Consider the following 288,358-nt stretch of genomic DNA (forward strand, 5'->3'; position numbering starts at 1 on the left):
TGGAAATAAGGAAGAGCATGTCTGGAATACAGAAGACCTCTTAGAGTGTCTCATTATTATCATGCCCTGTAATTAATCCCATAATTAATGTCAATGGAAAACCACAACAACACAATCTAGGCAAGACCACTAATAGCCCAGACCCTTCAGGAATGAAGGTTTGAGTAACCTCATCAGATTAAACAAACAAACAAACAAAAACATAAGTAGTGAGGTGCTTGCTGAGAGCAAAAAATATATGGAATGAGTAGTGGAAAAAGGTAGTCATAAATACCAGCTACAACCATGTGACCAACTACAGAAATCAGTACTGCAATTGCCATAAGTGTATCTTTCTTCTTTTATTATGAATATGTTTGTGTGCATGTATAGCAAACCTTGTTTTCTGACTTCTCTGATCCCCTTTTCATGTAACATAAGATGTACTGACTTTATATCATAGTATTTAAGTATAATTCACTATGTAAACATCAAAATATTTCAGTTATTGGATTCAAGAAGAGTACATGTCTCCCAAGGACTTTGCATTCTTTTCTGGAGAAATGGTTAATGTGTTTTTGATTGTACACAGGATAGTTGTATCAGGTTAGGCCAGAAGTATGACCTTGTTACTGTCTTTAATTGGAGATTAGAAGTGGTTTAAGGAGATGCACAGAGGTGCCATGTTGACAAGGAGTGGACTTGTTCATCTGGCTGGGCCACAGTGCCCAGATATTTGGTCAAATGTTTTCCTAAATGTTTCTGTGAGGGTATTTTTGGCTTTGAGTAAAGCATATTGACTTCCATAATGTGAATGGGCCATATCCAGTCAACTGAAGGTCTGATAGAATAAAAAGACTAACCTCCTCCAGGTAAAAAAGTACTTCTGCAAGCAGATGACCTTCAGACTTGAACAGTACCATTGGCACTCCTCCCTGAGTCTCCAGCCTGCCAGATCACCCAGAAGACTTTGGGTTTGCCAGGCTTCATAATTGTACGAGCCAACTCCTCACAACAAATTTTTCTCTGCATATATATTTATCCAATTTGTTATTTTTCTCTGGAGAACTCTAACTAATAGGTATGACTATAATTGAATTTAGGTACCCCTTAATTTATTTCACATTAAATCCTACATTCCGCTATGTTCAGTCTCTCTAAATACTTTTACATAAAGATTCTAATTTGCATTTAAAATATTTTTAAATGCTCTCTGAATAGAGTCCAAGAAAATTTATACCAAGGTCAAAGTCTAATTCAAGAAACAAGTCATGTAATATAATACAAATTAATTCAATTGTATTCTTGTTTTATTTTCCTACTTTTGAATTGAAAAAAATGTACTTGAGAGTTTGGCTCAACCTAGAGAATTCTAAGCCCTCAGAAAAAAAGAAAAAATACATAATCTTTATTTCTTCCTTCTAGCTTTGTTATTCTATGTTGAAATTGATGCTGTCTTTGAGCTTTGCCGGGAGAAACCTGGTATATTCCATTATCTATGCTCTTCCTAAAACACTGCCCACTCTCTCCCCTCACTCCAGGTTCCAAGCATATGCCTCTATCTACTATTACTAAGGACAGTGCTCTTTCTCTTGTGAAAGAGAACACATTTCAGAATCATATACTAAACATCATGAAAAATTTTTATATTACGTCACTGAAAATACAAGAAAAAAATAGACACATTATATTTAAATTGCTAAAAACAGAGATAAAGAGAAAATTTTGAAGGCACCCAGAATAAATAAAGATACACTACATACAGAAAAGCAAAGATAAGAATTATAGCAGACCTCTTAGAGAAAACAGCGAAAGTCAGAAGACCACGATAGGACAATCATGTGCCACATTATGGTGTTTTGGTCAATGACAGATTCCATAAATGATAGTGGTACCATAAGATTATAAAAGAAAGCTAAAGGCCAGGCGCAGTGACTCACGCCTATAATTCCAGCTTTTTGGGAGGCCGAGGCGGGCAGATTACCTGAGGTGAGAAGTTCGAAACCAGCCTGGCCAACATGGTGAAACCCTGTCTCTACTAAAAATACAAAAATTAGCCGGGTGTGGTGTATTAAAAAATGAAATTATACTATTGCAGAAAAATCAATAAATTTATTTTAACTAGCTGAGTTTTAGCTATAATTCAGAAAAGGTTTTTATCTCCTAGGATTTGTGTTTAAGAATGGTTTGCAATGAAACACCTCACTGTACAAAATAATGAGTAATATCTGGATATCAAACAGGGGACCTTACAATCGACTGAGAAAAAAATAGGTTAGTTGTAACTTCCTCTTTGGTTGGCAAGTTTTGACTAAGTGACTAAAATACAAAAAAATATAGAGCAAAGAAAAAACAGCTTTATTTTTTCCCTTTCATTTACCACAGCAGGGCAAAGTGCCCAGGTAATAAAAAAATAAAAATAGAAAGTAAAACAAAATGACATGAATACCACACTGAGGGTGAACCAGAAATGTTAGGGCATCTATAGTTAACGATAAGTTATTGTACATTTCAAAATAACTAAAAGGGTGGAATTGAAATGTTGTTAACACAAATAAGTGATACATGCTTGAGGTGATGGATACCCCAATTACCCTAATTGGGTCATTACAGACTGTATGCTTGTATCAAAATATTACCTGTGTCCCATAAATATATACAACTATTACATATCCATAATAATTACAACTTAAAATTCTAAAAAATGTAGCAAACAGAAGATTGTTTATAAAATATCTGGAAACAATTCCTTTATTCGTTTCTCTCCTTTCTGAGTCCTATAGGGTAGGACCTTCTGGGCAGCCTTTTTGGCCATTGACTGGAGAGAAGCCCTGAGACCTAATGGCCAGCATGGTAAAACTCAGTCTTTAATTGTGCAAGTGTCAAAAGTGGCTCCCAGGTGAGGATGGTAACCAGTACATTTCTGAAAGGGAAATCTACTGGTATCCCTAGGCTGTTCTTTGAACTAATAGGAGAAAATAGAACATCGTGGTCATCTGACATACAATAGTCCCTATAGGCAGCTTTGAATAATTGGGGTTCAGTGTAACAGTTCACTTAGAGACAATCATTCTATCCATCAATTGTATCAAAGCATCAAAGGATATTTGGAAGTTTAGATAAAGAGTAGCAACAACTTCTGATTGGGTATATGTAGCTTTTAATAAAAGTTGGAGCTACAACTGAATCAGTTGTAAACATGTCAGAATCTGTACTGTCCACAATCACTTTAAGAAGAGTAAATAAAGATCTACTTCTGGCCACAGTGAAAGGACAGGGATCAGATATATGCTTCCACTTTGAACAGCCAGAAAACAGACAGAATATATGAAACAACCATTTTCAAACATGTGAAATAGTCAATACAGGACAATAAAACAAACTGAGAGAAGGTAGAAAAACAAAATAAGCCCACGGTTGCATCAATGTATTTTCTAGAGTCAGTTTACCAGCCCAGAGCATACAGAGGGAGCCCTAACAAAGCCAAACAATACTGCTGAGTGGAGGAGACAGAGGTCAGAATCCAGAGTGCTCAGGGCAGCTAGAATTTGCGGACAATGTGCCAAAGAGGAGGGAGCTACAGAGAAAGAGATCTGAAAGTCTGCAGAGAGTTTTCTTCCTGAATTGTGTATGCTTAAGAAGAAACTAGCTAAAGCCAGAGAAAGAAGCACCAGAAAAGAAGATGAAGAATATTTCTTGGAGACCATATGGGACCAGACAGAATGAACACATCTGTAATAACATGACACACTGGGTGTAGTCCTCAAAATGATACAGCTTTAGCAATGAGGCTACTAAGGCCATGCTGAGCTCTTCTCTCTCCTTTCAGTATATTCCTTCAATCCTAGGAAGAAGGCTTCTCTGGACCTACCCTATCAAGGCTTAAAAGCAAGTCTTGAGAAGCTCTAGCTGATTCTTACTTAAACTCATGCCAGAAAACAAACAAACAAACAAAAAAAGAACAATATTTAGAGAAATACAGCAATCAATACCTTAAAATTCACAATGAACCTTCAATAAAAACATTTTATCAGACAGGAAAATATGACCCACAAACATAGGGAAAATCAATCAATAGACATATATCCAGAAATTATAGCAATTATGAAACTAGCCAAAAGGGACATTAAATGAGCTATTTAATGAGTATGTTCCATCGCTTCAAAATAGTTCAGGAAAAGATCAGCGTGATGAGCAGAGAAATGACAGGGCCCAAAGATAAGTTCAAAATATGAGAAAAAATACCTAAAATGAAAAATACACTGGATAGAATTAATAGCATATTAGGAACCGCAAGTGAAAAAAATCAGTGAACTTGAAACCATATTGAGGAATTCTCCAGAATAAAATACAGAGAAAAAAGATTGAAAAAATTATACAGAGGCTCAGTGACCTATGGGACAACACCAGTAATTTAACATATGTTAATTTAATGTATGCTCCAGTAGTAGGAGTCCCACTTAGAGTAAAGGGACAGACAAATATTTGAAGAAAGAATGCTGGAATTTTTCCAAATTTGATGACAATTAGAAGCCCACAGATCCAAAAAGCCAAAGTATCCAAGGCAAATTATATCTAAATAAAACCACATCAAGTCATATCACAATTCATTGCTGAAAAGCAGTTTCAAAGAGAAAACCTCAATTACTACTAGAGGAGAAAAAAGATACATTATAAGAGGAACAAAGTTGAAAATAATAGCACACCTCTGGTTAGAAACCATGCAACCCAGAATACATTGGAGATATCATTGTTGACAAAATGAAAGGGAAAAAAGTCAATCTAGAATTTTTTACTCAGTAAAAATATTTTTCAAAAATGAAGGCAAAATGAAGTATTTTCCAGACAACAAAAACCAGGCAAATTCCTTGCCAGCAGACCTGCACTACAAGACATGTTAAAAAAACACCGTGCTTTAAGCAGAAGGAAAATGATAGCAGGTGGAAATTCAGATCTACACAAATAAATGAAAAGCTCTGGAAATGGTATAACTACGTGGATAATTAGAAACACGTTCTTATACTTTAATGTCTTTGGAAGATAGTTTTATACTTAACAAATACAAACCCTAATTGGAAAAGTATAGTCTACATGCTTAAAAAGAAATGGATATGTGATGCTTATTTTGTTTTTTGGGCTGTGGGAAAGTTATTTTAAATGAAAAGAAAGTATAGTATATGGTCTGAGTGTTTCCAGAGACATCATACACTTATGGATAAATGTAGGTATCTTCCCTGCTTCCTACAAATGTTTTCTCTCTCATTGAATCAGAACCCCTAATATTGCATGGTCGGAGTACCAGAAGAAATGTTTCCAGAGAGTGGTTGGCATAAATTCGGCTCCTAAGTCTCGGTGCCCACGGAAGCAGGCCCAGATGAGGTTCTCATTACTATCAGTGGAGACCCAGCAATTTGAAGGACCTGGGGCAGGAAGAGTAGTACTAGTAGGAAAATAGGGATCGTGCAAACAAACTTATCTGTCACAAATGCACCTAACTGAATTAATCTAATGAATTCTTTGTTATGTTTATTGGCAATATTTTAACAACACTTTTAGAATAAATTCTATCAGGACACAAGAAAGTAGAGGAATTGCATCTTGCTAGGATGGATACAGATAACAGGCACTAGACTTAATCGGCATCCAGTAGTGAGCTGGAGCTATATTTTCTGGAGTTCTGGAAAGCCAGTGTCCCTAGATTTGGAGGAGATATACTGAAAGGAGAGAGAAGAGCTCAGCTGAAGTATGATTTGCTAAAAAATTTGAGCTTAGAACTCATACTCATTGTCTAGTTGGGTATGCAGGGAAAAAAAATCAGAAGTTTATTTCCCAGGAAGAGACCTTAGTTCATCACCACAAGTAGTCCACTAATTAACAAGTATTGCTCTCTGTCAGCAAGATTTCTAATAATAATGTAACTAAATGAAAGAAACATATATCTTAGCTTCATCTCAGTTGCTTTTAGACAGAAGACCCAATTAAATGATCAATTTATATACATTTTCATATCAAGTCATATTGTTATGTATCTATGGCATTCATATTTCTGAACCAAAACTTAGATCAATGCATTACTGAAGTCTTATTATTCCTTGATATTCAAAGTGTAGTCCATGGACCAGCAGTGTTAGCATCACTTCAGAGCTTGTTAGAACTGCAGAGTCTCTGGTCCAACTCCAAGACATTATAAATCAGAAGCTATATTTTAACAAGATTCTCATGTGACATCAAAGTTTTAGAAGTGCCAATATAACTCCTATTATGATTATGATAGTGAACAAAAGAAAAATTCCATGGTTACCAAAATGTGAAGTCTATATTATAGGTAAAGTTTCTATCAACTTTATTTTCATACTACTACCTGTATTATCAATGTAACTGCAGCTTTTAAAGTAAATTAAACATTATGAAAACATTTGTTTTAAGTTCCTTTCACAAATCCAGTTATTATGATAATATTCATTGAAGGAAAATAAAATATATACATGTTCGTTACCATAGTTATATAAGAACATAAAATTTCTGACTGCATTTACACAGTATTTAATTTCTGTTTGTTCACTAAATTCAGAGAAAAAATGATAAATAGAAATTTTTATTGTGTTTATTCTTAATTAGTTGTGATATCATCTTTTCATTTCTTCCTATAAATAGTTTAAGATTTTGAGAAATATCAGGCTTTGTGGACTGTTATTAATGTTTATTACATCATGAAATCTGTTGAAATGATATTGAAAAATAGCAAAGTTGGCCAGGAAAATGGGATGGTCTAGCAGGCCTGCAACAGCTGCTGAAGCACTGTCACTGAGGTTGGAAACCTAAGTGAAGTATCTACACTGAAACTGGAAGGTCAGATGGTTCTCTGTATTTTCCAGCCACTGGTAAATAATAAAAATTCAAATCGCCAACATAGTCTCGAAATATTTTGTCCTAGCTTGAGTTGCTGTAACAAACTACCTTTAATCTGGTGGCTTAAAAAACAGAAATTTATTTCTGTTCAGAAATCAGTATGCCAGCATGATGAGTAAGGACCCTCTTCTTGGTTACAAACTACTGACTTCTCCCTGTATACACACATGGCAATTAGAAAGTCAGGAATTTCCATGTGGTGGCTTCACCCACATGACCTAATCTAACCTTAATTACCTCCCAAAAGTGCCACCTCCAAACACCATCATGTTGGGAATTTGGGGTTCAACTTATTAATTTGGGGGTAGAAAGGGAGACAAAAATTTAGTTCATAGCATCTTTATACAATTTTCTAGTCCTGGATGATGATCAAGACCCTAAACTTGATTTAAAGTTAATATCTCTTTTCTAGTTTCTCTTTCCTCATCTTGCTGGCCATGGTTTCTAACCCATGGTCTTAGTCATGGCTACTGCCTGGGAACAGAGAAAATGTAGCAAGAAAGTTCTCACTTTATTAGAAATGTAGGAAGGCTTTGTGTTTACTGGGCATCCTGTCTAAATGCTGATGCTTGTTCTCTGGGATGATTTATCTGACTGGAATTCCTGTAAAGTTGTTAATGTACTCTGTTCTTCCTTCTCATCTGTCAGTCCCCAGGTTTGTAGTGGTCCACCCCATGGGGACTCTCTCTACAGGAGTTTTATTGCTCATCCTTTACCCAAACACCCTGAGAGAGCAGCAACTCTCCTTTGCTCAGTTTCTTGCACCAGGCACAAATCAGGCAACATCCAAGGAACCCTGATGAACAAAGGATTGCTGAAGGGGGATCACACATTAAACCCTACAGTGTTCCCAGTGAAGCCTCCCTCATTAGACTTGACTTTCAGGTTGGACATTCTCTACTTCACTATCAGTGAAGTCCTTTCCAAAAGAATTATTTTCAAATCTCTTAAACTCTGACATCCCAAACATTTGATTCACTTTCCAAACTAAGTTTTAAACACATCTACTTGAAATATAATATATGCATGTGTGTTACTGTAGCTATATAAGAACATAAAATTCCTGACTGCATTTACACAGTATTTTAATTTCTGTTTGTTCACTAAATTCAGAGAAAAAATAGTGATAAATAGAAATTTTTATTTTGTTCATCCTTATTGCATCATCACCTATCTCTCAAATCATTTGGACTCTGATATGTAGCATATCTTGATATCACACTTAAAACTTTCAATTTAACATGTGTTGGAGTTAAAATTTTTTTATTACAAAACTGAAACATATTTTCCATGCCAAAAAAGCAGTCCAAAGTTGTATAGGGAAATTTTGCCTCATATTTAGTCATCAGGCTGATCCCACCCTCAATTATCATCCCCATGGAGTAATTCATGTTAGGTATGTCCTTCTTTGTATTTCTTTATTTTTTTGTATGTTGGAAATAATAAGACTTAGTTATTTTTTCCACTTTATATTTTAACTTTTGAATTTGTGGAATCTATTGCCTGGAAAATATTCATTTTATATAATCATTAATGTCCATATTTTCCCAAATAGTTTTCTTTATTGACTCTTGCAAAAAGATATTTTGCAAATAATTTTTAATAATCAAGAATTTAACCTACAAAAAGGAAAAAAAGAATTAACTGAAAAAGCATTGTAGATTACTTTCTCAAAAAATTGGCAATATCAAGAAAATTATAACTATTTTTCCATTAATTTGAACAGAAATATAACACTAAGAAGGTTGTTCCTAAATTGTGAAATACTCTAACAAACAATTGTGGAAATTCTTTTTTACACACAAGAATATGATTATCTATTCAGAAAATATTACCTTGTCGAGAAACAGGAGTATGTATGGACTCAAAGAAATTACCTTATAGTTTCTTCCATGAGTGTTGGGTAATAGCATATAAAGAGAAAGCTACAAGAATCATAGCCAAATTGGTGCATCAGGTATACCAGAAGCTGAGTGTTAAGCAGTTAAAACCTCTCCTATCCAGTGGTTTATTAATAGGAATCACAGAACACCCTGGAAGTAGAGCCTCTCCCATCAGCTGCATCATATATATATGGTTCTATTAGTCTGTTTTCACACTGCTGATAAAGAGATATCCGAGACTGGGAAGAAAAATAGATTTAATGGACTCACAGTTCCACTTGGCTGAGGAGGCCTCACAATCATGGTGGAAGGTGAAAGACACTTCTTACATGGTGGCAACAAGACAGAATGAAACAGAAGCGAAAGCAGAAACTCCTTATAAAATCATTCACTACCATAAGAACAGTATGGGGGAAACCACCCACAGGATTCAATTATCTCCCACTGAGTCCCTCCCACAATAAGTGGGAATTATGGGAGCTACAAGATGAAATTTGTGTGTGGACACAGAGCAAAACCATATCATTCGACACCTCATCCCTCCCAAATCCCATGTCCTCACATTTCAAAACCAATCATGCCTTCCCAGTAGTCCCCCAAATCTCAACTAATTTCAGTATTAACTCAAAAGTTCACAGTTCGAAGCCTTATCCAAGACAAAGCAAGTCCTTTTCACCTATGAGCCTTTAAAATCAAAAACAAGTTAATTACATCCTAAATACAATGGGAGTACAGGCATTGGGTAAGCCATTCCAAATGGGAGAAATTGACAAAAGCAAAAGGTCTCAGGGTGCATACAAGTCTGAAATCCAGCAGGGCAGTCAAATCCTAAAGCACCAAATGATCTGTTTTGACTCCAGGTCTCACATCCAGGTCACAGTGGTGCAAGAGTTGAGTTCCCGTGGTCTTGGGCAGCTCCGCCCCTGTGACTTTGCAGGGTGCAACCTCCTTCCTGACTGCTTTCACGGACTAGTGTTGAGTGTCTGCAGCCTTTCCAGGTGTATGGTGCAAGCTGTCAGTGGATCTACCATTCTGAGATCTGGAGGACAGCGGCCCTCTTCTCACAGCTCCAGTAGGCAGTGCCCCAGTAGGAACTCTGTGGGGTCTCCGATCACACATTTCCTTTCCACACTGTCCTAGCAGAGGTTCTCCATGAGTGCGCTGCCCCTGTAGCAAACTTCTGCTTGGGCATCCAGGCATTTCCATACATCTTCTGAAATCTAGGCAGAACTTCCCAAACCCCAATTCTTGACTTCTGTGCACTCTCAGGCTCATCACTACCTAGAAGCTGCCAAGACTTGAGGTTTGCACCCTCTGAAGTTGTACTCTGAAGTTGAAGCTGTACCTTGGCCTCTTTCAGCCACAGCTGGAGCTGCTGGGACGCAGGGCACCAAGTCCCTAGGCTCCACTCAGCACAGGGACCCCGAGCCTGGCCCACAAAACTAATTTTTCTCCTAGGCCTCGGAGCCTGTGATGGGAGAGGCTGCCATGAAGACCACTGACATGCACTGGAGACATTTTCTCTATGGTCTTGGTGATTACCATTTGGCTCCTCATTACTTAGGCAAATCTCTGTAACCAGCTTGAATTTTTCCTGAGAAAATGGGATTTTCTTTTCTTTTTTTTCTTTTTTTTTTTTTTTTTAAAGGGATTTGGGCAAAAGTGACTGCCCTGCTATATTAGGATTCCATTTATGTTTGGCCAAAATTTTTTTTTTTAATTTATTTATTATTATTATACTTTAAGTTGTAGGGTACATTTGCATAACGTGCAGGTTTGTTACATATGTATACTTGTGCCATGTTGGCCTGCTGCACCCATCAACTCGTCATTTGCATCAGGTATAACTCCCACGCATCCCTCCCCCTCCCCCTCCCCATGATAGGGCCCCTCGATGTGTGATGTTCCCCTTCCTGAGTCCAAGTGATTCATTGTTCAGTTCCCACCTAAGTGAGTGAGAACATGTGGTGCCTTTGGTTTTCTGTTCTTGTGATAGTTTGCTAAGAATGATGGTTTCCAGCTGCATCCATGTCCCTACAAAGGACTTAAACTCATCCTTTTTATGGCTGCATAGTATTCCATGGTGTATATGTGCCACATTTTCTAATCCAATCTGTCACTGATGGACATTTGCCGATTCCAAGTCTTTTGCTATTAGAATAGTGCTGCAATAAACATACGGTGCATGTAACTTTATAGCAGCATAATTTATAATCCTTTTGGGTATATCCCCAGTAATGGGATGGCTGGGTCATATGGTACATCTAGTTCTAGATCCTGAGGAATCGCCCATACTTCCATAATGGTTGAACTAGTTTACAATCCCAACCTCACAGTGTAAGTGTTCCTATTTCTCCACATCCTCTCCAGCACCTGCTGTTGTTTCCCTGGACTTTTAATGATCAGCCATTCTAACTGGTGTGATAACCATTGTGGTTTTGATTTGCATTTCTGATGGCCAGTGATGAGCATTTTCATATGTCCGCATGCATGAATGTCTCTTTGAGAAGTGTCTGTTCATATCCTTTGCCCACTTTTTGATGGGGTTGTTTGTTTTTCTGTAAATTTGTTGGAGTTCTTTGTAGGTTCTGGATATTAGCCCTTTGTCAGATGAGTAGATTGCAAAAATGTTCTCCCATTCTGTAGGTTGCCTGTTCACTCTGGATGGTAGTTTCTTTTGTTGCGCAGAAGCTCTTAGTTTAATGAGATCCCATTTTGTCATCAATTTTTGGCTTTTGCTGTCGCTGCTTTTGGTGTTTTAGACATGAAGCTCCTTGCCCATGCCTATGTCCTGAATGGTACTACCTAGGTTTCTCTAGGATTTTTTATGGTATTAGGTCTAACATTTAAGTCTCTAATCCATCTTGGAATTAATTTCGTATAAGGAGTAAGGAAAGGATCCAGTTTCAGCTTACTGATGGCTAGCCAATTTTCCCAGCACCATTTATTAAATAGGGAATCCTTTCCCCATTTTGTTTCTCTCAGGTTTGTCAAAGATCAAATGGCTCTAGATGTGTGGTATTATTATTTCTGAGGACTCTGTTCTGTTCCATTGGTCTATATCTCTGTTTTGGTACCAGTACCATGCTGTTTTGGTTACTGTAGCCTGTAGTATAGTTTGTCAGGTAGCGGATGCCTCCAGCTTTGTTCTTTTGACTTAGGATTGTCTGGATATGGGCTCTTTTGGTTCCATATGAACTTTAAAGCAGTTTTTTCCCACCCTGTGAAGAAACTCATTGGTGTTTGATGGGGATGGCATTGAATCTATAAATTACCTTTGGCAGTATGGCCATTTTCATGATATTGATTCTTTTCCTATCCATGAGCATGGTATGTTCTTCCATTTGTTTGTGTCCTCTTTATTTCACTGAGCAGTGGCTTGTAGTTCTCCTTGAAGAGGTCCTTTACATCCCTTGTGTTGGATTCTAGGTATTTTATCTTCTTGAAGCAATTCAGAATGGAAGTTCATTCATGATTTGGCTCCAGGTTTGTCTGTTATTGGTGTATAAGAATGCTTGTGGATTTTGTACATTAATTTTGTATCCTGAGACTTTGTTAGTTAAGCTATCAGCTTAAGGGAGATTTTGGGCCGAGACAATGGGTTTTCTAATATACAATCATGTCATCTGCAAACAGGGACAATTTGACTTCTTCTTTTCCTAACTGAATACCCCTGATTTCTTTCTCTTGATTGCTCCTAGCCAGAACTTCCACTCTGCAAGTTGAATAGGAGTGGTGAGAGGGCATCCCCTGTCTTGTGCCAGTTTTCAAAGGAATTTTTCCAGTTTTGCCCATTCAGTATGATATTGGCTAGTTTGTCATAAATAGCCTTTATTATTTTGAGGCACGTCTATCAATACCGAATTTATTGAGTTGCTTTATACGAAGGCTGTTGAATTTTGTCGTTTCTGCATCTATTGAAATAATCATATGGTTCTTGTCTTTGGTTCTGCTTATATGCTGGATTATGTTTATTGATTTGCTACGTTGGAATCCAGCTCTTTTGCATCCTCAGGGATGTGAAGTTTACTTTGGATTGCGGTATGGTCAAACCCACGCCACCACGGGCTTAATCTCAACCCAACGCCACGTGAGTTATTTCTCTACAGGCTTTTGTATTGATGATGTTACCCCACAAAATGAGTTAGGAGGATTCCCTCTTTTCTAGCTGATTGAATAGTTTCTGTGAAGGAATGGTACCAACCTCCTTGTACCTCTGTAGAATTCAGCTGTGAATCCATCTGGTCCTGGACTTTTTTTGGTTGGTAGGCTATTAATTATTGCCTCAATTTCAGAGCCTGCTATTGGTCTATTCAGGGATTCAACTTCTTCCTGGTTTAGTCTTGGAAGAGTGTAAGTGTCCAGGAAATTATCCATTCTTCTAGATTTTCCAGTTTATTTGGCGTAGAGGTGTTTATAGTATTCTCTGATGGTGTTTGTATTTCTGTGGGTCGTGGTGATATCCCTTTTATCATTTCTTCTTTTAATTATACATTTGATTCTCTTTTCTTCTTATTAGTCTTGCTAGTGGTCTATCAATTTTGTTGATCTTTTTCAAAACCAACTCCTGGATTCATTGATTTTTTGAGGGTTTTTGTGTCTCTATCTCCTTCAGTTCTGCTCTGATCTTAAGTTATTTCTGCCTTCTGCTAGCTTTCTAATGTGTTTGCTCTTGCTTCTTAGTTCTTTTAATCTCATGCATGTTAGAGTGTCAAATTTTAGATCTTTCCTGTTTCTCTCTTGTGGGCATTTCTAGTGCTATAAATCTCCCCACACACTGCTTTTAAATGTGTCCCAGAGATTCTGGTATGTTGTATCTTTGTTCTCATTGGTTTCAAAGAACATCTTTTATTTCTGCCTTCATTTCGTGATGTACCCAGTCATTCAGAGCAGGTTGTTCAGTTTCCATGTAGTTGAGCAGTTTTGATTAGCTTTGGTCCTGAGTTCTTAGTTTGATTGCATCTGTGGTCTGAGGAGACAGTTTGTTATAATTTCTGTTCTTGTACATTTGCTGAGTGAGTGCTTACTCCAATTATATGGTCAATTTTGGAGGCACGATGTGGTGCTGAGAAGAATGGCATTCTGTTGATTTGGGGTGGAGAGTTCTATAGATGTTCATTAGGTTCGCTTGCTGCAGAGATGAGTTCAATTCTTGGATATCCTTTGTTAACTTTCTGTCTGGTTGATCTGTCTAATGTTGACAGTGGAGTGCTGTCTCCCATTATTATTGCATGGGAAGTCTCTTGTCAGTCTCTAAGGACTTGCTTATGAATTTGGGTGCTCCTGTATTGGGTGCATATATATTTGTAGGATAGTTAGCTCTTCCTGTTGAATTGATCCCTTGCCATTATGTAATGGCCTTCTTTGTCTTTTGGATCTTTGGATGGTTTAAAGTCTGTTTTATCAGAGACTAGATTGCAACCCCTGCTTTTTTGTTCTCCATTTGCTTGGTGTAAATCTTCCTCCATCCCTTTTATTTTGAGCCTATGTACATGTCTCTCATGGTGAGATGGGTCTCCTTCTGAATACAGCAGACTGATGGGTCTTTGACTTCTTTATCCAGTTTGCCACCTGTGTCTTTTCATTGGAGCATTTAGTCCTCATTTACATTTAAGGTTAAGATTGTTATGTGTGAACTTGATCCTGCCATTATGATATTAACTGGTTATTTTGCTCGTTAGTTGATGCAGTTTCTTCCCACTGATGGTCTTTACATTTTGGCATGTTTTGCACTGGCTGGTACCGGTTGTTCCTTTCCATGTTGAGTGCTTCCTTCAGGGTCTCTTGTAAGGCAGGCCTGGTGGTGACAAAATCTCTAAGCATTTGCTTATCTGTAAAGGATTTCCATTTCTCCTTCACTTATGAAACTTAGTTTTGGCTGTATATGAAATTTGGGTTTAAAATTTTTTCTTTAAGAATGTTGAATATTGGCCCCTACTCTCTTCTGGCTTGTAGAGTTTCTGCTGAGAGATTCACAGAGTCTGATGGGCTTCCCTTTGTGGGTAACCTGACCTTTCTCTGGCTGCCCTTTATGATGTTTTCCTCATTTCAACTTTGTGAATCTGGCAATTATGTGTCTTGAGTTGCTCTCGAGGGAGTATTTTGTGGTGTTCTCTGTATTTCCTGGATTTGAATGTTTCACCCGCCCTACCAGGGAAGTTCTCCTGGATGATGTCCTGAAGAGTGTTTTCCAACCTGTTTCCATTTTCCCCTCACTTTCAGGCACCCTTAATCAGACGATTTGGTCTTTTACATAATCCCATACTCTTGCAGGCTTTTGTCTATTTCTTTTTCTTCTTTTTTCTTTTTGTTTCTCTTTCTCGCTCATTCTCATCTTTATCTGATCCTCAATCGCTGATACTCTTTTCTTCCAGTTGATCGAAGTCGTTACTGAAGCTTGTGTGCATTTGTCACTACGATTTCTCGTGGTCATGGTTTTCATCTCTTTCATTTCATGAGGACCTTCTCTTGTCTAATACTTCAGCCGTCAATTCTTCCACTTTTTTTTTCAAGATTTTTAGTTTCTTTATGCTTGGCACGTAATTCTCCTTAGCTCTGAGAAATTTGATGGACTGGAAGCCTCTTCTCTCATCTCACAAAAGTCATTCTCTCCATCCAGCTTGATCCGTTGCTGGCCATGAGCTGCTTCCTTTGCCGGGGAGATGCCTATTTTGGAATTTCCAGCTTTTCTGCCCTGCTTTTCCCCATCTTGTGGTTTTATCTGCCTCTGGTCTTTGATGATGGTGATGTACTGATGGGGTTTTGTGTAGGTGTCCTTCCTGTTTGATAGTTTTCCTTCAACAGTCAGGACCCTCAGCTGTAGGTCTGTTATCGCTTGAGGTCCACACTCCAGACCCTGTTTGCCTGGGTATCAGCAGCAGAGGCTGCTGCAGAAGATAGAATATTTCTGAACAGCCAGTGTACCTGTCTGATTCTTGCTTGAAGCTTCCTCTCTCAGGGTGTACTCCACCCTCTGGATGGGCAGTCAGACTGCCCCTAGTGGGGGATGTCTCCCAGTTAGGCTACTCAGGGGTCAGGGACCCACTTACAGGCAGTCTGTCCCTTCTCAGATCTCAACCTCCGTGTTGGGAGAGATCCACTGCTCTCTTTCAAAGCTGTCAGACAGAGTTTCATGCCTGCAGAGGTTTCTGCTTTTTGTTGTTATTAAGTTAAGTTGTTGTTGTTGTGTAGCTGTGCCCTGTCCCCAGAGGTGGAGCTCACAGTGAGACAGGCAGGTTTCCTTGAGTCAGCTGTGAGCTCCACCCAGCTGGAGCTTCCCAGCAGCTTTGTTTACCTACTCTCTAAGCCTCAGCAATGGCGGCGCCTCCCCCAGCCTCGCTGCTGCCTTGCCGCGGTAGATCACAGACTGCTGTGCTAGCAATGAGGGAGGCCCGCATGCGGGACCCTCCCGCCAGGTGGGATATGATTCCTGGTGTGCTCTGTTTGCTTGCAAGCGCAATATTAGTGGGAGTTACCCACTTTCCAGGTGTTGTGTGTTCAGTTCCTGGCTAGAAAAAAGGGATTCCTTCCCCTTGCACTTCCAGGTGAGTATGCTCTGCTTCAGCTCTGGTCGGGCTGCAGCTGACCGTTCCATCGGCCCGCACCCCCAGTGAGATGAACCCAGTACCCTCAGTTGAAAAAAAATGCAGAAATCACCGGGTTCTGGTGTCGCCACGCTGGGAGTTGGAGACTGAGCTGTTCCTATTCGACCATCTTGACTTCCTCTTTTTTAAGCCTGAATAATATTCTTTTATATGTATGTGTCACATTTTTTTAAGTCCATTGATACATCAACAGACAGATAGGTTGTTCTCATATCTTGGCTATTGTGACTTGAATAATGCTGCCATTAACATAAGAATGCAGATATCTCTTCAAGATAGTAAAGTCAGTACCTTGGAAGTGAAATCACCCATATCTTCTTTGGATACATTAATATACCCAGAAGCAGGATTGCTGGATCATATAATAGTTCTATTTTTAATGTTTTCAGGAATTGCCCCGCTGCTTTCCAAAATGGCTATATCAATTTACATTCTAATCAACAGTGTACAAAATTCCCTTTTCTTTAGAAAAAGTGATAGATGATAGATAGATAGATAGATAGATAGATAGATAGATAGATAGATTAGATAGATATCCTATCAACAGTGTACAAAGGACATATTGATATATTTAGACTCCTTTGTAATAGCCATCCTAACAAGTATGAAATAATGTGCTATTGTGTTTCTGATTTGAATTTTTCCAATTAATGATGTTGAACACTTTTTCATATACATGTTGCCTGTTATTTCTCTTCCTTGGGAAAGTGTCTATTCAAGTTTTTTTTCCTCACTTTTTAAATTTGATTGTTTATTTTTTTGCTACTGAGTTGTAAGCATTCCTTATATATTTTGGATATTAACTCCTTATCAGATATATGGCTTGCAAATATTTTCTTCCAACCTGTGGGTTGTGTTTTCATTTTATTGACTGTTTGCTTTGCTGAACATATGTTTTTTAGTTTGATGTAGTCACGTTGTTTATTTTTGCTTTTGTTATCTATGCTTTTGGTGTTCTGTACAAAAAAATCATTGACAGAATCAAGTCATGAAGGATTCCCCTATGATTTGTCCTAGGGGATCAATGGTGCCAGCCTTACATATAAGCCTTTAAGCAATTTCTAGTTTATTTTGTGTGGTGTACGAGTTCCCTTCCTTTTTGTATGAATATTCCATTTTCCCAACAACATTTATTGAAGATATTATCCTTTCCCATTGTGTCTTCTTGGTGGCCTTGTCAAAAATTTGTTGACTGTATAATCTTTGGCTTATTTCTGGACTATCTGTTCTGTTTATTGGTCTATGTGTCTGTTTTTAGGCTGGTACTGTGCTATGTTGATTACTGTAGCTTTGTGGTTTAATTTGAAATCAGAAAGTATGTTGAAGTTTTGTTCTTCCTGCTGAAGATTTCTTTAGCTATTTAGGATCTTTTGTAGTTCCATACAAATTTTAAAATTGTGCTTCTATTTCTGTAAAAACAAATGTCATAAGAATTTTAATAAACATTGCATTGAATCTGTAGATCAGTTTGGGTGGTATGAATATTTTGATCATATTAATTCTTCCATTTTACTTATTTGTGTCTTTAATTCTTTCATCAATGTTTTATAGTGTTCAGTGGAGAGGTCTTTCTCCTCATTGGGTAAATTTATTTCTAAGTAGTTTATTCTTTTTGATGCTGTTATAAATAGGATTAGTTTTAGTTTTTTAATTTCTTCTTTTATATTGTTCATTGTTAATAATAAGAAATTCTACCTATATGTTGATATTGTATTTTGTGACTTTACTGAATTAATTAATTAGTTCTATGTATGTTTTTTTAAATCTCTAGGGTTTGCTATCTCTATGATCATGTCATCTACAGAGACAATTTTATGTTTTCTTTTCCAATTTTTGTGTCTTTTTTTCCTTTTTCTTGCCTAATTGCTCTGGCTACAACTTCCAGTAACAGCTTGACTAGAAGTCAGCATTCCTCTTGCACAAGAGTCAACATTCTTCTCTTGCTACTAATTTTATAGAAAAAGATTCCAGCTTTTCATCATTGAATATGCTGTTAGCTGTAGGCATCTCATAAATGGCTTTTATTGTGTTGATGTAAGTTCTTTCTATATACCCAGTTTGTTAACAGTCTTTATCATGAAAGGATGTTAAATTCCAGCACATGCATTTTCTGCATCTATTTAGGTTATATAATTTTATCCTTCATCCTACTAATGTGATGTATCACATTTATTGATCTGCATATGTTGAACCCGTCTAATATCCTTCAGATAAATTACATTTGATCATAATGTATGATCTTTTAAAGTTGCTGTTAAATTAAATTTGCTAGCATTTTGTTGAGAATTTTTGCTTCTATGTTCATTGAGGATGAAGTGTTACTTTCTGTAGTGTTGTTCTCTCATTTTGGTATTAGGGTAATGCTGCCCTTGATAAATGGGTTTGGATATGTTCCCTCATCTACAATATTTTGGACCAGGTTGAAAGAGATTTATATTATTTATTCTTCTTTTTTTTTCTTTTTCTTTTTTTAATTTATTTTTTATTATTATTATACTTTAAGTTCTAGGGTACATGTGCATAACGTGCAGGTTTGTTACATATGTATACCTGTGCCATGTTGCTTTGCTGCACCCATCAACTCATCAGAATCCATCAACTCGTCATTTACATCACGTATCAGGTATAACTCCCAATGCAATCCCTCCCTCCTCCCCCTCCCCCCTCCCCATGATAGGCCCCGGTGTGTGATGTCCTCCTTCCCGAGTCCAAGTGATCTCATTGTTCAGTTCCTACCTATGAGTGAGAACATGCGGTGTTTGGTTTTGTGTTCTTGTGAAAGTTTGCTAAGAATGATGGTTTCCAGCTGCATCCATGTCCCTACAAAGGACACAAACTCATCGTTTTTTATGGCTGCATAGTATTCCATGGTGTATATGTGCCACTATTTCTTAATCCAGTCTGTCACTGATGGACATTTGGGTTGATTCCAAGTCTTTGCTTACGGTGAATAGTGCCGCACAAACATATGTGTGCATGTCTTTATAGCAGCATGATTTATAATCCTTGGGTATATCCCCAGTAATGGTATTTACGGGGTCATGGTACATCTAGTTCTAGATCTTTGAGGAATCGCCATAATGTTTTCCATAATGGTTGAACTAGTTTACAATCCCACCAACAGTGTAAAAGTGTTCCTATTTCTCCACATCCTCTCCAGCACCCGTTGCTTCCTCTCGACTTTTTAATGATCGCCATTCTAACTGGTGTGAGATGGCATCTCATTGTACTTTGATTTGCATTTCTCTGATGGCCAGTGATGATGAGCATTTTTCTCATATGTCCGTTGGCTTATGAATGTCTTCTTTGAGAAATGTCTGTTCATATACTTTGCCCACTTTTGATGGGGTTGTTTGTTTTTTTCTTGTAAATTTGTTTGAGTTCTGTAGGTTCTGGATATTAGCCCTTTGTCAGATGAGATTGCAAAATGTTCTCCCATTCTTATGAAGGCCTGTTCACTCTGATGGTTGTTTCTTTTGCTGTGCAGAAGCCTTTTAGTTTAATGAGATCCCATTTGTCAATTTTGGCTTGCTGCCGTTGCTTTTTGGGTGCTTGCACATGAAGCTCCTTGCCCATGCCTATGTCCTGAATGGTACTACCTAGGTTTTCCTCTCTAGGGATTTTTATGGTATTAGGTCTAACATTTAAGTCTCTAATCCATCTTGAATTAATTTTCATATAAGGAGAAGGAAAGAATCCAGTTTCAGCTTTCTACTTATGGCTAGCCAATTATCCCAGCACCATTTATTAAATAGGGAATCCTTTTCCCCATTTCTTGTTTCTCTAGGTTTGTCAAAGATCAGATGGCTGTAGATGTGTGGTATTATTTCTGAGGCCTCTGTTCTGTCTCCATTGGTCTACATCTCTGTTTTGGTACCAGTACCATGCTGTTTTGGCTACTGTAGCCTAGGTATAGTTTGAAGTCAGGTAGCTGATGCTCTCCAGCTTTGTTCTTTTGACTTAGATTGTCTTGAGATGTGGCTCTTTTTTGGTTCCATATGAACTTTAAAGCAGTTTTTTCCAATTCTGTGAAGAAACTTGTTGGTAGCTTGATGGGGATGGCATTTGAATCTATAAATTACCTTGGGCAGTATGGCCATTTTCAATATATTGATTCTTCCTATCCATGAGCATGGTATGTTCTCCATTTGTTTGTGTCCTCTTTATTTCAATTGAGCAGTGGCTTGTGTTCTCCTTGAAGAGGTCCTTTACATCCCTTTGTAAGTTGGATTCCTAGGTATTTTTATTCTCTTTGGTAAGCAATTTTGAATGGAAGTTCATTCATGATTTGGCTTGCTTGTCTGTTACTGGTGTATAAGAATGCTTTGTGATTTTTTAAAATACAATTTTGTATCCTGAGACTTTGCTGAAGTTGCTTATCAGCTTAAGGAGATTTTGGGCTGAGACAATGGGTTTTCTAAATATACAATCATCATCTGCAAAGAGGGACAATTTGACTTCTTTTCTTTTCCTAAACTAAATACACTTATTTCTTTCTCTCTGGACTGATTGCCCTAGCCAGAACTTCCAACACTATGTTGAATAGGAGGGTGAGAGAGGGCATCCCTGTCTTGTGCCCGTTTTCAAAGGGAATTTTTCCAGTTTTGCCCATTCAGTATGATATTGGCTGTGGTTTGTCAAATAGCTCTTATTATTTTGGAGGCACGCTCCAAACACACCGAATTTATTGAGCTTTATTTTAGCATGAAGGGCTGTTGAATTTGTCAAAAGCCTTTTCTTGCATCTATTGAGATAATCCTGTGGTTCTGTCTTGGTTCTGTTTATGTTGATTATGTTTATTACTGGTATGTTGAACCAGCTTTGCATCCCAGGGATGAAGCCCACTTTGATCATGGTGGATAAGCTTTTTGATGTGCTGCTGAACTGGCTTGCCAGTATTTTATTGAGGATTTTGCATCGATGTTCATCAGGGATATTGGTCTAAAATTTTTTGTTGTGTTCTGCCAGGCTTTGGTATCAGGATGTTGCTGGCCTCATAAAATGAGTTAGGGAGGACTCTTTCTATTGATTGGAATAATAGTTTGCATGAATGGTACCAGTTCTCCTTGTAAATTCCTCTCAGGAATTAGCTGTGAATCCATCTGTCCTGACTTTTTGGTTGGCTACACTATTGCCTCACTCCCCTCTTTGTGAGCCTATTGGTCTATTCAGGGATCTGAACTCTTCCTGGTTTGCTTCTTGAAGAGTGTATGTCCAGGAAATTATCCATTTCTTCCAGATTTTCTGTGAAGGATTTGTGTAGAGGTGTTTATAGTATTCTCTGATGGTAGTTTGTATTTCTGTGGGGCTAGGTGGTATCCCTTTTATCATTTTTATTATGCCTATCTGACTTTTCTCTTCTTCTTTATTAGTCTTATAGGTCTGTCAATTTTTGTTGATCTTTCAAAAAAACTAACCCTGATTCATTTCGATTTTTTTTTTGAGGGTTGTTTGTGTTCTATCTCCTTCAGTTCTTGCTCTTGATCTTAAGTTATTTCTTGCCTTCTGCTAGCTTTTTGAATGGGTTTTGTTTTTTTCTCTAGTTCTTTTAATTGTGGGATGTTAGGATGTCAATTTTAGATCTTTCCTGCTTTCTCTTGTAAGCATTTAGTGCCATAAATTTCACACACTGCTTTAAATGTGTCCCAGATTCTGGTATGTTGTAATCTTTGTTCTCATTGGTTTCCAAAGAACATCTTTATTTCTGCCTTCATTTCATTATGTACCCAGTAGTCATTCAGGAGCAAGTTGTTCAGCTTCCATGTAGTTGAGCAGTTTTTGATTGAGTTTCTTAGTCTTGAGTTCTAGTTTGATTGCACTGTGGTCTGAGAGACAGTCATTACACTTCTGTTCTTGTACATTTGCTGAGGAGTGCTTTATCTAATTATGTGGTCAATTTTGAATAAGTGTGATGTGGTGCTGAGAAGGAATGTATATTCTGTTGCTTCTTTGTCATATTGTATAGATGTCTATTAGGTCTGCTTGCTGCGTGAGATGAGTCTCACCTTGGATATCCTTGTTAACTTTCTGTCTCGCTGATCTGTCTAATGTTGACAGTGGAGTGTTGGTCTCCCATTATTATTGTGCATGGGAGTCTAAGTCTCTTTGTAAGTCTCTATGACTTGCTTTATGAATCAGGGTGCTCCTGTATGGTGTGCATATATATTTAGGATAGTTAGTCCTTCCTGCTGAATTGATCCCTTTAACATTATGTAATGGCCTTCTTTGTCTCTTTTTGATCTTTTGATGGCTTTTAAAGTCTGTTTTATCAGAGACTAGGATTGCAAACCCTGCTTTTTTGTTCTCCATTTGCTTGGTATATCTTCCTCATCCCTTTATTTCAGCCTATGTTTGTCTCTGTGTGTGAGATGGGTCTCCTGAATACAGTAGACTGATGGGTCTTGACTCTTTTTATCCAGTTTGCCAGTGTGTGTCTTTTAATTGGAGCATTTAGTCCATTTACATTTAAGGTTAATATTGTTATGTGAACGTGATCCAGCCATTATGATATTAACTGGTTATTTTGCTCTGTTAGTTGATGCAGTTTCTTCCTAGCCTCGGGATGGTCTTACATTTGGCGTGTTTTGCACTGGCTGGTACCGTTCTCCATGTTGAGCTCCTTCAGGGTCTCTGTGGCAGGCCTAGTGATGACAAAATCTCTAAGCATTTGCTTATCTGTAGCAAGGATTTTATTTCTCCTTCACTTATGAAACTTAGGCTTGGCTATTAAATCTTTGAGGTTGAAAATTTCTTTTTCTTTAAGAATGTTGAATATTGGTCCCCACTTCGGTTTCTGCTAAGATCTGCTGAGTCGGATGGCTTCCTTTTGTGGTAACCCGACTTCTCTATTGCCCTAATGCCTCTTCATTTCAACTTCTTTTGTGAATCTGTAATTATGTGTCTTGAGTTGTTCTTCAAGGAGTATCTTTTGTATGCTCTCTGTATTTCCTGATTTTAAACGTTGGCTCCGTCTGCTTGAAGTTCTACGATATCCTGAAGAGGTTTTCCTTTAACTTTGGTTCCCTCTTTTTCCCCTACTTTCAGTGCAATTCTAATGAGACATAGATTTGTCTTTTACATAATCCCATACTTCTTGTGGCTTTTGTTCATTTCTTTTTCTTTTGTTTTCTTCTTTCTCGTTTATTTCGTTTCATTTGATCCTTTCAATCGCTGATACTCTTTTCTTCCAGTTGATCGAAGCCGGGTTACTGAAGCTTGCATTTGCCGCGTATTTCTCGTGTTATGAGCCATCTCTTTCATTTCGTTTATGACCTTCTCTGCATTAATTACTCTGGCCATCAATTCTCCCCTTTTTTTCAAGATTTTTAGTTTCTTTGTTCTGGCAATGCACTGTTCTTTTTAGCTCTTGAGAAATTTGATGGACTGAAGCCTTCTTCTCTCATCTCATCAAAGTCATTCTCTGTCAAGCTTTGATCCATGGGCGCATGAGCTGCACTCCTTTGCCGGGGACAGCGCCTTATTTGGTTGAATTTCCAGCTTTTCTGTCCTGCTTTTTCCCCCATCTTGTGGTTTTATCTGCCCTGGTCTTTTGCTGATGATGATACGCATCGATGGTTTTGTGTCTCCTGTTTGATAGTTTTCCTTCTAATAACAGTCAGGACCCTCAGCTGTAGGTCTGTTGGGATTGCTTGAGGTCCACTCCAGACTTGTTTGCTCATCAGCAGCAGAGGCTGCAGAAGATAGAATATTTCTGAACAGCTGAAAACACCTGATTCTTGCTTTGGAGGCTTCCCTCTCAGGGGTGTACCACCCTGTGAGAGGTGTGGGATGCCTGGGACTGCCCGTGGGGATGTTCTGAAGAAGCCACCAGGTCAGGGACCCACTTACAGGCAGTCTGTCCCCTTCTGAGATATCAACCTCCGTTTTGGGATCCACTGCTCTTTCAAAGCTGTCATCAGACAGAGTCGTTTAAGTGCCTGCAGAGAGGTTTCCTGCTGCTTTGTGGTTGTTTACTATGCCCTGTCCTCAGAGGTGGAGTCTACAGAGACAGGCAGGTTTCCTTGAGCTGCTGTGAGCCCCACCCCAGTTCGAGCTTCCCAGCCGCTTTGTTTACCTACTTAAGCCTCAGCAATGGCGGGCGCCTCTCTCTCCCAGCCTGGCTGCTGCCTTGCAGGGAGATCGCAGACTGCTGTGCTAGCACGAGGAGGCCTGCGGGCTGGGACCCCTCCCGCCAGGTGTGGGATATAATCTCCTGGTGTGCCTGCTTGCTTTAAGCGACATTGGGTGGAGTTACCCACTTTCCAGGTATTGTGTGTCTCAGTTCCCCTGGCTAGGAAAAAGGGATTCACTTTCCCTTGCGCTTCCCAGGTGAGGCGATGCTCACCCTGCTTGTGCCTCGCTGGTCGGGCTGCAGCAGCTGACTACACCGGTTGTTGCACTCCCCAGTGAGATGAACCCAGTACCCTCAGTTGAAAATGCAGAAATCACCGGTCTTCTGTGTTTCCGCTGGGAGTTGGAGACTGGAGCTGTTCCTATTTGGCCATCTTGCTCTGCCCCCCCATACATACCTATTCTTTAAATGTTTGTGACCTTACACCAGTGAAGCCATCAGGGTCCTGAGATTTTTTTAGTGTTTTTTGTTTTGTTTTGTTTTGTTTCGTTGTTTGTTTTTTTGTGACTTCTTTTGATTTACTTCTATTCAATCTCCTCTTTTGCTCATTATTGGTCTTTTTTGTCTAGACTTTCTATCACTTAATTATTCAGTCTCCATAGGTTGTATATTTCTAAGACCTATCCGCTTTTCTCCTTTGTTATTCAATTTGTTGCATTGTTCATAGTAATCTCTTATGAACCATTTTTTATTTCTGTGACAGACTGTAATGTCTCTTCATTTATAATTGTGTTTCTCCTTTGTTTCTCACTTTAGCTAAAAAGTTTATCACTTTTGTTTATAAATTAAAATTAATTTTTCCTTTTCAAAAGCTGATATTGATTTTCCTAGAAAAAAGTAGTGTTTTCCTAGTTTTGTTTATTCATATCTGCTCTGACCTTTATTTTCTTGTGTCTATTAACCTTTAAGATTACTTTATCCTCCTTTAGATCCTTGTTGTAAAGTTGCTGTTTTTGACATCATTTTTTTTTCCTTCATCTTTTTTTTTCTTGTCTCTATTAACCTTAAGATTACTTTGATCTTCCGTTTTGGTTCCTTTTTGTGTAAAGTTAAATTGTTTTTGACATCTTTTTTTCTCCCTTCATGTAAGTATTCCTGTTAAAACTGTTTTTGCTACATTCCATGTTTTGCATTTTGTCGAGTTCTCAAATATGTAATTTGTTCTGTCCCCCACCCCAGTCTCATCCTGCCCCATAACCCCACTTGCTATGGCAGGACCCGATGGAGATGATTTTAATCAAGGGAGTGGGTTTTTCCCATGCTGTTCCCTCATTATAGCAATTCTTCCAATTTTCTTCCTCTACTGATCTTAGTTTCACATCATTGTTATCAGAAAATATTACTTCAATCTTCTTAAATTTGTTAAGACTTGTTTTGTGGCCTAACATATCATCTATCCTGGAGAATTCTCCATGTACTTGAGAAGACCAAAATTGCTACTATTGGTTGAAATGTTCTGTATATGTCTTTGGGTTTATTTTGTCTTCAGTGTAGTTTAAGTATGATGTTTGTTTATTGATTTTCTGTCTAGATAGTTTATCCATTGTTGAAAGTGGTAACAAGTCTCCTAAGCATTTGTCGGTAAAGGATTTGTTTCTCCTTTCATTATGAAACTTAGTTTGGCTGGATATGAAATTTGGGTTTAAAATTCTTTTCTTTAAGAATGTTGAATATTGGCCCCACTCTTCTGGTTTGGAGAGTTTCTGCTGAGAGATCTGCTGTTAGTCTGATGGGCTTCCCTTTGTGGGGTAACCTGACCTTTCTCTGGCTGCCCTTTAACATTTTTCCTTTCCATTTCTAACTTCTTTTGGGTGAATCTGACAATTGTGTGTCTGAGTTGCTCTTCTTGAGGAGGCATCTTTGTGGCATTCTCTGTATTTCCTGAATTTGAATGTTGGCCTCGCCTTTACTAGGGTTGCAGTTCTCCTGATGATATCCTGAAGAGTGTTTTCCAACTTGGTTCCATTTTCCCTCACTTTCAGGGCACCCCAATCAGATGTAGATTTAGTCTTTTCACATAACTTTCACAATTTCCTCTTGGCTTTGTTCATTTCTTTTTCCCTCTCTTTTTCTTTAGACTTCTCTTTCACTTCATTTCATTCATTTGGTCCTCAATCACTGATACTCTTTCTTCCAGTTGATCGAAATGGTTACTGAAGCTTATGCATTTGTCACGATTGTCATGGTTTCTTTATCTCTATCAGTTCGCTTATGGCCCCTCTCAGCATTGATTATTCTAGTTATCCATTCTTTTCCATTCTTTTTTCAAGATTTTTAGTTTTGTTCTGGGTATGTAATTCCTCCCTTTAGCTCTGAGAATTTTGATGACTGAAGCCTTCTTCTCTCAACTCGTCAAAGTCATTCTCCGGCCCTGCTTAATCCATTGCTTTGGCTGGTATGAGCTGTAGTTCCTTTGGAGGGAAGAGGCTCATTTTGAATTTCCAGATTTTCTGCCCTACTTTTCCCCATCTTGTGGTTTTATCTGCCTTGGTCTTTGGATGATGGTAACGAGCTGATGGGGTTTTGGTGGGTATCCTTTCTGTTTGTTAGTTTTCCTTCTAACAGTCAGGATCCTCAGCTGTAGGTCTGTTGGACACGGAGGTCCACCCAGACCCTGTTTGTGTAACAGCAGCGGAGGCTGCAGAAGATAGAATATTGCTGAACAGCGAAAGTGTTCCTGTCTGATTCTTGCTCTGAAGCTTCGCCTCAGGGTGAACCCTGTCCTGTGAGTTGTGGGCAGGTCCGCTCTGCACCTAGTGGGGATGTCTCCCAGTTAGGGACTACTCAGGGTCAGGGACCCACTCTGTGCAGGCAGTCTCTGTTCTCAGATCTCAACCTCCATGTTGGGAGATCCACTGCTCTCTTCAAAGCTGTCAGACAGGGTCATTTGCATCTGCTGAGGTTTCTGCTTTTTGTTTAGCTGTGTGCTGTCCCCAGAGGTGGAGTCTACAAAGACAGGCTGGCGCCCTGAGCTGTGGTGGGCTCCACCCAGTTTGAGCTTCTCCTGGTGGCTTTGTTTACCTACTTAAGCCTCTAGCAATGGTGGGCGCCCCTCCCCAGCCTCCTTACACTGCTGCCTTTCAGTTAGATCACAGACTGCTGTGCTAGCAATGAGGGAGGCTCTGTGGGCGTGGGACCCTCCTGGCCAGGTGTGGGATATAATCTCCTTGGTGTGCCATTTGCTAAGACCCTGGTAAAGCGCAGTATTAGGTGAGTTACCCGACATTTTCCAGGTGTTGTGTGTCTCAGCTCCCCTGGTTAGAAAAGGGATTATCTTCCCCTCACGCTTCCCAGAGCATGCCTCCCTAAGTCAGATCTCACTGGTCGGGCTGCACCACCTGACCAGCACTGATTGTCCTGGCACTCCCAGTGAGATGAACCGTACCCCTGTTGAAAATGCAGAAATCACCCATCTTCTGTGTCGCCATGCTGAGCTGAGACTGGAGCTGTTCCTATTCTCGCCATCTTGCTCCAGGACTCTACAGTTATTTTGTCACTTTTTGTCTTCCAGTTCCTTTTTACTAGAACTTGTTATCTACACACCACCTTTTACAGTATTAGAATATTCTTGAGGTGGGGTGTGGTGGCTCATACTTGGAATCCCAGAACTTTGGGAAGCTGGTGGGCTGAGGATCACTTGAGCCCAGGAGTTTGAGACCAGTCTGTGCAATGGTAAGACCTTGTCTCTACAATTATAATAATAACAGTGGGCAAGGTGTGTGGCACCCCATCAGCCTAGCTACTTTGGGGGCTGAGAGGGGGTGATCTCTTGAGTCTAGGAAGTCAAGGCTTTCAGGGAGCTATGATGGTGCTGCCACTCACCCAGTCTGGGTGATATAAGACACTGTCAATACACAAAAAAAAAGAATATTCTGAATTTGATGGGGGTAATTACCTTTATTGGTGAGTTTTAGACTTTTTATGTTTTCATTTACTAATTAGTGTCCTTTGGTTTCATATTGAAGAACTCCCTTGGAATTTTGTTGGAAGGCAGATCTAATGGCATGAAGTCCTCAACTTTGCTCTTGTCTTGAAAAGTCCTTATCTTACTTTCATATCTGAAGGCCAGCTTTGCTAAGCAAAATATTCTTGGTTGAGAGTTTTTTTTTTCTTTTCAGAACTTTGAATATAATATCCTTTCTCCTCTAGTCTTTGCAAGGTTTCTGCTGAGAAATTCCGTTGATAGCCTCAGGAAGTTTTCCCCTGTAGGTGGCAAACCTCTTTTCTGTTGCTGCTTTCAAAATTCTATTTTCACGTTTGATTTTTTTTCAGTGTGGGATTATAATCTGTCTCAGTGTAGCTTCCTTTGAGTTGAACTGTATGAAGACCTTTGAGTTTCATTAATCTGATGTTCATATCTCTCCAGACCTGGGGAGTTTTCAGCTACTGTTTTCTTAAATATTCATACATACAATAAAACACCTGCCACACCTCTTCTACTCTTATAGGAATTCTTAAGATTGTATTCTCTCACTCCTGGGTAGTAAAGCCAGGCCAGGTGCTGAGAACCACCTGTTTGACTTCTCCAGGAGCAGGTCCCTAAAATACCTCAAGACTTCTGTGCCTTCTCCCAATTTCAGAGTTGAGCCATTGTCGGCATGAGACACTTGTACTTGTCATCCATAACGGCCACCAGAGAGCTGTCCCATGTGGAGATGAAGCACACAGAGTATTTGGGGTGCCCATGGGTCAGCTAGGAGGAGGTCCACAGATGAGGTATCCTGAGAAGCTCATGGCAGGCTTCCTGACAGTCCACAGAGAGGATTCTCCCTACCCATCTTCTCCCCATCATTCAGCTGGGCTGATCACCCAAGAGTTATAGGGAAAGGTAAGAAAAGTACATCTCTTTGGACAGTATCCAACCATGGCTAGAGAACTCTAGGTGCTCAAATCTTACTACACTCTACTCTTTTCCTTTTGGGAGAAATCATGGGCTGAGGAGGTTCTCTGGCACTAACCTGTGCCAACTTGGGTGGGTGGGACGACACAAGGTAGAAACTGTTTTCTTACCTTCATGCATCTTGGACTTTTGCTGTTTTTCTTACCCTTCATGCATCTTGACTTTTGCCCACAGTGTGTAGCAACTTCTGCTGAACTCCCAGACTCCACAAAATTACTCTCATCCATGGGTAGTTGACAAAAATTGATTCTTTGCAGGAGAGATGCTAGAAAACTCCTATTCTGGCCATCTTGCTCTAGTGAAGGAATTTGTGGCTCAAAATGTGAACTTATGGGCTCCATCCTTGCTCCCTCAACACTACCACTTAGATAAAATTATCAGAGTGAAAAATTAATAAAATAAAGTCATAACAATAAACAGGAGGCAGATTTCCAACATTTCTGAGGAAAAAAAAAAGAAGACAGATATAAGTTGTCTTCATGGAGGTGAAAACTCTTCCCAGAGTTTCTTCTGAATAATAACAAATCTATGCATTGAAACCTGTAGGGGATCTACTAGAGTTAGTAGTAGGTTTGAGGGAAGGCAGGAATGAGAAAGGCAACTCAACACAATGCTTTTGGCGATCTGCATTTGGAGCAGCTGAACCAATGAAGTCTTCCATCCCCTTCCTCTTTTCACAGAAGTACAACAACAGGTATTTGTACTCAAGCAGTGTGGAAAATCTCTCTTAAATAATTAAAAGAACTCTGGGGAAAGCAAAGATTCCTATTCTGCATAATAAAAGCCCTCTTCCTCTGGTATTTGGAGCTCTTTATTCTAAAAATTCTCTTCCCACCTACTGTTCTTAAAGTGAAATCTATATGGTGATGTGTTTCTCCCTCCGCATGGTTCCTGCACCCATGTCAGAAATCCTCCATTTACACAGTAGAGGAAACCACATCAGCTTCTTTTCTTTCATTCTTTTTAGGATCCTACTGCATAGAACCAATAGGAGAATGTGAGGAAAATGTACAACATATAAAAACAAAGGCAAAACAAACAGAAAACTGATGTTGAATAAAGCAGATAATTCAGGGAATAGAAGAAATCTTCCAAACATTTGAGAGAAAAAAGAGAAAAAAGTCATTCTATAACTATAATAAGAAAATGCTTCTATAAAAAATGGACAATGAGAGAACAAGAAAGCTTCCCCTGCAGTGAAAAAATACTGCTGCCATTTTGCCAAAATAGAACATTCAAAAGAAAGACTGAAAAATGTAAGTGTAAAAAATTTTCCAAAGAAGTAGCAAATGAGAAAGTGACAAGTAATATGAAGAAACAGATACAGGATTTGGCAAGAAGACCCAAACACTGACTAAGGAAGCCCCAGAAGAGAGACCTGCCCAGCAGAGACCATGGCACCTGCAGCAAGTCTTAGGCACCCTGAGGCATAGCTCAAAGGGCAAGCATAAGTGTGTGGCTCCACACAGTCCTGCTTTCTTTTTCTCCTATGGAAACAGGTCACCTACTCAAATTGAGACTTCTCTCCTGTTTTCTCCAGGGCCCCAACCCAAGCCCTGAGGCCCCAGCCTCCTGAGATCTGCCATCTGGGATTTGGGCCTAGCCTCTTCCCATGTTTATAGGGCAGGTCACTGATGGCACTGATAAGCCCTATTTATTACAATTTTAAAAGTGAGAACAACAAAGTGAAGAGGGGGACATTTTTAGAAAAGAGTATGAAATACTCCAGAGCTAAAGAATACCACCTTCTTCACACATTAAAATAGACTCTGAATAGAAAGGAAGACTATAGATACATTTTAAAGGTATTTTAAAGCATCAAGGATAAAGTGAATACTTTAAAAAGAAAAAATAATTTTTTCCAAAGTGTCAAGAACTAGGTAGGAATTATATTTTGTCAGGATAAAATATGCCAAAAGAAAGTGCGAAATATTTTCAAAATTCTGAGAAAAATGTTCAGCTAAATTCTATAGCAAGTCAATTCAGTATCATGGCATGGCACTTGATTGCCATGGTTAGGAATTGACTCAGAAAGCTTATTTACTATCCACCTTTTGTAAAAGGTACTTGAGAATTTACTGTAGACAAACAAGAAAATACAGCAGAAATGAAAAGATATATTATGCAAGGAAACTAGAATTAAAATGGGAAGGCTAAGGAAGGAAAACACTCAAGACAGGAGACCAGTCTATTCTGGAAGAGGAAGCAAGAAGACTCTGAGAAAGAGGACACTAGGAAAAGAAAAAAAAAAAAAAAAAAGACGATGTTACAAAATATGACTGAGTCTGGAAAAAATTAAACATATAACAAAGGTAAATATGCAAGAAAAAAATAAACATTAGTGTATTACTCTGCACACTACTGATAAAGACATACCTGAGACTGGGCACTTACAAAAAGAAAGAGGTTTAATTGATTCACAGTTCCACGTGGCTGAGAAGGCGTCACAATCATGGCAGAAGGCAAGGAGGAGCAAGTCACATCTACAAGGATAGTGGCAGGCAAAGAGACCCAGTAGAATACTCCCCCTTGTAATACCATCAAATCTCATGATTTATTCACTCATCATGAGAACAGCATGGAAAGACTGATCTCTGTAATTCAATCATCTCCCCACCAGATCCCTCCCACAACACATGGGAATTATGGAAGCCAGCATGAGATTTCCTGGTGAGGACACAGAGCTAAACCATAATAATTAGAAACACCAGGAGAAAATAAAAATAAAATAATACTTACAAGATACTACTACTAAAAAGTCACAGTCCAAATGTGAAATAAAATTAAAGTGCAGCATTATTTTAAATAATTAGATCATATCTGTGATGGTTAATTTTTTTAAATTAATTTATTATTAGCTACTTTGCTATGTGTTACGTGCATAACGTGCAGGTTTGTTACATATGTATACTTGTGCCATGTTGGTCTGCTGCACCCATCAACTCGTCATTTACATCAGTATAACTCCCAATGCAATCCTCCCTCCCCCTCCCTCCCCTCCTCCCATGATAGGCCCCGATGATGTTCCCTTCCTGAGTCCAAGTGATCTCATATATTCAGTTCCCACCTAAGTGAGTGAGAACATGTGTGTTTGGTTTTCTGTTCTTAAGATAGTTTTACAAGAATGATGGTTTCCAGCTGCATCCATGTCCCTACAAAGGACACAAACTCATCCCTTTTTATGGCTGCATAGTATTCCATGGTGTATATGTGCCACATTTCTTAATCCAATCTGTCACTGATGGACATTTGGGTTGATTCCCAAGTCTTGCTATTGTGAATAGTGCTGCAATAAACATACGTGTGCATGTGTCTTTAGAGCAGCATGACTTAAAATCCTTTTGGGTATATCCCCAGTAATGGGATGTCAGTCATATGGTACATCTAATGAAACTTGAGGAATCGCCATACTGTTTTCCATAATGTTGAACTAGCTTACAATCCCACCCAACAGTGTAAAAGTGTTCCTATTTCTCCACATCCTCCAGCACCTGTTGTTTCCTTGACTTTTAATGATTGCCATTCTAACTGGTGTGAGATGGTATCTCATTGTGGTTTTGATTTGCATTTCTCTGATGGCCAGTGATGATGAGAGCATTTTTTCACATGTAAATCTGTTGGCTGTATAATGTCTTCTTTTGAGAAATGTCTATTGTTCAGGTCCTGCCCACTTTTTGATGGGGGTTGTTTGTTTTTTCTTGTAAATTTGTTGGAGTTCTTGTAGGTTCTGGATATTAGCCCCTTTTGTCAGATGAGAGTAGATTGCAAAAATGCTCTCCCATTCTGTAGGTTGCCTGTTCACTCTGATGGTAGTTTCTTTTGCTGTGCAGAAGCTCTTTTTAGTTTAATTTAGATCCCATTTGTCAATTTTAGCTTTGCTGCTTGCTTTTTGGTGTTTAGACATGAAGTCTTTTGCCCATGCTCTATGTCCTGAATGGTACTACCTAGGTTTTCTAGATTTTTATGGTGGTTAGGGTCTAATATTTAAGTCTCTAATCCATCTTAAATTAATTTTTGTATATGAGCAAGAAAGGATCCAGTTTCAGCTTTCTACTGATGGCTAGCCAATTTTCCCAGCACTTATTAAATAGGGAATCCTTTCCCCATTTCTTTTTGTTTCCTCTCAGGTTTGTCAAAGATCGATGGCTGTAGATGTGGTGGCTATTTCTGAGGACTCTGTTCTGTTCCATTGCCCTATCTCTGTTTCTTTGGCACCAGCAATTCATGCTGTTTTGGTTACTGTAGCCTTGTAGTGTGCTAGTTCGAAGTCAGGTAGCGGATGCCTCCAGCTTGTTCTTTGACTTAGGGATTGTCTTGTGGAGATGTGGGCTCTTTTTGGTTCCATAGCGAACTTTGTAAAGCAGTTTTTTCCAATTCCTGTGAAGAAAGCCAGCTGCAGCTTTGGATGGGATGGCATTGAATCTATAAATTACCTTGGGCAGTGCCATTTTCAATGATATTGATTCTTCCTATCCATGAGCATGGTATGTTCTTCCATTTGTTTGTGTCCTCTTGATTTCACTGGAGCAGTTTGTAGTTCTCCTTGAAGAGGTCTCATATCCTTGTAAGTTGGATCTAGGTATTTTATTCTCTTTGAAGCAAATTGTGAAATGTGCCCATTCATGATTTGGCACTGTGTTCATACAATGCTTGTGATTTTTGCACATTAATTTTGTATCCTGAGACTTTGCCAGTTGCTTATCAGCTTAAGGACTTGGGCTGAGACAATGGGGTTTCTAAATATTACAACTATGTCATCTGCAAATGGTATAATTTTATCTCTCTTCTTTCTCCTAACTGAATACCCTGATTTCTCTTGCCTGATTTCCGTTCTGTTTTGAACTTCCAAACACCATGTTGAATAGGGAAGGTGAGAGGGCATCCCTGTCTTGTGCTAGTGCCTTCGTGCTGAATTTTTTCCAGTTTTTGCCCATTCAGTGCCATACTATTGGGAATGTCATAAATAGCTCTTATTATTTTATAAGTAATGCCTCCAACAATACCCAAATTTATTTACGCTTTTTAGCATGAAGGGCTGCTGTTCGTCAAGTTTCTTTCTATCTATTGAGATAAATCATGTGGTTCTTGTCTTGTCTGTTTATATGCTGACGGTGCTTTATAATGTTGGAAACTAGCCTTGCATCCCAGGGATGTAGCTTTCTCCACTTAATCGCGGTGGATAAGCTTTTTGATGCTGTTGAACTGGGTTTGCCAGTATTTTATTGAGGATTTTTGCATCGATGTTCATCAGGATGGGTCTAAAATTCTTTTTTTTGTTGTGTGTCTCTCTGCCCAGTTTTGTGGTATCAGGATGATGTTGGCCTCATAAAATGAGAGCTAGGAGGGACTCTTTTCTATTGATTGGAATGTCGGGGCTGAATGCACCAACCTCCTTACACCTCCAGCAGAATTCAGTTGTGAATCCATCTGGTCCTGGACTTTTTTGGCTGGTAGGCTATTAATTGCCTCAATTTCTTGTTTTTCCTACTATTGGGCCTTACAGACTAGGACTACAACTTCTTCCTGGTTTGGTCTTGGAAGTGTAAGTGTCCAGGAATTTATCCATTCTCTAGGTTTCTAGCTTCATTTGCATAGAGGTGCCATAGTATTCTCTGATGGTAGTTTGTATTTCTGTGGGGTTTGCAGATATCCCTGTCATTTTTAAATTAAGGCCGACGATTCTTCTCTTTCTTCTTTATTAGTCTTGCTAGTGGTCTGTCAATTTTGTTGATTCTCTTCAAAACCAAGTCCTGATCTACTTGATTTTTGGAGGGTTTTTGTGTCTCTATCTCCTCCTCTCTTCTACGTAGTTCTGCTCTGACCTGCTGGCTTTCGCCTTCTGCTAGTCCTTGAATTTTGTGTTTGCTCTTGCTTAGTTCTTTTAATTAAGTGATGTTAGAGTGTCAATTTTAGATCTTTCCTGCTTTCTCTTTGTGGGCATTTAGTGCCATAACTTCCCCACACTGTTTTTTCTGAGTCCCAGAGATTCTGGTATGTTGTATCTTTGTTCTCATTGCTTTCAAAGAATACTCCTCCTTTATTTCTGCCTTCATTTTGTGATGTTCCAGTAGTCATTCAGGAGCAGGTTGTTCAGTCGTAGTTGAGTGGTTTTGATTGAGTTTCTTAGTCTTGAGTTCTAGTTTGATTGTAATCTGTGGTCTGAGAAACAGTTTGTTATAATTTCTGTTCTGTACATTTGCTGAGGAGTGCTTTTACTTCCCAATTATATGGCCTCTGGCCTGGAGTAAGTACGATGTGGTGCTGAGAAGAATGTGCGGTTCTGGTTTGATTTGGGGTGAGAGTTCTAGATGCCTCATTAGGTCTGCTTGCTTGGCAGAGATTTATTCAATCCTGGATATCCTTGTTAACTTTCTGTCTTGTTGATCTGTCTAATGCTGACAGTGGAGGTTGGAAGTCCCATTGCCATTGTAAGGGAGTCTAAGTCTCTTTGTAAGTCTCTAAGGACTTGCTTTATGGAAATCTGGGTGCTCCTGTATTGGGTGCATATATATTTTGCATAGTTAGCCTTTCCCGTTGAATTGACCTTTACCATGGTCTCTTTGATCTTTGATGGTTTAAAGTCTGTTTACCGGGAGACTAGACTAAACCCTGCTTTTTTGTTCTCCATTTGTCAGGTAACCTTCCTCCATCCCTTTATTTTGCTCTATGTATGTCTCTTCTGCGTGTGAGATGGGTCTCTGAATACAGCAGACCATGTGGGTCTTGACTCTTATCCAGTTTCATGGGGTCTGTGTCTTTTTAATTGCTACTTAGTCCGTTTACATTTAAGGTTAAGATTGTTTTGTGTGAACTTGATCCTGCCATTATGATATTAACTGTCATTTTGCTCGTTAGTTTGGATGCAGTTTCTCCTAGCCTCGATGGTCTTTACATTTTGGGCATGTTTTTGCACTGGCTGGCACCGGTTGTTCCTTTCTTCCATGTTGAGTGCTTCCTTCCAGGGTCTCTCTTGTAAGGCAGGCCCAGTGGTGAATAAAATCTCTCTAAGAATTGCCATTCAAAGGATTCTATTTCTCCTTCACTTATGAAACTTAGTTAGTTTATTGGATATGAATTCTGGTTTAAAAATTCTTTTTCTTTAAGAATGCTGAATATGGGCCCCCACTCTTCTGCCCTCTAGAGCTTACGAGAGATCTGCTTTTCGTGAGTCTGATGGGCTTCCCTTGTGGGGTAAACTCAATCTTTTCTCTGCTGCCCTGCAGATGCTGTTTTCCTTCATTTCAACTTTGTGAACCCAGAATATGTGGTCTTGAGCTGCCCTCTCGAGGTGCCCTCAGCGTTTTCAGCTTCCTGGATTTGAATGTTGGCCTGTCTTAATTAGCATAAGCCCTGATGATGTCCTGAAGAGGTTTTCCAACTTGTTTCCATTTTCCCCTCAGTTTGTTAACTTTAATCAGATGATTTGGTCTTTCTTTTTTCAATCCCATTAGCCATTTCTTTTCTTCTTTTTTCTTTTATTATTCTCTCTCTTCTCAAATCTCTGCATTGCCAATTCTTCCACTTTTTTTTTCTAAGATTTTAGTTTCTTTTATGAGGGTAATGACCTCCTTTAAAGCTCTGTTGAGAAATTTGATGGACTGCCTCTTCTCTCATCTCACAAAGCTCACCCCTCCCATTCAGCTTTGATCCATTGCTGGCTTATGAGCCCTTTGTCAGAGATGTGCCTTTCTGAATCTCCAGCTTTTTCTGCCATAAGCCTCATCCCTTGTGGTTTATTCGTCTCTGGTCTTTGATGATGGTGATATAACTGATGGGGTTTTGTGTATGTCCTTCCCAGTTTCATAGTTTCCTCTAAATATCAGACCCTCACCTGTAGGTCTAGCTGGAGAATGCTTGAGGTCCACTCCAAACCCTGTTTGCCTGGGTATCAGCAGGCAGGCTGCAGTAGATAGAATATTTCTGGAACAGCGAGTGTGTACCTGCCCCATCTGTTGAAGTTCTCCTGTGGGTACTCCACCTCGTGAGGGGTGTCAGCACGCCCCTAGTGGGGATGTCTCCCAGCTAGGCTACTTCCAGGGTCAGGGACCCACTTGAGCAGGCAGTCTGTCCCTTCTCAGATCTCAAACCTGCCGGGAGATCCACTGCCTCAAAGCTGTCAGATGAGTCGCTATGTCACGAGTTCTGCTGCTGCTCAGCTGCCGCTGCAGCGCCCTGTCCCAGAGGTGGGAGTCTACAGAGACAGGTGGTAGCTCTCAGCCAAAGCGAGCTCCACCCAGTTGGGAGCCTCCCAGCAGCTTTGTTTTACCTACTTAAGCCTCAGCATGTAGCCTCCCCCAGCCGCCTCAAGCTGCCTCGCCGGTAGATCAGACTGCTGTGCTAGCAATGAGGGAGAGGCCCTGGGCGTGGGACCCTCCCAGGTGTGGGATGGAGACTCTGTGCCTGTTTGCTTAAAGGCAATATTGGGGTGGAGTTCTTCCAGGTGTTGTGTGTGTCTCAGTTCCCTGGCTAGGCATCTCTGCCTTTGTGTGAGCATGCTCACTTCTGCTTCCCAGCTCTGCTGGTTTCCTGGCCAGCAGCTGACTAGCAATCACCGCCTCGCACTCCCTATGAGATGGAACCCGCACTCAGCTTTGAAATGCAGAAATCACCGGGTTCTGTGTCCCTCGCTACTGGGAGCTTGGAGACTGAGCTGTCCTTTATTCGCCATCTTGCTCCCAAGAACGTGATGGTTAATTTTATGTGTCAACTTGACTGCACCATCGGATGCCCAGATATTTGATCAAACGCTGTGGGTATATCTGTGAGGGTGTTTATGGGTTAGATTAACATTTGAACCGGAAGACTGAGTACAGCAGTTTTCTCTTCCTCATAAGAGTGGACATTCAATCAGTTGAAGGCCTGAATTAGAACAAGAAGTCTGGCCCTCCCATTAATAAGAGGAAACTCCTCTCACCTGGCTGGCTGAACTTGGACATTGGTCTTTACCAGCCCTGAGACTTGAATTGAGACATTGGCTCTTCTTGTGTCTCAAGCTTGCCAGATCTTAAGACTAGAACTTAAACTACCAGTGCTCCTGGGTCTCCAGTTTGTTGATCACAGATCTTGGAACTTTTCAGCTCTCATAATCATATGAGCCAATTCCTTACAGTTAATACACATATATAGACATATATAACATATGCACACAGATTTATATGTATATTATATAAGTGTGTACATATATGCACATTTATATGTATATTGTGTATATATATATACACACACAAATGTGTATGTATATATATATACCTATCCACACAGAGAGAGATAGATAGATATGTATGTATATACATATACATACAAATATATATACACATATATATACATATATACACACACACATATACACACATCTTGTTGGTTCTGTTACTCTGGAGAACCTGGCTAATGCAATATCTTTGCAATAGAAAAGAAATGAAATCTTAACATCCCCTAGTTACAATCAAAATTTTATTGAAATTGTGATAATATTATTTTATATATCGTGTTCCAGCATTAGAATTAATGCATGGACAAAGTATGGAAGAATTGGGTGTGGTTTTTGAACAGATTGCAAGTTTTAATAACCTCGATAACATAAAACCAAAACTCTAATTGAAATAAGTAGATCATAAAGAGAGGAGATCTACAAATTTTGTAGTAATTGCACAAAACTACAATTCTGAAGTCCGGTTTTCTACCTTTTATTTATTTTCTTCTTTCTTTGGAAAAAAGACATGCTGATTGTTACTCAGAGACTGAATTTTAGCTTGTGTTCTCCTCTATTCGTTGGAGAGACAAATGAAAGAGGAATATTGATATTTTTATTTTACATAGTGGGCAGTCAAGTCCAGTCACACTGTTGCAAGTAAATAGAAAAAAAAAAAAAAGGAATTAAGGTTACTTTTGCAAATTACAAAGTTAAGGAATTGAGGAACTAAAATTAGTATGACTATCAGACATGGGTGGGAGAACAGAGGCAAGGAAATATGAGATTAGTGAAGCCAAAACCTCATCTTTCTTAATGGAAATCCAATAGATATGATCTATTTTGTACTTTTACCTAAGTTGATAATTATCTACTGATGAACATAAAAATAGAGAGACCATCATATCTTCTGGTTCATTGAGGTAAATGTCACAAGATGAAAGCAGACACTATAAGAAGAGTTTTCCTCTAAGGTGTATGTTAGGAGAATAGGCAGGAATAGGCAAGAGTTTATTGCCTTTCATTATATGAAGAACTAAATAAGAAATCAACATTTTTGAAAATTTAAAAATCAGTCAAGAGGAGAAAAGAAAATGAAAATGAACTGAAGAAATGAAAGAGCAAACCAAGAGTAAATGCACTTAAAAAAATCATTGTTTCCTATGGGGTGGATGACACAGAGATTTTGTATTTTAATGACAATTTCTTTAAGAGTTGGGTTTCCTGCTGATTTCTAGTGATTGTTAGAAATGTCAGTCCAAAATAGGAAAAGGTGGCAGTGAAAATAAACTTTGCTTGCTTCAGTTTCAAGATATTTTAGGAACAAAGGTACAGGTTCCTTTTTAACCTGAAAGAACAAAATCCTTCTACTCTATAGGATTATTGACAGCCTTTCTTCTACCATATGGGCTTTATTTTATGCAGCAGCATGAAACTACAATTCTGAGGTCTAGTTTTCTACCTTTTATTTATTTTCTTCTTTCTTTCTTTGGGGAAAAAACAAACACATGCTGATTCTTAGTCAGAGACTGAATTTCTACTTGTGTTCCCCTCTACTCTTTGAAGAGCAGGTTTTTTATTTTCTTTGAGGGATGTAATGGATTTCTATTATCTAGAGCCATATTATCAAGCAGTACAGCACAGTACACACAGATGGGGATTTAGATATATCAAAAAAGTAAAAGAACAAACAAAAAAGATAAAAGTCAATTAAACTCTGCAATGAAAATTTCATAGATCGCAAAACTAGTCTGGTCTTGTTTTGTTACGCACCATGATATTTCAGGGTTTAGAAAATGACTTTTAATGACCAACATTGGCCAAAAGAAAATTATACTCTGGCACAAGAGATTGAAAAGAGCAGTTGTTAGTAAGCAATGGATTTTTTAAAATTAGGTTTTTAGTCAACCCAAGTGAAGTCGTTCAATTCAACAAAGAAAAAATTCACTTAAAAGTCTTGACCAGGCCGGGCGCAGTGGCTCACACCTGTAATCCCAGCACTTTGGGATGCCGAGGTGGGTGGATCACTGGAGGTCAGTAGTTCGAGACCAGTCTGGCCAACATGGTGAAACCCCTGTCTCTACTAAAAATGCAAAAATTAGCAGGGTGTGGTGGCAGGCACCTGTAATCCCAGCTACTTGGGAGACTAAGATAGGAGAATCGCTTGAATCCAGAAAGCAGAGGTTGCAGTTGGGCCAAGATTGCCCTATTGCACTCTAGCCCTGGTGACAGAGAGAGACTCTGTCTCAAAAAAAAAAAAAAAAAAAAAAAAAAAAAGTCTTGACTAAGGAAAACATCTAACAAGCATCAGAAAGAGTTCAAGGGGCTAACACATTATTGAGAAGATGTTATTTATATGCTGGTAAAACTGAAGGACAATCAAAGACTAAAATACTAAATCAAACACAATCAAATCTCAAAATTTCTGGGATGTGCAAATATATTTCTGGAATATATGACAACAGATGAACCGACATGGGCTCTGAAAGCACTGCCCCTTGCTACAGGCACAAAGTTGGAGAATGTGAGCAATTATAAAATTCCACACAATTAAAGTGGAAAGATCACATCTTAGTAACATGTAGGAAATACTAAGGCCTTTTCAAGCCTGTAGTGTTCTCTTGTTCTACTCAGCAACTCTAGCTATTGTCCTAAATCCCAAGTTTGATTCACAAAAAAGACCTGCACGTTTCATCTCTACTACTTCACCTCTCTTCAAGATTCAGTTCATCATTGTACTCTAACAACCTCCACCCTCTCTCTTCTATGCTGCCTCTCACTGGCCAAATCCAACAATCATATTTCAGCCCTTCTCTTTCTTGACATTTTTGTTCCTTTGAGGTTTTTAGACATTATGTCCTTAAAACTGTCCTTCAAACAGTTGCTCTTTCACTGGCCCCCTGGACCAAGGAATCATTTTTACTTTCAAGTCTTATTATTTTAGAAACACATTTCTTTAGGCTACAGCTGCCATCAGTAGTGATTCCTCTGATAGATCTGGGCAAAATAAATTGAAAACTTTCTGGAAAAGATTCACCATTTTAGATGCCATTAAGTGCATTCTCGATTCCTGGGAAAAGGTCAAAATAGCAACATGAACACGAGGTTGGAAAATGTTAATTCCAACCCCTATGGATGATTTTGAGGGCTTCAAGACTTCAGTAAAGAAAGGAACTGCAGATGTGGTGAAATAGCAAGAGAACTAGAATTAGAAGTGGAGCCTGGAGATGTGACTGAACTGCTGAAATTCCATGATCAAACTGTAACAGATTAGGAATTGCTTCTTATGGATGAGCAAAGAAAGCAGTTGCTTCTTATGGAATCCGCTCCTTGTGAAGACATTGTGAACATCCCTGAAATCACAACAAAAGATTTAGATTACATAAATTTAGTTGATAAAGTAGTGGCAGGCTTTGAGAGGACTGACTCCCATTCTGAAAGAAGTTCTACTGTAGGCAAAATGTTATGAAACAGCATCACATGCTACAGAGAAATATTTTGTTAAAGGAAGAGTCAGTTGTTAAGGTAAACTTCATTATTGTCTTATTTTAAGAAGTTGCCACAGTCCCCCACCTTCAGCAATCACCACCCTGATCAGTCAACAGCCATCAACATTGAGGCAAGACCTTCCACAACCGAAGAGATTACAATTCACTGAAGGCTCAGATGATTGCTAGCATTTTTAGCAATGAGGTATTTTTAATTAACAGTTTACTTTTTTTTAGATATAATGCTATTGCACGCTTAATAGACTACTATAGTCTATTACACTATACTATTAATAGTAATGCTAATAAGTTCATAATGCTATTGCAACTTAATAGACTCATGTTGTAAGTGTGCATAATGCTATTGCACACCTAATAAACTAGTGTTAATTAGTCTATTACACTATACTATTAATAGGCGAGTGTAAACATAAGTTTTGTATGCACTGGGAAAACTCAAAAGCTTTGTGTGACTCACTTTATTGTGATATTCACTTTATTGCAATGGTCTGGAACCAACCCCATGATATCTCCAAGTTATGCTTGTCTAGCAGTTATCACAATTTGTATTTATTGTATTTGTGTGCCTTCTTGTTACTATCTGCCTGCTTCCATATATTGCAAGTTTCATGAGCCTGGAGACCAGCTGCATCATGAGCCATTTGTATTCCCAGGAACAAGAACAGAGCCTCGCATATGAAAGAAAAATATTTGTGTTTGTTGAAAAAAAAATGAATAGGAACCATTTGCAGATGACTCCCTAGTACATAATCCTAATGTGACTTCTTCTCTGAGCTATCAAATTCATCAAACTGGCTCTGAGGTTTTAAATTGAATTTTCCACAGATACTCAAACTCAATGTATGGAAGAACTCCCAATATTGGTTGAGAAGCCAGCACTGCCTCCTCATTTACTATTTCAGTGACTCAAAAGATCACTCACCTAGTCTTCCAAATCAGAAAAGTAAATGTCACTCGAAACCCCTTTGTCTTCAGTATCTATATTCCAGTGGTACAAAATCTTGTCGATTCTTCTCTTAAATGCCCCTCAGCTTTATCCTTGTTGCCTTTACTTTAATTCAGCTTCTTGATTTTTATTTCAAAAGCTTCAAATTACTCTTCTTGACTCTATCCTATCTCCTCCAATCTATTCTGGAAATTGTTTCCAAAATAATCCTTCTAAAAAGCAAAACTGACCCCATCAGTCACCATTTTAAGATCTCATATGGTCCCTTTCATCTCCTATGGGGATTGGAAACCAATGCACTCTATGTTTACCTTGGCCCATACATTTGTTAAGTAAATTTAAATTTATTTCCAACATTAAAATTTGGAATATTTTGTGCATAAACCCATATTTCCAGCTCTACCTAAAAAATCCAAAGTTCTGGTGACACTGGACACAAACTTCCACAGAGCAACAAGATGGAGCTGAATACCACCTACTTCCATCACCTAGTTCCCGTGAACTGGGAATGCCTGAAGCTGCATTTTACGACACGCCACCCAGCTCGCATTTCATTTGGGCTATATGACTGGATCCACTTGCCTGGAGGGAAAGCTGCAAACACCAAAACATGGCCTATCAAGTCTTCTGCACGTGCTTCTGCCAGGCAGCCTTTTTGGAATCCTGCCCTTCTACACAGCCCCTCACTTTCCAATGCCCATTCCCCTCTGGCCTCACACAGTATACTTTAGTCAGGTCAAAATATTCGCACTTTCCCAATCACACCACAATCTCCAGTTTTCCTCCAGTTACACATGCTATCCCTCTATCAGGAATGCCCCTGAGTCCCCTTAAACTCTCCCTCATGCATCCAAGGAAAGACAGATCTTGATGGGCCAACAGGCTCACTTCCTCCCTTTTGGGAAGACTAGCAGAGACCTGGCTCAGCAGGTGTCTTGACAACCCTCAACAAAACGGGGGTTCCAGTAGCAGAGCATCTAGCAATCCTGCCCTAAAAGGAAATGATGGGGAGCTAGATATGGGTGTTTACAGTGTGCCTTCCATAGGGATACTTCTTTTACCTGGTGGATGGCCTAATGCCTCCTTGTCCAACCCATGACCAGGAGCTCCTTTCCTTGGGAAATTTGATTATAATAGCAGACACCCCTTTGGGTCTTATCTGACCCTTGCCTGACCATGGTTCAGGCTCTTGCACTGCAAGCCCAACCCTGTGTTTCCCCCACCCACACTCCATCGCTCATCCTAGAGAAAAGCTAGCTGGGGCAGTCCCTCGTTCTTCAGATGGAAGGTGCAAATTTAATACGCCACTCCAGCAGGAGACAAGATCAATGATTTCGCTTACAGCTCCTGGGTGAAGAGAACATAGTGAGTCTGGAGGGCAGTTCTCTTTCTCCAGTTCATGTGAGGCGGCAATGAAGTCAGGCAAACAGAGTGAGAGAGAGAGGCAACCAGCAGCATATATAAAAGAAATATAAAGGAATAGAGTGTGAGTCACTGTGAGTTAATGGGCAGATACCTAAAAGGGGCACTTAAATGGCAGGAAATTTGGCAGCCCCATCTGCTAGACAGGAGAGATACCTTGAATTTCTTATCTCTGATCACCCTTCTGGAGCCATGTAGGTTTGGTGCAAACTGGAAATGGTGTCAAGGGTGACAGACTCCTGCCTCTGATATGATAAAGTTAAATTAATATTCAAAATGGATGCTAAGACAACATAAAATTATAAGAATTCTCTATAGCAAGTGAGAGTTAGCTCAAAACAAATGGAACAAATGGGATGATACCAGCAACTAGGCTTTGGAGGTTCCCCCTTTCTAACAATGTCATTTCCCCACTCATTGTTATACAGTCACAGGTATATCTTTCATTTCTCTGATCCTATAAATATGTAGAGAGTTACAGGGTTGGAGCTGCTTTCAACTGAAACATTCACAATTGTGTATCCAGCCTAAAATTGGCTTAAACTGTAGAACAATGAGAAAGTAGGGAATTGCATCACTCTATTAATGTTCTGTTTGTAACTCTTCCCCCAATATACCCTTTAAAACATCTGCTCCATGCAGTGCTAGAGTGTGTGTCATGCCTTCAGTTTCCTGTCTAAACCTTCTTTGGTTTATAGAGTCTTTCCTGACTTCCCCAGCAAGACTCAGATCTTTGTTCCTCCCCCAACTTCAGCACCTTGCTCATTCTCTTAGAGTTAGCCCTAACACATAAAGGATTTATCAACTCTATTGTAATTCCTCCTGTGAGTTTATATTTTATTCATCTTTCTAACACTACACCAGGTACAGAGTAAAAGCACAATAAATATTCATATGAATTAACTGAATAATATCAATGGGGTCATTCTGGTAGTTTTCTTATGGTAGTTATTCATGAGACAAAACAGTACATCTTCCCATCTAATTCAATAAGATCTGAAATAAATAACATTAAGTTTTATTTTTCTGCCTTCCTTAGAATCTTTTTTTTTTTATTGTTTTCGTGTAACAATTTTATGGAATAGTTTTGAAAACTAATTTCAGTAAGATGCCCATAAGGTGCTTACTATAGTGCTTAGCAACAAGTGAGTATGCAAGAAAAGGTCAGTGTACCAGGGAAGCATGGTTGAAAACAAAGGTTTTGGAATTAAACAATATTTCAATCCTGTAGCCAAAATAGCATGTCACACAGTGTTGGCACTGAATAAGTATCTGTTGAATGAATGAATAAATTAATAAGCAAATCCTGGCCCTGCCCATTATTCCTGGGTTGTCTCCAAGCCCTTGAAATTGCAGTTCTCTCCACCTAAAACAACCTTCCCCAGATATCTGCCTAGTTCTGTCTCTTCTCTAGGTCTCTGCTCAAATGTTCTCTTATTGAGAGGCCTTCTCTGAAGTACACAGATGAAATGGAACTCTAGCAATCCCTTTTCCCCTTATCCTACCTTCCCTCTTTAATATATTATCATCTATAATGCTACACAGTTAGTTCTCTTTTGGCTGCAACATTAGCTCAAGAGAGCAGAAACTTTGCTTTGTTTGCTTCTGCACATTCACCCAGAAAAACATCTGGATAAATGAATCTTGAAGAATCTTGGCCTATTGCCTCTTCCTCATTTGTAAAATAATGGGGTAGAAATGATATGTTAATGCATTTCTAGATGAAACCTTATATGATCCCTTTCTCTCAATTTTTTGCCCACTGTATACACTAATAAAACTCCTTCTTTTATAAATACATTCAAATTCTGTGCTGCCAGGTAAAATTGGTCTTGCTGAAAAACTTTTTTTGTCCACAGTTACTTGGCACTGTCTAGATGGCAGCTAAGTGGTAATGGATCTGTATTTTTATAAAATTTAGAATATCATAGTTGTGATGGATCCAAAAGCTCACCTGGATCAACCGATTCATTTCACAGATATAAACTTTGAAGACCAGAGGGGCCAAGTGATTTAGTCAAGATTCCTCAAAGTTAGTGGCAGAGCCAGGATAAAAACCCAGATTGGAGGGTCCTAATCAACACCCATTACAGTAAGCCATGGTTCTACTGTCATTAAAATGTCGGCACCAGGATTCAAATACCTTCTCCTAACCCTGAGTCCATTCCTTTTTCTACCAAAAGCCCTGCTCCTCTAGTCCTGCTAAGAGCCATGCGTATTAAACTTACCCAGCGGAAACACAATTATATTCTTCCAGCAGCCAAATCTCTTCTGACAAGCTAAGGTGGAATTAGCGACAAGAAGACAGAGCCTGAACTCATTAAGGGTCTGAGCTCTTCAAAAGCAATACTCTATCCCTTGTCATCTGTTCTGCAGAATTTGCTCCTATGGTTTCATGGGGCACATAATTCTTGGCAAATCAAATTCCTTGAACCTCCTAAGGCTGCTGGACAGGAGCTTCAAGAATTATGAGTTTTCAGAGTTTGAAGATAGCCATTCAATTTAACCAACGGTAGCAACTGATTTAATTAAGTAATCACTGGTTTAAGACTGCACTTCTTCAGATGCTGTTTAACGATTCTGTCTTCCGCTTGAATTTGACTCCAAATCCACCCTAATATTCATAGGCAGTTAGAATTAATCAATGCTTCCCACTCAAACCCACTTCAAGTCCAAAAGAAAAAAAAAAAATGATAAATTTGTCTATGTGCAGTCACCAACGTTGTAGAGGACATCACTGCCCCCTGGTGGAAATACTAAAAACTGTTCTGGGAATGTTCCCAGAAAGATCAAAATCTTCAGAATGTTCCTCAGTTTATACAGAAAAAACTAACTTGTTAGTAATCTGCACACTGAAAGGTCATGACGTCCCAGTGACCATGTTATTATCCTACTCTCTTTTCCCCTCCTTAATTTCTCAGTTCTTAGCTGAAGCTGCTTCAGGCATCTACAATGTATCATCAGCTGGTCTGGCAGTGACACTGGAATGTAAAATCTCCTCAGTGGATATGCATTACCAAAGCACCAGTGACCACTTCAAGTCAAATCAAAAGGTTGTCTTCATAAGCTAAAATGATTACATTGTTCAAATTTAGGAGAGCTCTTGTTCATTCAGCTACGGAAAAATCTGGCTTCTGTGCATACTTGGCAAATTTGCAAATCACCTCTTAATTCTTCCCCAATTTTTCTTTTTTGTGGGTGGGGGAGGATTTCCCAAAATTTAGGGAAAAAAGCCTAGGTTTTTTTTCTGTTGAAAAAGTTGAATGAATGAGGTGAGTGAGCCTCAGGGTCTTTTATTTTCCTCTGCCAGTGTAAGGCAGAGAAAACAGGGTAGAAGCTGCTATCATAAAAAAGCTTTCCCCAATGACTCCTGTTTACTCTTTGGAACTCCAAGAGTTTATTTTCTAAAATCATGGATGCTAATCCTGGATGCTCATCAAAATCATCTGAAAAGTTTGTCATTTTGTTCTTACTGCTATTGTGTTATATTATTGTTTGATACAGATTCTTAATTACTGAATTGTTATTTCAGAGAACGGGGAACCAAATTGTTTTCATGAATGAATGAAGTCTCTAAGTAAACCCTAATCTTCTTAGAAAAATATTTCTTTCATAACTGACTTTATACAAATAATTATTTTCTCTTTCCCAATTGCCACCACTTTAATTCATACATCAGCATCATCCATGAACTATTGCAATGGGCATAATATATTATGGCACATAGGAGATTGCCTTCCCATCCATTCTCAAAACCACTTTCAGGGTCATATTTTTAGACACCAAATAGATCCTATTATTTCCCTAAATAAAACCTTTCAATGGCTCTTCATTAAACATAGATAAAATTCATATTCCTTAGCATAACTTACTAAAGCTATGTTTCAATACCTACAACTAATACATCAATCAAAAAACGTGTTTTAAGTCTATGCTTCGACCATGACCAAAAACTTATAGTTCCCCCAAATATACCATACCATTTCAAGCCTGTTAACCTTTGCTTAAAGTCCTGCTTAGACTGCCGTTTCCCCATCTCAACCCTTTTCTACCCATTTCTGCAGGAAAAACATTTATGTTTCCAGATTCGCAAGTTCCCTCTTTTATAAAGCACTTTCCTAACCTCTTTCTTCTTCCCATATAGAACTGACCATAGCACTTATAACACTTTACTGTATTTGCTGGTCCACCTCCCTCTGATAATTAGAATGGCCATGAGGGTGAGAGAATTATGCCTGAATGATTTTTGTATCTAGAACAAATTACTGTTGAATGAAAGAGTGAAGGAATGAATAGAAATGCCCACTTAGGGAGGCCAAGACGGGTGGATCACGAGGTCAGGAGATGGAGACCATCCTGGCTAACACGGTGAAACCCCGTCTCTACTAAAAATACAAAAAATTAGCCGGGCGTGGTGGCGGCGCCTGTAGTCCCAGCTACTCCGGAGGCTGAGGCAGGAGAATGGCGTCAACCTGGGAGGCGGAGCTTGCAGGGAGCCGAGATAGCGCCACTGCACTCCAGCCTGGGCGACCTGCGAGACTCTGTCTCAAAAATTAAAAATAAAAATAAAAAAAAGAAACGTCGGCCGGGCACGGTGACTCACGCCTGTAATCCTAGCACTTTGGGAGGCCGAGGCGGGTGGATCACGAGGTCAGGCAATCGAGACCATCCTGGCTAACACGGTGAAACGCCTTCTCTACTAAAAGTACAAAAAAATTAGCCGGGCGTGGTGGTGGGCGCCTGTAGTCCCAGCTATTCGGGAGGCTGAGGCAGGAGAGTGGCCTGGACCCAGGAGCTTGCGGTGAGCCGAGATCGCGCCACTGCACTCCAGCCTGGGCGACAGAGCAAGACTCCGTCTCAAAAAAAAAAAAAAAAAAAAGAAAAAGAAAAGAAATGTCCAATACATACACAAGATATTAGACTCAGTTTACATTTCTCCATTGCCAAACTGATGGAAAAGAAAAACAGTGTAAAGTCATATGATTGAGCAGACGTGATTAAAAACTCAACATCCAAGAGCCCTTCCTCAGGCAGAAGGTGAAATGAGTAGCTTCATCTGACAGGTCACAATAGCCCCACGCACAGCTGGGAGAAATCAGCTCACATTGAAGGAGCTAGGTCCTGGAGTAGCCACTGTCCCTTTCCCCTGGATTCTGTAAGAACTTGATGCGCCCATATGATAATATATATTTAATTATATTAGTTAATAAATCATCAGCATTTACTTTATTTGAATCAAATTTTACTTACATGAGTACATCACTTGATATGTAAGCCTATACTTCTCTAATACAAATTAGTTAAGAATCAAAACAAATGTTTTTGAGTACTCAATGTAATGTAAAACAATAATAAATAAACATTGCCCTTCCAGGTTTTTAAACCCATGGAAACATAATGCATCTATATTAATGTGCAACTGCATACATGTATAATCATTATTAAATAAATACATTCAGTTTTCATCCTTTAGACAGTCTTTAGCAGTGTAGTATATGACAATAAATGAAAAGTGTATCAATCAAAGTTTCATAGTCCTCTCTCTGCATAAAGAAATATGAGGGAGGAAAATGAAAACTAAATGGATTGGCAGGCAGAAAATGCAGATACTGTCCTTCATCTACATTTGGAATAGTTCTCTGGTCTCTCTCTTCCTAAAATAACCTATGCGGTAAGTCAAATAATTTCTTCCTTCTGTGGTAAAACTAGACCTAAATTTCAGTTTACAAAGAAAGAAAAGTGAAAATAGGGAAGGAAGAAGAGAAAGATGCCCAATTGCCTGACTTTGAATTAAGTGCAATCCCTTTAAAATTAAAAAATTAAAAAATAAAGCTATTCCATCTTGACCACATCTTCTGTCAAACTGCATAACTACCCAGAGAGGTAGGAACATTCATACAGCTACGGAAATGGGACTCTAGGCCTGCACAGATCCATTGACTAATTGCCCTAAGGGCTCAAGTCAGACCTAATTTCCCCTAAATCCAGTACTTTCCTCATTTCAAAAAAGTTTTATGTCTCATCTTTTTCGGTTAGTTTCTGAGAGAGTATTCCATAAAAATATTCTCAATTCTGACTTTATAATTGAGGAGTCAACTCTTGGAGGAAATAATTTAAGATTACCACTGCTTACAACTGTGCTGTCCAAGACAGTAGCCTCTAACCACGTGTGGCTGTTGAGCACTTAAAATGTGGTTAGTGCAACTGAGGAATTTAGTTTCAGATTTTTTAAAAATTTGAATTAAACTAAATTTCAGCTGTAAAACTGATGCTAAGCTTCATCAATGGAAAACTTTTAAGTGTGTTTGGATCAACTTGTGCATATGAATTTTTCCACTGTAAATTTTATGAACTCTGAATTCAGATAAAAATAAATCTAATGAAAAGCTAACATCTGAATTGAGATGAGATGTGCTGTCAGTATAAATACATGCTAGATTTAGAAGACTTAGTACAAAAAAGAATGCAAAAAATCTCATGGATAATTTTTTTGTTGTTGATTACATGCTGAAATAATATTTTGGAAACAGTGTGTTAAGTAAAATGTATTAAAATTGATTTTACTATTTCATTTTACCTTTTTCAATGTAGCTACTCAAAAATCTTTTATTTTTTATGTGGCTCATATCATATTACTATTGGACAGTATTGGTTTAGAAGGAATCTCTATAAGGTGAATGAGTTGAACCAGATCTCTCTCTCTCTTCACCTCCCTCCCTACCTGACCCCACCTAGCAAGTAACAGCTTAAAAGAGCTGGCCATTCAGAGATCTATCTGACTTCTATAATTAGCCTGTTTAGCTTTCTCATGCCTCAGTTTCCTCATTAGCATCAGATTTTCTTGAGGCATATTTACATATACAGTTAAGGTAATTATCTAAGTATTAGAGCTACAAGAGGAAAAGAAGTAAGATGTCTAAATTAAAACAGCCAGCTCTGATAAAGGAAAAAAAATAATAGGTTTTCAAAATTCAAAACTTAAAGGTATCTCTTGCTATATTTCCCCACAGATACAATTATACAATGGCTAAACCAGTTTTAGCAGCAGGACAAAACAGGTACTCTCAGATATTAATATGAATAAGGTCTTTTCTGAAAGATTTTATGTGAAAAACCCTACATATACATGAGACTATAAAACCTCAAATTAATAAGAGTTTAGCTTACATGCCATTTTATCACTCCAGTAATCTTATGTCATAATATTTGTTAAACAGCAAAATACTGGCATTCTTTATTTCCTTAAAAAACAAAAATACTACAAAATAAGCATAATTGATAGATGTCCCTATGGGTCTATTTGGTTTCGATAAGAAGAAAAAAATGATAGGAATATATGTTTTTCTTTTAGTGCTGGCCAACTCTCAAAAGTATTGAATTTTACAAATGAATGTCAAGTACATTCTTTAAGCAATATTAATCAAATTATATAACTGATAATTCCTGGCATGTTGGCATTGTGATGATTTCATAAATCAAAGTTTTATTGCTTTAGATTCCAAATATGTTCCTGTTGTGTAAGATGAGATTGTAAAGTAACAACCCATTTTTAAATTGTGGATTAGTGAGAGTATTCTCATTTATGCAGAATGGTAGAGATATTGCATCATTTTGTGGTCATATCCTTGTTGGTATTACTTACAGTAGGAAATCCAGGAAGAAAAGGTAGTATTAGTTCAGCACCCCATGGGTATAGAGATGACTTGCGCCTGGTTTTCTAAGGCCCTAAGCCAGAGAGCTGTGGTTCCTCTTTTCCCCAGATACATCGTCAGCAATTTCTCTGTTGAGGTTTCTTCCCCCAGTTGGTCTGATTACCTGTCCTTGGCTCAAATCACAGTATCCTCTCTTAGGGTAAATGTTTTGACCATGACCCACTGTAAGATATATATTTTATATATCAATTTTACCCAGACACAGACACACAAATATAAAACACATGCCTCACCCCTGCCTCAAAAAACTTACTCTTACTCAGAAAGATGCTGTTGGATATTTTCTATACTATTTTATAATATCAAATTTTCTACTATATATATAGAAACAGGGGCTTCTGGCTTTCAATACAGCATGTCAGGAGAAAATGAACAGCTCTTCTTAGATCTGTCAGAGAAATGAGGTCGCAGGACAAACTGTTGTCTTCAAAACTGTAGAAACAAAAGGAGAATACAGAGAATTACAACTTACTAAAGCAGAAACTCATAGGCAGAAACCTCCTTGCGAACCAGTGGTAAAGTAGAAAAACCGAAGCCATATATTAGTGAATATCTGGAGGCTAGGTGTGGACGAGTCAGAGAGCTAAAAACTCCAAGGGGGCCCAGTCTTAAGGCCTCATACTTTTGTGAATTTTACCTCCAAGAGCTCTAACAGATTCTCACAGTGAGATCAGAGAAAGTTCTCAGGCTTCCAACAGTGGGAGAAGAAAAGCAGCCATTTTGAAATGGTCCAGAGGGCCGGGCGCGGTGGCTCAAGCCTGTAATCCCAGCACTTTGGGAGGCCGAGATGGGCGGATCACGAGGTCAGGAGATCGAGACCATCCTGGCTAACATGGTGAAACCCCGTCTCTACTAAGAAATACAAAAAATAGCCGGGCGAGGTGGCGGGCGCCTGTAGTCCCAGCTACTCGGGAGGCTGAGGCCGGAGAATGGCGTGAACCCGGGAGGCGGAGCTTGCAGTGAGCTGAGATCCGGCCACTGCACTCCAGCCTGGGCTACAGAGCGAGACTCCGTCTCAAAAAAAAAAAAAAAAAAAGAAATGCTCCAGAGCATTCTATTGTTCTTAACAAGGTTTGCCCTCAAGAGATACCACAGTCTAACCTATTGAGGTTTTATCAGACTCAACTGACCTTAGGAAAGGGAGACACCCAACTCAAACCCACTGGTACCTTTCATGTGGAGGAAGAGAAATACCCAATTCCAGCTTTCTCTAGTCATTCTGTCATGCTAAGCTGGCAGCAGGCTCCCTAAAGACTGAGACTGAATCATAGGACTGTAGAACACTTCCCTTCCCCAAACATCTTACTACCACATTAGCAAAGCCGTATTTATTGCAGATCCTTTCACCCAATACAAAATGTCCTAAAACTGCAGGGCATACTAAAAGGCAAAAAACACAGTTTGAAGAAACTAAGTAAGCCTCAGAAAGACAGTGAGACATGGCAGGCATGCTGGAATTATCAGACAGGGAATTTAAAACAACTATGATTAATACGCTAAGAGCTCTAATGGAAAAAGTAGATTACATGCAAGAACATATGGGTAATGTGAACAGAGGTATGTAAATTCTAAGAAGGAATGAAAAAGAAATACCAGAGATCAAAAACATGATCATAGAAATGAAGAACATTTTTAATAGGCTCATTAGACAAAGAATCTTTAAGTTTGAGGACATGTCAATAGAAACTATTAAAATGGAAATGCAAAGAGAAAAAAGACTGAAAATAACCCCACAAAATATCCAACTACAATGGAATAACTATAAATGGTGTAACATCCATGTAATGGGAATATCAGAAGGAGAAGAGAGAGAAATATTTGAACAATAATATCTGAGAATCTTCTCTAAATTAATGTCAGATACCCAACCACGGATCCATAAAGTTCAGAGTACACCAAGCCGGATAAAATCCCAAAACAACACTATACCTAGACATATCATATTCAAACTGAAGAAAATCTTAGACAAAAAAAAAAAAACTTGAAGAATCCAAAGGAAAAGAAGAGCTTACTTATAGAAAGACAAAGATTAGAATTATACTTAACTTCTCAGAAACCATGCGAGTAATAACAGTGAAGAGAAATATTTTAAGTATTGATAGAAAAACGACCAAGCTTATATTCTATATCCTCCGCGAGGGTCCTTCAAAAGTGAAAGAGAAATACTTTCTCCAACAAAAATTGAAGGATTTTTTCTTTACCAGTACACTTGCCTTGAGAGCAATGTTAAAAATTCTTCAGAGAAAAGGAAAATAAGCTAGGTTAGAAACTTGGATCTACATAAAGGAAGATCATTAGAGAAGGAATAAGTGAAAGTAAAATAAAAACCCTTATTTTTGTCCGAGCATGGTGGCTCACGCCTGTAATCCCATAACTTTGGGAGGCCAAGGTGGGCAGATCACAAGGTCAAGATATCAAGACCATCCTGGCCAACATGGTGAAACCCATCTCTACTAAAAATACAAAAATTAGCTGGGCATGGTGGTTTGCACCCGTAGTCCCAGCTACTCAGGAAGCTGAGGCAGGAAAATCACTTGAACCTGGGAGATGGAGCTTGCAGTGAGCCAAGATCATGCCACTGAACTCCAGCCTGGATGACAGAGTGAGACTCCGTCTCAAAAAAAAAAAAAAGAAAAGAAAAAAACCTCTTTTTTAACATGGTTAATTCATCTAACAGATGATAGTTTGTTCAAAATAATAGTAACAAAGACATATTGATGAGGCTGGGCATGGTGGCTCATACCTATAATCCTAGCACTTTGAGAGGCAAAGGTGGATGGATCAATTGAGGCCAGGAGTTCAAGACCATCCTGGCCAAAATGGCGAAATTCAATCTCTACAAAAAATATAAAAAATTAGCATGGCACAGTGGTTCACACCTGTAATCCCAGTTACTCAGGAGGCTGAGGCATAAGAATCACTTGAGCCTGTAAGGTTGCAGTCAGCCAAGATCATGCCACTGCACTCCAGCCTGGGCAACAGAGCAAGACCTTGCCTCAAAAAAAAAAAAAAAAAAGAAAAGAAAAGAAAAAGAAAAAGTGGCTGGGTGCGGTGGCTCACGCCTGTAATCCCAGCACTTTGGGAGACTGAGACGCGGGACTCATGAGGTCAGGAGATCGAGATCATTCTGGCTAACATGGTGATGTTAAAATACATCACCTGTCTCTGCTAAAAATACAAAAAAATTAGCCAGGTCTGGTGGTGGGTGCCTGTAGTCCCAGCTACTTGAGAGGCTGAGGCAGAAGAATGGCGTGAACCTGGGAGGCAGAGCTTGCAGTGAGCCGAGATCGCACCACCACACTTCAGCTTGAGTGACAGAACAAGACTCCATCTCAAAATAAATAAATAAATAAATAAAAATTTAAAAAAAATATTGATAGATTCTGTGTAGTAAAATGAATGACTGAAATGATACAAAGATAGTAGGGAGAAATTAGGAATACCTTGTTGTTTCATTTGAAACCAAACTTGGCTTCTCTGTAAATGTATATTTACAAACTCTAAGGCAACCACAGAAAAAAAGTAAAAAAATAATAATAATGGATATGCTAATAAAGGGGAAAAAATGAAATCATATAAAATGCTCAATTAAAACCAAAAACGACAGAAAAAGAGCAACAGAGAAAAAATAAGAACAAATAGCAAGGGCAATGAATAGAAAATGGTAACAAATATGGTAGATACTAATCCAACTATATCAATAATCACATTAAACATCAATGGTTAAAATTAGATCAAAATACCTACTTATATATTGCTATAAAAACCTTCTTTAAATGTAAAACATATAATAAAAGTAAAAAAATTGACAAAGACATTCCTTGTTATTACTCATCAAAAGAAAGTGTAAGTAATTATACTAATTTCAGTGAAGTCTTCAGAGCAAGGAAAATTATCAAGGATAAAGATAGGCATTACATTTTTAATGATAAAGAGGTCAATACTCCAAAAAGACATAGCAATCCTTAATGTACCTGCACCTAGCAGCAAAGTGTCAAAATATGTAAGGCAAAACTGATAGATCTTCAGAAAGAAACAGATTAATACATTATTATTGCTGGAGACTTAAACACCCTTCTATCAGAAATGGACAGATCCAGCACCAGATAATCAGTAAGGGCATTGTTGAACTCAACAACACAATTGATCAAATAGATATAATTTACATGTATAAACTACTCTATTAAACAGGGGCAGGTTGCACATTCTTCTCAAGCTTACATGGAATATTTACCATGATGGACCACATCATGGAGCATAAAATACAACTTAACAAACTTCAAAGAATCAAAAACATACAGTATCTTCTCTCCAACCACAGTGGAATTAAACTAGAAATCAATAACAGAAAGACAACTGGAAAATCACAAAACACTTAGAGGTTAAACAACCCACTTCTAAATAACATATGGAGCAGAGAAGAAATCTCCAAGGAAGTTCTGAAATATTTTTAATTAAATGAAAATAAAAATACAACTTATCAAAAATTGTAAGATGCAGGAAAAGTACTGGTTAGAGGGAAGTTTGTAGCATTGAATGCATATATTAGAAAAGAAGAAAGATCCAAATTCAATAATATAAGCACCAACCTTAAAAACTAGAAAAATAAGAGCAATTAAATCCAGAATAAGCAGAAGAAAATAATAAAATATTAGCAGAAATCAATGACATTGAAAACAGGAAATCAATAGGAAAAAAAAATCACAAAACTAAAAGCTGATTCTTTGTAAAGATTATTGAAACAATAGGCCTCTAGCCAGGCTAACTAAGGGAAAAACAGAAAAGACAAAATTACTAATATAAGAAATGAAAGAGAGATATCACTGCAGATTTCATGGACATTAAAGGGATAATAAAAGAATACCATGAACAGTCATATGCCCACAGATTTTATAACCTAGGAAAAAATAGATCAATTCCTTGAAAGACACAATATTCCAAAACTCACATGAGAAGAAACTGACCATCTGAATAGGCCTATATAGATGAAATAAACTGAATCGATAATTAACAACCTTCCAAAACAGAAAACACAGGGTCAAAATAGATTCACCGGTGAATTCTACCAAGTATTTAAGGAAAGGATTATACCAACTGCTGTGGAGTTTGCAGCTTTTCCCTTAGGTCCTTCTATATTGTTAACATTTCTAATTAATTGTGGGAAATGGACTATAAAGTATATGTCTGAATCAACACTACTTTCTTGCTATATTGTTATCATTCCCTTGTTTGGGGGACTTTTCTAAAAAAAAATACAACTTAAATGAGTTAACAGGAAAGTGTCCTTTTCTTGATGCTTTTATCCTCTTGTGGTAAGCAGTCTCTTGATTTTTGACATTCTTGTTATCTGATTTACTCTTCTCAAACCATATCATAACTTAATGGAATAAAGAAATTAATTCATTTGAAATTCTTAACATTATTCACTAATAACTTCCAGTATAGAGGATTAGGTTAAATTTTTTCTTCCTTGGTGTTCAGCTTATCAGATTTTGCAATCATTTGTGCACTTTTTTTGAAACACAGCATCTCCCTTCAGATCATATTTTTTAAACATTTCAGTGACAGGATTACCATGTTTAAACTTTCCCATTAAATTTCAGAAGTATAAAATCTCTGCCAGCTTATTAGTATGCTTCTTTGTAAAGTATTCAATTAATCTTGACATTTTCTTTGCTTCAGTTTAAAAAAACTCTTGTTGGCAGATTAAGCTAATATTAGTAACTGCTTATTTTCAAGTAAAGTTATGAAACCCTATTTCAAATATTCAACTAACTATTTCAACCTTTTTTTCATTTTTGACATTTTGAAGCTGCCTTCTTATAAAACTGGCTACTAGATACTTCTTTGGGTTCCCTACAAGCATCTCAGTCCCTGACATACAAAAAAAAAAAAAAAAAAACCCTCATAATCTTGCCCCTAAAATAAGTTCATCCTACAAATATTTATTAAGCTCCTGTTACATGGCAGGCACTGTGTCAGATGCAAGGGAAACAGGGTGAACAAAATCAGACAGACTTTTTCCTCAAGAAGTTGGAAGTCGAATGAGGAAGGCACACAGATAAAACAAACTTGATAATGAATTACAAACTGATATAAGTTGTGTGAAGGAAAGGGACCCAGCTCTTTGTTGTAAAGGAATTTACTTTTTATTGGAGGATCATGGTTTCCTAAGAGTCATACTTGAAATAAGATCTAACAGGTTACAGTTAACTGAACAAATAGAAGACATACCATATGCAAAGATTCTGTGAATCTGAACAAAAGTGCATGCGGGACTTGGGCATAGAGATCCCCTAAAGCCATTTGTCTTTGTTGGGAGAACCATGAAAATCCTCCGGATTGTTCTAAGCAGGTGATTGGAATACAATTTTACTTGGAAAATGTCACTCTGGGGAACAGTTTGGAAGAGAGAGAGAGGAGATAAGAGAAAATCAAAGGGTGGATTATGACAGAAGCCCAGGTCAGAGATGATGGTATGTAGTAGCAGTAGAGATGAAGGAAGCTAGAGAAAAGTGAGATATTCTAGACTTTTTCTTCTTCCTCCTCCCTATCCTGGCACTACGTGCATCCAATTAACCAGGCACAAATCCACGATATTCTTCTTCTTCACTCCCACATCTCAACAGTCATTTAAAGAGTCTTTTCTGTCTCACATCCACGAGTTTCCTCTTCATTTTCGGGGTTGCTGCCCTACTTCATACCCTTAAAACATCCAACCTAGACTATTCTTGCAGCGTCCTATAAGCATTCCTGTGTACAATATCTGTCTGTTTCAATCCATTACCACCAGAGTAACTTGTCACAGCCGTCTTTAGAAGTCTTTCTTGACTTCACCATGGAGAAACAAAGTTCAAATTCCTTAACTCAGCAGACAGGTTTATTATTATCTGGCTCCTGATTGATTGCTCATTCCTCTGTCTGGAATTCTCTTTCTCTCTCTGTCCTTCATATTTTTATTCCTTACTACTACCTCTCTAAACTGAAATCTAAACATCACTCCCCCAGACAGAAAGAAAGAGAACAACTTTTAGTTTTCTGTTTTTCTAAGATAAAGGTAGATGAAAGCAAGTCTAGGATTTTCAACCAAAGTACTTGCAAGAAAACTACTATTTTACCCACTCCTCACATTTCTTCAAACTGTCTCTTATTGAACTGCACATATAGGCACATCTCTCCTGGGTAACTGAGTCCATTAGAGGGCTTTCGAGGGCTGGGAAAGAAACCCCAGCCTAGACATGCTTACCAAGAAGAGTATCTATCATCTCACATAATGAGGCATCCCAAGTTTGGGCAGACTTGGGGTTAACCTGCTCTGACATCCCTACCATTGTAATCATTCCAAAGATGGATTCCTTTGTGGTCAAAGATGACTTCCAGTAGCAGCTGGAACTATAGGCTTGCTAAATCGGTCCAGTGGGAGTGTGCAGTGGGCTTCTCCTGGTCATAGTATAATAACACTTCCTCTCATACAGGCCAAGAGCTAGGTCAGGATTCCAAACCTAGACAAATAACCATTGCCAGGGAGATGTTGGATTTCAATTGATCAAAACCTCTGTTCCTTAACCAGGTTCCTGAACCATTACAAAAGGGAATAGAATCAACTTAGACCAGTGGTTCTCAAAGCGTTCTCAAATGTTGCCCCAGTGTCATCTGGGAACTTGTTTGAAATGCAAATTCTTGTGAACCAGAAACTCTGAAGTTAGGACCAGGTGATCTGTGTTGTAAGAACCCCGCTAGGTAACTCTGATTGGTGCGTTCTAAAATGAGAACCACTGGCTTAGACTAATCAGGACTAGTTATGGGGTTTCTTTGAATCACATGGACTATGTAGGGTAGAATGAACTCCTAAACTGGAGTTTGAGAAAAATAGAATGTGTGTTTGTGTCTGAGGGTCTTCCCAATTTGAGACTACTCCTTCTCTTCAGGTTAAATTGTACTTTAATTTTTTATTGTATAAGAAACTTTTCAGGATACCAAGAGATAGAGACCAGCCAAACAGTTCTTACATGTTGGTTATTCCATATCAAATGCAATGCATAATAGTTACTAGATATTACCCACTCTTTTTTCAGCCTTCTACCTGAAGGTGGGAATCTTTAATTATTCAAGACGTTAATGCTCACTTGGTGATGGGGGTGGTTGGCCATTTCTCATTCCCACTCTGCAGCCAGCTCCTGCAGAGACTAACAGATCATACTCCAGTAAACAGAGGGAGTGCTCCCATCCTATATAATACTTTCCTTAAGGCAGAAATGATGGGCTCAGAGAAATCCAATTACAACCTTTGCCTTATTTGGAATACAAAAGGACACGTTTTTCCTAACCTATTTATAGAAAACTGAATATCAAATAGAGGAAAAAAGCAACAATACTAAGTAAAGGCAGTTTAAGCAAAGGATTGCAGATGCAATTATTTTCAGTTCAAGCAGCTGGTCATCAAAGAGGAACACAATAACACTGAAATGCCTTGCCTAAGGAAAATCGTCATATTAATAATCCATGAGATAAAAGAATATTATGTAAGGACCTGGAATCTCAGACCCCTTCTGGAGATTCTTCTGTGGTCCTTTAATAGAAGCGTGAAATAGAGAAATCTGCTTTAATCTAGGGAGATGTTTAAAGTGAAAGTGTCAGAAATAGGAGAATGATCTATTAGAGTCATTTGTTTACAATGCTGATATCTGTGCCACTTCCAGGAAGTGGTAACTCAGTTTCCAGCAGATCCTCATCCTTTGACATAGCTACAAATAACAGTAACCAACTCCACTGGTTCAATCAGAAAAGGAATTTACTGGAGGTTGTTAGTTAACGTGTACAGTTCCTGAATGGCCAGAGAAAGCTTTGGAGGGGGTAGACAACCAGGAACAATGTCCAAAATCATACCACATAACTGGTTGCTTCTTCCTCCACTAGGCACAGACTCCATGGTTTGCAGCATGGATCCTGACACTCAAACTGCCACTGCTTCCATGAAGAAATAGGCCTTAGCTCTTACCATCCCCATCAAAGGGATTCAGTGAGGTGCCAATGTTTGTGTCACTAGCTTCCAATTCAAAGTCTGTTGCCTGTAGTTTTAATGGGCTGAGTCACCTGCCATCCTGGCCACAAGGGAAGGTGGGGAAATGAGCAAAACGGACATCTGGAGTGAGACGCGGAATTCATAAGGTGAACGTACCCCTAACACAGAAAGCTGTTCAAAGGTGCTAAGAAATCCAAAAAGTTGGCAAATAGCTACTAGATCCAGATTTGTGTCCTTTATGCCTTTTATACTTGGATTTCATTCAATTTTTTGCAATGAAGTGTGAGTGGAGAAGGCATCAAGAGCAGCCATTACACATTATCCAGGTACACACTTGTAGAGGGTCTCTTATTGTCCTAGTGTAAATGACTAAGGCCACGCCTTTACAGTGCCCTACCTGGATGGCTGCCTTTGCCACCCACTAGAACCGCAGAGATAACATAGGAAAATCTCTATTAAGCAACATTCTTATCAGAAATTTCTATTATTCATGGAATAATGGGTGATCAGTCCCAGAGAAACTGTTAGTATATCTTGTCCACATTGTTCATTTTAAATAACTAGTTTTTAAAATAGCTTATTTTTATTTTTATTTATTTTTATTTTTTAGAGACAAGGTCTCATCATGTAAATTTATTTTTAGAGAGGCATCTGTGATACAAAATATTGTGGCATTTAAAATTTGGAATTTCTAATTAAAAAATTACATGAAGCTGGAGTTTCCTAAGCAACTTATATTTTTAAGGGAAGAAATTCATTATTTTTTAACTAACCTTACTTAATGGGGACTGTTTTAACCTTAGGCAATGGAGATCAAAGAGTTCACTATCAGAGACTACTGTTCAGAAAAACCACTTTCTGAATACACTGTTTACTTCCATAGGCTGAAAATCTGTCATTGTGTTTTTTATATCTTTCAGTACAAGATGATTTACTGCCATCTGCCTTAAACTTGTAACAGATGTATAAATGTACAATGTTTGAAAGGTGAGTGGTACCTTATTGAGTTGTGCAGTACATGACAGCTCTGAAGACGAGGGATGTTTTATATGTCTGGGTTTTGCCGTCCAGGAGAGATCCACTCCCTCTCTGTGGAAAATCTTTCCTAGAATATATTTTGTTATAAATCATTAACTGCATGGCTATATGCCATATTTGTTAGAGTGCTGAAACAAAGGATCTTACAATTCAGTGGCTCAGAACAGATAGATGTTATCTCTCTCCCATGTAACATTATCCACAGCAGGAGTCAACAAAATTGTAACCTGTGAGCCAAATTTGGTGCCAGACTTTCTGTACAGTCCTCAGGGTGAGAATGATTTTTACATACTGAAATGGTTGTAAAAACAAGGATGTATGACGGGGACAATATGTGACCTACGAAGCCTGAATTATTTATTATTTGGCCCTTTACATAAAAAAACTTTGCTGACCTTCAAGTTTGATTCCTCCAGGACAGGGAGGAATTTCTGTTTCACCAGGCCACACAGGGTCTCGGGTTCCTTCTATCATGTTGTTCTAACATCAGCCAGATGTTGTCCTCATCGGCATTGTGATGGCTGGTTCATCATCACCACTTCCATATCCCAGTCAGTGCAAAGGGGAAAGAGAAAGTAAAGGCCAAGCACTTTTTTTTTTTTTAAAGTAGGACCAGAGATTGCATACATTACTTCCACATCAATCTCATGGCCAGAACAATAGCACACAGTCGTGGTCAACTACGAGATGGGGGGAAAATGTCATCTCTGGCTAGGCAGCAAGTGCTCAGCTAGAATCCACAGGCTTCTATTACTAAAAGGAAAAGGAGGACTGGTAGAGGGAGAAATTAGACATCTTTGCCACATATACTACAGAGTCCTCCTGATTCCTTGTTTGGTGCTGAGCTGTCTCAAACAATTAAAATCTCCTCCACCCATGTGGCAGGATAATTCTCATGGAGTTTTTTTTTGTCTGTGGGGGATTCCCTGACAACAATCAACACAAATCTTTCCAAAAGTAAAAGAAAGAAAGAAAGAAAAAAAAGATAGGAAAAGAAGGTATAGGGAAAAGGATGTAGGAATAGACTGGGATATGGCTCTCCTCAGATAAGAAGTGAAGTATTAGGTGAGTGCAAAAGCAATTGTGGTTTTTTTGTATTGTTGGAATGTGCCATTTGATATTGGAATACATTCTTAAATAAATGTGGTTATGTTATACATCATTTTAATGTGCATTTCTCACTTTATGTTTTTTTTTTTTTTTTTTTTTGCTAATGACTTATTACTTGCTATTTACCTTATGCTTATTTTAAACTATGGAAATGATGTCAGACAAAAAGTAAACTCGATTGATTTTCTTATTTGATTTCAAAATGGATTGTAAAACAGCAGAGACAACTCACAACATCAACCATGCTTTTGGCCCAGGAACTGCTAACAAACATACAGTGCAGCGGTGGTTCAAGAAGTTTTGCAAAGGAAACGAGAGCCTTGAAGATGAGGTATGTAGTGGCCAGCTATCAGAAGTTGACAATGACCAACTGAGAGCAATCATGGAAGCCCATCCTCTTAATAACTACAGGAGAAGTTGCCGAAGAACTCAACATCGACCATTCTACAGTCATTCGGCATTTGAAGCATGCTGGAAAGGTGAAAAAGCTCAATAAGTGGGTGCCTCATGAGCTTAGCAAAAATTAAAAAATTATTGTTTTGAAATGCAGTCTTCTTACTCTACGCAAGAACAATGAACAATTTCTCAATCAGATTGTGATGTGCGTCAAAAAGTGGATTTTATATGACAACTGGCGATGACCAGCCCAGTATTGAACTGAGAAGCTCCAAAGCACTTTCCAAAGCCAAACTTGCACCAAAAAAAGTTCATGGTCGCTGTTTGGTAGTCTGCTGCCAGTCTGATCCTCTACAGCTTTCTGAATTCTGGTGAAACCATTCAGCAAATCAATGAGACACACCGAAAACTGTAGTGCCTGCAGCCAGCATTGGTCAATAGAAAGGGCCCAATTCTTCTCCACAGCAATGCCCAACCACATATCACACAACCAATGCTTCAAAAGTTGAACAAATTGGGCTGTGAAGTTTTGCCTCATCTGCCGTATTCACCTGACCTCTCACCAACCAACTACCGCTCTTCAAGCATCTCGATAAGTTTTTGCAGGGAAAACCCTTCCACAACGAGCAGAATGTAGAAAATTCTTTCCAAGAGTTTGAAGAATACTGAAGCACAGATTTTTATGCTACAGGAATAAATGAACTTATTTCTCATTGGCAAACAATGTGTTTATTGTAATGGTTCCTATTTTTTGTAATTAATAAATGCGTTTGAGTTTAGTTATCATGATTTAAAAGAACTCAAAGAAATTTACAAGAAAAAAACAACCCCATCAAAAAGTGGGCAAAGGATATGAACAGACACTTCTCAAAAGAAGACATTCATACAGCCAACAGACACATGAAAAAATGCTCATCATCACTGGCCATCAGAGAAATGCAAATCAAAACCACAATGAGATACCATCTCACACCAGTTAGAATGGCGATCATTCAAAAGTCAGGAAACAACAGGTGCTGGAGAGGATGTGGAGAAATAGGAACACTTTTACACTGTTGGTGGGATTGTAAACTGTTCAACCATTATGGAAAACAGTATGGCGATTCCTCAAGGATCTAGAACTAGATGCACTGCATGGACCCAGCCATCTCATTACTGGGTATATACCCAAAGGATTATAAATCATGCTGCTATAAAAGACACATGCACACGCATGTTTATTGGCGGCACTATTCACAATAGCAAAGACTTGGAATCAACCCAAATGTCCATCAGTGACAGACTGATTAAGAAAATGGCACATATACACCATGGAATACTATGCAGCCATAAAAGGGGATGAGTTTGTGTCCTTGTAGGGACACATGGATGCAGCTGGAAACCATCATTCTAGCAAACTTTCACAAGAACAGAAAACCAAACACCGCATGCCTCACCAGGTGGGAACTGAAACAATGAGACTGGACTCGGGAAGGGGAACATCACACACCAGGGCCTATCATAGGAGGGGGAGGGAGGGGGAGGGATCGCATTGGGATATACCTGATACCTGGGATGTAAAATGACGAGTTGATGGGTGCTGATGAGTTGATGGCTGCAGCAATAGCAACATGGCACAAGTATACATATGTAACAAACCTGCACGTTATGCACATGTACCCTAGACCTTAAAGTATAATAATAATAATAAATAAATATTTAAAAAAATAATAATAAAATAAAATAAAATTTATTGTCCAAAAACTGCAATTACTTTTGCACCAACCCTGTTTTAGGATCCTTCAGTTAACAGCCAAAGCAGATTAAAATTACATTACTAAATTTCTCAGCCACTTCCTGTCTTTCTGGAGGCTTGTAGAAGACACCCCTAGTTGCCTACCTCTGGTAGAGACTCCTAATTATAAAAACTGCCTAAAATCCAGTCAGAGGATAACACACACCCTAATCAGGTTCCTGGTACATGCAGGTGAATGCAGTCCTAACTGAAATTAGGTTTCTTATCACTCAGCTTTTATTTGTTGAATATTTTCCAGTGATGGTGTTAAATGGTTGCCATGAGTGAGGAAGCATTAAAATGTTATCTATGATCTCTGCACTCCAACTCTCCTGAATAAAACACTGGACAGGGCCAAAAACCCGAGGAGCCTGTCTAATAGGGTGGTCAGAGACAGCAGCACTGTGGATACCTTTAAGAAACAGTGGCATCTCTGAATGCCTGCTGTCCTGAGAGGGTGTGCGAAGTCTTGCAGGCCCAGCAGAACTCTGAGGCAGCTGCACGTACTGGAGAAAGCTGACACCTACAGATTGGGAGACAAGAAAGAGCAGAAGGGATTTCCTGGGGCATCAATAGAGAACTGACAATTTGCTGTAAATTGCAGACCTATCAGAGTAGAGTACTATATGCTCCTAGCACCAGCCAGCCCCAACCACTCAGGGTAAACAGAACTATAAGTAGGGGAAAAACAAAACAAAACAAACAAACAAACAAACAAAACCCACACAGCACACCTATGAAGAACTGAGCAACTGGAGGATGAAGGACAAAGCAGAATAATTCCTGGGGGCTCTGGAACATAGACCTGCCAGAGAAGAGTGAAGACAATGACTTTCATAAAGAATCATAGTACTTAACGAGATTCTATTCTAACATAGGAAGACTCCAGACGACTGAAAAGTATTGATTTCCAAGTGAAAACAACTACATAGATTAATGAGAAAAGAGGATGGTCATTTTTGAGAACTAACTTAGAGTCTGGAAAAAATAAATGGAAGACATATCTTAAAACATAGGTTACAAATAAAAAGGGATAGTAGATCTTTTACAATTCAATTGCAAACACAGAAAAAACTGCAGTTGGTTTAAGCAGGAAGGAATTTAGCATAGGAAAATGGGTGCTTACAAAATGTTTAGAACTAGAGAAGCAAGTGCTAGGTTATCTCCCAGAATTAGTCTATCAAATAAGTGCTTCCACCACAGTCAGGATGATGGGGAACTAGGGAGCCACTGCCCCTCTCCCCTGTTGACTCCAAGACCAGCAGCTCAGCTGAGTGCCAACAAAAAGACCTACTTATGCCTGGTCTCGCAGCACCCACAGCTACTAGCCAGCTGGGACACTGTCACTGTTGCCACTGGAAAAAAAAAGCTTCTAAAATTGTGCTGCAAAAACACTGGTTCCTCCTCACTCTACCTCTTGCCTGGATTTATATGTTTGGTGTAAGGCAGGTTAAATGTGGGACACAGTTGGAAGCAAGTCTGGGAAATGTGGTCTTTGCTTTTCCTAAATCTAACATACACTAAAGCATATTAGAAGTAGTTTGGAATCATGTTATCTACCATATATGATATAGACAACATTTGTCACTATTTTTATCTGTTTGGCAGAAACCCCCGCACTATGTAGTACTATATTTCATCAATTATAGGATGCATACTATTTATTCACAATTAAACATCTCCAAACTTGGGAGAAGGCATTTTAGATTCCCCTACTTTAGGGGATGTCCAGTCAAACAAAAGTGGAAAGTAAATGCCCAATAAATGTTGGCTATTATAACTATTATCCTCATCAAAATATTAAAAAATAAAAGGAGAGATTAATGGCAGCATATTTTAAAAGTGGTTAAGCATCTTGCTATAGTTAAAAACTGAAAGGATAGACAACTCTTATTTTTGTATACTGATGCTCATACACAGCAATCTGTAGATTTTATATTTATATATAATATAAATACAAAATCCCAGCCATTAGCATCTGCACAGTAGTTGGCAAATAAAGTCCCCAATAACAAAGCAGAAAAATAACCTATTATGAGGTTGAAAACAGAATTTGAAACCATTTTGAGTTAAGGTATGGGAAACACTTGGGAAAAGTAGCAAATAGCAGCATGAAACAAGTTGTTGGCTTGTTGATTATTTTAATGTAAATTTTTATGAAAGACTCCACGTCACCTGAGAGTTAAATAATAAATGTGAGCCTGTAAGGTAGAGTTGAATTAATATGCAAAATCTTGTAATTATTTCTTGCTAACTTTTAGAGATTTGAATTTAAAACCAGAAACATATCTTCTAAAAAAAAAAAAAAAAAAAAAAAAAAAAGGCTATTCTGTGTGGGGGGGGAACAAACATATATTTAATACATAGTGTGGAGTAATCCATTTTAAATCTTACAGGCACTATCTCACTGCTTTAATACTTATTTTAACATTTCTGAATGGGATCTTTAGGGGTTAACACGTTTCAATATGTAAATTTTTTAAAGGCTGCCTCCTTTACATATGCTTTTGAATTTCTTAAATCAGATCCACACTAGCTGAGCCTCCAGCATTTTAAAAGGTAGAATTAGACACTGAACTTTGTATTTTGCACAACCAAACACAGTGCTCAGGACCTCTCATTGGATTTGCAGTGAAGTTTGGATACCTCTAATAGGTGCTAAAGCACCCTGGACTTTATCCGAGCACTTACCAAGCTATTATGTAAATACTGGTTTTATTATCTCACTCTACTCAGAGGGCAAGTGTCTCTCAGTTTTTTTATTTTTTCACCCCCAATACTTGGCAATGTGTATGCTCACTAAACATCCATTGAATAAGTCAATGATCAAACTAATGAATTATTGAGCAATAGTCCTGCAAAAAAGAAACACTGCAAGAGACTTGAAATTAAAATAGTCTTGAAGTCTCTTTCAGATCTTGGCATGGTACCTTCTTTCAGGGAAGGAGGCAAAATTACAAAGGAGCGGAGTTTTGTCCTTATAGGAAAATATATTCCTTAAAACTTTTTTCAAAAATTATTTTGCTATGAAACTTAGAACATATACACATACATAAAATACGATAGAGAAATATACTTACAGTTTAACATGTATGTAGAAAGTGAATGCTTATGTTTAGGACCCAGGTCAAAAATTACAACATTGCTAGGACCCCAGAAGCACTCTCCCTACCCTCCCAACTCACTTGCTGTGACACCTGCTAGTCACCAGCCACCCCTTCTCTCCTCTAGAAAACAAGGTTACCACTATCTTAATGTTTACAGGATTTTTTTTGTTTTGTTTTATCATGCATGTTCAAATTCCTAAATTACATAGTTGAACTTAATTGCTTTAAATAGTGAGGTTCCACGGTTCATCAAGATTAGGTTACTGTTTAAAATTCTCAAGAATATTTCACATCTAGTAAGCAAACAAAGGAATGCATACAGATTGCCAGATAACCAAAAACATGCCTTTTCTTCTATCACACAAAGATAAAACAAAGTTTTACAAAGACTGGCCATTCTCTTGAAATTTGGAAAAAGAACAATACAGTAAAAATAATTTCATAGCAACATGTTTATTTAAGCCCTAGCTAAGTTTTCATTTACAAGCAAATATTTTCAGGGGAAAAAAATCATGTAAGACAATATTTTCAAATGTTATACCATCCACATAAAAATTAAACTTGCAGAATTTACAAATTAATATTCTAGGCAGACGGAAATATTATACATCCTTTTGCAAAATCCAATCAACAGCTTTTAAAAATTCATACAGGCACAACACAAGATAGTCTCTCTATACAATCTACCTATTTACATAGCTTTTCCCACCACAGATGATAATAGTTCTCACCATAGCTACCAAGGTTTGCAAACATAGTGTATTTAAAATATATTTAGCAGCATATAAAAAAATTAGATAAAAGGGAAGGAAATACTACTATTAAATAAAAACAAAATTAAATGGTGATAATAGAAACAACTCCATAGGAAAATAGATCAAAATATATTTCTGTTAGGACATCAACAACGTTTCCCATCACAGAATATATGCACAGCACTGAAAACAAAAAAGAAAAGAAAAAAAAAAAAAACCCAACAATTTAACAGCATTTTAGTCCTGAGCACAGAATATAGTAGAGCTGCAAAACTTTGGTCAATACAAGTAAATGCCAACATTTAACACAAACTGTTTACCCTTCTCTATTAGTAGATTAAGATCAATTCCACCTTATGAAAATTCATCAATAATATTCTCATATCTTATTTTTGTCCATTACATTAAAAGAGCTTTGAAATTTGGGAACTCTCTACAGACTGATAAAAATACCTGACAAGCAAACCACAATTTGACTAACATTTTCAATATGTTTAAATACATAAATCACTTGAATAAACTATATGAATGAGTTAACAGTGGGTTGCATTGTATGCCAGGTGTGTTTTCTGACTGTCACAAAAGCAGATGTCTTGTAATTCAAATAATTTGAAGGTGTGTTTTATAGATAGGCACAAAAATTCAGCTACAATAAAAGTGCGAATAAAGCAATATATCAATTGTAGGATATATATCTATTGGTTGATCTTAAAACTAAGCACACAAGATAGTACACAATTTTATTAGAATATAATTTATAGTCAGCAGTTGAATTCAGATATATTTTCCAGTTAATCCCATTCATACGCTTTGCCTAATAAGTGCAGGAAATTTTCCATAAAGAATACAGAGTATTATCACAGCATTGTTTACAACTTATCTTCACTCATGTTTAATTACTGGCAGTATCTTCCCCCAGATCTCCTGTGTCAGAGATCTGACCATCTTGCAAATTGCGAGCCTTCCAAATTCTCACAGTTCGATCACTACAAAAAAATAAATAACATGGATATATGAACAAATGCAGAAAGATAAAGAAATAGCTCTTATAATTACTTATCATGGAAATATTTTCTACATAGGTCTTCAAGAAATGCAAGTACAAATATGCATTGTCTCATTTATATAGCAAACACATACCTTAATAATGATAACAGCTTATATTATCAAGGACTTACTATGAACCAGGCATTGTTACCAGGTGCCCTTTACCTATGTTAACATACATTTAATTCCCTTTAATTACCATTAGCAATAGCTACTGCTATAATCCCCTTTTTATTGAAGAGCTAATTGAGGCCCAGAACACAAGTAAGTGACACAGCTGAGATGTGAATCCAGGCAGTCTGGCTCCAGAGTCTTATCTCTTTAACACTGGATCTGCACTCATTATTTCAAAGAACAGCATGTGATCTGACATAGTGTCAGAAGTCTTCAGGCAAAACAGCCTGCAGGTCACAGTGAGGCTTCTAGGCAGGGAGAAAGCAGGGGCAGGATTTCTAGGGAGTTAGTGAATATGGCAAAGTCACGAAGAAATATCTTTAGGTAAACTCAGCAAACAAGCCTACAGAAAAAGCAACAGGCTATTGAGAAGTGAACTAATACTCCACCTGGCACAGAATGTAGAAGATTAAAAGGAATTCTGATGCCCCGTAAATATACACAGTTATTATTAATTGAAATTTAAATTTTTTATGAAAAGTATTTCTGAGAAAACATGTTTCTGTTGCCCTCACAGGTGAATACTGTCATTAGACAATCACATTTCTTAACATATCTCTCATGGCTTACAGAAATGTTTCTTTTTCCAATTTCCTGATTAACCCAAAGTAAAAATAATAATAATAAGAGTTTCAATGGAATTTAATAGTTTAAATGCACTTCAGAGATTATGTATTCCATCCCAAGGGAAAAAGGTTTAGTGCAGTGCCAATGTAACACAGCAAAGGTTTTCTAGAACCCAGGCTTTCTAGATTTTAATCAGTTATCTTCTCACCATCCCACACAGCACACATACATTGATAACAGCAATGGAATATTTTCATTTATCCACCCATTCAAGCATTGCATTTATTCATTTAACCATTTACTCAACAAATGTTTACTGAGAACCTGCTACATTCCAAGTATGCTTGGGATATTCTTTCCTTCCTTCCTTCCTTCCTTCCTTTCTTCCTTCCTTCCTTCCTTCTTCTTTTTCTCCTTCCTTCCTTCCTTCCTTCCTTCCTTCCTTCCTTCCTTCCTTCCTTCCTTCCTCTCTCTCTCTCTCTCTCTCTCTTTCTTTCTTTCTTTCTTTCTTTCTTTCTTTCTTTCTTTTCTTGACAAAATCTCACTCTGTTGCCAGGTTGGAATGCAGTGGCACGATCTCAGCTCCTCTGCGCAACCTCCGCCTCCTGGGTTCAAGCGATTATCCTGCCTCAGCCTCCTGAGCAGCTGGGACTACAGGCATATGCCACTATGCCTAGCTAATTTTTTTGCATTTTTAGTACAGACGGGGTTTCACCATGTTGGCCAGTCTTGATCTCTTGACCTCCTGATCCACCTGCCTCAGCCTCCCAAAAGTGCTGGGATTACAGGCATGAGCAACTGCACCCACCCTGGGATATGATTTTTTTTTTTTTAAAGCATTCTAAGTGCTTGGGATATGCCTTTTTTTTTTTTTAAACAGAGTCTTGTTCTGTCACCTAGGCTGGAGTGCAGTGACTCGATCTCTGCTCACTGCAAGCTCTGCCTCCCGGGTTCACACCATTCTCCGGCCTCAGCCTCTCGAGTAACTGGGACTACAGGTGCCTGCCACCACGCCCAGCTAATTTTTTTGTATTTTTAGCAGAGACGTGTTAGCCAGGATGGTCTCGATCTCCTGACCTCGTGATCCGCCCGCCTCGCCCTCCCAAAGTGCTGGGATTACAGGCGTGAACCACTGCGCCTTGCCAGGATATACTGCTTTAAAAAAACAAAAATAAAATTTAAAAGCTCAAACCTTTTGCCTTTGTAGATCATGTATTCTAGCAAAAGGAGACAGACAATAAACCATAATAAATGATTAAACTATAGAGTATATTAGAAGGTGATTAGTGCCACAGGGGTAAAAAAAAAGGAGAAAACAGCCAAGGGGACCAGGAGTGCTAGGCGATAGGAGAGATTACAATTTTAAATAAAATGGCCAGGATACTTTTACTGAGGAAGAAAGACTTGCAGGGTCAGGACATTTGAGAGAAAAACATTCCAGGCCAAAAGAGCAGCTAGGGCAAATGCCCTCAGGCAGGAGTGGCTTTGGAATGTTCAAGGACCAGCAAAGAGGTTATTGGGGTTGCAAGAAAAGGATAAGCCAGAGGGTACCAGATTATATGGCAAGGGTGAAAACAGATGTTCAGAGGGCAAGATCAAGTATGGACTCAACTCTAAGTGAAATGGAGGACGACTGTAGGGTTTTGAATAGAGAAGGAATATGATCTAACTTATGCTTTTAAAGGATCATTCTAGATTTTGTGTTGAGTGTAGACTACATATGAGCAAAGGACTTTGTTTAGAAGGCTATTATAGTAATCCAAGAGCTCATGGTGATTAAGTCTGGTGAAGAAGTAGAGGATGTGGTAAGAAGTGGTTAGATTCTAGACATAATTTAAAGGTAGAACTAACAGGACTTGGTGATGGATTAGATATGAAGTACAAAAGAAGGGGAGGAATGAAAGGTTCTGTCCTGAGCACAGAAATGTCAGGGAAGCCATCAACTGTGATGGAGAAGGTTGTAGAATGAGTAGGTTTCTTGAAAAGGTTAGGAGTTCAATTTTGGATATGTTAAGTTTGAGATGATTAAATTTCCACTACTAGCCATGGTTAACCCCCCTATTGTAAACAAAGAGAAAACTTGACAAAATTTATGGAGCAGCTGTTTTCAGACATTGGGCAACAGGCAATGCGAGGCTGTGATCCTGGAGAAAAGGGAAACAAAGAAGATACTGTGTGATAGCCCCGGCTGTCTGCCTGGAAGCATTTTGCATACCACAGCAAAGGGAGAGGAAACCCAAGCAGAGAATCACAGGAGCACTTAGTTGAAGAGACAGAAAACAAAATCCAGGAAGTAGAGAAGAGGAGAGATCTATGCAGAGAAAGAACTCTACAAATCTACATGGGGTCTCCTAAAGTCTTTGACTGAATGTTAAGTTGCACATGAGTAGAGTGCAACGATAAGGTCAGACGACAAACAGCTACCAGGGAGCTATATATTGAAAACCTCCCAGAGTTCATAGAGGGCTATGAGATGTTCAATTTCTGACCAGGTATAGTAGAGAGATACCACTGAACACCTGGTATCTTCAGTAGAATTGCAGGAAGAGTTAAACTTTCATAGGACAGCCAACTAACCCCAGAGTAATGGCTACTCTAGACCTACCTAACAAAGGTTAAAAACAAGTGTTAAAAACTTAAAACTGAACCACAAGCAATCCAATTGCCTGATAAACAAAGCCTGATACTCCTTAAAGGAATACAAAGTACAACAAAATTGAGATACTCAAAATATTACAATGTCTAACATTTAATAAAATATTACTTGACATGAAAAGCAGCAGAAGACAATGACACCAGTAATTAAGAGAAAAATCAATGATATCAGATCCATAAATGACAGGTATGATGAAATTATCTATGTAAGTTATAAAGTGCCTCAGTTTTCCTACTTGTAAAATAGAGATTATAATAATAATACTTAACTTCTAGAGTTATTCTAAGGACTAAATGAGTTAATGTCTGCAAAGCACTTAGAACAATGCCTCGCACATAGTAAGCACTATATAAATATTTGTTAAATAACAAATAAGTAGAACTAATTTTTTAAAAGTCCTTCTGATTTTCTTGGTTATTTTCCTGTGATTTTGAAAACATGTAGTAGACATATTTGCATGTGATATACACTGAGTAAGCTGAGAAAAAGTTTAGCTCTTCATCTGCACAGCAAAAGAAACTATCAATAGAGTAAACAGAGAACTTACAGAATGGGAGACAATATTTGCAAACTATGAATCTGACAAAGATCTAATATCCAGCATCTTAAGAACTTAAACAAATTTACAAGGAAAAAAACAATCAACCCATTTAAAAGTGGGAAAGGGACATGAACAGACCCTTTTCTAAGGAATACATAGATGCTGCTAACTAGAATATGAAAAAAAGCTCAACATTATTAGAGAAATGCAAATCAAAACCACAATGATACACCATCTCACACCAGTCAAAAAGGCTACTATTAAAAAGTCAAAAATAACAGATGTCGACAAGGTTGTAGAAAAAGGGAACACTTATATACTGGTTAGTGGGCGTATAAATCAGTTCAACCATTGTGGAAAGCAGTGTGGCAATTCCTGAAAGAGCTAAAAACAGAACTACAATTTGACTCAGCAATCTCATTACTGGGTGTATACCAGAGAAATATAAATCATTCTACCATAAAGATACATGTACACAAATGTTCATAACAGCACTATTCACAATAGCAAAGACATGGAATCAACCTAAACGCCCATCAATGACAGATTGGATAAAGAAAATGTGGTACATATATACCATGGAATACTATGCAGCCATAAAAATAAATGAGATCACATATTTTGTGGGTACATGGATGGAGCTGGAGACCATTATCCTTAGCAAACAAATGAAGAAACAGAGAACCAAATATCACATGTTCTCTCTTATAAATGGAAGCTAAATGATGAGAACTCATAGACACAAAAAAGGCAACAACAGACACTGGGGCCTACTTGAGGGTGAAGGGTGGCAGGAGGGAGAGGAGTAGAAAAAAATAACTATTGGGTACTGGGCTTAGCACATGGGTGATGAAATAATCTGAACCACAAACACTGGTGACACAAGTTTACCCATATAAAAAACCTGCACATGTACCCCTGAACCTAAAATAAAAGTTAAAAAAAAAAAAAGTTTAGCTCTTCAAAACTGAGACCATATCCTGGAAGATAAGTAAGTATAATTATATTACATGCTGATCCCCAGGACTCACTGATACACAATAGTAAGTTTTGTATTGGGTGTCCCACAGTCAATGTGAGATACAGCCGGTAAATTTTCAAGGACACAAAAAGTTTCCAAGGAAGTAAGCAAAAGTGGTGACTTTTCAGAAAGTAATGCATCTTGGAAATAGCATCGATGAAGCATCAAAGGTAAGCACTTTAGAAAAACAAAATAAATCGGCTCTGATGCACCTTCAAGATGAAAGTAAATCTAAATGAAAAGAGAAATTCAATGGAAACTGCACAAATGCAAAGAAATGACACAGAAATAAAGGCTTCAAAATAAAATCAGGGTATTCATGCATTTGGGACACCTTGAATAAAGTCAGTGCTCAAATTAAATAGATATAAATGGTACACAAACAAAATTGGGAGGTGTTTTAGATAGCTATTCACAAGAAATTACATTTTATTTGAATGAGACCTATACTTCACATTATATAATACATACACTTTTCCTTTTCAAAGTACATATATGTGTACTATATATAATGTCATTTATATATATAAACTGTCATTTTACGGTCACAACATCTTTCTACCTCCTTCAAGTATCTTAAATGTCACTTTTTCCATGAGGCCTTCACTGACCACCCTATTTTGTAACCCTGCCCTAGGAAAATCCCATCCCCTTTCTCTCTTTTATTTTTCACCATTGCACTTGTCACCATCTAACACATGCTACTTAATGTATTTTTCATTTCTTCTCATAAGAATATAGACTGGGTTTGGAATCTGTTTTGCTCACTGCTCTGTTTCCAGGAGTCTGGAACAATTCCCAGCACTTAGGAGATTCACTGTGAATGAACAAATGAGTCAATCAATCCAGTCATCCACAAGTGGGTGGAAGCAGATGTTATTACTACGTACTTATACTTTAAAGGGAGGAGGAAGCAGAGAGAGTTTTTAAATAATTTGTTCCAAATATGAAGAATGGCAAATTTGTTGCCTTTCTGAAAATAAAAATCTTTAGAAATTAGTCATTATTTTCTAAAAGTCAAAACCATCAAGGAAACATGTGACAGCTCACTTCCTAAAATAAACAGAGTGCTATACAGGAGTAACAGTATTGTCATGTAACCTGGGGTGCCTAAATTCAGTGCCCACAGTGTACATCAGAAAATATAAGTAAGACATCTTAAAACAGACATTAGAATGATTATAAGGATTTTGCATATTCAATGTTTCTAGATATTTACAACATATGTATTAAATCCGAACAAAAGCAACCAATATAGAGAAAAATCATATAAGAAAACTTACTCAGCTGCAGTAAAAATGTGGGTGGAATTAACACATATGGCATTGATAGGACTATCATGACCTTTCATCTCTCCAACTGGCATAAAAGTATCCATGTTCCAGACTTTCAAAATGCCCCCTCTGCAGCCACTGAGCAAAACTGGGTGGTCTGGCACTACTCCCAGGGCACAGACCCAATCCTTATGTGCATTTGGAACTTGCTAAAAGAAAAAAAATGAAATCAGTAGCTTAAGGAGAGCTTCCAAACTGACATTTTCACATGAAAATAAACTGAAAAACATTTTATTGCAAAACTTAATATTCAGAATTGCCTGAATAAAGTTTACTTTCTATGCAATCACTCTTAGTGATTTAAAGAAATAAATGGGTAATTTGCTTCCCAACTTGCCTCACTAATTTTCATCATTGTTATCAGCATTTAAGGGCTATAATCTACAGAATGTAAAAGATCCTGAAAGTATATAGAATTTTCGAGCATCATATCCTCTTCATGGGCAGTAAATATCTTACCTTTATCCAAAATGTATTAAATAAAGCAAGTTTGAAAACTGCAACCTGATATGTGGATTATAAGGACTGGCTCATAATATCACTAGTTTAAACTTTCAATAGAGAATATAGAGGCCTGAAGATTTCTGCAGAAGACCAGAGGTAATCTATATATTTTATGATGAGTAAACAATAATTACAAGATTAGACTATATGACTATACTTCATGCATAAATGTATTTATATGCAAAATATAAAATTATAATCATGACTGTATGTTTATTTTTAAAAAGCTTTTTAATGTAACACTGTATATGCATCTATTGCCAAGTTTTTCCTATTAATATTTATGTTTGTTTGTTTGGTTTTCATCTGCTGATTACAAGCAGGAAAGTGGAAGCAACTACTACATATACATACCCACATATACGTATATATAAGGAAAAACTTGAAATTGAAAAGAATTTAATCTGTTAACTACTTTCTTTTCCAGAGAATTAGGAAAAGACACCAATATTTGAATTTATTCAACCCAATTATCACTTTGTAGGAAATGAGAGAACCACCACCCTTAGATGCATGAAAATGCTCTTATAGATAAGGAATTATTTATATCACTCTTGACTTTAGCTAAAATTGGAACTCTTTGGAATATGTGTACATAAAACAAAAGCAAAACAAAATGACAAACTGCAACTGCACTACTCCCAGGCTGATTTTATTTAATAAACACATGCATGGAGCAACCCTAGATCTTTCAACTCTTATCAGCATCTCTTCTCTTATCTAGCAGGTATTATTCAATGTTGAATGTTTCCCTTCTCCTAATGAAGAACTCTGGGGAGGATGAAACATTCTTTAAGAAAAAGGCCTGATTAATATTATCCATAAATGATAAAAATCAACATAGAACCTCTTCAAGTTCTTCTACAGGCTACAGGATTATGTTGAAATGCCCACTCTAAACCATGAAAAGGTTCTGCATTACCTGAAGAAGGTCTTTTTGAGTTAAGTCCCATTTCTTGATTCCATTATCTCTAGACCCGCTAAATAGGTTATCCCCTTGAATGGTTAGTGCTTCTATGCCATCATAATGAGGGGGTTCAAAATTGTGGGTGGGACTCACAGTACCAAGAGCTCCTTCTGTAACATCAAACATCTAGAAAGGTAGAAACAAAGCAGTTATCCTATTTAACTTGCAAACAAACGCAAATATTTGTACAGTCCTAGAAACACATACACATGTATGTTAATCAGATATGACTTGTTTTGTTACCTACTGTTTCTGGTTTGTTAAATTTTTTCTTTTTACTTATTTTATTTATTATTTTGAGATGAGGTCTCACTATGTTTCCCAGGCTGGAGTATAGTGCTTATTCACAGGTGCAATCATACTGCACAGCTGCTTTAACTTCAGGCTCAAGTGATCCTCTTACCTCAACCTCCCAAGTAGCTGGGATTACAGGCATGCATCATGGCCCCAGATCTTAATTATTGTTTTGTTTTGTTATTTGTTGTTATGGAAGTTTTATTAAGTTAATTAAGTTAACCTGACAGGAATGACAACTGAGGATAAACCTGTGCCCTTTTTTTAACACTACTTTCGCTTGCATGTTACATGCTTTGTGTCTGTAGGCTTTTAAGAGAGGAAACCAGGGAGGGCACCCAAGAGGGCTGAATAGGAACAGCTCCAGCCTCCAGCTCCCAGTGTGAGTGACACAGAAGATGGGTGATTCCTGCATTTTCAACTGAGGTACCAGGTTCATCTCACTGGGGCGTGTCGGACAGTTGGTGCTGGTCCGTGGGTGCAGCCCGACCAGCGAGAGCTGAAGCAGGGTGAGGTATCGCCTCACCTGTGAAGCACAAGGGGGAAGGGAATTCCTTTTCCTAGCCAAACGAAATTGAGACACACAACACCTGGAAAATCGGGTAACTCCCACCCTAATACTGTGCTTTACCAAGGGTCTTAGCAAATGGCACACCAGGAGATTATATCCCACACCTGGCCCAGAGGGTTCCACACCCACGGAGCCTCCCTCATTGCTTGCACAGCAGTCTGAGATCTAACTGCAAGGTGGCAGCCAGGCTGGGGGAGGGGCGCTCGCCATTGCTGAGGCTTAAGTAGGTAAACAAAGCCACCTGGAAGCTCGAATTGGGTGGAGCCCACCACAGCTCAAGGAGGCTGGCCTGCCTCTGTAGACTCCTCCTCTGGGGACAGGGCATAGCTAAACAAAAAGCAGCAGAAACCTCGGCAGAGGTAAATACCCCTGTCTGACAGCTTTGAAGAGAGCAGTGGATCTCCCAGCATGGAGGTTGAGATCTGAGAACAGACAGACTGCCTGCTCAAGTGGGTCCCTGACCCCTGAGTAGCCTAACTGAGAAGACATCCCCCACTAGGAGCAGATCAACACCTCACATCTCACACGGCAGGGTACACCCCTGAGACGAAGCTTCCAGAGAAAGAATCAGACAGCAACATTCACTATTCAGCAATATTCTATCTTCTGCAGCCTCTGCTGCTGATACCCACGCAAACAGGGTCTGGAGTGGACCTCAAGCAAACTCCAACAGACCTCCAGCTGAGGGTCCTGACTGTTAGAAGGAAAACTAAAAAACAGAAAGGACATCCACACAAAAACCCCATCAGTACGTCACCATCATCAAAAACCAAAGGCAGATAAAGCCACAAAGATGGGGAAAAAGCAGTGTAGAAAAGATGGAAATTCAAAAAATAAGAGCGCATCTACCTCTCCAAAGGAACGCAGCTCATCACCAGCAATGGAACAAAGCGGGAGAGTGAATGACTTTGACGAGTTGAGAGAAGAAGGCTTCAGTTGATCAAACTTCTCAGAGCTAAAGGAGGAACTACGTAACCAGTGCAAAGAAACTAAAAACCTTGAAAAAAGAACGGATGAATGAATAACTGGATAATCGATATAGAGAAGACCTTAAAAGAACTGATAGAGATGAAAACCATAACATGAGAACTACGTGACAAATGGACAAGCTTCAATAACCGACTCAATCAACTGGAAGAAAGAGTATCAGCGACTGAAGATCAAATGAATGAAATGAAGTGAGAAGATAAGACTAAAGAAAAAAGAGGATAAAGAAATGAACAAAGTCTCCAAGAAATATAGGATTATGTGAAAAGACCAAATCTACGTCTGATTGGTGTGCCTGAAAGTGATGGGGAAAATGAAACCAAGTGGGAAAACACTCTGCAGGATATCATCCAGCAGAACTTCCTCAACCTAGTAAGGCAGGCCAACATTCAAATTCAGGAAATACAGAGAATGCCACAAAGATACTCCTCGAGGAGAGCAACTCCAAGACAAACAATTGTCAGATTCACCAAAGTTGAAATGAAGGAAAAAATCTTAAGGGCAGCCAGAGAGAAAGGTCGGGTTACCCACAAAGGGAAACCTATCAGACTAACAGCAGATTTCTCAGTAGAAACTCTACAAGCCAGAAGAGAGTGGGGGCCAATATTCAACATTCTTAAAGAAAAGAATTTTCAACCCAGAATTTAATATTCAGCCAAACTAAGTTTCATAACTGAAGGAGAAATAAAATCCTTTACAGATAAGCAAATGCTTAGAGATTTTGTCACCACCAGGCCTGCCCTACAAGAGATCCTGAAGGAAGCACTAAACACGGAAAGGAACAACAGGTACCAGCCATTGCAAAAACATGTCAAAATGTAAAGTCCATTGATGCTAGGAAGAAACTGCATCAACTAGCGAGCAAAATAACCAGCTAACATCATAACGACAGGATCAAGTTCACATATAACAATATTAACCTTAAATGTGAATGGACCAAATGATCCAAATAAAAGACACAGACTGGCAAACTGGATAAAGAGTCAAGACCCATCAGTTGGCTGTATTCAGGAGACCCATCTCACATGCAGAGACACACATAGACTCAAAATAAATGGATGGAGGAAGATCTACCAAGCAAATGGAAAACAAAAAAAAGCAGGGGTTGCAATCCTAGTCTCTGATAAAACAGACTTTAAACCATCAAAGATCAAAAGAGACAAAGAAGGCCATCATATAATGGTAAAGGGATCAATTCATCAGGAAGAGCTAACTATCCTAAATATATATGCACCCAATACAGGAGCACCCAGATTCATAAAGCAAGTCCTTAGAGACTTACAAAGAGACTTAGACTCCCATACAATAATAATGGGAGACTTTAACTCCCCACTGTCAACATCAGACAGATCAATGAGACAGAAAGTTAACAAGGATATCCAGGAATTGAACTCATCTCTGCAGCAAGCAGACCTAATAGACATCTATACAACTCTCCAACCCAAAGCAACAGAATATACATTCTTCTCAGCACCACATCGCACTTATTCCAAAATTGACCACATAGTTGGAAGTAAAGCACTCCTCAGCAAATGTACAAGAACAGAAATTATAACAAACTATCTCTCAGACCACAGTGCAATCAAACTAGAACTCAGGATTAAGAAACTCAATCAAAACCGCTCAACTACACAGAAACTGAACAACCTGCTCCTGAATGACTACTGGGTACATAATGAAATGAAGGCAGAAATAAAGATGTTCTTTGTAACCAATGAGAACAAAGATACAACATACCAGAATCTCTGGGACACATTTAAAGTAGTGTGTAGAGAGAAATTTATAGCACTAAATGCCCACAAGAGAAAGCAGGAAAGATCTAAAATTGACATCCTAACATCACAATTAAAAGAACTAGAGAAGCAAGAGCAAACACATTCAAAAGCTAGCAGAAGGCAAGAAATAACTAAGATCAGAGCAGAACTGAAGGAGATAGAGACACAAAAAACCCTCCAAAAAATCAATGAATCCAGGAGCTGGTTTTTTGAAAAGATCAACAAAATTGATAGACCGCTAGCAAGACTAATAAAGAAGAAAAGAGAGAAGAATCAAATAGACGCAATAAAAAATGATAAAGGGGATATCACCACCGACCCCACAGAAATACAAACTGCCATCAGAGAATACTATAAACACCTCTACGCAAATAAACTGGAAAACCTAGAAGAAATGGATAATTTCCAGGACACTTACACTCTTCCAAGACTAAACCAGGAAGAAGTTGAATCCCTGAATAGACCAATAGCAGGCTCTGAAATTGAGGCAATAATTAATAGCCTACTAACCAAAAAAAGTCCAAGACCAGAAGGATTCACAACCGAATTCTACCAGAGGTACAAGGAGGATTTGGTACCATTCCTTCTGAAACTATTCCAATCAATAGAAAAAGAGGGAATCCTCCCTAACTCATTTTATGAGGCCAACATCACCTGATACCAAAGCTTGACAGAGATACAACAAAAAAAGAGAATTTTAGACCAATATCCCTGATGAACATCGATGCAAAAATCCTCGTTAAAATACTGGCAAACCGAATCCAGCAGCACATCAAAAAGCTTATCCACCATAATCAAGTGGGCTTCATCCCTGGGATGCAAGGCTGGTTCAACATTTGCAAATCAATAAACATAATCCAACATATAAACAGAACCAAAGACAAAAACCACAGGATTATCTCAATAGATGCAGAAAAGGCCTTTCACAAAATTCAACAGCCCTTCATGCTAAAAACTCTCAATAAATTCGGTATTGATGGAACGTACCTCAAAATAATAAGAGCTATTTATGACAAACCCATACCCAATATCATACTGAATGGGCAAAAACTGGAAGCATTCCCTTTGAAAACTGGCACAAGACAGGGATGCCCTCTCTCACCACTCGTATTCAACATAGTGTTGGAAGTTCTGGCTAGGGCAATCAGTCAAGAGAAAGAAATCAAGGGTACTCAGATAGCAAAAGAAGAAGTCAAATTGTCCCTCTTTGCAGATGACATGATTGTATATTTAGAAAACCCCATTGTCTCAGCCCAAAATCTCCTTAAGCTGATAAGCAACTTCAGCAAAGTCTCAGGATACAAAATTAATGTGCAAAAATCACAAGCATTCTTATACACCAGTAACAGACAAACAGAGAGCCAAATCATGAATGAACTCCCATTCACAATAGCTTCAAAGAGAATAAAATACCTAGGAATCCAACTTACAAGGGATGTAAAGAACCCCTTCAAGGAGAACTACAAACCACTGCTCAGTGAAATAAAAGAGGACACAAAGAAATGGAAGAACATACCACGCTCATGGATAGGAAGAATCAATATTGTGAAAATGGCCATACTGCCCAAGGTAATTTACAGATTCAATGCCATCCCCATTAAGCTTCCAATGACTTTCTTCACAGATTTGGAAAAAACTGCTTTAAAGTTCATAAGGAACCAAAAAAGATCCTGCATTGCCAAGGCAATCCTAAGCCAAAAGAACAAAGCTGGAGGCATCATGCTACCTGACTTCAAACTACACTACAAGGCTACAGTAACCAAAACAGCATGGTACTGGTACCAAAACAGAGATATAGACCAATGGAACAGAACAGAGTCCTCAGAAATAATACCACACATCTACAGCCATCTGATCTTTGACAAATCTGACAAAAACAAGAAATTGGGAAAGGATTCCCTATTTAATAAATGGTGCTGGGAAAAGTGGCTAACCGTAAGTAGAAAGCTGAAACTGGATCCTTTCCTTACTCCTTATATGAAAATTAATTCAAGATGGATTAGAGACTTAAATGTTAGACCTAAAACCATAAAACCCCTAGAAGAAAACCTAGGTAATACCATTCAGGACATAGGCATGGGCAAGGACTTCATGTCTAAAACACCAAAAGCAATGGCAACAAAAGCCAAAATTGACAAATGGGATCTAATTAAACTAAAGAGCTTCTGCACAGCAAAAGAAACTACCATCAGAGTGAACAGGCAACCTACAGAACGGGAGAAAATTTTTGCAGTCTACTCATCTGACAAAGGGCTAATATCCAGAACCTACAAAGAACTCAATCAAATTTACAAGAAAAAACCACCCCATCAAAACGTGGGCAAAGGATATGAACAGACACTTCTCAAAAGAAGACATTCATACAGCCAACAGACACATGAAAATATGCTCATCATCACTGGCCATGAGAGAAATGCAAATCCAAACCACAATGAGATACCATCTCACACCAGTTAGAATGGCAATCATTAAAAAATCAGGAAACAACAGGTACTTGAGAGAATGTGGAGAAATAGGAACACTTTTACACTGTTGGTAGGATTGTAAACTAGTTCAACCATTGTGGAAAACAGTGTGGCGATTCCTCAAGGATCTAGAACTAGATGTACCATTTGACCCAGCCATCCCATTACTGGGGATATACCCAAAGGATTATAAGTCATGCTGCTATAAAGACACATATACACGTATATTTATTGTGGCACTATTCACAATAGCAAAGACTTGGAATCAACCCAAATGTCCATCAGTGACAGACTGGATTAAGAAAATGTGGCACATATACACCATGGAATACTATGCAGCCATAAAAAAGGATGAGTTCGTGTCCTTTGTAGAGACATAGATGCAGCTGGAAACTGTCATTCTCAGCAAACTATCGCAGGAATAGAAAACCAAATACCGCATGTTCTCACTCATAGGTGGGAATTGAACAATGAGATCACCTGGACACAGGAAGGGGATCATCACACACCGGGTCCTATTGTGGGGAGCGGGTAGGGGGAGGGATAGCATTAGGAGATATACCTAATGTAAATGACGAGTTAACGGTGCAGCACACCAACATGGCACATGTATACATATGTAACAAACCTGCATGTTGCGCACATGTACCCTAGAACATAAAGAATAATAATAATAATAAAATGCCCTTGGTGGCTTCTTGGCTTGCACCAAGTCTAATTTAAAAACAGCACAAACATGAAGAGACTGTCTTATATAATGCTCTGTAATGCCTCACACCACCATGAAGAAGTTGTTACAAATGGTACACACAGCTATAAAATACTCCACATATGCCTGCTTGGGACACATAGCTAAGAATATGACTCACTTCAGAGTACAATGGAGGGAGGCAGTTTAGTATTGTTAAACATCTGAATGGAATTTCAAATAGATCTGAGTTCAAGTCCTGGGCAAGTTGCTTAAATGCTTTGGACTTCAGTTTTCTTTTTACAAAATGGGCTCATGGATCCTACCTACCCAATAGTTGCTGGAGATGCTGATAAGCTTAAGTGATGAGATGCATGAAAAGTACTTGGCACATAGTAAATGCTCAATAAATAAAGAATGTTCTCTATGAAAAAAAAAAGAAAGGAAACCATATTTTTTTATGTATAACTGCACAAATGATATGTTTAATAATAAAAATATTACATATAAATCCAGGTGAAATTCAATAAAAAATATGGTTATTATTTAATGACTATTAGGTAACTTTGCAGTCCCAGAGGTCATCTCCAATTCCCCAAAGCTGCTGTTCAAAACCTTTTCACCTTCCTCAGTTGCCCTCATCTCTCTTGGCCCATAATCTTGTGCCTTCCTGAAAAGGCTAGTGTAATAAAAAATAAACTTTTTAGACACTCTCTTCCATTCTAAAGGTTTCTTTTTATCTTCAAACTTCTTCTTACCCTTCCCTTCTTTATCAGAAGCTAAAGTATACTTACTTATCTTCAATGTTCACATCTATGATCTAACTCCCCCTACCACCTTCATCAATTGCCACCACTTCAGTTTTCTCCTCACTCATTCCCTCTCCACTAAGCCCAATTCCTAAGTACATAAATATGTTCATGTCTCTAGGATATAAAATCTTCCTTTCTTAACTATTCTATTTTCAAGTCATTAACCCATTTCTCATATCTTAATCAAAGTTTCTAGAATGAGTACTTACATTCTTCCTACCTCTCTTTCTTACCTTCTTCCTATTGGTTCTCACAGATATTCCCCAAGGCTGAGTTCCCAGTCAACTTCTCTCCACCTTGGCCACATCATCAACTCTTGACTCCTCGAACATCTGGTTCTCTTTGAATGGCTCCCAAACCTACATCTCTAGTCACAACTTAAACTCTAGACTTGAATTTCTAATGGCCTTCTAGCCATGTGAATTTCCTTTATTAGTATTTCATTTAGCATTTAAATTTAACATTTTTAGAATCAAACTATGCATCTTTCCTTACCTTACCTGCTAATTTCAAAAAATTCTGAAGATCGTAATATTTTCAAGATAAAAGATCTTGACAATAAGACTCATGTATGAGTTGGAAGACTGAGCTAAAAGAGCTTTAAAATTGTTTCCAACCTTTCTTCTATGAAAAATGAGAACGCATGATTGAATAATAAGATGATAAAACCACTAACTATGACTGAGGAAAAGATTAAAAAGAAAAAGCAAAGACTAGAAAGGAAAAAAGAAAATTAAGAGAAAGAGGACCTAGATGAATCTGAATACTTCAAAATTATCACTTAATAGACAAATATAATTCAGAAAGTCTCTTATACATACTTTGATGTAATGATCCTTGGAGCCAGTGATGATTAGATCTTGTCCATTGGAAATCTGATCCACAGTAAGGCACATAACAGGGCCTAGGTGTCCTGTTAACTTTCCTGTAGACTGAAACCTTTAAAAATAAAGAAAAATGGTCTTATTTAAAAATATTTCTTATGGGACTAAGCCTCAACATAGACAATCTACATTCTTTTATAAAATAGTTCACTTTTTTTTCTTTTTATATGTTTAGAGATGGGGTCTTGGGCTGGGTGCAGTGGCTTATGCCTGTAATCCCAGCACTTTGGGAGGCCAAGGCGGGCAGACCACCTGAGGCCAGGAGTTTGAGACCAGCCTGGCCAACATGGTGAAACCCTGTCTCTACTAAAAATACAAAAATTAGCTGATGTGGTGGCGGGTGCCTGTAATCCCAACTACTTAGGAGGCTGAGGCAGGAGAATCGCTTGAACCTGGGAGGGGGAGGTTGCAGTGAGCTGAGATTGCGCCACTGCACTCCAGCCTGGGTGACAGAGCAAGAATCCATCTCAAGGAAAAAAAAAAAAAAAAAGATGGGGTTCCGTTATGTTGCCAGGCTGAAGTGCGGTGGCTATTCACAGGCATGATCATGGCGCACTGCAGTCTCAATCTCCTGGCCTCAAGCAATCCTCCTCCCACCTCAGCTTCCCCAGTAGCTGGGACTTACAGGTGTGCATCACCAGCTTTTTTTTTCTTTCTTTCTTTCTTTTTTTTGTTTATTGTACTTTCAGTTCTAGGGTACATGTGCACAATGTGCACGTTTCTTACATATGTATACATGTGTCATGTTGGTGTGCTGCATCCATTAACTTGACATTTACATTAGGTGTATCTCCTAATGCTATCCCTCCCCCTACCCCCTACCCCTCAACAGGCCCCAGTGTGTGATGTTCCCCTTCCTGTGTCCAAGTGTTCTCATTGCTCAGTTCCCACTTATGAGTGAGAACATGTGGTGTTTGGTTTTCTGTCCTTGCAATAGTTTGTTGAGAATGATGGTTTCCAGCTTCATCCATGTCCCTACAAAGGACATGAATCCATCCTCTTTTATGGCTGCATGGTATTCCATAGTGTATATGTGCCACATTTTCTTAATCCAGTCTATCACTGATGGACATTTGGGTTGATTCCAAGTCTTTGCTATTGTGAATAGTGCTGCAATAAACATACAGCATCACCAGCTTTTTTAATTTTAGCTCCACATCTACGAAACTCTGTTCAAATTAGTCAAAACTAATATAATCTATGATGCAAATGGGAGAGTCATAAATAAGTTATTCTAAAGCTGACTAATGTCATTTAGGCAAGCAAAAAAGCAGCAGAAGTCTAAAAAATGATTAATTTTAACTCCAACCTAAATCCACCTAAACATTAATCTGCTAAATGTCTGAATAGGACTGATTAGGTCCAATTTGAATTTCAAATAAAATGATAATATCACTGATGTAATTACAAAATCAGTAACAATACTGAGAAAGTAAAATTATTTTATTACACACACATTTTCACAAATACACGTAAGTGCATGTACATCATATATGCACATATATACATACATATATCTATATACACACATATATGTGTGGATGTGTACATCAGAAAATAAGTGGTCAAAATAATTTCATCAATTATTATAAAGATATGAAAATGACCAGCTATGTGGCTGGTAGAAAACTGGGTAATGTCAGTTGTCAGAGGGTAAGAATGAACCTTTGTTTCACAGTCCTACCTCAAATCAAGCTGCTGGAATAAAGACATGTATCTAGCTTTTAAGATATTACAGTTTCTTGAAAAATATTCTTGTAGTTCCTTTGTTAAGATCTACATTTAATTAGTAATATCTTACTGAAATCAACCAGCAAATTAAAAAGTGCAAAGATTTTGAAAAGCTGGTATCTTTTCTGCCTTGTGTCATAATTTTGACTATTTCTTCTATGGTGCTCTTACTATGAGTCAAATTCAGTATCTTCAAGAATAAGCCAAGTCCTCACCTCTTTTCTTATTTTCTTAAAAAAGTACTGTTTTCAATTTTCTACATTTTATTTATAATATAGTATTTAGGACCATGGTTTTTCTCTTATCTATTTATCTATAAATTATGTTTATCATACTTTGTCAGTCATACTGTAACATGCCTTAAATGTTATAAATTATAACACTAGTTTTTCTCAAAGTTTTTCAAAAAAACATCCATTTGATTTACCATTGGCAAATCCCTTCTGGATGAGAGGCACCCCATGTTACCTGAATCGGAAATGTTACTAAGAATCCTGTAATAGCCTGTTTAATGGCCTTTGTCCTCCATTATAAGATGAGCTCTAAGAAGGTAGATCAAGGCTGGGCACAGTGGCTCCTGCCTGTAATCCCAGCACTTTGGGAGGCTTAGGTGTCAGAAACATTTGAGCCCAGGAGTTCACAACCAGCCACATTTGTCTTGCTCTATCTTTACTGTCAGTACTCACCACACTATTGGTGCAATGCCTGACATATTTGGGTTGAATAAGTATTTGTTAACTAATAAGTGAATGTTCCCTTGCTGCCAAAATTTTAAGAACTAGAAAACAAGCTAACATAAATACTCAAGTAAAGGAAAAAAACTCACATTTCATAGGAAATAAAAATCGAATGAAAGATGTAATGCCTTAAATTTTAATTTATCATTTTTTTCTTTTTAACTATTTTATCTTCTTAATACTTCATAGTTTACATATATTTTATTTTATATTCACAAAAATTCTGTGAGGACTTTATGCTCAAGTTGTTAATTTAATTTTATCAATGAAAACATTTAAGATATATTATATTTAAGTGATGTTGCAAAAATAACTCTATCAAGAGTACTGGTGAAACTAGGATGAGAATCTTGGCCTCCTTCTAGTATACAACATGACTTGTAGGCAAATATTAAGAAATTGTAATGTTTTAATTTTATTTTTCTCCCATACTTATTTTCCAAGCAATGGAGATTAAAAAAAGAGAAAATTGTCAGTTTGTTAATAAGGACACAAGAGACATTTAGAGGTATATGCTGAAAAAAAAAAGCCTATGCTTTTACATTGACTTCTGGGGTCATAAAAATTGGACTTCACATGCACTAATGTTATTAATATCTGAAGTTGTATTTGCCATAGGCAAGAGGTATGTTTTCTTAAAAATATCTACCTTTTAAGATCCCACATCCTGACAGCATTTCCAGAAGCAGCATAGAGGAAGGTGCCAGTTGGGTTTAGGGCAATTTGATTGATCTGGTTCTCTCCAGAAGGAATAGCTACTGTTCGACTGGTACTTGCAGAACAAGCATCTCCAAGAGTAACTTGACCTGAAGACCTTAAGAGATACAAACAAAGCAAAAAAGTCACATTCCTGGACTTGGGTTTGGCTTAGAATTCCTTGAATTCCCGGGAAACTGGCTGTAGGCAACAAGAACAGTGTCCTTTTGTCACTGTACGCATAGTACCTAGCACAGCACCTAACACAGAGTTGGCACATATAAATAAATATTTGGTAAGTGAAGAGATGAATGAATAAAATAAGATTACATGATTTAAAATTCTTACTTGGTATACTAGTAATTCCAGGCCCTAAGTTAGGAAGCACTAAAACATCTTTCAGAAAAGATAAAAAAAAAAAAAAAAATCAACAAATGGCTGGGTGTAGTGGCTCACGCCTGTAATCTCAGCACTTGGAGGCCAAGGCAGGTGGATCACCTAAGGTCAGGAGTTTGAGACCAGCCTGGCCAACATGATGAAACCCCGTCTATACTAAAAATACAAAAAATTAGCTGGGGGTGGTGGTGCATGCCTGTAGTTCCAGCTACTCGGGAGGCTGAGGCAGGAGAATCACTTGAACCTGGGAGGTGGGAGTGGCAGTGAGCCAAGAATGCACCACTGCACTCCACCTTGGATGACAGAGCAAGACTCCATCTCAAAAAAAAAAAAAAAAAAAAAAAAATCAACAAATGATACGTTGCCACAAAAGTAATTTATTTTCCTACAGCTTCCAGAAGTACCACCCCCCTCCACCTGAGGGCCAGGCTTACCAATACTCTTTTGTGAATAAGAATTGCCTTTCTGGATTAAAGACAATGGAGACCTTTTGAATCATTTGCAGTTTTCATTTACTTTAACTGAATCACAGATGGAGTATCTAAAGCCTTAAATATAGCGCATGCCTGTTTCTTCAGATAAATTCTAGGTGAAATTTTTTTTAAATTTTGAAACATTTTTTTAGCTAACTTCTAGAATATTAAGCCATAATCAATCTTTTCAAATTTGACTTTAGTGAGTCAATTGAATTGGTAAATTTCTACCATAAGATATGTTATATCTTAATATACGATATAATAGTAATATTTTTCTACAAGATTTTCAAGACTTGCATTCAGTACAAAGAATAATGTTCTCAAATTACAAAACAGCACTATAAATAGTCTCTACTATCTCTACAAATTAGTAAAAATTAACCTTTCTTATGCTCTCTTCTCTCATTTAAATGATTACCGAGTTTACATCAATTTTGATTATTAAAATAATTCATCAATATCACAGCAAAAAGAATCACTTGTTCTACACTTCTAAAGACAAATACGATAATGAGCACAGAAAAAACAAATTCATCCTCCAATTATCCAACATCACCTAGAGTTATGAAATTTGCACTCACACCAAAGCAGTCTCAGTCCTTAAAAAACACTCTCAGCTTTTCAATCTCTGTTAATTAAAGGTTATAAGTAGTTCTTCACTACCTACCATGGTGATTTCTGCCGTTTCCCAAGGAATGGTAGTTATTTGAAGCAAGTAATATAAAACATTGAACTCTATCAAATAAGAAATAGTATTAAAATGTAATACCTTATATTTGGGAGGGAGAAAACATGAAATGTATACTTAGTCACCGATCAAATATGGCTTATCCCTTTCTGTTTAATACCAGGCTCTTATACTTCATTTGTCAAAATTTTCCCCCTCTTATTTTATCTGTGCTTTTCATTGTGAACACTTTTAATATCCTCTAGGAAGTGAACAGGTATACAAAAATTAAAATACATTTATACTCCTCTCTTTTCTTATATTTTGTAAAAAAAAAAAAGAAGAAGAGATATTCCTCCTTTATGCTATTTGTCTTCAAGTTACTTACGTCAGTGTCCGAATGCACTTTGCTGAATCTCTGATATCCCACACCTTAATATAAGATGTTGAAACAGTGAAGACCAAACTGGTATAATTACAGTATTTTACAGACACAACATTGTTGGGATGACCCCCTAGTGACATTATTTCCTGCCCAGTCACCAGATTCCATACTTTGCAAGTACGATCTAAAACAAACAAACAATAATAATAAAAAAACACTGTTAATATGAACTACTTTAGGTTCTATTAATAATAAAAATTATTTAAACAATTTCTCTTCTATGGGAAGGAAACGAAAATAGTAATTAACATACAACAAGGATCCTAACGTCATCCTTGACCCTCTGCAACAGGCTCAAAGACAAGGTATGTATAAAGGATCAGATAAAAGTCTGGGATGTCTGGTGTATGTATCATGTGGTATTGAAAAAATATTTATGAAAAATTTTGAAATGGTCATAACAAGAGTCTTGCTTCAAATTGCCCCTGAATTTAGAGCGGCAGTCTCAGATCAGCCTCTTCAAAACATTCTGCTCTGATCATATACCCACTTCCTCACAACATTCTACACTAGTAAATATACACACATTTTTCCCCCCAAGGGTCAATGACTATATAAATTTTATGTTTGACCCAAAAACATAATCACAAAACTATTCTTGTTCTTTTTCTGATATGTTGAATATCTAGTTATACTGGAGAGATACATTTAATTTGAATCATTAGAAAAATACAGTATTTTCAAAGAACTTTTTTTTTTAAATTAGGGAATTTCTTTTACCTTAAATTCATAAGTTCTAGCTGGGATCTTATACTTCCCTCATAGACAATGAGAAATAAATATTTGTTGATTAAAGTGAATCTTGGACTATCCCTAAATGCTAAAAACTTTTATGAGCTCCCTGAATTCCTGTATATGCTTGCTTTTCACCTTTCTAGCCTCAATGACCAGCACTTCTCTTATACACATTCTATTTTTCAACCCAAGTAGAATTAGTTTCCAAACATGCTCCACTTTGATCTTCATGTCTCTGCTTATGTTATTCTGTAATCTTGATTATTCATTTCTGTCAATATCCAAACCATCCTATAAAGTACATCCTAAATGATTCCTTGTCAAAGCCTTCCTTGTTTCTCATAGCTGGGCATAATTTCTTCCTTTTCCAGAACCCCAAAACTCTTAGTCTAGAATTCTTCAAAGCATTTATAGCTGGTTTCCAGTTACTTGCAATTGTACCAAAGGGGTTAAGAGTGCAGGATTGGAGAAGGGTATACTGAGGTTTCTAATCCTGGTTCTTCCACTTACTAGCTAAATTTACCTGAGAAAAGTATTTATTCACTTGAAGCCTGAGTTTCTTTGTCTACAAAATGATGATGCAATATGTATCTCATTGAGATTGTTGTGAGAATTAAGTGAGATATATTAGTATTAGCATACTGCCTAGCATAGCCCCTGATATGTAGTAAGTGTTGCAGAAATAGTGGTTGCTACGCATCTTGTTCTCTTTCTCATATTGTACATTTAAATAGCCTTTTATAGATTTTTATATAACCTGCATTTCAAAATTCAGGACCCTATATGCAGTACATGCCCAAATACTGTAGAGAGATGTATTCTGTCACCAGTGTATTTACAAAACTTCAACAGAGGTTTTACTTGCTGCTCAACTATGCAATAATTTTACATGTTTTACATTCAGGAGTTGAACCAGATTATCTGATTCTTTCTGGTCTTAAATAGACAGCTTTCTAGAGCATGTTAAAAATGTAATTTTTTTAAAGCTATTAAATATCTACATTAGATAATTACTGGCACCTTTCGATCCAGTGAAGAGGAGATCATCAGTAGAATCCACACAGAGCACAGCTTTTGTATGTCCTTCAGCTATGTGAATACACTGAAGTGGAAAAGCTCTGATTCCTTTTGAAGCTGGAAATGGGTTGATTATGCCCCTAAGGTGGGGAAAAAACAAACAAACCAAGACTCACTTAAATATCATGAGACTATATCATGAGACTAGTTTTGTTTTTTTTCCCCTAACTTTAAGAAGTCTTTATAAGTAAGTAGTAATAAAATCCAGACTGCTGTCTTTTAAGCAAAAGGACAAAGTGTGAAATAGTAACAGTGATGGAGTATATCAACTAATCAGGCATCTGCTAACAGCTACATTCTGCAAAGAGCAAAAACTATAATACATCTAGATTTTCTTATTAACAATTTCATCTCTCCAAGGTTTAATGAAACCACATTTGGGAATTATTTGAGTGTACTGAATTCTGACAAATAAGGAAGAAGCAGAAATGTCAAATAACAGGAAAACATAATTCTATGTCAAGCTGGGGTGTAAAGGAACATGCTGGAGAAAGTGTAACTTGTATGCCACCTAAAATACTAAGAAAGCAGATTTCAAACAAAAATCGAAGATAAGAATAATTGAATGAACAGAAATTCTAAAGGGACAATGGGTCAAAAATATCAAAAACTTAAAGAAAAAACTGACAATCTCAAAGAAAATTTTAAAAGAATGAGAACTTAACAGTGAATGGATAAAGAAAATGTGGTACATACACACAATGGAGTACTATTCAACCATAAAAAAAGAATGAGATCATATCATTTGCAACAACATAGATAGAACTGGAGACCATTATGTTAAGTAAAATAAGCCAGGCACAGAAAGAGGATATCATTGGATATTCTCACTTATTTATAGGATCTAAAAATCAAACAATTGAATTCATGGACATAGAGAGTAGAAGGATGGTTACCAGAGGCTGGGTAGGGTAGTCGGGGTTGGGAGAGGTGGGGATGTTTAAGGGGTACAAAAATAATAGAAAGAATAAGTAAGACCTACTATTTGATAGCCCACAAGGTGACTATAGTTGATAATAATTGTACATTTTAAAACTACTCAAAGAGTGTAATTGGATTGTTTGTAACACAAAGGATAATTGCTTGAGGGGATGGCTACCCCATTCTCCACGATATGATTATTGTGCATTGTATGCCTGTACCCAAATGTCTCATGTACCCCATAAATATATATCTACTATGTACCTGCAAAAATTAAAAATTAAAAATTAAAAACAATGAAGCTCTTTAGGGAGCTTTCTCATAAATTAGATATTTCTGTAGTTTCTGCTTTATGGCACTGGGCTATGTACTATGGAAATATAAAGATTATCAAAACATTGTCCCTCTCCCAAAGGAGTTTAAGATAGGGTCTGAATTAAAATAATGGTGTTGGGGAGGCTAAAGATGATTTAAGACATGACAAACAGTCTAACGTACCTTCGCTCAAAGCATTATATGTTTCAAATTATGCTGAATTATGTCCATTATGTAAGACAAATGGCATAATATTAGGACAAATACAGGGATAAAGGAAAACTGTTTTGTTTCCATCTTCTTAATGAAAGAGAAGAATCTTCGAGATGCAAGAGGGCAGAAATGATTAAGAAACATGAGCCCAAGATAAGTTAGAGCTGACGATGGAGATTTATTCAATAAATTCAGGTATTTCTGTTTTTAAATCATTATATCACAGGATTTTGAAAGTATATGCCATTGTGTAGGCAAAATCCTTGTCAGTACTCTAAGAAATCACAAAGATCAAAAAAGGGGACAAAACATGTAGACCTGATCTTCCAAAAAGCAGGAAAAACGTGGAATTCAGAAACTCAACTTCTTGTTGCGTCTCACAGAGGAATACATTAAGCAAATCACTATCCACTTAAAAATAAATGCTCACCAACAAAAGATAACATGGGCTCATCAATCTCATGGGGAAAGTTTTTTGTAGGGTTAATAGATACCAATTTAAGGGAATGTCATATTCACAATATATGTTGACTTGTGGACAGTGTGAATAAGTATGGAACTGTCAGAGTAAAGTATTTCTACAGGTAGTTGAAGAGTCACACCTAACGAGTCAAAGTCACAGCTGATCTGGAAGATCTTTAGTATCTAGTCAATCTTTCCCTAGCCCTAGGGAGAAGTGGCACGCTTATTAAAGGGACATATTAAAGAGCTGGACATTATATTGCCTGAACAAAATCACTGAAACAAAATTCATTTATTTTATATGCCTACTCACTATCAATGATTTGTTTAATAGAAATAAATATTTCAGGAGAAAGACAGCGATAGACTTACTGCATTCTATGTAGGCCATATATGGAATGAGGTGTAGTTTTAGATGTCCCATTTTAAGAAGAACATTGAAAAATTGGAGCCTTTATAAAACAGTAGAAGCAGAATGAAGGATCTGTAGACTATATTACATAAGGAACAGATGATGAAACTATTGAGCTGATAAAATAACATTTACTGGAGAGAGGATACAATAGCATAATTTAAAAGCGCTGAATATTTGAAGAGCTGTCATATATAAACAAAAAGATACATAAAATTAATTCTGGTAAGGGAAAAAAGGGCTGATGAAGACTAACGAATGGAAATTTAAAGGAGGTAAATTTAGAGTTGGGGAGAAAAAACATTTATTTTTAGGGTCTGGGTATAATGATCACAAAAGTGATAGGAGTTTCTTATCCCTATAAACAACATAAGGAATTATTATCTTTGGATATATAATTATGAAATCTGATGCCATGATTTGCATACATGTGTCAATTTGAGATTATTGAAACTGATGCTCGGTAATTTATAATCTAACAATTTAACCAGATTAAAACTGAAACTGGAGCAAGATCTGCTCAAAAGTCTGAATCTGCCATTTTGAAATTTTGATGCCTTAAGGTTCATAGATATGAACTGAAGCCATCAAATTTAAAAATATGATTTCAAATATTGTAAAGGTATGATTCTAAAGAATAGTAGGTTGCTACTGTTAATTCTCAAACAGAAAATATATATGTATGTATAGGTCAAAAAGCTGGTTGTAAAGAAAACAATTCATGTTAACAGCCTAAGAACTATTTTCAATGTGCATTTAATGACAAATCTTAAGAAAAAACTAAACTGTACCCTCAGATATGTAATACTGTGTCTCCAAAGGTTTATTTCCTTCAGATTACAAGCTTTATCCTAATAATCTATTAAATGTTTCCCTTATGTTACATTAATATTAAATGTAACATCCAACACAATTCTGTCATATCAAAGGTTATACTATCATAAAATACTCAGTAAATATTTGCCCCAGTGACTTATGTATTGCACAGTTATTTCCTGGAGATCAGGATGTCTTTTTTTGATTCTTATGTATTTTTATGCCATTGGTTATTCAGTCTTTTGAGAAAAAGGAATCTCAATATTAAACATAGTGTTTTATTAATTACTTTAAAATGTTCTTAAATATTCAGAATATTAGGATTAATATTTTATATAAACTACCAAAGATAACAGAAACTTATAGATATCAGAAACATACAGCCATGGTATTTATTTCTCTATTCAAATTAATCTATTCAAATTTTGAAATACAAAATCAACTTTAAAAGAGTTTAAGGTTAAATATGGCAAATTTGTACAACAGACTTGATCTGAAGGAGAAAAAAATAAACACTTATTATTGTCCCATGCAAACCTGTAAGGTCTTTTGATACTGGAAATGAAATTAATTTCCTCTCCCTTCCCCTGCCTACCTTCTGGAGGATCTGCTGATGATCAGCAAAATGGCCGTAAAACAAGGAAAACAAGTGCAAAGAGGGAGGACATAAAATGATAATAGTGAAAGGGAATGAGACAGAGAGAAAAGGAAAGAGAAGTTAAGGACCCCCAGAAAAATCCATAACATGAGAAAAAAAACCAGTTATTTTTAAAGCTGCACCTATTCTTAAAAATATTCATTTAAAAAAATGCTTCCTTAGTGTTTATTTCTTATTCTTTTTAATTTTTGGTACAACAGTATCCTTTTTTTCTCTAGCATACTTTTATTTTTAATCATATAATCTTTTTACTTAAAGTTGCTAAACCAACAAAAAAAAATGTCTTATCTACCTCACACACTTTGAGGCATTAGAAATACTTAATCGTTGAGAATAAGAAACCTTCTTGACATCAATATTCACAAAACTTGATTTCTTTTAAAGAAAAGATTTAGATTACAGACAGAAAACAGGTATCACAATTTTTAAACTATTATACAAAAAAAACCCACTACTTTATCTAAAAGGTATGATCACAAAAATGTATTAAAATTATCATGTTTAGAAATATTAGTGCATTTATATGATTTACAGCAAGTGATGCATGCAACAAAAAAGAGACTTGCTTAGAATTTCTAGGAAGGCATTTTAGAACATCAATGAAATTCCAGAATGTAGGAAAGGCAGGAAAGAAAGTACCTGTGTACCTCCGACAGAGAGGAGTCACTTTCATCAGACCTATAGTGAAAGAGTTAGAATTATGAGAGAAAGAATACAGATGTCAACAGGTAAGGACACTGACTCTGGACTCAAAATCAACAGCATGAATAACAGATATATAGCAAACATTTCCTTCATAGTGCCATGCTTTTCTATTTGCACTGGATATTAGCATATTTAAGGTATAGCTAAGTCACATAAAGAGTTTGATATTTATGCCTTCTAGCAAGACGTTGGGGACTAAAATTTTTCTAATACTGATATACAAAATCTATCCTCACTTCTAAATTTAGTCCTTGGAGAAGAACAATATCAAGTACATGAGATATAGCCCTTGAAGTTTTGCTCCATTTAATTTGGCTAGTCCTGGAAAAATTTTCCCATTTCAATAACAGTTCATCAATTTCATTCATCTTGATAATGATTACTTTAGATACAGACGCTAATGTTGAAGTTACACAAATAGATTGTGTTTTTGCATAGAAAGCAAGTCACTCATTTAACAACCTTTGGTTTTAGATTATTTCAAAAACACTGAGTTCTTTTGACTAGAGAGCATCTTAATAATAGCTGGGGTACTTTAGTGGACTTTTAAAATAGACAAGTCACTCTTGTTAGCCCTACCTTGAGGCCTCCAAGACTGCAGTGAGTCTGGTTATTATGAAAATCTATTTAGACTGTACAACAGGCTTGAGGAGAATGAGGATATGGTGAGTGTTGGCATAGAATGTAACTAGAAACAATGTGCGGGATCTGCGTCTTGCTAGTGGGATATGGTAGTCTCAAAAAGTAGCCCCAGAGAAAGTAATGTAAGGAGGTAGGCAAGTTTTTGAAAGTGTAGAGTAGTCAGTTATTCTACATTTTAGTTTATAGAGATGACAAAAGAGTCAAATGATTGGTAGCTCATAAAGTGTTTCAGTAAAAAATATGGAACTGTGATTAGGTTGTCAGGATTACCAAAAGATTGACAGAAAATGTTCTGACTGTGAAGGCAAGGTAGACACAAATTTAGCAACTCTTCATATACCTAGTGAAACTTGACTTTTCAAAACTATTCCTAATGTTCAACTTTTCTCAATTAATGACAGAAATAACTTACAATGTTAAAGAATATTTTGTTTAATAACACAGGAAAATATTTACCTACCTATATCAATTTAAAGAACATGTCTTCTACTAATTAAACCATATTAAAATCTAATGAAGGATCCATAAATAAAAGAATTATCCATAAATTAAGCATATTTATAATTCTTTAAAAATTATGGCATGATTCTCTAAGTTTATAGAGCCATTTAAAATGATCTAAACATGCCAGACAGATCTTAAATGGCATCCTATAAATTTTAGAGATATTGATACATACAGGGTGGTAATAGCAGAAAACAATCATTATCATTCCAAGTCCAAGCAGACAAGTCAGAGTTAATAAATACCTTATGGCAGTATTGTTAGTACGGCATTCTTGCAAGAGAGATTCTGGCTCAATGTGTGGATACTTTGTCATTTCAAATTTGATGACAATTACATTTTCCACATCCCTTCAACTTCTCCACCCCGCTCCCAGTCCTACTCTCTCCATCCGTAAAGGTGATTGTTTTATTCCAAGAACACAATTACTGAAATTTTGTGGTGAACTTGTCTAGAACAATCAGATGACAATAACATGTTGCACATGTAACAATGGTCTTTGTAAACTGTTATATCCCCCAGAAGTAAAGTAATTTGCCTCTTTCCAACTCAGGCTATCTAAATTAGAGGCTTTTGTGGGCTGATAGAAGCTAAGGAATCTTCAAAAATTTAAACATCAAGTGGTCTCAAAGATTTTTCAGTTCTAATTTACTTGTAAAACAAAAGGCAAGACAAGTGCTGAAGGAATGGCAATACAAATCTACAACAGGGAATAATGTTCAGCAGGAAAATAATTTTCTCTAATTTTGGCTGCATGGTTCCTTTCCCATTGGAAAGATGCATAAAATATGGTAAGAGTTCACAAGTCAGGCTCCATCGCCTACACAGAGATGACTACATGTTTTCTACAGACTGTACTGACAGGTTCAGAATATTATATATATAATTGGGGCTCTCTTCCATAATGACTTACTTATCCTGCTGAACTGATGTGTTTCCCTGAGAAACAGTAAGACGATTAAAAACATTCAGTTCATTACGGGGCCGGCTTGGTGGGGAAGAAGGAGGTGAAAGACTAGCCTCTGAAGTTCCAGAATCTGAGCTACAAGAAAAAAAGAACATAAAGTAGGTGGCTTTAATTGTTATGATTTGTTAGAAAAGTTATAAGAAACATGCTCTTTTAAAAAAATCTTTTTATTAGAGAACTCCTTCTTTCCTTTCTCTCTTCCTTATTGGTAAGATAAAATGCATTCTGAACAATTTTTAAAATCTCTTTTCACTGGATTTTGTTACATTGGCCACAAGATGGCACTAAAGAGAAGATTCTGACTGTTGAAATCAGAAGTCAGTATAAAAATAAAGCAAGCCACATTTAAAATCATACAATTTTAGAATCAAGAGCAAGTTTCTCACTTTACAGATGAGGAAAGAGACCCAGAGAGCTTATGAGAAGTTTGCTTATTCAGTTGATTCATTCATCTATTTTTAAATCACTTATGCGCTCCATCCCCATTTCCCAATTATTCTTGAGAGATTCAATTCAGTAGAAACAGGCAAACTACGTCTTTAAGTACAGGAAGCAAGGGTGATAAGAAGGATAATTTCTATGACATTCAAGTCAGTTAAACTCGTGGTCAAAAAGGAGAGTGTGCATCTTGGTACAGGGTAGTGGATGGTATAGAATTGTCCATTTAGGCACAGAAAATAAATGAACACTTCCTTTTAAATATATTCACATTTATTTTTTGTTAAAGAAATTAAAGTAATTTACTTCGCTAATATTTAAATGTAAATTCGCATAAATGCTTTCCCTCAAGGACATGTCTTAGATCTACCTGTCACATGCAGAACAGGCAAACTGAGGGAGGGGTGGCAGGGTAACACTGGTTCTAATCCAATCAACTTCTGCATGCTGTCATGCTGCAATTTTTAAATGCCCAGTTAAGTGGATTATCAGATTACATTATGTACTGCTAAGTAAACTAACCCTCACAAAACACACAAAAAAAACACTGAGGATAATACCAACAATGTAAACATGAGAGAGCAGCAAGAAAATGGCACAACAACACACCCTATGATTTATTAGTTTTTCTGTCAGCTACTGTAAAGAGGTAGGGTCAAGGTCAGTTTTAGCTGACATTGCAATGATGGTCAAAATTAATTATAAATTTTTCTATTAATAGAAGACTATTTGAAATATAGACTTAATAAGCCTTACCTCAAGTATATATTAACTCTTAAAATGATATACACAAATAACTGGAAAATAAGTAAGTGGACACGTTCAGGGACAAGTGCTCAAATATTTTTACAAGTATGTATATGACCAAGAATATTAGACCACTGAGTCAAGCCAAAAGCTGACTTGACTGTCTTGATTAGTCAAATAGTCATAACCACAGTGCCAGCCGAAATCTGGAAAATAATTTCATGACTGTCTTTAGCACTAAGTGCAGCAGGCATTTAATACAGTCTAGCAGGTAAAAAACATTAGTCACTTACTGCTTTTGTTCCTTGGCCTTTGATTTTTCTGCTTTCTCGTATGCCTTTCTCCTTGTTACAGGAGAAGGCTCTGGAATTTTTTTTTCTGGTAGAGATGACTGCCTGGAACTAAAGTAAAATAAGATTCTTTAATTACCTAGTTCTAAATTTGCACATACAACTTTGGTAGACAGTCAATCTAAAATTTGTAATAGGTTAATAACTGGAACCTGAGAAAGATTATTACTTGAGAACAAAAAATAAAACTAACATAGGAAAATATTACATGAGTTATTTTTAGTTGATGGAAGCTCAACAACCATAATTTTTAAACTGGTGATCTTATTAAATATATAACAACTTATCATCTTTGAATATAAATATCAATGATATGCTGCCTAATAGCTACAACAAATATTTTGGATGTGTTTTAATTTCATTGGTAATTATTTCAGATGAAGAAAAATTGTCTTTATAGTTTTGTAAGAACAAAAATATTAGCATATCAGAATTTAAGAAACAATGAGATTTAACGAATTAATATTGAGACATGATCACAAAGCAGTTCTATAGGTAATCATACACACAAAAATACATAATTATTTTACTTAGCTAGTATTTAATTTGTACCTATGTATATTTTAGTAATAAAGTATTCTTGCCTTAAATATTTTAAATGCCAAATGTCTGCTTGTAATTAAAAATTCAAGAAAATAATTTTTGTATACGGTGGTAATGAATTGTAACTGACAAAAAAATGTCTGGGCCAGGCATGGTGGCTCACACCTGTAATCCCAACACTTTGGGAGGCTGAGGTGGATGAGTCACTTGAGGTTATGAGTTCAAGACCAGCCTGGACAACATGGTGAAACTCTGTCTCTACTAAAAATACAAAAATTAGCTGAGTGTGATGGTGGGCGCCTGTAATCCCAGCTACTTGGGAGGCTGAGGCAGGAGAATCGCTTGAAGCCAGGAGGCAGAGACTACAGTGAGCCAAGATCACAGCACTGCACTCCAGCCTGGGCGACAGAGCAAGACTCCACCTAAAAAAAAGAAAAAGTCTGGGGGAAAAAAAACCCACTAAGGAATTAGACAGCAAGACTTCCAGAATGGGTTTACATGATTCCTATTTAAAGCGAAAACTAAATGTAATTAAATTTTGTGTACTTGATTTTTCTAATCAGGAAATCACATTTTAGCAATCCTGCATCATTTAAAGTACAAGGATCACTTGAGTAAAAGTTATGCAGTAATGGCTTAGAAGAGTTACTGCACTAAGTGAGTGACCAAACTCTCACAATGTGTACAGAATTACAAATATATGAGTATAAGCATGTGAATTTATGAAAACTATAAACTAAGTTATCTAGAGGCAGAGGCCAAAAGATATTTTTTATAACCTGTCATAAACGATACATTTTTAAAATGTAAAAAGACAAATAAAAGAGATTACCTGAATCTGGATTCCAGGCCTTAGATTTAGTCTTGAAGTTCCCAAGTCTCACTCATCTGACAAGCTAAACACCTAACACATGCTAGTTCCTAAAATCTGACCTCAGTTCTATATCACTACCTTCACCAAAAGCATTTCTTCTACTCTCATCTTATCACAAAAGCAATGAAGCCATAAACTATACTGGTTAGCAATCTCTAACAGCAGATCCAACAGTTAATTACATAGGCCACCTCAAGCACATGCAAGAAAGTTCTGTCATCATTAAAATTAATTCTGGAACAAAAGGTAGCAGATGGGATTACTGAACGGAAAACAATGGAAATATCCTCATAAAATGAAGAATATTATGAGAAACAGCTATTCAAGTGTGGAAAGTTTGTTATTTCGTATTATTCACATATCATACAGTGTGTGCCACTTTTGGAGGGGGGGAATATTCTTCAGTGCAGAGATGTATTCATTCCATAAATTATCTGCTAGATCACATGTGAGGATTAGTTTGAAAAATGACGTTAACAATCTTTACCAGTGAATGACTAATCTAATATTAATATAACTATCAAAACACACACATGCACACATGGTACACATATGCACACACACACATACGCACACACACAGGACTATGTGGGAAAATCTTTCCTTGTCCTCAAGATAATAATTGAAAATAGTCCATGCAAGATTTATTTTGAATAGAAGGTTTTTTGTTCAGATTATCATAAGAAAGAGAATATTTCCTTCTTCAAATCTTTAATAATACCAATACAAATATTTTTTGGGGCGTCACTCATCCCAGATAAACAATATGCTTCAAGGTAAAAAATTAGGAAAGTTCAAAACGTATTAAATTTGTAATTGGTATTTTCTTTTTTCTTTAAAAAGAGTCAGCAAAGATTTACTATCCTGACAGCTCTCTCAAAACTAGGATATAGGTAATTTACAGAAAATTTAAGAGTCTAAACTTTCTGTTTATGCATAATAGTTACATAACAGTTTTATAGGTATAACTTTAATTTAGGTGTTTCTATATAAGTATTGTCTGTAATTCACAACTCAGATGTTATAAAAATTATAACTCTTAAGAATGATCCTAAAACTTGGCAACAAGACAAAGCAATTCAACAAAGGACCTTTCAAATTATTTCAACTCTCCAATAAATTAGGGGAGACAAGACCTAACAAATTATTTCGAAAACCAGAGATCAAATTTACATAAATTTTAAATAATAGAAATAAGAAATTAGCAACATGCATACTTTTTTTTTTTAAAAAAAAAAAGCCAAAAGAAAAGAAGTTAGTGTAGCTGGGCCAAACTTACATGCTGCCTATCTTAGAAGGTAAGCCAGGTGGGGGAGAGAGCTCTTTTTCCCTAGCAGAAGTACCACTTGTCTCTGTATTCATTCCAATCTCTTGCCCTTCTGCAACAGGTGTAAGAGGGCCAGGCAAGGAGGCATCTCCTGTACTAGTGTCTGAAGCTAGTTCACTGCTATCTGCATACAGCAATTCCATCTGAGTGGTGGTTCTCCTTCGGGCCTAGTCAAAGAATGGAAGGAAAAGCAATCAGGAGCAAACTCTTGCATAGAAGATGATTAGGGAACAGAGATTTACATGAGTTTGAAATAGGTAAAAACATTTAGTGTGTCTTTTCCTAGAAGGTGTGCCAAACATAGCATGTGAGATAGTGACAAGCCTGAGCTATAGCTGGACAAAACCTTTAGAGGCCAAAATAATAGCCAACATTTGTATTGTACTTATATGCCAGGCACTGTTCCACACACATTATTATATTAGCAGGAGTAATATCATTATCTCAATTCCCAATCAAGGAAACTGAGGTGCAAAAAAGCTAAGTAATTTGCCTAAGGTCATACAGCTAGTAAGTGACAAAGCCAGATTCAAAGCCAGGCTGTCTGCCTCCAACATTACTGTGCTCTCCTGCCACTTGCGGCCAGCTCCCTCAAAATATAATTTAACAAAAAAAAAAAAACAAAAAAAAAGGAAGAAAGACATTAAACCAAAAGATAATTGCAGGGAAGCTCAACTAAATCCTGTTTTTTCCCATGCTTAATTTCTTTTTCTAATACAAGTTTTTTTCAGTTATTGTAAGCCTCTTCCCACGATACCTTAAATAGATGTTTAATCTGCCCACTGGACAACACCAGCCAGTATCAGCTTTGGGCAGCCTGCTGAGGCAAGTAAAGGTTATTTTCCTAAAATCTAAACTCACTATAAGCATTCCTTTCCTTACTCTTGAAAACCAAGTGACTATCCGGTTATTGCTCAGTTAGTTGTTGATGTCACTGAACAGATAATCAAGTGGTTTACCAGATTATAGGCCTCTAGAAAGCAGCAAACCTGTTTTTTCAGCTGTATAGCCCCGGCTCCTAACACAGTGCTGGTACACACAAATTTAAAATATATAATCAACTTCATTTTTTTCAATCAATGAAAAAGAAATGATATGAGATGCTTTTCAGGCATCTCAGCAGTTCAAACGGAGTAGCAGGTAGCACTTCAGAAAAGAGAAAGCCCTGTAGCCATTTTTTACACTCTTAATTCTCTCCACAGCCAAGAGCCTAGAGCAGACATGAAATTTTTCTTGGGAATTCTTAACCCAGGGGGTTCTTTTAGGAGATGACCTTTAGGCCACCACTTCACATCTCTCTCTAATGTCCCACAGTGGCATAATTAAGTAAGCTTTCTCAGGGCCCAAAAGATAAAATTTATCTTAAGAGATTCTCTCCTTTGCTTAGGACTAGATCCAAACCATAGCAGAATGTTTTCTTTGAGTTTTGTTAACTTCTGTTTAGACACTTAGAATAATAAAACACAAACTACATGCTGCCAAGCCAACAGCTCAAAGACCATGTGTAAGAGCCTGGAGATGTTTTTTGATTGGCTTGACCAGTGTTTTAATAATCTGAGAAATTTATGTAAAAATTCGTATTTAAGAATTCTCTTGAAAAAACAAAGGATCTGGTAGCCTTAGGCTCATATTCCCACATGGTAAAAATGAGCAAAACTTGATGGTGGCTATTTCCTTTTAGATGGGACATGTACACTCCAGGTAGACATAATGATGACCCATTTGTTATTGTATATCCAGCTAAATTAGTCATTTGCATTACCTGATTAACCACTGTGGGCCTTAAATACACACTACCCATTGCACAGTATTATTATTTCAGGTCCTGATTCAATCCATTCACTCAACAATATTCAATAAGCACCACAAGAATTCTTTGTTTTCAAACATTGTAGGATTGTTAGTCAAATCACCTACTATCAAATGCTACCGCATTCAACCTGATATGTACCATTAGGTAGCTCACACATTTAACTGTGTGTGTAATTTATATCATTTTTTAAAAACCCTATAAATATGCATTATAGCTTTGTAAGTTTTTAACACATAATAATTACGGACTGGATTATTATTAAAACCACCTCAAGGCACGGTTAAATAAGAAATACTTAAGAACACACTAGAATGCTAAAATTTAAGAAATCTCCTGCCAATCTAATGATATTGTATGGCACTACACAGTCTACAATTTAGTTAATCAGCAGCTTAAGAATCACCATCCATAATTGTGTTATCCAGTGGGAAAAATATAAGAATACAGTAAAGCCCAATTTCCACCAAGGAGAATTTTTTTTTTTTTTTGAGACAAAGTCTTGCTCTGTCACCCAGACTAGAGGGCAGTTGCGCAATCTCGGCTCACTGCAAGCGTCACCTCCCGGGTTCAAGAGATTCTCCTGCTTCAGCCTCCTGAATAGCTGGGACTACAGGTGCCCACCACCATGCATGGCTTTTTTTTTTTTTTTTTTTTGTATTTTTAGTAGAGACAGGTTTTCACCGTGTTAGCCAGGATGGTCTCGATCTCCTGACCTCATGATCCACCTGCCTCAGCCTCCCAAAATGCTGGAATTACAGGTGTGAGCCACCGTACCTGGCCAGAGAAATTTTTTCATATAAATTTTTTCAGTTACCACTTAAAGGGAAATATGATTAAAAAAAAAAAACTAAATAAAGAAGATCTTTAGTAAAACCAGACCCTCTTGCTAATCTATTAAGAGTCAAATCTGAACCTATGTGTTTAATAGCAATAACAAATAACAGTGTAAAACATGTTTACCTGATACTTTCAGTTCTTCTTACCTTGCTCTTAGGTTTCACTTCACCACAAAGCTTCATGAGATCTGAAGACAGTGTGCTATATGCAAATAAATAATTAAGCACAAGATTAAATAGAAAATTATTATAGAAAGCTATAGCTCCTCTATATCAATGACTACAAAAAATTTATATGCCTATGGGAAATACAGAAAGACAATATTTAAAGTCAAAATGAACTAATTTAAAAATAATTCATTTATGTTCCTTAAATATTTCAATATTTTCATTTTAAAATGTATGATGGTTAAGCGTAACTTAACTTGGTTTCTATTTACTGTTTCTAAGTGCTATTCACTAGGCCATTAGATTGAAAATTATTTGTTTTATGGTAATTATTTGATACAACGAGATAAAAGTATTTAAAATATTATGTAAATAAGTCAACTCTATTGTTTCTAAATGCCTTCTTACCTTCCTTCTGATCCTGGGCTGTTTAAAGGTGCATCTTCATCAGTACTATCCTCTACGTTTTCTACAAAAAAATGTTTAAAATGTAAGCATTGTCCCCATGTCACAGTTTGAATGGTGACTGCAATCCACATGCTGTAATAAACAACAGCTCAACATCTCAATATGGGCACGATGGTTTTAGTAACTGAATCTAAATAGATAGAATTGTAGAAAAGTATTTCTAAAAACTCTCCTTTGATTGTGTGTTCTAGAACGAGTAAAACATGTTCAAATAGGAAAACCATGACTTTGAACGGTAGAGTATAGAAGAATAACATCCTTCTGAATGAGATGAGTACATATGACTATTGCAGAATTATGTATGTATCCTGTACCATCCAAACATACAAGAATCTATTGTTTAAAAATATAAAGTAAACGCTACATGGGCCTCCTTTAATGTACTAAGCCAACCAAGAATACTACATAAAGTATAAATATAGTTGTTATACTTTATCAGTTATGCCAATGTACTTAGATATTTTTCCTTTTTTAATTTCTGTATTTTTGCTTTCATATAGAAAGAGAGAAGGTGTGTATGAGGGTGTTCAGAAGTCACACATCAGCATGCAGCTCATTCACATGAACACAGAAGACAAAACCAATAGGTTTGCATGCAACAGTTCTGTAAACTAATACAAAGAAACCACTACTATTTCAGAACAACTGTAGCCGACTAGTGAAAAGGGAGAAGAATTAAACATAAAACTGTTAGGAAGTCAGTAAATAAAACAGCCACAGAAAGTAAATGACTTAAAATGCCAGCAAGCCCCTAACATCGGTGTAGGCTGTTTTAATGTATACATTTTATTATAAAAATCATTTCATAAATCTAAAGACAAAATTATGGGCAACATATACATTAAAGAACAATATATACAGTTCATCCCCTTTTAATTTTAAATTTTATATAATACAGGTAGACTATGGCAACATTAGTCAATTGATTCATTTCTCTCCACAAGTGTTCCCTTCCTTTCTCATTGTTCAGTAAGACTTGGTACTATTATCTAAAATAGAATCATATCTAGGACTCACTCAAAGGGGTTTACTTTCTGAAGTGAAAAAAAAAATGGTGATTTTGAAGGCAATATGTATCTCATTAGAGGAAGGCTCAAGGACTTGCTTCACAGAAAGGATAATTGAGTTCTAAGGTACTGAATTAGTAAAGAATATAGAAAATTATGTTATAAAGAAATGACAAACCTAGCCTCTGTTTTCCCTCTGTGTTTTAACAGCAGGCTAAGATTTGCTAGTATTTATCTTGCAGAGTGTGATGGAATTAAATGTTAAACATCATGCAAGTCCTTCGTAAAAAGCTCTTAACTCCTGTTTATGCCTGTATGCCTTAGTTAGAGATAATGGTGTCTTCACAGAACCAGTCTGGCCAGAGCCCAGAGGATCCCACCCAGATGGTCACCAACTCAGACCCTCTTCAGTACCAAGTTTGGTCTGAAGTATTATAGTAATCTGGGCAGCAGGACACACCAACAACTCACTGTTGTACTCTCAACTCTGAGAACACAACTCTAGCCCAAAATTAGCTTCTTTTATCACAGTAGCTTTAAAGACAAAGACAAAACAAAACTCCCAAATACCCTAAAGTTAATCTATATCATTATAAAGTTTCACTGTCTCACTTCACTGGAAGTTAACCAAATAACTGGATTTTTAAAAGTCTTCCTTTAAAGTTATTATTTTAAAAACGTGTGTGTGTGTGTGTGTGTAGTTTCCATATACTAATTATATATTTAAAAATTTAACATTGCAGCCCCTGAGACTGCTGTCCTTAGAAAGGTCGGCTTGGAAAACTGGACTTTGGCTGACATATGAAAACAGTTCTCAGAGTGTCTCCAGTCAACTATTAACTAATAAAAGTGGCTCACTGTACATTAGAAATTGCAAATAATACGGCTTATGCTGAACACTTGCTTTCCTTCTGGAAGTCTAGACCAACAGAAGGTACATATGTCACTCACCATCCCCAGTAAAACCCTTGGGCACTGAGCATCTACTGGACTTTCTGGATATAAACATTGCACCAATATTGCTGTGTTTTTTGTTCTGGGGAAAGAAAACACTCTGTGTGATCTCTCATGGGAGGGAGAGAGATACAAATGCCTGGACATGGATTCTTCCAGAGGCCATCTGTGTCTTTTCCCCTTATGAACATTGATATCATAAATCTTAAGTCATGAATACAACCATATACTAAGCCCTGTGAGTCTTCTAGCAAATCTCTGATGATAGTGGTGACCTTTGGGATCCCAACACAGATACAGAAAAATCAGGATGTTCTTTAAAAGCTACAAAAGTACAACCCTGTGAGCATGGGGCGCTGGCCCTGGTTCATCCTCTAGCCTTAAGTTTCATCATTCCATGTCATGAACTTGCTGCTCTGGAGCATCAACCTGTTTGTAGGCCTCAGGTACACAAAAGTGTGGCTAAATTCCGATGCCTTAGCTTTTGCTGCCCCTGTGCCTGGAGCGACTCTCTGGCTCCCATTCAACCTTGTCTTTTTCCTGGCTAACTCTTTTTCTTCACTTATATTTTAGCTTAAATGTCACCTCGTCCAGAAAGCCTTCATTAACTCCTCCATCCTTGTTAGGTGGTCCTACTCTGTGCTCCCATAAGTCTATAGATCTCAATCATTGCCTTCACTGCAATATATCATAATCCGTTCATAGTCTCTCCTCCTCAGCAGGGCATCAAGTCCATAAGGACAAGTTCAGCATCTCACTCATCTTTGAATCCCAGCATAGAGCCCAATGATTGTGATAAAACTGGAGAACAACTAAATGATATTTAAAGCAATGTACCTATGACTTTCTAGCTTCTGTGGATTTAAATTTCATTGTTTTCTCATCTCATGCTTTTTATTTGGCTCCTTTCATCTAGAAGAGCCCCAGTTCCTAGGGCAAATTTCTGCCATGAGTCATAGGTTACATTAGCTGAATGAGTTCCTACTCTCTGCTTTTGACCTTTCTTTAAGCTCCAGAAAATTGAAATTTGTTTGAAAGTTGGAAAACAGGGCCGGGTGCGGTGGCTCAAGCCTGTAATCCCAGCACTTTGGGAGGCCGAGACGGGCGGATCACGAGGTCAGGAGATCGAGACCAGCCTGTCTAACACGGTGAAACCCCGTCTCTACTTAAAAAAATACAAAAAACTAGCCGGGCGAAGTGGCGGGCACCTGTAGTCCCAGCTACTCGGGAGGTTGAGGCAGGAGAATGGCATAAACCCGGGAGGCAGAGCTTACAGTGAGCTGAGATCCGGCCACTGCACTCCAGCCTGGGCAATAGAGCAAGACTCCGTCTCAAAAAAAAGAAAGTTGGAAAACAGTAACACTGCTCATCAAATTACCAATTTAATATTCTTCTGCACATAAAGACATCAAATAATTTATCTTTCGAGTTAAAAGAGAGCATATATTACTATGAATTGAGCCACTAAGAAGAACAAAGAGAAAGAGAAGGAGAAAAAGAAGGAGGAGAAAGACGAAGGAGGAGGAGAAAGATAAAGAAGAAGAGGAGGAGGAGAGGAAGAAGAAGGAGGAAGAGAAAGAAGAGGAGGAGGGAAAAAAGAGGAGGAGGACGGACTGGGGAGGAGAAGGAAGAGAGGGAGGGAGACGAAGAGTGAGAGGGACAGAGGAAGGAGGAGGCAAAGAAACATGCTTGATAACACGTGGAATGGAAAAGGGCTAGTTATAATGCCAGGTACTTGAACAGCCTGACCAATATTGTTTCAACCTGTTCTGATAAAATCCTTTGGATAGTTTTGTTCAGTTTACAATATTTAAAAATGTGTGCCTAAATTTACAAAAATAAACAGATAAGAATATATATATACACACACACAAAGATATATACAGAAGAAAGTTATTTATGAGGTTAAAACAATAGATGCAAGTTAATAGATATATTTTAAAAATTTAACAGAACATACATATTATGTTTTTCTATAAGAAAGAGAAAGAAGACAGGGGGTTTATGAAACTGGAGCCACAACTGGAACTCAAATAATAAAAGCGACAACTAACAAAAGCATACTTCTTTAAACATCTAAGAATTTTAAAATCAGGAATGTTTAATAAAGATAAAAGACTTAGTGTGTTTGTGGCCATGGATACATTTCAAAAAAGATCATGCAAAAACCACTTGACCACCAATAAAAATCTTTAAAATAAGATGTACCACAATTAGTGTACATGAACAATTAGTAATTCATGCAGCTGTAGGATACACAGAAAGCTAAACATACTTACCTAATGGTACGCTATCTAGATCTGTGTAAATAACAGCAAAAAGGAAACAAAAAGCAATACTCCAATCAAAACAGATCCAATGTTAAAAACTCCCACATAAAACAAGATTATGTACCATTTACATGTAGAATAGATGCCATAGCAAACACTTATAAATTTATTTTTAAGGCAGTGAGATACACAGAGTAAAGTAAAGAAACTTGGTTAATATTTTAAGTAATTTAGATAACCAATACGAAAACTTGATTGGTCTTCTTTGCCCATAAAAACTAATTGCTTAATAAGGTTAAGTAAGCCATTTTAAGTTGGTAATCATTTCTTGGAATAACAACAATTACCTTGCCAAAATGTATACATGCAAATTAAAGAAAGAATAATTATTAAAAGCATGAGTAAATATAGCATCTATTCAGTCAAGCCATATGGGAAAGGGATATACTATACCATGTTGAAAAAGCAAAGCTACCATGCAAATTCATTTAACTAAAATCGAGTACAAATTACCTTGTAAAGCATGGCCTAGTAAAGCATCTAGCTCAGGATTTAATTCTGCCTTCTCTTTCAACATATGGAATAAGAGCTGGTTTTGGGTAGCACTGGTTATTTCTGTTTGTTTGAGTCGACCTTCCAGTACTTTAATTTGAGCCTCTTTCTGGGCAGCCTGAAGACCCTGAAACACAACAAAAAATTATCTTAGGTCATATGAAACAGGATCTACCACACAAAGATCTGTATCAAACAGCAAATGAATATGATATATGGGCTTGACATCAGATAGACCTTGAGTCATCCCAGCTCCTCCACTAACTGGCTTAGTGATCATGGACAAGTTCACCTGTCCAAGATGTTATCTTCTGGATTCTCAGTTTCCTCATATGCAAAATGAGATCAATAATAATTACCTCTTGGCACATTGTGAAAATTAAGTGAGATGGCGTAAGAACAGAAAGAGTATAACAGTCCCAACATGGAAAAAAAAGTGAGTCAGAAACCATTATCATCTTCAACATTTGGGCAGGGTTTTCTTACAGGTGACAAATTAGAGAATTTACATTCAAAATAAGAGAATGATTAAATTATTTTTTCTTTTCTGATTCACTTTTGATCTGTAAAGAATCAATGTTAAATTAGTTATGATACCAAACTTGTTTGCATACTGAGAAATTTTTTTCTAATTTTTCCTTTGTTAAAGCAAAAGGGGAATTATTTCTTAAGCTGTTTATCTGCTCTAATAAACAAACATAATAGACGACATGCTAATGAAATTGATCTAAATATTTCTCACTCTTCCTGACTCTAAAGAAGGGTAAAAGAAATACTTTCCAATTATGAATAATCTTCTTCCTTATTACAAAGCGAAGGGTTACTACAGAAAGATAAATAAAACTACAATGAATTAGTCAAAACTTAGGTTTTCAGTAATAGTGTGGTTATATCTGACCTTATTAATACCCATTGACAGGAAGTGATCTAGCAGGTATCGGGCTTCTGTAAGGGTGCAGGCATTAATGACTGCAGTAACATCCAATGTCTCACCTTCTTCCTATATAAAATCAGCATAATATGATGACCATTACTTTGAGCTGAAAACAGAAGGTAACAGCCTATTGTTTCATATATTTATTTCCTAGTATTGGGTTAGCTAACGAGATGCTCAGATAGGTGCAATGTATGATCATTACCCCAAGAAACATAGGGTTTAGTTGAAAAGATAAAATACATTTAAGCAGCTAAGAATTCAAAGTGGGATGTAAAAATGACCCATGTGTTACATAAACAATAAATGTTATCACACAATCAGCAGAGAAATCTGAAAAGCAAGCAGGAAGTGGCATACATGTAAAATCTAAGCATTAGATTAGACCAATAAATAGAAAACACCTTCACGTAAAAACTCAAAGTGCTTTGAATGATAAACAATACAAAAGTACTTTTCATTAAGCCATTACACTTTTCAAAAAATTACAAACCTTTGCTTCTTCCATCTGCATTATGTTGGCTTGACAATCAGAAATACTGTCATTGATGTAATCTATATTAGCAATCAGTGACTCCATCTCTTCATTGATATTAGCCACATTTTTATCTCCCTCTCCATTCTCCTTAACTATCTTCTCCCTTCTTTTTGAAAGTTTCTCTCGTCTTTTTGTCAGTTCCTCCCGTTGCTATTGAGAAAGCAGGTTGGATTTTAAGAAATTATGTTCATCTATTTATATACTGTAGAATCAAAAACCCCCCAAAACTTGGTAAGTGTTAAATTTACCCGAGAAACAAAATTGGAAGAGTAAAATTAACAGTCAGCTAAGGGGGAGCATATCTACTTTCTATTTCCCACACCTTGAGGAGTCTATTCATATCTGCCTCCATGTTGGAAATGGTCATCTTCTGCATGATGATGTCTGTGACTCTGCGCTCAAGGAGCTGCCACTTCATGCGGGCTGTCTTGGAAATAAACACTCGGCCAGTCAATCCTTTCCTCTGATATTTTTTCCTATAATCATATAAAACAGACAAGCATAATTACTTATGCACTTATTTGATTCTGTACTGTCAAATAATGAGCCATTTTTTCATTTAAGTACAACATTCTGTATTAATGGCCAAGAAGATTATGTCAGCAGGAACAGAATTATGTAGACCTGGTTCCATTTGTTGTGGGCGTTGGTAAGGCCTGGACTCTCGCCACAGGAATTCTCATTTTCTGCTGGACTCCTGTCCTTGATGCATCTGTTTCGAGAGCAGCTGCACTGGAACTTGTGTCCTGAGCAGGGGCATCAGATGAACTCAGCTTCCGAGTAACTTTCCCAGCCACTTTATCTGACATGGGTCTTACTTGCCGACGAAGAGCTGTAACCTGAAATTGCAGCAGAGGTTGACTCATTATCTTAGTCTATAGAAAGACATCATATATCTCAAAGTCAGAATGTTTCTTCCAAATGGTCAGCTTGCTTACTGTACCTCTTCCGTTTTGCGACGTAGAACCACTTCTTGGTTTCTTTTTTGGGCTTCCAGAAGTCTAAGTTGATGCTGTAAAATAATATTAAATAAGTGGAAATAGTAAAGTGAAAGACACAATATTTTCTATTCCTATATAAATATATTTCCCCATACCCCTGGGAACTGTGAGTTCTTAGCAGGATCTGAGTCAACAACCTTGTATACATTATTACAGGTACAGCTGTTTTATCCCAACAAACACAAATAAATACAGATATATCTCATCCCTTTTTGAAAAAAATGAAAGGTTATCTCTGTGTTACATACTTAAATTTGATACATTTGGTGCTTACTACATGCAAGTACTTTTCTAAATGCTTTACAAATGTTATCTTATTTAATTTTGTTAGACATCTTGTTTTAGTTGCTGTTTGAGGCACAGATAGGAAGAAACAAAGTTTAGAATATTTTCAATAGAGTCATCTTATAATATATACAATAATTATAATTTGTTGTAGACATAGGAAGAATATATATTGATTAGTACCTTGTAATAACTATGGATCTTATGGTGGATAAAGTAAATGGACAATAAAACATGTCTGCATTGACTATTAATTTGTTTCCAGGTACTCTCAAAATAAAGATAACTAATTAGGATTACTTCAAGCCATTCTACAGGCATATAATTTAAGAAAAAAATTTGGACTTAAAAAGAACTCAGAGGCCAGGAGCGGTGGCTCATGCTTGTAATCCCAGCATTTTGGGAGGTCAAGGTGGGAGAATCACTTGAGGTCAGGAGTTCAAGACAAGCCTGGCCAACATGGCAAAACCCTGTCTCTACTAAAAATACAAAATTAGCCAGGCATGGTGGCACGTGCCTGTAATCTCAGCTACTCGGGAGGCTGAGGTGGGAGAATCGCTTGAACCCAGGAGGCGGGGGCTGCGGTGAGCCAAGACTGCACCACTGTACTGCAGCCTGGAGGACAGAGCGAGACTCCATCTCATTAAAAAAAAAAAAAAAAAAAAGAAAGAAAGGAAAGAAAAAAAAGGAAAAAAGAAAGAACTTATATCTTAATTCCAGTTCTATCATTTATTCAATTCTGTATTGTTGGACAAAGTTTAAGAATGGACAGTTCACTACAAACTTCCTTTCTAGTACTTAAATCCTGTTATTTAACAAATAATCCCTCGTGTTTTGCATTCAAATTCAAGCAGACCATTCATTTTAGGTTTATGTATATTTCTGCCTCATCAGATGGGAATTCCTTGAGAAAATGACTTTATCTTATCACAACTATATCTTAATTGCCTGCCACAATGATTGATATAAAAGCAAAATTAATGTGTTTTTTAAATTAATGAATTATCAAAAACTATAATTATCATATAGTTTGAAACTTCTTACTACATTCAATTTCTTCCTATTAAAAATCAAATCTCAAGCTCATTCATATTTTTATATGGTATGTAAATGTCACCCTGAACTTTCTAAGGGTTCAAAGATGAATATGACAAGGAACAATTTTAAAAGGAGGCCAATATGTACACAAGGCAACAAATAAAAGGGAGAGGGAGTATGAATGTTAGCTTTATATGTGATTAGCCAGCATTGTGTCTTTATAATAGAATATAGGCATCATATGTTATGGAAAAGATTCAAAAAGTTCATCCTAGGAGTTCAATATTGATCTCCCTATATCTTATATGAATTAGTAATAAAGAAATAAGTAGCATACACTGTAGAGAAATTATTCCTATTGTCCAAAGGTTTTCATTAAATATAAAATAAACAGACAAAAAATGGAAAGAACCCAAACGTCTATCAACTGATGTATGGACAAAGAAAACGTATTCTATCTATACAACCATAAAAAAGAATGACGTGCTGATACATGTTATAACATGGTTGACCCTTGAAAACATCGTGTTAAATAAAAGAAGCCAGACACAGCTGGGCGCAGTGGCTCACACCTGTAATCCCAGCCCTTTGGGAGGCCGAGGCAGGTGGATCACTTGAGGTCAGGAGTTCGACACCAGTCTGGCCAACATGGTGAAAATCCACCTCTACTAAAAATACAAAAAGTAGTCAGGTGTGGTGGTGCATGCCTGTAGTCCCAGCTGCTCTGGAGGCTGAGGCAGGAGAATGGCTTGAACCTGGGAGGCAGAGGTTGGAGTGAGACAAGGTCATGCATTGCACTCCAGCCTGGGTGACAAAGTAAGACTCCGCCTCAGGAAAAAAAAAAAAAAAAAAAAAAAGCAAGACACAAAAGGCCATATCTGGTATGATTCCATTTATATGCAATGTCCACAGAGACAAAATGTAGATTAGTGGCTGCCAGGGGCCAGGGGCAATTGTGAGTGACTACCAATGGGTACAGTGTATCTTCCTGGAGTAACGAAAATTTTCTGTAATTAAAGAGTGGTGATCATTCACACTTTTGTGAATACACTAAAAACATGAATTGTACACTTTAAAAGGTAAATTTTAGGATATGTGAATTATATCTCAACTTTTAAAACAATAACAGAAAAAAAAAGAATAGGCAATATGTTAGAATGTGCTTCTACTTGATTTCAGTAGGAACAAATTGATAAAAACAAAATTTTAAATGCCCAGGAATTAACTATGACAAATACACTGATTATTAAAATACACTGACATAGTAGGAGGAAAAAAGAAATAAATATAACCTAAATAGGGGAGTCATCTGGCCAAAATATCCACTATCCACTTTTCTACCTCACTTCCCCCTTTTCTCTGTCCCCTTTCTTCGTTACATCCCAAAATAGATTTCCATTTTCTAAAATATGCTTTATGCTCATATTTTTCCAGGGAGGATTTAGGAAAAGTTGAGCAAGTAAAAAGGAATAACGGCTGAAACCTAACCAATAATAAAGAGAAAAAGTGAAGGCCTCTTCTTTTTCAAAGAGGGAGACTTGCTGTGTTGTTGTTCAGGCTAGTCTAGAATTCCTGGGTTCAAGCAACCCTCCCGCTAGTCTCTCAAAGTGCTGGCTGGGATTATAGGCATGAGCCACTGCACCCAGCTTCTTCTTTTAAGAAAAAAAAATCATAACTATAATTTTTCACCTAAAAGAAATAATCATATTGCCAAAATTTTGAAAAGAAGAAGAAAAAAAATCAACGATAACTTATAACTCTAACACAACTACAATTAGCATGTTGAGATGCATCCCTTGAATTTTCCCTCATTTGTAAAATGACCATGCTTTACACTTAATGTGTGGTCATTTTTCAGATAGGTATACAGTTTCAAAATATGAATGGAATGTACCATAATTCCTTTAACCATTCCTCCCATTGTCAGGGATTTGGTTGTTTTTACTTTTTTCACAATTACAAAGAATCCTAAAGTGAAGATTTCGATGCAGAGTATTTTTACTTATTTTAGATTATTTTCTTCGTCTAAATTCATGGAAGTAGAATCTTGAGTCAAAGGATACAAAAATTTTGATAGTCCTTAGAAAAGCCTCTTCTAATAAGGGCTGGTTGTTACTCTAGGATTATTTATAAGTACTTCTAGTGATAAAACATTCTTCAGAACCATCCTAAACTTGCTATCTTACAAAATACTGCAACTAGTTCCTTGGTCATCCTAGAGATAACCAGTTATTCTTGCCATTTACTTCTATGTCATCATCTGGAAAATAAGTCTCAAATAAAATATATAATATTACAGTTTTTTAATGAACTCTTATACTGAATTACCATAATGCACATATTGTAATAAATGACATTTTATAATATGTATGCTTATCTATTGTCCTTAACCTGCAATTAGTAGTTAGGGTTACCAGAAATTTTTCCTCCATTTATTAAACCATCTTTTTCAATGTACAATTTTGTTACATAACTGAGAGTTAAAATCCACTTACATCTCTTTTACGTTGATCCTTTTTCAACTGAGCAATCTCTCTGTTTCTTCTAGACTCAGTCAGTCTGGCTTTCTCTTGTTCTTCTTTCATTTGCTTCATTAGGCGAACCTAATCAATTAGGTATATACATCTATTGAAATTACTCTGTCACAGCATTCATTCAATCAAGCACATATATGGAAGTAAGTTCTCAGAATTCCGAATACTTAACATGGAAACATGCAGTTTTACTGCACATTTAAAATGGGCAATTCTTATTTCTGTGAGATTCATGTATTTCTGTTTCTAATACATTTTTATTTGCTTAGTATTCTATACTTTTTGTATTCAATATTCAGTTGTTCTGCAACTTGAAATCTTGATACTTAGCTTACTATCAGTAGCTATGTGACCTTGATCGAATTACTTTACCTCTCTAGGCTTTGGTTTGCTCATCTATAAAATGGAAATAATATTTCCATAGCATTGGATTTTTGTGAGAACTCAACCAGTTAACACCCACAAAATGTATTAACAGTACCTGGCACTTGAATTCTCAACAACTTAATAAAGCACTTAATGATTTTTAGCTACTGTTGTTATTAGCAACTACACAACATAATAATCTAATGACGGTTATGTGCCTCATAACAACATTTAACTCAACAATGAACCACATTTAAGACAGTGGTTTCATAAGATTATAGTGGAGCTATAGTGGTTTATGTATTTACTATACTATACTTTTTATAGTTGTTTTAGACTTATGAAAAAAAAAGGTAACTATAAAGCAGCCTCAGGCAAGCCCTTGAGAAGATATTTAAGAAGAAGGCATTTTTATCATAGGAGATGACAGCTCTACATGTGTTAATGCTCCTGAAGGCCTTCCAGTGAGACAAGATGGGGAGTTGAAGATGGTGATACTGATAATCCTCACTCTGCATAGGCCTAGGCTATTGTGTGTGTTTGTGTTTTAGTTTTAACAAAAAAGTTTAAAAAGTAAAAAATATAAAAATTTTAAATAGATAAAAGCTTACAGAATGATGATATAAAGAAAAAATATTTTTGTACGGCTATAAAATGCATTTTGTGTTTTAAACTATGTGATATTTCAAAAGAGTCAAAAAGTTTTTTTAACTTAAAATATTTATAAAGTACAAAAAAATTACAGTAAGCCAAGGTTAGTTTATCACTGAAGAGAGTTTTTAAAATAAATTTAGTGTAGCTTAAGTGTATACAGTATTGATAAAGTCCACAGCAGTGTATAGCTATGTCCTAGGACTTCACGTTCATTCACCATTCACTCACTGATTCACCCAGAGCAACTTATAGTCCTGCGACCTCCCTTCATGGTAAGTGCACACCTTACAGGCACACCTTGGAGACCTTGAAAGTTTGGTTCCAGAGCACCGCAAAAAGGTGAATTCACATTAAAGCAAGTCACACAAATTTATTTGCTTTCCTGGTACATATAAAGTTATGTTTATACTATACAGTAGTCTATTAGGTGTGCAATAGTATCATGTTTAAAAAAATAGTTTGCATGCCTTAATCAAAAAACTTAATTGTTAAAAAGAAAATGCTGACAGAGACACGAAGTGAGCAAATGCTGTCGGAAAAATAGCAGCAGCAGACATCCTCAAGGCAGGGTTGCCACAAACATTCAATTTGTAAAAAATGCAATATCTGCAAAGGTCAATAAAGCAAATCACAGTAAAATCAGGTATGCCTATAAAAGTGTACAATTTTTGGCTGGGCACACTGGCTCATGCCTTTAATCCCAGCACTTTGGTAGGTTGAGGTAGGTGGATCAGCTGAGGTCAGGAGTTCGAGATCAGCCTGACCAATATGGTGACATCCTGTCTCTACTAAAAATGCAAAAATTAGCTGGGCATGGTGGTGTGCACCTGTAGTCCCAGCTATTTGGGAGGCTGAGAAAGGAGAACTGCTTGAACCTGGGAGGCGACAGAGTGAGACTCCCTCTCAAAAAAAAAAAAGTGTACCATTTTTTATCTTTTATACTGTATTTTTTACAATACCTTTTCTATGTTTAGATATGTTTGAATACACAAATATTTAGCATTGTGTTAAAATTGCCTAGAGTATTCAGTATAGTAACATGCTGTACAGGTTTGTAGGCTCTACCATGTAGCCTAAGTGTGTAGTAGGCTATACCATCGAGGTTTGTGTAAGTACACTCCACGTTTGACAAATAATCACCTAAAAATGCATTTCTCAGAACGTACCATCATTAAGTGATGCATGGTTATACTATCCAAATCACTTCCATATTTGCTATTTTATTGCTATTTTAAGAAAACTACAATGACTTTCATGATAGACGTAAATAATAATTGATTCCCCAACAAAAACAGATAACAGATCAGGATTTGCACACTCTCTTTGGACAGGGGAAGAAAATTAGTGCTTTTCTATGTATAGAAATGATAAACACTAAATGTAAGACAGTTATTAGCTATTGGAGAATGAGGAATATGATCAGGAAGAGATAAACAGAAGGCTTACTGTGTATCTGTAATGCTTAATATTTTAAACTAGATTGTGGATACAATGTTTGTTATGTTATTATCTATGTTTTCTTGCATATTTGAAATATTTTATATTTTTGTTAAGCTTGCGTAAGAGTTGTAAGAGAAGAAATATCCATCAATGTCTAAGAAGCCCTGATGAGCACATGATTTTCAGCTACTCTTGAAGAAAGGCTTTGATGAGGAATGACTATCAGAAACAAATTCTAATTGCCAAAGGAAAGTACATCATTTGTAAGATTGGGTTACCTTTATCGAATACAGAAAGAACCACAATAGTTGTTTATTTTTTGTCCCAATTGCAAAATCATACTGAACATCAAACGTTAATGGAAAAAACCATCAATACCTTTGTTTTTTTCATTTCCATCACATCCTGCTGCAATTTCTTCAATTGCTTTTCATACTGAGACTGATTTTTAAGCAACCTTGCATGTTCTTTTTGAGCTGCTTGAAGCCTCTGCAGTTCTTTATTCATGGCTTGGAGTTTCTTTTCATATTCAGACCTAACTTTTTTTGCTTTTTCTTCTGAGTAAGATTCTACTGAGCCTAAATGACCAGAGGATATTTTTATATGTTTTTTTGTGAGACACAGATTTTTATTTCACAGATTTACAGTCCATATCCAAAGAGAAGAGCTACTTCCCAAACATTCACATCTCAGAAGACTAGGGTGTCTTTCAATCATTCTCTCTTTATTATCTACTCTTACCCTGTTTAATGATTATTGAAGCTTATTCATTAATATGTTATGTTAAAATGTACCCAACATAAATCAAAACATTAAAACAACCATAAATTTGTATAAAGTGAGTAAACAGCCTAGGCAGATATCAGTATGAAAAAACAAAATAAATAACAATATTTAACATTATGAGACAAATTAACATATAATCTGGTCAGAAAGTATTTACAAGCTACATATAACTTTTAAATAAAAGACACAAACTGAGACTTGCAAAAACAAAACAAACAACCTTTTTTAGGTTTAATACGGCTTCTATCATTTTTTTCTTCTACAGGAAAAGATAAAAAACCCATTTTGAAGATTCAGCTTGGACTTTCATTTGAATTAAATATAATTCTTACCTAAGTTTTGAAGCACCTGGTCTCTTTCAAGCTGAGTGTCCCGAATTTTATGTTGCAGCATCATTAGCTTCTCTTCATACTGCTTTTTCAGAGTCTGCAGTCTTTTCTGGCTGTTTTCTAGTTCATCAATCAGCTTTTGCTTAATTGCAATTTCACAAGTAATGTTTGCCAAGTCTGCTTGATAATTGGCTATTTATAAAAGAAGAAAATAAAAATCCTGGTACTAGGTCAAAATATCAGAATTCTAGCTTTCAAACAAGAGCATAAAAACCATCAACTAGGTATTTTTATTCACTGATTAGTCATTAGAAAAGTTTCCTGGATAAACCAAAAACCAAAAAGGTGAATGAGATAAAGAGTGTTCACTTTGATCAAGGACAATGCTATTTGTACTCAGCAAGAATGGAAATCACACAATGACTACATCCAGCAAGAGAAGTAACTCATTTGTTTAGCACATAAGCCTTGGAAGGCAAATGTAGGTCAGTAGTCACAAAAGTTGCTTTCATCAAGTATGAAATGGAGAATGTTAAGAGTTTTCTGTCACGGTTTAAACAACTTCCCAAAATGAATTTTTGCCCTTATACCAAATGGCAAGTACCTTTCTCATCTGATTCAGAATCTGATTCATCAGAACTTTCACCACCCTCAATGTCATCTTCCTCCTCCTCCTCCTCCTCTTCTTCATCCTCATGATCACTCATTTCTTGACTTTCTTCCTAAAATGTGATTTGTGAAAATTAATAGCAAAATATTGGCAAAACAAACTGATTCTCTCATTGAGAGAGGCTGCTGGAGTACAAAATACAGAAACATAAAAAAGTTCACTTTTCATCAGTATAAAAATCCTTCCAAGATGTTAAGGTTATTAGATAATAATTTTGTCTTAAACCAAAAAGTATTTCATCTCTCATAGTATTCTATCCTTGCCTCTGCAACACAATGCTTTCACAATACATAAGATTGAGAGTTGTCAATATTTTACAGTTCATATTTCTGAAGAAACATCTTCAAAGAAATAGATTGAACAGAATGCATCATAAGCAGTTCATTTTTCTACAAGTAAGTTAGTAAGTTATCAGCAACCAAGAACAACCAAACCTGGTGACTAAAACTGACAAGTTCATTCTTTCACACTTACCACTTCTAATTCATTGTTTTCTCTTTCTGAAGCACCCTTTTCTTCTTTCTTCTCTTGATCAGTGTCCGTATTATCCTCTTTACCAGCCACACTAAAAAAAGGAACATAAGGGTATGGTGTTAAAACAGAAAGGAAAAGTATTCACTTTTTTTCTCTCAGATTTTTAAAAGCCATCAATGATTTGTGAAAACAAACTTTAAATGTTGGTCACTTAAATGAGCAAAGCTATTCTACCTGACGCTTCAGAGAAAAATGGAAATTGCCAATCAGTCAATAGTGTAATGATTTATATCACTGGAGAAAAGCTTATTTTCAGAAAACACTGAGGAATAGATTATGCCTGAAAGCACGAGACCTCGACACCCCTAAGAACTAGTCACAGTAGCAGTCAATTAACTGGAATTCAAAAGAAATCAAACATTTTTGTTTTCTCATTTGAATACAAAAAACTTATCTCATATTAATACAATGATATAAAAAACTACATTTTTATTGATGTCCTAATACATTTAAGAGTAAATTTAAAGTTCCAGATTAAATCTGCCCACAGTAAGCTTGTCTACACTAGCTACATCCATCAGTGTATTCAGGTCTCCTTCAGGTAGTGGCACAGGCTCTTTTTTCTTAGGCAGCCCATACAGCACAAGGCCACTTCTCATTATGGTCTCACACAATGGGTCTTTGCATACCAAAAACTGTCTAATGTTCAGGCTGCCCTTTGATTGAATAGAAAATTTCAGGGTCTGCCACAAGATTCACCTTATAAGTGGAGGCTCTCCTCTTCAGTTACCTAGTATCTACAACCATAACTACACACATATCAGGGAATGATTATAGCTAAATTAATTCAGCCCTGGTGGTCCTGAGGAAAAGAGAGAAGTTTTGTATACCCAAATAACTCTAATCCTTTGTGGATTTAGCAATCAACTATGCACAGACAGTACACTACTGATCACTAGACTCACATATTTAATTAAGCTAAATAACATTAAGAAAGTAAACTTTAAATGAATCTGTATATGAACTATTTCCTTTTGTGCTATAGTAGCATTTTAAAATCATTAAAAAGCACTTTGAGAGGCCGAGGTGGGTGGATCACGAGGTCAGGCATTTGAGTCCAGCCTGGCCAACATGGTGAAACCCCGTCTCTCCTAAAAATACACAACAGCCGGGTATAGTGGTGCATACCTGTAATCCCAGCTACTAAGGAGGCTGGGGCAGAAGAATCGCTTGAACCCGGGAGATGGAGGTTGCAGTGAGGCGAGATCATGCCACTGCACTCTAGCCCGGGTGACAGAGTGAGACTCTGTCTCAAAAATAAATAAATTAGTTAATTAAAATAAATTTTAAAAATAAATAAATAAATAAATAAAATACTCAAATAATACAATATTCTCTGAGTAAAATTCCTCTAGAAAAAAAATTTTATCAGAATAGCTCAGTAACAGCTATTGTTTTTTCATATATTCTTCTATATTAAATAATTTCCCTAATATATGGATTGATTTTTAGCTTTTAGGCTAAAAACTTAATCTCATTTAGGCCCTATTATAACTATAACTTTAATGATTAACTGTAGGTTTCTATTCTCAGAGATATTTTTGTACTGAGCACTATGAATATAAATACTTTTCCCTTGTAAGTACTTTTCAGAGTTTGTCATTTATGTTTATGTTATTATTTATTTAGTACCTGTATTTCTCACTAGGCAGTCAGCTTCCTAAGGGAAGGGATCATGTCTGTTGGCCTCCACATTACATCCCTAGTACCCAGGGCCTGGCACATAACGAATGTGAAGTAAGTGGTTTGTTAAATAAATCAATCCCTGTGACTACGCATAAGCACCTCTGTTTGAACATGCTTATGTGTCTCATGTACTAGCTCGGTTGGAGTAGAATGGTACAGTTTTAAAAATGCATAAAGATGCATGAGAGACAGCATATATATGGCGAGAGAAGAAATTACAAGTAGGAGTACCAATATAACAGTCTTAACTGGAAATGAATGAAGTAAATTGTAACAGGGATCCATGAGTGCTGTTAAATCATTTGCATGGAGAAAAAATGAGCTTGAAGAAAACTAGGAACCACCTAGAAAGAACTTTTATGATAAACAAGAAATAATTTTGTGTGATATACTAAATGCCTCTCTTAGGTTGCTTATAATATACTAGGACTGCTGATTTTCCACCATCATGCAGTTCAAGCTGAAAATCTAGAAAGAAATTCCCCTTTCATCCATCATCAATTAAAAGGCCAGCAGTATGTACTCAAACAGTGCTATACTTGAGGTCTAGGTCTAAGGTGTAGGGCTAGGAAAGGACAATTTATTAGGGAGACATCTTCCAGCAGGTTTCCCAATTCCCTCTCCTGGGCGGTCTCCCTTTCTCACCTGTGACTGCTACAGAATACAGTTTTCATTATTCTCTGTTCTTGTATTACTTCAAGTTCCAACCAAATCGCATTATACTTAAGTTTACGGCCATACAACCACCTTATTCCAAACATTTGACTCAACATATCCTTCTACTCCCTACTCCAAGTCACTGATACCCAGTTAAACAAATGCTATCTTTACGTCTACATTAACTCATATATTATAAGTCATTCATGCCACTTCTGATGCAGAAAAATCAGCAGTCATAACTTTACATTATTAATTTAAAGGCTTAAGCTTTTAAAATACAAGTTGATAGTTATAATTTTTATACCTCAAATATTCAAGTTTTCCTCAGTAAACCGAGGCAAATTGATACCTAAAATAAGTATCTAAGTAGCAATGGAAGATATTTAAATTAGTACTTTATATAGAATCAGAAGCTTGGGAGCTGGAATTAGCAATTAACCCCTTCATTTGACAAACAAAAAGGGAACTGTGGCCTGGAGAAGTTAATCCCCTCAAGAGGACTAAAACCAGTTATCCTGACTCCCAGACCATTTCAAAGTTCAGTTCACAGACTGGAAGCATCTCCATTACTTGGGAGCTTATTACTTATGCAGAATCTCAGGCTCCACCTCAGCCCTACTGAATCAGAATCTGCATTTTATCAAAATCCCTAGGAGATCTGTACACACGACTATGTTTCAGACATTGTTCTGTAACCACCAAACCACTCTGCTTTTGCTATCCTTCAGGGATCATGTAAAGATGGAAGTAAACTCCTTTCACTGAGTACATTTAAAGGACTTGAGTATTTTATGGTGATTAAATGCTTCCACACACAATTTTAATGATGTATCTTATTTTGACCTTTCAGAATAGAAGAAATTTCACAATTTTAATGCCTTAATTTAACTCCAGTAATAAACATGTTGTCCTAAATATGTATTGCTTAGGTGAGTTAGGGTATGAGTGATAAAAAAATTAAAATTATAGCCTAAGTACAGAATACTTTAAAGAACCTATGGACTTATGGCATATAAGTATAAAAACTTTAGAATACTATATAACATACTAAATATAATTATAAAATATAAATTATAATTTAAAGAAAAACATTTTAAACTTTAAGATATTTAAAGTAAGATATTCATTTAACTAATTGCATAGTATAAGTTCTCAAGTTCTTAAGTAAAAGATGAATTTCTAAAGTAGGGCTTCCAAAACAGTTAAATATTACCTTGAAACTAGTATGTTTTCTTAATCATTTTGACTGTAATCTAGAGACTTGTTTAGGAAAATCTATGAAGAAAAGTTCTGATAAGGAAAATATCACTTGATCCTTGGTTAAATAATCCTAATTCTGAATCAGTAAAATGCAAATCAAGAATATGATTCTAAATTTTGCTCGTTTCCAATGAAAAAAGCAACTATCCTGTTTTTGATGTCCACTTCAAATACATTTTAAAAGCAAAAATTGTTTTTCTATTTCAACCTTAAGAATGTCTTATAAATCTTATTTGTAATCAGGCCACAGTTTCCTTTTGTTTGTTGTCATTTTAACGGTTTTTTTTCCAGTAAAGATTATATTAAATAAATAAGAGAGAGACAGAAGCCCACCCATGACTCAGCATGTGCTACAACAAAATGTCAATTTCCATTCTGCTCACAAGTTTCCGTAAGACAAAGAATTACTGTTGTTTTTTCTTTTTTAAATAAATCAAATGGCAGGGGTTTTAGGGCCATTTTTACCCTACAAAAGCTAAGTCATCATCATAATTATCATAGTTTATTCTGTAATCACATGAAACTGCCTGAATTTTAATTGAAGTATCTAGTGAAGATTTTATTCTTAAAAAGTACTTTCTTAAAAATGTATTACAGTGTTCTTGTTAGTTTTATAAAGTCAGCATTACTTTTAGGAGCACCCCAGCTTATCTAGTCTGAAACAATATATAATACTATAACACATTTCCTTGTGAATGGCAACTCAGTATTTAAACATTTTAATAGAAAACCTGGGAAATATTCCAACCTTCTTTCTTCTCGATTGCTTTCCTCAAGTTTCTGTAGCCTTCAAAATCACGAGGCACAGTATTGGAAGGCCAAGCCAATGAAGGACAAACCAGACAGTAAAAAGCGAAAGTGATAAGAAGGTAAAAATGATACATGAGCTTGAAGACTTTAAAATAAATTTTAAAAGATATCATCAAAGGACAATACACAGTAAAAAGGCAATACATTTGTATGAATAAAAAGTAAGTAGAAAATCAAGCAGCAATATATCTAAGAAGAGTATATAGACTATCAGTTGAAATTATGCAGCAGCAAAATGTATAGTCTCAATTTATAAAAGTTGATAAGGATTAGGCATTCTTGGATGCCTTTTCTTTAGTCTGAAGTGGGTCAATTTACTCAGCTTCCCCCAAAAAAGACCACTTTCAATAATATATTCTTTCTTTCAAGCGTTTACAGAAGAATTTTTAATGGCATCATTAAAAGAATTCACAAAGTAATGCCTTTATACCATAATATGAAAATACCACTAATACTAAATTCTAGGATACTACTTTTAAAAACATACTTTCTGTTGTAATACACTACATATGAAAATCACTAAATCTAAAAAAAAAACTGATTTCAAAGTTATACATGAAATGGTATTGCAGGCAAATGAATATGGTTGTTATGATATCTGGGAAAAACTGTAATTTTATTACTTGAAAATAAAATTTCACATTGGGATTAAAGAGTTTACTAATTATTATAAACTATTGAACGGGCATATCTATAAAGCAATAGTGGCAAAAAAAAAAAAAAAAAAAAGAGGTGGGGAGAACTGTAGTACTTTCCATTAGTAAGATTGTTTTTTAACCAGAAACATATAAGAAATACCATGTGTACAGGGTTTTAAAGATAAAGAATATTCAATATTAAAACTTGGAGATCTTTACTCAGTGGAATGTACTGTATACCAATATTTGTCATGTAGAAAAAAAGACAGATGTGCTAGGCTCTGATTAAGTATATGGCAATTTTGATATAGAACACTTCTGCCCAGAATATTTTTCAGAAAATATTTTTTAGAATCATCAATATTTTAAAATGAAGAGACTGAATCAGAGGTATGAGTTATTTTATCAAGCCAGTTCTTTTCATTTTAATTTCATAATATATGTGCTCCCATGTGATTCTTATTTACTGGTCTGTGATTGTTTTCGCATCAACTTACATGCCGCCATTAGATGAGACTAGCAATCTTTCTGAGAAAAAGTCTACAAAGTAATATACAGTAATCAAACGGTCCAGTATAGTGATTAGAAAAAGCAAAGTAAAGCCACTGCCTAAGAAATCTGTGTTTCTAGAGTTTCAACCCAACACCACTAAATGCAAATCAGTGCAGTCTGATCGATGAGTGAAGTTTTTTTATGTTGCAAGTCATTTAAAGCTAGATATCCAAAAATATGGGATTTAATATGTGAATGGTAAATTTTCCTCGTCCACATACAAAAAATTCAAAAAACTTTTATGTCTACTCTAGGCTTATACTAATGATAATGAGCTACAATGGCTCAGAGAATGTGGTTTCCTCACGAAGAACCCAGATTTTCTATTTTCAATATAGAGACTTTTGTTAGCTTATACAAGAAAGCTATATTAAAATATAAAGCTGACATGAGCTAGCAAGTACATAAATTTTAGACACCTCCTAAATTGCCTTTTTAAAAACCATTACAATCAGTGGTTCAAAAAGACAATGGAGGGACAGAGAAATAAACTAAAAATCTAACACCTCTCCCTAACTTAAAGGAGTTCAGTTTTTACTTCATTTAGTTCCCCTACAATGTTTCTTCTACAGTTAAAGAGAGAGAATGACAATTCTTGCCAACCATTCTAACATTTGTGTAACTGAAAGATACGCAACATAGTTTAATTGTTATTTTCTTACTATCTACACCTCTGGATTATTCTACAGCTCAACAGAAAATAAGCACAATAAGGTAGAGGAGCAAACCTTAAAACCTTACATATTAGCTATTAGTTATAGTTCTGATAAAGACTGATGCAGAAGACAGCATTTGTGGCATCCTTCTTAAACACAAATGCAGCTTCTGGCATTAAAATGATCCAGTTACTACTCTTCCTATCAACTCTTACATTGTCAGAGGCCTTGTAGCCACGGCAACCAAGAATCTACAACACAGAGCAATAAATTAAAAGACACAGAGCTTCCAAAGAGTTTGTGAATTCAGTGACAAGGAAAGGAGGCAGCTATAGAAGCCAGGACAGCTTAGAATAGCTGAATCCAAAGGTCAAGCAAGCCCCAGTCAGGTTTTAGAAACTCATAGGCACAAGAAGGTAAAAAAAAAAAAAAAAAAAAAAAACACTTTCCTACTCTATCTTTTTTTCATTAGATTATGCTGTCTAACATATTTTGTTGTATGGATTAATGTATCCTCTTTAAAAATTACAAACACCCCTACAAAGGAAGCTTGTTGGTTATCAGTCATTTCCACTGGTATGAATTCCTTTAGTCAAATGGCTTTGTTCCTGAGTTTGAATTTAAGGAGATCAGAGAAGTAGATAATTTTGAAATTGGGAGCACTTCGGGGTAGGGCAGAATTACATGAGAACTGGACCGCATAAGAGAGGAATGGATCAAGGTAGCATGGGGACACAGGAAGGTTAGTAAGAACGAATGGCTCAAGCAGAAATTCCCATTTTTCCCCTACACCTATGAGAGGGAAAGAAGGTTCTTTCCCCTGTCTTGCCTTTTCTTGCCCCCTTCTGAATTATTTTTACCATATTATAAAATGGGTAGAAATCATTTTATGTGAGTGAGCTGGGAAATTTGGATACCAAGTATTTACAATGCTTGCTAGAGAAAAATTAGGCCAAAGTTTCAATTAATTTTTAACTGAACCTCCTGTATGTGTAAGGTTGAGGCAGACCCACATTTTGCAATGCCCTCTCTGACAGATAAAATAGATAAACATGAAGCATGGAATGAAACTTAATCAGAATCAATGCATCTAAACAGGAGCTATCACTTCCAAGGAGCTCTTGTGGAAGACTGAGCACTTTAGTAAAGCTGTTGTCCTTCTAAACATTTCTGGAACTCTAGGTATATTGTATGCTGGATTTTTTCAACTTGTAGGGAATCCTTTGGCTAAATGAGGGCTTAAGCTACATTTTAAAAATAGAAATTGACATACAGTTAAAAGTTATTGGGATCCAAGTGTGATGAACAAAATGCTTTATCAAACTAAGTAAAACAGGATTGGTTTTCATTTTTTAATTCAAAAAAAAAATTTGATTATAGTATGGTAAGACCTATTAAATGTTATAAATTCTTATATGTAGCAATAAAAATTTATAAATTGGCTCTAAAAATGTTTTTAGTTACATGGCATAGTACACAAGAAAATTTTTTAGATTCACATATTATATAGGTATCAGTTTTATAAAATTATATAGGTGTCAGTGTACAAAGGTACACTACAGCATGTGTGAAAATGCTCTTTAAAATGTTTGCATATAGCACTCTATAGGTATATTAATTTTTAGAAAGTATTAATTTGTTTTTCTCATTCTAAGCTATCTTTCATCTCTTATCTGGCTCATTCACAAATATTTTATCTCTAATTATGTGGTTTTTTGTTAGGAAATGAATTATTTTCTTCACTTAGGCTTTAATGTTTAAATCCAGTTGTTTGGTGAGTTCTTATCAGTATTAACATCTATTATTTTTATTGTAATAATTATCACAACTACATAATCACTGAATTAGTCACAACCACTATTAAAATGTTCAAAACAGCCTAGATTTCTATTGGGATCCCTAGTTGTTTTTCATTAGTCATATTCAACAAGTGATTAAGGAAATATCTCTAAATTTACCTCAAAAGGAAAAAGCATTATCAGTTGTGACCTTAAAAAAAAACTTTGCTTATACTTACTTATTATTTATGAATACAAATGACCTAGATCTTTGAAAACAAGTCATACCATTTGACATTTTGACCAACTACAGAAGTGGATTTTACAAGTCAGTGATAAGTCATGTGCAAAAGTCTCAAGTTAATTCAAGCAGTAACTTGGGTAACACTAGTTTCGATAATCCTATGATCATTATTTCAGTTTTAATTGCCCTCCATAGGGGGAGAGCTAATCATTATACATTTCTTAATGCTGCCATAATCAATGATCTATGAAAACATCTAAGACAGTAATATCTCAAGAATGCAATTTCAAATGCAATGCCTAACCATAATGTACAATTCCTTGTTTTAATTATTCTCTCTAAACTCAAGAACACAAAGCAGAGTTAATTTGAAGAATTTAAACTTCCAATGACTTTGATCAACTGGCTGCTCCAGGAAGAAATGCCTGGCTGCCTAAATACATTTCTAAATAAACTGAGCAAAGCAGCAGGTAGGCTAAACATCTACATCAGTTCTACAAAGCATTCCTCCTGTAACAAACCAGGTGGCAAATCAGATGATTTTGCTTCCTTTTGAATATCTAGCCAAAAATGTTTAAATTTAATTTGACTGGCATGCTCAAAATATAGTCTCTGTAAGTAATCTGACTGCACAATAGAATCAGTGTGTAAACATGTAAAGAACTTATGAATATTTAACCACTTACACATTACAAGTGGTTAAATTTTCATTTTCTTCCTCTCCTTTGCACCCAGTTGATTTCAGAGGGACAAACTATCAGGATGCAAGAAAGAGAAAGCCTAGAACAGTGGTGAAAAGCTGAGTAACTCCTTGTTGGAAGATTCAAAAAGCCTGAAATAGCATAAATAATTTTCACATAATCAAATTAGAAGCCCTGCAGAAAATATTTAAAAGACCAAATGACATTACATGACATTCTGATGGATTAGTTTAGCCTTTAGTTAAACTAATCTAGACAGGGATGAAAATATCCATGAGATTACTTAATTGTATTAGGAAATGGGGAAAAAAATGAAAACACTGAGTTGTAATGGTACAGCAAGCTTTGCCGAAAAGCAAAATGAATGGAATGCAAAAGCAGCTATTTGAAGAAATAATAAAATAATTTATAATAGTAATTTTATATTGTCATGGTCTAAATAAAATTAATTACCATATTATTACAATTAAATCTATTTTTCTTACACATAAGTAGAGATAAACCATTAAAAATATAGTTGTAGTTTCAGCGAACATAGTGATTTATTTCATATACTAAGGTACTCATGAAACTATGTATGCTCTTTATAATTGCAAATTAAAATACCCTGAAAAGGAAATAGAGACTCATTTAGCAGTGATTTTATAATCCCACCTTTTTTTCTTCCTCTTTTCTTTTCTTTTCAACTTCTCTAAATCTTTCTTTGCTAGGTCTATAATTTCAATGGTTTCTTTGTCTGAGGATAGTATAGTAGGAGAAAAAGTTGATGATCCACTGAAATATGGCGCTCTTGCTGTGGCTCTTGTCAAGTTTTTCCGAAGGTTCTCATTCACTGCTTCACTTTCTAATAATTTTGCTCTAGCAAATAAAAATATATTTAAATAGGGAGTATTTTTCTCTGTGGATAAAAATACATAACATAAAGTATACCACACTACCATTTCTTAAGTGTACAGCTCTGTAGCTCTAACCAAATCTACACTGTTCTGCAACCATCGCCACCATCCATCTCCAGAAATTTTTCATCTTCCCTTACTGAGACTCTTTACCCATTAAATATTAACTTCCCCCTCAGCCCTTTTATCTCAGCTCTGGCACCCATCGTTCTACTTTCTGTCTCTATGAATATGACTGCTCTAGCAATAAGGCAGGAACATTTTAAATGAGTTAATCTGCATGTTAAAAAGTTTTCCAAAATGCATTTCAACATGGCTACAGGATAAGGATTTTTAAACTAAATAAAATTCTCAAAAAATAATAAAAATAATCACAAAAGAATGCTCACGAACACTGTTTAAATTTTTTTTCAAATTTCCTGATTGAATAATTATACATTTGCAATCATAATCTTAATACTCAAAAGAATTCTACATATTCAGATGCCAGTGGTAATTAGATTACTTGAATTCTGGCCAGTTGGACATCAGTTGTCCTTGCTTGTAAACCTATTATTTAAACTTAAAAAATACACAAGCAGCATGCTCCCCTTAGTTTCAGTTCCTCATTCATCACACAATAGCAGCATTTCCAAAACTGTGCAAGGAATAAATTGTCAAATTTGCCCCAAACTGGCTGACAGACATCTGGCTCCTGAATATAGCATGGGAAAAGACAGTATCTCCAAGGAAACTTGAGTTTGAGAATTGAAAAAATTCTTTTGTTTGCTCAAGCAGTCCTAATAATGACAGAATAACGTACACACGGATCCTAACACGTGAAGACATCAAACAATGAAATCCTAAAAGAACCTAGATTATTGAGACTAAAAGGATTCAGAGAGTCCTCTAGGCCAATTCCCTTATTTCTATTTTATTTAAACCATCAAAAATACAACTATCTACTTACATATAATAGATTTTCAAGGTCAGTCTGGCACAATAGTGATTGAGACTGAAAAATAAGAAAAAAATACAACCTATCTCTCTCAACACTCTATTACTAAGCACTTTTGCCATATGTTCAAATATTTCAGAGAAAGATGCTAGATTATTTGCAACACTAAGCTCTGGAAGTCACAGTCAGCTCAGTGCTTTTTCATTGCCTACCAAAATTATTCATTCTACTCTTGAAATAGTTGAGACACATGGGGTCTCACTATGTTGCCCAGGCTGGTCTCAAGCTCCCAGCCTCAAGTGATCCTCCCACCTCAGCCTCCCAAAGTGTTGGGATTACAGGCATGATCCACCCTACCTGGTCCTACACATTCTTTAATGAAATTGTTTTAGTATAAATGTGATACCATATGTGAGCAGAATAATTACAGTATTTTTAGATGGTTAAATAGCTGTGTACAAACTTCTAGGTTAATTAAATGACTTCAAAATTGTTTTAGAGAAAATTCACATAAAAACTCAAAGTTAAAATTCATGATTATCAAACAGTAGAAAAGTACAAACAATATATTACACTTTTCTATATTTTTAATTTCTAGCACAAAGCCTGGGTACTTAATAAGGAATGCTAAGAATGAATGAAAATATAATAAATCAGCTAACAATAATGATCTATATTTTAATGGGCTCCTTTATTATTATGTAATAAATAATGTGGGTATTTTATTTTAAAATTTACGTTTTTCACCTAATGTTAAAAGTCTGCATTTGGTAGGGGCATATCCAATGACTCTTTGATCCTAGTGCTAATAAAGGCCTTTTAGGGATTACCTCCACAAACTCCAGGGTACATTAACAGAATCTACTTTTTGTATGGCCTACAGGGAGACAAGTTGAGGATCTGGAACAAGGTATTAACCTACACCAGGAAAGATTTGATCAGCGATTGAACTCAGGGCCCATGAGTCATCTCTGTTCTCTAAATGGCTTAAGGAAGGAATAGTCTTAACTCAAGACTTAGAAGAAGGAAGATATTAGATGCTACTTTTAGCCACTAGAAGGAGTGGAAGTGGTTCTGGCAGTTTTCTAGGAAATAAGGACATTAGTCAAGCAATTTGCCTAACAGTGACAAAAAGCCGAGGTACAACCTTAGAATACAGAGCGGAGGAAAGGAAAGAGAGACTAAGAACTGGAATAGGCAATCCGCTTTAACAATTGGCAAGTGCCAAAGAAATAAAAGCGATAAGAGAAGCAGCCTAGGAGCAGGAAGAGGATCTTCAAGAATTAAAAAACAGAGCTATCAGTTGTGTCTCAAGGAGTGGTAAAATGGGGTCAACAAAATCAGGAAAGACTGGTCAGAGAACAAAGTTTTAGCAGTAGGCGGGGAACAGTACTGCCAACAAGGGGTAGAAACTGCAAGTCCAGGTTGGCTGCTGAGCAGAACTAGGATGTAGTGCCCAAAGGTCTCTGTCAAAAACGTGAAGCATGAAAAAATATATATATATGTACTATGCATAACATATATAATATATATGTACACATATACACACACAGAATAAAATTATACTTGAATAACTATATTGCCACATCGGCATGTGTTTTCATTTGTTTTTGCTTTTTGAAACATTTAAGAGATCCAATGTGCCTTGTGTAGCCAGAAAGAGTGGCGATAGTACTTGCCACAGTTTGAGAACCTCTAGAACAGCCAGAGGAAGAGAAAGAGAACACAAATACAAGACAGGGTAACTGTGAAAGACGATCTCCTCCCATTTGCTTATGTTCTACAAATAGTTAGCAGAAGTGAGATTTGAACTACTTAGATGCTCTGCCATGGAGCTGACTGGAGTTTTCCTTCAAGAAAAATATAGCTCAGTCATCACAGCAAACCATGGAACCTGAAAATATTATTGACTTAACCTTCTTTCCCAACCCTATTCCCCAAGTCTACTCCCCTCCACATTCCTACACCAGGCATGGGCATCCTTTAACTAAATTCTGTCATTCTGTTTACTACATGTGATGATTTATGTATGCTGCCCAACCTAGAGTGTGAACTCTTTATGTCATGCTTGCCCCCAGCCCCAGTCATGGTATTGACATATGCAAGTATGTGTGGCATATTGTATGAAATGTGAATAGATGTACCACAGAGGGGCAGGCAAATTAGTAGGTATGCCATGATTTACATGCAGGAATAGCCAAAGATATAAAAGAGAACAGGAGATTCAAAAAATTGGAGATGACGTGTAGATATTGATCTATTCCCAAGTGATGGGGAAAGAGGCATATGAAGGAAAGGCATCAAAGATAACTTCAGCAACATAAATTTTGCCTGTTTCATATGTCAAGTTAGGTAAGCACCCAATTTTGGGATATAGCAGTAAGAGTAGGAGAATAATACGGGAAGAGAGGGGAGGAAAGGAGCTTGGAATATGACATCAAGGGAAAGGTAAGTAACAAGTCTCCTAAAGTTAACCTAACCAAAGGGTTGAAATATCACCATGGACAACTGCCAAACAATAAGCTCAACAAACAGAAATATTATAACATTGCAAAATTCAAAAAACCATATGCATTATATGTTACAGAACATGAACTATACCTGAGATCTTCGATTTCTTTTATATAACTATGAATCATATTACTAATCTCCTCATTTCCTTCACCTGAAAGACAAAATATGAAATAAAAATTTTCCTTTAAATTAAGACTTCAACAAAACAGAAGAAAAAAAAGTCGGGAAACAAAACAGTAATTTTTTAAAACACAATGCTTACAGCAAATTTTCTACCCTTTATTAGATGGGCAGACCATAAGATAGTATTATTATAAAGGGAATATTTTGTTTATATAAGAATTTATTATTTTTTGAAATTAGGTATTTAGCTTAAAACCACAGACTGTATACACAGAGACTAGCATTTCTATTTCAACTATGCTAGGTAATTAGTGAACACAAAGAATGTTCCCTACCCTCCAGAAGTTAATCCCTCACTTATCCCACCCTACGCGCATACCTGCTCTGGCAAGAACGTGGTTGGCCTGATCACTAACAAGCTGTGTAATTCTGGACCTCAGTGCATCAACTGTCTCTTGCATGGCTTTAATTCTTACACGCAGGTTATTATTTTCAGTCTGTAGCATAGCATTCTCATGGAACATGTCATTGATGCTTTCCACACCCTCTTCGTCAATTATTCTTTTACCCTAGTAAAGGAAAACAATGTCCTTGTTGCTTGAGGAGTCAAAAACACAAGAGTTTTGCTTAAGGATACTCTATAACTATACGTTCTCCAACCAAGAGCACTTTTATCTTACCAACCCCAACGCAAAAGAAATCCTTTCCCCTCTAGCAGAACACTTCACAATGTATTTGTTACTAAAGAAATTGATTAGCCAGGTGCAGTGGCTCATACTTGTAATCCCAGCACTTTGGGAGACCAAAGTGGACAGATCACCTGAGGTCAGGAGTTCAAGACCAGCCTGGCCAACGTGGTGAAACTCCATCTCTACTAAAAATACAAAAATCAGCCAGGTGTGGTGGCGGGTGCCTATAATCCCAGCTACTCAAGAGGCTGAGGCAGGAGAATCATTTGAACCTGGGAGGAGGAAGTTGCAGTGAGCTGAGATCACACCACTGCACTCCAGCCTGGGTGATAGAGGGAGACTCCATCTCAAAAAAAAAAAAAAAAAAAAAAAAGGGTAGGAAAGCTTTTGAACAAACAGTTGTTAGGTTAGACTGAACATAGTTAAAGACTGCCCACAAGGAAAACTAGAGACTCCTACCTCCAAAAGGAAGGAGGACACTATTATGACAACCAAGAGATTCCAGAGACACATATGGGTAAGGCATTATTGTGTTCAGAAAGTGCCAGCCTTAGATGTATCACAAAATGCAGTCAAACTCATTAGCTTACTGTTTTGTACTCCATGAGCTCCATCTGAAGTCGTGTGATTTCACTACGAAGTGCATTGATTTGCTGACTAGCTCTGTCCTGATTGACCATCACCTTATTCTTGATATTTCTAGCTCGATTGGCATATTTCAGGGTGTTTAACGTTTCCATAAAGTCTCTGTCTGAAGGGCTGACACATGCTATCATGATTGTTTGGCTGAAAGTTACAAATAATAGTTAGGCTTACAGATAAAAGCACCTAAAATGCTAAAATAATCATTTTTAAACTCCTGACATTTGAATAGTATCTTCTCTTCAAGATACCAAAATATTGAGCAAATTTAAAAGCCCCTGTACTTTAAGACTATCTTAAAGAAAAAGATTTTGTTTACTTTGGGGAAATACATTGATATTACTCACCTTTGACCTTGAGAAAGTATAAGCACATATATTTATTTCTTACCTCTTTGCTAAAAAGATTTGAAGCAGTGCACGCAGTAATTCTAAAATTAAACTGACTACAATATATTATATTGAAAATAAAAAAACCACTTCTTTCATTATTCATTTATTCTTTCAGTATTTTAAAAACTTATTCGTAATCACCTGTATGCTGACTTTTGATGTCAGCAAAGAATTGTACACAAAATCGAATCACACTGGAACAAGACGAGAACTTAGTATATTCTTGTGTTTCATTATATAAACTGTCATTTGTGACTGAATGATCAGAGTTCCAGTTTCTGGCCAGATTACACAGGAAAAGTGGGAAACATTACTTTATGGTCATGCTAAATTGATTTAGCCAAAGTTTAGGATAGTGAAATGCTAAGTATGCCCCAATTAGTATGTTTGTCAATAAAGCAGACATGGAGATTCTAATAGACACTCACAAACTAACTAAAAAATGTGCAGGAACTGCAATTAAGGAGCAGTCTACTTATCCTGGTAGAAAAATCAACGCCTATCAATCATAATCTTAGCCTCCTAGTCTCCTGCTTCCAATCTTTTCTTTCTACAATAATCTCAACACAGTACTCGTAGGTACCCCTTGTCCCACTCCATACCTTTTCCCTACAACTCTTGCTTACCCTTACTGTTACTATTATTCAACAATCAACTAAGGTATCACCTAATCCAAGAACCAAATCCTCAGTTTGTCTGTACCCTTTCTGCCTCCTCACACCTTTTGCATATCTCTTTTGCATTCATTATATTATTATTATATTGAAATTTTCTAGACCCCAAAACTCTTAGACTTTAAATTCCTAAAGGACAGGGATTATCAAGTTTTATTTATCAGTGTACTTCTAAACATATAACACAATACTTGAACCAGTATTAGATCATTAACAATTGTTTGTGGTGTGTGTCATGTGTATATAATATTTACTGGGGGTCAGAAAGTTAAAATAATTCATGCCATTTTAGTTTTCTCTTTTGATAAAGAGAATAAGATAATTCAGTAAGTGTGAGGATTATGGATGCTGATTAGAGAATAGGGAAATTTGAAGTGTGGTCCCCAGTCTAGCACCGGTCTGCAGATTATTTTTACTTACGTAAAATTGGGGAAAATAAATTTATATTAGCCTTCTTTGATCCACACAGATACATACATCTATTTCTCATTTCTTTACAAAAAATGTGTAAAGTAGTGCAGAAATTGCAAGTAAGCACTTTAGAAACTTCCACAACACTGGAACTTCCTGTAATCAATGACCTCCTCTCATTGAATGTAGATCAGTTCAAGTGTTTTCAAACTCCCATGGTGAGTCACAAATGGGGCAAGCTCTGTATGGTCATGCAAAATATTAACCTACCACAAATTAGAAAGAAGGGAAGGACTCGCCTTTAACAAATATTTTGAGAAGTGCTGGGATCAAGGGCTTAAGAAGAATAGTGAAAGTCAGGAATGAGAGGAACTGGCAAGGATCAACTGTATAGGGAAAATGTCATATATTAAACAAAATCCAAAATATATAAATTTCACCAATGATTCTGTTTATGAAAAACTCAAAGAAAATATTAAAGCTATTTATTTTAAAAGTTCACACAAAAACCACAATTCTGTTTTAAAGTTAACTATATCACTTAAATATTTTATTATATTTTATTTTCCTATAAATTAAGTTATACTATACATCTGGAAGAAAATGCATCACAATGTTAGCAGTAGTTACTTCTAGGTATTAGAATTTTTTTTTTTTTTGAGATGGAGTCTCACTCTGTCACCCAGACTGGAGTGCAGTGGCACAATCTCAGCTCACTGCAACCTCCATCTCCTCGGTTCAAGTGATTCTCCTGCCTCAGCCTCCCAAGTAGCTGGGACTACAGGTGCCCACCACCATGCCCAGCTAATTTTTGTGTTTTTGTTAGTAGAGATGGGGTTTTGCCATGTCGGCCAGGCTGGTCTTGAACTCCTAACCTCAGGTGATCCGCCCACCTAGACCTCAAAGTACTGGGATTACAGGTGTGAGCCACCATGCCCAGCCAGAAATATAACTGATTTTTATTCATGCTTTATACTTTTCTGTATTTTCCAGAATTTTTGCCATAAACTGGTTATGATGTTTATTAAACACTGTAAACGTAAAAAAGCCAGCTCGACTTTTTTAAAAGACACTAAATTATGCACGTAAACATATGGAGCTTATTTTCAAAAATATCTAATTTTTCTTTTAAGATTAATTTGTATAAACTTCAAAAAATGAAGATATTTTGCTTTCCAAGGCTTACACAAAGTACAGTGCTTTTGCACTAGGAATGCAATCCTAAAATTTTAAGCAAAAATTGAGGCACACGAAGAAAGGAATTAGAAGGGGTCATCTCCCTTGAGAGATTACTACCCATTAAGGAAATGGGTGAGGAACATGAGACTATTTAACTGTACCTAAAACTCAACAGAAATTCAAGACCCACAGTGAAAAGATTTTAGACCACTTGCAAGGTAAGCAAACTCTCAAAAGTATTGAAGTTTTCAAGAGTTAAACTTGTAAGGGGAGGACATTTATCATCTCTGCTTTGTTTTATAGTTAAGAAATAAATATAGGAAAAAGCTACAATTTAGAAAACTTGAAAAAATTTACACTTGGCTGAAAAAATGAAAATTTTTATTCTGTTATAATAAGACCCCTCTTGATACTGAAAATGTAGAACACAAGCAAGAAATACATTATAGTGGAAAGAAAACTGCATTCATACATAGGATGTGCTGGAAGAGACATGAGTTAAGAAAAATGCCAATATTATATAAAAGGAAGAAACATAAAAATGACAATGTTGTATTCTACAAAACAGAACTTTATTTCTTTTTTCTTTGAGACAGAGTCTCGCTCTGTTGCCCAGGCTGGAGTACAGTGGTGCCATCTCGGCTCACTGCAAGCTCTGCCTCCTGGATTCATGCCATTCTCCTGCCTCAGTCTCCTGAGTAGCTGGGACTACAGGCGCCTGCCACTATGCCCAGCTAATTTTTTACATTTTTAGTAGAGACGGGGTTTCACCGTGTTGGCTAGGATGGTCTCAATATCCTGACCTCGTGATCTATCAGCCTCGGCCTCCCAAAGTGCTGGGATTACAGGTGTGAGCCACCACAGCCGGCCAAAACAGAACTTTATTTCTAAACCAAATGGATTATAAACTTAAAAGGATTTAATACTATCCAAAATTATTTGGATAATAGTTGTTGATACGGTGTGGATCTGTGCCCTTGCACAAATCTCATGTCAAATTATAATCCCCGATGTTGGAGGTGAGGCCTTGCGGGAGGTGATTAGAGGTTGGGGGCAAATTTCCCTCTTGGAACTGTTCTCATGATAGAGTTCTCAGAGGATCTGGTTGTTTAAAAGTGTGTGGCACCTCCCTCTTCTTCCTCCTGCTCCAGTCCTGTGAAGTGATCACTCTCCCTTTGCCTTCCACCATGACTGTAAGTTTCCTGTGGCCTCCCTAGAAGCCAAGCAGATGCCAGAATCATGCTTCCTGTAGAGCCTATAGAACTGTGAGCCAATTAAACCTCTTTTCTGTATAAATTACCCAGTCTCAGGTATTTATGGCAGTGCAAGAACGAACTAACACAGTTGTTCAAAAAGAAATCTTGTAAGTTTAAATACTAGATTTCTTGTATAGCATCTTTTCAGTAAATACGATGTTACATTATTGCAAACACTGTAAAATAGATTCACTGTGGTTGTTGGTAACTTGTTGAATTGTGCTATGATTGAATTTAAATGCCAAAAATGTTTCCATTTGTAAAGCCAACACGTTTACAGAAGGGAATACATTACCCACTCCCCCGCCAAAAACAAAAGAGCTGAAAAAACATATTAGAATGATGCAAGATATGAGAAAGAAGAATGTCAGTGATACTGGCAAAGTTAATAACCAGACAATACTCTGTATTTCATTCAGTGGACATTAAGAAGATTTTTCTACATATAGAAAAAATTTGAATTTTTAGAAGATTTTGTAAAAAAAAAAAAAGAAGTACCAATAATATTTAAATTACCTTGTAATTACTTAGAAAACAGTATTTACTTTTTCAACAAAATTATATTAGGTATCTACTCTGTGCTAAGTACTTAAAGCAGAAGCTATGATAAGAGAGAAAGTCCACATACTATTGACTTCATATATAAGCTAAGTGACCTTGAATAAATTACTTAACCTCTCTAGATTTCATTTTCCTTATCTAGAAAATAGAATAATAATACCTACACCTCAAGGGATGCTAGAAGGATTATGTGAAATAACATACAAAATTATTCACACATTTCAGATTCTTAACAGTATAAGGATTAGTTCCTCATCCTATTAGTTTGCTTTATAATTACAAGCTACTTAATAATGAATAATCAAAACTCTGAGTAAAGGATAATCATCTACGCATACCTATTACCCCCAAGGGAATCCTGTAGTAGTCTCGTTAGCTTGGAATCTCTGTAGGGGACATGTGTGGCCCTCTTGCTTTTGTCTCCCAAGGCACTAATGACATTGCCAAGCGCCAACTAAAAGAAAGAGAAAGAAAGACGGCAAAATGATACAAATTTATTAATTATAACATTTTTAAATAAAGAAAGCTTACAGAGAATAATATAGAGACATAATATAATTAAGAATATTTGTTTGGTTTTGTTTTACATTTGTAATCAATGCCACTGAAAATTTGCTACATAAATATTAGTACTATATATAATACCTTATGTGTATATTAGTACTATAGTAGTAAGTACTAATTCTTTGAAATATAAATAAGATTGACAACTTTAGTTATCCCTAGAATTATCACAGCATCAGGTTATGTCCCCAGAAAATTGTCCATTCATGTTACAAATTATTCTCCTCAACTCAATGAAAAAATAAAATGTTTAGTTAGTTTAACAGTTTGATGTGAATTTTCATTTTGCAATACAGTTCCCATGGGAAAAGAAAATCTTCTTTAATCACAGCAAAAAAATCAGTATTATTTCTCTGAACAAGGTATTCCTATGCAAGTATATCTATCCTTAGAAATACAATAAGATGGGCTGGGTACGGTGGCTCACTCCTATAATCCCAGCACTTGGGGAGGCCAAGGTGGGTGGATCATCTGAGGTCAGGAGTTCGAGACCAGCCTGACCAACATGGGGAAACCCCATCTCTACTGAAAATACAAAAATCAACTAGGCGTGGTGGTGTGTGCCTGTAGTCCCAGGTACTTGGGAGGTTGAGGCAGGAGAATAGCTTGAACCTGGGACGTGGATGTTGCAGTGAGCTGGGATCACAACACTGCACTCCAGCCTGGGCAACAGAGTGAGACCCCGCCTCAACAAATAAATAAATAAATAAATAAATACAATAATATATGTGTTAGCATCCAATTATTTAAAAACTAGTCAAATTACAGAACTCTGTAGTCACTCCTCCTGCGACCCTGCTGTTTTTCCTACTGTCACTGAATTATCACCTACAAGATAAACATTATCCAAAATGTTGCTCACACTAGCCATCAGTAATGCAAACATCTATAATCATAACTTTGTTAGGAAAAATAGATCATGCAGGGAGTGGCAACAGGATCACACTTTGTCGTCATTCCCCCTTTTCAGAGCGGCTACCATCATAAGCAATGGTAATACTGAAACTCTACTAGATATGTCTCAACATGCTTCAAGAGCCTAAAGAGGAAAACAAAGCAATGGCTTTTGTCTTTTCCTGACAACATAAATGTAAATACCACCATGATTGTATCTCCTAAGAAAGTCAAAACAATACACAAAGTCCAGAATCCAGGCACGCCGTTTTACACAACATTCATCCACATGGTTGGACCATCAAGATGAGTATTGGAGTTGGAAAGTCTGGCTCTCTCTAATCAGCCTTGGTTGATAATTTCCCCATAAAAGGGTCATAATCATATAGGAGCAAATATTGGGGGCTGATTAATGGGAGGAAAGCAGACACCACACACTCTGAAACTGCCTTTGCAAAATTCGTATCAGTGAGAAAAGCATGACAGTGAGGGAGATCCGACTTAATCCACTCCATCTTGCCTTTAATTTCTAAACTGCCCTTGTTCATCCCTATGCTGAGCTAACTAAAGGAGGAATTTAGTTTATAGTTTAAAGAATTTTGAAAAGATGATAACAGCCTTTTCCTGAAACAACCCTTCTTCTTCCCTGGGGACCAGCAAGCCTTTGTAAAACTAACAAATTGGCCACAAGATTATTAGAAATTATGATTTAAGAGTCATGCAGCCAGAGGCCACGAGATTCCTAACCTCCCCAATTGCTCCTATGGATAAGATTACTATTGTAAAACCTAAGATTGGTGTTTGGATATTTTTTCAGACCCTGCATTCTGATGCACCAGCTGGCACCATGCAGACTGGTAATCTAGCTCAACCAGTTCTGTAATCCCACCCAGGAACAGAAGACAGCAAGAAGAACCCACTGAGACACCCTATGACTTCACCTCCACTCCCCACTCCCTTAGCCCCCTCATTCACCAAATTATACTTTAAAAACCGCAGTCTCTGAATTTTTGGAAAGACTAATTTGAGTAATAAAACTCCAGTCTTCCATTTAGCTGGCTCTGTGTGCATTAAACTTTTTCTCTATCGCAATTCACCCATCTTGATAAATCAGCTCTATCTGGGCAGCGGGCAAAAAGAATCCATTGGGTAGTTACAACTCTGATGCTACTGGCGTCACAGAAATTTAGGGATGTCATTACATTTGTGCAGGCACAAATTTCCAGTTTTGTAATGAAGATAATAAGAACATTTTAATGCATAAAACTTTGCTCTAAAATATTTCCTTCCATATAATGAAGCTTTATGCTCACTAAATCACAAGGGGTTTTCCAATCAAAATGCCATTAAGTGGCACGGTATTAAAGTTAATTTTTAATATAACCTAGAAAAAGTATCACTTTTAAAAAATCATTACCAAAAAAAATTATAATTTCCAAAGTCAATAAAATGACTGTCATAAAATATTATCAAAAGGCTACTTTGAAGGTCTTCACCCATGAAATAACTTAATATTAAATCTTGGGCCAAGCGCAGTGGCTCACGCCTGTAATCCCAGCCCTTTTGGGAGGCTGAGGTGAGTGAATCGCATGAGCCCAGAAGTTTGAGACCAGCCTGGGCAATGTGGCAAAACCCTATCTCTACAAAAAATACAAGAATTATCTGGGTGTGGTGGTGCTGGCCTGTGGTCCCAGCTACTAGGGAGACTGAAGTGAGCCCGTGAAGTCAAGGCTACAGTGAGCCATGATCGCACCACTGTATTCCAGAGTAGGTGACACAGTGAGACCCTATTTAAAAAAAATAAAAGATAAAAATAAATAAATAAATTGATTTTGACAATATATTGTTAAATGTGGAAAGAATTTTTCAAATAATTTGTATATCTATAATTTTATGCACATACAAATTTTAGTACAACTAAATTTATACACATGAAGAAAATCTGTAATATAAAAAAGAGAAAAAAGCGTGAGGAGATCAGAGATTCAGTGCATTACTAACAACTGTTCTATAATTTTCATTTCTCAGTTCAGTGTCTGAAGGATTTCCATATGGATATTATAAATTACAAAAGACAAAAGGACAATAGAAAAGCTCTGATATATTCTCAGCACAAAGCCTTAATCTTACAAGTCCACAGTTGATAGAAATGCCTTCTTTTGCCCTCTCGCCTGTAGCTCCAGTACGCTTCAATCTTTCTGACCCTGCGAGATCAACAAAATGGAACTTTGCAGTCAGGGTTTCAAATTCATTCATCTGTGCTGATTCAGAAATAATTTTATTATCAGTTGCACTGTCCTGAAATTAAGAAAAATAATTGAAAATATTTTATTAATGTAACATTAAATATCCTCCTACTCTACCTTGAGCTCATCCCACGTACACATATAGGCACAACCAAATAAATAGGCATAAAGCCAAATAAATAATAAATTCAAAAAATGTCTGCTGGCAATTAGAAATTTAAAGGCAGAAAAAGCCTGGATGTTCAGAACTCAACTATTATCAACTGAGGCTTTGCTTATGCTAATGAAGGGAAAACTACAGCATATAATCCTCAAAAGCAAAGGGTCTCAGGTGATGACATCCAACATATGGCCATAGCATCCTTTTTGGTTTTTCAGACATGTATACAATTTTTTATTTCAAAATCTGACATGGCTGACCAACTTCAACTTAACTAGGATCAGAAGAGGAAATCAGAAAAAGGAATGACTAAATTAACTGAATTTGGCTTAAATATATTCTCACAGAATTCATGTGGTTTTAGGGAGATAAAAATTGAAAGTTTAAGAAATTAGAATTGATAACTCACAGCATCAATTTGGGGACACATTCTGGTTTGACACACATGAATGGTAAAAATGGCATGTGAACGAGAGCTCTGCACATTCATCTGGGTACTGGCAGTTGTCCGGGATAAAGCACCCAACTTCAAACACTGCATCATCTGAAAAAGCGGAAGAAACAAAGGACTTTACTTGAACAATAAACAGCATACTATACAATCCAAAGTCTGAGGTAATGGCTAAAACCCACCATGTTAAGGGATATAAAAGATGTGGAATTTCACATTATTAGTTTAGTTACAGGCACTTTTTGAGATGAATTTCTCAGTATAATAGTGTATTATTTTTTAAATAGAAGAAAACACTGAGATTCCATTGTTTGCCATTTGCTGACATTTGCAGCTTCCATTCCAAAACTGTTACAGTAGAACACTCTGGTACAAACTGAGCAATAACTTGACTTATTCAGGCTCTTCTCTATCTTCCATTAAAATTATTTTTTGTAATTTTTCTCAACAATCTCCCTCTAGGAGCCATGATACAGTTCTACATAGGTTAAAGCAAAAAGTACAAAAGGATTGTGGTCTCATCCTTCACCATCAATTGTCTAACCCTCTTTCTCTAGCTGTGAATGAAAAATATTCATAAATTTTCTTAGATTCTTTTGATGCTGTGACAACTATGCTGACTTTATCATAACCCTGATATTTTTATACTAATATTCTGATTTTTAAAATGTGAGGAAAGAAGACAAGATTTTAATTCCATGTCATGCTTCAGGATATAAATTTCATATCTTGATCTTAAGGAGACTATCAGCAAAGCTCACTATTTAAACAAAGCCAGCTATGCTCTGTTTTAACTACAATATAAATATTACCTCTGATTCTGTATTCACAGTACGTGTTGTAACGCCCACAGTATAAATTCCTCCAGTTGAATCTTCATGAATTCTTATATTTGATTTTTTATTTTTTGCATCAATATCACGAGTGGTATCAAATAAGTCAAGGACCTCTTCATTATAGAGCTATCAAAAAATATTAGAAATCTAATTTTAGCAGAAATCGTCTGGGTAGTTGTCATAACAACACATTACATAATGTTTTCCTTCATACAGATTTTTGAAGTACTTCAAAATGACATATATTTTTTTCAAAATAACACATAAAAATGAATGAGGCTATTATTACAACAATTATAAGCAAATGCCAGATTTATTTACAAGAGTAAAAACAGTAAGTGACTTAATCATGACAAACGGGTTGAGGACTAGCTAAAATGATCTAATAATCCTTTGCAAGAGATAATTAAATATTTACAAATACAAGCAAACCCTAGAAACACGTGCCAAATGTAGACAAATCTTAAGCTTCAGAATATTTAAAGAATTTTTACTACTTGAGCTAAAAACATATTTCCTATTGCCCTGAAACCTTTCTTAACGAGTTGAAAAATTAACACTTAGCATGTTTGCAAGGTCAGCAACAGTATTAGTGTTCCTGTATCAATAGAGGCTGAAAAAACCCAGATACCTCCTTAAAAGAGGATACACACACCTGTTTTTCTATCAATATGTTTTAAAGTTACAATGCCTAATATCATTTTGGAGGGTGAAAGGGAAGATGGAATAACACTGTTTCTTTTCTTTTTCTACCATCATTTACTTTCCTTGGGAACACACAGTTATATTCTCGTTGGTTTTTACTAAATAAGAATGTCCATTAAAACCAGCAGAAAAAAAAACTGATATTAATTTTTCTATTTTGTGCTACACAATGCTGAGTAAAATGTTTCATCAATGATGAAAATGATTAGCTCATGGATCAGGTAATTTAGACTAAATTCTCTTTGCACCAAGAACCCAGAATTATGCCACTGTCCACCGAAGTGCAATATTGGCTCAAATCCTAGATGTCCTCTTAGTGTTACTTTCCTTCTATCACACTAGACAGCCTAAATTAATCCAAAGCCACCACCACCTTTGGACATTATATCAAAACATCTGTCTACCTATGCAAGGATAATAATTTCTTCAGCCAGATAAGTGCTACAATCTGAGACCTATTATTTCTCACATACTTCCCCTACTTTTGGCCTTAGTCATTAAGTTCCCACCACTTTGTAAGCCTGTCTAAATTACAACAGTAATTAACCTTTATCTATTGATAAAAATAAGTACTTACACCTGTAATCCCAGCACTTTGGGAGGCAGAGGCAGGTGAATTGCTTGAGGCCAGGAGTTCAAGACCAGCCTGGGCAACATGGCAAAACCCCATCTCTACTAAAATTACAAAAATTTGGTCGAGTGTGGTGGCGCATGCCTGTAGTCCCAGCTACTCAGGAGGCTGAGGCACAAGAATCGCTTGAACCCAGGAGGCAGAGGCTGCAGTAAGCCGAAATGGTGCCATTACACTCCAGCCTGGGTGACAGAATGAGACTCTATCTCCAAAAAAAAAAGGGGGGGTTCTTAAATAAACAATATTAATTGTTATTTTATTCTATGGACACTGGTCAAGTGTTTATAATCTTAAACTCAAACATCACTTCCTACAAGTAAGGAAAACATTTCTATTATCTAATGTTAATTTACTCAAACAACATTTATTGAGTACTATCTTCAAAGCACTGTACTAGAAGCCAACAGTATAAAATCATGAACACTTATGGTCTATAAAAACAAACTTTAAAAGAAATTAATGCCAAAATTGGATTATTACCTCTAAGAATTGGGCATTCACTTTAAAATCTGGAGGAGGAAGCCCATTTTTAATTGCTATGTGTTTTTTTTCTTCAATACTCTTAAAAAGATGTTTAACAGCTCGAGAAATAATACCCTGTTCTTCCTCAACAATGTTAACATCAAATCCTGTTCCCATTGTGTATGTTTTACCAGCTCCAGTCTAAACAAAAGAACAGAGAAAGATTAGTGTTCAACCTTAACATAACCTTAAGAAAGAAAAATGAAAGCGCAACTGAATTAACATTTCTGAAAAGTTTCAACTCCTATGAAAATAATATGGCACTTACTTGTCCATAAGCAAAAACTGTAGCATTGTATCCTTCGAAGCAACCTTCAATTAGTTTTTCTATACATTGAATGTAGATCTGCTCTTGCTGGGAGTCAATGTCAAATACATAGTCAAAAGTAAAAGCCTTGTCTTTCCCTAGGAAGACCTGAGGCTCTCCCGGTGTGACAGATGTACAAATATGGCATCCTTCAATCTTCTCTTTGGCAAGCTGTGGTCTTATTCTGGAGAAATAATCAGAAAAGAAAAAAATAAAATAAATGCCAAAAAAAAACTCTCAAAAAATAGGACCTAAAAATTCTTGGCCAAATCTTTTTTAAAACTCTAATGTAATTACCTAATGCTTATTCAGTTGAAAAGTTTAAATAAATTGAATTATAATGAATCAATTTCAGCATATGAGATGACTTTCTTAATTTCAATGAGATACTTAACAATCCCCCAAAATCATGAACAAGAGTAAAATCCATCTTAAAATTAGATACTTATCCAAGAGGATACTTTTCCTCTGCTCTGTAAGAGGTAGATACTCAATCCAATAAATTCTGCTACCAAAGTGCTATTTGCTATTATTATTGTTTTAGATTTTTTTTTCTCTTTATTTCCAGTGGTAATAGTATGGAAAAATAAAAAAGCAAGGACATTTATTTATCTTAATGTCTTGATGCCCTTGACTCGTCTTTTTTGCTAACTCTTCACCAGTGGTTTCTGAACCTATTTGACCATTATGTTCTGTCACAGTAACATGTTTAAGCATATTCCCACAACATATATATATTCATTTATAAATAATATTCATGTTCTACCATATTGATTTGTCATATACTGAAATACTGTCATCTCTCAGTTTCCATGAAAGATTGGTTTCACAACTCCCCATGGATAACAAAATCCACAGATGTTCAAGTCCCTGACATAAAATGATGCAGTATTTGCATATAACTTACACACTTATTCTTCTGTATACTTTAAATCATCTCCAGGTCACTTATAATACTTATACAATGTTAAGCTATATAAATAGTTGTTATACTGCATTATTTTAGAGAATAATAAGAAAAGAAAGTCTGTACATGTCCAGTACACAGGTAACAATCCATTATTTTTTCTGAATATTTTCAATCCACAGTCAGTTGAATCTATAGTTGTGGAACCCCTGAATATGGAGAGTCGATTGTATATACAAAAGCAGAATTTTAAAAAGAAATAAATTAGAAATAAATATAAATGAAAGTTCTAATATCTTCTCTCCAAAACAGTGAATTATTATGAGTTGCCTTTCCTCCACTTGGAGGATCACTGCACTACACCCACACCACATCCTTGCGCATCCACTTGAATCCAATACCTTCCTGTCTGTCTTCTCTCTCAAATTTCAAAACCTATTTTCAAAGAAGAAAAGTAAATATGAAGATATGTTCATAACAGAATAAACCAAAATCTAATCCTATTCTGTAGGCTCTATAAACAGGACAGAATATTCTGGAATATATACCACTCACTTACTGTACCTAAATTTTTAAAGAGATTCCCTACTTGCCATGGTTAAAGAGAAGCAGTTTAAGGAAGAAAGGCAAGACAAACACAGATTAAAAATATAAAATGAGGCCAGGTACGGTGACACGCCTATAATCCCAGGACTTTGGGAGGCCGATTGCTTGAGATGCAGGAGTTCCAGACCAGCCTGGCCGACACAGTGAAACCCGGTCTCTGCTAAAAATACAAAAATTAGCCCAACGTGGTGGTGCAGCTGGTAATCCCAGCTACTCGAGAGGCTGAGGCAGAAGAATCGCTTGAACCCAGGAGGCAAAGGTTGCAGTGAGCCACCAAGATGGCACCACTGCACTCCAGCCTGGGCGACTGAGTGAGAATCCATCTCCAAAAAAAAAAAAAAATGAAAAAGAAAAATATAAAATGATCAAGGAACAGATTTTAAAGGAATCTGGTCTCATAGCCTTATTTTCTGAAATTAAAAAAAAAAAAAAACCTCAGGTCAATAGAGGTAAAATACAGGTAAAACAAGTTCATCTATTTATTAGAGATAAAGCCAAACCCAAGTCCAGATCCCCTAAGTCTAACTCTTTACAGTTAATAGACAGAAAGGATTGAATTTCTGCAAACCTGGTTTTCTAAAATAGAATTTTGTATGCCTCAAAAATATCTTATGTAAATAATATGTTAAGTAAAGAATATGCAACTATTTTTTCTCCTCTATGATACTGGTATTTTTCTTTAATAAACTCTTCAGCTTTGTTTGTTAGCTGTAATGGAATGTACTAATCAATGTGGAGCTGTCCAGGTAATGAGGCAAGAGCAATGGAGTGGCCAGTAGCAGACCCGAGTTTTACTACTTGTCACTCCATAGGTATCATGTGGTCTTCTCTCAGAGCACCAGTTTCCTCAACTGTGGAGGAAAACCATAATTTCCAAGATTCCTTTTAGATTCAATAATACTTAACTGTAGATACTGTATTTTAGAAAAGGGAAAGATGGAAATAATATTTGTGTACTGTAATACATATTAAATATTATTATAGCAAATAAAACAAAGAATTTCTTGTAATTTCTTGTAGCTATGCACATAGACTATAAAAACCGCCCATGGTAGTAGCAGCTTTGGCTTTCTGGTTCCACACAACCTAGATGAGTGGTGCTCTCTAAATTAATAATTTTTTGTTTCCAAACTCCTCTTCTCCTCCCACACTATATTTAGTCATGTGGAGGAAAACACAGCAAAAACCCGAAGCCTCTTTAGGAAAAATCACCGTCTTGATTGTTGCCACGCCAAAAATAGGAGAGTCAGAAACAACCTCAATTCCATGTGAATTCCTCCCTCTTCCCTATTCCACCTATCTAAGAGCCATTCTCTCTGAAATACATCAGCCCACCAAGTTATTTCCTCCCCCATCAACACCACCCTAACGAAGGCCATCATTATCTCTTACTTAGAATATTGCAAAAGTCTTCTAACCAGTCTTCCTGTGTCAACTCTTGCCCTCACCAACCTGTTCCACACACTGTAATATGAGTAATTTGTAAAACAGGAAGTTGGTCGGCTCACTACCCTGCACAAAACCCTTCAGTACATCTCTAAATCCCTCTGCTTTGCCATGCCACATCTTTGCATTAAAGGATTTTCACTGGTAGCCATGGTGATGGTTTATTTTAAGCAGCTTCACTACCACCTATGCTCTCTCTTATTTCTATGCCTCCAACTACATTATTCCCTTTTCCTAGACACTCTTTCCACCCTTTCAATTCCCAACTCCTTTACCTGCCTGAACATTTTTCTTTTGATAGCTCTTGTTTTGGGAGCTCACACAAACTCTGCATTTCAACATAAAGTCCTGTCTGCTCTCAGGCTGTTCTCTCTCCTGAAAGCTACTTCATTAACTCCAGGTCTCTGCTTTTTCTACCAGCTTTACGGTTGCTATAGTACTCTGTGAAACTTAACAAATCCCACGTAATAAAAAAGACAAAAATAATAAACCCAGCTCTCTAATGAAAACGAGTACTAGGCTACTACTTAATATCAGTGTGCCATTAATTTTAGGTAAATGATTAAAACCATAAGCTAACTTATTTGGCTATTAAGATACTTTAAATTTCACTTCAACATAACAAAGAAAAACAAGGTGCCATTTTAATTGCAGATATGATAGCCAATTTTAGAATCTAATGTCACTCAGAATGTCTTTAACTTATTCTCTTAATCTCTACTCATCCGGTTATTATTCTCGCTAATGGCAAGGAGGATTCTGTTTGAAACACGGATGATGCCCAATTTCATCCATTTGCATGGGTAGAGGAGAGAGAGTGGCTTTAAAAGCCAACAAGACGGGTGGAAACTTTTCCACTGGATCCAAGCAATGGCAATTTTCCAACAGGTCTGAGAAAGTCATACCTAGGAGGGGATGGTGTCCCACACATGCAGATTAATTGGAAGCTAACTATACTTCAAAGACTAAGGACAGGTTCACCTTTTTAATTCCTCTTCAAAAATTAATATTTTAAAATCTCCAAATCCCTAAATTAGTACTCAAGTCAATAATTCTCACAGGAACACCCAACCCAAGTCAATTCACCTGCTTTGTAATTGATGAGTTTGAAACCTAGCTACAAACCTCAATTTCAAAACAATTACTTGATGTTCTATATAGACAAAATATACCTATCCTTCTGTAAAAGAGAAAATTGGAAATATAACATTTACAACTTTGGATATTTTGAAATATTTTCTTTCTCAGTATTTTTATGTAAAAAATAAGATCATTAAACACATACATCTAATCCCAACACTAGGAAATAATCAGCATTAATGTTTAGATTGACTAATGTTAATCAAACTGACTAACACTAAGAAATAATAAAGCCAAGTAGATTTTTAAAAATGTATTATTCTACAACTAGATGTATTTAAAACTGCTTCTTAAAGAAAAACAATTATGGATTAAAATTGAATTCTTATTTCTCCATTAGCAAATGATTCTTTGAAGACAGAGAATATATCTTATTCATTCCTAAAGCAAAGTAATCCACAAATATTTACTGACTTACCCCTATAAACTACATTAGGTAAGAAAAGAGTATTTTAATGCAAGATATATGATAATTACAATAATATAATATCACTTTATTCTGTCACTAGAAACTTGTTCTTGAACAAGCATTTAACCATGCTACATGTCCATTTTCTAATCTATAAGGAGCCTGGCTTTACTAATTCCAAGTTTAAATTGTATTTTAATTAATCCTTCAAGAAAAGCAAATCAAAGTTTCTCTATGCTGGGTTTTAAAAGGTTGAAATAAACTACTTTTTTCCCCTGCCATACACTATCCACCAGTACTTCTTACTGTTTGTTCCTTATTGTATAACAAATATTGCTGTGGACACAGGGCAAGGGACTACTTCATTTATGAAAACATTATCATGGGCTCATTGCTGTGGAAGGAACTAGTGAAAATTAGGGGAGATTCTGAGATAAAATAGAGGAAATGTCTTAAAAGTGGGCTCTGCCTTCTCTTCTTTGCCTTTTTAATAACTGAAACTGGTTTTAGTGATTGAATATATTTAAATAAGCCAAGAGGACATGTTTTGAGATGTCCTAAATAAAACAAACATTTTAAAATAAAGTATTTTGGGGGAAAGGCTTAACCTTTTCAACTTGAGTTTTAGTCATGAAACTTAGCAAAACTGAGTTTATACATTAGTTCTGTCACATACTGCTATTAAGAGGCAATTCACCACAACCTTAGAGTTCCTGCACATTCTTGCTGGGTATGCCAAGAATGCAAGACACAGACTGCTCTCTTCATGGATCATTTCTCAAGGTTGTGTTGGAAACAAGCAAACGTTAAGGGTAAGGTAATGTCTTCACAACAGACCTGGCTTGCTTCTGCTTACTATAAAAGTGGTTAATCCATAAGCTCAATGTTTCTCAATGCCCACCTGCTTGCACAGCACCCATATAATAGGTGTATCAGCACTGCCCCCAATGGATTGAGAGGGAATGGAGAACCAGGTCAAATCAACATGAAGCTCACATTACTTATTATACCACAAGTAACAAAAGTCCTTAGTCTCCAATCGGGAGTTTTGTGTCTTCTGCCACTATTTATGATACAGTAATGGGTTAGCTTGCTAGCTTGTAAACAGAGTGAAAACTCAGTTCCTTCACAGGTCTTAATACATACTTGCTGTGACCTTTGGCAGGTCACTTTCTCAGCCTTGATTTCCTTGTCTATAAAATATCTATTAAATATTATAATATTATTGCCATATCCACATGAGAGCATCTTGAACAAATGAGATAATATGTGACAATGAGAGCCTACGTAGCTATAAAGTGTTGTTACAATACCACCTGCAAATTCTCTAAGTCATTTCCCTCATGAGGCACCCTAACATCTCGGCTTGGGCCTTCCAATGTGTTAAAAAATGCATGATTTACTCTTTGGCTCCCCAAACTATTGCTATATTTTTAAAATTACCCTTTGGATACCTTCAGTCCCAAAGAAAATTAAATATAGAACTCCTACGTCATCAATAGAAGTGTAATGCAACAACGAACTTTCCTGCATACATGTATGCATATATATACAGATATACATAAATATATTGTTATGCAAAGATAATAAAGCTGGATGTCTTTACATCTCCACTCATAAAAAGTCATAATCCCAAAATCAGCCTTTTCATAGTAATAAATAGTCAAGTCTCAATCATCCTTCTACTTTTATCAGTATAGGGTACAACAGGAGCCAAAATAAGAATTTTTATTATTTAATATTATTATCATTTTTTCTATAGACATATAACCAGTAAGGAAATTTCATTCAAGAAAGGAATATAACTAAGGTCCTAAGTAACAAGTCTGTTTAAAGCTGGGGATTAAATTGTTATGGTACAATTTGTCCTTATACTGAATTAAATTGAATTAAATGCTAGTGACCAGAATGTTGACAGATGAGCTACTGAAGGAATGCTGACCTAAGGAAAATAAATAAGTCTATCTTATTATAGTTTATAACTTATGTGTGCCGGAACCCATACTTTTTTTTTTTTTTTTTGAGACGGAGTCTCGCTCTGTCGCCGAGACTGGAGTGCAGTGGCCGGATCTCGGCTCACTGCAAGCTCCGCCTCCCGGGTTTAAGCCATTCTCCTGCCTCAGCCTCCCGAGTAGCTGGGACTACAGACGCTCGCCACCTCGCCCGGCTATTTTTTTGTATTTTTTACTAGAGACGGGGTTTCACCGGGTTAGCCAGGATGGTCTTGATCGTACTTTTTTTTTTTCAAAATTATAAGACTAGCACCAACATCACTGAATAATCTGAGTCCAATGATGCAAATGATCAAGCTTAAATTTTTAAATGCATGTGGTTTTTGTAGTACTTTTCAGACTCTCTCTTACATTCCCACCCCTTCTATTCCTCTGTTCCCCATTTTATTAAAAACATCACAAGGGATAAGCCTTTCTTTTGCTCATTTATTGGTCAAGTTATTTCTCCCTACAAATAGAAGAGGAATAACAAAAAACATGTCCTCCTTTTTGCCACTAGCCATTGCTGATTTGTTGTCCTATTAGAAAGTACTATTGTCCTTAATCAATGGTTTCATACATGTGACGAATTTTTCCATTACCTAAATGTCTTTGTAAACTGTCTCTCCTCTTTGGCTTGAGTTATTCTGATCTCATCCCCACAAGATTATTGAATTAATTCTCCAATTTATTCAATAATCTGACCTGATTCCCACTTTGTGTAATTCTTTTACTTACACCTATCTTTTACTACACCTATCCGCAACTAGCCCACTTGGCACCTTGGTAACACCTTTGTTCTTCCTATAGAACACCAATAAATCTGTCCTCTGTACAGGTCTTTTCCCTTTCTTTATCTCATTTGTTGGTGTTTTGGATGATCATTATGTTGGATGCTACTTACTGGTGTTCAATTTCATTTCTTGATGTTAATTATATCTTACTAAATTCCTTCCTTCCATTTCCCCAAAATCAGGACAGCTATCATTTTGTCATCACAACTGAGCCCCTGGGGTTTCTGGTCCCTTTTAAAATCCTCCTCTAGTTCATTCCAGTTAGTAGATACCACAATAAGAAAGCATCTGCCCTACTTTAACTCTCCACCTTCTGTTCTAGAAATGAGTTTCTGACACACCATAAGAACTTGTTAGGCCATTTGTGGACTTGCTGAACTGTTTCCTAAGAGATCAGGCACTGCATAAATAATAAATAACTCAAGTCCATAAAAAGAAATTCCTCTCCCTCAAATGGATCTTTAATTACAATGATGGGTGATGAGAAGAAAGGTATTTCTTCAAGACATTCAAGAAAGAAACACACCTCAGTAACTCCATTAGAGAGATTATTAATTGAGTGAAAAGCCTAAAGGCAATAAAGCACAGTAATGTGTTCCAGGGACTAGGGAGTACACACTGTTATGAATGAAAAAGATGACAAAAAGAACCTGTTTTTAATCCATTTAATGATGAACAGCTGTTGAAAGCAATCCAGAAATCTTATCCTAATCTATATAACTAGCTCTGTATTCTACCGTGTCATCTCTGTGTGGTCCACTGGACTCATAAACTTTATGAAGTTTATTCTTAATAAATGGATATTCATAAACATATACATTATCAATTAAAATCCCTAATATACAGTGTACATAGCTAATGCTTCTGGCTGCAATTCTAGACTATACTACTCAGTCTCTGGTTTACAACACCCCTTGGAAAAATAAAGATTTATTTCTCTCAAGGACAGTTCTGTAGTGGCGAACCAGAAAAAGAAACCAGGAAAAATAGGATGATGAGCTATTGTGCCATCTTCCTCTGACTTCCACTCTAGTATCTCCTACCTTTTATCCCACGGTTCATCTAAGGACACAGAGCACTGATAAAAGTTCTCTCAATTGAGGAAACCAGTATCATTCACAGGGGGGTAACACTGTGCCACTCTCTCTGTTGAATAGCAGATGTTCAAAGAACTACATTGAAATAATGCACATAGGCTGACAAAATAAAGGAAAAAAAGTCAAATTCTGGATTTTTATAAAAGTCCAATCCTATGCATAACTGTAATTAATTCTTCTGGAAACTCCAGAGTTTTCTTTAGCCCTTCTCCCGGAAATAGAAAGCCTCTACCCCCACAAAACTGAGGGAGTGAGGGAAGGGAGTACTTTAAATGACAATAGGAACCACCTGCCTACTTTCCAAAGTGCTCATGAAATTTCTGTTGATGCTGGTGGCTGTATGTGGTGGCCTATTGATAACCCAAGGCCCGCAGAAAATTTCATTTGGTCAACAGTGCCCTGTGGAGCACCTACTAAATGTCAAACAGTGTGTAAGGCAAAAAATGTTTTAAATAAAAACAAAAACTTGAGGAGTGCAACCATGGTCAAGGGTAGGGGAACTATAAGAAAATTAAACATATGGTCAATGAAATATTGTATACAAAGGATAAATGGAATAAAGATCAGCCAGAGGGTAATGGGGGAGGAACAGGAAAAACTGCATACAGGAAACTATATTTGACCTGGGTTTTGGAGGGTGATTAAAATTTTCGAGACTGAGAAGGGAGAAAAAGTCAGTTCAGGGAAAACAAGTCAAAACTTCTTGAAGTGCATTTGTTCCCTGGTTATGACAGTCCTTAGGGGCAGAGGCACTAGTATAAAAGTTGTTAAAATTGGCCAGGTGTGGTGACTCATACCTGTAATCCCAGCACTTTGGGAGGCCAAGGCAGACGGATCACAAGGTCAGGAGTTCGTGACCAGTCTGGCCAATATGGTGAAACCCCATCTCTACTAAAAATACAAAAATTAGCCGGGCATAGTGGCGGGCACCTGTAGTCCCAGCTACTCGGGACAATCGCTTGAGAATTGCTTGAACCCAGGAGGCAGAGGTTGCAGTGAGCCGAGATCGTGCCACTGCACTCCAGCCTGAGCAACAGAGCGAGACTGTCTCAAAAAAAAAAAAAAAAAAAAAAAAAAAAACCTTGTTAGAATTTAGGGAAGTTTTGTGAATATTATGACACCATCTAATTAGGCATACCAGCTAACACATTATCCTCTAAAATGAACACTAACTTTGGTCTCCACATGATGAAAGATGCTACCAAAAGGCTCACAAAAGGTATATTACAGATCTCTGCCAAACGTTCCTTAGTTTTTTCCTTCTGATTGATCCTTCACCCATCTTCAACTTAGCCTGTACCCTGGGAGACTGACATTCATGGGCGTCAACCAGGGGCTCCCTTGCCCTCAGGCTTCCAATGAAGCACAGCAATGGGAGTTATCAGTAGGACATTAAGGGGAGGAGAGGAATGAGGTCAGAATATTTACTGTCCTGATTCCTTCCCTGCCAGGTCCCATCAGTGGGCTCTGTCCCTCTCCCAAAGGCCACAGCTCCTATTAGGCAGCCACTTCTTATACCATAGCCAGTGGTATAGCAGTCCACCTTCTGTTACTAACACCAGAGCACTACCTCATCTCTTGTCGCTTCCCCTGAGGCTGCCTGTTCTCCTCCAAACTCTCCTAAATTATCTTGTTTCGATATATCATCTGTTTCCTGTCGAGATCCTGACCAGATCAGTGTTAGTCTCAGGAAATGGTAACAACACTTTTTTTTTTTTTTTTAAGAGACGGAGTCTTGCTCTGTTGCCCAGGCTGGAGTGCAGTGGTGCTGTCTCCGCGCACGGTAACCTCGTCTCCCAGGTTCAGGCAATTCTCCTGCCTCAGCCTCCCAGGTAGCTGGGACTACAGGCACACGCCACCATGCCCGGCTAATTTTTTGTATTTTAGTAGAGACAGGGTTTCACTGTGTTGCCCAGGCTGGTATCGAACTCCTGTGCTCAGGCAATCCGCCTGCCTCGGCCTCCCAAAATACTCAGAGTACAGGTGTGAGCCACCACCCCTGGCCTAACAATGCTTTTTTAAAGCACTACCACTGTGTCATCATTCCTTCCACTCCCATTCCTGAAGTCAATATTGACCTAGAATATAGGTCCCTACAATTCTCCAGCCTTTCACAAACAAGTCATTGACCCAGTCTCTTTCCTGGATACAGCTAGAGTTTTCAATAGATTTTATTGTTAAATATGTAATAAACGATAATATGAAGTTTATAAAATATCATCTTTGTTGGTCAACTGAATTACTTTTATAAATTCTTATAATCAAAAAGACTTAATTAACACTTCAGTTTCATTTTTAAAACTTAAGGAAACCGAGTGTGGTGTCTCGAGCCTATAGTGCCAGTTACTCAGGAGGCTGAGAGGAGAGGACCACTTGAGTCCAGAAGTTTGAAGCTAGCTTGGGCAACATATTGAGATTCCATCTTGTATTCAAAACAAAGAAAGAAAAGAAAGAAATAAATAAACTTGAAGGAAGGGCAGGAGAAAATTCAAGAAAGGAGGAGCAAAAGGGAAAATGTAATATCAGAATAAAAGTAATAACTAGATGGTATTTCAACTCTCATTCTCAGATTAGTAAGTTTCTAATATCTTCTATTTTTTTCTTATTACATTCCTATACCAATTATATAAAGGATATTCAAAACTCTCCTGTAAAGTTCTTTCTAAATGAAACTACATATGTTCTTTGGGGAAAGGGAAGGGTCTCATTCTACTCTTCATAATAGTATATGTTTTATTAAAACTATTTTATTATGGGGAAAGCTAGCATTATGACTCTATAATGATAGTAATACATCCTTGATCCCAGATGTATATTATTTGTGTTTACAATCACTCTGGGAAGGAAAAAAAAGACTTATTATTTCATCTTGCTTCCTAGAAATAAAAATAACATTTTAAAAATACGGATGATATTGGGCAGATTAAGAATCTGGTCCTAAAGTGACGAACATAAGTTATTGATACCAATTTTTACCATCAAGGAAAAAAAAACTCCTACCACAAACATTAAAATAAGCCATAATTCTGTCATCTCCCAATAACCACAAGTGACAGCTCAAAGCCAAGACATTAGACTATAAGGAACACTTTATTTTTGTAAGGAAAATGTGGTAGGCAGAATTTGAAGATGATCCCCAATGATCCACACCCACATACAATTCCCGCCCCATAAGTGTGGTGGAACCTGCAATTATGAAGACATACCACTTCCAATTTAGTTACTAACCAGTTAGAGTTTATTAAAGGGAAATCATCCTGGGTGGGCCTGATCTAATTAGGCAAGTAAGTCTTTTAAAGAAGGTGAAGCATTAGACACATTTCTGCTGGACCGCAAGAAGCAAGCAAATAGTTATGTTGTGAACTACTTACAGAGAAGACTACGTTTAAGAGCTGAGTACAATCCCCAGACAATAGCAAGCAAGAAAATGGGGACCTCGGTCATATAAGCACAAGAAACTGAATTCCACCCAGAGCAGCAACCATCTTTTAAAATTATGTATTTGGAGATTGTTTCAATTAATAGATGTCTGGCCTTGTCAACCAACTTTGTGAAAAATTACCTTTCTTTGATTTTCAGTTTCTCTGCCAAAAGTTACCTCAAGTTGTGGGGTCAGGAGGTGAGAGACAGAGAATCAATCTGTATTTCATCATTCTCTTAAAGCACAGAAGATTCAGCTCTTATATATTTGTAAGATTTTATATTAAGAAAAGATAATTTGGTGTTCAAAAAAGATGGCGGAAAACCATTGCCATAGAGAAAATTCCTGCATATGGTAAGATGAAATAAGATGATCCTAAGGTTCTCTTAAGCATCAACTCTAAAATTATGAAAATTTTATATTGTGATGATTCTAAGAACAATTACAGATAATCTGGTTGCCAATAAAATAAAAACATGAGTCATGTTTGAAAGGGCAATGTTGCGTATGTGTCAAATTTATCGGGTCCACATGAATTTAATTAGAAAAAAAAAAATCCACTCCAATGGGGCATTTTCAATAGATTCAGCAGACTCAGATTTTTAAAACTATTTTATAGTGTATTTGAATTTGCTATATGAAACAACTCTGATATCTTACTGTCGTGCTTACTAAGGCAAACTGAAGAGTCTCCACAAGACTCAGGATACAAACAGATTTTTTGTATTTAAAATCCAAATGAACAATTAACAAATCTCCCTCCCAAATAATCAATTAACAAGCCATATTTTTCTAAATGCACACACACATACACATAAACAGCATGTGGAGTGAACATACCTGTCAATGAAATTACCTTTTTAATAAACTTGCATACATTTGCTTCTTTTTTTTTTTTTTTTTTTTACAGATTGTTTGCCTTTTAGAAAGCTAGCTGAATGTCATCCATGGAGCATTACATTACTGCATGAAGTATCAAAAATGGAGAATACAAACAGCATTTCTCATATAATTCTGGCCAGTTTAATTTGGTCTATTACTTTTAGGACAAAATCAGAGGGAAGTGAAAAAATTCATAGCAAGTGGGCAAGAGCAGGTATCTAGGAAAGATGGCTCACTTTTCTAGACATTTTAATGCATGAATGTACTAGAGAAACATTAGAGGACAAAGTATCTTTGACAAACATGCAAAATGCACTTAATCCTCTTCTTGAATTGAAGGTCAACGGAAATAGATATATATGATCCATTAGCATGAATACAAATAGAGTTAGGAACTACATTTGTACATTCTGAGAGAACAATTTGAGTATTAGGAATTGAATAAAAATATCATTAGAGATTTTTGAACCATAATGAGTTGTCTGAGCCACTAGCTTTCCCCTTCCGGCAAAGGCCTAATGTCTGTAAGTACATTATAAAGGTTCCTGCTATATCAACAAAATGATGTCCTAAATGACAGATATTTGAGACTAACTATAAAAATTGTTTCCAGAAAATAGGAAGAAATCCTCCTAGTGTCAATTCAATTTAACAAATAATTTATCGTGCCCCTATATGTAAGTTAACCATGTTAGCCATTGCAGGAGAAATAAAGAACAAACCTTAAGCTCCTGACAACTGGGAATTTATAATATAATAATAATAAATGAGGCAAATACAAAAATAACTGTATGAGCCAGGCTTGGTGGGTCACACCTATAGTCCCAGCTACTGTGGAGACTGAAGTGAGAGGATCGCTTGAGCTCAGGAGTTCAAGGCTGCAGTGAGCTAGAATGGTGCCACTGCACTCCAGCCTGGGTGACAGAATGAGACATCTCAAAAAAATAAAAAATAAATAACTGCAATTAAAAATGTATGCTATTAAAACACCATGAAGAGGCTTAGAGCAGTACTTTTCAAACTTTAATGTATACATGAATTACTGTAAATAGTTTTAAAAATATAGATTTTGATATTAAGGGTCTGAGTGGTCTAGGAGCTGAGATTCTGCATTTCTAATACATTTCAGGTGATGATGCTGATGTTGAATTCTGAGTTTCAAAGCCTTAAGGTAAAACAGATGGAAGACATCAGCCCAAGTAAGAAGAAGGAAAAAAAGTATAGTCATGACAAGAAGAGATAACATGTTATTTCAGAGGACTCTTGAATAGGTGGGATTTTTGAGGAAAAGGAAATCAAATATAAAATAAATCAATAAATCAACAAAAGAAACATGATTTGCTTTTTTTTTTTCCTTAACTCATGGAGTTTTTTCAATTAAGGTAAATCATAATAATGATTATTAAGTCTACTGTTTTAAAAGAGCTATCTTAACATTATCTGTACAGATAGAATAGAATTTTATTTGCATGCCATTCCTAATAACTTAGGTGGTTTCTAGCTTTTGCAAAATCAAATATCTTCACACAACTACAATTTTTAAATCAGTGGTTCACAGCATGAGCTCAGACAAGAAAGCTCAACAGAAGCTGAAACTTGTAGACCCAATTCTGGATTATATCCCTGATTCTGGATCATGTCTCCCACTCCCCCATCCTTGGACAAGGCTGCTCCAAATGTTGGCAGCCACATCCATGAAGAAGGGAGGCAGGATGTAGAAAAAGGAACATAGGGCTTTTTTTCCCCCTTAAGCAGCAAAGAACTCTTAACCTCTACATTTTTTCTATTGCCGTGAAACAACTTACTATAAACTTGGAACCTTAGATAATACACATTTTACTATCTCACAGTGTCTGTAAGTCAGAAGTCCAGGCATGGCACAGCAAGGACTTCCAGTCAAAGTCTTACCAGACTAAAATCAATGCAAGAGCTGGGTGGCATTCTCAGTTGGAATTCAGCATCCTCACCCAAGCTCATTCAAGTTGTTGGAAGAATTCAGTTCCGTGCAGTTCTGGACTGAGGCCCTTTTATCTTGCTGGCAAAGGGCTAGCTCTCAGCTCCTAAATGCCGCTCTCATGGCCTAGCCATGTGACGCTCTCATAGTGTGTCAGCTCACTACTTGAAAACTACCAGGAGAATCTCTTGCTCCAGTCTGCTAAAATCTGGTCTCATATAATGTAATCATAGGAGTGATATCCCATCATCTTTGCTGTTTTCTATGAGTTCGAAGTAATTCACAGGTACTATTTAACTCAAGCAAAGTAAGTAACCAGGAGGCAGGGATCATGGGGTGTCAGTCACCTTGGGGTCTGTCTGCCATAATCAAGACAGTTCTTTCTCAGAAACTGTGACATTTGATTGGAGACTGGTAGAATGAAGAATCAGTTATGTGAAGGCAGTGGGCTGAGGAAGCAACCACTGAGAACAGAAGGGCAGAGAAAATAAGGAAGGAGGTATCCGTTAAAATGCCTGCCGCCAGTACCCATATCAAATATCTTTTAATTCGTCACTGGATGCTATTGGATATGAACAAAATACATCACATAAGTTTTATAAGCCCAACTACCCAAATTTCTCAACCATTTCATCCGTACCCAAAGAGGTATGCATCAGTGTGAAAGACACAGAAAAAATACTGTATATCTTCCTGGAGCACCAAGTTTATATTTGGTAATATTAATAAGTAATTTAAATATTCTTATTTTAAAAACAAATATGTTTTTATTTTATTAATAAATATTAATAATATATTATTAAATATAGTATCATTTTAAAAAATAAATATAAATGCAAAATTTATACTAATCTTTTAGATAAGACTTGAAGACTCAAAGAAATGTCCAGTTTGAAAGTACATTACACATTTCTCTCACTGTAGTTAGGGGAGCTGTGCTGGAAAGGCTTGAGACTATGCTATTTTGAGCCTACTCTGTACTTTATACTTCATTAAGTATTAATGAGGGAAAAAAACTCACAGGTGCAGACATAAATTTTTAAACACATTGTATCAAATGTAATGCACCTAAGCATTTCATTGTGGTCTCTGAAAGGCAAATTGCAGACTAAATTATTATAAAGGTAGTTTAAATACATATATACATATATATGCAGTCAGGTATTGATGCCTAGGTTACTGTACTTTACAATTATCCTACCCAATAATTAATTTTCAGGGTGGTGATAAAGGCTTTCTGTTTATTTGTTCTGGGTTTTGTTTTTGTTCTTGTCCTATAAGCTCCAATGTGTATCCTATGTTTTGTGGCATAAATTGCTAATGGTACTCCAAAATCCATTCTCTCTTTTTTCCTTATTAAGAAAATCTTTGCCTGGACACCATGCACATTCTAAGCTTCCTTGCAGTTAGATGTGGTCATGTGGTCAACTTCGGTCAATGTCAACAGTAGAGTCCTTAAATGGAAAGGATGGGCCTCCTCTTTTTTTCTTCTTTTCTCACTGGCTGGAATGTAGAACGGTCGGCTGCACTATTCTGGATCATGTGAATGGGGGTAATACCTGAGGGATGGTGAATCAATAAGATAGAAAAATCACAGGATACCAACACAATGGTACTTATCAGTTCTGGGCTGCTTATAGTCTGGTTGTAATGTGGAAGAAATGTAAACTTATTTTCTATTAAGGCCTTGTAATGTTGGATCTTTGTTAGAATAGCTCAACCCATGTCCTAACAGAATTTGACAACCAGAAGTAGTTGCCACCCTTATGGAACCTGTAATATGTGACACTGACTTGGAAGTTGAACGGCAGCTGCTGACAAAACAAACAGTAAGATGAAAAGCTACTGACTCTTTCTAAGCCACACCAAAACATTTAGTATGGATTGGCTTCTTCTTGCTGCTCTCAACAAAGCCCTTCAAGAAAAATAAACTCAGCCTAAATAAAGCAGTCTCAGGCAGATGTGGAAGTGAATTCAGCTCTACTGAGGAAAGTGTACACCACATACAGCTTGAAACCTAAGTTGACTTTACTGTGGGGCTTTATAGGGTTTAAAAGTCAGGTGTTTCTATATTCCTTACTAACACAGTTAAAACAGGAGGTTCAGAAGACACAGACTAAACTGATATAATCCTGGGACCCTAACAGTTTCTAGCCAGACAATGGCAGCCTGCCCAGAAATCAAAATGGTAAAGGTATTACCTTCTCACCTAAGCATGGAAATAATTGTCATTGATTAAGACACTGGGGAATTTGCAGAACACAAAGTCCAACAGTTTAAATCCAGAATTTTTAGCTGGGAAAAAAAAAATCTATGTTTGGCTGTGGTTACTTGCATTTGGAGTTTGGCTGTGGTTACTTGCATTTGGAGTGAATCTGCACAAACAGGCAGACAACTCAATGAGTTTTTGAAAGCATGCAGTAATTACACACACACACACACACACACACACACACAAAGCTTGGACCATAAAAGCCTATGACTGTTCATCTCAAAGACAACCTCTCAGACCCCCTTACAGGTACCAGCAGGAAGTCAGCTTTGAAAGCTATCTAACCCCAAGAAAACAGTACACTTTCCAATGTCCACTTTAAATTTGGCCATGGAGAACAACAGAAAATAAAGAACCTCCCAAAGGACATAACCAGAACCATGGAGAACAAGTGATTTTCTCCTCCACAAAGACAGTGGGGCAAGCTTGCCAGGAGGCTAACAAAGACCTTTTTCTACTGCCAGGATAAAAATCATCATGATTCCCACATACAGGATTTGACAGTTGCTAAGTAACTGCTAGGTTTCCTATCTTCCCCTTTTCCAAATGAAGAGTCTTATCTTGCTTCTCCTCTACTGCTATCTTTTGGATGTGTTACTTCACCCCTACTTATACAATGGACACAGTATCCGTTGTACATTGGATCCTTATGTGGGCCATTAGTAGATGGCAAACAAATTAGCTCTCAGATTGGATGTTCCAACCACAAGAATCCACATCAGAACTTGGGGAGAGAGCTGACTTCCCACCTCCCAAGTACAATAAATTATGAGATGGATGAAATGTGGTGAGGGAGTAGAGATGCTCCATGGATGGAAAAGAGAGTACACATGGCAGTAACTGCTAGATGTCTCCCAAATGCATGTTCTTTTTCCTCCACATTAATAGGAGTCTTAGCTAGGTATATGGTACCCTCTTTTGCTATAGGTGGTAACATGTGTGACATGAGTGAGTTCTGACTAAAATGCTGCAAGAAAAGTGATGTGTGCTACTTCCAGGTCAGTTCTTTTGAAGAAAAGAGCATGTCCTCTACTAGAATTTGCATGTTTGTCCCCCACAAACTTCTGGTTGAAGTTTGATCCCCAGTGTTGGACGTGAGGCGTAATAGGAGGTGTTTGCGTCATCGAGGTGGATCCCTCATGAATAGATTAATACCTTCCATGGTGGAGACCAGAGGCAGTGTGAGTGAGTTCTCCATTTGTTCCTGTAAGAGCTAATTGTTAAAAAGAGCCTGGAATCTCCTCCCTTCTTGCTTCCTCTCTCACCATGTAATCTCTGCATAACGCTGCTCCCCTTCACTTTCCATCATAAGTAGAACCAATCTGAAGCCCTCACCAGAAGCAAATGCTTCTTATAGCATGCAGAACCATGACCAAATAAATCTCTTTTCTTCATACATTACTCATCTTCAGGCATTTCTTTATAGCAACAGGAATGGACTAAGACATTCTCCCTGTTCCTCTTCCTGCTAGGCTGTGAACATGGCAGTCTCCATTCACACATATTACATCAATATCCTAGGGAGAGCAAAGCCACAAGATAGAAGGAGCCTTAGTCCCCAACACTGCAGATTCCTTACTAGCCATGCACTACAATAATAATTTCTATCTTATTTACACATCTGTTGTTTTGGATCTCAGAGCAGCTAAGCCTATATTCTAACTTACATATGCTTATAAAACTATGACAAGAAACTTTTTAATTTGTTGTAAAAATATATCTCTAGAATGGCTTTAAAATCCTATTCCAGCTAAACTTCTGGTTAATTTAGATTGTGACTCACTACGCAAAAATCAGTGTTTTGCACAACCATTTACTGCCAGATACAGTGCTAAATTACCACTTATTTTTAAAAATAAGAAAGCTCTAAACATACTGAAACCTGACTGAAATGAAATGCATTCTTTAACAGAAATTTGTAAACACAGGTAAAAATGCCTTGAATTCTAAAACCTGGGAATTGTTTAACCAATTTTAATGTAGCACTTCTTAAAATGTAAATTTTGTATTAGTACATATGTTTTAGAGTTTGTTAGAACTGAGACTTTTCATCAGTTAATTTTCCACTATTAAAAAAAACCTTTAAATTTAAATATCTGTCGTATAGAGTAACATTTATTCAGTACAGGTATTTGGTTACCTAATATTTATTCAGTAAAAAAAAAAAAAAAAAAATATATATATATATATATATATATGCTGATGTCTCCTGAAAGCCTAAGAACAAAGAAAAATAGTTAATAAAATAACATTGTATATGTCCTTGATGTTTCACAATTCACATATGCTTTTTATGTATCTCTAATATACAAACATTTGCTTTGTCCATTTAAGAGTTTGAAATCAATAAAGGGCAATATGGAATCATCCATAACACAAATTTGTTCAAAGGAGCAACATGCGGTATAAACTGATAAATAATGTGCACCATGATGAACTTGCTAGATGCCCTAATTGGCAATTAAAATATAGGCTCCCATGTATCTATTTTCAATGGAGTCTGCTTGCCACTACCACCAGTCCATAATACCCCAAAACCAAATCACATTTGTGAGCAATTTAAACCATAAAAGAACTTTCAAAGATAAGACACATTTACCATAATCAGATATCTCTTCCATTAAGCTCCAAGGCATGCCAAGATTTGCAGACCCACTGAGAGAATGACCACCTTCTCCTAGGAGCAGTACAATAGATCCCTATCCATTACTCTTTTGGAGTGCAGGGCATTTTCTTTCTGATTTCCATCTTTATGAAGATGGATATCTTTTAAAATGTTAATTTGCAGTAATTTCAATAATTTAATTCAGGTTCCATTAATGACTACACATTTTGAAGATTTTTATATGGTGTCAACCCAACAGCCTATCCCTCTACTCCAGATCTGCTGGGATGTCAAGCAATGTGGGATGTGAGATGTTCACATCTTCCTCTTCTCCCTATACTACCCCACACACTATACACCTTCCAATCATTCTGTACATTTGTCTGCTCCCACACACACTTTCAACCAAATTGTGTTTTAGGGACACTACTTGCATCTTTGATTCATCTTTGTATCTCTTCTCCCATACACCTAACCTCCTATATATAGCACTATGCTTCCCATATGGCAGGTTCTTAGGAAAATAAGAGAAGACTACGGAAACTATTCAAAATGGCAACAACAACAACAACAACAACAAAACACCTAGGTTTTTTCTCACTTGTGCAATCCACACACTGTAAAACCTTTACAAAGTATGAGTATTCAGATCATTCCCATTATATTTTCATGGAAGTGAATGATTTAAATAAGAATTTTTAATGGAAGGAGAAACTTCTGGTTTAAAAAGACAATAGCACTCAATTTATGCTAATAAGAGGTGAATGATTCAAGTTCATGAGGAAAAGTAGAGACAAACAGAATTACTGGATGTTAGATTTTGTTTCCTTGAAGGTAGTCGTTATTTAGGAGACTAAAGTTTATTCAAAAAGAAAAAAAAATTAAAAACAATGAAAACCTAAGATCTAAATTTTGCTCCACCACAACATTGTGGGATAAACTTCATTTATGTTATACCAAACTATACTAAAAACAGTATTATATATAGAGTCATATATACATTGTAATGTATAACCTACAAAAGATATTCAATAAAAAGTACTTGACTGATTGCCTAAAAGAAGGAAATACATATATATATTTGTCAGAACTGAAAGATGATTAATAGCACTGTTGGAAAAAAACAAGAATATATGTCATTCAACAAGTGCCTACCATATATGGCAGTCATTTTACATGCATTATTTTACTCTGTACAATAATCCAAAGAAGTAGGTATTAATTTTATAAGTTTACATGTGACAAAAGTAAAATATGGACAATTAAGTGCCAGAGAGAGCCAGAATTCAAGCCAATGCATGTCTTATTCCAAACCCTGTGAGTATTCTCTAGGTCACACTTCCTGCCTAGCCACAGCCTTCACAATAGTGGTAATAGTATGATTATTTTACTTGAGTAATTATGATTAAAATAATTGAGTGTAATTATTATACTGAAGTCAGGATAGAAGGAGCCATAGCTAGAGTCTCAGTGTAACACATGCTGATTCCATCACTGAAACACAACATAAATACGGAAGGAGAGTATCCTATGCTGTGCAAATCTATTTGGTTCTTGGGCTTAGACAGAGTTTCAATAACAAGCTCAAAATGCAAGAAATTCCAAATCTATTTGGTTCTTAATTTTTAGGTAGCAAATAGCGAGTTTGGATACTGAAGGATTCAATTTAAAAAAAAAATTTTCACTTCCTGAGTTCAGATAGCTAAAGTTCAGTTGACAAATGATACTATCTATCTAAATGGGTTTTATAGTGTGCTTCCTATGCATCCTGCACTAAATTTAGTCGTGTATACAGAGGAGCCTTAAGACATTTAGTTCACAGCTGGGTGTGGTGGCTCACGGCTGTAATCCCAGCACTTTGGGAGGCCGAGATGGAAGAATCGCCTCAGCCCAGGAGTTTGATACCAACCTGGGCAACATAGGGAGACTCTGCCTCAAATATTAAAAATAAAAATAAAAAACAAGAATTTGGTTCCAAAGAGTTATAATCTACTTGGAGAAACAAGTCTATCACACCTATGTATATGTAATCACATATATTAAATCTACAATAGTGTATGAAGTAAAAGTCAAATCAAATGCTAAAAACTGCATTTTTTTTTCTTTGAGATGGAGTCTTGCTCTATCACCCAGGCTGGAGTGCAGTGACAAAATCTCGGCTCACTGCAACCTCTGTCTCCTGGTTCAAGCAATTTTCCGCCCCAGCCTCCTGAGTAGTTGGGATTACCTGCCATTACGCCCGGCTAATTTTTTGCAATTTTAGTTTGGCCAGGTTGGTCTTGAACTTCTGACCTCGTGATCCACCCACCTTAGCCTCCCAAAGTGCTGGGATTACAGGCGTGAGCCACTGCGCCCAGCCGTAAACTGCAATTTTTTAAAAGAAGAGATTGATAAAGATGGAAATAATCACAAAAGCACAAGTCAGGGGATAAGACACAGTAAATGTGGAAGGAAAAATCAGCAGGACCTGGGGATTAAAAGGATATTTCCAGCGAAGAGGGAGCATCATTAGTTAGAGCTAATTAACAGAGCTTAGAAAAAGTGCTGCCTGGCTTTTCATGAATGAGTGACAAAAAGAGTGTGACATGAAGAATGAAAGAAAGAGTGACAAGAAGATTGTGATATAAATATATATCTGGCTCTTCATGCTGCCTGCAGCCACAGCATGCCTCAACCATCATTCTCCCAACCCTTGTTTGTATAACTACCAGGCAGTCCTCTCAGGCTGCAATGATGTGTGTGGTGCTTTTTGCTGCACATAAGGGAGATTACTCTGTTTGCTCAGCATTTCCTAGAAGGAGCTTTCACAAGAACATTTTCATTTATAATCCAGTGGTCATTCCTTTGTTTCTTTGTGGCAAATCCAGCCCTTGCATACCTTTTGTCAACCACTTATGCTTGCCAGAAAGTGAAATAAATGGCAGTGAAATAAATGGAAAGGCCAAAGTGAAGTGCAAGCAAGTTAGATAAGCTTCTTCAGTTCAGGACAAGGAGGCAGTTGGTGCTCTTGTTGGCTGAGAGTATTTGCAGCACTGTGCACTCATATGTTCAAAGGCTGAGAGAATTCAGCACCATGTGTTACACTGGCTGTCACTGGTAAGACAATAAAATAAAATTCAGATTGTGGGAAAATATGTACTATAAATGAGCCATACTAGATGTTTGCATAAAACGAGGATCAACATTTTAAAAGAAATTTTAAAAGAAAAAGACAAGTAAAAAAATCTATTGTCTCTTTAAAAGAAAAAGACAATAAAATAAAAAGAAAAGAAAAGAAATACATAAAATAAAATAAAAAGACAATAAAATAAAATTCAGATTGTGGGAAAATATATACTATAAATGAGCCATACTAGATGTTTACATAAAACAAGGACCAATATTTTAAAAGAAAACGTTTCTGAAATAAATGGCATTCTAAGGAAATTGCTGTGTAAGGAACCCAGTTTTTGGTCTTCTGTAGATCCTTCAGCCCCACCTGCATCACCTCCTAACCTTGTCAGCTGTCTCAGCCTCGCCTGGAGAGAGGGCTGAGCTCCTGGCACTGCACAAGACCTGCAGTAGTATGGCATCAGACCTGGTCTGACTAGACTCACAAAAACCCTTGCACTTCCCACCATTTCTAGACACAAATGAAGGGCTGCTCCATGGGGTTGCAGGATCTGGCTTCCCAGTAGCTTCTGGAATGAGTAGCAGAACCCAGCAGGGCAGGAGGCTAACTGCTAACCAATGGAAGACAAGAGATAGGAAGAAGGCACAGATAAATTATTTCCCTTTCCTCCCTCCAGTGGACTAATCCTAAATGAATGTTTCCATATGGGTTATCCAGAGACACCCCTGGTGACTTGGCTGTGTTCACAACTCCATTATGTGTCACCTTGTATTTGTCATTCCGTCTTCTCTGCCTTGCTTCATTTTTCTCTCACTTCTCTTACACTGTTATTTCCCCACTTGGTAGAGCATAAGCTTCTAGGCGCTGTTTTCTAGGAAACCCAGCCTAAGATAGGCAATATTAAACTAACTGAGGCAATTTTTTAATGTTTTTCCAAAAGTATTAAGAGAAAAAGAATAAATTTTTAACTATGTCTTTGCTTGCAGTGGAGTGAGGAGAAAGGGAACTAACACAGGTTGGACATTTACAATGTGCCTGGCACTGAGGGTAATAACATTACATGAAATAACATGAAAATCACAATTGGGTTTTCTTTTCTTTTTTTTTTATTTTGCATGTCCATTTATTCAACATGATTAGGTAACTGTATCATATATATGCACCATACACGAATATCAAGTTTTTTAAAAAACAGAACACTGAGTATTAAAAAGGTATTGTGGCCTTAATTAAATCCTTGATTCAGAAAGCACTTCAGTAACTTTCAGTGCTTCAAAGTCATTAACATCATCACTGTACAGTAATGAAGAAAAAATTTGTACCATGTGCAATTTCCAGTATTTATGCAAGAAAATCTTATTTTAGGTATTTTCATTTCTATACAATTAAAATAAAATAAGTATTAGTACGACTTTTACAAACACTGTTCATTTTAATGAAGTTGGTACAGACAATGTCCATTTAAAACCCATATCCCAGGCCAAAAAGTACAAATAAAATCAAAAAGAGCAGTGTTCTGTTGTATTCATTTCTGCATGTATAGCTTTATTAGTTGCTAATGAAAATTAGAACTTTTCTGGGATCTTCTGACAAGATTTTTTAAAAATCTTAAAATGACTTTTCTTCAGTGAAGCCATCTTTGGAGTTAGTCATTACTCTCACCTTATCTGTCATCTTGACTTCAACCTGATATTCCTCTTCTTTTGGTCCAGACCCTCAAATTTTAAAAGTAGCTTCAAGTTAAGGAAAGGTCATTTTTCCACAGTTCAGTTCTCTGAAAAACTTCCATCTCCCACTGAAAGTCACAGTAGTGACAGGAGTGAAGGAGTGACAGGAGTGAAGCAATCACATGCTAGAACATGGTAGAACAGGACTGAAGCAATCACATGCTAGAACATCAGGGCCAATTGGAAAGTCATTATGAATACTTGCATTGGTTGATCTTATTTATCACCACAAGCCTGAAAATGCAATGTCTTGAAAAAGGTGGCCTCTCTGTGCACACGTAATTTTTAAAAAGGAGAGGGTAATATGAAGGGGACTGAGGTTTGATCACCAAAAATCAGCACAATGAAAACAAACAATAATGAACAATGAGCACTAGAATTCAAATTACCAGATGTTTCAAAGAGATGGGGTGCCAGTTTTCAATTCTGTTTTGAACACCACATTACAAAAGAACTATTTTTAAAAATAAAAAGGATTAAGGGAAAAGAAAAAAAAATAAAAAGAATATGTAAACTGTTGAATGACCCCTCGTTTGTTCCTGATATACTTCAATCACATCTTCTTCCTCCATTCCCAGTTCTTTTGGAGTATGATTATCAGCAATTCTCTGACCCTCAAAGAGAAACCTGAGTGAATTCATTGGAACGCCCTGTCTTTGACAGTATGATTCTTTGAGTTTCTTGAGATGTGTTGTCATTTTCACTTTGAAGTGAATCTCACTGCTATCCTGTCCAATGACTTTGAGTTTAATATATTCACCTTCCTTCTTATCCCCCAAGTCCTCAGTTGAAGGTTTTGCCTCCTGGTCAGACATGACCAGGTGGCTTCACCCGGAGGTCACCGCACAGCAGCAGCAGCCTCAGGTAGGCAGAACCTCACTCCAGGGTTTACAAATTCGTCTCCCTTCCCCACAGCCACAATTGGGTTTTCACGTAATTTTATGTACTGTCATTTAACCCTCACAATAAACCATCCAATTTTATTGATGAAGAACAAGGAAATATAAATAGAAGTAGGTAGGTTTTTAACTTTTATAACACTGAGCTCAACATAGCAATACAAGCATTGCAGCTTGGATTAAGTGTTGTAGTCAGCCAGACCAGGTCAGGCATATTCCAGAACTCAAGTATCTGTACTACTAAACCAATCTGCAGGAAATCCATTAGTCCTCCTCATTTTGAATGCTTGGTTTCATCTCTTTTTCATTCCTCTATTCAGATGCTAATCAAAGTTCTGCAGCAGCCAGGCAGCACTTTTTCTAAGCCAATTCTTCTGCAAGTTTTGCAGAGTATGCAATACATAGGTCATCTTCACATCAGATGCTGCAGTCTTTTGTCTATTTACCGTTTTGAAGCAGAAAACCCGTTGAATTTCACCTAATTTAAACTTCATTTTCATTAACCAAATCTTTAAAGAAACTGCAAGTGGCTCTATCCAAGCAATCTTCTTACTGCTTTCGGCAAACTTATTTATAACTAATTAGACATAAATAAAACATTGGCTTGCATTTTTGTTAATTTTGCTGTAGATTTATAGAATAATCACAAACACTGATATAGCACATGCTATGTACCAGCCACTGATTTACATAGTTTACATTAGTTCCAATCTCAAGACTTGAAAAGATCTTAAAGATATTGGAATACAACCCCAGGGACTGCTTATATCCCCTCCATGATAATGTCACAAGAATATATTTCACTGAGTAGAAGAGCTTCCGCACTGGAGTCAGAAAACCCAGATCTACCACTTTTTGTCAGGTGATTATGTAATATAGGCACGGCAATTTCAGATGTCATTGCCTTTGATTCTCACAGCGACCTTATATATAGTTACAGCTCTGAAATCTTCATTTCCATCCCAATCTCTTTTCTAAAGAAGGGATGTCGGGGAGTTCCTGAAACCCCCATATATATCGAAGGACAACTAAACTGTCTTCACGTATCTCTGCTCTTCCCACACCAATCCCTAGCTCCATTAATGAGAAATGCCAATCTTCCTAGCCTTCTCTCTTACCTATCTCACATCTAATCCATTATGAAGATCTCATTGTGTCTGTGTAAAATCTCTCAAACCATCTTCTCCATCCCAACTATTAGCTCAATTCAAAGCCATATCTCACCCGGACAATAGCAACAGTCTTCTCACTGTTCTCGCTACTTCCGCTCAGCCCATTTCCCTGTCCACTACCATACATATATTTTAAACTATTTTCCATAAACCTGCTAGAGTAACCTTTTAAAAACATCAAATTTAGTAAAAATTCTAATTTTTCTATTTAAATCTCTTAGTAGCTCCCCATTATTTTTAAAGCTAGGTTGATTCATTTTAGCCCTCAAACACTTCAGGCGCTTTCTCTTTCCATTGCTCTAGAACTGTTCTATCCTCTGCCTGAAATGCCCATCCTTATCCTGCTCATCCCACCCACCCACTCCTTCACAGCATTACTTCCGTTAGGAGGCTAATTCTGATCTCCTAAGGTTAAGACTTCTTCTACCACGTTTCCATACCGCCATGTTTCCATAGCATTTTCATTAATCTGTCTAGCTGTGTATTTTCTGTTATGAGATCATAACCTATGTCCTCAGTTATAAAAATCCCCCACTTTCAGCCGGGCACAGTGGCTGACGCCTGTAATCCCAGCACTTTGGGAGGCCAAGGCGGGCGAGTCACCTGAGGTCAGGAGTTGGAGACCAGCCTGGCAACATGGGGAAATCCTATCTCTACTAAAAATATAAAAATTAGCCAGGCATGGTTGCGGGCGCCTGTAGACCCAGCTACTCGGGAGGCTGAGGCAGGAGAATCGCTTGAACCCAGGAGGTGGAGGTTGCAGTGAGCCAAGATGGCACCACTCCAGCCTGGGTGACAAGGGCGAGGCTCCATCTCAAAAAAAAAAAAAAAAGAAAGAAAAATCACCCACTTTCTTTTTCTTCCTTCCCTCCGCCTCACCTCTTCATTCCTTCCCTCTCTAAACACCCCACTCCAGCAATACATGCTTATCTAATTACGCTCTTAAAAAATTCTAGAGGCTAATCTTGAAACAAACCAGGCACAGGACCCCTGTGGAATCCTCCCGCTTAGGAGGAGTCACGAACAATTAGTCCACCACCATCGGGACAAAGTCAACATAAGGCCAACCTGACCTCCGGACCAGTGATTACCTAAGATAGCCATCAGAACAAGGCACAGAGACCCCCCCCACTCTATACCACACCCACATATATCCCATACCAAGTTGCCCTTTAAAAACCCTATGGTAAATTTTAAAATGTAAAATTGTACTTAAATGTTTTTTGGTTTGCTGGCTCTCTGATTAAAACCTGCTTTTTTTCCCAACCCTCACCTCTTGTGTTTGGTTTTTAAGCAGTGAGCAGTCAAATCTGGGTTAGGTTACACCATGAGATCCCTAAGGTCCCCAAGGGTTTCCATCTTTTATCTTCAGCACAAAGCAACAGTCAAAACTTAATAAATGTGGAAGTAAATCAATGAACAATTCAACAATTGATCTTACTAAACGAAACATTGTATTTTTACATCCCTAAGCAGGAAGCGTACTGTTTTCCTCAAATAATGAATTAAAATAGTTAAGAAACAGAGTAATTATATGGGTACACACATATATACTTGTGCACTAAATTATTATATAATAGAAATTGAGGGGCCCTGAAAGAATACTTACTATAACTCCCTCATTTTATAGAGAAGAAAAGTCAAGCCAGGAGAGACGAAGTAATTTGCTCAAGTTCCCAAAACTGGGGAAGACATATGTAATGTCTTTGGGTGGACAGAGAAATACGTAAATATTTGCAGCATTATTCAAAGATAGCCAAAAACTAGGCATAATGCAAATATTTATCAATTGGTAAATGAATAAAGTACAGTATAACCATACAATCCAATACTGCTCTGCAATAAAAAGGAATGAACTACTGACATATGCAACAGCATGAATAAACCTCAAAAACATGATGCTAAGTGAAACACACCACACTCAAAAGACTAAATAGTGTATGATTTTATTTATTTAAAAAGTTTCTAGAAAAGGCAAAATTACATAGACAGAAAACAGGATCCGTAGTTGCCTGAGACGGACTATTAGTAAATACAACAGAACTTCTTAAGAAGTGTTTTAAAACTGGATTGTGATGATGGTCACACAACTGCATCAATGTACTAAATTACTGAACTATATACTTGCATTGGGTGAATTTTACGGTCTATAAATTATACCCCAACAAAACTGCTAAAATACTTGTTTTGGTTCTTTATAATGCATAGCATAATGTTTGTGTTCAATACTTTTTTTTTACTTCAAGAACCACAATTGATGGGAAATCATACTAAATTATCATTTTAAATTATAATGTCTATAGCAGTGTTTTTCAAAATACAGTGAAACACATATCAGAATAATACTGAGAGCTAGGTAAAACTACACTCCCACTTCCACCTTCATTCTTAGCCCCCACCGAAACCAACCCCCATACTGCTGATTCACCTTAATCAACTCTATTTTTTTCCACAGTACTTATCACCTTCTAATATATTATGTAATTAACTTATTTAATATGTGATTGCCCTTTTCCCAGCAGTGACTCCCAAGTCTACAAGACAGTAGTACTGATATATTCCTATGACCCAGAACAGTTCCTGGCATATACTATAGGTACTCAAGCATTTGCTGAATGAGTGAAATTCATGTTTCTGAGCCTCACTGAAGGAAGCCAAACAGACTGTTGGAGCAGTAGGGCCCTGGGATCGACATCTTCACCAATTCCCCCAAATAATAACACTAACATTTGGATCCACTGGCCTACAAAGAGTCTTCACACATGGCTATAGCAACTTGAGTGGTGGCAAAAATAATCTAATGACAGGCACTATTCAAAAACATGTAAATAGCTGAATGCAGAGCTTACAGACTTAACACAATGGTAGATAAGTAAGAAACAAATTCCTCAGATTTTGAGTATGACTTACAAAGTTTTGCCTCAACCACAGCCACCCACACAAATATGACACAATATTCTTAGCCAGACTTTTAAATTGTATCCCCAGGGGCTCTTCTATAACCACAAGTAAAACTGACATCTAAAAATGATTGTTCTAACTGTAATTCTATCTGCAAACTCAAAGTAATTGACACATTCTTATTATGTATGGTACAACAATGTTGTATACACTACGGTAAATATGCACTTGAGTGTTCTAGGAAATTTACACTCTACATTTTAAAAACCATCATAGGGAAAAAGGTCATTGAATCTTGGTTTCAAGTGGCCATCTTTAGTACTGAATGATAGTTCATGAGGAAGTTCTTTTACATGAACTCATGCACAAAGATATAAACACACAAAAAACAGGCTGGGTATGGTGGTTCATGCCTGTAATCCCAGCACTTTGAGAGGCTCAGGCAAGAGGATCACTTGAGCTCAGGAGTTTGAGACCAGCCTGGGCAGCACAGCAAGATCTCTTCTCTACTAAAAATTTTAAAAATTAAACAGGCATAGTGGCATGTGCCTGTAGTCCCAGCTACTCAGGAGGCTGAGGCAGGAGAATTGTTTTAGGCTGGGATATCAAAAAGGAGATTAATAGAAGGTACTTGAAGAGCCCAAGTGAGAGGATGACAGAAATAATCCCTGGAGTAAGAGGGTTACAGAAAGAGAGGGAACCACAACTTCAAAGGCCCTATAATGTGAATTTGGTTTTGAAAATATGTAATTCTGCTATAGAAGATGAATAAGCATATAGTTTACAAGACCTAGGTAATGCTTTTAAGATGTGTTAGCATAGAAAAGTAATCAGTAAATAACTAGCTTGTGAGACAGGCAGAATTCATAAGATGCATTGAGTATAAAGGGAAATTCAGTCAACCCTCTATATCCCCAGGTTCCACATCTGCAGATTCAACCAACCAAGGATCAAAACTAAAAAAAATTTAAAATAACACAATAAAAAAAACAATAAAAATACAAATTTTAAAAATACAGTATAATGTCTGAGAGTGGTAACTCATGCCTGTACTCCCCATTATTTGGAAGGCTGAGACAGGAGAATCACTTGAGCACAAGAGTTCAAGACCAGCCTAGGCGACATATAGAAACCCCATCTCTACAAAAAAATACAAAGTGGACATGGTGGCATGCACCTGTAGTCCCAGTTACTGTGGAGGCTAAGGCTGGAGCATCACTTGAATCAAGGATGTCGAGGCTATACTTAGCCAAGATTACAGCAGGATTCCATCAAAAGAAAATACAGTATAACAATTATTTACATAGCATTTATATTGTAATTTGTATTATAAGTAACCTAGAGATGATTTAAAGTACATGTGAGGATGTGTGAGTATATATGCAAATATTATGCCATTTTATGTAAGGGACTTGAGCATCCACAGATTTAGGTACCCACAGGGGGCAAGGGGGTGGGGCTGGAACCAATTCCCCAGGGATACCTTAGGACATTTGTAGTTAATTAGTCTAGTATCTATCCCTACATAGAGACAGAATGGAAGGACCAAGAGAAATCTACATTGATGAGGCACTACATATGCAAAAAGCACCTAATATTCATGAAGTTGTAAATATAATGAGGCATCTGATGCATTTAACATTCATAATACATTATATAAACATGAGACATATGAGGCACTCTGTATGCATGAGGTCTTACTTTGGTTATTCACATCTTCTCTCCCCAAGTAACAAATAAAACCCAAAGCTGCTCAGCAGGTTAACTGGCAAGCTACAGCTGAGGCCAGGCATACTTGCCCCTGTGTCTCTCTGATAGGCCCCCAGGCATCTTCCACCTGATTGGGCCTCTCACTCACTTAAATTCTGACCCTCTCTGCTGATAACTGGCCCTGCTGAAAACATGGATTTCACACTTCCGAAAACCAGAGGCAGAAAGCATTTATTTACTAGAAGTTGAAGGAATTAAAATATATATTTATGTGACTCCACCCCAATCACTTTATTTTACATCTTACTGAAATTAAAGGGAAAGAAGGGGGATAAATTGTCATCATTTATCATTTATATATTTATTCTATTTACCACTTGTACCTCATGTGTATAACATTGACACAAAGCTCTTTGCTAATACATGAAAACATTAATACAGAAATAAAGCCGAGAGAATGCTACACAAAAAGTTCTTCCTGGTTTTAGTGAAAATCCTAGTCCCAAGGCTTTAAAGCTATTTTCCACTGTTTACAATTTTATTTGCTTATGGCTGAAAGTTATTAATGCTCAGCCTCTACTTTAGGTGATGGGAAGGAGAGCTGAGAGTCTAAGATCTTTTAAATACCAGAAAGGGAGAGTTTCTTTTTTTCCTTCAAATTTTAAGTTCCAGGGTACATGTGCAGGATGTGCTGGATTATTACAAGGTAAACATGTGCCGTGGTGGTTTGCTGCACAGATCAACCCATCACCTAAGTATTTAGCCCAGCATTCATTAGCTATTCTTCCTGATGCTCTCCCTCCCCTCACCCCAACCCCCGACAGGCCCCAGTGTGTGTTGTTCCCCTCCATGCATTCATCTGTTCTCGTCATTCAACTCTCACGAGTGAGAACATACGGTGTTTGGTTTTCTGTTCCTGCATTACTTTGCTGAGGATAACGGCTTCCAGCTTAATGATAAAGAAAATGTGGTACACATACACCATAGAATACCATGCAGCCATTAAAAGAAAGGGAAGGGTCTTTAACTGCTGCTACTTTCTTGCTAATTCCAGCAATGTGCTGATAGAGTTAAGAACTATCACTAGGTCCAGAAATAGAGAAAGGCTGATTTAGGCTACAGTTCTAGAATGTGACTATCTTATTTCTAACCAAAACAAAAGACAGACATGTACTGCCAAGATGTGTCGTTCTCATAATGCATCAGCAATCAGGACAAAAAAACCTAAAGCAGAAAATGACCAATTATACCAAAGGAAAAAACCATCTTCTGCTCAGGTTTTACACAGGTTCCTGGAGACAAGTGATTTTTATATAATTATACTCATGGAAGCCAAACTAGAAGATTAATTTAATCCAAGAGAATAAATATTGATTGAGTATCCACTCAATGAAAAACCCCATGCTTGACACTTATAAGACACAACTGTAAATAAGCTAAGAGTTTACCCTCACAGAGTCTGCATTTCAGAGAATACAGACATGTTCCTTTAAAAATGCAAGATAAAATAAGTACCACAAAAGAGAATCATAAGTGCTCTAGGAACCAAAAGGAAATGAGGTAAAGGCTAGAGAGTATATAGTAAGCAAGGAAAAACAGACATTCATAAGGAATAGTAACAGTAGAAAGCTTCAGTTTTCAAAAGAGCTAAAAGATTAGAGAAGGATACAGGAAAAAGAAATTGTTTCCAGGTCAAAAGCAACAAAAATAATGAATGGGAAAATGGAGCAGTAAGGAAACAAAATTCTCAAAGTAAATTCTTTACCCAATTGTCTTACCTTTTAAAAAGACAATATTTGGGGAAAAAACAAAAAACATTTCTAGGCTGAAAGATGCTTTAGATGAAATTTAGTATGCCAAAGATTAAAGGGTGTTCACAATAAAATATTATCAACAACAGTAAAGGCCAAATTCCCATGATTCTACAGATACTCACTGAGGCAAAATCACAGTGTGGCCAGAAAGAACTTGAAAGTGCATGGGAGGAATACTTGGCTAAGCACCAAAAACTGAATCAAAACCAGTGCCCAGAACATCTACTGAAGGCATGTCTTCATGAGAAGTGTTTAGTGTTGCCTCCTCTTAAATTCCTCTCCAATCTTTTCAAGAAAAAGTATTTTGCTAGACATTTGCCTTTTAGAAATGGGATTTCAGGATTGGTAATGAATGCACCTAACAACTATATGTAATATTTTTTAAAAAGGAGAACTGTAGAAATACATGAAAACCACAGCTTATCCAAAACTTCTTTTGAACCACTGATTCAATATAATTCCTTACCGAAGTAGTTACAAGTTGCAAGTATGCAGAGAAATAGACTAAATTACACTGCATTCATGCATTCTTCCTACTCCTACCAGACACAAAAATTAAATATACTGATAAAAACAAAATCAAACAAAACTAGTGACCTATCAAAACTGCATATTTGGACATTCTGGGTAATTGGCAAAGGGATAATCTGGCTCTAAGATAAAAAGGGTGATTGTGCCTCTTAGGAAATTTTATACAATTAGGAAGAGACACCAAAAAATTTATATTACATAAAAGAATATCTTCTAAACAGATAACAGAATAGTGAAAATCTTTCTGAACCACCACCACAACTTGGATAGAACAGGAGTTGGATCAATGTATTTCTAGAAAGAAAGGCAAGGAGAAAGCCATAATGGTAGTTTAAAAGTTTGTTAGGTTTAGAAACATTTTTTTAGATGTCCTCTAAACGGTTCTAAAGTATTTCTACAATAAATAGTACACTAGGCTTGGTGGCTTATGCCTGTAATTCCAGCTACTTAGGAGGCTGAGGTGGGAGGATTGCTTGAGGACAGGAGTATGAGACCAGCCTAGGAAACATAGCAAGACACTTGTATTATACATACCTATACAAACAAATAAATAATTTTTAAATAATAAAATAAGAGGAGCCCCTTTCTCCTCTACTTAGAATTTAATTTTACCCAGTAACATACATTATATCAAACTTGTCCAACCTGCAGCCTATATGCCACGTGCGGCCCAGGATGCCTTTGCATGTGGCCCAACACAAATTCATAAACTTTCTTAAAATATTATTAATTTTTTTGGCATTTTTTTTTAGCTCATCAACTATCATTAGTGTTAGTGTATTTTATGTGTGGCCCAAGACAATTCTTCTTCTTCCAATGTGACCCAGGGAAGCCAAACACTAGACACCCTTGCATTATATTTACTGAAAAAAAAAAAAAAATTACCTGTAAATACCTAAAAACTGTAAAATATGTCATAACACATTGCAAGAGAAGAAATTACTACTATCATACGATTGTTGTGCTGGTTCATGAAGCAGTATTTGGCATCCGCTTGTGAGAACTGGCACTACATGTACTCATGATTCAAGAATGTGTGTCATCCCCACTTAAAAGTCAAGAGCTCAGTAATGAACCTTTCCCACTTTGAGACAAAAATACACATCAAAAACCTTTAAACACCCCTTAACAAAAAAACCTAAAGGTCATTCATTTAACCATTTGTTCATTCATCAAACCCTTGAATACCTGGGGGCTCTATGCAAAACACTAGGCTAGGCAATGAGAATACCAAGATATACAATACACGGTACATGCCCTTATGGAACTCACAGTCTACAGTTTGTAAGACAAAGCATGTTTACTGTGTAAAACTGCCAACATCTAATCAGCATACTAAGTTTTTAATTAGAAAAAGTTTAATCATTTCTGATGATACATGTGTGTATACATGTGAGTGTGATACATATACACATACATATTTAAACGTACGCACATGCTTTTTCAATGCTTCAATTTTAGATAACTTAATATGGTTTGATATGGAAAAAGCATGGGTCTAGGAGTCAAGATTTATGTTCTAGTGAATCTCAGCTGTTTATTGGCTACATGACCTAGGGCAGGTTACTTAACTTTCATTAGCCTGTTTCCCAGTACATGAAATGAAAGTAATAATACCTGTTTTACCTACCTTACAGGCTTTTTATGAAGATAAAATGGCAATAGATGTAATAGTGACTATTAAACTGTAGAACTCTACACAAATATGTTATTACAATCTAAAACATGAGAACTCATTATTTTAACTTTCAAAGCTATTAAAATAGCTAGAATACTTTCATGTAAGTTTTTAAGTGAAACAATCTCAGCTCAGTAGCAAAGACTTACCCCTTGAAGACTTAATGAAAATTAAGTTAATGTTGAAATTAATGTTGAGTTAACATGAATGAGAACTGAATTAATGTTAATGAACTGCTACCTGTCAAAAGTTTCTCAGAGGACCAAATGCATCTTAATCACCTGGGAGCTTGTTAATCACATAGACTGGTAATTCTGAATTTCTAGTGGGTTTAGGAATCCACATATTTGTCAAGCACCCAGGAGATTCTTTTTTATTTTTAGTCATTCATTTTATAGACAAGGTCTCACTATGTTGCCCAGGCTAGAGTGCAGGGGCTATCCACAGACACAATCATGCTACTCTACTACTTCCAAGTGCACTACTGCCTCCCAGACTCAAGCGATGGTCCTGACTCAGCCTCTCAAGTAGCTGAGGTAAGAGGCGTGCGTCGCCATGCCTAGGTCCAGGAGATTCTCAGACACACTAAAATGTAGGAGCCACTGACATATGGTGAAAGACTACCTTTTCCAACTGACCTTATTAACAAATAAGACGAGAAAATAATGGTAACTTGATTAGAAATAAAAGTAATGTGGAATAATTACTGCATTTTCTAGCTCCTCTAAAAATATTTTTTAATAAGAAAGGGTAACATATTTAGGGTATTCATTTCACTACTGTAAATAGTGCTTAAGATAATCTGAGTTGTTACTCTTTTTCATAACTAAAAAACACATCCACAAGCAGTTGAGAAATATACAGTAAGAATTTGGGGCCATTAAATATAAAAATCCTCCTTTCCCTTGAGATAACACTATTTAGCATAAATGCCATCTACTTGCAATGTAGTACTACCATCCTGTTTCATTATATAGGTAGCAATGTAAAAACACATAATCATAATCAATGCAAATATGCTTTCTACAAGTCAATAGTAAATGAGACTCCTAACATGTTCCAAAACAGAATTTTATATACATACTATATCAAGAAAATAATGGAATTTTAAGAGTTCTTTGTCCTGGCAAATTAAATATAAAATTAGTGATACCTTCATACTATTTCAGCAGTATCAATATTATTCTAAATAGTATATATTCCTTGCTGAACTAATACAAATTTCAAATGCACAATGTTAAACAAATTCTGTCTGTGGAAAGTAAATTTTCCTAAGGCTTTTTTTTTCAAACTAAAAAATATATAGTAGATAGCCATTAAAGGGTGTAACGGAGAATTTAAAGCTATTCATGTGGTAAAAATATATTTGAAGGCCAGGCACTGTGGCTCAGGTCTGTAATCCTAGCACTTCGGGAGGCTGAGGCAGATGGATCACCTGAGGTCAGGAGATTGCGAACAGCCTGGCCAACATGGTGAAATCCGGTCTCTACTAAAAATACAAAAATTAGCTGGGCGTGGTGGCAGGCGCCTGTAATCCCAGCTACTTGGGAGGCTAAGGCAGGAGAATCGCTTGGACCTGGGAGGCAGAGGTAGCAGTCAGCCAAGACTGTGCCATTACACTCCAGCCTGGGTGACAAGAGCAAAATTCCATTAAAAAAAAGAAAAGAGATAATTTATTTTTTAAATTTAATATTAAATGCTATTTTTAAAGAGATTAACTAGAAAAATAAATGCAACTTATTTCTCAAAAATGTACATTTGCCAAAATAATTGCAACATTAAAAAAAGTATTTGTAAGAAAAATTTTGTTTATGTAAAACAAATTTAGGGTCTTACGTAAAATTGTTGCCATCTTACAGTAAAACTACAGTGCAGAAAATATTTAGTAAAAGTCAAAGCACTGTTAAAAAGCTTCATATAGTTCTTTAAATACCCCTTACATTAACATTTAAGAAACAAAAACCTACACACACTTTTTCTTACATTAACATTTAAGAAACAAAAACCTACACACACTTTTCCTTGCAGCTGCTTTTAAAAAGTGTACGTAAAGTTCCAAAACAAACCGCTAAAAAAAGCCCTACATTATTGTTGCAAGTTTCTTACTAACAGACATTTCTCTGTTTGAAACAGAAGACTGCCTGTTCACTAAAATGACTAAAAACACGAAGTTGGTCGTTCTTAACTAGGCTGTAAGAAAAAAAAAAATATATGCAATAAGAAAAATAATAAAGTCACTCAGTAGTGGACAAAATAGTAACAGGACAGTTACAAACCCATCATTATATGTGTGACTAACATTTTATTTTGTGTAGAAGAAAATTTCCCTTTTAGCTCATATGTAAAGCATGTCTTTGCAGATTTCCTTCCTTGCCACCCTTCAAGTTCAAGTCAAATAAAGCTTAGAACATTCAAAACACATCCGTAAATTTCAACCAAAATTTGAAGTAACAGAACAGAGCCTGAAAAAAAAAAAAACAAACAAAAAAAGTATTACTCTATTATCTAACAGCACCCCACTTCCTCCAAAAAAGCCAAACAAACACAAAATAACACTTTTAAGTTTTAACAAATTTTCAAGCAATATATTTGATATATTATGTAAAAGTGAAAACATCTCAAGGTCATTACAGTGTGATTATACCTCCTTTGTGGATAACTATAACATTGTATTATCTTCAATGTTTCTGTTGAATTATCTTCAACAGAAAGGGACACATCAGTGTCTCTATCCACCCAATGCCACAAGAAGCAGAATCAACGGATAGGAAATTCAAAGACTCTAAATAAAAGAAAGCACAGTATTGGAACCAGGGAGTTGCTAAATGATTATTCTTTTGGTGTCTGCACATACTTTAATGTCCAATCAATGCTTACCTCCCACTAAAGTCCTCCATGTCACCCAAAACGTTCAATCCCTCCTCTGAAGGGACAAAGCCTGTGTTCTAGGTCATTTGGCATTTATCATTTGAATACTTATGTATCCTTTTCCCTGTGTATCATTTAACTTGGCAGGTATACTTTAAGCTTTTCAAGGGAAAGAACTGTTTTCTTCCTTTCTTGGCTTCACCATATTAATTCATCTTTTGTTCTTTCTCAAGGATATCAAGCTTCCTGCCTCCCTTTTCTCTCCTACCTCCACAATCTCCACTTTACGTGTATGACCACAAACTCAAATGGGCCCTCAGCACTATCAAAGGACTCATTCATAATCTCAAATCAACCCACTCTCCAAAATAACTAATTCACTGCCTCTTCTACAATACCTACACACTCATGCTTAGCTCATTCCCTTGTTTCTTACTTCAGTGAGCAAATACAAACTATCAGAATAAAACTTCATCTTCCCTCTCCCAAATCTACTCATATACTCTGCTTTCAATATTGTTAAATGAATGCACACTCCCTGCTCCTGTTAAAGGTCCCTCTCTCCACTTGTGGACTACATTCCATAATTTCCCATTTATTTGAAATTTTGCTCCTAGAATTATTCTTTCCAGTTCCTACATTGTCAATTCTTCCCTTCCCAGTAGATCATTCTCAGCACACAAACATTTTAGAATTGTATTCCTCTCTTTATGCCAGAGATTTCTCATTTTTACAGTGGGGGTCAAAATAGTACTACTATACAGAATTACTGTAAAGTTTATTGTAATTACAATTATTACAATGTTTCAAACTTATCCTTGAACCTCATGTCTCCCTCTGGCTACCAGATTTCTCTAATACCCTTTTTGACAATCTCAAAACAATGGCCTATTCTCGCTGTTTTGAATTCCTCATTCTCTCCTGTACCTCCTTTACTCAGGCCTTTGTCTCTACCTATCCCTGAAAACCCACTGTCAAATAGATTAACGACTTATCATATAACCAAATCCAATAGTCTATTCTCAATAATCAATAAGTAATATATCAAACCCTTACTATGCTGCCAGAAATATTAATTTATTCCTTCCAGTAACTCTGTGAGATAAATACTATAATTATCTCATCTTACAGAAGATAAAACCAAAGCTTCTAGAGGTTAAGTAACTTGCTCAAGATCATACAGCTTACTCAATCTCTCAGAAAGTCCTAGAGAAAACCCCATTATCATTTTAACAAATATTCCCCTACTCAATGTCTTCACAACCAACAAGGTGCTATCTTTATGTTCCTATTCACAATGACTCTCAAACTCTCTTAACCCATGCCCATTCCAAAACAAACAAACAAAAAAAACAAAAATCTCTCTCAAAATTGGCCTTTTGCATATTATTAGCATAAAATCAGTAGCATCAAGGCATATGAATAGAGAAAGGAAAGCATGACAAATAATCAAGAGAAAAAAACAGATAATGGAAAACAATCTTCGGATGATCAACATGCTGTAGTTAGCTAATGAAGATTTTAAAAAAACTTACAAATACATTAAAGAATGGAGAAGAAAAAAACATAAAAAATTTATTAAAACAGCAGTCCCCGACCTTCTGGCACCAAGGACTGGTTTCGTGAAAGACAATTTTTCCAGGGATGGTTGGGGGGGCGCGGTGGAGAGGGATTATGGTTTTGGGATAAAACTGTTCCACCTCAGATCATCAGGCATTAGATTCTCAAGGAGCATGCAACCTAGATCCCTCACATGTGTAGTTTGCAATAAAGTTCATACTCCTATGATAATTTAATGCCACTACTGATCTGACAGGAGGCAGAACTCAGGGGGCAATGCTGGCTCAACCGTTGCTCACTTCCTGCTGTGCACCTGGTTCCAGGATTGAGGAACCCCAGATAAAAAGATACAGAATTTCAAGAGAAGATTTGAATCTATAGTTAAATGCATATTCTCAAACTAAAAAAATAAAGTATCTGAAATCAGGAACTCATTGAATAGGTTTAATAGCAGGCTGGACAAAGAAGATGTGTTTGGTTAGCTCAAAAACAGATCAATAGAAAATATCCAATCTGAAGCACAGAGAGAAAGAAGAAGAAGAGAACAGAGCATAAAGGAGAAGTGGGATGCTCTCAACACACAACACATGTATAATCAGAGTCCCAGAACAAGAGAATGTGGCAGAAGCAATAGTTGTGGGGGCTTTTGTTTGTTTTTGGGTTTTTGTTTTTGTTTTTGTTTTTGTTTTGAGACAGGGTCCCACTCTGTCACTCAGGCATGATCATGTACACAGTAGCATGATCATGGCTCACTGCAGCCTCAACCTTCTGGGCTCAAGTGATCCTCCCGCCTCAGCCTATTGAGTAGCTGGGACCACAGGTGCATGCCACCATGCCCAGCTAATCTTTTTTTGTTGTTGTTGTCGTCTTAAGGGTCTCCCTATGTTGCCCAGGCTGGTCTCTAACTCCTGGTCTCAAGCAATCCTCCTGCCTTGGCCTCTGAAAGTGCTGGGATTACAGGCATGAATCACCACACCTAGTCCAAAAGCAGTATTTGAAAGTATAATGGCCAATAATTTTCCAAAACTAACAAAAGACGAGCTTAGAGATGTAAGAATCTCAATGAACCCTAAGCAAATAAGAAAGAGCCAGGTGTGGTGGCTCACATCTGTAATCCCAGCACCTTGGGAGACTGAGTCAGGAGGATCGCTTGAGCCCAGGAGTTCAAGACCAGCCTAGGCAATATAGTGAGACTTTGTCTCTACAAAGAAAAAAAAAAAAAAAACAGAAAAAAATAGCTACCCAGGAGGCTGAAGTGAGAGGATTGCTTGAGCCTGCAAGGCTGAGGCTGCAATGAGCCGTGACTGCACCACTGAACTCCAGCTTGAGTGATGAAGCGAGACCATGTCTCAGAAAAAAGAAAAAAAAATGAAAGAAAGAATAAAAGAACAAAAGAAAGAAAAAGAAGAGTTTATGTAAGAAGTATTAAATATTAGCCAGGCGCAGTGCCTCATGCCTGTAATCCCAGCACTTTGGGAGGCTGAAGCGGGCAGATCATGAGGTCAGGAGTTTGAGACCAGCCTGACTAACATGGTGAAACCCTGTCTCTTCTAAATACACACAAAAAAATTAGCCGGGTGTGGTGGCATGTGCCTGTATTCCCAGTTACTCAGGAGGCTGAAGCAGGAGAATCACTTGAACCTGGGAGGCAGAGATTTCAGTGAGCCAAGATCACACCACTGCACTCCAGCCTGGGCAACAGAGAGAGACTCTGCCTCAAAATAAATAAATAAATAAATAAAATAATAAGAAGAAGAAGTATTAAATATTACCAAAGACAGAGAGGAATATTTCATAATAACAGAATTGTGATAGAATAATGTCTATCATCTCATCCCAGCCCCAAAATAGCCATGCCCTGATACCTGGAGCCTGTGAATATGTTAATTTATATGACAAAGGTGATTTTGCAGATATGACTACATTAGGGATCTTGAGATGGACAGCTTATCCTGCATTATCTCTGTAGGCCTGATCTAATCACAAGAGTCCTTATAAAAGAAAAGGCAATGTGAAGCTGGAAATAGAGAAAAATTGAAGAAGGTACTCTGCTGGCTTTTTTTTTTTAGACAGAGTCTCACTCTGTCTCCCAGGCTGGAGTACAATGGCGTGATCTTGGCTCCCTGCAACCTCCGCCTCCCAGGTTCAAGTGACTCTCCCACCTCAACTTCCCAAGCAGCTGGGATTACAGGCACCCACCATCATGCCTGGCTAATTTTTTGTATTTTTATAGAGACAGGGTTTCACCACGTTGGCCAGGCTGGTCTCGAACTCCTGACCTCAGGTGATCTGCCTGCCTCATCCTCCCAAAGTGCTGGGATTACAGGCATGAGCCACCACACTCCGCTCACCCTCTGCTGACTTTCAAGATACAAGAAGGGCCATGAGCTAAGGAATGCAAGAATTGCAGCACTAGAAGTTAGAAAAGGAAAGGGAAGGAATTCTCCCCTAGAGCCCTTAGAGAACCTTAGTTTTAACCCAGTAAAACCAATTTTGAACTTCTGACCTCCAGAACTATAAGATAAATTTGTGTTAAGTCACTAAGTTTGTGGTAACTTGTTATAACAACAGTAGGAAACTAGTACAAGGATCAACAAAAAAAGAAAATATAATGAAACTGAGTTTATCTCCACCTAATAATATCAAATCTAAAAAGCAAAATTTGACAGAACAAAATAAGAAACTGGTAAGTCCATTATCATAGTTGCATAACGTTAACTCACTACTCTCAGTAACTAATAAAGCAGACCCAAAAAAATTAGAAGCAATATGAAAGATTTAAGCAATACTATTAACTATCTTGACCTATTTGACTTTTATAAGACACTACACACAACCACTGTAGAACACACATTCTCTTCAAGCACACAAGTAACATTTACTGAAACAGACCATATGCTGAGCCATAAAGCAAGTCTTACAAATTCAGAGAACTGAAATCATACCAAGTTTTTTTTTTATGACCACAGAGGAATTGAACTATAAATAAACAATAGAAACATCTAAATAATAATAATAAATTTTTTTTAAAAAGACAAAAAAACTTCTATATACTGGAAAATAAGACAGCTCGCTCTCTCTCTTCCTCGTCCCCTGCAAAATTCTCCCCTGCAAAGTTCTCATATCCTGGAGGAATGGAGGGAGGGAGGGAAAGAGAGAGAATGATTCTCCCTGTCCTAAAATGTCACCACCCTCATTCAGATTCATCTTGGTCTTTACCACTGCTTGCCTTCTCTGTAAAGTTTTTTCTTTTGCCTTTCCACCAATTCCTGCCTCTCTTCAAGGCCTAACTTAAACCTTGCCTTTGCCATAAAGCAGTCCCTAATTGCTTTTTGTCCATAATGATCTCAGCTTCCCCTCAACTTTTAAACTAGATATTGTCCACGCCTCTTTTAGCTCTCAACCACCTCTTATCCTGAAGTCTTATTTAAATATTTTATGTGGGTAAACACTAATTCTTTAATAAGAATGCCAACTGTTTAATGATATAATCTACACCTTATAGCCTTGATACGCATAGACCAGAAACAGGAGCATCAGCCAAGGAGTTTGTTAGAAATGGTGGGTCTCAGACCCCACCCCAGACCTAATAAATTAAAATCTGCATTTTAACAAGAAACACAGGTGACTGGAATACATACTTAAGTTTGAAATGTTATGCCTTATAGTGATTCTCTTTAATCCACCACAATATATTGCATATTGTAAGCAATTTAATAAATACCATTCAAATTGATTTAAAAATATAACACATGGCCAGGCATGGTGGCTCACGCCTGTAATTCCAGCACTTTGGGAGGCTGAGGTGGGTGGATCATGAGGTCAGGAGATCAAGACCATCCTGGCTAACACTGTGAAACCCCGTCTCTACTAAAAAAATACAAAAAAATTAGCCGGGCATGGTGGTGGGTGCCTGTAATCCCAGCTACTAGGGAGGCTGAGGCAGGAGAATGGCATGAACCCAGTAAGTGGAGCTTGCAGTGAGCCGAGATTGCGCCACTGCACTCCAGCCTGGGTGACAGAGTGAGACTCCATCTCACAAAAAAAAAAAAAAAAAAAAAAAAAAACGTATACATTTATTTTTTATTCTTTTAGAGACAGGGTCTTCCTTTGTCACTCCAGTTAGAGTGCAGTGACGTGATCATGGCTCACTGCAGCATCAATCTCCTGGGCTCAAGTGGCCTTCCTGCCTCAGCCTCCCAAGAACCTAGGACTACAGGCATGCACCACCACAACCAACTAATTTCCATGTATTTTATTTTTATTTTTAGAGATGAGGTTTTGCTATGTTGCCCAGACTGATCTTGAACTCCTGGCCTCAAGTGATCCTCCGTCTTCAGTTTCCCAAAATGCTGGGATTACAGGTATGAGCCACTGTACCTGGACTGCTGCTAATTTTTTTTTTTTTTTTTTGAAAGACTCTCCTTCTGTCACCCAGGCTGGAGTGCAGTGCCATGATCTCAGCTCACTGCAACCTGCCCTCCTGGGTTCAAGTGATTCTCCCGCCTCAGCCTCCTGAGTAGCTGGGACTATAGGTGCACACCACTGCACCCAGCTAATTTTTGTTCGTAGAGACGGGGTTTTTACCATATTGGCCATGCTGGTCTTGAACTCCTGACCTCAGGTGATCCACCCGCCTTGGCTTCCCAAAGTGCTGAGATTACACCAGGGTGTGAGCTCCAGTGCCCTGCCTGGGGCTACATTTTTAACATCCAAAGAGCACATAATAAATTTAAGGAAAAAAAAAATGTATATTCTCAATAAGTACAATGATTAATGGTATTTTAATAGACACTTGTAAAATGCAACCACATAGCAACAAGACCATAAAAATCAAGGTTTATGTTTCTCCTGCCTGTTTTCTAGACATTCTGATGTAAAAGATATTTAAACGTTTGACTAGTCACTAAGAATGACCCATGATGAATAACAAACGGAACAGTTGTTTATGCCTACTCTACCATCAAGTGGATGAAAGGATTTGTTGAAAAGTAATTAGCGCCCAGGTGTGGTGGCTCGTGCCTTTCATCTCAGCACTTTGGAAGGCTAAGGTGGGCAGATCTCTTCAGCTCAGGAGTTCAAGACAAGCCTGGGCAACATGGTGAAACCCTGTCTCTACAAAAATACAAAAATTAGCCGGGCATGGTGGCATGTGTCTATAGTCCCAGCTACTCAGAAGGCTGAGGTGGGAGGATTGCTTGAACCTAGTAAATGGAGGTTTCAGTGAGTTGAGGTTGTGCCACTGCACTCCAGTCTGGGTGAGAGAGCCAGACCCTGTCTCAAAAAAATAGAAAAAAAATTATTAACAATATATCTATTATAACTAATGCATCTCCATAATTAGAGCAGTAACTCTTTACAAATACCTACTTCTGAACTACCTAAGTCCCACGTCAAGCCCTCAAAGATATGATACTTAATTTTGCTCTAAAATGCTGCACTAAAACTATTCTAGATTTTAATAAATGTTATACAGTTTACCAAAGAACCAAAAAACTCTCATGCATTTATGAAATTTTTAAAAATCTCATTTAAAACAAACAAATATGAATTCAGCCTTCAATCATTCTGGAGGGCCTATCCCAGTGATTTTGAAATTTGAATTTGAAAGCACCTGTTTTAGTGTATTTCTTTTTTGTTTTGAAACCATTAATATAGCAAATCTTTTAGAAATGCCTCATCTATTTTTTCAGGTCAAACATCCACTTAATTTTAATTACCTAACTGAACTTCTTTATTAAAAAAAGAATACAGCACTTGAGAAGGTGCCATTAAGAATAACTAAAATTTTGTTATCTTGACTCTGTAGTATCTAAAAATCCTTGTTTCCAATTTAAACAGATAAATTAGTAGCTAATATTGCACGCCTAGGTTCTTACACCCATTTTGGAAACAATTGGTCAATTCTTCCCTCCTGCCCCTACCTATTGAATGCTATTCCACTTAAACAAAACATCAACACCTAATCCTTTGAGTTCCTTGACCAGTTGAAAATACTTAAAAGAGGTTCCTCGGGGACAACAAGAAAGTGTGTCAGATAGATGCCTACTGTCATACCTCACTTCTTTATTCTAAAAGAACAAAATTAATTCTGACAGATAATAATTTTGAAGTTCTACAAGGATTCACTAATTCAAATTACTTCAAAACTGTGAAATAAGAACTAAAAAATGATACACATATCATAGAGTACAAAAATGTACTCAGGGCCAGGCACAGTGACTAATCCTTATAACCCAGCAGAGGAAGATTGCTTGAACCCAGCAGTTGGAGGCTGCAGTGCACTATGATTGTGCCACTGTACTCCAGCCAGGGTGACAGAACAAGGACTTATCTCTAAAAATAAAAACAAAATAAAAATGTATTCAGGTAACCTCCTCGTTTTTTGCCATAATAAGAAGACCATCGTATGTAACATGGAATTAAAGCTATATTAAAGTGTAAATAGTTATCTCATAAAGTTGTTTTCCCATTAAAAAATGTAATATCTGAGGTCTACAATCCTGACAGATAAGATCAACAAAATACCATTTTAAAAAATTTACTTGTTGATGCTAATGAAAGTTTTGCACCTACACCCACAAAATGGGCATAAACATGTGTTTCGGTTTCACAAACGGTTCAGATGTACTCTAGTTTAAAAGCTTGGAAATCTGACTTGATTCTTTCTTTTCCTTTATATATTAGCAGAAATATTCAAAATCATTCTATATACTTAAGATGTTTCATTCAATGAATTAGGCATAATTATTCTTGCTGTTATCAGGAATGGTCATATAAAGATTATGTTTTACCCAATTGTCCTTTTTACTGTCTCCTCCCCCACAACTTATTCAATGACAAAAGGGCAGCTGTGCAGAAAGCAGACCAAAAATGCTCACTATGAAACCATTAATGGCTATTACATTACTGTCTATAATACTTTATTATCAAAAGATCTAGCTGATATTTGACTGACAACCATGTACTACAAACATAGTCTGAAAATCATCTTTAAGAAAGAATTTAAAGCTTTAAATGACTCTTAAAGAATTCTACACAGTCTTGGTAAACATCTCATCCAGTTAAACGTAAGACCTAAAGATCAAATAGATATGTTGACGATTAGAGAGTCTCAGAAGCACCATAACCATGGAAAGAAATCCATGAATTCAGGCTAGTAAAAACAAGTAGGTCTAGCAGTAGGTAGAGAACATTAGGAATACGAGGTTAAGCAGCAGGCAGTGAAGTCTAAGCAGATATACAGTTGGCCTCAGGAAAATAATGTCAGCCGGTATCAGAGAACCAATCACAAAGATTTACTTTGATTTATAACAAAAATTTAGAGCGTCAATCAACAAATGTTTATTGAAGGACTCATGAATTAGTCACTGTTCTGAATATTGGGGATCTAGATATTAATAAAATGATGAAGATTACTTACTATATACAAGGGTCTGTGCTAAACATTCTGTGATTACAAGTGTTTTGTTTTTTGGGTTTTTTTTTAATGGAATGGGTTTATTAGAGGAAAAAAAAAAAGCCAAGCAAAATCAGACTAGAAATGGGAAAACACCATCAAAACAGTGCAAGTAACTGTTAGAGGTCACTGTGGACAACCCTAATGAAGTTAGTCTAAACGTACCTGAGAAATATTGCTTGCAAATCTTTCTTAGGAAGGCTGTTCAACAGAACTGAGTTCCTGGCCTTTCCTTAAAGTCAGTTTTTTGTTTTGTTTTGTTCCTATAGTTAAATTCAAAATCAGGATGGAAATTTTTTAAAAGTCTGGTAGAGAATGTTTCTTTAAAACATAAATTATTTTAGTTCCCTTATGTCTGAGAAGCTTTCCATGACCTCATCTTCTGCTTCTGTAACCTGGCAGGTCATTAGAAAAGACACTTTATTAGTGTCCCTCCCAATTTGCAGGAGATACTTCAAGCTTCACATCTCAGCTTCACATTTTGTTGTGTTACCTCTTTGACTTGACTTTAACTCCTTCCACCTTTCTCTCAACCCACCTACTTTCTATTCCAACAATGTTGGCCTGCCTTCTATTTCTGAAACATGTTGGGGAATTTCCCATTCCAGGGCTATTGTATTTGAATTCCCTCTGCTTAGAAAGCTCTTCCGCTAAATATAGGCATCACATCCTTGGGCCACTTCTTTCAGGTACAAGTGTTATTTGGTTGTTGATATTAGTTCAAGGGAAAGCTTAATGATGAACTAACCAGTAAACAAAGCTGGTAACTAAGGTACAGAGAGCAACAAGCCAGAGGACAAATTATTGGAATAGTGATATAAGGCATGGCCAAAATTCAGTTCCTGGAATCAAGCTACTGAAGAGCCAATAATAAAGTTTTAATTCATTCAGAAAGGAAAAAAAGGTTATGCCTAAAGGCAAGACAATGTCGACCTTCTAAGCTACTGGAGCTCAGGATAGCCCAGTGTTTAAGAACAGGCTCCATCCTAAACTCTGGGGTAATGATAAATCTAACTTCAAAGAGTAGCAATATGCAGGGGCAAGAAGACAAAAAGATCAGTAGAGATGTGTTGAAAGTGATACTTTAGGAAAAAATGATATGATAGCAATGAAATAGAGAATTACAATAGATGTAAGAAATGGCAGAAGGACATAATAGAAAGAGTATGTGATGGGAAGTCAAAAGACCTGGTTCCAGTCATTGCTCTTTTAATTAATATTCTCTGATACTCTCAAAGTCTCTAGTTTGTCATCTTTAAACTGGGAATAACAATAAGCTGATTACAATGCTCAAATAAAAAAACTTGACAGCTGGGCGTGGTGGTTCACGCCTGTAACCCCAACACTTTGGGAGGCCAAGAAGGGCACATCACCTGAGGTCAGGAGTTCAAGCCCAGCCTGGCCAACATGGTGAAACCCCTTCTCTACTAAAAATACAAAAATTAGCCAGGTGTGGTGGCGGGTGCCTGTAATCCCAGTTACTTAGGAGGCTGAGGCAGGAGAATCACCTGAACCCAGGAGGCGGAGCTTGCAGTGAGCTGAGATCCGGCCACTGTACTCCAGCCTGGGCGACAGAGCGAGACTCCATCTCAAAAAAAAAAAAAAAAAAAAAAAAAAAACCTTGAGAATTCACTCTCTAATCTACAAGGAGCCATATAAATGTTAGCTATTACTACCATTCATTAACAGACTATAGCATTAACTCAATCATTAAATAGTAAACACCAGAACTAGCATGAAGGCCATATGTGTGAACGGCTAGGAGTGGGACCAGAAGAAAAGTGCAGTATATAAGACATTAACGAGAAAGAAGCAACAGGATTTGGCTACAACAAGGGGTACATTAAAAAAAAAAAGAAATTTTAAAAATGTATCAGAAGACACAGTGTTATGAGAGAGAATGATAGAAAAATATGGCACTACTAAATTGGGGGAGCGAAGAACCTTGAAAAATATTAAGTATGAATACAACAATAATGCCAGAATCACGTGAAGAGAACAGAAAATTCTCAAGTGGATACAATTTTGTTCAGTCATGATTATATTTTCCAATATCAATCATACTGACAATTATAGCTTTTAGATTTCACCAAATTTTCCTCTATTTATATTATGTTATGAAATAACAAGGAATGAAAATGTATTAGCCGGCTACTTTTTAACCAGTAAAGGAACAGTTACGTGAGGCTTCTTCGTATCACTTAGCAAATGTAGCATACAAAGAAAAGATATGGCTTCCTTCATCTTATTACCTATTGAGTTCCAGACAGGCTATACAACCAACAAAGCAATGCCAATAACACTTAATTTGTGGTCAGATCACCCTGGAAAGAAGATTTGTTCCACGGAATGCTCATACCTTACTGGTCTACATCATTATGACACTGTTACACTCGGTCAGGCATTGAATAATTTAAAACCTGAACTAGGGCAGTGACAAAGGGAATGGAAAATATATACATTATTAATATAAAAGACAGTATGACAAGTATGACAGTATGACAAGAAGCTCTACCACTTAAATTTTACTAGTGGGAATCCAATTTGGTCCAATTTCTGGGCAATGTCTAATTCTGTCATTTAAATAAGCAAAGAACTGGCTGGGTGCAGTGGCTCATGCCTGAAATCCCGGCACTTTGGGAGGCTGAGGCAGGTGGACCTCTTGAGCTCAGGAGTTGGAGATCAGCCCAGGAAACATGGCGAAACTCCATCTCTACAAAAAATACAAACATTAGCCAAGCATGCTACTGCATGCCTCTAGTCTCAGCTATTCGTGGTGCTAAGTCAGGAGGATCCCTTGAGCCTAAGAGGCAGAAGTTGCAGTGAGCTGAGACTGCACCACTGCATTCTAGCCTGGGTGACAAAATAAGACTCTGACTCAAAAAAAAAAAAAAAAAGAGAGAGCAAACACTAGCTATAGACAGAAAAACATCCAGAAAACATTGGTCTTGTAAGGTCTAATCTATATCTGGACAGAAATGATTAGTAACAGTTTTGAGACCTGCCCAGTTAGTGATTCAGTAGGAATTACCCACATACATGAAGTAATATGTTAAGTGATGAAAACATAGCAAACATTGTTGAATCCTCTCCAAAAATGCAAACACCTTTCCTGTTACTTGGGTAACTGATATATGAAAACAATATAGGACTTCCTAGAATTTTCTGTGAGTTCATTATCTGTTGTTCCTAATATCTGATTATGATACTTTACCTGAGCACATAAACATCAGAGTGTTTGGGAAGTACTAGAAAACTATAGACTCAACAGAAATCAAGAGCGGAAGACATTTAATTCAGAATGTTCCTCTATAAGTGGTGACCACTCAAGCTTCTATAGTAGCATCAGTGAGAATTCACCATTAATAAGTTAAAGGAAGGTCTGGTTTTGCAATAAGAGAAAGTTGCTAAATGACTATGACAAATGATGATGTTATATGATTGTGTTATAATAATACTCACAAATTACCAAAAAATGTAGCATTTATGTGATACAATTAGTGCAGCCCCCAGAATAGGTTCCATTGGTTTAATTGCCCTTTGTTTCAGGGAGGAATTAACATTTGCTAAGTATCTACTATATGCCAGGAACTGCCTTAGAATCTACATTTGTTATTTTATTAATATTTGCTATTTGCTCAATTACAGTTTCTCAAACAGTGGTTTTGTTTGTTTGGTTTGGTTTCCTCTTAAGCGGAAAAGGCACAGTATCTAACTTGCATGTGAATTTGGGCCAATGGCTGGATTCATACAAGTAAAAATAGTATTTGTTAAGTGAATGAATAAATGTTGAAGAAATGAATGAATGGCATGAAATGGCATGACAAGGAAGGGTATGGTTTAGTATTGGCTGTATTCTGAAAGCTCCACTTACAGGAGTACTCTGTTGACAAGTTCCTAGAGGGTGTAATTCTAACAGTAGAAATGCCTTGGAAACAGATTCATAAACTTTAGAGACACGAGGAATCTTGGAGGAGATCCTTTGGTCTAACTCTCTCATTTTAAAAATGATGCCAAGAGAAAGCACGTGATTTGCCTAAAGTTAACTTATCTAGTTACTGTAAGATGCAAGGCTCAGCCCTGGGTCCTATAATTTCCATTTCTGTAGTGTAAACAGTTCCTTTTTGCTACTCCCTTGAGGGTTGACTGAAGCTCCTATGTAAATGAACCACATTGACCAGTAATGTTTACTACGAAATCACTTGAACTATTAGTATATACAAAATACTCGCATTTACATCAAGATAGGGAAAGGATTTTTCTTACTGCCTCATAATTTCAATGAAAAGTCTCAAGGAAAGTTGCTAGACACAGTCTCACATGATTTACCAAAAGGTAGCCAAACTAGCCCTCCAACCATAAGCCCTTTCTCATTCATCTTGAGCCTATATAAGATAAGGCTAAAGATTCATGGTGGGGATATTTTGAAGAAATTCCAAGTTATAGAGAACATTGTTTTCTCTCTTCCTCTCCAAAGTATAAGGAAGTAGAACATCTCTCCTGTGTCAAGAAAAATGAGAGGGTGGCCTAAGATTTTACTTTCAGAAATTGAAGACCTAAAAGAAGAGAATTCTGGCATCTCCATTCTGCAGAACTCAAGCACATCCCATCTCAGTATGTCTATCTCATAGAAGACAGGCCCATCTCACAGTGTCCACCTGGAGAGGCCAGGTGAGAGAGTTCTGGGAAAATCTGATGTGTCCTCTGGAGTCCAGATGTATATATAAACACAGAGAAATGGTATCTGCTTCTCACCTGGAAAAGTCTGAAGACAGAAAGTAAAAAAAAAAAAAATGAGAGGGCAGTAACTCAACAAGCGAGCTGCACTTTTGCTGTTTACGAGTCACAGATATGTGATACTTCTCATTGCCCAAGTGGACAAAATGAGAATGGCCTGAGAATATGCCATTTCACTGGAATTTTGCTAAGGAAAGTTGACTACAGGGGCAAAGGTACATTTGCTGTAAGAGGCTATGGGTATATGAGGAGAGTAAAGAGGTAACAGGAGCCAGGGGATTCCTAAGAGGTCAGATAGAGAGTAGAATTCTCATCACAGATGCATCTCATCACAGATGCAGCAAGGAAGCTGCCCTCAGGAGGCTTTACAAAGAACCCAAGGGTGTAATGACCAGCTAATGAAAGCAAGAGAGAACTATAAAGAACATCAAGCAAAGAACTACGAAGAACACTAAATTAAAAAAAAAAAAAAAATCTGCTCTTCTTCCTCAAATGTGTCTCCACTCCCTGTTTTGAAGACCCAGAAACAGCAAAGTGAGTATGGAAGGAGGAATGAAAGAGCAAGTTGAGGCAGTAAGGCGAGTCCCCCTTTCCCACTGTAGGTCATTAAATCTTCAGTCAGGATGGAGCTAGATGGAAAGAAAAGAAGAGCAAATTGGATGTTTTTGGTTTAGATTAGGCAGTACTCTAATTTCTGAAAATGACACCATTCTTACAGCTAAAAGTAAACTGAAAGTAATGAGATCTACCCATGAGGCTGAAAAGAAAAAAAAAAAAATCAGACAAATCCTGATTGAAGCATAAACCCAAATTTCCTAGCTGTAACCCATCAAATTCAACCCACTCAAAAAAACAGTTATACAGTCTTCAGGAATCAGGTTTGAAAGAACAATTTAATGATCTAGGGAAATGCTCTTATTTAAAAAAAAACAAAACAAAAAAAACAAGAAAAAAAGGGAAGTGAAAAATGAAGGAAAACTGTACATACAATAGGATTCAATTTGGGGTTAAAGACACCTGTCACATAGTGACATTTTAGTCAATGACTGACTACATATACAACAGTAGTCCCTTAAGATTATAATACTGCGTTTTTACCATACATTTTCTATGTTCAGATCTGTTTAGATACACAAATGCTTACCATTGTGTTACAACTGCCTACTGTACAATGTTCAGTACAGTAACATGCTACAGAGGTTTGTAGCATAGGAGCAATACGCTCTATCATATACCATAGTTGTATAATAGGCTATACCATCAAGGTTTGTATAAGTATACTCTATTATGTTCTCATAACTAAAAAATCACCTAACGACACATTTCTCTGTGTCATTAAGAACATATCCTGTTTAAGCAAAACACGACTGTAATATAAGATTGTATTAAAAATGTGATAGGCAGATGGCCCAGGGCAGTGGCTCAAGCCTGTAATCCCAGCACTTTGGTTGGCTGAGGCGGGCGGATAACCTGAGGTCAGGAGTTTGAGACCAGTCTGGCCAACATGGTAAAACCGTGTCTCTACTAAAAATACACAAATTAGCCGGGTGTGATGGTGCATGCCTGCAGTCCCAGCTACTCAGGGAGCTGAGGCAGAAGAATTGCTTGAACCCAGGAGGCAGAGGCTGCAGTAAGCCAAGGTTGCACCACTACACTCCAACCTAGGTGACAGGGCAGGACTCCATCTCAAAATAAATAAAAATATATTTATTTATTTATACATAAAAATTATATCTAATTATATAACATAATATACAAATTATATCTGTTTATAAATTATATATTTATACAAATATATAAATAAAATAGATATAGTTTTTATATTATATATTATATAATTATATATAATTTACATATGGTTATAATTATATATTATATATAATTTATATAAATATATATAATATATAAAATATATATTATATATAAATAAAAAATATATAAATGGCAGAAATAAAATAACATTTTTAAAATTTATCTGAGTGGTGAAATTGTTATAAATTTTCCAAAATAAACAAATAGTACCTTTTTTGGGGGGGTGGGAGGCAAACTCTCAAATATCACCCAGGCTTGAGTGCAATGGCACCATCACAGCTCACTGCAGCCTCGACCTCCCCTAGCTCAAGCGATTCTCCAACCTCAGCCTCCCAAGTAGCTGGGATTACAGGTACGCATCACCAACGCATCACCATGTCTGGCTAATTTTTGTATTTTTGTTTTTTTAGAGAGACAGATTTTCACTATGTTACCCAGGCTGGTCTCAAACTTCTGAGCTCAAGTGATCCACCTGCCTTGGCCTCTCAAAGTGCTACGATTACAGGTATGATCCACCATGCTCAGCTTCAAACAGTACTTCTACAATCAGAGAAAAATTGTTAACCTTTGCAAGTAGTCTTGTGAAAAAAAAATAAAAATTTTTCCCACAAAGTCTTTTAATCCCCTTTCAGTGTGACTAGTATTGTTCTAAATTTTGCTGCCAAAAGCAGCTGTATTAAATAATATCAGATGATAAGACTATAATCCTTGAATTTCAGGGCCAGAAAAACAACTAGTCAATATAATATTCACCCAAGACTGTCAATAAGACAAGACAAATGGTAGGCTACTGCTATGAAAACATAAATCATCAATTACCCTTCCACCTCCTCTCAGTGGTGTCATGGGACACCTCAAAACTTTAATTACCCTCTTTTTCCCAGTTACCAAAACATCTCCACCCCTAGTAAAACTAGCCATCTGAGGCTTTCAAGTTGTTCTTTGGTCTGAAATATGCCAAAAGTTCATCAAACTACTGTTCACCAAAGTCTCCATCAGAAGTGCAAGCTTCCAAGATCATCCTTCAATATAAAAACGTTCATTCAACACTGCTCTAAATATCCTCTAATTTGGCCCCATCATCTATCTTTCATTTCATTCCTAAATAACTTCCACTGTGTGTTGAAAATCATCATCTGCCATCAGCAGTACAGGGTGATTATTGCCTGGAACACTGGAGGGAATCAAACCTAGCACTGCCACTTCCAACTCTGTGACCAAGGGCAAGTTGCTTAACTTCTCAATTTCCTCATTCATAAAGTGAGACTAATAATAGTACCAATATTAAAGGATTATTGGGAGGATCGCATGAGTTAATATGTGTTTAGAGCTGGGAACAGTTTTGCTTCTGGCACATAGTAAGTGCTTGACAAATGTATTAAAATAAACTATTTTTATTTATTAGAACACTCATCTATACCCTCAACCTAAAACTTCACCTCATCCCCTGAGGACATGGCTTCTACTGAAGTGCTCTCAAGTAAGGCTATTTTTTCTTCTACACCACATATAAGTCAGTGCCTGGAGACGAGTTTTTTTCTTGCTCCCTAATGTAGTTTCCAATATCTCTCTTCTCTTTTTTCCCCCAAAGATCCCATATTCTTTGAAGCATATGTAAGGGTAGATCTTACTACCCTTCAATAAAGTAGATCTTACTACCCTTTATTGCTGTACCTGGACACACTGCCTCATCCACTGATCTCAAGATCCACAGTCTTCTCCTTGCCACTAGTAGTCCTATCAGCATTCTTGGCAACCTCAAATCCCCATAGGTGCTACATTCAACAACACAATTCCACAGCTTCTTACCCTCCTTAAAATCATCCTAATTTTTGTTAAAAAAAAAAAAAAAATGCGGGCTGGGCGCGGTGGCTCACGCCTGTAATCTCACCACTTTGGGAGGCCAAGGCGAGTGGGTCACCTGAGGTCAGGAGTTTGAGACCAGCCTGACCAACATGGAGAAACCCTGTCTCTACTAAAAATACAAAATTAGGCTGGGCGTGGTGGCTCACGTGTGTAATCCCAGCACTTTGGGAAGCCAAGGCAGGTGGATCACAAGGTCAAAAGATCGAGACCATCCTGGCCAACACGATGAAACCCCGTCTCTACTAAAAAAATACAAAAATTAGCTGGGCGTGGTGGTGCATGTCTGTAGTCCCAGCTACTCAGGAGGCTGAGGCAGGAGAATCACTTGAACCTGGGAGGCGGAGGTTGCAGTGAACCGAGATTGTGCCACTGCATTTCAGCCTGGGGGACAGAGCAAGACTCTTGTCTCCAAAAAAAAAAAAAAGTCAGAAGAGAACTACTTCATCTTCCTACTGTCATGTCCAACAACTTACATGCATTATTTGATTCCACTGTTTCTGCTTCCTTGCCTAGCATTCTCTCATTAACCTATTGTTATCAAGCACTCCACTACAATAGCTCATATTTGAGTCATCAATAACTTAACTCCAACCAAAGGCAATGGCCAACTTTTGCTCACATCTTACTCGACTTCTCAGCAACATTTAAAATCAACTTTCAGGACTACATACTCTCACCGCTTTCTCCTACCTCTCTACTACTAACCTCTCTTCTCCAGTATCCTTGACTAGATCTTCTCTTCTTGGCTTCTAAATGTTAGAGTGTTCCAGATCTCTTTCCCCTAAGTCTTCTCTAAATTGTCCCTCTTCATGGATGAATGCATTCAGTGCCATGGCTTCAACCATCTAAATGCTGTTGACTCTCAAAAGTTTATCTTCAGACCAGACATTTTCCCTGTGATCCAAACTCATATATTAAATAACTGACTTGACATCTTTACTAGAATGTCCAATATGCATAACAAGTTCAACACAGACAATATAGAACTATTAATCTCACTCCCAAAAAAATCAATTCCACCTCAAAGCCCCAAGCCTAAGGATCTACTTGATCCTTCTCTTTTCATCACACCCTTTGCCAGCAAATCCTAACAGCTCCATCTCCCCAAATCTACTTTTCACCATTTGTACTGTTATTTTTTAGCCCAAGCCACCTTTATGTCACTCCTGGAACATAACGACTGCTTTCTCACTCATCTTCTACATTTTCACCTCTTATAATACAGTTCACCTTGTACTGAGCAACAGAAGTTATCTTTCTAAAATGCACATTGGATCATGTCACATCTCAACTTGAAGCTCTCTAAAGATTTCTCACTAAAAGTGAAGTCTAAAATTTCCACCCTAAACTATAAGGCCCTTAATGATCTTACCTCTCTACCTACCTCTCCGATCTTACCAATCTTCACCTTCAGTTCTGTTTTCTATATCTCGCTATACTGTCCTTCTCATCAGTCCACTAACAGGGCAGTTTATTTCTCAGCCCTTTTCCACTTGCTTTTGCTGGAATGCTGTTCTCTCAGGTCTTCTCATGGCTCATTTTCCAATATTCAGATCTCAAATCAAATGACTCCTCCCAACCAAGGACAACTACTATCAAGCATATTGTTTTATCCTCTCCATAGTATATATCAATACCTGGATTTAAAAACAAAATCTATTGTCTCTATCCTCACCCAATGGTGAGGATTAAAGGATTAAATTCTCCTTGAGAATTAAAGCTCTTGTCTTGCTCACATCTCTACCCTCAATACCCAGAACTCCCTTCCAGGCACACCAATGGCAGTCAAGTGGTTTTTGACAGACTGAATAAAGTCTCCATAAGAATAATCAGAAGTAAATTATATTTTTCAACTCTGGTATTAAAGACCAGAGCTGATGTGCCTGCTGATGTATTGAGCATCCAGACAGAAGACAAACAAGAAATAAAAGAGCCTATCCTTGCTTTTGAATAATTCACAATGAATTGGAGGAGGAAGAAAAAAACAACATAAGGCCCAGATACTAAAGATAACTGTTTACAAAGCCATCTATGAATAAACTTACTGTCATATAATATAAATTATACTTATATATATTTAGGGGCTATAAGTGTTGAGAATATGACAGAATTAGGAAAGGTGTCCTTAAAATAGAATAATTTTGTGAGGCATATATTATCAATATCCTTTTACAGATGAGGCAACAGAGGCTTAGGCAGATTAAATAATCCACCCAAGGTTAAAAACTAGGAAAGGAGTCAGGTTCAAGCAAGTCTCCTAATGTCAGAGCCCATTTTCCTCAGGAAATCATGTTTCTGCCACTTCCTTATAACAAGAGCTGACTACTCTGAAAGATACATCTAACAGAAGTAAGATTAGAAACTAAAAAAAAAAAAAAAGGAGCTGTCAAGGACATTTACAAGTCTATGCAAGATTCAACAGCAAAATTCCACCAATAATAAATGTTTACCATACCTTGGGTCTTTGGGTCTTTGAATGATAAAACAGGTAATCAGTCTACCAAGACAAAACAAGCTGGTACCCAAAAGACACTAAGACTGATGAAATGAAGCATATGAAAAAAAATAAGCAGTTAACAAAGGAGTTTTAAATTGTATTCAAAATATTTTTAGAATTGGAATATTTTAAGAAATTTCCATAGAAGCTTTCTACTTCACTAAAATCCAAGCTGTCCACTCTAAATGGATGTTATTAACTAACTGCGTGAGAAAAGGATGTTGCGAATGTGTGAGTATACACACATGTACATGCATGTATGTGTGTACTCACATCCTTGTATGTGTGAACAGTCATCAATAAATATCTGCATTTAACATATGTGATTACAATAGGAATAAATTCATGGAGAGGTATTTTTAAAAATGGAATGAGCATGGAAATTAGAAAAGCATTAGAGAAGGGAAAGCAAATAAACCAAGGAGGCTATGTCAAAGATTAGGAGATCACAAAGATCAGATGTCATGGGATTTATACGATTATTAAGAAGCATTTACATTACTATTTTGGAAATTAAGGCCAGGCATGGTGGCTCGCGCCTGTAATCCCAGCACTTTGTGAGGCTGAGGTGGGCAGATCCATTGAAGCCAGGAGTATGAGACCAGCCTGGCCAACATGGTGAAATCCCATCTCTACTAAAAATACAAAAAAAAAAAAAATTAGCTGGGCGTGGTGGTGGGTGCTGGTAATCCCAGGTACTTGGGAGGCTGGGACACAAGGATCGCCTGAACCTGGGAGGCACAGGTTACAGTGAGCTGAGATCACACCACTGCATTCCAGCCTGGATGACAGAGTGAGACTAAGTTTAAAAAAAAAAAAAGAAAATTAAATCATTTTACTGTCTGAGAAAGTAGCTAATGTGATTACAGTGGCTGGAGGGGCAAACTAATAGCTTGCACATAATGTGTTCCTGCTTCATGTTTGGCATGTTTCATGGGAGAGCCATCAGAACTTGTGTAGACATGCAAGGCTCTCCCAATTGGACTGAGGGCAAAACCCCTATCTGAATCATCTTGTATTTCCCCATCAAACTATGTTGAGTGCACTTGATCTAGTGGGGCTCAGTGACTAATAAACTGAATTGAACTAAAGTAAAACTCAGAATGGATCTGAGCTGAAATAAATTGGAATGGTCAGGGATAGACTTATTATCCTTAAAAATTTTGTTTCTTTAGGTATCGGAATACTTTAGTAAATTCTGCTGTGCCTACAATGAACTTGGAGCAACAGCTTTCTTTTTACATCTTTACTAGCTGCACTTTCCAAAAAGCCTGTAATATACTCAACAGAAGTATTATCTACTTTACACGCAAAAGGACCTGACTCATAGAGAGGCGTAACGTTATTTTTCACAGGGTTACTTTTCCACCGCTACTACTTCAAAGGGAGTCAGTGAAACAGAAGGGATTTGAACTCAAAGTCCAACAGCATTACTTTTCATCATTGAAGTTCATTTTAAAATATTCAGTAATAAAAAGAAAATTATTCAATGTGCAAATAAACATATTTGATAGTCCAAAAGAAAAGAAAACCACAAACCACAAAGATGACTGCTATTGCATCTTTTTTGTTTGTTTGAGACAGTCTCTCTCTGTTGCCCAGTCTGGAGTGCAATGGCACAACCTGGGCTCACTGCAACCTCCACTTGCTAGGTTCAAGCAATTCTCCTGTCTCAGCCTCCCGAGTAGCTGAGATTACAGGTGTCCACCAACACACCCGGCTGATTTTTGTATTGTTAATAGAGATGAGGTTTCACCATGTTGGCCAGGCTGGTCTCAAACTCCTGACCTCAGATGATCCAACTGACTTGGCCTCCCAAAGTGCTGGAATTACAGGCATGAGCCACCCGTGCCCAGCCATATCTTTTTCTTTCTAAAGGTAAACAGAGAACATGGTTCTCATCACAAGGTACAGAAAACAATTCAAATATATAAGCATCTGTTGTGCAGTATGGGTAGGGATGATTTTGAAGAATATTTATTCTTAGTCTATTCCTACTATTGTCTTCATTATCCTAATAGCTTATATGTGGATGATTCTACCTTGTCAAAGACAGCAAATAGGGCTTTCTTAGTCATCCTCAATAGTCCACTTAACTGTCTACCACAAATATTCTAGGTCCATCTGTCATCACAGTATTTCATTGCACAGTAAACCAACTTTTGTGAAGGACTCGAAAGGTATGTGTTTTAACAATTCAATCAAGTTTGTTTTCTAAACAGATTTGTCTTAAAAAGTGAAGGTTGTTTTCAGGATCATTTAAGTTTCAGACCTCATTTGTTGATACCTTATCCCTCAGAAACTTCTTTTTCAACCCAAACAAAACTAGTTATCTAATCAAAGGTTTCAGTGGCTATTATTGTGTCAACAATCAAGACCCAATTATTGAGTAAGATCCTTAGAAAAAAGTCACAAATAATTGTTAATTGATTTTTTTCTTATTTTACCATGGTAATTAAAATTTTTATAATATGCAATATGACTTGTAACTACAAAGAGGAGAAGTAAAATTAATCAAATGTTTTGCTAAGTTAGCAAAGGAACTGTCACTTCAGTCCACCTTAAAAATGACTTCAAATTACTGTGGCTCACACCTGTAATACCAGCACTTTGGGAGGCCGAGGTGGGTGGATCACGAGGTCAGGAGATCGAAACCATCCTGGCCAACATGGTGAAACCACGGCTCTACTAAAAATACAAAAATCAGCTGGACGTGGTGGTATGTGCCTGTAATCCTAGCTACTTGGGAAGCTGAGACAGGAGAATCACTTGAACCTGGGAGTCAGAGGTTGCAGTGAGCCCGGATCGTGCCACTGCACTCCAGCCTGGCAACAGAGAGAGACTCCATCTCAAAAAAAAAAAAAAAAAATGACTTCAAATTAAACATGACACATGGAAATGAGATGGTCACTTACAGTTTAAATATAAAGTATGTGTGTGTGCGACTAATTATGGGGTCTTAGTAAAAACCTTGTTGGTGTAAGTAGAGGTGTGCTCAGGTTAATGATATACTAAGCAATATATTTAAGAGGTTTAAGGATTAATATGCCAGTGAGCTCACCTTGTCTGCCAACCAACTGGAAACAAATAAGTATCCCCCATGTCAAAGATAAACAGAAAAGGAATGAATTTCCATTAATATACATACCAACAGAGAACAAAGATTAAAAAAACATTTTATTCAAACTGCTCTAAAGGGTATAATCATCTCGGTCTTGACTTTCACAACTCAACATATTCATTAAAGATAAATCAAGATATCCATTCTATCATATAAATATAATGCTGATAGCTTTGACTGGTAATATCAAGGTCACATATTATCAAATATCACTGCACTATTATCATCCCTTTTCTTCATCATTAAAGACAGACATAATAAATTGTAAAAACGGGGCCCAAGTGAAGACAGAAAGAATCTCTGTTAAAGAAATAGATTTTTGGAAGTTAATCCCAACTAACATTTCAGAATTACTATGTGCCAGGCATTATTCTGAGTGCTTTATGTCAATTATTTCTCATAACGATTCTCTTGTTAGTAGTCTTACTACCTCCACTTCACGCATAAAAAAACCAACCAAGATGAAAGTGGAGTTTTATAAACAGGAACTCACCAAAGAAATTAACCCCACCTTAAGGTGATTTTAAAAGAAATTATGGTTAGTTATTAAATATTACCTAGAAGAGGAAAAATAGAGTTTCAGGTAGATGGAGAGAGGAAGTGGAAAACAGAGATAGAGGAGAAAAAAGAAGAGGAGCGATAAAACTAAAAAAAAAGAATCTTAACATCTCACAAACATTTCTAAAGAACATTCTAACAATCTTAACAACCCTGTGAGATAGGGATTAAGGGACTGACCCTATTTTATACATGAGAAAATTAAGGCTCATAAAAGTTAAGTGGCCATCCGAAATTCTGAACTCAAATATTTGTGATTCTAAAGTCTATGCTTGGCTAGGCACAGTGGCTCATGCTTATAATCAAGGCACTTTGGGAAACTGAGGGAGAAGGATCTCTTGAGCTCAGGAGTTTCAGATCAGCCTGGTCAACACAGAAAAACCCCAAGACCCTGTTAAAAAATAATAATAGTAAAAATTAAAAAAATAAAAATGTAAATAAATAAAGTCCATGCTTTTTTCCATAAGTCATGCTGCAAAAGAAAATAAAATAAAGGACCAGGCGCGGTGGCTCACACCTGTAATGCCAACACTTTGGAAGGCCGAGGCGGGTGGATCACCTGAGGTCAAGAGTTCAAGACCAGCCTGGCCAACACAGTGAAACCCTGTCTCTACTAAAAATATAAAAAGCATCCAGGTTTGGCAGTAGGCACTTGTAATCCCAGCTACTCAGGAGGCTGAGGCAGGAGAATCTCTTGAACCCGGGAGTTGGAGGTTGCAGTGAGTCATTGCACTCCAGCCTGGGGGATAAGAGCAAGACTTCGTCTCAAAAAAAAAAAAGAAACATATCAATTTATTTTTTTATAAACATAATATATTTTATACCATATTGGGCAGATTCATTCAACTCCTTAGTGGATTTTATGTGTTGGTGTGTGGGTGTTTCATGTCAATCCCATACTGCTATGATTTGAATGTGTCCCCAAATTTCATGTGTTAGAAACTTAATCCCCAAATTCATTATGTTGTTTGAGGGTAGGGCCTTTGGGAGGTAATAAAGATTAGATAAGGTCGTAGAAGAGGGCCCCCATGATGAAACTAGCGGCTTTGTAAGAAGAAGACGACTTGAGCAGACACACACCCTCCCTCTTGCCATGTGATGTCCTTCACCATGGTACTATGCTGCAAGAAAGCCCTCATCAGATGTCAGCACCCAGAACCAGGAGCTAAATACATTTATTTTCTGTATAAATCATCCCTGTTGATGCTCTGTTATAGCAACAGAAAATGGACTAAGACACACACGGAAATCGCAGCTTCTAGATCCCATGTGATTTTAGTCTGAAAACATTCTAGGGCCTCCAGGTTGAATGGGGTAAAATGGAAAGCTGGACAACTAGACTGGATGGCATGGAAGTGAAGTAATGTCCAGAGATGACCTAGAACAGATCAGTGCCAGCTTATGTACACAAGTAGAATAACTCTGGCGGCAGCTCCTAGTTCTGTGCAGCCCACATGAGTTGAAGGAGACTCCAGTTGGGACAAAAGGGGACAAGTTTCCCTCTCCACAGAGAGGGGGCTTTCGATAATTTCACTTAGTCAAGTGGGTTTGGATTCAAGATACGGGGAAAGAGATCTAAATCAGGAAACCAAGACAGAAGCCAAGTTTGGACAAGTAAAATAGGAGGTTAAAGGGAAGGCTATGATCCTAAAAGCACAGGAATAATTAATAATAAGTCTGGAGTAGCAGCCAAAAAATTTCACACTAATGGGTTGGTGGAACAAAACTACTACTGTGATTTACTTGTGGCTTTATTGAGGACTGACCCAGAAACTCAAGAGAGGCTGAGTTTGTCCACTTGGGGCATGAAGAACTTCATCTGAAAACAGTTAAGCAAGATAGGAATTCAAAGGAAGCCTGATGTCACAGAACACACACTTGTGAAAAATTATGATTAGGTTACATGAAGTTAATAAAAAATTTAGAGCCAAAGCTAACTAAAGAAACACTCAAAAACAAAAACCAAATCTGCTACAGAGGCAACAGAAGATCCAATTCCTCTCATGTAACAAAATATATAAGAATATTATCAAGGACAGATGGAATCTGTTGTCAATCTAAGGGCAAGTTAGCAAACTAAAATTCAAAAGCCTCATATTGTATTGCCTAAATTGACACTTGAAAATGTCACAGATGTCACACTGGAACTAAGGGACTTTAAATGGCAGGTCAAATAACTAGGAATGAAATCTGCAATGTCATGTTGAATTAGCAGTTGACAACCTCCACTTTAGGACAGGACAGGTGAAGACTAACAGACCAACAGGCTACTCAAAGAGAAGTGTTTTGTGTTGAACTGAGGTGAAAACAAGCAAAATAAACACCTTAGAAACTCACTTATTTTCAGGAAACATGAAATAGTTATGGTCTTGTGTGTGTTTGATTTACCATCAGTGGCTTGGAATAATGTGCTGGGAAAATATCTACTCCATCCTAATACATTGTGTCTTTACATAAATATAGGTGAAAAGTTAAAATTAAATATCAATATATCTTTTTCTGGAAAGCATCCTCAGTACCATAATGCTTACCCATATATTCTGGGTGAGCAGCACTATTCACCCTCATCAATTCCAATAAACAGTCTTTGGTAAAGTCAGTGTTCATCAGTAGCAATGAAACTTTATAAAGAATCTAAGGAGACAGCATAGTTCTTATAAAAATGAAATTAATGCCCTTATTAAACAATAAAGTCATGTCAATTAAATCACTGTTTGATATATTGAATTTAATGCATATTATACTGAGTTATTGAAATAAAGCAGATGGTATATAATATTTAGCATGTTACTCAAAATGTCATTCCTTAATATAAAGATAGACAAATTCTTTTTTTTCTTTTTTTAAACAGAGTCTCACTCTATCATGCAGGCTGGAGTACAGTGGTATGATCTCGGCTCACTGCAACCTCAGCCTCCCAGGTTCAAGTGATTCTCTTCCCCCAGCCTCCCAAGTAGCTGGGATTACAGGTGCCTGCTGCTATGCTCAGCTAATTTTTGTATTTTCAGTAGAGATAGGGTTTCACCATGTTGGGCAGGCTGGTCTTGAACTCCTGACCTCAGGTGATCTGCCCACCTCGGCCTCCCAAAGTGCCAGGATTATAGGCGTGAGCCACTACACTAGGACCAAGATGGACAAATTCTTTTTTTATATTTTTTTATTTTTTTTTATTATTATTATTATACTTTAAGTTCTAGGGTACGTGTGCATAACGTGCAGGTTTGTTACATATGTATACTTGTGTCATGTTGCTGTGCTGCACCCATCAACTCGTCAGCACCCATCAATTCGTCATTTACATCAGGTATAACTCCCAATGCAATCCCTCCCCCCTCCCCCCTCCCCCCAAGATGGACAAATTCTTATGCTATGTGCTACAGGGGTAAATATCAAGCTACTAAAGGGTATCAACATACTGATTACAAAGATTTCAAAACACTGTAGGTACACATATAAAAACAGACTAAAAAGAAATATAGCAAAATGCTAGTAGTAATTATATTAGGGAATTATGATTGATTGTTCTCATCTTTTCCTGATAATTTTTCTAATGTGATTAACCTATTTCAATAATGGGAAAAAATTGAATAAAAATAACTTTCTTATGGAATTATAAACTGATTTTGAGATCATTAGACAGGCTTACAAGATATACGTTCTGGTTCTAAATATCAGTGTTCTTCTAAAATGCCTTCAGGCAAGTCTTTATATAAGTTCTATTAATGAGTATTGCAGGCACATTGCCCCATTAGCTCCAGGTCCCAGAAAAAAAAAATATTTATGAAAAAAGTCAATGTATAATTAAAATTTTTATATTATTACTTCTGCTACTTTTACTCAGTTTATCCCTTACAGTGCTCTTTAATCCACAGCCTAATGTAATAACTTCTTGCCAAGGTTGATGAAAGGAAGTAAAAGGAAAGCATTAGCAATATTTCCAAAAATCTGGTGCAACCTAATTCAGAAGGAAAATTCATATTTTTACTATCCACTTTAGTTATCATTCTCTTACATTAGGTTAAGCAACTAGTAACAAGTATAACTCAAAACTACTGTTAATCTCACAAAGTATATGCTAGTAACTTTACAAACACTAAGAACTATACTAATTAAAAGGCTTTGTGGAAAAAGAAAGAATAAAAATAGTGAATTCTAATAAACTATAAAAAGATGAATTTGATAGAGTAAAGCAGTATGGCATGTGATTTACATATTGAAAGCAAAAAGAAAATGGGCAGACTAGATAGAATAAGGATCTTGGAAGTATTTATATATACTGTTATATCACTTACAGCGATATAAGTAAGAGATACTCAAAAAGCAAAAGAACAGATACCAGATACAGATACTTAAAAGCACTTTGCAAATTCAAGTTACAGGTTATACATCAGAGAATAATCCAATTGCTAGAGTTTGGAATATAACGAACGTACCCATCATTGGTGTCCTAGTCCATTTTGTGGTACTATAACAAAATACCATAGACTGGGTTATTTAAAATGAACAGAGATGTATGTCTTACAGTTCTGGAGGCTGGGAACTCCAAGGTCAAGAGGCCTGCATCTGGCAAGGTCTTTCTTACTGCCTCATCCTAAGGCGGAAGGCAGAAGGAAAGAGAGCATGCACAAGAGAGCAACAGGGGACTAAACTCTTTCATAACAAAGCCACTCTCAAGAAAATGAAACCACTCCCTCAATAATGACATTAATCCATTAATGAGGGCAGAGCCCTCATGAACTAATCACTTCTTCTTAGGCTCCACTTCCCAACATTGTTGCATAGGGGATTAAGTTTCCGACACATGATTTTTTGGAGGGACACATTCAAACCATAACAGTTAGTTTTACCAACTTTATCTAATAATATTACTACCTATGTTTGTATAAAAGCCGTTTTTTCAAGTGCTTTCACACGGTTGTCTCTTGATCCTTTCCCAAATCCACTGGGGTAGGGGAGAATTACCAAGGGAAAACCAACTTTATCAGGGGTAAGAGTCTAAACCAAAACAGTTTTCTAACCATGCAATGCTCATTCTATCATAGCACATTGCAGTCAATTACTTTAATGCTTCCAGCTTACGTGATTCCAGAACACAATGAACACTCATTAATTATGTATTATATGAATGAATTTTGATCCAAAAAAGTAAATAAGAAGGAATACAATTGAGGCTAGATATGCCCTGTGCCTCATTAGTACCATGTGATCAATATGCCACAATATAATAAACTACAGCTTAACTCTCCAAGGTCTCTTGTTCCCATTTGCTGAAAGATAAAGACTTATTTAGAACAACTCCTAGCTGACTTAGTAGTTGTATCAAATAATGAGGATATCTGTTCTGAAAAAAATGTAATTCTTTTATCATATTGAGAGATCTATGATCTTATCAGGCCTACGTGACAGACACAACTCTCCAAAGTTGAGAACAATTCAAATCTAATCTCAAAAGCTAACATCTTACTACACACTAAGACACCCAAAAAATGGGGAATAAACCTTGAGCTGTCCTTGATTTTTTTAGCCTCTGGGTGGGTCTATGATCCCCACCATTCCACAACTAAGTCTGAACATTTTTCTTGGTTCTTTCCTCTTACTGAAGAAGCAGATGGATGTGCCCAAGTAGACTGACCATGGGGTTAAATCCTGAATGACCTTTATTACAATCTAGGCACTCAGATATCTACTTGTCTCAAGTCAATAATCCAATGTCCTTCAAATGTTCTATTGTAATAGTGCTTAAATATTCTTTGAGGTTTTGAACATTTCAAGCCATTTCCTATTGGAATTTCAGAGGGAGAGAGAGAAGAATCATATATGGCAGGTCTAAGACCCCAAATGGCAGAAATTTTTCTGCATGGCACCAGTCTAGAAAAGCTTTGTGTAGATGTGGGATTTAGGATGCTTTTGGGGTGACAGACCTCCATTACAATCAAAATGTATTCCGTATTTCCTTCTGAAATGGGTCTACTTAAGAACCGCCTAATTAGTGAAGTAACACTCAAAAGGAGATCTTTTTAAACCACTCAGATTTCTGCCTCCATCTTCCATTCCAGATCCCAAAAAATATGCCTCACTCCACCCCACCCCCATCCCACACTCCAGCCACCTTCCCTTTAGTGAGGTTGTTATTACTGCAATGTGCCATAATCCTTTAGTCTGTTGGAATAATGAAGAACCAAAGTGGGAGGGAAGCCACACGTCCCAGGCCTAGAATTCACAAAAGAACTTCTATTTACATGGCTAAAATTATTTTCACGTTAGACCACATACGAATTGTATTTCTGTGGTTGTTGTGAAAGCATTAATATGCTACATGCAAACGTTAAAAAGTCTATTTTTTTTATAACTCAGTTCTGGCATTTATTTATGTTTTAATATACCAGAAACCTCAAAATTTAGACCTGGGTTTCTACCCCTGGGGTTCCTCTCCCTTTACTTCTGAGAGATCTTTGTTAGAATCATTGATCAAGTTCCTACTACTGAGGTGCTTCTAAAGTCAAAATAAGGGGTTGATAGTGAGCGACCTTATCTAAATGTCAAACTACAATTAAAGGAATGCTTAAGGGATTAAAATTGTAGGTTATTTTAAAATAAAAATTATTTCTTGGATGTATGTTAGCAAAGTATGAAGTCCTAGAAAATCCACAGCACTAATCAAGAAGACTTGAGCTACTAGTCATGTGACCTCAATCAATTCCTTTTAACATTTCTGGGCCTCTAACATCTCAACTATCTCTAAAAAGGGGCCTCAACCAATTAGTCCCTTCAAGATCCCTTTTAACTTTAAGACCTATTTTGTCAATAATTATAAGAGTTTACTATATAATATTTTTCTTTTTTTTTTTTTTTTTTTCAGACAGGGTTTCACTGTTACCCAGGCTGGAGTGCCGTGGTTATTGACAGGAGTGATCATAGCACACTGCAGCCTTGAATTTCTAGCCCCAAGCGATCTTACCACCTCAGCCTCCCAAGTGGCAGGGGCTACAGGTACACACCACAATGCCAGCTTTAAAAATTTTTAATAATTAAAAAAAAAAAAAGAACAAGGTAACCTCAAAAATTATTCTGAAACCTTCATAAAGATCTTATAATAATTGTATGGTATCATGAAAACTGTCCATTTGGCTTGGCTGTCATTTGCTTCACATAATGCCTGAGCCACAGGAAAACTATTTTAACACTCTGAGAAGATTAAATAGTTAATCCATTGGGAAACCAAGTTGAATCCACAAATCCCCTTTCCAAAGAGAAGCAGTGAAAATAACAACAAACAACTTTGTTTTATTTTGAATAAAATTGTCCTAATGATATACAGTAAACAAATACTATTATCTGCCATGCATTTTTATTGATATGTTTTTCTTTCTAATCTGAAACTCAGATTATGTCAGGCCACATGTGATTTTTACAGAAAGCAATTATTTATAAGTCCAAGACTCATCTTTGAGCATGCCTTGGGGAAAAACACTTATAATAATGCATATTCCAAGTCAATTTATTTAAGGAGAAAGAGATGAGAATTGGAAGATTGGGCATATTACAGTATTAACTGCTAAGATAATTTCTGCTTTCATGGTTTCACTAAACTGGAATTTCTAGTGCATCATTCACTACCCCATAATTATGCATCAAAATACTAACCAATTAGCAGGTAAGATGGCAAGAGCTCAAGGGGTAGTAATAATTAGACATGAAACCTGAAGTTCCATTGAGTCCCAAATAACAAACAGGTCCACTACTTAATAAACCATATCTGAAAAATGACTATCAACTCACATTTTGTAAATGAAATTATTTCATTGACTTTCTACTTGCATTATCTGCTGGCTTTTCAGTCTACTCTCTTTCATTTCCATTATTTCCTCATCCAAATACAAAGACATATAAGTAGGGCATGATATAACTAATATCCTCCTAATGCATGGGCATTTTGTATGAAATATGTTTGGAAGTGGGGCACAATTTTTTTTAAATCATTGTCTGTGAGAAATGTATGAACTAAAAAATGTCATTGAGAAAAATAAAGAGAGAAACAAAAACTCAAATCTAACAATTATCTTTCATTTCTGGTATGTGCTATGATTCTGTTGTGTGTTCATTCCCACATATTTCATGTGTTTAAAAAGCATTGTACTGCTAGATCTAAGCTCCATGAAAGCAAGGACAACATATGTCATGTTTGTTGTGGTGGGAAAGTGTCTGGCATGTAATAGGCACTTAAAGATTTGTTGCATTAAGGATGAAAGGAATAAATAACCAAACACCAAATAATCATCTATTTCCATAAAATAAATATTTCTCGGAGGTCTTACTCATTTGCTCCCATATTTTTTTAACATTAAACTGTTTCGAATAATTTACCTCACATGTATATTTGAGTTTCAACTTAAAAGATCCTTATTACATTGAAAATATTAAGTAAAATGTTTAAAAAATATTTGGAAATATGTTTCAGAGCACAGCAATAGATATCAGAAACCTGAGTTTGAGTTCCAGTTCTGTTACTTAGTAGCGAATAAACCTTGAGACACATTTTTCTCCTCTATAAAACAGAGATAATAATAGCTGCCCAGGCTATCTCATAGGATTTTAATGTAGAGCAAATAAAATATTGTTCATTCGTGTTATAACCAGAATGGGACAAAGAGACCATTACAGCCTACATGTTTCTTCTTCTGTAATAAGGATACCTAAAGAAATTATATTATTAGGAAAGTCAAGTTTGAAATATTAAAATAGTTCCTTCCTGTTAATATAGAGGCATTGTTAGTGCCTGCAGTTTGACTAACAACAACTAAAATCATATTTAACAGACTGCACATGAAAAGTTCTTACAACTCTTGATATCTTTAGGTTGACAAACAAGCATTGGGAAAAAGAAAAGTATAGTGAGGTCACATTGCAAATAAGTGCTAGTGACAGACCTAAAACTGAGCTTCTGAATGTCCAAATAGCCCCTAAGCCTGCTGAGCAACGCCACTCCTTAGAGTGCTTTGGTAAGGTGAAAACCCAGCAAACCGAAACACAAATTAGACCACATTACACACTAATACAAACTCACTGCAAAGGATAGGTACAGTTCTCTGATAAAGCCAGGCAAGGAAATTTTAGTTTCTACATACAGCGAATAACACAAAAACACAAAGGTGCTTTCTGTATCTCCCATTTTCACTAAACTCTTGACATATATTGCAAGCTAAAGTTATTGAAAAGGAAAAACATTTCAAAGTTATTGTGTCAGAGATAGGGAAGAGAAAAAGACACATCATCTCATAATGTATTAGATTTAGAATGTGAAATGTTTGACTTTATCATTTTGAGTTAACTATTCGATTCAATTCAGTATACTTAGATAATAAGAATAGATTCTACATTGTACTTTATTGTTCATTTTTGTTGGCGACATCTATCTAAGCCATCCATTCAACTTACCACATTTCCTAGGAAACCAGCTACCTGATTATTGAGTCTAAAATCCATACCTTCCTACACCCATGCACTCTGAGGAAAAGAAGTGTTGCTGTTGAATCACATCTTACATCTCACATATATATATACATATACTTCTGTGCGTACGTGCATATCCACTCTAAAACCAGACACCCAATATTTTGGTATTTCCTTAATCTAAGGATGTGATTAGTCCATGATGGGATGTCTGTGAAAAGTTTTATTCTAAATGTATTCCTCACATTTTTAAGTTATAGTACAGTGGTATCCAATAGACACAGATAATATGAAAATTAATTTTAATTATATTTTATTTAACTAAATGTAAGCAAAGTGTTATCATTTCAACATATAGTCAATATAAAAATTGAAGTATTTACATTCGTTTCTTCAGAGTAAGTCTTTGAAAGCCAATGTATATCTATTACACTTACAGTTCTAGTCAATATGTACACTAAATTTTCATCAGAAATACTTGTATCACTATTTCTATTTCAAAACTTTACTGTTGAAAAAGTAGATCCAAGTTGTTCGAAACATACTCAAAAGTTTCTAATAACTGGATGAAGGACCAATTTTTAAATTTAAATTTTAACTCATTTAAATTAAATAAAATTAAAAATTTATTTCTCAGTAGCATTAATCATAATTCAAGCACTTAATAGCCACATGGGGTTGGATAGCAAGGGCTATTATCCAAATCCATATCTATCTCAATGAAAGAAACCCCACAGAACATCTCAAATATACTGCCAAAAGGTATTTTTGGAAACTGAGTAAAAATTGCTCTCCCTAAATGAGAAACTTTCTGTTTAACATCTTTCTCCCAAAGCTGTATATAACCCATTCACTTATCTTGAGAAACCTACAATAGAGTCATCAGCTTTAACATACTGATAAGCCTCTAATAAAACATAAGCACCTCTAGGATGCATTTCCACGATTGTATTATTCCTTAAAGGAAAAAAGCAGGTCAAATGTTTTTGTTGATTTTGTATATAGACATACAATTTTGTATTGATTTATTTATTCTGCTGAGGAAAGCTGTCACAAACTGAATGGTAGGGTAACAGGATGCTGGAAAGATTAAATAATTTGAGGAAATATTTTAGTTAAGTTCAGGTCCTGTCTTAGCTGTATCTTTCCTGGCAATATCAAAATATGAATAACCTGTGAAAGTCATTCAGTAACCGAACTAACACCAAATCAAGAACAGGCAACTGACCCAAACCTAAGCGAAACTTTGCAAAGCCATGTTCTTGCCTCTCACCTCTGCAGGGTTAGTGGTTAAGAACTTGGTCTATTGAGTCAAGCTATCTGGGTTGGAACCCTGGCTCTCTCATTTGCTACCGATTTAACTTTGGATGGTTTACTTAATCTTTCTGTGCGTCATCTGTAAATGGCCATAATAATAACAGGACCTAAGTCACAGATTGTTATGAGGAATAAATAAGACTTTGCATGAGATAAAACATCTTAACACAGCACTAATCCTGGCACACAGTTTAAGTCAAACTATTATCAGTACTTTTAGCCCAGAAATCAGGATAACAGAGATGAGGATATATCTTCAATAAATAATGGTTATAAATGAACAATATAAGTCCAAATACTTTATAAATACTAAAGTGCTATATGAGCATAAGCTACTTTTATCCTATATAAAGTAAGTTTACAGGGTAGCTCTGTTCAGAGAACAATGTATTTAATGAAAGAAATCCCCGATTTAGCCAGGTGCAGTGGCTAATGCCTGTAATCCCAGCAATTTGGGAGGGACGGCTTGAGCCCAGGAGTTCAAGACCATCCTGGGCAACATAGGGAGGCCCCATATCTACAAAAATGTATAAAAATTAGCCAAGCAAGGTGGCACATGCCTGTAATCCCAGCTACTCAGTAGGCTGAGATGAGAGGATTGCTTGAGCCCAAGAGGTTGAGGTTGCAGTGAGTTATGATGGCACCACTACCACCCAGCCTGCATGATACAGCAAAACCCTGTCTCACAAAAAGAAAGAGGAAAGGAAGGAAAGGGGAAAGGAAAGGGGAAAGGGGAAAGGAAAGGGGAAAAGGAAAGGGGAAAGGAAAAGGGGAAAGGAAAGGGGAAAGGAAAGGAAAGGAAAGGAAAGGAAAGGAAAGGAAAGGAAAGGAAAGGAAAGGAAAGGAAAGGAAGAAGGAGTCCTGAATTCAACAAATGGAATCTTTGCAATGTGGCTTACTAAGTTATGTTGAAGTTTTTATAAAGCCTTTCTCCAAAAATCAAACCGACAGTCATTCACCTAAAAAGTCCTAACATGCACATCAAAACAAAATACAAGTTATTTATCAGTCAACATCAGTTTAGGGTCATCCATGTCTCTACAGGCAAAGAAGCATCGGATTTAACAGAATGGTCAACAAACTGCCTTGTGATAGTCCAGAGAATTCACACATAAAAATCTCAAATTTCTAAAAACAAATTGTTTTCACTAATACTGTATGCACCTTCTTCACCTTCCTCGATCAGCTCTCCTAACAAAATTGCCCCTTATTGGGTTTTTTGTCTTTTTCCTTCCCCTTTCTCCACCCCGGTGCAGTCATTAACTGGTATTAAAAGGCTAAAAGAGAGGTAGTAGCAGTGAATAGGAGAAACAGACTAATCTAACAATTGGATAAGTAACCCTAGAATAACCAAGGCCTAATTAAAACTTCAAAAGCCTTCTAACAGGTGATTCTAACCAGTCATAAAACTGTCACCTCCCTGGGTGGAAAAAAAAAAAAAAAACTTAAAAACTCATTTTATTCTTTAATTAAAGATACAAAGTATACAAAACAGCCATTACTATTCCCAACCCAAGATGTGTCACTAAAATAGTAACTATAGAAATGCTTAGAGGGGAGAATTTTTAAAATAATTTTCTGGAAAGACTACAAGACTGGGAGATTGTTAATAATTTCTAATTTCTTGGAGTGTAGATTATTTTTATAATCCTTAAAGCATAAATAAAGGAAGCGAATTAACAGTAGACTCTCAGAGCTGTGAAAGTCATGCACTTACTCTAGAATGAATGCTTCATTAATTTTTCACACAGTGTGATGATGTTGCAATTTTCCATGAGCAACTATCAGAGCTTTCCTTCTTGATAAGTATCAAACCAGCCTAAATTACATCGAATACTCGTGCCTGTCATTGGCAGAAATATAATTTTGATGTACCTAGTATTTCCACTCACACCCTGGCCTGTATAACGTTACGATTACATTGCATCCACCCTGCCTAATGTCGGTATGTTTCACACAGTCACCCCTTTCACCCTTCTCTGGCTAAAGAGTTTTCTTCCTTCTGTAGACCTCTCCCCGGTGGATTTTACCTTAAATTCCACTTCCATTCAAACACCCAAGAGGCCAGATCTGTCTCTTCTACCCACACGCGAGGGCATATCTAGATTCCCGTGATGCTGAAAAAGATGTCCCATTTGCACAGACATCAGAACCCGAGTGGGCGCGCGGCGGGCCCTGTGGTCGCCGGCGCTGACAGTCAGATGCTTTGTCTCCTGCCTGGGAAGGCCGGAGCTGCATGGACACGTATGACAGACATTCTAGAACTAATAAAAAAGAACACCACAGCCCCGCGCAGAGGCAGCTCCTCCCGGACAGGCGATAGTCCAAGGCGGCCAGACCTGCGGCGACTGATCCGGCGAGGGGACGGAGGGGAGTGACGAGGGCTTTTCCCCCGGAGAAGTCAAGACGCCCCCCAGGGACCCGGGGCCGAGCAGCCGCCAGCCACCTGCAAACACAGACGGCGTGAGGGCGGCGCAGTCTCCCTGCCAGCACCCGGCCGCGCGTGCCAGGCCGGCGGGGACCCACTGCCTCAGTTTCCTCAGCCGCAGACCCCGGCCGGGACGCCCCTCAGGTCGCTCCACCCCGGCAGCCGGTGCCCCGGGCCACAGCCAGGTCCTTGCCGCGCCCTCAACCCGCCGCCCGCCGCCCGCCGCCGGCAGCCCGTCCTCACCTGACAGCCACCCGCACGGAGCTCTCATCCGGGGCGCCCAACATGCTGGCGGCGGGCGGCGACAGGGCCGTTGGGCCTCCGCACCGCAGAGCTGAGGCGCCGCCGGGGCCGCGGGACTTGGGCACAGTAGGCTGGGGCGTCTGCGGGCGGCCGGCTCACCTCCGCCGCGCTCCAGCCATGTTGGGCGACTGAATGGAAAGGTGGCGGCGGCGGTGAGGCAGCAAGAGGAGGAGGTGATTCACTGCTCGCGGGTGCCCGCCCCTTCTCCCCCGCTCACCCCCCAGGATCTGGGGCGGGGACGGAGCGCGCTTGAACGGTGACCGCGCCAGTGGAGAAGCCAACAGGCCGCCGGCGGCCTCGGGGCGGCCGGGTGAGTGCGCCCTGCCCCCTCCGGTGGGGACGCGGCCTCCCAGCGGCCGGACTGGGGACTCCACGCCCGCCGGGGCTCTCCCGGCTCCTCGCCCCGCACTGCGTCAGCCGCGGCCGCGCGGCTGGGCCCTACCTCGCCCTCCCCCAGCCTGCGCCCCGCCCTGCCCTCGGCGGGACACTGCCTGGCGCTACTGGGCAGGGAGGAGAGGGGGAAGGATGCCTGCGGCCGGCTGCCCTCGCCCGAGGGCGACCAGCCTGTGCGCCCTTCCAGGCTCTTCTAGGAGAAGGAAGCAGCCTGTGCAGGCGCTGCTGCCAGGTCCCTTCTAAAATCGAAGCTTGATTCAGCGGCGCGCCGGGAGCCAGCCAGCTGCTGCTCCGGTTCGGCTTTGTGTCCCACGCATAGCCTTATTGTCCTGTCTGCAGCTTGGACTTTGACCCCCTTCCCTAGCCCCCAGCTGAACGCTCTCCCTCCTCCCTCCCTGGAGTCGATCATTCATGCTAAACGGACTCCCGGGTTTGTCCCCTGTCTCTGGACAGCTGGGCTGTTGTACAGTCCATCGCCAGTTTACCAGCTCGGGTGAGATACGGAAATGATTTACTCGAGACTCCTGAATGCGTTTCTGTTCAATCATTTGTACACTGGTAAATGAACTGCACCCTGGTACTGCCAAGTGTTCCCAGAACTGAATATATCCACCAAGACCTGCTGTGTAGTAAATCCTTCCAAACTGATTTTCTTTCCCTTCTGGCCTTTAAAAAGCACCTCCCAATCCCAGGATTCTCTCAACATTGACCCATTGTGGTTTCTGTTTGTCACTATTGTGCTTCTACATGCCTTCAGATAGCTCTGTGGAAACAGCCTTTATTAGCTTTGCCACAGAGTATCTTTTGTGGACTGCTCCATACATCTCTATAAACAAACATGTGGCTTCATACAAAATAGTATCATAGATTAAATGGCACTATCCAAATAAAGGCACTACCTCAAATGCCTACAATCTACAATCACACACCTAATCATCTTGTTGAGCAGTGATACAGCAGCGTGGCTCAGAGAAGGCTGCAACACTTTGGGAAAAACAAGAAGTGTTTGATGATTTAAACGCATGGGAAGGCAGATGGGGTATATAATGATAGATAGTTTTAAATTTATTCTGTCCCTTAATCTCACTACCCCTAAATCTTAACAGACATGTAACTGGGAGGTAAAGAGGGTAGAGATGCTGAGTATCCTTCTATAGATCAAATTGGTAGGAAAGCTCTCCTCTGGTTACTCTTTGGAGGGCCTTCAGCCTCAAAATTTATCCATTAACAAATCGGAGCTGCATTTCACCCTGACCTGGCAAGCCCATATCTGGGTGGATCTGGACTGGCCACCCTGCTGCTTTTGTTGATGAAAGCTGCAAGGAAAGCAAGAATGGCCCAGCACATTTAGCAAGAAAACTAAAGAGAAATTTGTATAATTCAAGACCCTCTTTAAAAAAAAAAAAAAAAAGTTCTTTTTATTTTATTTTATTTTATTTGGGACAAAGTCTTGCTCTGTCGCCAGGCTGGAGTGCAGTGGTGTGATCTCGGCTCACTGCAACCTCTGCCTCCCGGGTTCAAGCAATTCTTCTGCCTCAGCTCCTGAGTAGATGGGACTACAGGCATGCACCACCATGCCCAACTAATTTTTGTATTTTTAGTAGAGACAGGGTTTCATCATATTGGCCAGGCTGGTCTCGAACTCCTGACCTTGTGATCCACCCGCCTTGGTCTCCTAAAGTGCTGGGATTACAGGCATGAGCCACCGCGCCCAACCTATTTTATTTTTTGAGACAGAGTCTCGCTCTGTCGCCCAGGCTGGAATGCAATGGTGTGATCTCAGCTCACTGCAACAACTTTCTCTGGGGTTCAAGTGATTCTCGTGCCTCAGCCTCCAGAGTAGCTGGGATTTCAGGAGTGTGCCAACACATCCAGGTAATTTTTGTATTTTTAGTAGAGATGTGATTTCACCATGTTTACCAGGCTGGTCTCAAACTCCTGACCTCAAGTGATCCGCCCACCTCAGCCTCCCAAAGTGCTGAGATTACAGGCATGAGCTGCCTCACCTGGCCAAAAAAAAGTTCTCATTTAAAATAACAATAGTGTACATATATGTCTCAGTAAGGGGAGTCACAAACACAAATGCCTACAGGAGCCAGGCAGATAGCTCAGAAGAGCGGAGCAAGGTGACTACTATAATAAAGGTGAGGACTATCACAGGCCCCTTCCAAAGGCGGTGGCCATCCTCAAGTCTGGCTGAATATTGCCTTGATGAAATGCAAATCCAATGCAGCCAAGATTTTTGTTTCTTGTATGTCTGTTGCTTCTCAAGAAAAAGAGAAAAACAGATCTTTATGCAAAAACTCCTTAGTTTTAAACACCAACAACTAATTCAGCACAATATTTACGTATGCTGCAAACCAGTCAAAATATGTCTCAGGCCAACTATAGTCCCAAGACACCAGGCTGGAACTTCTGGACAAAATATTAGCACCAATAATAGCTGTGGCTTTGGGTTCATATTGCACACGGTTTCAGTAAGAGGCAGTGTAGAATTTCAAATTCTCATTAATGACCTTGTCAGTAATTTTTCCCCAAATCTCTAAAGTTGTAAAATTAACATACTATTTTGTATTTAGTTCAAATTCATGTATAGCTACTATAACACCTTTCCTTTTGACTCCTCTAAATAATCTTAATTTTAAAAAAGTTCCAAGGGCAGAGCTTTTACTGCAAGAGTGGTTTAAGTCCTATTCCAATCATTGACTCAATAAATATTTTAAGTGATTATATGCAAACAAAGTGAGGGACAACAGTGATTTAGAGAAGAATAAGACAATGTCAGTACTTACAAGGAGTTTACTGTCTAGCACGGGAAGATATATTTGAAAATACGTAAGTGGAATAACAGAAATTACAAGAGAAATATGATGAATTTTACCTGGAAGGGTAAGGAATTCTTCAGATATAAACTGCTCGGGATGGTCTCCCTGAGTCCACTCTTGCCTTCACATTGCAGGAATAATGTCTTTTTTTTTTTTTTTTTTTTTTTTTTTTTTGACAGAGTCTCACTGTTGCCCAGGCTGAAGTACAGTGGGGTGATCTTGGCTCACTGCAACCTCCGCCTCCTGGGTTCAAATGATTCTCCTGCCTCAGCCTCCCGAATAGCTGGGATTATAGGCACGTATCACCATGCCTGGCTAATTTTTGTATTTTTACTAGAGACGGGGTTTTGCCATGTTGGCCAGGCTGATCTCAAACTCCTGACCTCAGGTGATCCACCTGCCTTGGCCTCTCAAAGTACTGTGATTACAGGTGTGACCCACCATGCCTGGCCAGAATAATGTCCTTTAAAACGTAAGTCATTTATGTCATTTCTCTGCCTGAAACCTTCCAATGGCTGCGAACCCAAATAGAATAAATTATTCTAGACTTTTTAAGACCTTCACACCCTGTCCCTGCCCCCAACTCTGACCTCACATTTTGCCACTCTATACCTTAACAACTACTTTTTGGTAAGACTGGTCTTTCTATTTCTGGAACTCATAAAGTTCTTTCCTGCCTTAGGGTCTTTGCACTAGCTATACCCTCTCCCTGGAATGTTCTTTCCCCAGACCTTCCCATGGTTGGCTTTTTTTTTTTTTTTTTTTTAAATTTCTAGGTTATCAGTTTAAATGCTGTTTTCTCAGAGGCCTCTCCTGATCACCCAATCTAAAATAGCACCCCCACAAAGACTAGCTACCTAATTTGCACCACCCAGCGCAAAATGAAGATGTGAGGGATCTTGTAAGAAAAGGAGGATAAAAATGGTATGAAAGGTACAAAAATAGAAAGCTTTTCCCCTTCTTTAAGCTCTCTCATGTCATGGTGGTTTTTTGTTTGTTTGTTTGTTTGTTTGTTTGTTTGCTATTTAATGTCATTCTCCATAAAGAAAAGTTAAAGTTTTAGCTTATTTCCATGACTTTTTCCATTCGTCTTTATAGTGTACAATGCTGGTTTTAAGTATCAATAGAAGAGTATTTAACTCTTACATAGGATTATAAAAATTATACAACTTATTTCATAGTTCATACATCCTTATGTATTTATTCTTAACAGTAGAAACATTGCACAAAACTAACTCAACTGTTTTTATTTCATACACACATATGCTACTAACATTTCCTACCTTTGGCTTACAGATTATGTCAGGAAGAACTGAAAAGAAAGGAAACAACTCTGTCCCATCTTTCCTTTCCTTTTACTGACATGGCCTGGCTCTGTGTACCCACTCAAATCTCACCTTGTTTGTAATAATCCCCATGCATCAAGAACAGGACCAGGTGGAGATAGTTGAATTGCAGGGGCAGTTTCCACCATGCTTTCTGATAGTGAGTTCTTATGAGATCTGATGGTTTTGTAAGGGGCCTATCCCTTCACTTGGCACTCACTCTCTCTTGCTACCCTGTGATGAGGTGCCTTCCGCCATGATTGTAAGTTTCCTGAAGCCTCACCAACCATGCGAACCTGTGAGTCAAACCTCTTTCCTTTGTAAACTACCCAGTCTTGGGTATTTCTTCATAGCAGCATGAGAAAGGACTAATACATTACATCATCACTTTTGGAGTTAATGGCTGACTGCTACAGGAAATTATGAAAGAAGAAAAGAATAAGACTGGGTTCTTTGGTCATCTTTCAGAATGTCATTGCCTTCTTTTTGCATTGGAAGTGTTAAAGTAAACTATGGCCTGAGAAGGACTCTGTCCTTCTATGTTTGAGTCCTTGTTGATGAACTGTAACCTAGCTTAATAGACAAAATTTAAAACCTAACTTGGTAGCATGCACCTGTAACAATAGCTGAGTGTTGGCCAATCCCAGCAGCCATACTTGAACCACTCATAGACTGCAGAATGTGCAAACTGCATTCAAATAAGGCAAACACCGAGTAGTAACCAATCTCACTGTTTCTGTACCTCACTTCTGATTCCTGTACATCACTTTACCTTTTTTGTCTATAAATTTGTTCTGAACACGAGGCACCCCCGCAGTCTCTGTTAATCTGCTGTGATTCTGGGGGCTGCTCGATTCGCAAATTGTTCATTGCCCAATTAAATTCCTTTAAATGTAATTCGACTAAAGCCTTTCTTTCATCAGAAGCAAGTTCTGGTTTGAGAGAAGCATGGCTTCTAAACATATAGGTATCCCTGCTTCCTCCATGGAAGACATAGAACATTTATTGTACACTGGCTTTGAATCTCACTGAATTCCCCAGGGTGGTGATTCAACCAGAATTCCATGCTTATGAGGGATCACAAATGCTACATAAGAATGGCATGGCAAGGAACAGAGGACATGCATGTTGCACATATGTCTTCTGCTTATTCATATGTCACAGTGCCTTATCAAACCACACTTATAAAACACAAGTCCAAAGATAAAATTACGAATTTCAAGACAATGACAGCAGAACATTATCAAACCGAGTGTGGCCCTTCTGAACAGAAGGTTCTGTGTAACTGCGCTGATCTCTGACCCTGTACACCCCGTTACGTGCTATCATATCAGTCTTTTATTTCTTCGTAGCCCTTATCACTAGCTGATATTGTCTTATTTTTTGTTTATTGTCTGCCTCCCTGCATTTGAATATGGGATCCAAGATAGCAGGGATCATTTCTGCTTTATTCACGGATATTTCTGTAGTTCCCTCAACAGTCTGACACGTAATTTAATGTCTGACACATATTAAGGGTCATTAAATATTAGCTGAATGACTATATGTCTTTGGACAAATATGAGCCCTTTCTAGTCTCAGTTTTTTATAAGTAATGTACTTCCAAGCTTATTGAATTGTTTAGGGGTTTAAAGAGCTTTGTTTATCATATGTAAATCACAGCACCAGCTCCCAGTAAGGGCACATCAAAACTAATTTTATAATAAATATTTTTGCCCAGCATGCTGGCTCATGACTGTAATCCCAGCAGTTTGGGAGGCCGAGGCAGGTGGATCACCTGAGGTCGGGAGTTTGAGACCAGCGTGACCAACATGGAGAAACCCCATCTCTACTAAAAATACAAAAAATAGCCAGACGTGGTGGCACATACCTGTAATCCCAGCTACTTGGGAGACTGAGGCAGGAGAACTGCTTGAACCTGGGAGGCAGGGACTGCAGTGAGCCGAGATCGCGCCATTGCACTCCAACCTGGGCAACAAGAGCAAAATTCCATCTCAAAATAAATAAAATATTAAATATTTGTAGAAATACATTGTTTTTTAAAGCAGGTACTGATGCTGCAGCTGCACCTGTCTTAGGTACATTTGGAAGAAAGATTCATTACAGCACCTACTGCAAGGCAGCCAAAAAGAGGCAGTTGAAAAGAAGCTACAGCATGCATTGGTGTAACTATCTCACTGGTTTTCTCCCTCTAGGCCATCTACCCTGTGTTTTCTAGTTTCCACATTCTAATCAGTCATTAAAAGTTATTTGACTCTTCCTTTTGGCTGCTAGCAGAAAGATGAAAAGAAAAAGATCTGATTATAATTTTGTATGCAAACAGCTGGCTTTGGAAAAGCATGCCTAGACAACCATCCCTTCAGAAATATTTTTGGAAAAATCTTTAGAAAGCTAACCCTTAATGCCACAATCAGAAATATCAGTTTTCCTTCAGTGATTATTTATGAGTCTGTGTGTGTGTGTGTGTGTGTGTGTGTGTGTGTGTGTGTGTACATTTTCCCCACTAACAATGAAAAGCATTTACATGTGTAGGGCTCTTTCATCATGCCAGTGCATGGAGCTAAGTGCCCAACAAGTGTTATTTCACTTAATTCTCTCAACAACCTAGAAGGTGGGTACATTTATTTGTTTGTTTGTTTGTTTATTTATGACAGCTTCTGGCTTTATCGCCCAGGCTAGAATCCAGTGGCATGATGACGGCTCACTGAAGCCTCAATATCCCAGGTTCAGTGATCCTCCCGCCTCAGCCTTTATTAATAAACTTAATAAACTTTATTAATAAACTTAATGAAATTAAGTTCCACACCAGTTCCACCTACTTCCCAACACACACCACCACCACCACCACCACCACTGTAAGTTAATGGTAGAGATAAATTAAAATTCAGGTATGCTGACTCCCTTTTCTGAGTTCTTTGTCCTTCACTGTTAGTTTCACTATCATTTTGTTTTTGGGACTTAGAAAAAATCTCTGCCTGCGGTACAACAAGTGTTTGCCTGTGAAGAATATGTGCTGAAATAATGAGATGATCTTAAATTCTAATAGTAGTAATTTATCTTATAATAAAAGCAGTTTAACATTTTATAAACTCATTTTAATGACTCATAACATTACTGAAAAATCAAACTTTTAACTATATACATATTTTCTCTTTTTATTTTTATTTATTTTGAATAGGGTAGTAGTTATTTCTGGGTTGGATATAAGGGTTTGAGGAAATTTATTTTCCTTCTTTGTATCTTCTTATACTAGTTGAAATTTTTAAAATAATATAAATCACTTCTGAAAAACAGTGAAATTCTAAGAAAAAAAAGACAAGAAGTTCAACTTTTATTCATTAAGAATAAACAATTAGATAAAATTTAGATTTCATCGTTCACATTTAAGATCAGAGTTTGAAATCTAACTGAATTTAAGGACGTGGACCTGAGTTCCTTGTATAAGGGAAATTCAAAGAATAAAGCCTCCCCTCCAGTGCTTTGGACATTTATTGAGTTTGCAGCGTATATGTATTGCAGACAGCTTGATTACCCTCAAAGTACTGGCCCAGTTAATTGCATTCAAATGCAAATTACAGCTATTAAGTCATGCTGGTTCTGAGCCAAAATCTCAAGCCAAATTTGTAAGAGGAGTATATTTTTTTCTTAACTGTGCAGGACCAAACCTGATAGGCAGTTTGGGGTAGTCATTCATTAGAACTTCATTCTTTGTGTGTGTGTGTGTGTGTGTGTGTGTGTGTGTGTGTGTTTTAAGTGTATTATAGAACTGAATCACTGAAAGATAATTTTATTAGCCATTTTTATTTATTTATTTATTTATTTATTTTTTTTTATTTTTTATTTTTTTTTTGAGACAGAGTCTTGCTCTGTCGCCCAGGCTGGAGTGCTGTGGCCGGATCTCAGCTCACTGCAAGCTCCGCCTCCCGGGTTCCCGCCATTCTCCTGCCTCAGCCTCCCAAGTAGCTGGGACTACAGGTGCCCGCCACCTCGCCCGGCTAGTTTTTTGTGTTTTTTAGTAGAGACGGGGTTTCACCGTGTTAGCCAGGATGGTCTCGATCTCCTGACCTCGTGATCCGCCCGTCTCGGCCTCCCAAAGTGCTGGGATTACAGGCTTGAGCCACCGCGCCCGGCCCTTTATTAGCCATTTTTAAGAGAGAACATTTCACCATTTACTACCCCTTCATCTTTTATTTATTCATCAATATCACCATTCTTTTCCCCTATCTGTTGATTGGAGTTCCTGCCTTTTTGTTTTTGTTTTTTTTTTGTCCTAACCATTTTCTTTTCTTGTTACCGCCACATGGATACTTTTCAAATTCTCATGGTTCTGGATACCCTGAGTCAAAAGATTAATAAAGCCCTAAATTTTTCATCTGTGTTCTATTTCCAAAAACCTCTATCAATTAAAAATATAAAGTTGTCTTTTAAGTTGGGGATAATATATATTTCCCTAACTTCTTCACTGAACATGTGCTTAGATTTACCTCCCCTCAAAAAAAATTTTTTTAAGCTACAGTAGAGTAACAAAGTCCTAACATCTAGATACCTCAATATTCCCTATGCAGATACCCAGTTGGTAGAACTGATGCTTTTTTAAGCAAAAATATGCATGTTACCTGTCTAAGATGCTTTACCTAACTCAAAGTAAAACTCTGCTTTCATCTCCTTGATTGATTCTGAGACCAGTTATTTCACAGTAGGCTCTACCAAGGAAGCCTTTCCAACCAGAAGAAACTGATGACATTTGTATTGATTTTATAATGCTAAGCTACTCCTCTAATTTTTGCAGTCGTGCAAAGTGAAAAACAATTTCTGATAGAAAAATTGTTGTTAAACTCCCTTTTTGGCCCAAATGACTCTTTAAAGGACTTGTTTCTAAATACGATGTTAACAATAGGGATTAAAAAAAGATATGGACACAGTAAGATGTTGATGGACAATAAATTAACAACAAGATCATGGCAGCACCTAAACACACTTGCTTATGCATGTACCACCACCACCACCACCACCACAACAAAAGGTGTTTTTTTGATGTCAATGAGAAGTCAGGGGGTAGGTACAGTGTTCATAGTACAGGAGTTTAGACTAATAGAAAATACAGGAAATGCTTTTAACTTTGTGAGTAGAAGAGTGATAAGATAAAGGCAGGAGTTTTTAAATGTGTAAAGTAAAATAAGATTTTAAAAAGGATTATGAATCTGGTCCAAGTCTATGATATGGATTGGGGACACTCAGGTCACCAGATCATATTGTCATACTTTTTTAGTTATGACATGGCCTGAACTAGGCTTTTTCTTTTCTTTTCTTTTTTCTTTTCTTTTTTTTTTTTTTTTTTTTTTTTTTTTTGAGATGGAGTCTCACTCTGTCTCCCAAACTGAAGTGCAGTGGCACAATCTCAGCTCACTGCAACCTCCGCCTCCTAGGATCAAGCAATTCTCCTGCCTCAGCCTCCCGAGTAGCTGGGATTACAGGTGCGTGCCACCATACCCAGGTAATTTTTGCATTTTTAGTAGAGATAGGGTTCTCCATGTTGGCCAGGCTGGTCTCAAACTCCTGATCTCAAGGGATCTGCCCTCCATCTCCTAAAGTGCTGGGATTACAGAAATGAGCCACCATGCTCGACCTGAACTAGGCATCTTAATAGTGCATATGGTAAAAATGGAGAAGTAGAACTTACAAATGAAAGACATTCTAAAAGGAAAAATGAATAGAAATTCGCAACACAGGAGAAGAATGATACGAGGTTAAGGTATTAAATTTCCTGCCATTGAAAATGCTCAGTCATAGGCTAGAAAAACACTCCCTGAAGATATCATCAAAAAGATGAAAGCATCAACTAGGAAGGATGAGGGGGAAATGTGAACTAAAGGGCCTCTTGAAGTCCTTCCAATCGGGGATTACGAATTTATGAGTGGTTTTAAAAAATATTCCTAAATCTAGGCAATTGAGATATTAGGATATTAGCAGAAACAGGATATTAGCAGAAACAGGCAAGTTGAGTGGGAAGAAAGGAAAACTCATCTGATAGGAAACAGAAAGTATATGGTAAGGCCGGGCGCGGTGGCTCAAGCCTGTAATCCCAGCACTTTGGGAGGCCGAGACGGGTGGATCACGAGGTCAGGAGATCGAGACCATCCTGGCTAACACGGTGAAACCCCGTCTCTACTAAAAAATACAAAAAACTAGCCGGGCGTGGTGGCGGGTGCCTGTAGTCCCAGCTACTTGGGAGGCTGAGGCAGGAGAATGGCGTGAACCCAGGAGGCGGAGCTTGCAGTGAGCTGAGATCCGGCCATTGCACTCCAGCCTGGGGGGCAGAGCGAGACTCCGTCTCAAAAAAAAAAAAAAAAAAAGAAAAGAAAGTATATGGTAGAAAGAACACTTGGGTTGGAAGTAACATGACAAAAATAAAGGCAGAACAAGAGTATCAAGGTACTAGACGAATTCAAAGGAATGAAGACAGGGAAGGAGTCAATGGATCTATCACATCAGCAAAGCTAAGTGTAACTATGAGAGAATAGTTTGAATAGGACAGGGGAAAGAAAAGCCAGGTGTCTGGCCGGGCGTGGTGGCCCATGCCTGAAATCCAACTCTTTGGGAGGCCAAGGCGGGCAGATCACGAGGTCAGGAGACCGAGACCAGCCTGGCCAACACGGTGAAACCCTGTCTCTACTAAAAATACAAAAAATGTGTGTATATATATATATTAGCTGGGCGTAGTAGTTCCAGCTACTCGGGAGGCTGAGGCAGGAGAATAGCTTGAACCCAGGAGGCAGAGGTTGCAGTGAGCCAAGATTGCGCTACTGAACTCCAGCCTGGGCGACAGAGTGAGACTCTTGCCTCAAAAAAAGAAAAGAAAAGAAAAGAAAAGCCAGGTATCCAAGGAACTAAGAATTGGTAGTAGGAAGGCAAGGAGACAGTTCACAACTTCAGAAAACTCACTAATGAATGTAGAAAAGGGATCAGTCTAAATTCCATTTCCATTTGTAAATTACTAAATCAATTTAAGTGTTTTAGCGTATAAATGATTCCATATTTAAAACTACTTTCTTTTTTTTTTTTTTTTTTTTTGAGACGGAGTCTCGCTCTGTCACCTAGGCTGGAGTGCAGTGGCAGGATCTCAGCTGACTGCAAACTCCGCCTCCCGGGTTCCCGCCATTCTCCTGCCTCAGCCTCCCGAGTAGCTGGGACTAATTTGCTGGGACTACAGGCGCCTGCCACCTCGCCCGGCTAGTTTTGTTTTTTTTTTTTTTTTTTTTTTTTTAGTAGAGACGGGGTTTCACCGTGTTAGCCAGGATGGTCTCGATCTCCTGACCTCGTGATCCGCCCATCTCGGCCTCCCAAAGTGCTGGGATTACAGGCTTGAGCCACCGCGCCCGGCCTAAAACTACATTCATCGGCGTGTCTGAGGAAAGACTAGCATTGTCTTTCTTCACTCTCCCTTTCCCTCCTTCTTTGCTTTCTTATTCTTTTTCTAATGCCTTATAACCAATAAAACAAATTAATATCCATGAGCCCATACTGATATAAATAAATCATGGAAGAAATAAATAAATGAGGGAGAAAAGGTAGCTATTTCTTTGAATAAGAGTATACCAATTAATAAATATAGAAGGTATGATGGAAATAGAAAATCACTATTAGGTGAACATCCCAGTAATAATTGTTATAGACAAGAAATAATTGACAAATGTTAAAATTAGTGGATGAAAGTATTATGAGAAAAAAGATTATCATACTGTCAACATATTTTCCCTAAGATGTTTCAATGAGCCCAGACCAAAAAAATAATTTTCTAGTGGAGAAACCTAGCAGACAACATCTCAGGTATGAAATCAAAGTTAATATCATTGGTGATAAGACATATGAGCATCCTGTGCCTCTTAATAGGATGCACTTTGAAGGGTACAACATCACTTCTCTGATATTCTTGCAAAAAATGCATAACCTCAAACAAATCTTGAGAAAACATCAGAACAACTCAAACTAACAGACATTCCACAAAATAAATGATCAGTACTCTTAAAAGTGCCAAGGTCTTGAAAGACAAAGAAAGAGTCACAGATAGAAAACTAAGAGGACATGACAGCTAAATGCAAAGGGAGATCCTAGATTGGGTTCCCTGGAACAGAACAAGGACATTTTGTAAACAAATGCTAATATTCTGGTTTGATAATTATGGCATACTTACATAAATTGTTATATAAGGGCCCCTGGGCATATAGGAACTGTGTGTTCTATTTTACAACTTTTTGTAAGTCATTTTTTTTTTTTTAATAAGTTAAGGCTGGGTGCAGTCACTCATGCCTGTAATCCCAGCACTTAGTGAGGATAAGGTGAGAGGATTGTTTAAGGCCAGGAGTTTGAGACCACCCTGGGCATCATAGGGAGACCCAGCACTCCTATTCCCCCCGTCCTTTCCTCCCTCCCACCTTTCCTCCTGCCCTCTCTTCCTTCATCTTGCTCTGTCACCCAAGCTGGAGTGCAGTGGCCCAATCTCTGTTCATTGCAGCTTTTATCTCCCAGGATCAAGTCATCTTCTCACCTCAGCCTCCAGAGTACCTGGGACTACAGGCATGTATCACCACAGGCAGCCATTTTGTTGTTTGTTTGTTTGTTTGGAGAGACAGGGTTTTGCTATGTTGCCCAGGCTGGTCTCGAATTCCTGAGCTTAAGCAATCCACCTGCCTTAACCTCCCAAAGTACTGGGACTACAGGCATGAGCCACTGCACCTAGCCACTACAAAAAATTTATAAAAAATTAACTGGGCAGGGTGGGGTGCACATGTAGTCCCAGCTACATAGGAGGCTGAGGAGGGAAAATTGCTTGAGCCCAAGTATTTGAGGTTGCTGTGAGCTGTAACTGTGCTACTGCATTCCACATTCCACCCTGGGTGACAGAGTGAGACCCTGTCTTTAAAACAAAGAAAAAATAAATTAATGTACACACCTATACTTGTGTGTGTATGTGTGTGTGTATACACAGTGATGTGTCACTTAATGATGGGAATACATTCTAAAAAATGCATCTTCAGGTGATTTTGTCATTGTACCAACATTATAGCATGTACTTACACAAACATAGACCATACAGCCTACTACACATCTAGGTTGTGTGGTGTATATAGCATGTTACTATACTGAACGCTGCAGGCAATTGTAACAAAATGGTAAGCATTTGTATATCTAAACGCATCTAACCATAGAAAATGTACAGTAAAAATATGGTATAAAAGATAAAAGATGGTACACTTGTGTAGGGCACTTACCATAAATGGAGCTTGCAGGACTATAAGTGAGTTGCTCTGGGTGAGTCAGTGGGTGGTGAGTGAATGTGAAGGCCTAGGACATTACTACTGCACAATACTGCAGACTTTATAAACATTGTATTCTTAGGCTACCGTAAATTAATAAAAATTTTTCTTCAATAAATTAATGTTAGCTTATTGTAACTTTTTAACCTTATAAATGTCCAAAGTATAGGTGTTAGTAATATTTTAAACTTAGAAAACTATGTATGAAAAGTATTGTACTATGATAAAATATAAGTTAGAATTTTAGAAAGAACATAAAACTATGGTTTTTAATAGTACTTACATATTTTGGTTATTCAATATTAAAATATAAAGATATAAATTTTATTTTTTCAGGACATAAAAAGAACTATTAACTCAAACCTCAAGCTGTTGCCAGAACTAATGCGTTATTTTCCCAGGAGGTGCCTGTCTCCAGCCTGTCCTCTCCTTAATTCATCCCACACATTAGCATCTGTATACCAGAACAACTATCAAGTTACCTGTGAATTCATTTTCTATCATCAAGATTTTGGAAATATTTATCTGAGTATTTGGTTTAAAAAAAAGAAAAACTAGTGACTGTATAAAATCAAAATACTAGTAATGTTGTTAATAGTGAAAAATCCGCATGGGTCTGCAGCGACCTCAATTCTTGTCTCCTCGGAAGAAAGAATTCAACCGAGGGGCATAAGGCAGAGGGAGAAACCAAGGCAAGTTTTAGAGCAGGAGTGAAAGTTTATTAAAAAGTTTCAGAGCAGTACCAGGCGCGGTGGCTCACGCTTGTAATCCTAGCACTTTGGGACGCCAAGGTGGGTGGACTGCCTGAGCTCAGGAGTTCAAGATCAGCCTGGGCAACACGGTGAAATCCTGTTTCTACTAAAATACAAAAAAAAAAAAAAAAAAATACACACACACAAAAAAAGTTTCAGTGCAGGAACAAAAGTAAAGTACACTTGGAAGAGGGCCAAACCAGTGACTTGAGAGATTCATGTGAATAGTTTGACCATTGACTTGGGGTTTTATACATTGGTATTCTTCCGGTGTCTTCCCTCATCTCTTCTCCCCGATTCTTTTTTTAGAGTGGCTGTTCACATGTGCAGTGGGCTGCCAACACTTGGGAGGGGCCACATGTGCAGTGTGCTTCCTGACATTGTGCACGTGCTCATTGAGGCATTTTTCTCTTACCAGTTGAGTGTTCCTATAAGGTCATAACCAGTTAAACTCTGTCATTTTGCTTCTTAGTGCGTATGCATGAGGTCACTCACCCAACTCCTGAGATCTTATCGGGAAGCTGTGGATTATCAGTTTCAGTTGTTTCTGTCTGTTGGGAGACTGCCTTTCCCTGTTGCTGGCTGCAACCAATTATTATTTTAGAGGCAGTTTAACCACCACCTGACCATCACCTGATGGTCGCCTGACATTCCTGGTGGGGCGGGTGGTGCCCTCTCCTGCCTTGCTCATGTCTGCTTGATTACCTACTATAATGGTGTCATGTGCCATATACACATGCATTTCTCTAAAACACTTCCACAAATATCAATTCCTTACTATTCCTACTAACTTGATAAGTTTCAAAATTGAAATGAAAGTATAGTTTGCAAGGCTGGGCGCAGTGACTCATGCCTGTAATCCCAGGACTTTGGGAGGCTAAGGCAGGCGGATCACAAGGTCAGAAGTTTGAGACCAGCCTGACTAACACGGTGAAACCCCATCTCTAAAAATATATATATATATAGTTTGTTTCTAAGCACTGTATTTGCCATCCCCATACCTGAAATTTCCATGCTATTTTCACAATTTCCCTATCCTTGTAACAGTTTGAGCCTCCTGTTTAAACTTATCTCCACTTGGATCACTTTCATAATTCTTGTTCTTTATTAAATTCATGTCTTCTCAATGTATTATTTTTTCTGTCCTACTTGGCAGTAAACTCCACTCACTTGACTGTAACCTCTAGCAAAGTACAGATTCTGCATCCTGTTCCCTAGTTGGTGTCCAGTGCTTACTATAAAGCAGTAGCCCTAAGAAGGTGTTCTATAACTGTTCACTGAACAAAAGGATGAATAAATGGCAACTTCTTCAAGTCCAAACGTTAACTAACGAATATTAGTTAAGGAAACACTAGCTGCTCTTGGAACATAGTTTTATCAATTAAGCGGCAGCATGTTTTACTGCACATCCAGGGTATGTAGATGTGCCCATAGGTTTTATTTTGATCCTGCTTATTTTAAATCTGTGAAGCAATTCAGAGTCTCACACACACACACACACACGAAAGGAAAGTTTCACCACACTAAATATCTATCATATTCTGGAGTGAGATATTAGACTCGGAAAAAGTCTAAATATAAATAAATATAATATAAATAAAATTATAAATTTAAATATAAATAAAATTCTATGGGTTTACATAGAAGAGTATGCAAACATGTGAACCATGATGGATTATTATTTTTTATTGCTTGTCACAGCTTCTTGTAGTCCTCATTAATGCATATTTGATGTTTTTATTTGGCAACATCATGCATCAATAATAATATTCTCTACTTATTTTAATTTCCTAATTAATCTAAACACCACATTATTTTGTTTTGTTTTTACTGGTGGGTGGGTGGAGTGCTTTAAAAATGTCATGTCTTGACAGGCTGGGGCCTAAGCCTGAGATAGAGGCCAAGGCCAGAATGGCAGTGCCCAGGCCCTGTAGGTGAGGTCTCTGGTGCTATCTTCAGAATGTGGCATGCATCAGACACTGAAGGAGATGGACTTTGAGAGGGAAATCCACTTGGTAACCATGAAGAAGAATGGCTATGATGCTCCTTACTCTCCCAGCCACAACAGGTACTACACTGTATGCCATTCTTGCTGGAAAGTAGAGCCAAGTTACTGATATTCCCAAATCCACAAAGTGCTACTGCCTACAACAGGTACTCTATGAGAAAGCAAATGCTTTCTCATAGGCTTAATTTCAAGGTGGCAGATGATGACAAATTCTCCAGACTGCACAATGTTGCTTTGAGGGGTCAAGAAGACCTTTGTTCTCTCCTTTGAAACTCAGACCAGTCCTAAGGCTGTCTGAGTTGGAAAGGCATGAGCAACATGTGACCTGGTGCCCTATAATAGTAACTGTTATGGACTAAATGTTTGTGTCTCCCCCACCTCCCCAATTAATATGTTGAAGTCCTAACACCCAGTGTGATAGTATGAAGGGACAGGGTTCTTGGGAGATAATTAGGGTTAGATGAGGCCATGAGGATGAGGCCCTCATGATGGGATTAGTGCCTTTGTAAAAACGGACACTAGAGAGCTTGCTCTCCCTCTCTCTGTCTCTGTCTCCCTACACATGCACAAAAAGGTATGTAATGACACATTAAGAAGGTGGCCATTTGCAAGGCAGAAAGCAAGCCCTCACCAGGAAATGAATAGGCCAGCACTTTGATCTTGCATTTTCCAGACTCCAGAATTATGAGACACAAATTTCCATTGTTTAAACCACCCAATCTAAGGTATTTACTATGGCAGCCCAAGCAGACTAAAACAGATTTAGGTACCAAAAAGTGGAGTACTACTGTAACAAATATCTAAACATATTTGTGCAAGTGGCTTTGGAACTGTGTACTGGGTAGAGGCTGGAAGAGTTTTGAGGCACATGTTAGAAATATGGGTATTAGTGATTCTTGTGAGGTCTCAGATGGAAGTGAACAACCTGTTATCAGAACTAGAGGAAAGGTAATCCTTGTTATAAAGTGACAAAAACTTGACTAAATTGTATACTAGTGTTTTGTGGAAGGTAGAACTTGCTTGCAATGAAACTAGATATTTAGCTAAGGATATTTATAAGCAAAGTGTTGAACAAGTGGCTTAGTTCTTCCTGATTGCTTCCTGATTGAAACGTGAATGGAGAGAGAGGAATTAAAGAAGGAATTGTTACACACAAGAAAACCCAAAACGTGAAGATTTAGGAAGTTCTCAGCTGACCATATTGCAAAAATAAGAAAGCATATTGTAAAAAGCATACCAGAGGTGTTGCTAGGCTATCACTTGTTAAAGAGTTTATGGAATTATACAAAGAGAAACACTGCAAGTTTGAGCTGAAGGGGATGGAGATGGGATGAAATAAAGGAAGGCTTTTAGACCTCTTGGATTTGATAGGATGGGATGATAGTGCCATTTGTCTGCAAACATGCACTATTCATCAAGAAGAGGCAACAATGAACCTGAAGGTGATTAAGAGGGTGATCCAGGCCACTACCTTAGTTTCAGCCAGCCAAACGGCCTCTGCCTAAAGCTGTTGGGGTGGGACCCTGACCTGGAACCAAGGAGCAATGCAGCCACCACAGTGCATCCAGAGAGCAGAGCATCAAGCAAAAGAGGATTATCCTCATGCCTTAAGATCTAATGAAATTTGCCTTACCAGGTCTTGGATTTGCTTGGGACTTGTCACTCCTTTCTTTCTTCTGAAATAACCATTTTTCAATGGAAATGTTTCTCTTATGCCTGTTCTACCATGGTATTTTGAAAGCATATAACTTTTTTGATTTTACAGGTTCACAGCTGGAGATGAATTTTGCCTCAGTATATATCATACCTCCAGTTTCACCCATATTTTATTTAGATGATATTTAGATGAGACTTTGAACTTTAGACTTTAGAGTTGATGCTGGTATTAGTTAAGTCTTTTGATGCTATTGGGATGGAATGAATGTATTTTGCATGGAAGAAAGACATGTATTTTGGGGGACCAAGGATGGAATTTAGGGACTGAATATTTGTGTCCCCCACCCCCAAATTCATATGTTAATGCCCTAACCTCCAATATGATAATATTTCAAGATGGGGCCCTTGGGAGATAATTAGCATTAGATGAAGTCATGTGGATGTGGCCCTCATAATGAGATCATGTGTATGTGGCCCTCATAATGAGATTAGTGCCCTTATAAAAAAAAGGAAGGAAGACCAGCTCTCTCTCTCTCTGTCACTCTCACTCTCTGATGATAGAAAATATCATCAGGATATTAAAATATCCCTATCTTTTAGAAAGAGGTCAGAGGGGAAACCAGAGAGAAGATTTGAGGGGTGAGTATTACAAGTGATAAAACTTGAACAGATTATCAAACTCCAAATTACTCATGTGATGATGCTTACTCATTTGGGAGGGAAAGAGGGAGATCCCTCCCTCCATACACAAAAATTAATTTTTAGGGTATAAAATATCTGCATATAAAAACCAAAACTATGTAAGTATTAGAAGTAAATATAAAATATATGATACAAATCAAAAGTTTTTAAAAGAAAAACTTGACAAGTTGAGTACATAAAAGTTTTAAACTGCTACAAAAAAAGACAACTTGAACAAAGTTAAAAATAAGTGACAAGGCAAAAGATTGCTATATATGTATTACAAAGGATTCATATCCAAAATATGTTTTGTTTTGTTTTTGAGACAAACTCTCACTCTATAGTCCAGTCTGGAGTGCAGTGATGCAATCATGGTTCACTGCAGTCTCCACCTTACTAGCTCAAGGTATCCTCCAACCTCAGCCTCCTGAGTAGCTAGGACCACAGGTGTCCAACACCACATCCAGCCAATATTTAAATTTTCTGTAGAGAAGGAGTCTTCCTATATTGCTCAGGCTTGTCTCGAATTCCTGGGCTCAAGTGATCCTCTCACCTTGGCTTCCCAGAGAACTGGGATTACAGATGTGAACTACTGCACCCAGCCCGAGAATATGTTGTAAAGCTCCTACAAATCAAAATGAAGAGACTAAAAAAAGTTTACAGAATGAGCAAGAGATATGGGCTGACCATTCACAAAAGAGATCATACCAAACAACAACAACACAAAATGGTGCTCACCTTACTAGTAATTAGGAAAATGCAAAATAAGGCAAAAAGCCAGTGGCATTTTTGACCCTTTAGATTGTTACTAATAATGGCTTTCTGATAGAATCACAAATGTGTTCTCAGTGTTTTCCATATATTAATTCATTTAATCCTCACAGTAACCCTATGATTAGGTGCTATATTGTCATCCACATTTTACAGTTGAACTGAGGCACAATATGGTTTAGTAACTTATACTGAGGTCTCACAGCTAATAAGTGGCTCTAGAGTCAATGCTCTAACCATTTCATTACATTGTCTATCAACTGGTAGCAACCTTTCTGGATGATAATTTGGCTGTAATAAAAACTTTTAAATAAATACACACTCAGACACACAAACTGTGAATTATTGAGTAATCTGCTCTTTGGAATCAGAGGACTTAGGCTGGAGTATGAATCCACCTAATTACTACCAAGTGCAAACAAGTCACTTCACTTCTCTGAGTTTCAGAATTTTTATTGTATTTATTTTTATTTTTATAGATTTAGCAAGTACAAGTACAGGTTTGTTACTTAGATATTTGCAAAATAATTTTCATTTTAAAATGAAAATTCTATATGGTTGCATTGTCAAAATTAAAAGAGATTATATATATTAGAAATGCTTTGCAAATCAAAAACACTTTAAGACATTCTCTTATCTTACTGAATTTTTGTACTTTAAGAAAGCACTGGTGCTTGAGTTTTCGAATTTACTGAATAAAAATATTTCAGTGGAAAGCAGTAGTCTTTCTGAATTTCTTTTTTTTTTTTTTTTTTTGAGACAAAGTCTTGCTCTGTTACGGAGGCTGGAGTGCAGTGGTGCAATCTTGGCTCACTGCAACCTCTGCCTCCCTGGTTCAAGTGATTCTCCTGCCTTAGCCTCTAGGGTAGCTAGGACTACAGGCGCGCGCTGCCGCGCCCTGCTAATTTGTTTTGTTTTGTTTTGTTGCATTTTTAGTAGAAATGGGGTTTCACCATGTTGGCCAGGCTGGTCTTGAACTCCTGACCTCAAGTGATCCGCCTGCCTTGGCCTCCCAAAGTACTGGGATTATAGGCATAAGCCACTGCGCCCAGTCAGTCTTTCTAAATTTGATGAGCCCGTAATTTAAAAAAATTAAAAAATCAGTTTTGGAGTTGGTCATTAGCATTTTCAGGACAAAGTACTAGACTAAGAATTCAGCAGGCACTGGGAGTGGCAGATAATAAAGAAATAGGACTTATGGTGTTTTCCCTTCCGAGTTTACCATTTCATTGTGGTTATACAACATGCACACAGGCAAGAGCTTAACACTTACAAAATAGTAGAGATGCTATGAGGGTTCGTGCTAACAAAACACATACAGCAAAGTCCTTGAAAGCAGAAGGCTTTTGTGTTCAATAAGACCTAATTCATAATCCTGGCTTCTTCAGTTTCATAAACTAGAAATCACACTACCTACCAGGAAGGATTATCCTCAAAATCAAATTAGTGTAAATAAAATGCTTAGCACATACAGTGTCTAGCATAAAGTTAAGAGCTTCTGCTATTATTGGCTGCAAAGAGAAGTCAGAGAGAAGAGTGAGCACAATTCAGAACATTAGGCAGTAATTTAGTAAAGTATAGTGTCAGAGAACATTTTCTAGAAGAAATATGTTTCACACAGGCCTTAAAAGAGAAAAAGTAGAAATGACATTTTCCAAAATACTTACTTTTAGCATGGGAGTCTTTACATGCTGGGACAAATTAATCTGAGAGTGTGGTAACCACACAAGCAGTCAAAATTTTAAAAGAATAGGAATTTTGATGATGAATATAGGAAAAGTAAGTTGTACTATTTCTCCTATCAATTTATATCTACATACCAGTGCATAATCTGTTATAAAATTCATCACACTTTCAAAAAAAGAATGATAACCTCTCTGATTAAAAAAAAAATCAGATTTTCACAGAAAAAGCAACATGGATGCTTTCTACTATTAAATTGAAGTATTTTCTATCTAGAGGTAAAGCAGCAAGCAGAACTTCAGAGCAACTTAAATTCAAAGTTGGCTTTAAAAAAAAAAACTAATTGACTTTATTTTTTGAGCAGTTTTAGGTTTACAGAAAATTGAGTGGAAAGAACCAAGTTCTCATATACCCGCTCAACATTCTAGTTCCTCCTATTATTAATATCTTTCATTAGTGGTACATTTGTTACAACTGATAAAACGATGTTAATACATTATTTTTAACTGACGTCCATTAACATTAGTGTTAAATCTTTGTATTGTACAGGCATACATCATTTTTTGTACTTCACTTTATTGTGCTTCACAGATACTGCATTTTTTACAAATTGAGGGTTTCTGGCAACCCTGTGTCAAGCAAGTCTATTGGCACCATTTTTCCAACAGCCTGTGCTCACTTCATGTCTCTGTGTCAGGTTTTGGTAATTCTCCCAATATTTCAAAGCCTTTTCATTATTATTTTTTGAGAGTTTGTATTATTTTTAATTATTTTCACATACAGAAAACTCAACAGCATACATTTAATCCAGTTTGGTGGCAAGTTCTTTAGCCTTTGCCTTTTCCAGCATGGCAATGTAAACCACAGATGTGGGACCCAGCACATTGCCTTCCCCGTGATGGTGACTCTCATTATATTTCTCATTGTAATTGGTCCTGATAGCTTCCACCAGCTGAGCCAAAGCTCCTTTGTCTTCCGACTTAACGTGTGTGAAGGCAACAGTGGTGCAGGTCTTCCTGTGGACTAAGTGTCCCAGTCTTGCCTTCCTCTTGATAATGCAGTCAGGGACCCCCATTTTGTGACACACAGTAGGCAGGAAGACAACCAGCTCCATGGGATACAAGTCGTTTGCAGTCACCACCAGCTGAGTCTTCTTGTTCTCCACCAGCGTAGTGATAGTGTTAACTCCTGCTCAAAGGAAGGTGGTCTCTTAGTGGGGACGTCCCCTTTGCCAGCAGCTTTCTTCTTAGCCTGGGCCAACAGCCTCTGCTTCTTCTCTTGCTTTGCCTCTGGTCTGTACTCGGCCAGCTTAAGCAGTTGTGTCGCTGTTTGGCGCTCCAAGGCCTGTGTGAACTGGTTAATCACAGGAGGCACTTTTAGTGGGTTATAGAGGATAGCTCTTTGCCACTGCAAACTGATACAGCCGGGCCATTTGACAAAGCGGGTGAGGTCCCTTTTAGGCTGATGTCCTGTCCAATGCCAAAATTCTTAGGCCTTTTCTCAAACGGGATTCACACGTTTCTCGGCCTCCTGCTTCTTCCCAATAGCAGGGTCCGGAGCCACCTTCCTCCTCTTGGCCTTCTTTCATTTTGGCATCTTGGGCAGTGGAAGGAGTCATTATTATTACATGTGTTACACTGATCTGTGATCAGTGATCTTTGATGTTATTATTGTAATTGTTTGGGGGCTGCCACAAACCACATCAATATAAGACTGCAGGTTCAATCGGTAAATGTTGTGTGTTCTGACAGTTCCACTGACTGGTCACTCCCCCACATCTGTCCCTCTCTTCAGACCTCTCTGTTACCTGAGACACAACATTGAAATTACCCCAGTTGATAACCCTAAAATGGCTTCTAAGCATTCAAGTGAAATAATGAGTCTCATATCTCTCATTTTAAATCAAGAGCTAAAAACGTTTAAGTTTAGTGAGGAAGGCATGTTGGAAGCCAAGACAGGCCAAATGTTAAGCCTCCTGCACCAAATAGTTAGCCAAGTTATTAATGCAAAGAAAAAGTTCTTGAGGGAAATTGAAAGCACTACTCCAGTGAACACACAAATAGAAAGTGAAACAGTCTTATTGCTTCATATAAGCCTTATCGCATATATAGAGAAAGTTTCAATGGTCTGGCTAAAAGATCAAACCAGCCACAATACTATCTTAAGCCAAAGCCTAATCCAGAGCAAGACCCAAATTCCTTTTTAATTCTATGAAGGCTGAGAGAGGTGAGGAAGCTGCAGAGGAAAATTTGGAGGCTGGCAGAGGTTGGTTCATGAGGTTTAAGGAAAGAAACCATTTCTATAATGTAAAAGTGCAAGGCAAAGCAGCAAGTGTTGATGTAGAAGCCTCTGCAAGTTATCCAGATTTAACTAAGATAATTGATGAAGGTGGCTACACTAAACAACAGATTTTCAATGTAGATGAAACAGTTTTCTATTGGAAGATGTCATCTAGGACTTTCATAGCCAGAGAGAAGTCAATCCCTAGCTTCAAGACTTCAAAGGACAAGCTGACTGTCTTGTTAGGGACTAATGCAGCTGGTGACTTTAATTTGGAGTCAACATTCATCTACCATTTCAAAAATCCTAGGGCCCTTAAGAATTATACTAAATTGATTCTGCCTGTGTTCTGTAAATGGAACAAGAAAGCCTAGATGACAGCACATTGGTTTGCAGCATGGTTTACTGAATATTTTAGCCCACTATTGAGACCTACTAGTCAGAAAAAGGTTCTTTACACAGTATTACTGCTCACTGATAATGCACGTGATCACCCAAAAGCACCGGTGAAGATATACAAGGAGATTAATATTTTTATGCCTGTTAACACAAGATTCATTCTGAAACCCTGGATCAAGGAGTAATTTTGACTTTTAAGTCTTATTATTTAAGAAATACGTTTTGTAAGGCTATAGTTGTCATAGATAGTAATTCCTCAGATGAATCTAGGTAAAGTAAACTGAAAATCTTCTGGAAAGGATTCACCATTCTAGATGCCATTAAGGATATTCATGACTCATGGGAGGACGTCAAAATATTAACATCGACAGGACTTTGGATGATTTTCAGGAGTTTAAGGTTTCAGTGGGGGAGGTTACTGCAGATAAGGTAAAAATAGAAAAGAACTAAAATGTGAAGTGGAGCCTGAAGATGTGAGTGAATTGCTGCAATCTCATGATAAAAATTTAATGGATGAAGAGTTGCTTCTTATAGATAAGTAAAGACAGTGAAGATACTGTGAGCACTATTGAAAAGACAACAAAGGATTTATAATATTACATAAATTTAGTTGATAAAGCAGCAGCAGGGTTTGAGAGAATTGACTTCAATTTTGAAAGTTCTACCGTGGGTAAAAAACTATTGAATAGCATTACAAGGTACAGATAAATCTTTCATGAAAGGAAAAGTCATTGTGACAAACTTCATTGTTGTCTTATTTTAAGCAATTGCTACAGCCACCCTAACCTTCAGCAGCCACCAGTGTGATCAGTTGGCAGCCCTCAACACCAAGGCAAGACCCTCCACCAGCAAAAGGATCATAACATACTGAAGGGTCAGAGGACTGTTGACATTTTTTACCAATAGAGTTTTATTTATTTATTTATTTATTTATTTGTTATTGTTTTTGCTTTACAGATGAAGTCTTGCTGTGTTGCACAGGCTGGTGCAGTGGCTATTCACAGGTGCAATCATAGCACATTGCATCCTTGAACACCTAGACTTCAAGCAATTTTCTGGAGAAACTGGGATTACAGGTATGTATCACTGTGCCCAGCAATAAAATATTTTTAAATTAAGGTATGTACATTTTTTTAGACATAATGCTTTTACACATTTAATAGACAATAGTATAGTGTAAAAATAATTTTTTTCAGAGACCAACTCACTTTCTTGGCCTCGAACTCCTAGACTCAAGTGATCCTCCCACCTCAGCCTCTTGAGTAGGAGTGAGAGTACAGATACTTGCCACAACATCCAGAAAAACATAAAATTTATTTATTCATTGATTTACTGTCACCCAGCTTGGAGCGGTGTGATCACGACTCACTGCAGCCTCAAACTCCCAGGCTCAAGCAGTTCTCCCACTTCAGCATCCCCTGCAGGCATCCCTCTATAGGTGGGACCGCAGGTATGTGTCACCACACCCTGGTAATTTTTTTTGTTCTTTTTTAGAGATGGGTTTTTGCCATGTTGCCCAGGGTGGTCTCAAACTCCTGAGCTCAAGTAATCCACCCACCTCGGCCTACCAAAGTGCTGAGATTACAGGCATGAGCCACTGCACCCAACCAAACATAGCTTTTTTGTGTGTATGTGACAGAGTCTCACTCTTGTTGCCTAGGCTGGAGTGCAATGTCACCATCTTGGCTCACTGCAACTTCTACCTCCCGGGTTCAAGTGATTCTCCTGCCTCAGCCTCCCAAGTAGCTGGGATTACAGGCACCCTCCATGACGCCCAGCTAATTTTTCATAGTTTTTAGTAGAGTCGGGGTTTCACCATGTTGGCCAGGCTGGTCTCCAACTCCTGGCCTCAAGTGGTCTGCCCGCCTCAGCATCCCAAAGTTCTGGGATTACAAGCGTTAGCCACCATGCCCAGCCCAAATATAATATTTATATGCACTGGAAAACCAAAATATTTATGTGACTTACTTTATTACAATATTCACCTTATTATAGTGCTCTGGAACCAAACCCACAATATCTCTGAGGTATACCTTGTATGAATTTTGACAAATGTCCAATTACATGTATCCACATTACAGTGTGTGAAAGGAAAACAAATCTTGGGGCCCAAAAATCACTAAGCTAAAGGGAAAAGTCAAGCTGAGAACTGCTTAGAGCCAACCGGCCTCCCATTCTATTCAAAGTCACGCCTCTGCTAACTGAGATAAATGTATATCTGATTGCCTCCTTTGGAGAGGCTAATCAGAAACTCAAAAGAATGTAATCTTTTGTCTCTTATCTACCTATGACCTGGAAGTCCCCTCCTGGCTTTGAGTTGTTCTGCCTTTGCTTCAAGTTGTCCTGCCTTTCCAAGACAAGTTCATCTTACATATGTTGATTTACGTCTCATGTCTCCCTAAAATATATAAAACCAGACTGTGCTCTGACCACCTTGGGTACATGTCCTCAGGAACTCCTGAGGCTGGTGTCAAAGGTGCACGTCCTCAACCTTGGCGAAACAAACTTTCTAAATTAACTAAGACTTGTCTCAGATATTCAGGGTTCACAGTATCATATGGCACTGTTCTACTGCCTTAAAAATCCCCTGTACTCCCTCTATTTATCCTTCCCTTCTTTTCCCTGAACCCCTGTCAACCACTCATCTTTTTAAACTATCTATAGTTTTGCCTTTTCCAGAAAGTTACATTTTTAGAAGCAAAATATTTGTAAGTCACATCTTTGTTGAGAAACCCAAGTAGCCAGCTACTACAAACAAACAAACCAAAAATGCTGAAATACAGGAAATTCACTTTATAAATAGTAAAAGGGAGATGTCACTTAATATCACAAAGAGCAATAAGTGAAACTACTGATGTAGAGAGTATTGAATGAAATTACTCACGTGCAGAAAACAAAACAAATATTGACATCTGGGTGGCACATATATAATAGAGAAAGGTTTGATAATTTCATTTTGCTATCACAGAAATGTATGCCATTAGTGGAGAGATTTCCATTTTGTTGTGGAAAGTGCCTTTCAATATCTTCATGATGCAAGAGGTTTACCAGTGGAATAGAATAGGTTTACCAGGGCAGAACAGACATAGTTTCTTATTGGAAATCACAGCCACACTCCCAATTTTTCCCATTCTCAACACCTTGGTGGAATGGAAATGGAAATGAAAATAGGAGGACAGAAAAAAAGACAATTGAAACTGGCCAATCAGATTTTGAAAGGAACCAAATAGAGGTTTAGAAATGTAGCTATAATAATTAATATTAAAAGCTCCAGCCTGGGCGACAGAGCTAGACTCTGTCTCAAAAAAAAAAAAAAAACCCAGTGTATGGATTAAGTAGTAAATTTTACCTAGCTGAAGAAAGAAAGATGGACCTAGAAAATAGATCTAGAAGAATAACAGAATATAGCACAAAAAAGACAAAGGGATGAAATATAGTTAAAGAGATCTTAAGAGATGTGAAGGATAGAGTGAGAAGACTTTGTGTATGTTTCATTCAAGGGTCTAGAATGATTAGGGAGAATGAGAAAATTGTGGATTGATTTTTATTTATCTTGTTTATGATCTTTTGGCTTCCTGAATCTAAATATTGTATGTCTGCAATAATTCATGAAAATTATCATCCATTATCTTTTCAAATATTGCCTATATTGGTAGTAATTTTTTCCAGTGTTTATTTGTTGGAAATATTTTCTTCTTTTTTTTCCCCCTTTCCCTTGAAAGACAGTTTCACTGAAATATAAAATTCAACATTTGACAGTTGATATGGTTTGGCTGTGTCCCCACCCAAATCTCATCTTGAGTTGTGATTCCCATAATCCCCACATGTCATGGGAGGTATTGAATTATGGAGGCAGGTTTTTTCCATATGTACTTTTTTCCACTATCACACTATCTTGTGATAGTGAATAAGTCTCACAAGATCTGATGAATTTATAAAGGGCAGTTCCCTGCACATACTCTCTTGCCTGCTGCCGTGTAAGACATGTCTTTGCTCCTCCTTCACTTTCCACCATGATTGTGAGGCCTCCCGAGCCATGTGAAACTGCGAGCCCATTAAAGCTTTTTTTTTTTGGTAAATTACCCAGTCTCAGGTATTTCTTCATAGCAGTATGAAAATGGATTAATACAACAGTTATTTCTTCTCAGCATTTTGTAGATGTCATTCCAGTATCTTCTTTCCATTATTGCTCTTTGGGGCAGCTGCCAATGTAAGCGTCATTCATTTGTAGGTGAGCTGGGCTTTCTTTCCTCTACTTTCAATATCATATTTTTGGGATGATATTACAAAAGAAACTCACTAAAGAAACTTAGGCGAGGAAAGTGATCTCAGAAATTTCTGTGTTGTGAGAAGAATGGTGAACAAAGAAAGAAGTAAACATAATTAAAACAAAAAAAAAATCAAAGGTGTATTTTTGGAATTTCAAAAGCCAGGATGGAATTAAATTCTAGTACCACATTCTCTAATTAAAATGCAGTTAAGTAGAAAATAATAACAAAAATATAATTTAAATAATTTCAAATATTTAGAAATTTAAAAACACTTCTAATAGAAATTTGAAAACATTATACTTAGAAGAGTAATGTAAGTAATATAAATACTACTTATCATAATTTATACAGGTAAATTTATTTTAAATTTAAATGTTTATTATAATGAAGAAAAGTTGAGAATTAATGACATAAGGTTCTAATTTAACAAATTAGAAAAAGAACAACACAATAAACTCAAAGAAGTAACAGAAAAGATATGATAAATGTAAGACAAGACATAAATGAAAATAGAAGAGAAAATGTAGAATTTTAACAAAGACAAAATTGGAATGATTAACATAATTTTTTTTTTTTTTTGAGACAGGGTCTCACTCTGTCACCGAGGCTGGAATGTAGGGGTGCAATCTCAGCTCCCTGAAACCTCTGCCTCCTGGGTATAAGCGATTCTCATGCCTCAGCCTCCTGAGTACCTGGGACTACAGGCGTGTGACACCATGCCCGGCTAATTTTTTGTATTTTTAGTAGAGACGTAGTTTCACCATGTTGACCAAGCTGGTCTCAAACTCCTGACCTCAGGTGATCCACTTGCCTCAGCATCCCAAGGTTCTGGGATTACAGGCGTGAGCCACCGCGTCTGGCCTGATTAATATAATTGATAACCTCTAATAGAGAAGATAAAGGACACAACTTTAAAAATTGGGAATTAATAAACTAACAAAAATATATAGCAGATATATCTAAAATATTGTAAACAACTTAATGGTGTGAAATTTGAAATACTGAAATATAGGTAAGACAGATTAATCTTTAGAAAAATACAAGTTACCAATCTAAAATAGAACTCTATAAAATTATATGGCAAGAAATAGAACATCTGTATGACAATGTAGCAATAAAAAAAATCAAAATAAAATCACTAGATTGAAATAGTCCCATAAAGAAAACTTTATGCCCAGTTTTATGAGTTCTACCAATCATTTAAGGAACAAATAATTTTGATTTATAAATACATATTTTATTTTGTTTTTTTATTTTATACAGATAGTATAAAAAGGAAGAACACTCCCCAACTTCTTTAATAAAATTGGTATGAGCTTGATAGCAAATTCAGATGAGAATATCAAAAAAAAAAGAGAGAGAGAATTGATAAGCTGAATCTCCCTTCTGACTAAAGAATAATTCCTAAATGAGATAGCAAACTAAGTCCTACCATGTATAAGTAAGGGTGATATATCAAATTAAAGTTGGTTTATACAAGAATAGTTTTGTTTGATTAGAATATCTTTTGGAAAACTTACTATTATCATGATAGATGCAGAAAAAGCATTTTATTACATTTAGCAACCATTCTTGAGAAACGCTTTCCATGAAATAGAAAGAAACTTCCCTTAATTTTGTAAAAGATATCTTCACACATACAAACACAAAATACAGCATTTAGCAACCATTCTTGAGAAATGCTTTCCATGAAATAGAAAGAAACTTCCCTTAATTTTGGAAAAGATAGCTTCACACACACAGACACAAAATACATCAAGTATCATACTCAACAGTGATACATTGGAAGTATTCCCTTTAAAGTTAGAAATAAGAAAGGATGCACATGAATGGCATTTCTTTTCAACATTGTTCTGGAGGTCCTAGCCACTGTAATCAGGACATAAAAAGAAAGAAATCTATCAAGACTGGAAAGAAAAAAATAAAACTGTCATTACTTGGAGCTGATTGTTGATACTGAAAACATAAGGTAATCTTTAGACAAAGTATTAATATTAACAAGGTTGTCAGCTAGAAGTAATTGTTAAATAGTCAATTGCCTTTCTACCTGGTGGCAACATGTATGATAAAACAGTTAAAAATATTTACCAAGGAGAAAGAAATATATGACCTCAAAGAAAGACTCACATTTTATAGACATTTATCTGTGACAGAGATGGTCCAGGAGCTAAGCAAAGAATAGAGGAACTTTCCCATAAGTGGCTCTAGAAAAACTGTGAATGAGAAGAAAACATTTTAAAAATGCGTGAAATTGGACCCCTATTTCACATCATACTAAAAAATAATAACAAATCCATAATATAAAAGGCAAAATTATGAACATTTTAGGTGAAAAGAGATAGTATTCATGATATCAAATAGAGAAGATTTTAAAAATAAGACTCTAAATAGTAGTAATCAGAAAGGAAAACGTTGATAAATTAAGCTACATTACAATTATGAACTTCTGTCCATCAAAACACACCATCAGTTTATCTACCTTTATCTCAAAATAAAATTTTTAAAGTTTTGCTAAGTTAAATTTTAAAAACCCCACAATATCAAAAGGGAAGATAAGCAAAACCTTGGAGAAAGTTATTTGTTTACATAAAACGGACAATGAATTAGAATACAGAAAACATATTCTTACAAATTACCTAGAAAAAGCCAGAAAATTATACATAGAAAAATGATCAAAAGATATGAGTAAGTCTTAAATAACGTCAATCTGGAAACATCTTAAATATTAATTGAGAGTCAAATAAATAAATAAATTATGGTACACTAGGGTGTTGTAGAGAAATTTTTAAAAATGAACTACAGCCTTAGGTATGAGTAAAAGTTTCAAAAGATGATGTTAATTTAAAAAATAGAATGTTATGGTAAAATACACTCAGAGTTTCTGTCAGTAAATATTTTTCTTATTTTGTTGTTTTTGAACTGCCTCATGGACTTTATGTTGTATAGAAGTTAAGATGTTTATGTACAGCCAGGTGCAGTGGCTCACGCCTGTAATCCCAGCACTTTGGGAGGCTGAGGCAGGAGAATCTCTTGAACCCGGTGTGAGCGGAGATCACACCACTGCACTCCAGCCTGGGTGACAGTGCAAGACTCCATCTCAAAAAAAAAAAAAAAAGATATTTATGTACTTGAATTTACTACTCTCTTTTCTTTACTTTCTCTAAACATTTTTCCCCTATACTTCAAATTGTTGAGTCTGGAATTGTTGGCTGTTCTTTTTATTGATTTAATTATAAAACCACTGCACATGATTCTTTGAAAATTTAATTGTGTATATTACCTAGAGTAGTGTCATGTACATAAGGCACTGAATAAGTATTACTAAAAAAAAAAAAAAAAAAAAAAAAAAAACTCTTTCAAATTCATATTCCAGTTTTACTCTTTTCCATTTGAAGTTGTCTAAATATTTTTTTTTTTAACTCAAAACTTAAAATCAAATTTGCTTTGGCACATCTCACTAGTGAATAAAGCTAATGCAGAATGAAGTTTTAATCATAACAAATTCTATATAATTCTTAATATTTCATTAACAGGTTTCAAGCATTAAAAATAAGTCCCTGGTAGAGTAGTAGTTGCTTCCTGAAGAGTTGAGAGATAACACAGACATTTGAACCTTTGTATTCGTAAAAAACTCTTTTGTTCAGTCCAGAAGCTCTAAAGTTTCCAGGTACCAATCAAAAGGGGTGTTTTCCATCCCTGAATGGCAGCTGAATACATGTCATTCACAACAAAAGGAGAGTTTCAATGTGTTCAGGCGGGAGATAAAACAGCCTTTTCAGAAATGAACAGAAGTGCCTACAATTTGGAGGTCAATTAATTTAATCTGTTACCAGAAGTCTGTTTCTTTCTTGTTTTCTATTTTAAGCCATATTTCACAACAATTTTCACAAGAATAACTAAAGTCAGACATTTGTTTTCTGTACCCTTGATTGTATGTCTTAATTCCTATAATTACTCTTATAAAAATCCATGGTTTGCTATTTTCAGCTGCATAAGAAGTTAGTGATATTATTTCTTAGAGTTTTGCTATTAAAATTAAATGAATACACTAAATGCAGGTAGTTATTAAAAAAAAAATCTTCCAGGCAATAAGACTTACAAGTAAAACTATAAGGGAACTGTGCATAAGATATAACTAAGAACTAAATAATGAAAGACATTTTCCAAATTGTTATAGAGAATCAGTGTAGAATGGAATGAGGAAGTGGAACTATGATTTCTAAGCTGATACTCTACAAAATTTTTTTCAATTCAAGAGAACTTCATGGAAAGAATCAGACTCAGTCTTTGTAAAGAGATAGTTGACATTTGCACACATAGATACAAGGGAAAACTTCAACCTGCAGTATAACCAAAAAGTATGAAGTGTGTTGCTTTATGTGTGATTGAAGGAGGAAATGGAATGCTGGCTGGGGACTATAAAAAGATGTTATTAGGCCAGACGCAGTGGCTCATGCCTGAAATCCCAGCACTTTGGGAGGCCGAGGCAGGCAGATTCTGAGGTCAGGAGATCGAGACTATCCTGGCCAACATGATGAAACCCTCCCTGTCTCTACTAAAAATACAAGAAGTAGCTGGGTGTGCACCTATAATCCCAGGTACTCAGGAGGCTGAGGTGGGAGAATCTTTTGAAACTGAGAGGCGGATATTAAATTGAGCCGAGATCATGCCATTGCACTCCAGCCTGGGCAACAGGGCGAGACTTCATCTCAAAAAAAAAAAAAGAAAAAATGTTACTGATGAATCATGGGTGCTTGTTAGACAGAACAGGAAACAATAGTTACCCGAAGCCTGAGGTCAAAACCAAGATCAGAATCTGAACTGTCTGACCCAAATTGGATGATATCTGGGGAGACAAATCTGATTATGTCAAAACTTCTTTTATAATTCATCACTATCTTAAGATAAAGTACAAACCCCTTAACAAAGTCCTGTGGGGCCCTCTCTGTTACGGACACAAGTTTCCTTTCCATATGTATTCATCTTCTAATTTTAAGAAAACCTACACTGCAGCCATTCCAAACTTGCCCCATGCCTTTTCCATGCTATGCTCTTTTATTCCTTCATATCTGTCTTGCATAGTTTGTACTGTCTTTTCTCCTTCTCAGCTAACCACCTTGCAAACTTCTATTTATCAAATCCAACTTCAATGACTCCACTTAGGAGGTTTTTGCTATTCGGCTAGGAGTGGTATTTCCTCTTCCATGATTTTGTGACATTGTTCATTCTGATATTAATTACTTATTTATGGGTTCCCTTCCCTCTCTACTTGGAGCTACTCAAACTCAAAGACCATATCCAGTTCATGTTTATTTTTGTGTTTGGTTTCAAGTCATATGATAGAAAGATCTCTGTATTTACAGTCATAATACTTCACTTTCAAAACTAAGGATCTGAGAAATTGGATTAATTCATGAGAAGTTATATTTATCATTTGGATTCTCCAGAAGTAAATCTCAAAGGCAGGCCTTCATGTCCTCTGCTAGTCCAGTGGTACATGCCCTCCTCATTATAAAAATCTAATTTGATTTGATGCTATCAGTAAAATTTGATAGTGACATTGTAATTTATGATTTATTCTTAAGACTTTCTATTGATATTCAGCTTTATAAAAGTTATTATTTCTTCCAGTACTGTAATGTGTAAATTATTTGAGAATATTTAATAATGCTTATAAAAGACAAGAGAACAAGTGGTAAGGGTGAAACTCATAAAAAGCATAGAGTATACACAGTAATTAAACTATGAGCTTATGATTTAGAGGTGAAGCGCACAGAATGTGTTAAGGATAGATAATGAGTAAACAGTAGCATGTAAAGACAGGAAAAATCATAACATGAAAATATCAAGAGTAAATTAGTAGTCTCTAAGACCTGCCAAAGATAGTTAGTAAAAATATGGTGGGAAAATGTTACTTAAAGATAGAAAGACATATAAAGACCAATTCATGATCATGATATAGCTGGGCCATGAGAACATATGATCCTATTCTGGTCCCACATGCTCTTTTTTTTATTTTATTTTGTGACAGAGTCTCAGTCTGTCACCCAGGCTGGAGTGCAGTGGCGCGATCTCAGCTCATTGCAACCTCCACCTCCCTGGTTCAAGTGATTCTCCTGCCTCAGCCTCCCGATTACCTGGGATTACAGGTGCGTGCCACAACGCCCAGCTAATTTTTGTATTTTTAGTAGAGATGGGGTTTCACCATGTTGGCCAGGACGGTCTCCATCTCCTAACCTTGTGATCCACTTGCCTTGGCATCCCAAAGTGCTGGGATTACAGGCGTGAGCCAATGCGCCCAGCCCCACATGCTGTTAACTCAAGAAACACAGATAAAAACCAGGCTCAGCAGGCTAATAGGTCTGGTGCACTTGCCCCTGCATTTTCTAATAGATCAAGTGTGTATTGGCCCTGAACATCTCCCACTGGTGGGCTGCTTACTCAAGTCTAAACTATGATCCTCATAGACACGTCAAAAGCTGGGAAACTTGATGCAGCAAAGAGAGAGACAGGACATATGAATTCTGCATAAGGGATTCAGGTTAGTGTGGTACCCCCACTTATAACCTGTTCTAAGTGTGTTAACCCACTCCATCTCTTTTCCCAGGTTTTGTCACACTGTGTGATTTACTAAACTGTAATTTGAGCATCTTTATTGTGTCTGTGAACCTTTCTGTTCCAGGACCTCTGGGCTCCCTTGTCTGGTAGTATACTTAGAGGATACCATTGCACCAAAGTAATTCTCTATGTGACAAGTAGAACAATAGGCTCTATTGAACCATTTTGATTCATGTAGCTCAAGTGAAATGACTAAATGAAAGAATAAATGACACAAACCAAGAAGATAACGTTTTCAATCAAGAACAAACATTTTATGCTAGCTAAATAATCACAAAACCTTTTTAAAAATTCATTGTAATTAAGGAAATAATTATCCAATTTAAAACTAAGAGCTATAGGCCCCACTGCAAACATTCAAGAGGGGTGATAGAATGGAGTTGGTGAAATCCTGACCTGGGAGGCAGAATATGAACTCCAACTTGGCTTCTGTCAATTCCTAGATGGGTGACTTAATCAGATTGCTTAACTTAACTGAGCCTCTGTGTTCTTATTTGACAAATGGGGGCAAAAAACCTGTGAGGGTATTTTATAGATATGATTAAGATTTTTATTCAGTTGGCTTTAAGTAAAAAAGATTACCCTTGATAATATGTGTGGGCTTCATCCAATCCATTGAAGGCCTTAAGAGCAGAAACTGAGATTTCCCTGAGAAGAAGGAATTCTGCGTTAAGATACAGAAATTCTGCCTGAGTTTCCAGCCTGCAGGCCTGTCCTGCAAACTTCAGACTTGCCAGCCCCAACAACTGCATAAGCCAATTCTCTCTCTCTCTCTCTCTCTCTCTCTATATATATATATATATATATATACACACACACGTATATATATTCCATATTTTATATATATATATATATCCCCTATTGTTTCTTTCTCTCTGGAGAACACTGACTGATACACCTTCCTGTCTCTATTTCAACTTACTATGAAAGTTATTTGAAAACTGAAAAAATGCCATGCCAACTTAAGCTGCATCATCCCAAAAGTATCTCAAGTATTTAATTTGAATAGATGAATATAAATGTATCTATTATATAATTTTATAAAATCCTTCTTATAAAAGGACTCTGTAAATAATACCTTGCACAGAAATTCCAGTTTTTAAAAGGGATGATAGTGAGGAAAAGTTTAATGATGTTTATGAACAATTGCTTTTAATTACTTTATGAATCCCAATTTTGCAACAAATGTGAAAGAGAATAGTGCCACCTCTATTTCTCTTTATCATTTAATATAATTAGAATACATCATTTATTTTGATTTTAGCAAAATGCTTTTGTTGTCAACCCTTTCAGTAAAACTGAAATTTTATAATATTCATTTAATCTAAAGATACACAGAACCTTCCTCTTCATTAACATAATGCATCATTTTAGTCTTTCATCTGTGTTTCACTATAAAACCTGCCATTTTGGTTAGTCCAGCCCAGACAAGCAGTGATTGCTCCATCTCAGTGAGTACATCCTCACATAAAAGCTCTACTATGGATTCTACTATTCGTTCTACTGAGTTCACAATAAGCAAATTATTCAAATCTCTTGTACCCTCAGTTAGCGATCTAGTTGATCAGCCTTTCAGGGTTGTTAAACCAAGCAAATTGTTGTTGCAACGTGCTTCCCCTATCATCTCTCCTCTACTTTCCACAAGCCTCATATCAGAATTAGTCTTATTACTTTAGAGACATATCTCAGTTTGACTTACTGCAATCCTTATTACAAGCAATCCTTATTTATAAGACTTGGCTCAATGGCTTCAGTTTTACCCCCAAAATTAAACTTACTTTCAAGGGTGAAGATTTGATGAATAGTAAACATTTTAAAATGTAATGCCAATTTTGAAGACTATTATCAAAATAGCTTTTTGAAAATTATTTGTAGCATTGACCTCAATAGATGCCTGATGATATACAGTGATCATGTGAGAGATGTTTTGATTGGGTTGTTGAAGAAAAATCAGCTTTATATCTACATCCGTTAGTCATCGATTTTGATTTAACGATAAGATCCATAATCATTTTTTTAGGCTTTGTACCCTCAGTACCTAGCATAGTTCTTGGTGTATGAGCTGGGTTTATGATCTACAGATAGATATTGCAAGGATAAATATGCCTCATTTTTTGCTGATTTATTGGGGATGGTAAAGTTAGGAAACATGCAATATATCTGGCCTATGAACCATAAATGATGATTACCTGGTCTAGATTTCTAAACTGAAAATTAACTGCCCAAATCTTTAAAAGGGAAAAAACTGACTTATGACTTCAAAGAGAAAAAAATCAAAGTTTGAGCAAAAGCTAAGCAAGGACACCTATGTGTCTCTTTGATCTGTTGTTCTTTCATATACCTCTTGGTTTTAAAACAATACAGGTAAGAAAAAGAGACGATGGGGAAGAGAGAGAGGGAGTGCCAAAAAGTGAGAAGCTTATTTACTTCTGTTTATCCTATCATTACATTGAGAGAATATTCCTGTTGTCTGTGTAGCAAAGCAATTTCCCCCACCCACATAGAAAACCTTGTTGATTCTTTAACCATGGCTAAGTGCCAACCTTTCCACATTACTTGGAAGAAGCTTCAAGATGGTTTCCCTAAAGAAACTCATTGTGTAAATGCAGATGATAAGGGTAGTGAGATTGTTGGGACTTCTCTCTTCCTTGATGAAGTTCCTTCATAAGTTTATAAAACTTTATCTGCTTGATTGCATGTTTTACACAGAACAGACCCTGCCATAGTAAGTGCCACAAATGGGGGTAGATCGTAATATTTTTCATTCTCAATATATTGGAATGTTGATTTTTTCCAAATTCCTCTTGCAGCATGATAATAGAACTTTAAAACCTCATATTGCAGCCCACTTTGGCAACTCTTCTCAGAGCTGTCAGGCCAGTACTCCATGATAGAGTGATTTCACCAAACAAGGTGGGGCCTTTTAAAACATTACATCATCTCTACACACTGAGCCAAGGAAAGATCTCATATGGTACCTCCAGAGTAGCTTGTCCAGGGAACATTTCAATGACTCAAAGCCATAATGATTCTACCCTTGCTTGAGAAAATATTGTGTGAGCTATTCATCTTGCTCTTAGGAAATATAGACATATTGAATTCTGAGCTGCACAAGACACTTGAGACCATCAAGTTCAACCCCTTTGTTTTTGCAACTAATCCAAGATGTAGTTGGTGAAAGAACTAGAACTAAAACCCAGGTATCCTGCTCCTTCTACTACCTGACACTGATTGTTAATTATTTTACATTTAAAAATCACTTTTATTTAAGAACACTCTTTCCTTCTCCATCTGTACCATAATAAAGGATGTGCTTTCCAAACAATTACTTTCATGCCAGAAAGTCCTTCAGTTTCATATTTCTTTTTTGGTATTATAATATTTATCCATTTTTTTAAAATATGTAAAAAAAAGTTTTCAGAATTTCTTCTAGGAAATTTGTCATTTGGTAAATATTTATTGCACTTAAGTTTATAAAAATACTACAACAAAGTGGAATTAATTTCACTCAATGAAATGTCAGTTACTCATTTTGGGACTATAGCTTAAGACCCGTACTATAAAGTAAGACATAGCATAAAACATATGGACACTAAGAAATACCTATATGTTTTTAAATCATCACTGATAACTTTTTTATTGTACAGTAAACTAACAACCATCTTCTTCCAGTGACTGTGGTAAATATAATTTTGTTCCTCATAAGCAGTTTGTGCAACATGAGCCATCGAATGAGTTTCATCTTTTTCTTAGGATTGTTCATATAAAGTCCAGTATTTTCCGCGAAATGACTCTATGTCTTTTGGAATTTTCTAGGGCTCTCCACTTATGAACAGCTTCTTATTAGTTCATCCTAAGAGATAAGCAAAACCTCACTGGATAAAGCTTCCAGGGAATTAATTATCTTCTTTGTGCATAGCCACTATCAGGCAAGTCCTCCTGTTGGAATAGTATTGAAACTCAGTCTAGTTCATCCCCCTGTAACCTAGAGTGACAATTATAGGTTCAGAGTCACAGCACATCTGGGTTTAAATGCTGACTCTGCCCCTTAATAGCTCATCAACTTGGGCAAGTTAAGGAAACTCATAGTGCTCATTGGTTCAGAAAATAACACCCATCTTTCAAGGGTGTTGTAATGATTACATAAAATAATATGTATACACTGCTCCCAGAAAATGCCTATAATACAGTAAGTTCTGAATAAGTGGCATTACTTATATTATTTCCCTTCAAACAACATGTTACTCCCTCCTTCCAATTCTTCAGGTACTGACAGTTTCTCACATTTAAAATGACCAAAACAATGCTGACCATTAGGTGGTTATATTTTGTCAGGGTTGCTTTCTAAGCTAATTTACCTTCTTTTTTAATTTTTGCAAGTAACCCTTAGTTAATCACATTTGTGGCGTGTGTTCATTATGGCAAGACTTTTCTAGCCTATTTTTCCCTTTCTAGAAGACCAGAATCCTTCATGTATTATTTATTTAACCATGTAGACAGGGATTTCAGAGCTCCTTAAGATTAATTAAACCTACAACCATCCTTGCAGCAGAGCTTCCTTATTTTAGACTGCTGAAATGAGAGCTAAGTGTTTTATCACAGAGCAAATAATTGGCAAATCTGGATGTGGAAGCCAACAAGCTAGATTACCAGCTCTTTGTGACACTGAAATAAGACGTCCGTTGATTGAGTTCCTCTTCTTTGGGGTTTCAACAATACCTTAGTGAGAATTTGACCAGAGACAAGAGCACCTTCCTGTACTGAGAGATGATGCATCCGCACACTCACAGACAATTCTCCATTGACTTTAACTGTAGAAAAGGGAAGCCTGGTACGCTGCTTAAGAAGGACAAGTCAACCAACAACTGCATTCACTCCTAGCTTTCCTACAGAAACAGCACTGTGTCCATGCTGCTTAACCATTTCATATTTATGGTGTGGGTTGTCTGCTCAGAAATAAACTAGGTAATAATTATCCAACTTAATTTAGCTTTATTAGATGACCTAACTTTGCTTATTTTCCCACATCATTAGCGTATGTTATCTGGCTCACAGTTTGCTTTTTCTCATATGAATAAAATTATCTCCATATTCTTCAGTACGTGGTGACTTACTGTATTTGATAAAATATATCCTTTTATTAATAAATGATTTTGTCTTTTACTTTAGTGATACTGTTTTGTGCAAAAGTCCAGAATGAATTATCCCTTATAAGTCAGTCACTGAAATTACAAATTTAATGCTTTAAAGTTCTTTTTTTTTTTTTTTTTTGAGACCAGGGTCTCACTCTGTCGCCCAGGCTGGAGTGCAGTGGCATGATCACAGTCGACTGCAGCTACCTCCTAGGCTCAAGTAATCCTCCTGCTTCAACCTCCCATGTAGCTGGGATCACAGGTATGCACCACCATGCCCATCTCATTTTCTTAGTTTTTGTAGAGACGAAGTCTCGCTTTGTTGCTTAGGCTGGTGTTCAACTCCTGAGCTCAAGCAATCTTCTGAACTAGGCCTCCCAAAGTGCTAGGAATATAGTCATGAGCCACCACACCTGGCCAATGTAATGTTTTAATATTTGAAAGTTATTAATCAGAGTGAGAGAAATATTTAAATAAAGAAAAATTCTCATCTACCAAGTTTAATATATACATTATATGCATTATTCTATACTGTTATATGTGAGAGAGAGAGAGAGTGTGTGTGTGTGTGTGTGTGTGTGTGTAAAATAAATGGTTAAGGTAAATTTTGGATTAAGGCAAAATTTAATCCTATGGTTGAGATTGCTTATGAAAATATCATACCTATGAGGGTTTACATGTCATTATCTTGGCAGTTTGAATTTGAGCTCTTCAATAATTCAAAATATTTTTGCTTCTGGTATAAGCTCAGTTGTTAAATATGTATTTTTAAAAGGGAAGAGATGGTGCTGTTCTCCTATTATTATTTATCTTAATCTTCAGTTTGCTTGTCTTACAAAATCCTTCAAACACTATACTATGTTTATCTTCAGTCTTGGAATAAAAAAGAGAATTTAATCTACAAATAACATCATTCATGCTTAGTGGTTTGGAGTTTCTGAAATACCCATTCTAATATATAATCAATTTCATTTCACTGTTTGGGTATATGTTTAATGACAAACCTATAGAATTTCTGTGGTTATTTATTCCTTGGGATGAAATTCAATTTTGATTATACCATAAACATTTTTTGATTATCCAAAAATACTGAGATGAGAAAAAAGAACAAGTTGAAATAGTGCTCTGTACAGCTCATACTTGCACTCGTTTAATGCTACCCAACTGTGAAAACACTACCAAAGAGCATGGTTTTCTAGCTAACAAACCAGGTACAGAAATGTTCCCCAGTTTAATACAAATACATGCATTCAGAAAAGGAAATTGCCGTATCAGATGTTGATATGTCCCAGTCAGATTGTTTCCTGCTTTGGAAATCACTGTGCTCAGTCAATCAGGCCTGAGATGGGTCTGTTTAGCCTTTGCAGAGGGAATTGGCCAGCTCAGAGTGAAAATGCTTTCCAAATATTTAGGTGGGATTAAAACTCAGTTTGTAAGACATTCTAGTTACCTAAATATAAAACATTTTGCTGTTTTCCTCATTGCAACCTTGAATTCCTGGGCTCAAGTGATCCTCCCGCCTCAGCCTCCCAAGTAGCTAGGACTACCAGGTCAGTGCCACCATGCCTGGCTAATTTTTACATTTTTCTTTTGTAGAGATGTGGTCTCATTATGTTGCCCAGGCTGGTCTTGAACTCCTGGCTTCAAGTGATCATTCTGCCTTGTCCTCTCAAAGCATTGGGATTACGGGCATGCGCCACCATGCCTGGCCTATTTAGTGTTTTTATGAATTGATTTAAAATTTTCTCCTTACATAATATACAGTGTAACCTATTGTTGTAGACGCACCTTATATATATAATATGGAATTTAACATTTTTAGGTAATCAAACATGTTTTATGCCTTTGCTGCTAAGTTTGTAAAATTTCTTTGTTCCAGAGTTTGATTAGTGTTCTCAGTAGGATGTCACCCAAATTCTCTCACAGTTTTACTCATTCACTTTTGCCCAAGTACCAAGTAGTAGATCATTCAACTCCACAATGTTAGAAAATGGCAATTGTTTTGTGGATTAATTCTGGAAAGGAGCCATTTCTAATGAGTAGAATTCAGTGAGAAGGATATAATTTATTTGCTGCAGTGTTTTAAGTCTCAGGACCACCTACTGAGAAGTAGGTGAAGGCAGGAATACTCTTTTCAATGGTTTAAAAAAGAAAAATACATTTGTGCGCCTGTTTCACAGCTGTAGTGACGGTTTAACAGGAACAAAGCCTGCAGAACCTATGCTCAGTAATTACTTGCTGTACATAAGGTTTAAATGCTCTGCTGGTTCAAGAATTCCTCTGCAAAGCATCAGGCCTAACAATATCTTCAGTGAGCTTTTTAGTGAGAGACTCGATCTTGCCTGCCATCTTTTAAAATTTGTGTAAAGTAATAAAAAGTAGCTGATTTCTAAAGGCAGAAAAACTTATAAAATCTCACAGAATGATAATTATCAAAAAGATAATTTTTTAAAGTAGTGTGTTCTTATACTGGAATATTACTCAGCATTGCAAACAAACAAAGCACAAGTACCTGTAAACATGAATAAACCTCATAACCACAATGTCGACCAAAAGTATTAAGATACGAAAGAAAACTATTAGTATACGTTCATTATATAGCTCATTATATAGTTCAGAAACAGGGGTGATATGGTGTCCCCTCCCAGATCTCATCTTGAATAGTAGCTCCCATAATTCCCACATGTCATGGGAGAGACCCGATGGGAGGTAACTGAATCATGGGGGTGGGTTTTTCCCATGGTGTTCTTATGATAGTGAATAAGTCTCATGAGATCTGATGGTTTTATAAAGGGAGCTCCCCTGCACATGCACATGCCTTCTTGCCTGCTGCCATGTAAGATATGCCTTTGCTTTTCCTTTGCCTTCCGCCATGGTTATGAGGCTTCCCCAGTCATGTGAAACTGTGAGTCCATTAAACCCCTTTCTTTTATAAATTACCCAGTCTCAAGTATGTCTATTAGCAGCGTGAGAACAGACTAGTACAAGAGGTATGTATGTAGGTGGTAAAAAACACCATAACAAAATCAAGAAAGTGGTTATCATGTAGTCATAATAGTGGTTAAGTTTAGGGGAGGAGAATGAGTCTAGAAGGAAGGCACAGGATGGGAGGTTCTTAGGTTGCTAGCAATGCTCTATTTCCTAACCTGTATGGTGGTGACAATTAGTGTTTACTCGGTAACTTTTCATTTTATCTTGCGTTGTTCTTTAAACATTTCTGAATGTATTTCATTTTGCAATAAACATATGCTAAAAATCACTGTCATAATTAATTGCAGGTACCTACTTTTTTGAAAATATCAAATTATTTTAAAACTGTTACAATTGAGACTGTTCATAAGCGCGTGGAATCTAGATGTGAAGGTGCAGATTTTTAGTGAGCAAACTAGGGTGTTACCTTTTAGTGATGAGAGGAAATCCTTAATTTTAAAATGTTGGCAGTAGATTACGGTAAACATACTTAAACAAAAACAAAATCACTTATTCCCTGAGGGTTTGGATAAAATAGATGACACACTTCTATTCCATAAGGGCTTAGATGCTTTAAATATCTTTTCTGAGTCTGCTGTCATTTCCTTCTACATGTCATGTCAAATAACAGATTAATGGAGGTGTTTGTAGATTTGGAGGCTGATACTGATCATTTGGAAGCACTTATTAAGGACAAGTTAGCACAAACATTCTCCTACCAGCACTAAATTCAAACCAGGTTTAAAAATTTAAGCAGAAAATGATTCAAATATTCAAAACCATCTTTTCTGCTGTTATAAATTGGAAGGTTTCAGAGGCTTAACAATCAGACACTTGTACGGCAAGAAGGATGATTCCCACTTAATTATTTCTAAAACCTGAGGTTTATATATATATATATATATAAAAATACATAGGGAGGTGAACCTGGATACATACCAAACCCACCATAATCTAGAGTGTGATTACCCTTCCTAATTAATGCCCTTTCATCTTAATGCCTGTTACCCTTCACATCCCATAGTTGATGAATATTAAACTGCTTGATGTTTTTTATTTCCATGCCTTCAGCTGTTGTGTGAAGACTCTTTTGATTGAGTTAGAAAAATCAATTCAAACTAAGTTAAGAGGAAAGGAATTTTTAAAAAAACACTTTAAAAATAAAAATAGAAACATATTATATACCCAATTGACAATTCCAAATTATAGAAGGAAGTAACTACTATAAAATTTTGTATAAAAATGCACAGAAACAGAAAACCAAATATCACATGTCTTTACTCACAAGCCTGAGCAACATAGTGAGATCCTGTCTCTACAAAGAGTAAAACAAATTAACTAGGTATGGTGGTGCATGCCTGTGGTCCCAGCTACTTGGAGGCTGACGTAGGAGGATCACTTGAGCCCAGGAGGTCAAGGCTGTGGTGAGTCATGATTACGTCACTGACTCCAGCCTGGGTGAACCACCTGAGATCCTGCCTCAAAAAAGCAGATGGGAACAATAGACCCTGGGGACTCCAAAAGGAGGAGGGAGGGAGGGAGCAAGGGAATGACCTGATCTCAGCTCACTGAAACCTCCGTCTCCCAGGTTCAAGTGATTCTCCTGCCTCAGCCTCCCAGGTAGCTGAGATTACAGGCACGTGCTACCACGCCAGGCTAATTTTTTTTTGTATTTTTAGTAGAGATGGGGTTTCACGATGTTGGCCAGGCTGGCCTCGAATTCCTGACCTCAGGTGATCTGCCCGCCTCGGCCTCCCAAAGTGCTAGGATTTCAGGCATGAGCCACTGCGCCCAGCCAGGAATCCTTTGATTCTCCTTCCAGAGTGCTGTGATCAATGTGTCTTTCAGTTTAAATTCTCTAGAGAGTCTCAGATTGGTTCAACTAGGGTCAGGTGCTACTCCTGGACCAATTATGTTTGACCAGAGAACCAGGGTCATATGGGGGGAATAAAAGCTGCCAGGAAGCAACACCTGAGGTGGAATGCTGGGCCTATTACTTCATTTTGTCTTTCTGATGCTTACATGGTGTCTTACCATCTTCATAGAAATAGATATGACAAAGTAGTGTTTAGAACCTTCTATAAGGTTCTATAGAACCTTCTATAAGGTTCAATTCCCATCTTGCCCCTTTACTTCAGTGCTCTACCGATACTACATACTAAATGCAAAGATTATGTGTTGTGACAGGCCCTGAAGTTCAAGTCGAGAAAGGGCCAGCTTGTGGAGCGGCAATGAAGGCAGGGAAAGGCAGTCTGTATGAGACCTGAGTCATAGGTCCTTTCTTTTTTCCAACGCACTCACCCCTATTGCTTTCTCAAGTTCCAGACCTACGTGTCCAGGTGCTTACCAACATCTCCATTTAGTCATCCAAAGTTAGCCTGGTGTGGTAGCACATGCCTGTAATCTCAGCTACCTGGGAGGCTGAGGCAGGAGAGTCACTTGAACCTGGGAGACGGAGGTTTCAGTGAGCTGAGATCAGGCCACTGCACTCCAGCCTGGGTGACAGAGCGAAACTCCGTCTCAAACAAACAAACAAACAGAATTCCTGCTGCAGAGTTGGCTTAGTTCCTCCATTCTTGCTGATGGTTGTTTAAGTTTTCCTTGGATTGTGTGATAATCTCAGAATAATGTCCATAAATTCCCATTGGAAATGGGAACTATCATAAATGTTTGTTAAAATAATGCAATTATTACAAAATAAGGTTGTTACCTGCTTTACTCTTTATTTCTTTTTAATTTAAAAGTAAACTTTAAGGTCAAAAATTCAAACTTGGGGAAGGCAGAAAGATCACACACAGGCTGACACTTCACACCTGGAGAGTTGCACAGTGGCCGGACAGAGGCGCTCCTCACTTCCCAGACGGTGGGGTGGTACTTTACTCTTTAATACTATCTTGGAATCAGCATTTCCAACTGAATTTATCTCCTTCTCACAGACTTCACTTTTTCTGGATTACCTCAATTAACAGCATCTCCAGCCAATTCCTCTCATCCTTGCTTTCCAATCAGGTCACAAACTTCCGTCAGCTCTTCCTCCTTAAGGCATCTCAAATCGCTTCACTTTTCTCCAACCCATTACAACTGCCCGTGTTTAGCCTAGACAATTACAACCTCTTACTCATCTAACTCAGCTCCTGCCTTTAGTCTTGTTCCCTATAATCAATTCTTGACCCTGCACCCAGTGCTAGCAAACCTGATCACTTCACTCTTTATCTTGCAACTAATTTCTCTTCAGAATAAAGCCTAAAGTTCTTAGCGTAGCACAGCATAGGATGGCACTGCGTAGTCTGCAAGGCATTTCACAAATTGTCTGCTTCTTCTGTTCTAGTCTTTCTATTCTCCTGACTCAGTAACCTTTCTCTCTATTTTCTCCTAACTCCCTGATTTCTTGTTTGTAGAGTGCTGGTTCTGAACCTTGACTAGACATTAAAATCACATAGAGACTTTAAAATATCCCATGCCGAGGCCATCCCAGACCAATTAAATCAGACCCTCTGGGGGAGGACCCAGGCATCAGTAAGTTTTTAAAACTTCAAGATTATTCTGAAGTGCAGCTCAGTTCGGGGACTTTTGCAATTCTATGCATATATTTACTTTCTCTCCTTGACCAAATTTGCACCCCTACCTTTGTTTATTCTTAGATCCTCACATCCCCTGCAAGCTGCCTAGTACCTACTTACCCTACAGATCTCATCTTACAACCCACTTATACTGTGGCCTTTTGACCACAGAGAATAGGTTATGTGAATAGATGTAGTTTTAAACAATGAAACTCTCACACGTCTTTAAATTCATGTTCATAAATTATTTTTGAGCCATTTGAAGTAAAAAAACATTTTGAAGACTCCATTGTGTTTGTCAGGCTAATAATACCCTTATATTCATGACTTAACTACCACTGTTGGGGTTTGTACTGTTAGTGGTGGCAAATCCATATGGGTCTGCAACAACCTCAATTCTTGCCTCCTCAGAAGAAAGAATTAGACTGAGGGGCACAAGGCAGAGTGAGAGACCGAGGCAAAGTTTTAGAGCAGAAGTGAAAGTCTTTTTTAAAAGTTTAAAGCAGGAATTAAAGGAAGTAAAGTACATTTGGAAGAGAGTCAAGCAAGCGACTTGAGAGATTCAAGTGCACATTTTGACCCTTGACTCAGGGTCTTATATGTTGGCATGCTTCTGAGGTTGCATTACTTCTCCCGTGATTCTTTCCTTGGGGCGGGCTGTCTGCATGCAGAGCAGCCTACCAGCACTTGGGAGGGGCCGCATGCACAATGTGTGCACTAAAGTTGTGTGCATGCTCGCTTGAGGCGTTTTTCCCTTACTAGTCCAGTGTTCCTAGAGGAAGGTCATATACCAGTTAAACTCCACTATTTTGCCTCTTAGTGCACACACTGGAGCTCACTAACCCAACTCCTGAGATCTTATTAGGAAGTTGCTGGTCACCAGCATCAAGGTTTTTTTCTATCTATTGGGAGACTTCCTTTTCTTGGTGCTGGCTGTGACAAATTATTATTTTAGAGAGGCAGTTCAACAGCCATCTGACCATCATCTGATGGCTGCCTGGCATTTCTGGTGAGGCGGCCCTCTCCTGTTTCTGCTCTTGTCTGCCTTACTACCTACTGTAACAGTGCCGGGTGAATTGCCTACGTGATCTCATTTAATCCTTCTAACAATCATTAGGAGGTATTCAAATCCCATTTTATTGCTGAGAAAACTGAAGTTTGGACAGTTTAACAAATTTCCCAAACACATACTAAAGCTACAGGATAGATAAATATATGAATTTTTTTTTTTTCACTCTTGTTGCCCAGTCTGGAGTGCAGTGGCACGATCTTGGCTCACTGCAACCTCTGCCTCCTGGGTTCAAGCGATTCTCCTGCCTCAGCCTCCCAAGTAACTGGGACTATAGGCATATCCCACCATGCCCAGTTAATTTTTGTATTTTTAGTAAAGATGTGGTTTCACCATGTTGGCCAGAATGGTCTCGATCTCTTACCCTCGTGATCCGCCCGCCTCAGCCTCCCAAAGTGCTGGGATCACAGGCGTGAGCCACCGGGCCTGGCTCCTATATGAAGTTTTAAAAACCCAAAATATATTAACCAGATTTTTAAAAAATCAGAATATTGTAAATGTAAACCTTGAAATATTTTAAACAAGAAACCTTTTAAATGTATATTTTTAAAATTTCTGATGCTGTGGAAAGAACTGTTCAGCAGGATAGCAGAAGAAAAATAAATTAAAATGTTGGAAATAACAACTAATGATGTTATGAGATATACTAGTGTTTCTGATAAGCACATAAAGATTCAAAGAACAGAAACGATGGATGAGCTTATTTTGCTTTAAATTGGAAAACAGTTATTTACTCTTTTAATGTATACTTAAGAGGGTGCATTTCAAATCAATAGTTAGGAACAAAAACTCGAACAGAATTTCTAGAACTTTTTTTTTGCTACAGATACCTCTATATCTACTGCATGGTTGGCAGACATTAAGGTTTCAGAACCAGAACATACACCACACCCTTTTCATTCGCTACTCCCTTCTCTCTCCACCCTTCCCTACCTCTCCCTTAAACTCACATCTCTATTTTCCAGCTTGTTCTGTATATTTTCCTCTGGTGTAATTACCATAAATAATTAGCAAGATAGGACCTGTGTGGTACAAGTGCCACACCTTGGTTGTGTTGTGAGCAACCGCTTGAAGTGGTGACAACCTAAACATTTGCACACTTCTCACCACAGTGTCCCATATTTAATTATTTCATAACATGTAAATCCAACAGGTGAAATATTGGAATACCTCTTCATGGCTAATACCTGACCCAAAAGTCACCTTCTATCAGTTGAAGTGTTGGCTGGCTAATGTATTGACTCTGTATGGTTGGAATGCGTGTTCATGGCAGCTCAAAATGATCTATTCAAATTAAAAACAAAAAAACAATAAAAAATTGTTCTGCCCTAGGAAGAACTGAGCAGGGTGGCGGGGTGGGGCGAGGGTGGGGGAGGGAAGGAACAAAAGGCTTTTGCTTAGCTGTAGACCATAAAAGCAGAGGTATGGTCCTGCTCCTGCCAAGGCTAAAGTAAGGCAATTAGCATCATGACTTGAGGGATCACAAGATCCCAGAAAAGAAACATTTTGGAACTTTCTTAAGCCAGATAGCAGTGTGAAAGGGGGGAAAAATCCACAGGGTAAACAATAAGGTAGTAAACAATAAGGTAGGCAGAAAAAGCTCCTTGATTTTCTTGGTCTAGCCTGTCTTCACTACCCTCAGGCCTTGAATAAGTATTAATCCTCCCCTCCTTGCATTCTATTGAGTACTCTCTGGGTCTTCCCAGCTACAAGACAGTTTTTCATTCCCTTTCTTCCCAAAGAAACTGTGAGGTTATTCAGCATGTTATAATGAGCTGCCAGTACTGGAGAGATACCAAACTCTGATTTCCAGGTCACTAATACCAGCCCCAAGCCCCACCACACACACACACACACAACACACCCACACACACAACACACCCACACACACACGAGACCAAGGTGGGCAAAAAGACAAAATTACACCATTGGATGGAACTGTGTAAATCAGTCAGATCCCTAACTTAAATATGAAGAAATGGAAAGTCAAAAAGGGAATTCATTTGTTCAGATTTACACTAGTTACTGGAAAACTAGAATAGGATCCAGATCTCATGAGTTCCAGTCAAACATATTTTCCTACTCCTAATATTTACTTTAGTAAACTAAGTTTGCTTACAGAATTTCATAACACCTTTTGAGATAGGTAGTGACACCTTGGTTATCACAAAACTAGGGGTAAAGCACAGCCGAAACGGAGCACAAGTATTTAGTATAATTTTTTAACTTAATTTAATACCGTGCTTCTTTACAAATGTTACTGATACCAATTTTTTTCAATATCTGGGTTTCGGTGGCACAATCTGGATTATTTATGTCTTAAAATTTTGCAATGTTATTTCAACTATTGCATTTTCCTTTGATTTGTCACTATTATTCTTTCCAGTATGACTAACCATTGCCCTATGTGTTTTCAAAGAAGATGGTACAGCTCCTCTAGAGGAACAACTGAGTAACTTAAGGAGGGAGATTAACTGTTTGCCTAAGATAGTTGAGTCTTAACTTGCGGTGTTTTATGCAAGTCTCCTTCTTGGTCCAGGAAGGTGCCTTCTAGAATAAACCCAATTGTGCCAAATCCAGTTTGATAACCCTTCTTAAAAGATCTGACTGGGCAAGGCGGCTCACATCTGTAATCCCAGCACTTTGAGAGGCTGAGGCAGGAGAATTGCTCAGAGTTTGAGACCAGCCTGGGCAACATAGTGAGACCCCATCTCTACAAAAAAATAAAAATAAAAAAAGTAGCAGGGCATGGTGGCATGCACCTGTATTCTCAGCTACTTAGTAGGCTGAGGCAAGAGGATTGCTTGAGTCCAGGAGGTTGAGGCTGCAGTAAAACATGATTGTGCTATTGCACTCCAGCCTGAGTGACAAACCGATGGGTGACACTGTCTCAAAAAGAAAAAAAAAAAAAAGAGAGATCGGGCATCTGCTTTATTTATAATTCTTTTGTGAAATATCAAACAAATCACTTCTCTCTTTTGGGTACTCCGATGATGTAAATGTCATGAAGTCAAGGCATAATTGTTCTTACTTGGCAGCACTTAACTTAATGGCATATCTATGACATGCCATTGAGTGCTAAGTTTGTAAGAGCATGTTATAACTATATCCCAAATTGCAGTTCTAGGATACAATTCCAGGATCTCCAGTGTCCAGGGTACCCAAAAGGCACCACAGCATGTTACTGTACTCACCTCCAACCTATACCCTGGCCAATCATGCTACTTCTTCTATCTCAACCGGAAGTTTACGCTGAGAAACATATCTACCATTTCCCCTCCCTTCTAAGTTTTGATCTAACTAAAAATATTGGATGCTCATTTTTCAGACAATGAGCTCCTTAAGGAAAATGACTATGAGATATTTAACTTTGACTTTCCAGTGACTGACAGCCTTATTATGGGGGGATTTAATAAATGTGAATCAATAAGTGAATGAATAAATAAATAAGAAATGAATGACTGTGTTTCAAATCTTTCCCATACAAAGATAATCCTATTGACACTATATCTTAATTATGCCAATTTTTCTCTTCTTTGATAATTCCTTGCCCTTTCCCTAACTGCAGCTCCCTTCATCTTTGCCTCAAAATAAACCATCCCTTTTCTGCTATGGTCCAAGATTACAGGGAATTGTAAGGCTTGTAGAAGATGCTGGTCTTCTAACTTGTCAAAGTAATAAGGTACTGGTTGACATCCTCCAATAAATTATTAGATGTTTGTTGGGAGGCAATGATCAGGTTCCAATTTGCAAGCAAAACTGACACAGTTCATTAAGAGATTAACTAAGGCCAGAATATTGAGAGGGGGCACAACATTTCAGAGTTGTGGGGGCCAGAATGGAAATCAGAGAGGAAAGGAACTGGAAGAAGACTAAGAGGTATAATACTAGATGGCGTTAAAGTTGATGAGCTTCTAAACACAACCACAGAGGCAGCTCATACGTTCCCATCCCCAAACCCCTGTAATGAGCTCTGCATTGTTGGTGGTTGCTCAGCGACCACACTCCTTTCCACATGCCTATCTCAGTTGCTTATTAAGGATTTGTGGTTTCTCATTTTTTTCTTTTACCTTTTAGAACTGCCTTCGAGATTCAGTTATTAATCACAATCCAAATGTCAACAAATGTACTATAGGTTTTGAAAGCTGAACACTACTCAAGATGGTCCAGTTGCTATAAAGAATTTTGTGTCATTGACCTCACAAACCAAAGGACAATATCCAAGTCAGAGACTTTAAGTGTATGATTCCTTCACCTCTAAGCACCTCTTCTAGGAATTTAACCCAAGGAAGTATTCAGATTGGGAGGCTGAGGCGGGAGAATCGCTTGAACCTGGAAGGTGGTGGTTGCAGTGAGCCGAGATCGTGCCACTGCACTCTAGCCTCAGCGACAGAGCAAGACTCTGTATCAAAAAAAAAAAAAAAAAGAAAGAAAAAGAAAAAAGTGGGAGTATTCAGAAACATGCTCACACTGATGGCTTGTTGTTTATAAAATTCAAAAAATAGGAACAATCCACATTATACATCCATATGATAGACTGTTGTCACCTAAAAATTAAGTTGTAATAGGATGTTAGTATCATTATTAACATGTAAACATTTATTACATACTCTTTTAAAATGCATGCTATTTAAACTATTTTTATTATATATGTAAGTACATATATAACAAATAACTAGACAGATAAAAGCAAAATGTTGACAGTGGTTATCTTTGGGTGGTCAGATTATGGTGAACTTTATTTTATAACTTTGTAGTTATTTGGCATTTTCTAGGTTTCTTATTAGAAAGTATATTATTTTTGTAACTAAAAAGATTAATAAAAAATAGAACAGGCAAGAGATAACTTGTATGCTGGGAATTCAGAAATAGTGAAATTTTTTCTTGCTTCTCCAAAACTACCTTTGGAATAAGCTTATTGGTATCTAAAATTTAACATTTAGAGATATATTTCTTTTTTCTTTTTCTTTTTTTTTTTTTTTTTTTTTTTTGAGATGGAGTCTGGCTCTGTCCTCTGTTGCCCAGCCTGGAGTGCAGCGGTGCCATCTTGGCTCACTGCAACCTCTGCCTCCTGGGTTCAAGCAATTCTTCCTGCCTCAGTCTCCCAAGTAGCTGAGATTACAGGTGCCCACCACCACACCTGGCTAATTTCTGTATTTTTAGTAGAGAAATGTTTCACCAAGTTGGCCAGGCTGGTCTCGAACTCCTGACCTCAGGTGATCCATCTGCCTCGGCCTCCCAAAATGTGGAATTACAGGTGTGAACCACCATGCAGCTGAGATACATTTCTTTGTCCTTACTTTACATCTTTTGCTAAAACGAAAATATACCTAAGTGGGGAAACATTAATTCTATTAAGCATTTATACCATCAGAGACCAGTGTTTTTAAGCTACAAGTTTATGAAATCAATTTATTGGGTCTTGGCTTAAACACAAAATAAATGAAATAAGATAGAACAGAAAATATTTGTTTTTCTGTCTTAGTAAGGGAAGGTATTATTTAATGATATTTTACTTTCAATCACATATGTATATACTGGGACATGAGGTAAAATATATTCTTTATGGAAGAACACAGTCAAAAAAGTTTGAAAGTCACTGCCATAGAGTGAACACTAGATCCTGAAATATGTTTTTGATTGTAGTGGACATATCTGTGAAAGACCACCAGGTGCTTCAGATGGAAAAAAGAAAAATCCCTGGGTTTTAAGGAGCAGAAAGGGAGATGAAGGCATCAAAGGACACAACTTGTTCTGTGGCTATTTTTGTCTCTCCTTGGCTTCCTTGGGGAACCTGAACTGTGGCACAGAGCTCTACTTAGCAGTTTCCTGGAAAAATGGATATTCTGCTGCTATTGCAGTCATAATGGATGAATTTTTTTTTTTTTTTTTTTTGAGATAAGGTCTCACTGTGTCACTCAGGCTGGAGTGCAGTGATGTGATTAAAACTCACTGTAACCTGTCACTCCTGGGCTCAAGTAATCCTCCCACCTCAGCTTCACAAGTATCCAGGGCTTCAGATGAGGGCCACCATGAATGGCTAATTTTTAAATTTTTTGTAGAGATGGGAGTCTCTCCATTTTGCCCAGGCTGGTCTCAAACTCCTGGGTTCAAGTGATCCTCCTGCCTCAGCCTCCCAAATTGCTGGGATTACAGGTGTAAGCCACTGCACCCAGCCCATGAATAGAATTTTTATAGTTAGTAAAGTTTAGGACTATGGGATCACTATAACTCAGTGGGCTTCTCAAGATCCTACTATCTGTTGTTACTTAAACAAGAAACCAGATGCTTGCTCTGTGATGTGAAAGTGGTATGATCTTTACAAGCCACTGGACGAATATTTTATAACAACTGAATGCACAAATACATTGATACATTTTCAAATGATAGGGGGAGAAAGATTGTTGGGCTCCTTTCACCCTTCTAGGATCCAAGATTCTAAACAATTTGGGAAACCAAAATTTATCCTGCCTTACTATCCTGTACCAGTGGATGTGTTTTCATTCTTTCTCATATATTCTTTGTTCCCATACCATCCAGAATTTCTCATTCAAGCAAAGGAAACTGAGAAAAAATGCATTAAGTTGTACACGATTTTATGTCACCTCTTAAATGGGAATTTGCTTTGGAAAGAGGACCTAATAATGTCAAGAAGATATTTAACACAAAGCAATAAATGCAGCCTATGACAGGCAGGTCAGGAAAAGGTCTATAGCAGCTACTTCTCATGTTTTGCCCTTCGTTATTTTTGACATCCTTCCTCAAGCTAGAAATCTAGGCCACAACCAAGGCACCTTGGCTTTGCTAATCATGTGTACTTATGTGAAACTCTCAGTTGGAAAAGAATAATGTGAAGTGGCAAGCACCACTTAAAATATATTTTCTAGAGAAGATGGTTGCAGAAGCATGTGGTTTTGGGGGCTAGCAATGATAGAATTTCAGGTATATGGTGTCCCAGGTCAGTAGTGTAAGATGGGGTTGTCTATGCCCAATAAGAGAGCCATGGGATCTTTATTGGAGTAACTCTACAATGTGATTTAGCCTCTCTGACTGTCATAGAGATTCTATGCCCTTTCTAAGATATGTTAATATATTTCTTACTACTTAAATTTGGTTAGAATGGGCCTGGCGCAGTAGCTCACCCTGTAATCCCAGCACTTTGGGAGGCCAAGGCAGGTGGATCACCTGAGGTCAGGAGTTTGAGACCAGCCTGGCCAATATGGCAAAACCCTGTCTCTACTAAAAGTACACAATTAGCCAGACATGGTGGCACACACCTGTAATCCCAGCTATTCAGGTGGCTGAGGCACAAGAACTGCTTGAACCTGGGAGGCCAAGGTTGCAGTTAATTGAAATTGTGCCACTGCACTCTAGCCCGAGCCACAGAGCAAGACTCCGTCTCGAAAAAAAAAAAAGGTTAAAATGAGTTTTGTTGTTTGTGACAAAGAACCCCAATTAATACAAGTTCCTTCCTTCAAATTATACTGTGTAGACAAAAGTGGGCAAACTATGGAGCAATCATCTAGTAATAATGTCAGATAGTTCTTCCACACATGTTATCTAGTGCTCAACTAAAACAGGAAACATCTGATGAAAATGTATTGTTTAATTTTTAGTTATTTGAATAAATGATATTTGCTTTGGGGTCTTAAAGGTAAAAACATTGAGAAATAAGATGGAAGTCTTGACATGTACAGCAACTCATTCTTTGACATTTGCTGAAATGACTACTTTTAAAATTCTTTGTTCTACTGAAATAACATTTTATTACTAGATTTACACTAATCGATGAATTCTGTGTCCTTGTACAAAAAAATTAAAAAGTTATAAAGTAGATAAGTATTATCTTATTTTTATAGAAAAAATAAGTGTGATAAGTAGATAGAAAAAAAAGACATTCCTTTAGCCATGTTATAGTGCTTTAGATTAATATTAAAAACAACAGAAGAATTGCAAAGATATGTTCCTTTTTTTACTGACCTAGTTAATTTAAGTAGAATTTACTGTAAAGCTTCATACATAGAGATCAATAAATACTTCTTAGCCAAAAAATAAATGGCTTATAAGGAAAGTTCAGGGTCATGAAAGCCAAAATGGAAAAGATGTCTTCCCATTTAAAGGAAATTTTCATTGATTCAATGGATCTTCTGTCATAACAGCCAATTTTTCTGGGCCACTGCTTCAAGAGTTCTATTACATTCACATATTATACGAACCATAATACAAACAAATAATCCAGTCATTTAAATTTTACATAGAAAATGGCTGACTAGAGGTACCTGACACTCATCTCCTGCACAAATAAGAACTAAAATAACCATGCTTCAAATGGAGAATCTAAGGGAGAACACTGAAATTTAGCAGAGGAAACACTTGAAACAAGGAAGGAAAGGGAAGTAAGGAAGTCTGCTGGGGCAAGATCAGCTGGGATCCCAGAGAGATTTTTCAGTACAGGGAAAGGGTAAGTGAGTGAACCCCAGTGGTCTACATTCCCACAATGGATTCTTGCACTTCTAGCCGTGGGAGAGCTGTTTGACCCTTGGGGAGTCAGAGGCTAGTATAGGAAGCTGCTTGGAGTCTGCATGACAGCATTGCTCCAGATAGAGAGCTCACATTAGGTCCCACACATGCCCTGAGACCCAAACAGCTGCAGCACAACACCATTTTGAGAGCCCAGCTCCCACCAGACTGCATCTCCCCTGAGGCCTAGCATCTCCTGCATGCACTAATCCTTGGAGCCCCACTGACATCCCCTTGTGTCTACCTGGAGGGCTGCAATACCCCACAAGCATAGGCAACCATAACAAACATGGACTAGTGGGATCACATCAACTTCAAAAGCTTCTGTGCAGCAAAGAAAATAATCAACAAAGTGGAGAGACAAACCACAGAATGGGAGAAAATATTTGCAAACTATTCATCTAACAAGGGGTTAATAACCAGAATATATAAGGAGCTCAAAGAACTCTGTAAGAAAAAAAAGTAATATTCTAATCAAAAAATAAGCAAAATGTTTGAATATACATTTCTCAAAAGAAGACATACAAATGGCAAACAGGCATATGAAGAGATGTTCAACATCATTGATCATCAGAGAAATGCAAGTCAAAAGTACAATGAGATATCATCTCACCCCATTTAAAATGTCTTATATCCAAAAGAGAGGCAATAAAAAATGCTGCTGAGCATGTGGAGAAAAGTGAAGCCTTGTTTACTGTTGGTGGGAATGTAAATTAGTACAGTCACTATGGAGAACAGTTAGGAGGCTCCTCGAGAAACTAAAAATAGAGCTACCATGTGATCCAGCAATCCCACTGCTGAGTATATACCCAAAAGAAAGGAAATCAGGGCCAGGTGTGGTGGCTCACACCTGTAATTCCAGCACTATGGGAGGCTGAGGCAGGCAGATCATGAGGTCTGGAGTTTGAGACCAGCCTGGCCAACATAGTGAAACCCTGTCTCTACTAAAGATAGAAAAAATTAGCCAGGCATGGTAGCGCATGCCTGTAATCCCAGTTACTCAGGAGGCTGAGGCAAGAGAATCACTCCAACCCAGGAGGCAGAGGTCGCAGTGAGCCAAGATCACACCATTGCACTCTAGCCTGGGCGATAGGGTGAGACTCCATCTCAAAAGAAAAAAAGAAAGAAAATCAGGATATCAAAAAGATACATGCACTCCAATGTTTGTTGCAGCACTGTTCACAATAGCTAAGATTTGGAAGCAACCTAAGTGTCCATCAACAGATTAATAGATGAAGAAAATGTTGTCCATACACATGATGGAGTACTATTCAGCCATTAAAAAAATGAGAGTTTGTCATTTGCAACAGCAAAGAGATGGTAATGGAGATCTTTATGTTAAATGAAATAATCCAGGCATAAAAAGATGAACATCACATGTCCTCACTTGTTTGTGGAATCTAAAAATCAAAACAATTGAACTCATGGACATACAGAGTAGAAGAATACTTACCACAGTCTGGGAAGGGTAGTGAGGATGGTTAATGAGTGCAGTCATATATGTAACAGTTAGAAAGAATGAATAAGACACCCTACTTAACAATAACTTAATGGTATATTTTAAAATAACTAAAAGAGCATAATTGGATTGTTTGTAACACAAAGGATAAATGCTTGAGGTGATGGATACTCCATTCTCCAGGATGTGATTGTTTCAAATTGCATGTCTGTATCAAAATATTTCTTGTACCCCACAAATATATACACCTACTATGTACTCACAAAAATTAAAAATTAAATGAGAAAAAGGGATATATATAATAAAAATGTATAAAATGGAAATTCTAGAACAGAAAACTTTAACAAATAAAATAAAAATATAACCAAGAGCTTCAATAATAGACTAGATCAAACAGAAGAAAGAATTTCAGGACTTAAAAACAGGTATTTTGAAACAGAGCAGTAAGACAAAAAAAAAAAAAAAGAGGAAAAGAAAAAAAACCCCCAAAATATTGAAGAATGCCTGTGTGACATATGGGATGCCAAAAAGCAATCAAAAGAGATTTAGACATCCAGATATCTGATCCCCAAATGGAAACAACCCAAAAAGGTCTTCAAGGCACATTATAGTAAAACTGTCAGAAGTCAAAGAGATAATTCTAAAGACAGTAAGAGAAAAGCATCTAGTCACACATAAAGGAACTCCATCAGACTAAAAGTGAATTTTTCAGCAGAAACCTTATAGGTCAGGAGAGAATGGGATGATACATTCAATGTGCTAAAAAATAAAACAAACAAACAAAAACAAAACAAAACAAAAAACTGTTAGTCAAGAATATGATCCCCAGCAAAACTATCCTGCAAAAATAAAGGAGAAATAAAATATTTCCCAGACGAGCAAAACAGAGGGAATTCATCACCATTAGATCAGCTCTACAAGAAATGCTTAAGGGAATCCTATACCTGGAAGTGAAAGGATGATATCAACCATCATGAAAACACACAAAAATATAAATTCACTGGTAGAACAAACACACATATGAAAAAGAGAAAGGACTCAACCATTACCACTATAGAAAACCACCAAACTGCAATGATAAACAATAAGAGAGAAACAAAGGAACAAAGGACGTACAAAACAACCAGAAAATAATGAACAAAATCACAGGAACAAGTTCTCCCATATCAATAATCTTGAATGTAAATAAACATTCCACTTAAAAGATATAAACTGGATAAACTGGCTTTAAAAAATTTTTTAAATGACAGAACTACATACTGCCTACAAGAAACTTAATACCTATAAAACACATATAGATTTAGAGATGGAAAAAGGTAATCCACATTAATGAAACTCAAAAGTGAGCAGTAGTACCTATAATTATATCAGATAAAACAGACTTTAAGTTAAAAACAGTGTGAAAAGAGGCAAATAAGGTCATTATTTAATGATAAATTAATTCAGCCAGGTGCAGTGACTCACGCCTGTAATCCCAGCACTTTGGGAGGCCGAGGCTGTTGGATCCCCTGAGGTTAGGAACTTGAGACCAGCCTGACCAACGTGGAGAAATCCTATCTCTACTAAAAATACAAAATAAGCTGGATGTGGTGGTGCATACCTGTAATCCCAGCTACTCAGGAGGCGGAGACAGGAGAATTGCTTGAAAGCGGGAGGCGGAGGTTGCAGTGAGCTGAGATTGTCCCATTGCACTCCTGCCTTGGCAACAGGAGCGAAACTCCATTAAAAAAAAAAAAAAAGAAATTAATTCAACAGAAGGATATAACAATTCTAAATATATATGCACCCAACACCAGAGCACCCAGATTCATATAGTTAATGTTATCAGATCTAAAGGGAAAGACTTCAATACAATAATTATTGGGAACTTCAACACCCCACTTTCAGCATTAGACAGATGACCTAGACAAAGAATCAACAAAGAAACACTGTGTTTAAACGGCACTTTAGACCAAATGAACCTAAAAGATATTTACAGAACATTTTATCCGTAAGCTCCTGAATACGGATTCTTCTCATCAGCACATGGAACATTCTTTAGGATAGAACATATGTTAGGTCACAAAACTAGTCTGAACATATTTTAAATAATTAAAATAACATCAAATATCTTTTCAGACCGCAATGGAATAAAATGAGAAATTAATAACAGAAGAACTTTGAAAACTGTAAAATATGTAAATTAAACAACATACTCCTGAATGACCATTGGGTCAGTGAAGAAATTAAGAAGGAAAATTTAAAAACATTATTCAACAAATGAAAATGAAGACACAGCATACCAAAACCTATGGGATACATCAAAAGCAGTTCCAACAGGGAAATTTATAGTAATACATGCCTATATTAAAAAAATGGAAAGATTTCAAATAAACAACCTAACAATGCACCTCAAGGAACTAGAAAAGCAAGAAACTACAAAACTAAACCCAAAATTAGTACAAGGAAAGAAATAATAAAGATAAGAGTAAAACTAAACAAAATTGAGACTAAAAAACATACAATGTATCAATGAAATGAAAAGTTGTTTTGTGAAAAGACAAAAAGAAAATCAATAAACTGCTAGCTATACCCACCATGAAAAAAAGGAGGGAAGACCCAAATACACAAAATCAAAAACAAAAAAGGATACATTACAACAGATACCACAGAAATACAAAAAATCATCAAAGACTACCTTGAACAGCTAGGTGTTAACAAACTGGAAAACCCAGAGGAAATGTATAAATTGTATTTATGAACACATACAACCTACCAAGATTGAATCAGAAAGAAAGAGAAAACCTGAACAAATCAATAAGAAGTAACAAGACTGAATCAGGAATAGTCTCCCAACAAAGTGAAGCCCAGGACCAAATGACTTTATTGCTGAATTCTATCAAACTCATGAATAATATCTAAGACCAGTTCTCAAAACTATTCCACAGAATTGAAGAGGAAGGAATTCTTCCTAATTTATTCCATAAATTGATAGATGCACACAGAAATGATAAATGTTCAAGGTGACAGATATTTTAAAAACTGACTTAATTCTTATGCTTTGTTTGCATGTAACAAAATATCACATATACTACATAAATATGTGTATGAATATATGTATTAACAAAAATTACACAGCAAAGTCGATTTAAAATCCTTATCCTATATGCATTAATATATGTATGTGTGTGTGTTATTTTTCTTTTTCAAAATGTTGGAACCAGTATTTTGGTTTTTTAATTCTTAAAGATGTAGCAAAAAGTTTAAGGATTGTCTTATTACCGGCTGGGGCCCAGTGGTTCACGCCTGTAATCCCAGCATTTTGGAAAGCCAAGACAGGTGGACTGCCTGAACTCAGGAGTTCACAACTAGCCTCAGCAACATGGTGAAACCCCGTCTCTACTAAAATCCAAAAAATTATCCAGGTGTAGCCGCATGCACCTATAGTCCCAGCTACTCGGGAGGCTGAGGCAGGAGAGTTGATTGAACCTGGGAGGTGGAGGTTGCAGTGAGCCAAGACCGTGCCACTGCACTCCAGCCTGGGCAACAGTGCAAGACTCCATCTCAAAAAAATTTTGAAAAATTAAAAAAAGAATTGTCTTACTATCTTTTACTCTCAATACAATCTGTTATGTGGGGAGGAGTTTTTGAGAACAGGCTTAAGCCTTCCAAGGCCCAGTAGAACACACAGTTAAATATCAGTGACTAACATTTGTACTTTAATCATGATCATAACAATTTAAGACACATTTTTATTAGCTACCTCTACTATAAATCTCACCAGCAAAGAATCTGAGTTTTGGTAGCACTTACGAACAAAAATGTTTTCTTTTGGCTTTAACATTGCAACACACAGAATAGAAGTATTGTGTGTGCCATGAAACTTTTTAATATATCAGATTAGCACAATAATTAATTTCAAAGGAGAAAATTAGGGGAAAGTATGCATTAAAATCTCTGACCTAGAATACATCTTATCAACTCAAAAAATATCTATTTTCAAGGTTTTGTGACCAGTTTTCTGGAGTAGAGAAGAAAACCTAGGCAATACCATTCAAGACATAGATATGGGCAAAGACTTCGTGACTAAAACACCAAAAGCAATGGCAACAAAAGCCAACATTGACAACTGGAATCTAATTAAACTAAAGAGCTTCTGCACAGCAAAAGAAACTGTCATCAGAGTGAACAGGCAACCTACAGAATGGCAGAAAATTTTTGCAATCTATCCATCTGACAAAGGGCTAATATCCAGAATCGATAAAGAACTTAAACCAATTTACAAGAGAAAAACAACCCCATCAAAAAGTGGGCAAAAAAGTATGAACAGACACTTCTCAAAAGAAGACATTTATGTGGCCAACAAACGTATGAAAAAACGCTCATCATCACTGGTCATTAGAGAAATGCAAATCAAAACCACAGTGAGATACCATCTCACGCCAGTTAGACTGGCGATCATTAAAAAGTCACAAAACAACAGATGCTGGAGAGAATGTGGAGAAATAGGAAAGCTTTTACAGTGTTGGTGGGAGTGTAAATTAGTTCAACCATTGTGGAAGACAGCGTGGTGATTCCTCAAGGATCTAGAACCAGAAATACCATTTGACCCAGCAATCCCATTACTGGGTATATACCCAAAGGATTATAAATCATCCTACTATAAAGACATGTGCACATGTATGTTTATTGCAGCACTGTTCACAATAGCAAAGACTTGGAACCAACTCAAATGCCCATCAATGATAGACTGGATAAAGAAAATGTGGCACATATACACCATGGAATACTATGCAGCCATAAAAAGGGATGAGTTCATGTCATTTGCAGGGACATGGATGAAGCTGGAAACCATCATTACCGGCAAACTAACATAGAAATAGAAAACCAAACACCACATGTTCTCACTAATAAGTGGGAGCTGAACAATGAGAAAACATGGACACAGGGAGGAGAATATCACACACTGGGGCCTGTCAGGGGGTGTGGGACAGGGAGGGGGATAGGATTAGGAGAAATACATAATGTAGATGATGGGTTGATAGGTGCAGCAAACCACGTGGCACGTGTATACCTATGTAACAAACCTGCATGTTTTGCACATGTATCCCAAACTTAAAGAAAGTATAATAAAAAGAAAATTCTTTTAACAAACTTATTTGAAATGTTTGCAAAACTGCTTGGAAAAGTTAAGCTAAAATTTCTTAAGAAAGAAGCTGCAAAAAAAAAAAAAAGCAGTAGCAAGACTGATGAAATAAAAACTTCTGCTCAAGTCAAGTATGAAGTGGCAATAAAGAACAAAAGCTCTGAAGTTGAACAAACTGGAGTTTTAATTCTAGGTCCATCATTTGGTTTCTGTATTATTTAATCTT

The 288,358-nt window shown here is 37.2% G+C and overlaps 1 protein-coding gene and 2 pseudogenes across 15 annotated transcripts; all 3 read right to left on the bottom strand.

Moving 5' to 3' along the window:
• Positions 1-69,063: 69,063 nt before the first annotated feature.
• On the bottom strand, positions 69,064-225,716 carry KIF21A (kinesin family member 21A). 15 transcript variants are annotated; one of them, XM_003906201.3, is made up of 38 exons: positions 225,262-225,682; positions 150,239-150,461; positions 149,929-150,111; positions 148,089-148,238; positions 147,235-147,369; positions 146,550-146,717; positions 143,300-143,415; positions 138,437-138,632; positions 137,537-137,726; positions 137,122-137,185; positions 133,342-133,545; positions 128,057-128,095; positions 123,643-123,733; positions 123,103-123,220; positions 122,502-122,690; positions 121,762-121,961; positions 118,885-118,992; positions 115,009-115,077; positions 114,690-114,904; positions 114,388-114,541; positions 114,021-114,215; positions 113,492-113,593; positions 112,555-112,720; positions 112,051-112,071; positions 107,751-107,811; positions 107,322-107,376; positions 104,478-104,692; positions 101,725-101,832; positions 100,193-100,321; positions 98,068-98,106; positions 97,366-97,377; positions 93,575-93,711; positions 91,763-91,943; positions 89,789-89,953; positions 86,609-86,726; positions 78,151-78,321; positions 76,674-76,873; positions 69,064-70,370 (listed from the first exon to the last, which is right to left on the bottom strand). In XM_003906201.3, the coding sequence occupies exons 1-38, from the start codon at positions 225,303-225,305 to the stop codon at positions 70,277-70,279; spliced, it is 5,025 nt and encodes a 1,674-aa protein (XP_003906250.1). In that variant the 5' UTR covers positions 225,306-225,682; the 3' UTR covers positions 69,064-70,276. The 15 variants fall into 15 exon arrangements, with proteins under 15 accessions (XP_003906250.1, XP_009178774.1, XP_009178784.1 ...); XM_009180510.2 differs by having other exon boundaries at positions 97,366-97,380; XM_009180520.3 differs by lacking the exon at positions 225,262-225,682 and adding an exon at positions 224,621-225,193 and having other exon boundaries at positions 97,366-97,380.
• On the bottom strand, positions 173,131-175,710 carry LOC110740660 (annotated as a pseudogene).
• Positions 225,717-246,061: 20,345 nt separating the features above from the next.
• On the bottom strand, positions 246,062-248,217 carry LOC116268858 (annotated as a pseudogene).
• Between the last annotated feature and the right edge of the window lie 40,141 nt (positions 248,218-288,358).

Source organism: Papio anubis, chromosome 9 (genome assembly GCF_008728515.1).
Source record: "Papio anubis isolate 15944 chromosome 9, Panubis1.0, whole genome shotgun sequence".
Lineage (NCBI taxonomy): Eukaryota > Metazoa > Chordata > Mammalia > Primates > Cercopithecidae > Papio > Papio anubis.

What these genes read in the sequence shown, in the direction of transcription:
- KIF21A (XM_009180510.2), bottom strand. Translation starts at nt 225,305, where the DNA reads ATGTTGGGCGCCCCGGATGAGAGCTCCGTGCGGGTGGCTGTCAG. An exon ending in TGGAAATGAAAAAAACAAAG is followed by an intron (nt 118,993 to 121,761) that starts GTATTGATGGTT and finishes CTAATTGATTAG; the next exon opens with GTTCGCCTAATGAAGCAAAT. An exon ending in CCTTCTAAGATAGGCAGCAT is followed by an intron (nt 101,833 to 104,477) that starts GTAAGTTTGGCC and finishes ATTTTACTTTAG; the next exon opens with TTCCAGGCAGTCATCTCTAC.